The 269,975-nt window shown below is 41.7% G+C and overlaps 1 protein-coding gene and 1 long non-coding RNA gene across 5 annotated transcripts; one reads left to right on the forward strand and one right to left on the reverse strand.

Annotated features, from left to right (window-relative positions):
* Positions 1–105,844: 105,844 nt before the first annotated feature.
* On the reverse strand, positions 105,845–231,881 carry LOC104686245. 3 transcript variants are annotated; one of them, XR_002044267.1, is made up of 6 exons: positions 231,602–231,881; positions 226,909–227,003; positions 155,500–155,600; positions 154,108–154,215; positions 107,080–107,159; positions 105,845–105,925 (listed from the first exon to the last, which is right to left on the reverse strand). It is a non-coding gene; the product is annotated as an uncharacterized LOC104686245 (long non-coding RNA). The 3 variants fall into 3 exon arrangements; XR_002044266.1 differs by lacking the exon at positions 107,080–107,159 and having other exon boundaries at positions 231,602–231,879; XR_751318.4 differs by lacking the exons at positions 105,845–105,925; positions 107,080–107,159 and having other exon boundaries at positions 145,918–154,215.
* A 23,472-nt stretch (positions 231,882–255,353) lies between these two features.
* Positions 255,354–267,935, forward strand: ICOSLG (inducible T cell costimulator ligand). Of its 2 annotated transcripts, none has more exons than XM_019283011.3 (7): positions 255,354–255,696; positions 258,887–258,927; positions 260,830–261,195; positions 261,681–261,965; positions 263,379–263,555; positions 264,608–264,643; positions 266,903–267,935. In XM_019283011.3, coding segments are annotated over exons 1-7 (1,191 nt in total). In that variant the 5' UTR covers positions 255,354–255,412; the 3' UTR covers positions 266,905–267,935. The 2 variants fall into 2 exon arrangements, with proteins under 2 accessions (XP_019138556.2, XP_020440833.1); XM_020585244.2 differs by having other exon boundaries at positions 267,288–267,935.
* Positions 267,936–269,975: the final 2,040 nt, after the last annotated feature.

Consider the following 269,975-nt stretch of genomic DNA (forward strand, 5'->3'; position numbering starts at 1 on the left):
TGTATTCTGCCCAAAATAACCACTTTATCTCCAGGGAAGGTTGCAAAAAAGCCTAATGACTTTTCAGCTGCTAGACTGTCATCCCCAGTGTAACTCACTGAAACCTGGCTAATTAGCCTTGTACTTTGGAAAAAGATCTGGTGTAACAGGGTAAAAATAATTTCCACTTCAACGCTGCGCACTGCAGTTAAACAAAAGTCCAAGGAGATCAGACATCAGAAGAACTGCAACCTCCAGAAGTACCAGTGACTTCCAAATATACCCTGGACTTACATGGGATCAACACTGAGCTAGGGAATGATACTGGTGTCTGATCTTTACTGGCTTCACTGGTTACTGCAGATATCTCACTCAGCCTTTCCAGTCCTGCAGGTTTGGAATTGCTACCTGGTATTCAAGCTGTTGCCTGTGCATTTGTGCCACTTCTGAGTATTTCACACCACGACTCCCCTTTGCCTGGAGCAGGATGTGTAATTCCAGTGCTGCACCAGCTGAGCACATCCCAAGGGACTGATGCTGAACTTGTTCATGTGGTGATAAATTAGGAGCAACTCCACTGCTGGTGGTGACACCGAACCACACAAGCCTGGACTCGGGTTCTTCATACCTATTGCAGGGTTTGGTTTCTAAGTGGATGGCTGGGAGGCTAAATGTAAAATGATCCACCCCCACCCTCCTGAAAAAAAAAAAGACATTAAAAAACCAAAACAAAACCCCAACACATGGAAGCACATCAAAAATGTGTAGGGGTGGGGGGGTGGGGAATCCTTGCTGAAAACAAAACAATCTTGTGCCAAATGAGTTGTCATGGCTTTACTATAACATTCCCACAAAGAGGAACAGAATTTTCTTTATTGTGAAATCTTCCTTGTGAGTCTTGCTGCTCCTGGGAAAAGTCATATGTCAGAATAGAACAGTGTTTCCAAATATGACTAGTCTGAACAGATAAACAATGAATGTCAACACAGCACTCAAGGAAGTATCTATCTGTGGTTAAATCCCTTTCTGAGAGTTTATATTCCTGTTCTGACAGTATTACACATAATGAGTACCTATAGAGGTGCTGGCCTTTGTACACCAGAGCCTATTAAACTCCAGTTAGAGTTCCTGGAGTCCCAGTTATGGACAGCCAAAACACCAGCTGTGTCTGAGAACATCCTGCAGCATTATCTGCTGAGGTCTGAACTTTATATTCCATTTTCTCCAGACTCTGTGGTGCATAAGAGTTGGACAAAACTAATACTGTTGTTCACTTAGGTTTTTTAACTGACTAAACATCTGATGAATTTTCAGGTTTAGTCTCTTGTACCTCCCAGATTTGGAGGGGGCAACAGTCATACTCCCACTTTGGTTGTTCTGGGGCAGGGAGTAAGTAGCAAAGTTCAGAGAACAACAAGAAAGCAGAAAGAAAGATTCCAGTCCTGTGCCCTCTCTCATTACAAACACTGGAATCAAGTTCATCTTGTCCTTTAATGGGTGAAAACAAAATGCACTGTTAGGAGGAGGGCCTTGAGAAGCAAAACACCAGTGTAACAATCCTGCTCCTAGGGCTGCTGCATCCAGGGGCTCTTTAATCAACGTGCCCAGCAGTTTTAAGGAGCAGGTTTCCTACCTCAAGCCACCCTCTACTTCAATCATGTCTGCTTTGACCACCAAATCCCCATTGTGTTTCTACTCTTTGGGTGGATGAACTTCCATTTCTTTGCAGCAGAGCAGTGTTACTTTATTAAGGGAAGCCATCCCTCTGCTGCCATCAGTCTAAAACTTAGGGGTCAGGACAATCCAAAGGCAATAAATCTGGCTCTCCCACTTCCTTGGGTTATATTCATATTTATATAGGCTGTATCAGTAAAGACAAGAACTCTCTCTTCTGATCAGCATTCAAAGCCTTCCAAAACTCTCATCCTCTCCTCTGTCTTCCAACTTCTCTTAAATAAAGACAACAATGACTTTCAGTTCTCTGCAGGTTTTTCCCTCAGGGCTGAGAAGCTACTCAGGAGGTGCAGCATTTCAGAGACTTCCAGTCAAACCTGATTTTCACATGGAGAGGGGGGAGAAAGGCTGGCCTTTAATTTCGCTATGCCCCAACTCCGCATCTGCAAAACAGGGGTGTTATGGGGCAGATGAAGATCTGACACACTTGCAACATGTATTCTGGACAGCAACTTTCTTTTGTGGTCCCACCACACAGCAGAAGTTTGAATCCAAGAGAACACATTAAATCACACTGTCCTTGTTGTTAGGGGAGAACTGAAGAAAGTTTGGCCACTGGAATGGTTTTGTTTTTTGTAACACTGCTAAACACAAAGAAACCCAGGAGCTTGGCAGCTGATTCCACCATGTAAATCCATGTCTTTCTAAATTACCAGAAAGTTCACTTAAGGTGAAAATCCTCCATGAAAATTTGGCTTCTGAAATACCTCCTTAACCAGCACCTCAAATCCTTTTTTTAGCATTATTCACCATAGGTGAAGAAAAAAAAGGAGTATCACTAGCCTTTGAGAACAGCATAAAAGTTTCAGGGGAATGATAATGAAACCAATGTAGCAATAACTGAGAGCAGCTAAAACATCCATCAGCAGCCAAGTCACACCCGGGGTGGCTGTCACAGCCAGGAGGAACTGGGTGACAGAAAGGAGTAAGAACCTTCTGCAGAGCACTGTAGATTGGCCATTCAGCAACAGGCAGGGCTCACTCTTACATCTTTAGCCAGCTAATCTGTCTGTAAGCAGACAGAGGGAGACATTAGGAAGAGGTTTTGCAATTCCTAATCCTACACCTCATCAGTCAGTTCTGTTTGCAGCAGCTGCCTGGGCTTACAGAGGTTACAAAAGGCAGTGGCAGGTTTGTTTACTTTCACATTCATTCATTTTTGGCTTAGTCGTTGCGGCAGCTACAAAGTTCTGGTATTTTTGGCTGTGCTGCCATGATTGTAATGTCTTTTATGTGCATGTTTTGCATGTAATTGCAGTTATCCAGAGTTACTTCATTGCTCATGGAAGTGTACTAGACACTCTGCTGTGTGAAGTCCATGAAACAGGGAAAGCACGCTCAAGGAAAGGAACAGCAGCTCCTGCTCTCAGCATATACAGTGCCCTGTTCAGGTGTTGATACTCTTCTCAAAACAGGCTCAGCCCACCTGCCTAGACTATACAAGCAACCAGGGTATGCTCACAGGCAAACAGGAAGAAAAATACTTGAAGTGTCTGGTATAGCACATATGTCCAGTGGAAGAGTATATTGAATTTCTAGAGGTGGGAGAAGAGAAGATGCAGATCCAATCGTTCCTTCGATGAGATAAAATGGGTTAAAAGAAAGGGAAAGTTTCCAACACTCTTCATCAACCCTTCCCTCACATCTTCATGATGCCTGCCCCTCTCTAAAATCCTCAGCACCTACCCAGTCAGTGGTCAGCCAGCCTTGGAGCACAGGAAAATTACCTAATGATTCAGTCCAGGTCCCTTCAGAACTCTGCACTCTAAAGAAAACTAAGCTTTAAAGGATATGTTATCACCATAATGAACAAATTGATATTATAAGTGTGCCCTCTGCAACTTACTTCTCTTTCTGGATTTCAGAAAGTGCAAGTATTTCAGAAGATACTGTTTTCTTGTAGCTAAAAGGAACTGGAGATTCACCCTATTAGTGATTCTGCAAGTGTCTTTAGATGGAAGAATTAACACCTACAGCAGGCAACATGATTGACTTGCATCTCAGCACCACTACCTTTCAGGAGCTTGACAGACACTAATTTTGGAAAGGTGTTTTGCATGGAATACTGGCATTCAGAGCACATGGAAAATTAAATACATGCAGGTGTTACTTAGCAACCTACAGAACAAGACTTTCGGAGTAGATAGAAAAATTACCAACTTGAAAGGATAGTTTGCTAACGTGTAGGAGCAGCAACTGCTCTTCAAAGCCTTCAAACTAAAACTCGCTGCTGTACACAGAGACAGCCAGTCAGAGCCACACCACTGCCTCAGAGCGGTCTCCTAAAACAATTCCGCATTTTCTGTGAGCTACAACTAGAAGCTGTAAAGCCACACAGCAGGAGAGAAAAATGCCAGTATTAAACTGGATTCTCAAGGCTTTCCGCAGTTTTGGTTAACTGCTTTTAGAGTAGCTGGCTAGCCTGAGACAGGATAGATTCAGAAATTGCAGTGCTCTCCAGCGCCAAGGACCACTTAAGCTAAACACCTCTTTAGCAGAGCTTTGTTTTGCAAACACCCACAAAACCAAGGTCTCGCTTTTCCCTTTATTGCACAAAGCAACACATCACAGCACAAACAAGCCCACAGGCTCTGCGGATGCTGTAGCACTTCCATGCTACAGGATTTGTGCTACGACCCTCTGTTAAAGTGATATCTGATAAAGGACTCAGCGCTGTTCATCTTGCCTGAAACACCACTTCAGGAGAGCAGGGGGATTTCGGCAGTGAAAATGCACAAGCACACCAACATCATTCAAGTTGGACACCGAAGCCCATTGTGGAGAGGGTACTTCTGGTGGGGAGTCCCAGGTGTGTTTATGCCTTTGCAAAATGCTCGCTCATGCTGAGGGAAAGAAAATGTGCCCGCTGGAAGGTCTCCAAAAGACTACTCTAACCCTCAGCACCTTCCTTCTACCCTGACCTTCCATAGGTAACTCTTCAGGAATTCCTTTGTGCTGAGTGGAGCTGCAAAAACAGCCACAGCCAAACAGTCCCCCAAAAAGCAGCTGTGCACAAGACACAGAATCTGCTCAGTTACTCAGGACACAAGAGAAGTCCAAATTACAGGTTTCCATAGTTTAATTACAAGCTACCTATCCAATGGATGGAGCTCTCCCATTAGGAATGGCTGTTCACACTTTTGGGCAATTAAAGCAATCTATTCATTATTCTGTTCTACAAAAATCATAGTTTTGGGTTTTGGTGTCCCTGCCTCAGGTTTTGTATTGGTTAATGCTATTTCAGAAAGTTAATGGCTGCAGGGTTGTTTGGATTTTTTCTTTCTTAAGAAACTTACAGAATGTATTTTTTGCTGCCATGTACTGATATGGCAGGATATGCTGCAAGTACATCAAGGTTGGGCTAAATGTATCCTCTCAATCCTGATTTGCATAGAAAGAATAAACATAGCCAAGAAAACAAAGTTCAGTCTACAGAAATATTTGTCACAGAATAGAGAAATAGTAGGCAGCAAGGCTTTCCTAGCAGTTATCTGGAGCCAGAAAGTAAAAATATTGTTCTTCCTGCTATTAAGATTTAAATAGATATTCAAGTCAATTCTAAAAGCAAGTCAGAGGATGGGAAGAAATATCAGTGTGGGAAGATATTACATAAACTGAGATGCAATTGAAAATAGAGAATTAGGAAAGTGCTGTGATCTTCAATCTACCAGGTCAAACAGATTCAACTGCCACTACTATCTTAGTTCCCATTATTTGCTTGGGCAGGAAAGAGGGGGCAGTTGGGGAAAATCAGGTTTGAATGCCAAACTCCAAGCTCTGTACATTGAAGGGATAAAAGCAAGATTTTTAGCAGTTGTGTTCTCACCATTTAGTGCCTTAAATATCATCCTGTTCCACCCTTGTCCACTAGCCCAGGTTGCTCAAAGCCCCGTCCAACCTGGCTTTGAACACTTCCAGGGATGGGGCACCTGAAACTTCTCTGGGCAACCTGTGCCATGGCTTCACCACCCTCACAGCAAACAGAGAGTGCTGTGAAGAGAGGAACAGCTCTGGCCAGGCAAGAGCGAGCCTTGGTCTTACTTTCCTGTCTGAAAAACAACATTCACCTTAGTCAGATCTCACACTCCTGCGCATCACAGCAGAGAAATGTCATGAAAATACAGCCATGGGTGTTGCTGGGAGCAAAAGGACAAAGAAAATGTAAACTCTGAGAACCTCACTAAGGTTGAACAGGTGGAAAATGTTATGTCACAGGATCCAGTTTCTTTCACTGAAGCTGAAGGAGGACTTCTGGTTGCAGTTAGCAGCAGTTTAACCAGGAGTAGTAAAGGCACCGTCACAGCAGGGGAGAGGAAGGAAGAGTCATGCTCTTATGCCAGTCTCACTGAAATCCATACAGAAGGAATAAAGAACTAACAAAAAAAAAAAAAAATCACAGTAGGAAGAATAACCCCTTTTAAATGCTTCCATTAGCTATGCTAGACACTGAAAAATAAAGAACCTCAAGAGTAAGGTAACAGAGTAAGATGTGTGGGGTTTTTTTCCTTTTTTTTTTTTTTAATTTTAAAGGTGTCCATATACAAAACCAAGTAGCATGACTGAAGAATAAGAGGAACCAGAAGTACCTGCCCACAAAGGGGATTTCAACATGGTAAGTTTAACTGAAATACAGTGGGGAAATGAAACTGAATAGGAGAGGGGCTTGATGCTGAACATGAGGTTGATCTGCTCTTCAGTTCTTTATGGTGTTTGTCATGTACACAGTTGGGGCAGATGTACCTTATTCTGACACAAGTCCTTAAAGGTCGAGTTGAACAACCATAAACAGAGGAACAAAGCAGTGCTATGAAAGCTGCTGATTCCTTAGTACTGCTGAAGTTAAATGAGCTACCAAAACACAGCAGAGAGCAGCTTATTATCACTTTTAGGAATACTGTGCATATGCTGGTCAGGACTCAGGAGGCTATATGGAATGAAGTATCAGTAACAGCACAGAGAAAGTGCCAGTTAATTTAAGGAAAAGACTCAGATAAATCAAAGTCCCTACCAATTCTGCAATATCAGAGATACAGATACCAACAGACTGGCACTGAGGAAAACAACATAAAGCAACAGATAAAATACTTGTTCAGCCTTAACAAGCAGTTTTCAAAGCTACTTGCAGTTATTTCAATAGGGAGTGATTAATTGTGCCAGCTATTGACTGTTGGCAACTGTCTGTACATTTTTACTTAAGGTACAAATGCATAAGTGAATGTGTATTTTTTTGAGAACAGCCAGGCTAACATAAGTATTGAGGGGCTGTCTACACTAGACATCATAATGAACAGCTTTATAGTCCCTTTACAGGTCCTAAAAACCCGGTGAAAACCTAAGTTTGATGCAGTAAACAAGAAAAGACACACAGTTTTTTGCATGAGAAGTTTTATTTGTTTTAACAAAATACACAGTTTTTGGCAGGAGCACTCAGGAGCCCTTCAGCCTCCTGAGTACTGCCCTTCCAGAGCAAGGGTTCTGGATGCCTGCTGATCTAAAATCACCTATGCATAGTCCAGACAAGCTTAACCAAACCATACATTGCTTCATGCTGAGAAGCCATCACAACTCTCCTGATTTCCACGGGGAATCAGCACAGAGCTCACCAGAGAAGGGTTAACAGCACAGACATGTGATGCACATGCTTCCCCTTTTACTACTCTGACTGCAGACCAGGTCTGGAAGGACAACAGTGCCCTGCTATTCCAGGCCCAATGTTCTCAAACTGAAACTGCCCTTTTTCTCACTGCAGGGCTGGATGTGGTGCACAAGTGAAGCACATTAGGTTTGGTGCCACTAAATGACAAGAGATCCAGCTGGAATCAGCACTCAAGACATTATCTTATTCCTCCCCAATTATTTCTAGGGACTTTCTGTATATAAGTCATGCTATACAGAGCACATGTCTAAAAAAAAAAAAAAAAAAAGGGAAAAAAAAAAGAAAGAAAGAAAAAGTCAGGCCTATAAATAGCTCCCCACTATTCCCTTCTCCAAAAAGAATTCCAGAACTGTACAGCACACACATATATAGCTTTCCATCAGAGGATTTAAAAAAAAAGTGAAGCACCATTACCAAGGGAAACTAATGGTTATTCAGGCAGCAGGCATTAGCTTCTGCCTGACATTTACTCATGCTCAGGTGTCTCCACACTTCAATCCCTTGAAGTTATATCAACTAATTTCAGATCTACCCTGTCTCCGAGCTCTAGTTGACACCAGCTGGATCCCTTGTGTGAGAACAGGGGGGGAGGCAGCAACTGGACATCAATTGCATTGTCTTCCTCAGAGACATAAGGGAGGTAACTTGACCCAAAAAAAAAAAAAAAAAAAAAGTGTAGATAACCCTCCACTTTGTATTTCCAGGCAGCTGGAAACCCAGCAGACAATGTAGCTGTTGCTTAACAAACACAGAAATCTACATTGTATGCCAGGTTCATGCCCCAAACCTGGACAGTCTTCACATAGAACTGATAAAAACCAGCTATGCACATCCCAGTTCACAGTACATTTCCTCCCTTAGCACACTGTAGGTATGCAATCAGCAAAGGTGTTTCAATACCTTCTCTCTGGCAGGAGAGGTTAAAGATCTTTCACTGAAAAAAGTGAAATCCAACTATTTTCTCAGCTCAAATTTGCATATATTCCCATCAGCTTTGACTACTGTAAACCCCAGGACCAGGCTACAGAAAAGGCTGTTGCTTTCCAGTTCAAAACATCCAGGTATTTAATCTGATTCCCACTGTGAAGCAGATCCAACAGATATCCATCCTTTGTTTAGGGCCACACCTCAGGCGTTAACTTGTTTGCACTGTGAACTTGTTCTGCACCCAGAAGAGAAGACACAAATCCAACAAAAAGTCTAGACAGAAGGTAGGAGATGTCATCAGAGACCCAGTAGCCAGATGTAGCTGCTGATTGTAAAGACAGAATCTACACTGACTACTGAGCGACTGATGGGCAACTACAGGTTCTGGGTTGATTGATCCACAGCATTAATCCAACACGACCTGCAGAAACAATCAGGAAAAAAAAAAATTAACATCAGTACATGAAAGAGTTCTGTAGATTAGCCTTCGTAAATGAACTTTCCACTGCTGGTATCACACATATTTCTTGTGGACAGCAAACAGAAAAGGAAAAGTGTCTGGCCCAAACAGTCACCTCCAGTACGCAGTCATCGGCTTTTATAGTTAAAAAGTACTCTGTTCCTACATCTTTATTATGAAATAACCTGTTTCATCCCTATGTATTACTTAAGACCTGCCCCAAAATGCAAATAATAAGAACTGCTCACAAATGTGAAGTAGAATAATAGCAGAACCGAAGTCACATTAAGTTTCTTCTTAATCCTCCAACAATATTGTACAAAATGCCATTAAAAAATCCATGAATTATGCAAAACCAGGCTGTTCTTAGTCAGAAAGAGCATTCAGTAAATAAAAGTAAATTTATGGGTGTGGCAGGTTGAGTTCGAAACCGGGCGGAAACACCAATTAAATGTAGTGGTTTTGGTTCAAAATATTCATTACTTACTTATTTTCCTTCTGTGAGATAAGAATTAGGAGAAAAAGCAAAGCAGGCACAAACCTTAAACAGTTGCAGTACAATGAAAGAGTTTTATTACTAATAGAATTAAAAGTAAAGAGAAAATAACAAAACAAAAATAAAGCAAATCCCCCCCCCCCAGCACTTCTCTCCTTTTACCCAGCTCACACAGGGGATAACAGAACATGGGATGTTAGTCAGTGTTCCAGCTCTTGAAAAGTCTCTCTCTTATGCTTAAGGAAAAGGTTTTCCTTCAGTTGCACGTGGTTCCCAAACTGCCACTAACAGCAGATCCACCCGGAAACAATCAATCTGCTGTGTGTAGAACATCTCTCCCATGAAAAATCTCACAGTTCCTTCACACTGCCAAACATGGGCCATCACATGGGGTTATTCATCTTTTTAAGGATAAGTTATTTTGGCCTGCTTCACCACAAGTCTCTAACAGCCTCTTACTACTTCTATATAGCTTGGCATAGGCATTCTTCACAATCTTCACAGGCACACGAAGATACTCCATCCCCCCACGTTCTTCAAATGGATTAAAGAGACAAACAGTTTGTGGTATTACAGTTTCTTACCACGGCATGCAAGAAGGTTTCTTTTAAGCTGCGCGCCAGAATCGCGGCACCGCCCTCTTTTCTCCCGTCGCCATGCTCAGCTCCGTCCCACGTGGCTCACTTCTCTTTCTCCCTGACTCTGAAGCTGCCATGTTGAAGGGTGTTCTTGTTCGGGCTTTACGGTGGGGAAAGCCTCGCTCCCTTTGTGCTGCTGGCTGTGTGGTGTCCTCTTCAGTTCAGCACGAAGTGTGCTGGCTGCAGACAGGAGGCTCCGCTGGCTCCCGTTGACTCCGCCGGCTCCGCATGGAGAGGAGAGGGACCCGCCTGTCCCCAGAAGCCGCGCTGGATGGTTTAGCTGTGAGCAGTCCATGGCTGGGTTTAGCTGCCTGCGGCTCTGGGACAGTTCCCCCCAGCGACCCAGGGTCCGTGCCGCAGCGTTGGGAAAGGGGGAAAGGGGCAGTGGCCCCGGCCCGGCCCGGCGGGGCCGGGAGGCTCGGAGCCCCAACACCTTCCAGCAGGCCACCTCCGACAAAAAGGGGCAGTCCTGCCTTTCTGTGCAGTTTAAATATGTAAATTGTGAGAAGCGTAATTGGTCTTAAAGACTGTCCATCAACTCAGGGTCAACCCAATACATTCCAGTGGGAAAACATATCCCACACTGCAGTAAGGAAAAAAGTACAACTGTGTAATTTAGCAGAGGAGGGAAGATGCTTAGAGTTAGTTTCTATTAGAAATCAGTCCAGCACATCAAGTCTTTGCATAAAAAAACTCCCATTCATGGTGGTTTGAAATTCTTCTACCTCTGTTATTAAATGAAGAAATCCTGGCTCCTCTCTGCCAGCTCAGGAACTGTCCCAGCACAGTGCAGCACATCTCAGAAAAATCCCAGTGGATACATGCCTAGCTTGCCCTTCCAGTGGTGCCTGAAATGTACTCCAGGTAACTCCTTGAAATTTTGTACACATTAAGATTTTTCATTGCAAGAAATATCATTATTGATAAAAAGAAACAAAAAATGCCCATCAAGTTAGAACAGCTCATTAAATATTTCAAGCATTTGTTTAAATAAAACATTTATCTGGGAACTGGGAAGACTTTCAACTTCAGTGACAGAGTATTTTAACACTGTCATCAGCCTGCCAAGTCGTTTTCTTTTTTCTTCTTTTTAAACACAGATCCATAATCAAGTGTAAGAATTTTTATGTATTTTTAATAATTTATTTTTTTGGGAGCACTTTTACCACTAATGTTGATTAGACTATAGCAATATTAGCAGTTATTCAAGAGTGGTCTATTGGAAAGGGAGTAAGAGAACAGCTTGCTGTCAGATACTTCTGGAAAAGAGTGGTAGTCACTATGCCCCCATTGTAATAGAATCATGCATGCCCTGCTGAACTTTTTTTCACAACAGAGTTACACAAATAGCATTTATTAATGATGAACAAACATTATTTAGCCCCTATACAGTACCTATGCCACCCTCTGGAGTTTGCACAACAGAGGGGTTTCCCAGGAATAGGTACCAGAGGCACAAGAGTAATGGGCACAGAAGCTGGGCATTGAACATGGGCACTTCTCTGCTGAAGCACTCACCTCAGTGATTTGCACAATTCATTCACTGCAACCTGTCCACTTCTCCCTCCTTCTGCAGGCAGTAATTTCACCCTTCCCTGGCTTCAATCTTCCTCAAGCCAAGCCAGCATAACCCACTGCAGTATTGCCACCATTCTGCAGCTTAGAGCTAAAGCCATTCCCAACCTCAGAGCACAACACTCCCAGCTTCCCTCTCAGCCAGGACCTAGCAGTATTCAGGAGGGCAAGGATCATCCCACAAAGGGAGACAGAGCTTTTCCACCACAGGCACTTTGGGCTTGGGGCCACTCAGAGAAAATATCTCCCCCTCCAATCCTCAATCAAGCAAATTCTGGAACAAGCCAGAGAAAGCACGGTCACTGTGTCTTCAAGGAGAGGCCAAGGCTCAGACAGCAGCTCTACTAGACCTTTGATGATACAAATGTGATTTTTAAATTAGAAATTTTTATTTTAATGAAAGAACTTTTGATTTGTTACATTATCAACTATTCCATCATTTGCAAGTTTTAGCCAGAGCTCTTGCAACTGTAAGAGGAAAAGTGAGGTAAGCGGATGAGCAGAGCCTTGAACCCAGGTATCACCCTCTGTCTTAAGGCAGGTGATGCTGAGGGGCAGCTCTTGAGCAGTGTTTTATAAAAACTCCCAGACTTGTGAAGTTCCCCCAGACCTCTAAGGGTGTGCATTGCACCCAACTTTATCCCAGCCCTAACCAGGGCAGCAGGAAAAGGTCCAGCTCCTCAGATGACAAAGGGCTGGGTCACTTCAAATTCACAGCTCCTGCAGGAAGGGAAAGGGAGGAGGTTTGTGAACACCTCAGAGATGCAGGAGCTCTTCGCACATATGTAACCTGAAGCCTCATGCTGTACCATAATCCTGAGCAGTGCCTGGGTTTGATATTTGTGCAGACAGGAGTCTCACTGCCTCATGAAAGCAAGAAATACCAAGTTACTGAAAAAAGCCACCATCTGTCTTCTATAAAACCAACAGACAGAGCTTTTGACACTGGTGAACTGTTCTAATATACTGTTTTATTGCCAAAAAAAGGCAAGATGCAACTGAGCCCATCACCATATCATGCTCAAATTAGAAAAAACCTACTGGATGTGTGTTGTGCATTAAATAAAAAGGCAGGTGACTAGAAAACTTGTGAATCACCTCCTAACAGACTCACACCTGTACTTGCTGAATCAAGGTATGTTTAATACAATTGAATGATCTTCAAGTACATCAATCAGGACAAGAAACATAACTGATACACAGGCCACCATTCTTTTTCTGGTTTGGATTAAACAAATAACTTTTAAAGCCAAAGCTACAGAATTGACAGGAAAGGCAACAAACAGGTTCTTATCAAACAGCTCTGCTGTGAGAGTCACATCATGGGCTAGTACATTCTAAGGACAGGGATGGCACTGACAAGCATTCAAATCTGTAGTAAAGGGGGGGAAAAGCTATTCAGTACAAATATTTTGCTGTGTGGGGAAAGGAAGAAGGCAAATACCAATTACTTGTGTTTGGACAATAGTTCTTTCCATGAAGTTACTGAATTTGGTAAAATGTTCTTGTCCTGGACATCACAGCCACAGGTGTCAAGTGAACTGACCATAAAGAAATAGGTGACATTTTACTAGTTTGTTTACTAGTTTACTAGAATCCATACTGTGATATTTACAAGTGGAGAAGCTGGATGCTTTTAATAAAAATTTAAAAAAATTTAAAAAATCATTACCTGGATGTTGGCTTCAGTAAATTCCCAAACAAAAGCAAGCCAGCATCCCTGCAAGTCCAGAGCTGACAGTTTCACTGAGATTTAATAAAGCCATCACTAGGGACAGCCAGAACACGTAATTTAGTGCACTGGCACTGCAGCTGAAGAAATAGTTCCCCATTCTTAATGGACAACACAATGGAATTTCAGCATTTACCAAGCATGCCAAGAACTTCTAATTACCTAATATGAACTTAGGCAAAGAGCCATTCTGTCTTAAGTTCTGAATTCAGTAAAACAGATCAGTGCATTGTTTCAAGCAAGTAGGCACCGAGTTTATAAAGGAAAAGCATAATCGTGGAGTTCAGCTCTGCATTGCAATACACACCACTTAACAAAATGGGCAAGTTAATCAAGGCAGTGACTTTTCTTTTTTAAAACTCCACAGTAATGACACAGAAGGTGAAACCAACATTAAATACAGGTGTCCAATTAAAACTCATTCTCACACACATGAATTCCTCTGCAGTTATGTAACTATGCCAGCACCAGGATATCTCTGCAGCAAAGCATGTTTTCAGTGATCCCAGCTCCTGCATACCTCAGATCCTGTGACTGTAGTGGTCAAACCCATTCAGACCAGCTGATGGTCACTTGACTCTCCGCACTATTTATACATTGCTCTATTAAGTGAAGCTTCTGATTGGGCTGAATAGATTTATGAAAATCCTGCCCAAGACATTTCTTAAATTGCTTTTCCAGAGAGCACTAGTACAAGCAAGCCTAGGGAGGTATAGAGTTGGCACAGCCTTCTAAAACAACTTCCTAAAGGCAAAACCACTCACATTCTCAAAGGCCAACTAACTAACTTGTTTTTAAAATTTGATTGCTGATAAATGCAAACACAGTTACCTTTAACCAGGACTTATTTTTGCATTGACCTCACAGACATGGTCTTTGAAGGATTTGATACAAACAGATAAGAAACTGGCTTAGCTGCAGAAATCCATAAAGGATGCTGTAAATACTAATTTGAGCACACAAAAAAATGACCAAGCCAAACTGTAGACTAATTCAACATACGTTTTACAGCCATAATAAAATAGGTTTCATAAGGAGTTAAGCAAACTGTTCAAAATGAAATTGATGGAATAATGAAGCCTGCAGCTTTGAAGAGTGGCACAAAACTTCCATGGAAGGGTATAAGCATGAGTTAAGGTCCCTAAGCTAGAGGCTTCTGTATGCTAGGAAGTAATGAACTAAGTTTCTCTAATGCCTGCATTAGGACCACACTGTTCTGCAAGTGAGTAACATTCACTTGTCAGCTATTGTTAGTACATGCTCATACCCCAGTGTATTGTAACCATCCACTGGATGGTAATAGAATGTGAGAAACTGAATTAACTTATTCATCAAATCACAATTTTATGAGCAGTAAGGTAGAATTTTATATAAAGGCAGCAAACAGTGCCAGTGACGTTTCTGTTTAGGCACACAGTGTTAAACAAACACCTTGCCAGAGGATTCCAGCTCAGTTTTTTACAAGACATAGGGAAGGTAGCACTGTGCACACAAAATGTATTAGAGAAACACCCACAACCAGACCTGCTTGTGTGGACACAAACCAAATGTTTCTAAGCATGAGGAAGGGTTAGAGTGCAGGAGACTGCCAAAGCACAGAAGAGATGGAAAAAAAAAAAGTGAAAAAAACACTTTCCCCCCACAACCTGTGTGTTCTGGGTTCCCCTCAGCAGTCACAGCCCCTGTGCCTCTGCAATGGCTTTGCCAGACTCACTGTACACCAGCACTTTCAGGCACATCAGGGTATAGAACATGTGCAGAACAGACCCACCCAGCCATTCAAGAAGCAAATAGCTGGTGCTCACAGCACATCAATATTGCTGTAGTAGAGATGCTAAGGATTCAACAGCTGTCAAAGAATTATTTTATCAGTTTCTTAGCTAGCTTAATTCTCTTTTTCTAAACAGCATGCATGCACCTTGCAACAGCACACCCCCAGCATGCCAAATATCAACAATTTGACTATCAATGCAGCTGAAACATGAGCAGAAACTAAATAGGTAATCACAAAATATTGCATTTTAGTGCAGATATGATTCAGCTGAAGACTAAATACTAATAAATTCTGATGCTGGGTGAACTTACTCAAACAAGCCTCTCTCAATACCCCTACAGCACATAATCTTTGATGGCTGAGCTCTGAAAGCCCTGCTATGTCCTTACCATGCAATTCAATTCAAGCTACCATGCAGTTACAGCCTCTATAGTACCCAGTCTGTGTGGAAAACAGGGGCCCTCATCTTTAGTAACACTGTTATTTATTAATGCTGGATACTTACATGCAGAAAATATGACAGAAAGAAAATAAAGAAAAGATAAAAATAAAAAAAAGAAGAAAATATCAGGGAAAGAAAAAGCATAAAATGGCAAGCACCTAGTAAACAAGTGAAAGCATACCAGGGATGAGACCAGTTTGATCCAGAAGTTGGGTAACAAGCCAAGTGCCAACAATTTCTAAGACTAACTGGCAGCATTAACAGTGTGATCCTTCTGTATCTTTCTCAAGGACCTACTTTAAAGATAATTACTCTCCTAAGTGCAGTTAGTACATACTTCACAGGAGAATAGCATCTGTGTAACTTGAACTTCACAAAATAAGGTACTTAATTAGCCAATTACAGAGCTGATGTTACAAAGCTACCTGGTCCTGTATCACACAAATATGCAACAAGAGGGTGGCAAATATAAATTCATTTACTGTCCTGTTGCCCACCATCTCCTACTTGCCTTCCTGTGAAGTGAACTCAACTGGGGGAAGTAAACACATCCTCCCCCCCTCTTCCAGCCAAGTGCAATATGAAGCTTAAAACATCTATGCTGAGAACTTAAAATATAAGTTCTAATAATATAACATCCCTTACAGTGCTATAGGGAAAGTAACTCTGGCCCCCAAGCAGGTCCAGGTAAGCTGGGGAAAGAAAGTAAAATAGCTACCTAGATAGGTGTTTTAAACCAATTAGTTGTAAACCTGAAGGATTGGGAATCTGGGCTACAGGCATGGTTTGGGCGTTGTTGTGTCTTAATGAATGAGAGGTACTCACTTTATCCCTCCAGTACATGCAGTTTAGATGTCAGCCACCTTCCTCCCCCTGGTAAATCCTAGAACCATCCCAACAAACAGAACAAGTCCACGCATGCTGTCACACCTGTTATACAGCAGTAATCTTTACCCTGGAAACCCAAGGGTGCAAGTTACAAGTGTGTGAAAGAAAATGCAGAATCTACAACTTCAACAAAAGCACAACACAGTCTTAAGGTGGACTTCAAAAAAATCATCAGGGAGCATTAAAGCCCTCAGAAGCCTGCAAATCTGAACATAATGCCCAGATTACAATGCAGATGCAGTCAAGGTCTTCAGAAAATCTAAAATTAAACCAGAACTGGTGTTCTAGGCAAGTGTTCTGCAAATTAGAAGACGCAGCAACTTTCAATGACCAAAAATAAGGTTCGCAATTCTTCAAGTGTTAAGAAATCTTTGCAAGAGACATCTGAAAGCCAAGGGCACATTTTATCTTGCCTGAAGATTATCACATGACAACAGCATGCTACTGTGCCACAGAGACCTAACTGTGTGTGTTTATCCCACAGCTCACATGACTTTGCTTCATTTAGACCATAAATGGTGAAGAGAGATACGTTTAGCAGAAGAGCAACAGGTAAAATGTGCTAAGAAGTTTCCTAAAATAGGCATCTATTCTACAGAACCCAGGGTAATATTTACTGGTGTTAAATCTGCATGAAGTAATAGACACCAGCCAGTCACACACACAGGTTACAAACACCAATTCATGCAGCTCTAGATAGGCAATATTCTATATTTAACTTAGGAGAAAGCAGGAATAGTGATGTGTAAGGGACAGTGGCACCAATGCTTTTAAAGTTAGTAAGATTCTTATTCCAAACTGGTCTTCCCAGGAACACTGTGGAAGAAGTCACACAATTCCAGCTTTACAAGTTAACCAGCAGAGGAGTTTTAAAGTACACAGAACTGAAGGACCTTAGGGAAACAAGAAGACTGTTTTACTGAGACAACCGTTTGAGTGAGGATCCCCTGCTCCTTCCACATAAATATACAGGCATACATGCACTTCACTGGAGTGATCAGGTAAACAGGGACAAACAAGTGCCTTGGCAGGGGAGATAGATGGCTGTCAGTACTGCTTTACCTTCTTTAAGCATTTCAGCAGAAAGACTTGTTTGGATCTAGGACTGTACTGCATGGGCCACTAGCTGAGCTGTGTAATAAGGCCATTAACATTTGAGTGACACGTGTAAGTCAAAGCCAGGCTGCCCTCTCATGCTTGACCTCTTAATTATCATACAGATAATTAAGAGGGAACCAAAACACAGGGCTGCATCCATCAGCACAAAAGCAGTTTGTACACAGCAAGTGCTAATCAGTAAACTTCTAGAAAATGTCACAATAACTATGCTAAAAAGGCACAAAAGTCTGGGGTAAGTCTTAAATGGGATTCGGAAGAAAAACCACAAACCCATGACCTTAATAGGTGAAAAAAATGCATGTGAACACATTACAATATGAAAATTTAACTTTGACTTTATCCCTCTTTTCAAAAGGGGAAATACAGAACCTGGAAGAGAAGACTGAACTTATAGAAATATTTTGTGCGAGTGTATAACTCCCACGAAACAGAATAGAGGAGGCACCAGCTGGAGAAGCATCTTCTCTCATGATAGATATGATCTCCAGGCTGTTTTACCCACTCAGAATCTTGCCAAGACTATCTTTCAGTTTTTCCATAACATGAACTGTTTTTAGACCATCTCCATGAAAAAAGGCAAAAATTAGTCCAGGACCGTTGTGTAAGATGTGACTGGAAAGAACAGAAAAGTAACTCACTCAAGTATCCAATTAAATGGGATACCTCAAGAATCTCAGGAATACTCAAAAATTCAAAAGTATATCCAGGACAAACAGGAAGAAATATTGTCCTTCATTTAAGGTGACCTTAAAATGAAGAAGGCAAATTTATTCAGGGCAGGCAGTGACTATAGTGACGGGAATTCACAATACTAAGAAAAATAATAAGGACAAGCATACCAGTGAGTTTGAGCAAAGCCTCTTGAAGGGAAATCCTGGATAGTATGGAATATCAGTAATATTTAATCTCATATGGATTGCTAATAGGTTCAGGCTATCACAAAACAGCAGACCACAGCAATTATAAGGGGATCTCAGTTTTGAGCTGTGTATTAAACAGGATCTGCTACCAAAGCTGTGAGATTAACACCCCACTACTACAGTGTGTCGTGGTGGACAGTGATTAAACTCATTCTGCAATTTGAGAAGGTCTCTTGGAGAGTTATGAACACTGTGTTACAACAGCAGATTTAACTGGAGCTTCTCATGACATTCCTGATGTGGCCTGAGTAAGTGCTGCTTCAGGAGCGTGTGACTACAGGTTCCAAGTGAAGAGCTCCACTGAAAAGCCATTATTCCTGGTTCCCAACACATACTTAAAACACCAACTCAAAGCAGACTGTGATTACAGGCTGTATTATAGAAACCCAGGCTATACCTGCCCTATTCCATCCAGTTTGATTTACTGCAATGCCCACTCGTTAGTCATTGTTAAATTTTGCTACTTAATAGGACATCTATTCTAAATGCAAGTATTATCTATTCCTACTCTTAGAAAGACCATTGCAGAGCAGGAGAAAGTCTTGGTTATTCCTCTGAGAAGTTTTAAGAGTTCTGTAGGATTGTTTGCTTTTTTTATTCCAAGTAATTTTAAGGTATTCCAGTACTGAATTAGCCACAGTACACTAGAATAAACATGAGAGCATTTTTGAATCAGGCCTACTCCAATTCAACAACTTCCTGCCCAAAAGGGCTTTTTCATAATCAGAGATGCAGCATGAAGAAATGACAGCAGAGTATACTCTAAAGGTAGGATTAAACACCAAACACCCAGACAGGACAGTGAGGATGATCAAGCAACCCAAAAACTTATGGTACATCAGAACACTACAAGCATTTCAAAAGGGCAAAACTCAAAGCCAGCTTAAGTATGAATCAGCAAGCAGAGGACACAGATCAACCATTTAATGTGCCTGCATCAGTATTGTGAATGAAGATTGCAGTTCAGAACAGAGATTTGTTTCACAAGTGAGGTGGTCTCCATCTCTCTACAGCTGCAAGACACACTGACGTGTGTCAGTACTTGTTCTGTTGGTCTAAAAAGAAAAATATCAGTAGCAATCTCTGCAATAAGCACAGAAGACAAGTGTCAGAGTTCTATATTCATGCACAGTAGTTTATCTAAATGCAAGGTTACCTGGACAAGGGAAGTAACTCACTGCAAAATAACTGTACGACAGTCAGGAATGTGTCAGATCCATTGCTGCAATTAAATTTAATCTTTGAAGCAGAGCCTTTAGAACTAGATTCCTATTACAGGTAAGATGACATTGAGAAAACTTAAATTTAAGAGAACTTAAATGTGTCCATATTAAATTCAGATTTCACACTGCATACTTTTATGCTTAATATCAGATGAAGGAAATACTGCCTTTTTAGCGTAACAGCTGTTAAAAAGTCAGTATTATCAAAACATAGTTCAAAAACACCAGGTAGACTTACACTGATAAATCATTTGTTAAAGTCTACTTGAGCCTGATAGCTTGTAATACACAGCACTAACACAGGAACTACTATCAAAAAGCCAATCTCATTCATCCTCACTCTTTTCTTAAGATGAGTGGGGAAGCCCAAACAAAAACATGTGCATGAACACTTCTGACAGGCAGCAAGGATGACAGGCACTCTTGGCTCTCCATTGTGTATCTGCTAATAGCATGATCAACTTCAGGATAACTCTTACTTCTTTTTATCTCTCTGCCCATAAGAGATTCATAACTACTGCTGTGAACACGTGAAGTAATGCAAGAAACAATTCCTTTTCCCTGTCAAATGTTGTAAGGAAGGCTCAATAATAAACTACTTACTAATAAAGCAGAGTCACTCATGTACAAGCTTTAGAGTTATGGATAACACAGCTTTTCCACTCTAATTGTTTTCCACCTATACAGCACAGTAAGCTCTGTAAATAATGCACAGATTTACAGGTAAGAGACCTGAGAATTCTATGTTCCAACACAGGTTCAAAGCATTTTCCCATCATTTGGTAGCAGCACTTTCTTCTAAATGAAGTGTATGTTCCCATTTGGAGACTTGCTTCTCCATCCCACTGCAGCAGCCTTCTAAAGGCTCCCAGGGGAAACATCTCCCTTTTGTTGACAGAATGCCTCACACAGCATCACTGGATAGCTGGGAAATCCAATGCACTGCAAGAACACAAACATCAGCACAAGATGACAATTAGATGGCAGAGCTGCATGTATCAGGAAAGTAAAGGAAATACATTAGAACAGTAATTTTGGAGATAATGCCATTCAGAGCCTAGATCCTGATGCATATAATCACAAGAATTATATGTACCAAAAAAAAAGTCCATGGTATAAGGCAGGAAGACTCTGATAAAGTTGTTTTAAAAGTATGTCATTCTAAATACACAGAGATTCATAGTACAAGACAGACATTTTCAGTGAAAGTAATCCCTCTGACATCTCAAAAAAGAGGCTCTTAATAATTGATGCCTTCAAGAGAACTTAGCTGAAGCTATATATTAACCCCCAGGAGATGCAGTACAAGTGGTTTTTACCACATTCTGCCTTAAGAACTAGGAAATAACACTACAGGTTCTAATGGGTTTAACTGCTTTCAATACTAAAATGTGGTAAGGAACTAAATATGACCCAAAGTTTGTCAGAAGCTGCTTCTAACTACGTGTGCAGCTGACATACCACCAGTGATCAGTCATACACAGACATGCTATTGGAAATTCTCCTGAAGAATAACCAGGCACTTAACCTAAATGGCAAGAGTGCAAATTGTGAGGGAAGATGTAGATTGAAGCAAACCAGCCTTCTCATCCAGCACTGCCCAAGTTCTGACAGTGGCAGGACAGAGGAGTTCAAAGGTCACTTTCACAGTTGATGTGGGTTTCCTTTAAGATGCCTGGAAAATGAGTGTGCTAACCACATCCACATTCTGAAATACTTTTTTGAGAACTCCTAACGAAGCTTCAGCCAAAGGAACAGGAACTGACTCATTTGTACAGTACCCATGCACTGCACAGTCACACTCAGATGTGTGCCTGAGGTGCACGTGGGCAGGGATAAAGCAGGCAGAGTTCACATTGTATTTGAGGGACGCCAGTCTGGGATTCTGCCTTGACACACCATGCTCAGCACGAAGGTGTGTTCACACACATCTTTATCACGGCAGCCTGCCACCCACTGTCAGCCCCAGCTCTACTATTTCTGCTTCTGAACACAAATTTATGTACAGAACTGAAGACTGCAAGCTGAGCTCCAGCCCGTGAGCTGTCCGCAGTATTTTACTATTTGCAACTCAAACCAGCCATGAACAAAGAGATAAAGATAAATAAGCTGTCGTGGTATTACAGCCTGTGTGTAGATGAGAGAAAAAAGCCCGAAATCTAGTGTACCTTTTAAAATGGACTTGGCTGTATGTACTGTGTGTGAATCAACTCAAAGCCCCAGCTATGTTTTACTGCAAGATAAAACAGTTCTGAAAGCCAAACTTGAAGGATCCAACAAATCATTCCAATATTTCCAATTAATTTGGAAGTCTTCAGTGCATGGGAAAATAGAATGCAGTGAGGGAAGCTCTGTACAGGACATAGACACTACTAAGTATCACCTTGCAGCTGTTAGCTATGTACAGACTTGCAGAAAACAGGCATCCCATTTAAAACTCTGCTTTCTACAAAATAGGTGTGCCACTAGGCCATTGTTTAAACCCACTGAAACTGCACTGAATCATTTCCCTGAATAGCATCACAATGAAGTGGGTGTGTTGTTTTTAAATCAAGGTGTCTGCTAAGCAAGTTCTTTTTAACAATTTTTGATTATCAGCACATCCCAGAACTATAAGATCCATCTCTGAAATTCCATAGAAATTGCACTTACAAGCCTAAGATGCCAAAGAAGCAAGTCTGGACCAAATAAATCAGGGAAAGTAAAGGCTGAATTCCAGGAAGAAAACACCTTTGGTCTGACTACAGAACTATGCTGCTCAGGATATCCATCAGAACCTTCATTGCTCCTACCTAACTGGGCTCCTGAATGCAACCCTTCAAAAACAGGTTTACCTGACATCCCAGGAATAGTTTTCCCCATGGGTTTGGCTCTCCAGGCTATCACAAAGAAGCAATTTTATCTACAACATACAAGCGTTTTGTTTGGAGTTTCCCCCCCCTCCCCTAAATGAATATTTGACTAAGCTTCCTTGCCCATATCTAGGCACCTTTTAATTGATGTGTGCTTCTGTGGTATTGAATTGCATACTGCTCCTCCACCACAGCATTGCTTTTAACCTCAGCCAAGAAATAAGAAAGTTCCAGTAGGCAAATTTATCAGGCAGCAAAAGCATTTTGGAAGTGCTCAAACCAAACAAGTCAATCTCCGAAGTTACAAATTACTGTGGGGCATTCTGGCTACAATATGCAGCTCTTTGAGCAGAACATCCTGGGGAAAATACAGCACTCAGCTTGCTAATACAGCTTTTTCCCCCCTCCCTACCAGATCAGGTAACCAAGCAGATGAATCCTGTGCCTAACAGGAGAGCAAGGAATGCCATGGTACTTCATACCTAAGAGGCAATTAGAGATTTCTAATTCAAATATATTGCCACCTTCTGTACTCATTTTCTAGAGCATGATCCACATATGCTTTCAGGGGAAATTTCGTTATATAATAGTGCTACTAAAACACATCATTGCCAAGAAAGAGACACCTAGATAGGATAACAGTCATAAGAGCTTTCTTTTGTGGTATAAGAAACAAGTGGTACATGTCAGTTTTTTCTTACATAAATGTTTCTCCTACCTTGCTGCTATTACTGACATACCTAGTGGAAGACATCACCTTTCACATTCAGGCAGGAGCCATTCCTCCCCATCACTCAGCCTACTGAAAACAGCTGAACAAAACCAGCAAGGCAGTTGCAACCTGGAGCATCACCCTGACATCAGCACACTTCCCCCAAGTTTGTATATGGATTTCAGAGTCTTGGAGGTTCATTCTTCCCACAGCCAGAAGCCAGCTGGGAAGAAAGCACCTTGATTTTCTGAATATGACAGGAGATTTTTGCCTTCTCCAGCTGCTATACTAAAGAAGGCTTTAGTGAGACCTGCCTGATATTGCTCAACAATTTCTGAGCAGTTCCAGACAGGCAGGTGATCTCCCAGGAAAAGTGGTGCCACTAGTGAGAGAGAAGCTCACACTACACCTGTCTGACAAAGGGCAGCATTTTTATGTTCTGGATGTGAAGATTGGCTATCATCAGTCATTTCAACTTCTCAGCCATCTGAGCATCATGGAGCAGAGCCAGACCCCTGTAGCTGACAACAGTGGCAGGGACTGGACCACTACAGCACTCAAGAGAGCAACTCCTTTACGAGACACATAAATCACAGACAGCTTCCACCAGTAGGTTGTCTGGGCTAGGCAGGAGAATGGAAACAAAGCAGCCACTCAACTTCGAGTTCCTCTCCCCAGCCACAAGGCACATCCTCCTGTCTGCACCAACAGATGCTCCTGAGAGTTAAAGACGCTGCACTGCAGCTTGGTTCAGCTGGCACCTACTAAAGGAAGGTCAAAAATCTTCTAAGGATGCTCAGAATCCCTTAAGCAAGGATCAGTTCCCTGGTAAAGCAGCTTATTACCTTCACAGCCCATGCTGTGGTTGTTCCTCCCTGAGAAGACCAGAGTTTCTAACACCTCGCTCTCCTTGCGCCCTGCTCAGGCTTTCCCTATCACAACTGCAAACAGTATTATGCAATGTACATGTACGTGAGTGCTACATTTCCTATAGCTTCCGGGAGAAAGAATAAACATTGGATTTCATTCTCATTCCACAGCTGCTTGTGGGGAGGGAGGCCTCCCATCCACTCCTTCCTCCCCTGAGGAATTTCGGAGGAGGCACGGAGTTCTCCCAGCCAGGGCTCAGCTCAGCCCCCAACACAGCATGCCCAGTTCAGCTGCTGCCCACCAAACCCAGGCACTTCATCCCTGTCACACTGCACAGGGCAAAATACCTGCCTGCTTAGGGAGCTGGCACCCTGGAGGCTGGTTTTGCTGTTAGAGGTAAATTGGAAGCACTAATTACTGATGATAATCTCATTTTTTCACTCTCTAGGGACTCTGTCAAGAGCAAGCTCCCAAAAAGAAGACTATTTGTAAGCACAGTGCAAACTGATTACTACTAGCACACATAAAACATATCCAGCAGAACACTTCTACCTTCATTTACTTATTGAGAAATCAGTGATTTATCAGGCACCTAAATATGCTCAAGCTTTACAAGAGCCATGTTAAACTGATTTAAAAGGACTTCTGCACTGATAAGTGATTAGTGACACCACAAACATAGTCATTAATGATGAATATTTAGATCTTCATTAATTCATCCAGAAGCTTAACCAAAGCCAATAGGTCTGAGGAGTTAAATATTTGCTGATGCTACATGAAGATCTCCTCCATTCAAAGGCCGTCATCTTACTAATTAGTGAATTGGGATACAACTTGCAACATTTGCCTGAAAGTTTAGTCTTCCCACATGTTAAATTAAGGAAATAGTTCAAAACCCATCAAATTTTCAATTCTTTTCCTTTCTGCAGATGCCTCCTGAAAATCAGGATGGACAAGTATCTTGTCTCCTCATACTCCCAAATTTTTCACCCTTTTTTTGCCAACTTGCTAGCATACAAACTTCTCCATTGTATCTGCAGGTAGATACTGGCAAATACCTCCAGTTTTTATACAAAACCAAGAATGGTATCACCTGATCACATTCACATGACCATCTCCCATTCAAAGCATCCAAATCCCATTCAGTAAAGTGCACCTCCAAATGCTGAACCTTATCACAATATCAATTTTAACTAAGCCTGAAATTTAAAGTAGGATTGGGTATAAGCATTATAAAAGTCTGCTCTTTTAAATACTGTTATTCAGGGTTTTAATATCTGTTAAATGAGCCTCTCAAATGAACAACTACTCCAAGTATTTGCAATAAAGGTAGAGCATAGAAATCATTTCACGTGTATTGCCCAACCCCACACTTGTTAGACAAGGGCAGCAAAAGATTAGTAAAACAAAAATATTTAATTATTCACAAGCCATCCAGACCTGTGATGTTTTCCTTAAGGTGTGAACAGCTGGCTACAAAATTTAGACCAGATGTTGCTCTTAAAATGTGCACTGATTTATCAACATGCAGTTTCACCATGACCAAGACAGCTACACAACCGTACAGCACTATGCATCTATTTATAGGAGATATTTCTGATGGTGAAGAAAAGTGAAACATCTGGTTCAAGATGATTATGAAACAGACAAATCTCATCACATAATAACTACAGAGCATAACTTTTCAAGAGCACAAACTGATGTGCAAAAAGGAACCCAAAATTCTGCAGAAAGGTACTCACACATGTATTAGGCAGCATTACTGTAAAGATGGAGTGCAGAATGACCATTACAAGGCCAACATAATTTTTTTCAGGATGTTGACTTTGATATCTCATTATGTAGAGAATAAGCCCAGTCTGCAGATTTCACTGGGAGGGTTGCATCACTGCCTAGTACTAAAAGCAAGCATGTATTGTTGTAACACGAGTAAGCGTTCACATATTCAAAATGAAGGGGGTTTTGTTCTCCCTCATCTACAAAAACCTTTGGAGACAGCCAGAAATTTTCAAAATGGATGCAACCACTAGTAAGGGCTTGGCCTAGAAAACTTACTTCTTGCTGGTTGATATGATCTAATGTTCACTTGTGCTCTCACAGAGAAATAAAGTACATTTTAGGAGTAGGGAAGAATCTGAACAAGGCTATACAAAAAGTCAGCGAGTTTTTCCATCTGAGAAACATGTTGCTTGCTCAGTGTTTCTAGGCAATAATTCTGTCAGATCATTAGTTTCCCTGGTTCAATACCTCATCTTATAATACATAGTATGAGCTGTGCCAATATAGTATATTTTTTGAAAGAACAGCTATAGCTTCTTCCCTGAAGTCAGATGCTTACACCAGCGTATCTTGCTGTTGTATATTATAGTCAAAGATGAAATTTTTCACCATTATAAAGAACTCAGGCTCCAAAAAAAAGAATAATTTCTAGGAGATTACAGAGCATGTTCTCCTGTGAGCCACACCCAATCCAACCTTTCCAAATCTCTGTTTAGGCAATGCAATGACCTGACTTTTGAGACACTGTGGGGATATAATAGTACACAAACTTGAAAAGGAGGTTTAAACTGTTCTTCTTGGACAAAGAGTTTCAGTTAAAATTTATCGCCAGGAATAGTCAGATTCAGCAGCATCTGTATTGTTAGGCAAGCCTAGACAAAGCAAGCTTTTCTGCTGGGAATTGCACAATAGGCCCGTGTCAGTTATCTCTGAGAACAGGTCAGAAACACAGCCATCAGGATCTGCTTAAAAACTGTCACCCAAACCATTTGGGCAGGGTGATGGTCCAGAGAATCTCCTATGTGCCAGACAGAAGGTGTGAAAGTGAAAGAACAATTTGTAGGTCATCACTCCATCATCAACTTCAAAGCCATCCAGCAACTCTGTAAGGTTGCTTGAGTCAATTCATTCTTAAACTTTACATCTGAACCATAAAAACAGATTTTTCTGTCCTGGGACTGTTGGACTTTTAAGATACTACTATTTGTACCAGTAAATCACTTATTTAAATCGCTACTGCTCATCAGCCTTTATGAGCAATACAAGATCTTCACAGAAATGATGATGATGTTCTGGCATTCTGAACTGAAGCCAATGATAGATCACAATTATCATATGTAGGAGACAAGAGGATTTAGATATGCACTCCACCTCAGTCTGTCCATGCAGCAGCTTAAGTTTAACTTTGGTTTTTTTGGTGCTGAGGATTTTCAACAAGGCATTTAAAGAAATATTAACAGCCTATCACAAGCCTATAAAATTGCTACATCTCTTACACACTATTTTGAAAGATGTTTCATCTTTCTTACAAATCCCAAGCAAACAAGTAACACCAGCTCCACTTTTCAGCTGTGCCAAGTAATTTTTAAGAACAAATCAAACATGATAACCCTCAAAGAAAACTACTTCAATCATGCATTTCTAACAATTATAGGGGCAGAAGAACTATCTGCAGTACTAAAATTACAGATGGATGAACAAAGTGTTTCTGCATTTGTAGAGAACAGATTCCATGTAAAGAAACCAGTTTTCAGACTTCAATGCAACTAGCACTTAAAGGAGAAAAATTTGCTCAAAGAACTGCAGTGAAGAAAAATAATCTAAAGGGCAACTCCTTCCTTTGCCATGTAATAAATGTAACATATCTTCAGGGATTGGAAGCAAGCATCCCTGCCTATCACAAACTTTCCCTAAGTTAAGGTTAACTAGAAGGGTAACAGCTAACCCAGACCCCAATTCCTGGGCAGGGGAAAGAGTAATGTTTAAGAGGTGGGGAACCATGGTACTACCAAAAGCAATCCCTCACCACCACACTTGGGAGTGTGCTTGTGTGCTGATCAGACACTGAAATGACCTATGGAATCCAACCAGTTCAAGATGCTACAGGGTGAGGAGGGTACACACCACGCATTTGAAGTTTCCATAGTTCACTGTAGCTATTATAAGGATTTCTCACTCAAAGAACCCATTTAGTTGCAAAAACTTATCCATATCCAGAAGGTCAGTGTGTGTTATGTGTGAGAGAGGAATGTGATGTGCACCAGCACATGGTCTAAGAACACCCAAATCAATGAGTCTGGAACTTGCTGCTATCTGACAATTCTGGGTGTCACCATGCAGTGCTGCTCTATCACACACGTGCCTCGCTATCCACACAATCAAAATATTTTACAGAATCCACACGCTGCTGAAATGTTACCAAACAACTGAATAAATCAGGGACAGAGGTGAATCAGCCACATAACCCTTTCAGCATCTAAGCTGCCAGCTGACACAGAACTACAACAGTGTCCCCCCCCCTTAAAAAAGCTATTTTAATGCATTTCTCATGTTCCTCATGTTTGCCCTTCTCTACGTCAGTCAGGCAACACCACTTGCAATAATTAGTAAAAACTGTTATTGTGACACATAACAAAATTTACTTGTTGCGGTTAAAATTTCAGATTCCCCCAAAGCATTTTGTCATTCCAGGCATTTTCTTTTTTAAAACAAATATTTTCATTACATATGTTCACAAAAATCAGACAGCAAAAACTTACTAACAGAATGAGGGCAAAATGTGGTTTTGCATGAGATCATATACTACAAAACGTAAGGGGTTTTTTTATGAATAAACTGGAACAGTCAACAGTATGACACAAACCAAAATACAAGTAACAGACATGATCTAAACAGAATTTGACTGGAACATGTTTATTTAATTCTCGAAATTTCAGCTTATGCTTAAATCAGTCAGCCCTCACCTCATACAAGCATTTCAAAACAGGTGAGTGAAACCCACTGGGAGGGGACTGATCATTTTAATAATAGACAACAAATTGACTACAGTTAAATTTTTTTCAAGCTCTGACTACTTAAACAGAGTAGTATGTGCTTTTTATTTTTGGGAGAGTGGGGGGAAGGGAGCAGGGGGACCTCTGGGAAGAATGCTAACCTTATGAATTCTTCCTCTGGAATTTTAATTGGTAAATCTATAAGTAAAAACGTACCCAGCTGCAGGGAGCTGCTCCCCAGCCCCACCACAATCATAGAACTTCAGAGCCGTGTGCTCAAGCCTGAAAACAGAACATTACCCTCAGATGGTGCCCAGCCACACCTGAGCTGAGGAGGAGACTCCAACAGCAGAAGTTGGATTACACTCTTCCCGATTTGTGAAGCCAGAGTGCCTCTGGAAGACACGCTTATCTCAACATCTATTCTTTTTATTGCTTCTCTTATTAGACATTTCCTATTCGTTTTTGCAATAAATTTAGCTACACAAGAACCTTGAGCTCTATTTTTATATGCAGCATTGTTCAAAGAGCTTCCGAAAATTGTATTAGGAAAGAGAGAAAGGCCTTTGAACAATTAAGACAAGCTTCATACCAGAAATGTAATCTCAACACTAGCTAGTTTCTTTTTGCCCTTGTTGGAAAAATCTTCACATGGGGATCTGAGACAGATGAAAGCAAGAGATTTAAAAATAAGAAACAGCGTTTTATGCATCAGAACCAAGGGAGAAGACCATACTCTGCTTGACACCTTTTAACCTGTAACCAAAGATCTTTCCAAATGCATGTTCAATAAGTTACAGCTCAAAAAGAAAGTAAAAATAAAGCTCACCAAGTTTAACAGCAGATTTGAAACGCAGGTTACAACTTCCACATAATATATCCATTCTGTACTTATTGACCAATATGCAAGGTCTGCCATGTATTATGGGCACTACTGTTTCCCATCTGACTTGCAGGCAGTTTTCAATGTAGCAATTAAGGTACCGTATTGAAATATAACTGAAAGAAACGTTTTTATATGCACTCACACGGTAACATGGTTCCTAGGATCACACTATATTCAGAAGTCTTGTAAAACCCAACATCCTGAATATTTATGTATATTTATATATCACTATATTTCTGCCTTGAAGAGAACTGTGTCTCTGAAGTACATTACTTTTTTTCTAGACACTGAGAGGATATTAAGTAACATGCACGTGGGAAGTTATATCTAGTTTTAACACGCAGAACGCAAGCGATCTCGCTTAGCTCGCGATTTAAAGTCACTTCAGTTTCCACACACGAAAAACAATGGCACAGCAAACTTCCAGCGCCTGCAGCCCCAGCCTCCCCCTTCGGCGGGACCCCGCACACCGGGGATCCTCCTTTCGCCCACCACCACCCACACCTGAACGCCGCGGTCCAGCTCCCACCCCCGGGGAAGGCGAAAGGAGTTTCCCCGCGACAAGGAAGTCGCGGACACACGTGCTAGGGGTACTTTTATCCAGACGGGGTTCCGAGAAACCTCCGAGGAACTTCCCCCTGGGCGAGAAGAGGAGGGGGGAGCAGGCAGCACCCGCGGCGCTCCCCCCCGCGCCCCACAGGTGCGCCCCTTCCTTCCCTCCCTCCCCAGCGCCGCGCACGGGGCAGAGCGCGGCTCCGCGGGCCGGGCGCTCCCGCGGGCTGCGCTCCGCACTCACCCGAGCCCGGCGGCGCTTCCCGCTGACAGGCGGCTCCCGGGAGCCCCGGGCCGGCGAGGGCGGGCGGGCGAGGCCCCTGCGCGGGGCCCGGCGAACGGCGAGGCCGGGAGAGCGGCGCGGAGCAGCGCCCGCCGCCGCCGCGCTCCGCTCTTATAGCGACCCGCCAATTAAGGGCGGCCAATCGGCGGGCGGCGGCCACGTGACGGGGCAGTTCCAATTACGGCGGAGAATTTTCTGAATTAGCGGGGTTACACAAAGGACACTCATTGAGGGGGAAGGAAAAAAGGGCAGAGAGCGGGAGAGGGAACGCCCAGCCGGAGCCTGCTCGGTGATTTAAAGCAGGAAACTCCCTCGCCTCACACAGACACGGCCGCATTCAGCACCGGCCAGCATCTCCGCGGGAGGAATGTCTGGCGCACATTACGCTAATCCTCGCCCCCGAGCTGGGGTTTACACAGCCACCGCGGCCATCGCCTCGCTCGCTTCCCCCCGCCGAGGGCAGAGGCGCAAACCGGCACTTCCCGCCTCACCGCCGAGAGAAGCCCTGTCTGCTACCTATATATACACACGTATACAGATCTATTTTCACGTATAAGCTGGAAGCGGCTCGCAAAGCAGAGGCTGCTGGTGAGGGATGTGCCGGCGCTGCTCCGAAAAACTTCTGCGCGCGGCGGATAGCACGAGTCAATAAAAAACGGGAATTATTGAAAGGCATTATTGAGCGATTAGCAATTAACAGCCCCCCGTGCCAGAAAAGGCTCCCGCAAGAAAAAAAGCGCCTGCGCTAATGAATGCTTTACGTTTTAATTGTGAGGGGTTGCTGCGAAAAGACACGAATAGTAGTGTATAAAGCAGGCTCACCCAGAAGCAATGCTGAAAACCTCACCTGCCCACAAACCCGTACGGAACACAGGCCAACACCTCCGAGCGCCCGCCTGAGATTCCACCGAGCCACGCTGCATCCCCGTTTTCCTGCCCTGAAGAAACACGTGCGGCCGCGAACATCACACGGGCGCAGCAAACGCCGTCCAAGGCACAGCCGGAACAACGGCCAGGCTGCCTGCCACTGACAAGCCCTGCCAATCCCAATTTATGGGCAGGAAACGTATGCCAGGACAAACCAGCCGAGATGACTCAAGTCGCCTCTCCCCCACCCTCCTGTTCCACAGAACAACAGCCCTCTTTAGCAGCGGGGAGTAGGATCTCTTGGAAGAATGACTCAAAGTTGCTCTCAGGGGTAGGGGAAAAACCCCCACAGAACAGAAAACACCCAATTCCCCCCCACCCCCTCCCCTTCTTCACACTATATTAATTCAACACACAACAACTGTCTTGAGGTAATAAATACAATAAAGAGAATCTAGCTGGACCACAAGATAAGTTTACTGAGGTCAAACCCAAAGGAAAACTAATCTAACCACATTTTCAAATTGTTTGGACTATTCCATAGACCAATAAAACCATAAAATGACAAAAACATCCTATCCTAGAATAGCATGAGGATAACAAAAAATGTTATGTTTAATTAAAGGCAGATGACTTATTAAAATTTTCACACTGTGTACATACAAAACTCAGTATCAGTTTTTCATCTACTGTATTTTTTTTAAGAAAATGATCACGTGTTTTAAGCTTCTGGGGGTATTTTTTATCTTTGATTAAAGTGATTTGATTAGAATAAAGAGATCAGAATACTTTATAAATCTTGTCTATGAGCATTAAGCCAGTAAATGATTTTAAATAACAAATAGATTAGTTTATGGAGAATTACATGTTCCATCTTCTTAGCAGACAGCAAATAAATTTCTCTTAAAATAGCCATGGGCTTCCTCCTAACATAAAAAATGGGAGATGCTCTGTCCACCTTCGTTGGAACTTTAATGATAGCAGAATTGAAGACAAGACCTAAGATAATAGGTGGAGCTGCAGAAATTAGGAACTGGAAAGCAAACCAGCTAACATCTCCCTGAGGACTTTATAAACGTGACTGTATCCCCATCTTGAAAAAAGTTCCAACTTCCCCACAGTTCCCGCAATTGAAAGGTCATTCCAGAAGTTGCTTCTGATGGTTTGGACCTTCTTTTTTTTTTTCAAAATTTCCATCTTAAACTTATTCGGGGGCCAGCTGCTGGCACAACATGAAGTGATCTGCATTGTCCTCTCTTCGCTAGAACAGTGCTTTTCCTTTTCCTGTGCTATACCACAAATGCCCCCATTCTTCCATTCTTTTCCTGTGCTATACCACAAATGCTCCCATTCTGCAGCTCACTGGTAGGCAGCCGTCATATCTGCCTTCGACTCTGATGAGATAGTTCATGCTAACGATTTTATCACGCTCCATCTCCGAGTTCTTCCCGAAGCATTTATTACAAGGTTCTTCATGAAAATAATTTAGATTAAAACAATCGGTTCTTTTTGAATGGAAACCGTGACTCAGATGAGCCAAACACAATATTCCACCAAAGTATTCTATGTATAGCATTTGTGTGAATTCGTGTGGCTGAAGCCAGCCAAATAACATAAGTACTCCATAATGGAAAAGCTGATTAACCATTATAAATACTTCAGAAATACATTTTAAGGTAAATCCTCATAATATCCCTGTGAAATGGTAGTCTTAAGTCTCCTTCAGAAAACGAGAGGCCAGGAATACTTAAAATGTCTTGACCAACATCACAGAAGTTTCCATCAGGAAGTGAGCTGCACCTAAGGAGCTCTTGGCTCCCCATCCCACACCACATCTCCTGGAGCACACTGTGCATCTCATTCCAGCCTAGCGCTGAGCTAGATCATCTACAGTCACCTTCTATGTGGCAAAAACTAGCACTGAAAAATTACAGCAGCTGCTCTCTAATGGGGTAAGAAGGTGCTTTCATCATTGTCCTCATTGTTGAGAAATTCTCTTTTTGGCAAAGTCAGTATAGTTGGTGGTGGTGGCATTTTAGGGTGGGTTTTTTTGAGGGATTAGGGTCAGAGGCTGAGACTTTTGTCCTGCTGCAAAATGGGAATGCAGAAAGGTGCATCACTGAATTGCTGGCAGTGATGGTCTAATTTCAGCTGCCCGGCAATTCAGACATGACTGAAGTTCGTCTGGATTCCCTCTGTTGTGTTCTCTAGAGTAAGTACATGGAACCCCAACTAGAAACACGGAAACCCAACTAGAGCAAGAAGGCAGAGAATGAGGAATGTGAGAGGGAAGGCACTATTTTCTTCACCCTGCTCCGTGCACCCTCACAGATGAAATCTCCCACCTCCTGTGTTTTCCTCTGCTGACCATTTCCTCAGGAGACCTGCTTCTCTTTATCGTTCGAGCAGAGTGTTTCCTACTGTAGTCAGCAATTGTCCTCTCCAAACTATCTTTCCCTTCTGACTTTCTCACCTCTGTGTCTTGGTCCAAATGTGAGGGGTAAATTGCCTGATTGCTTTTGAAATGCTTGTCATTGGTATTGGACACAGGGGCAGGACAACACTGGTATTGGACACTAGTCACTGGTATTGGACACAGGGACCATCCAGCTGACAACACAGGTGAGAGGGACTGATCCTGTCAAGATTTCAGCACTCCACAGCACTGCCAAAGGCCACCACCCACCACACCTTAGGTTCTCCTGTTCCCCAGGGAGCTAGACAGCCCAAGCTAGACAGTTCCCATCTTGCATAAAGCCATGAGGGAGGAGAGGGAGAGGAAAAGGCCACAAAGACACCACATGTGCAAGACCACTCGTCACTCTAGGTCAGGTTTATTCACAACAGTACTTTGTGACCAGGACTGAAGATGTGGAAGTCATCTCAGGACTGGGGAAAAAAGTAGATGCTCCAACTCTCATTTTCCCTGAGGAAGGGAGTGAGCTCCCCAGCAAACTGACACCACCCTCAATGCTAATTGCCCTCCTCTGCCGGAGGGGAAGAGCCCAGCCCACGGGGAAGCTCCCAGCATCATTGGGACGTGTGAACCAGGCAAAGTCACAGACCATGGACACGTGTGAAGGTACATACCATTTCCCTATAGCTCCATGCAGAAGCAGACGATGTTAGGGAGAAGAGGAAGAAATGAATTTTCTCTTTTCTCCCCTACAAATCCCCTTCTCTGTCGATATTATTGAAAAAGTAAAGCTTGTAAGCACATATATAAACATGCATCATTTACCTAGAAAGTGAGGAAGTCCATCTTTTTTTTTTTTTTTTCCCCCCTTTGGGTAAACAAGAGATCTAGGCTCTGAGAACCTTTTTACTTAAAAATGCCACACAAAACACACAAACAAACAAACAAAAAAACCTCAATCCTCTTTGATATTTACCCTTAAGCTATCCCCTATCTGTCTCCTTCTAGTGAAAGTGGAAGGGCTGTATCAGTATGTTTGGCTGAAAATGCACTTTTCCCCACCAGCTTATGCAAGTTATGGTACCTGCTGAGACTGATTCTCAGCATCAGTGTGCAGGAAGCTCCTCCGTGCTCAGTGTTATATACATAACACACAGCAGTTTTCAGAGGCACTGAGCTGCTCCTAATTTCCACTGGGATTGTTGGACTGCATCACCTCTACATACCAGCTCTCTGTAAACATCTCTTTTTCATGTATAAAACATCTCCTTTGAATGCCTGCAGTGTCTGATCACAGAACCTGAGCTGTGCTCAGCATTCGGCTCTCACGGAACACGGCTCATCAGATACAATGATGGGCAGAACTGTAACATTTGTGTTTCCAGTGGTGGGTGAAGACAGGAGGTTTCCACCACCCATCCACAGCGGATTCTGGCACAAACTTGTAGGAAACACGAAACACTGCTACACATTTGTGTAATGAAAGCACTGCAGCTTTTATCTCTTCTCAGGGAAAAGCTTGTTAAGGACACAAAATTAAGACTAATTAAGAAGGAAAAAATAATATTAAAGTAAGGTCTTCCGGTATTCCACTTCAACAAAAAATCCCTATGTATGGTTTTCTCAAATAATTGGTTTTTTTGAAACATAGACTCACAAATACAAGAACCTGCCCAATCTTAGCATTGCTTGCTGCAGCTCTGCTGAACTGCTAAAAGCAAGCACAACTCAAGACCAATGCAGTGGTGGTGTGTGCTAAAGTAACAAGAAAACCAGAGTACTGCTGCTGCCTCCATGGCACTTGTGAAAAGGAAATCTTGTTAGACTCATATCAACGTAAGTAAAATGGCAGCTTGAAGAAGGATTTCATTTGCTCCGTTTCTAAATCAACTTTTTCAGACTACAGCGACATAAATATACAGTGGGTGAGGGTGGGGGAGGTTTGGGTGGGAGAAGGGGAGGATGGAGGAGGACAGGGTTTTATGCCAAGAGCTGAATCATAACCATGTGAGTAATTTTGCCTTTTTTTTTTTTTTTGTAAGGGTATGAATCAAATTAAATGTGTTTTGCTGTGGGTGAAGGAAGAGAGAATATAATTGCATGAATCAGAGCTATCATCAAATATGTGGCACAGACTAAAAATTAATTACAATTACTGCCTTCTTGTAAAAAGTTTCTGCTGTAAGATGCAGCAATTTTGTTAATCAATATAATCCATTTTAAAAATTCGCAGGAATTTAAACCTTTCAATTACTTTCCTCTTCCTTTTAATTTTTTCCTATTATAGCAAGAAAAAGGTGAGCTTCTTTGAACAAAATCTTTCTTTATCATTTAGGTGTTCTTTTGCTCCAGTGGTAAAAGAACTGCTGCTAATAATGAAAATTAGATATTAGACCACATGTAGTTTATTCAGTCAGGACTAGCTCAAGGATGCAAGTCCAGGGAATACATGATTTACCACTTTAGCACAGATGCTTTATTAGGCATTCTAATAAAGACAACTTATTTAATGGATAAGCCAAACAGAAAAACACTCAATATCCCTTTGTCTTTTCCTGTAAGAGTGAGATAAGGTCATGGAAAAATGAGTGTTGAGCACTGGGTTTTTTACACTTTGGAATAGTCATTTAAGTATGAGATACTGGGAAAACCAGAAGGGGTTTAGAACATAAAACTTCTTTTAAAGAGGCCAACATAAATACTTGGGAACAAATGCATGCATTATGAATGACTAGTTAGACAGATAAGCAAGGATATATGTATTTTTGTACTAGTAAGAAACCACTGATTTTGATAACCAAAAGTTAGTGAGTCTTTGCCTCCAAGTTTCTAGTGTGGAGAAAATGGTGTTTAATTCCCTGTCTGAAAAACACAATAAAGCTACAGCAAGGCATCATTTGGAATCAATTCCTCCCCCTAAACAACTCCAGATCTTTCCCATAGTAATTCTCTTGCACGTGCCCAGTAAAACTCTCTGTATAAAGGACTGGTATACAGCATGTTCAGGAATTCAGCTGAACCACGAGCCTTAAGGACGCGATTCCCAGACAGACAGAAAACTTCTGTCGAGACCACTGCAGCTGCTGTGACTTTCCAGTGGTGTATGTGGGGGAGGAAGAAAAGGGAAGACAATTCCCTCAACCATTCTGAAGACCCCCTTCGATCCTCTCAAACATGAAGCTGCTGGCCCAACACCCTCCTTGTTACCTCATGGAGTCTGTTCCTCCTTTTTTATCAGCATCACTCAGTACCCAGGTTCACCCAAGCCTCTGTTAGGTGCCAGGTAGAACAAAAACCCACCCAATTTTGCAGTGCTTGGTGAGAGGCAGATTCAACACATTCCATGTGGATTATCCCCACCTTACAGCACCTCACGGTCTCACCTCACATGCAGGACATGTCAGGGGGAAGAAAATAACTCAGAAGACCTCTTTGCAATTAAACACTCAGGACTGAAGGATTACTAGACAACAGCATCTACTGGAATCACTCTGTAAAACACAGCAACTGAAATTCCCCAAAAAACCTTAAAAATCCCTCAAAACACAGCAATAGAAATTCTCCTGCAAAGAGGTCACTGCCACTGTGGCAACCAGTATTTTGAGACAGCTTACTGGTGTGGTGGCATAATAAGAACACAAAAACATTTTTCTTTATATTCACAACCTCAGGGAAGGTCAATTCCCCCTCACTTTCCTCAAAACAAAAATCACTGATCTTCCCTAATTTTACTTGCAATGAAGAATAAGCTCCAAGTAGAAATAAAATGCAAGTTGCCAGAAGTTAACCAGAGAAGATGCTTAATATCTCTTTCTGAAGGATAAACCAGCATTTTTACCATAGCTGTGGTCATCTTTATTTATTACACAACAGATTACCACAGGCCGTGGGTTGTTGGGCTTTTTAAAATTTCTGGTTAAATTATTTCTCAACTACTGTGTAGAAACCAAACTTCTCAAATGTCCCTCCTCCTTATTTTGGCATACAATGGCAGAGCTTAGTAGGGACTTTTAACTGTCCTATAGATGATATACATCACTTGGTAAAGTTAATTCCCAGCTTTCCATGGCAAATAGCTGCCATTTCTTGCAGCTGTTAGAAAGCTACAGAAAGGAAAAGAACATTTTTCTTTGGCTAAAAAATCACTGTATACCAATATTGATCAGAGCAGTAATGTTCCCAGCCACTAAACAGAAAAGCTCTTATACCTCAGTCCCAGATATTAATCATGTTTTGAATATTATTATTATTATTATATGCAATATAATTTTGTATATTTTAGCTATGAGGTTTTTAAGTAGTTGCTAGAACATATCTTTTCTACCAGCTCTTCTCAACTCCGTTTGTCTCCATGACAAATTTCAAAGAGAGTCTTCTATCTTGGCTACAAAACCATATTAAGGATAGAGAGTAATTTTTATCCAATTACAGAAAATAATATACTTATGCACTTAGAAAAATCATTAGGAATTTATCTAAACACCACAGATTTTTTTGGTAGAAAACCTCCTGTAAACTAAATGGCTTTAAATTAGTACACACATTACTAATACTTATTTACTTTAATGGCTTAAGAAATATTTCTGAAAGTAGCCTTTGAAAACTGAAATTCTGTTTTGCTTTCAAAAAAGTCACACATCCTTCACATTTCCAGAATTACTGAAATAGTTCAAGAAAAGATGATGGGAAATTCCATTTGAAAATGCCAACACTTGCAAATACAATTTGCAGCATGGGATGGGAACATGATCAGAAACGAAGAACAAATACTTGTCCACAATTACACCTTTTGTTTCTCCAATCCTACGAAGAAAAACTATAGGAAGGGGGAGTGTGTGGATGTGAGGAGATGGCAGTTGTAGTCAGGAACATAACATACCACTCATAACAAAATATAGATCTTTTTACCTTCAAAACTCATAGGCACAGTGTGGCCTTGGGTACAAACTATTGCTTGCACTCCAGTACATTTTTTATTCCTGCCCTGTTAAATTTAAAAGGCAGCCCAGGATTATGAGTTTTGGTGAGTTCATAATGGATGCACATGTGAGCTTTTAAATTAGCCTGTGATTCCTGAAACACATTATTTGGAATTTGTTTTGAGGCATGTTCCAGGAGAGAGAAGTCTTAGCACAGACAATTCTGATCTTGCACCTTTTACAGAGCTAACAGGAGGAATTTGATTTGCATAGATTAGTGAAGCCACTGCGGGCTGATTCATGTGCCTACAACGGCTTCTGCACTCCAGAATTGCATCCAGAGGAGGGCCACAATACTAATAAACGCAAAATTAATTTAACACCTCCTAAATTACAAGGCAAGTCTTATCAGTGCTAGACTGTGAGCTTCTTGGGGCAGAGACAGCCTTGTCTGTCTCTCTTGCAGAGCATTAATCATGCTGTGGGTGCTCACGGCTAATAAGACACGTAAATCTATTCTGATGTGGTTTTTTGCCACTTCAGACTCGAGGAGAGTCACACACACACAGACATAATCTTACCTCTCTACCTAATGATACACTAATGTGCCTAATTGAGAAAACAAGTCTTGATAGGAACAGAAAGGCTTTGTTTTTGTTTATGCCACCCAGACAGAGTCTGTGGCTATACAATGCAAATAGTTGGCAAAACCCAAACCGCAAGTATGCAACAGCACTGTGAGTAATAAAGATAATGTTTGTATTTTGTTTATGAAGAGCCCTAACCAAACACTAAAGCAAGCGTACCGAAACCAAACAACACTCAGATCTTTAGAAAGACTTCAGAGGATCCAAATCATATAATTTAATCACTTTGTTCTTTAACAATCTAAACATCACTTAAAATTTACAAGCAGTAATTCTGTGTAAGTTCTCGGAGCACAAAAATGGGATGTAGCCAGTTGCCTTTTTCTCCCTCAACTATTAAAGTTCAAACAAATCAAGCCCTATTACTGAGGGAAAAATAAAAAACACCTTACAAAATTCCCTTGCCCCTAAGGTTGAGAAATGCTGTATTGCTCAGCCAACATGGAATTCCTCCATCTCTGGAGTCATGTGAAAGTATCTCATAGTTACTTCACTGTGCGAATAATCTCCATACAACTTTGACAACACACCTGTACTTCTGTGTGGAGTGCATGGGTAAGAAATGTATTCTATACTTCCTTACAAAAAAAAAAAAGAGATGCTGAGGTAAAAGTTCTTGCTAAAAGATAAAAGACAGATGGAAAGCCAAGGATCCAACTGGTTCCTCCCCACAGGGTTCACTAGAGGCAGCCTGGACAGCTGTGCATGACTGTCCCCGAAAGATGTTGAGCAAAACTGCCAACACATACCTTAAAAAGCAGAGTCTGGTCTGCAATATCACTCTCTCCAACCCCTGTGTGTGACATAAGAAATCAAAAGAGCCAGCACAATCATCCCTGCAAGGATCTGCCCAACAAAATGTGGGGAACCTGGCTTGGAGAACTCACCTAGAAGTAGAACACAGCAACAGTCAGCTCCTCCTGCACAGAGCTGGGACACTTCGCTTCCTAACCCATGGTTCTGAGCTTCCACAGGCAGCCCAGACCCTCTGCAGATGCTGCGAAGCAAGATTCACAACCAGGGTTGCCAGGTGACCCAGACCTGCCCAGCAATCAGGTGCTTAAGCAGGGACAGTGCTGACCTCCTGTTCTCTGCCTGAAGGGCCAGGTCTGGGTGCATCACCCCATTTTATACCGTGGCTGCTATGACATGACTGTGGCCAGAAGTCTGCTTGGGCAGAACCTTTTCTCTAGCAAAAAATGACCACAGCTGACATCTTGAAGACTACTCTACACACACGTGGAGAAGATCAAAAAACACATTCTCTTCAAAACAAAAAGCACTCCAGCAATATTAAATCTTCAGCTCTAAACCAGCTATCTTGTCCTAAGGAAAATCTGCTGGAGGACTGGCTAGGAAGGACTTGGAGAAAGAGCAGAGATTGCCTTATCCTCATATTATCTGCTCTGCAATCACCCCTGTATGAGAGGCTGTGTTGGCTGGGTCTTTGCTTACAGGGTTTCTCAGGGAGAGCCTTGGCAAATACAGCACTGGGAGATAACACCCCTTGTCTGATTATCACCCCCACACGCTCAGGGACAATTGTGAAACACTCCTATAGAAATCCTATCATCCTGTAGCTGGAGAGGAAGGACCAGCATGGGATGTGTGTGTGTGTAGGAGAGAGCATCAACAGCAGAGCAGCAACTAAAGCGGGAAAAAAGTCAAACCAAAAAACCCCCAAACCAACGAAAACAAACCCAGAAGAAGAAAGCTGCAGGAGTAGTTAAAAGATTCACAAGGATGATTTCCCTGCTACCATACCCATAACATTTCCTTTCTTTTATGCACCCAATTGATTTGTAAAGGGAGTCATGTCACAGCCATTACTACAATCAAATGGGAAAAACTAAGTAATTCTGTAAGCCACTGGGAAATCTGCACAGTCTTTGTAGCGTTTGTCTGGCCAATACTCCCAAAAGTGGCACCTTGGTAACTCCTCCTCAAAGCTCTTTGAGCTTCATGTTTGCTCAACAGCCTAAAGATCCCATTCACACATTTCCGCTGGGAAAATGCATGTGAACAGTTACAGAAACCCTCCAACAGAAGGCAAAAAGTGACCAGCACATCTTTCCTTCATGTCACAGACATCATCAGCGCTGTTATTGAATGTCCCTTGCCTCCAACAGCCAAATTGCTCCATTTCCCAAGGAGAATCCTTCACTTAAACCCTTCCCAAAGCCAAAGTGTCCCCGCACGTGGAGTATCAGCAGTCCCAGGGGGTGCTGGCTACATGTGCAGAACCTACACATGAGGAAAGGTGGCACATTTAGGTATTCCTGGAGCTCTGCTCGCACCTTCCTGCCCCACAGCAGTCCTCTCTTGACACAGATGCAGTGAAGTTTGGCAGGATTCATATATCCCATGCCCAGGAATCTTTTGATTTCCTGCAGGCTCCGAGTGTCCTGCAGTTAAGTCCAGGACAGCTAACCACTTAGACGCCTCCACAAATAAATGTTCTGGGAAGCAGGTTAGATTAAAAATACACTGTAACAAACATCTTAAAATATGTCTGCTCAGTCAAGTCTGAAAGGCAAGTGGTGCTGGTACATTAAAGTATTCCTGTTCATAGGATAGCTTAAAAATACCTGATTTATTGCTCTTGGCAACATTATGTCTATAGATAATCAACCACTCTTACCTCTCCTACACTGAATAGACTGCACAATATCATTCTCCGAGAAATACTACTTCACTTTTAGATACCTCGTTCAAAGTATGAATGGTTAGGTTATTTTCTCATCTTAATAAATGACGTAAAACCTCCGGACATATGGTAGCGTTTGTATGCTTTTAGGCAAGCAGTGATAACTTTCAAATGTTACTTCCCCTCCTCCTCCTCCACTACATGAAATAAATATACTGGAACCCATTTAAATCCTAGTGACAAACACATTTAAGAGAGACTAATTTCAGTTAAAGTTTCCAAATGTCAGATGTACACGTTAAATAACTATATTAAAAAAAAAAAAAGAACAGATGAATTCTCATAATTGGTTGAAAAAGTGCCTATATATTTCCAATAAGGATTGCACAACTTTATGAGACAATGCTTGCCTAAATTAGCAAGGAATAAACAAGTGTCAGCCCATACTTACAGGGACATATGACAAGTATCATCCATACTAACTCAACAGCTACCTGATTAGAGGATTGCTGCTGTTTCATTCAGTTTTTAAAGACTCAATCCACAACTACTTCACTTTTTTTAGTTTAAGATCCATAGCAGAGCTCAGTTTTTGAATAATGGTTACGCACTCTCTGTGGACTAAGGGTTGGATTTCTCACAAGTGGGAAGTCACAAAATTCTTAAATGAAGGGATGGCATCACACATATCAAGGTACTTTAATAGGAGAAGTCATCTCCAGGAAGGACATGGACCTGGTTGGAGCAAGTCCAGAGGAGGCCACGAAGATGATTATGAGGATGGAGCACCTCTCCTGTGAGGAGAGGGCAGAGAGAATTGGGATTGTTCAGCCTGGAAGGGAGAAGACTTTGAGGTCACCCAGTTGTGGCATTCCAGTACCTGAAGGGAGCTACAAGAAAGATGGACTATTTACAAGAGGCTGGAGTGACAGGAGAAGGCAGGATGCATTCAAACTGAAAGAGAGTAGGGTCAGATCCGAGATCAGGAAGAAATTCTTGACTGTGAGGGTGGTGAGGCCCTGGCATGGGTTGCCCAGAGAAGTTGTGGATGCCCTGGAGGTATTCAAAGCCAGGCTGGACAGGGCTCTGAGCAACCTGGTCTAGTGGAAGGTGTCTCTGTCCATAGAAGGGGATGTTGGAACTAGATGATCTTTAAGGTCCCTTCCAACCAAACCCTTTCTATGATTCTAAGGCTTTGCCTGCTGTTTTCTTTGGAAAAACAAAGCTGCATTTCCCCAGCAGCTCTTTGCATTTACCAGATCCTCTCCTCTGACTGAGAAACTCGCATGTCCTCCCCAAAGTACGTAGCAGAGTCGCACTGAGTGGTTCAGGCAGCCTCTCTGATTGAATGCTGTATTGTCATCCATTATTACTCAAGGCCACTCACAACATGCATTAACATTTATAAAGTTGGAATCTATTCAGCCTGTCCACCCAATAGCTGGCTAACTGGATGTTATTACTTGAAAAATAAACCTCACAAAAAGGGAAAACAAAATAACCTGGGTACACAGAGTAACCCACTCTGTGCCTGTATTTTCTCTAACACAAGCAGTACTAATACCAAATAAATTGGCAAGTATTTAATCTGTAACAGTTTCTAAGCTCCCTACAGAACAAGAAGAGTGAAGACTACACAATTAAAATTATTTTGCATTTTCATAACTGAAAGGAAAACTTTAAATAGGCGAGTATTTTCTACTAGTCTGGGGTAACTTATTGCTATTCCTTTAAATTAAAAAAGGTGCTGCGTGCTTCAGGGGGAAACAGGCACCAGTAACGACAAGCTGTTCAGCACTTCAGTGCCAAGTGCTCACAAGAATACTGAACACAGAACACATCCAGAGCTGCAGTAAGTCAAACTCAGGAAACCAAAAGGGGAAGAAACGTCTTTCACCACCTTGACCGAAATGAAAGAGAGCAAATCTTACCCCAAAATGTTGCTTACAAGGGCTTTGCTTCCAGAAAACACAATGTAAATTTGCATGAAGCTAACTGGAAACCAATAAAGGCTGCACTCCTGCACGGGAGCTGGGCGATGCTGGGTTAATGCACAGAACCTTTAGGCTCTGCCCAGAATTATTCCTGTTTCTGGAGCTCGGCGGGCTCCGCACGCGGTGTCCCGGGCTGGGTTTTTTAAAGGTGGAGGAGGAAGCGCGGCCGGGACCCGACAATGCCCACCCGCCCCCGCACGGCCCCGGAGCGCGCCGGGGGGAGCGCGGCTGCGGCTGCCCGGGAGCCGCCCCCGCCGGCCGCTGAGGAGCCGCCCCGTCCCATCCCATCCCATCCCATCCCATCCCATCCCATCCCATCCCATCCCATCCCATCCCATCCCATCCCATCCCATCCCATCCCATCCCGTCCCGTCCGTCCCCTCCCCTCCCATCCCATCCCGTCCCGTCCGCGCTTCCCCCGCCGCCGCCGCCGCCGCCTCCGCTCCCTCCCGGCGCTGCCGATGAGAGACGGAGGCGCTCGGTACTCGAGGTCCTTCCCGTAGGCTTGGTACACAGGCAGGACTCGCGTAAAAGCCTCTTCCAGAACAGACCTAAACCAAATAACCCCCAAAAGCACACGACAGGCACCACCGCCCCCAGCCAGTAAACCCCCATCCTGACTTGCTGGGCTGAACTCTCCTTCCAGACGGAGAGGTTTTTTTCGGGGGGATTCCCGCCCTGTTCTCAGGAAACATTTACACCAGTATCTACAAAGCATTCTTCAGAGACTGATGAGAAGTTTTGAAAAGAGCTTTGTCTTCAATTATGAAGAATATTCAGCTTTAGCACGTAATGTATGTCCCATATCAGACAACGCTTTGCACAGAACAAAATGTTCAGTGAAAAAGCTTTAACTCTATGGCTCATTTTTGTTCACAGGAATTTGGTGTGATGATGAACAGGTTGGGCTATGTGAAAGGCTCATTACATCTTCAGAATTCTCACAACAGTGAACCTTGCATCCTAAAGGAGACCTTTTAATTTTAGTGAACCTCAAAAACTATCTTCTTCAATATTCTTTGGAAAAATACACTGCCCTATCCATTTTTCACATGGAGCAGTCAATAAGAGAACCCACGCAGCCATTGCTCAGAACCAATGGTACAATTTGAGCAGGCACAGATTAAAACACAATTAAAACCATAGTTGCCTATTTGCAAGATGATTTATTGCAACACTTCATATCTGGCCACTCCTCAGGAGCAAACTTCCTGTAGGTTTAGAGAGAACAAGACTGTTATACCCTGCTCCAAAAAGCAGCAATTCCCACCCAGTAGGAAGCAGTGGGCAGTCTTTGAAAAAAGCAATGAATTTGTATCATAGATTAAGTAGAGATTAGAGGATTAAAATTTTCTATCATGTAGTGCACACTTGGGCATTTAATAATTACATAAATGAGGAGGAAACAGTTGGAAAAGCAGGTCTTGAGCTTCTATTGTTATGACAGACAAGATGTGTCACCATAATAGGTCTCTATTTTTAAGGAAAAAAAATTCTAATGAAAACAACACTTTGAGCAGTGGCACTGCACAGAAGCTATACTAACTTGTCATAATATGTTGCTTCTGTTGGTATGACTTCCGACTGAGTAACAAAATAAATATGAACTTCAGAATACACAGTTTTACTGAAGTGCTTGGAGTACAACCCTTGGGAAGCACCCCTAACGTGGATTTTCTGATTCCTCTTGTTAAGATGTAAATGATTGCCAACCTCGGTTGCAGGTCACTGCTTTGGGGTTTACCCATATTCTTGTCTTACAAATGGCAAATCATGACACTACTTTTCAAAATGCACACACACAAATAAATTCCTCAGAAAAGGTGATTCACTGTAAAGCCAGCTATGAACTGAATGAATGGGGGAAAAAACCCTAAAAACCCCAAAACTTATTAAGATGCCATTTGCTTCATTTAAATTGCAGCCTTTTTTTCCTTCTTCTTCATTTCAGTCATATTCTGCTTTCTGTGAGCAAGTACTGAGTCCTGATTTTGCTGAAGAACTTTCCACATCATTAGCATCACTAACTCTTTTTCTACTTCCTTGTCTTTTGTCATTTTTATAATATGGGACATTTATGATGCTTGCCATGGCACCTTCTGTGTTCAGGCTCACAAAAATCCTTCTCATCAGCTTCCACAGAGTGCAATCTGCTGTCGCTGCTCCAAGTGGTGCATGTGGTGGCAGGGAGGAGAAAAGATGGCAAAAGCTGCCAGGGACAAACCCCGTGCATGCAGCTCTGTACACCTGGTCCTTCCACCTCTCTGAGCATCCCTTTCATTCTCAGGATGAGTACAGAGGCATTTTCATATCAAGCATAGTTCCTTGCTTGTGCCTTTCCCTCGGTGAACTGGCTGGATGCAGAGTTCGTGGAACTGAGGTTCAGAGCACGTGGTGCAGTGACAGCTCTCAAATGAAATGTGTGTTGTGGCAGGACTTTCGCTTCTGAATAATCATTCCTCACAAAGAGTAAGTGTCAGAGCTCATGACTCTTTTACAAGCTTATTGCTACTATCAATGTAGTAAGGGAATGAGTTTTTTCTGCTCAACCCCTAAGAGGAAAAGCAAAATTGATTTGGGAAGTAGCTCACGTGTATTGATATTAAATATTAACATGAAATACTTGATTTAGAAAGCTTCAGGTATTTGTAACATTTTATTACAGTCCAGAAGATTATGGAAAGTTCACAAACAGCCTTTCCTAGTGATCCAGCCATGTTAAAAATTATTCTGCTTTTGCAGCAAGGCTAAATCTGGTTTGCTAACCTTAATGTCACATTTCAGTAAACAGAGATTTCCGAAGATTCTTTTTTTCATTGTTTCAGCATATTCTCAGTTTTCATCGAGGTGGGTGTTTTTTAGTATGTCTCAGCACAGTTAATCACCATTCACTGTGTATTATATCACACAAGCTGCACCAGTACAGAAAACATGCATAAAACCATAGAATCATAGAACGGCCTGGGATGAAAGGGACCTTAAAGACCATATAATTCCAACACCCTGCCATGAGCAGGGATACGTTCTACTAGACCATGTTGCTCAGAGCCTCACCCAACCATGCCTTGAACACCTCTGGGGATGGGGCAGCCACGACTTCTCTGGGCAGCCTCTGCCAGTGCCTCACCACCCTCACAGTACAGAATGTCTTCCTAATACCTAATCCAAACCTACTCTCTTTCAGTTTGAATCCATTCCCCCTCGTCCTGTCTCTACACGCCCTTGTAAAAAGTCCCTCTCCATCATATCAGGGAAAAGCGAGAAACTAGAGAGCGAGAAACGTTGAACTTGCTGGAGTTGCCTCTAACAGTCTCTTTTTTCATCTTCTGAGTGGAGGGGAAAAAAAAAAAAAAAAAAAAAAAAAGGCAGAGAAATGATGGGAGTTCATCATTTGTGGCTCCCCCGAGCCGGGGGAGCGGCGTGGGCGGTGCAGTACCGCGTCCTGCCACGGGAGGGCGACAGCCCCCCTGCCCCGGCACTGCCCCGCCCGGTTCCAGCCGCGCCCCGGCGGCGGGCACAGAGCCCCGGCAGCCCCGCGAGCCGAGCCAGCGCCACAAACCAGCGGACCACCCCTCCGAGAGCATCCCCCAGGCTCCACAGGCCTCTGCCAGGGAACAGTGAAACCTCACGGGGCTGTTCGAGCGTCAGGATGCAAGCGAAGCCTTAAGAGATTCGTGTGAATAATACCAAAAAGGTCTAAGCTTCTTAGTGCCACGGGAGTGGAAAATCCCATTCCGGATCTTTGTGCTCATAACTAGGAAAGAGAGGAATGAAGGGTTTTGGTTTTAAGCAGCTAAAGCGCTGTCCAACTGTAAGACAAGTGGGATGTAGCACTTAAGTAATGACTGTTTTGGTGTCAAGTGAAGCCCTACAATGTACAGAAATCTTACTAAATGAGTAACAGCAGGGTCTGCCCTCTATCTAGTAATAAAAAGCAAAACAACAACAAAAAATCACTTTCCGAAGTTAATAACAACAATGTGAGAAAATGTATTGTAAACCACTTCATTATAACAAATATTCCATTAAAATAATGTGATTCAACTTTCTTGAGATTCTTAGACCAATTTTATTTACGAAAGTAAGCATCTCTGTATTTAAAGGTGTTAAGAGCTCATATTCTTGCAAGTTTCCTCAGTACAGCTGTGAAACTCTTAATTTTTCTTCCACTGCTCTAAGGAAAATTAAATGCTGCAGATGTTATCCTTTATAGTGCCATATACACAGAATCAGTTCCTCATTTGCAGGGCAAGTTATTTACTTTTTCCTACGATCTCCAAGGCAATCATGATCATTAGGCATTGCCAGGGTTAAATAAACATGACCTGAAGTGATCACAAGTCAGAAGTTATGTGAAAGAGATATTCTCATGTCAATAAGTGGAAATCTAGGAACTGCACTTCAAATATTTCAAACAAATCCCTCTCTTCAGATGAAAACATTAAGAACACAAGTGAAAAGGCAGAAATAGACCTGAAACAGAAGTATTTCCTGTCTCTGAGATATATTTGAACTAGACATGCTACATTATTAAAGATGCTAGTGGTCACAGATAATCAATAGGTTAAAGCCCATAAAATAAAGCAAACAGAACCCAAAAACCAAAATGGCAACAAAAAAAAAAAAAAAAAAAAAAAAGACCAAAAAAAAGAAGAAAATAATTGAGTACTCTCTGAAAGTTTTTACCCATTCCAGTTCCACATGTCCGACCCCCTCTCACTCCACAGCAACACCCCTGTGTGAGGACATGAACTGCCTGGATCCTGCCTGTGCCCTGGCAGCGTTTCTGCAGCGTGCAGCCTGGACAAGCCCACCTGCCAGGAATTCCCCTCAGGACAACTGCAAGGAGCTTAAGAAGATTTGCATCCATTCATAAAAGATTGCTTTGCTTAAGATGAAGCCAATGCAGAACGGCTTGCAGGAACTTGGGGTACTTTCAGGGCTATTGCCTAATTTTCCAGAGCCCCAAGCCCAATTCTCTTTGGGAACGGGGGGCACTGAACACCAAGTGCCTCGTTGTTGCCCTCACTGCAAGGAGCCACTTCAGAGCAATCTCTGCTAACCAGAGCCATTATTGCCTGACACTGTTTCACTTCACTGAGCTTTCCTCACCTCATGAAACCCTCCTCCTCCCATCCCATAAGAAGGGAAAAGCATGCCTTGAAAACCTTCAGTGGGGAACTACTGCCAAGAATTGTTTGAAACTGGAGAGCGCTCTCCGCGCCACGAAGCCAGCTTCGCAGCTCTTATCCCTTGCTGGAAATCCACTGCTGCCCTCAACCTCTCTGATGCTTCCCATGCTTTTGCAATTACCCTCCCAGACTGCCACTCAAGCCTGAGTGTTTCCTCAGGTTTGTACATGATAAAGGTCCACTGAAGGCAACAGAAATGCTCTTCCACCTATCCCACTACTCCATTCCAGGGTCTTCCCCAGATCAAACCTCAGGACATCGGAGCATCTAAGAACCAGTTGTTGTTATAAGACAGTACCAACATCCCCCAGCCAGCTTGTTACAAGTAGAGAGTTCTTAACAATGAGAAAAAGAGAAATATCATGAAATTAAACAAAAAATTGGAAAGTCACGCATCTTTATTCATTTGTGTGTAGCACCAGCCTCCTAGAAGAAAGTACAGCTCAAATAGTTTTTATTTAAATACTCCAAATTAGTGAGCAGGAGCAATGTTACCAGTAAAACATAGAAATTTGTATGACAGGTTTTCAAAATAAAGTTTTCAACACTAGACCATGAGGAGTTTTTCAGAGCTGCAGGTGGGAGCTGGGAACACTTGTCTGCCCCTTTCATCTTTAAAAACCCTGAACACATCTTTAAACAGGAGTCTTTCAGAACATCAGAGAGTATCTGAGCTCTTCTAGTAAGGAAAAACAACAGTAAGGAAGAACATCTTACGTAGATATGTTTAAAGAGAAGAGAGTGTAGCACAATACAAGGCATGAAACCAGCTAAACCCCACTTTTATCTGTCACACACACCAGGCATTTTTATTTTGTACTCTTTCATTTATAGTACTTATTACTGGTTTTCAGTCTGTTTTCTTGCTAAGACATTATATAACAGGAATTAAGGAGTCAGAGCCCTTTGAAGCACCCTCAGCACATAAGAAGACTCATTCACCAGGTTGCTAGACACAATGAAATAAAAGATGCATGAAATCAAGAGCACTTGCACAATCCTCCTCCCCAGTCATCTGTTTCATCTCTGCCACCTATCTTCTAGGTTTGGTCAGCAGAGTTTAAACAGCTTCAGCCTTGTGCATCTTTGGGGGTTTTTTTAAGACATATTTTACTACCAACACTGACAAAAGCAGCCACCCAAGGCTGAACGGAGTTTTTATCCTGAACTGTTGTACTGGTCCTTTAACTTTTTATGACTCATAGTTCAAGTATTTGGGAATTCCCCTCTAAATATGAGTTTGACACACTTGCATTATGGAAAGTTATTTTATTCAAAAAGTAACAAAATGCAATATTCATGCAATACCCAGGTCTATATTTAACACCACACAATTGTTTTTTTCTTTTCTTTTTGCAATAAAGCTTCTAATTGAAGACAGATTAAAAAAAAAAATGAAGAACAAGACTGAATAGCAGAAATAGCAGCATTGAAGGAGACAATCACAGTGTTACACACCCAAGCAAGTCAGGAATTTTTTTTTTAACTATTCAAACAATGTTAGAGCTGTTTACCTTCTGCCCAGACCCCCCAGCTGCATGTAAGAGCACACAGCTTCTCTCTTACCTGTGTGCTGAAGTCCCTTCTTGGTGGGCTGGCTACTCATCAGGGATCACCTGACTAAACCCTGGAAAGAAATTAAAATATAATCAGCTGACCAACTCTTGCTCATTGGCTTCCAGCTTAAATACTCCTCTCCACAGCACTTTGTCATGTGAGGCAGGACAGAACCAGCTGTCATTGCTTCAGAAAAAAGGGAAATGGGCCCCTCCGTTTCCACCTCCTTCCTTCCTCCTCGCTCACTCTTTCCTATCTGTCCCTGCCTCCGACCTCCTCCCTTTCTCATTCTTCCACTTTGCTCATTCACTGCCCGCCTGGCTGGGGTCTCCCAGGGGAAGCCGCATTCCACAACGCACAAGCATTTCCCCTGCATCCCGAGGTTTCTCAACAAGCTGCCTACACATTTGTACTGAAAAGAAAAAGAAGAAATAAAAAAAAAAAAAAAAAAAAGGAGGGGGTAAAAAAAAAAAAAAGAGGAAGAAAAAAATAAATCAGAGAAAAACAGAGAAAAAGGCACCACATTCCACAACCCTCAGTCAGCCCTGGCAGACTACGAGGCATTTTCAGTCACACAGCACAAAATGCATTAGTCAGAGCTGAAAGACCACACACTTTGTACCACTACCATGCTAACACAGAATGGTCTGAGCAGAGCTACAGGAAAAAGGAAAGGAGGAGTTCCTATCGGTGCTTCCATTTTACGTGGGGTGGTCACCTAAACATATGAAAAATTTGCAGGAAAAGGCCCAAAGTTGACATTCCCAGCAGAAACAATGTGGACGTGGGCAGCGGGGAAAGCTCTCGGCTCACGGAGCGCGACCTTTGCCGAAAGGACTCCCCCTCCCGCAGAATGTGTTATTCCAAAGACTGCAAGACATTATCTAAATCAGAACTTCTATCTCCCCAATGGTTTGTTCATAGGAAATACAAGCCTAGAAAAAGTGAAAGTAATACTGCATGATTCAGATTCCCCGAAACCACATATACTTTCAATTCAGACTTCTCTCTTCTCCACTGCTCCTTACAGCTCTGCAGCTTTATCCATCTATGGAGTTCTGTTTCCTCTACTTACGCAGTTTCAGCCTTCTGTGTTCGTGGAGAATCTGATCAGCAAGAAACGAGAAGGGAGCTCGGCGTACAAAAACCCTCCGTCCTCATCCCAATGACCTAATCATTCATCTATCTGCTCACTGCTTCCGTCCCCCACACGCACTTATCTGTTGCTTGAAGGCATTTTAGGAGTGAGGACACGGCTTGGGAGAAAACACCACTTCTAAAATCACATCAGAGAGGGAGAGCACTGAGAGGAGCACACATTTGTGTCCACTGGGAACAGCAGCACGGAGCCCCCAGCCCCAAATTCCCTGCTCCGCACGGGACTCTCCCTAACACACCCTGCCAAGGCTCAGGGGCTTAACTCAGAGTCAGGGAAGTGTAGGCAGGCGGGGGAAAGATGGGGAGAACCCTCAACCGCCTGCACTGGAATTTCTCTTCAGGAAAGTCCATGCTTTAATGAAGGGCTGATACTAGACACCACAAAGAAACTTTTATTTCTGTACGCACATGACTCAGATGCGTTTTCTGTGTGGGTTATGTGGTTATGTTATGTTTCATCTTAAAAAACTGTTTCAAAGAAACCTTTAAACATTAGTTTTAAGAAAAACTCCATGTGTTTATGTACAGTGAGTGGTTTTTAACTGCCCTTTATTGCACAGTGCTGTATACAGCAGAGATACTAATGCCTGTTTTCATTATAGACATAATCTGAATCTAATACTAAACACAATAATCTGTAAAAATATTTATTTTAAATTACGTCCCGAAATAGTTCCCAGAAAAGTAAACAAACTGAACCCTTCAGCAAAACAGATCCCCTTGGTTACAATATTGTTATCCGTCCTCTTTTCTCATTTTCTCGATTTTGAAAATACATTTACTCACTGCGGTATTGACTTAGATGCATTAGTTTATAAAATAAATGGTAGCTGCTGCTGTGCAGTATTTCAGCAGAGGAAGGCTGTCCAGAACTGCCTCAGAGACCGAACACTGTCGCCATTATAACAAAAGCATTAAAATGAATAATTCATGAGCAGAGGAAGTACCCTACCATTAAAAGGCACCGACTATTCCATGAATTGTCCAAAAGCTACCCCTTTTACTGCCCAGTTCCTCTTACTATTTAATTATGCTTCATTTTTCTAAAATGGCATCAAGTAGTAATCAGCAGAAACACACGGACCACTTGTAGGAGACTTTCCTGAGGAGTAAGAAATGAAAGCTAAAAAGTGAGCCAGAGAGAGGGAGGAAGAAAAAAAAAGTGTTTATGTCTGATGATGGATATATTAAGGACTTCAGACTTCAAGGGGCTTTTCCAAATTGTGCTTTCAAATCTTGAAAAAGAAGGACATTGACAAATATTCTTTGCAAAAATAAAGGCAATCAGTTCTTTGCCTTTATCTGGTACCTTCCTTTTCAGGATCCCAAGGCATCATGAAAATGCTCAGGAATTAAAAACCCTCATTCTCAGGACTTTCAGAACTTTTCTCCTCTTTATAGGTGCACAACATAAGGCGTCAAGAAGACTAATTATTTTCTCCAGGTCACACAGGAAGGCTTGGAGACTGAGGCAAGAATAGAGCTTCATACCCTGGTTACCAGTCCTGTGCCCAACAAAAAGAGCAACTTCCTTGCTTTATGCTAACAAGCATCACAAGGTTCAAAAGTCCTGCAGGTTTTAACCTCATAAAATGAACTGTGGTGCACAGGCATTTTCTGCAGGGATAGAGGAAACATTCTGAACCGTTAACCCCACATTACAGCAGAATAATTTGCAAATTTAAGTTTTGAATAACATATTTAAAGGAATTTGGCCTAGAGTAGCAAAGTGCATCTGCTCATGTTTCTTTTATCTGCTGCAGGAAACACACATACAGTGCCTGGTAAGAGATTTTTGTTATAACATACCCTTCAAGACATTCAAAATTGGTACACTAACATCAGTAAACTTCTCTGATTTAATTTGAACCAACGTCCAGTTCTTAAAATTGAAGAAATTCCATCTCTCAGACATTTTACCAACGGCACAGCACTCCATAATGTCGAGCAAAAGCCATCCTAAATATCTTTACTTACATGTGTCACTGTTTAGGTGTCCTACTGTCTTACACTTACTACTGTCTTACACACTCAAACACGATTCTTACTCCAAGGCTCTCATTGCAACAAGTTCACCAATTATGTAGTAGCAAGCCCATTAATACTGAGATACAAAAACCTGCCCCCAAGGCATTGTGGATGGAATGAAAACATGAGGTGTAACTTTGCAAGACCAGACGCTGTAACTGGTCAACTTATTGATGCTCCTGGGCTTTTTATTTTTAAACCAGTTGGCTTCCTTGCAGAGCCTTTGTAAGCACTTTTTTGATTGTGACTTCCCAATTTCTAATTTTTTTCACTTTAAAAAAAAATTTCAATAGCATCTGTTTGAGAGAGATGCTCTTTTGATCTGGTATTAGATGGATGACTTTCATTCTGCCAAAAAAATTTGCCCTTCAGTCAACTCAGAGCTGCTCCCACAGCAAGTTCTTACAGGAATAAGGAAATGCTCTCTAACAGCTAGAACAATCTGTACAGTTAAACATATTTTTAGTGTTCAGTCCCCAAGGAACTGTGAGTAGAACTGAACTACAAAACAAATATAAAAAACCCCACAATTTGTTGCTAGAAGTAATTAATACAGCCCAGGTCACAGCAAGCAGGTTTATTGTAATTAATAGACTATTTCAGTACAAATGACTGTTAATGGTTTGATAACTTGTGGCAGGAAGAAAGAGGAGGAAAAAACACAAAATACTTATGATAACTCTTCCAAAGATGGAAGAAGTTATCTTTTTTAAAATTGCACCAAAAATAAAACCCCAAAAACCCCCAGTTAAAGAAAGAAATTCTGTGAACACTTCAAGTTTATCTCCTTCAAAATATTTATCTTGAGTCAACATTACAGGACAAATTCTCTGTTGACATAAACCAGTATGAGTGTGTCCACCAAACCAGCAACCTCCACCAGGGCATCCAGACTACTGAGTCACTACCTAAACACAAGTGCTCCAGAGAACAAATAGCATCAAATAATTTACTTCAGAGAAAACAATGTCAGCAGAGAAAGATCACCACTACTTCTACTTGGAGGTAGGTTAAAAAAATAAAAGAAAAGGAAAGGAAACAAAAAGTTGTCATGTCTGTAATCAGAGCAAAATTTCCAAGTGAAAGGAACTTAATCAGCATTTTGCTACTTGGACAAGCTGGATGGGAAGAGAGAGGAGACTTCTGTAGAGTAGTAACAATCAGATTGCTATATTGTTCAGTATGCGCGACTGTCTCAAAACTACATTATGGCTGCAAGCAAGAATGAACGGAATTACATATATATGAATACACGTCAGGGTAATGATAAGGTGACAATCAAGTGCAAAAGAAAAAAAAAAGTAAGAAATCAGAGGTAGAAGTAGTGTTCAGCTATCCAAGAATAACCCATCTGATCTCAGTATGCCAAAAGTGTGGTCAGATAATGTACACAAATTTATATCTAGGAGCTTAGATATGTTTAGAGCATTTTGCTATTTGTTTTACCTTCAGTGAGTAGATTTATGTTCCACAGAGCAGTGGTGTTCTGCCACATTGGTGTTCACTTGTATCAGCAAACACCAGAGTTGTGTAGACTGTGCAAAGAACTACTCACAGACCTTTCAGCGCTACAGAGGAACTGAACTATTACCTAAGCCTTCTAAAATAAAAAATAGTTTTTAGATATTAATATAAATTAATTTTATAAATAAAAAACTACTTTTAGAAGATATTTTGAGGGCTAAATAAACAGATCCAGGATGCAAGAGTAGTGAGGGAAAACAGAAGGGCAATTTCCACCTTCTTTATAGTAAAGAAATACCTCAGAGGAGATGTCTCAGCACAACTACAAGATCACAGAATAGTTAAGGTTGAAGAAAACCTCTGGAGGTCATCTGGTCTAACCTCCATGCTCAAACAGGACCACCTTCAGAGAGCTTTTGAACACCTCCAAGGACGGAGACTCCACAACCTCTCTGGGCAACCTGTGCCAGTGCTCCGTCACCCCCACAATAAAAAAGTGATTCCTAACGTTCAGATGGAGCATCCTCTGCTTCAGTTTGGGGCTGCTGTCTCTGTTCCTGTCACTGGGCACCACTGAGAAGAGCCTGGCTCTGTCCTCTTTGCAACACCCCTTCCCTTCAGGCATTTGAACACATTTATGATCCCCTCTCTGAGCCTTCTCTTCTCCAGGCAGAACAACCCCAGCTCTCTCAGCCTTTACTCACAGGAGAGATGCTCCAGTCCCTTCATCATCTTTGTGTCCCTTCACTTGACTGTCTCTAGTAGCTCCATCTCTCTTTTACTGGGGAGTCCAAAACAGGACCCAACATTCCAGATGTGGCCTCACCAGGGGCTGAGTAGAGAGCCTAAGGATCACCTTAGGATCACCTAAGGATCCTGTCCCTTCACCTGCTGCACAGCACTCCTCCTAACACAGCCCATGATGCAATCAGTCCTTTTCAAGGCGAGGGCACATTGTTGGCTTATGTTCAACTTGATGTCTACCAGGACCCCTGGGCCTTTTCTGGAGCTGCTCCCCATCTGGTCAGCCCCCAGGATATACTGGATGGTGCATGGGGCTGTTCCTCCCCAGGGGCAGGACTTTGTGCTTGCCCATGTAGGTCCTCCAGGTGTGCAGGTCTTTCAAGAAGTTAGGAAAAGTTGCTTACTTGGACTAAGGTGCACACATACTTTCACTGATACCACTATTTCTTACTTTCAGCCACAGGCTGGACTTTATGAAAGAGGTTTTGCTTCCCTTCCCTCCTTGACAAGGAATCCCTCAGCCTCACTATTCTCCTCCTCTCTCTCAAATACCAGTTATTCCTGGAGTAGAAAAGGTAAGGTTTTAGTAACAGTTCATTTCTGTTACCTTGACACTTTCTGCCTCATCCACAGTTTTCCAGCACTTTGAGAGAGTGGGCTTAGAACAGAGAACTTAGAGAGGAAATACATGTAAAATATTTCCATAATTAAAAGTAGTCAAGTCGCTCAGGTATTTTTTCGTAGGATGTTCTCATGGTGTTTTCCAACAGAACTGAAGCAGCAAAAGCTCTCTGAGTTTGATGAACTAGTAGAGTCCCACTGCAGTCTCTGAAATGTCAAACTGTCATAGGAAGGAGAGTAGAAAATGTTTTCTTTGGGTCTCCTTATCAGACAATCTACTGCCAAAGGGGCTAGCTAGCTACCAAACAAGCAGCTTCTCTGACACAAATTCAGTAACCACAAATTCTCTTCAGATTTTACAGGTGCAGCTCAGTTCCTCCAGTCCAGTTTTCTGGTGCCCTGACCCCCTGCAGCCAGTTCTCCAAACTCCTGAGGGCTCAGGATCTGCCCCAGACCTGCACACCCCATGCAAGTGGGACACACTGCAGCACCTCAAAGAACACTGGACAATGATGTGTAGGCACTAAAACCCACCCTAAGCACCCCAAATTATAATGTGACTCTTTCATGCTCGTATTTGAATCATTTGGACAAGATGTGCATCCAAGACCCTAAATCTCTTTATTCACATGAATGTATATGTTGTCTGTCCCACAGCAAGAGCAATTATGCTCAGCCATAAACTAGAAACCACTTGTAATTCAAGAAGACACAGAGGCAAATCTAGGCCATTTTACCACAGCATAAAAAGGGAAACAAACTGGTTTGTTTCCAAAGTAGAAGACCAAGTGACTTTTCTTATAGCACAAAGTTCACTGAGAGCCCCTCAGACACTCAGCACAAAAAAAATCAGCCAAAACAGAACAGGGTCCTGCCTCTACTGTGCCTCATACTCCCAATTAAATTTTATACATTCTGTCCCACAAAAATAATTACATTGCCAGGGCTTGGATTTTCCTCACATCTTTTCCAGTGACCTCCATATTTTCAAATCCGGTTTTATTCTCTGAAATATTTCCAGACCAATGATCTTTCTAATTAAGGAAAAAAAAAAAAGAAGAAGAAAGGTATCTTCAAATACTTCATCTTTGCTATTAATACACTTCTGAAAACAACTAATAGCTTCTCCAGACCAACATTTCTAAGAAAAATACAAATTCAGTCACTTGCCTCAGAAGGTGCAGGGGTATAGTAGCTCTGAACTGGCTCCTCAGAGACCAGAACAGTTTAAATATATTGACATTTGTTCAGCTTCCTTAGAGGGGCCAATAAAGCTAATCAAGGAGCACAGCACCAATAATTACTCTCGTTTCTACTGCGGTATTTTCAGGCACGCTGCAGTTTCAGTCTTTTGGTGTTGTCATCTTCTGTTTTGGGACTGTGGTGTGAATGGACACCCTTAAAGCCTCCTTTTGGGGCTCAGGGGCTACGATGTGACATGCTGTGAATAATCCTATTGTGCTGGATGTAGGCACACAAATAGGAGGACCGTGACAGCTCTCTCATACCTGGACCGTTCCTGTACAAGTGGATGTTTGTTCCATGTCTACAAAACCAGGAAGAATATTTATTGCATGTGTCTGTAGGAACACCTGCTCAGTATTTTTCAGCGTACTTGTATCTTGTTATATCATCTCAAGCAATGATTACACTCAAAATGAAGAGTCCAGCAGTGATTCCCAGTAGAAAGGAAGGAAGAAGATTTCAGGGCCTCCCATCCATTGTTCTTTTGCAGATCTATCTCACTGGGATTATTCAGAACATCAAAAACTTATCAGCATAAACAAGACTGATGACCAGTGATCAGCACCCTGGTCTCTGGTTTTGTTCTACCAAGCCATCTTATAAACACTCAATGCTATAATTAATAAGCAGTAACATTCATCAACAAGAGCAGCACTTGCTTTCACTGAGGATGTATCAAAAAATTAAAGTATGCTACATAATATCAAAAAAGGTTCATTTTGGTTGGGTTTTTTTTTATTTTAAATAGAGAAGAAATGAGAGCTGAAGTTCTCTGGTCATAGAGAAATGGTTATTATTTCTTCACAGTTTAAAAAGCTTCAACAGCTTATTTCAAAAACTTATCCTCTATAAATGTGAGGTATTAACTAAAATTCAAATAGCTTGTTCACAGTTTTTATGGCTAGAAGCCTAGTTTTTTTTCTATAGCATGTCATTACTTAAATCAAGTCTTATTTAAGAACCATGGGAAAACAAAAGAAAGGAGGGGACCTTGGCAAGCTGAATGAAAGTCAGTTCTCAAGGAAGGGTGTAGAGCAAGAACAGGAGAGAGAGAAAGAAGAGGCGTTTTCAAGTCCTAAGGAATGTAAAATTTGCTTATGCAAGTCCTTAAATATAATGTCCATTGCACCCAAACAGTAGGACTAAATGCCATGATTTTGAAAGAGATTATCTCAATTACTTTCGAAATGTGTTTTTCAGGTTGTGAGCCAGATGGAGGCTCATGTGGGCTTGCCAAGTGACCAGCTTTTTAGAACTGTTCTTAACTACTTATCTTAGGAAAACTTTACTGCTGAATTAGTATTCCCAGTTACTTAATGCTATTATGGAATCATTAAGGAGGTAAAAGACACACAGGCCTGCAAAGCATTAGTGCTTCTACAAATGTAAGATGCACAAAAAGGTATCTTAGTGCGAAGCTGAGCACTCAAAAGGCAGATGGGGCCAGACAGAAGGACCCTTGGTGCAACAGTAAATCCATCTTCCTTTATGTGTGCACACACCACGATAACAGTCCTCAGTTATTATTCAAAAGCTGGGGGATTTTTCTTTTTTTTTCTTGAACAGGTCCATCCCATTCAGTGCACAAGATCATTGGCTGTTCACTCAATGAGCAAAGGGATATTCCAGTTTACTCTGCCATTCACCAGATGGCCACAGACTTTCCTGCCATGTCCTATTTAACTCCAGCTTTGAGACTGCAAATTTCTTCATGGGCTTATCACCATTGTATGGATACTGGGAAAATTACTTCCATAATATTTATAAGCACCACCTCCCTACGAAAAAAGAGAGAAGAACTATTTTAATTTCACCTGGGGAACTGAGGTGTAAGGACAGTAAGCCTTGGATGATTCTGGTCATCCAATTTAAGCCATAGCAAAGAAAATGAGAAATGATGCCAGGTGACCACAACAGGCTGAGAGCTACAATGGTTCAGCTGCTTCCAAACCACCCCAGCCATGCCCACAGCAAGACCCTCCCACAGATCTTGGCTGGGGGCAACCACCTCTGAGTGAGGTGTCTCCAACCAGCAGTCAGAGACCTTCAAAATGTAGATGCCACTGAACTCACTGAAGGAGAAGAGGCTGCTCAGGAATGCCAACAATATAGCAGTCAGATGCTCTGAAAATGGGATAAAGGAGTAGGGAAAACAGCTTTCCAGCAGTGCTGAGGGACTCAGCTGCCTCACAGACCTCTGGGAGAAAGGTAGGAGGAGAATCCCTGGGCAGCCCTCAGCTGTCCTTTCCTCGAGTTGTTCTTTCTTGGCAAACTTCTCTCCTTCACAAGACATCTTTCAGAAGCTCTAGCTGTCAAATTTGATGCATCCTCATGCAAATTCACCTGAGCTAGTGAGTGCAAGAAGGAAGTACTGTGGAATAAATACCATGTGAACATGTAATTAGACCCTCTAACATGGCTATATAATCAGAGCTACAGTGAGCTATGAGAGCATAGACAAAATTAATTCCAACTCTGGATAATCTTTAGCACCTCTCTTATTATTTTACTACCTTTCACTATGCAATGTGATTTTATTCAGTGTATTTTTTAAAACCCTAGGGAAAAAATACAGAACACATACTCACAGGGAAATGGCCCAGTGTGGAACAGCTGAATCCACACTACATTTGTCTCTGTCATTTGTACTAATGGGGGAAATAATTACAGCAGTGAGATGCTCTTATCCATGTAAGCCATCGTTTTGACAGTGGGTCAGCTACGCAAGACATCTAGGAAAAGACAGGAGGCTCTGCTCAGGAATCTTTGGCTCTCCACTGCAGGGAGCAGTGCACCTGAGTTGCACACAACTTTTGAACCATTTCCTCAGCCTTGACATTTTCTGCTTATATACTCTTCATTTTTTTCCTTACAGGACTTGTTCTTCATTCACTCCTAAGTTCCAAGCACTGGTCCTCATCATTATCCTGCTCTCCCACTGCCCCCAGCTCCTCATTTTGTTCCAGTCTCTAGTCTAGTTCTCCTTTCTCTCTCAAATTCCCTATTTTCCTGACATAATGGCTATTCCTCATCTCCCCAGTTGACCTAATTTCTCTTGCTTGTCTCCTGTCTCAGGTATTTATTCTGGACTTCTCAGGCCCCTTGTCTCAGTGTTTCTATACAGAAGAAGTCCAGCCCTGGTATAATCAGTCCGCATCACGACCACTCCTTCCCCACTTGGCACTCCACAGTCTATCTTATGTGTCCACTGCAGAAAAGTCAGGATTTTCCTGGAAAAGCTACAAGATTAACTTGAAGAGGGTCTTTGATCTCAGTTGTAATAGCCAGGGTCTGTACTGCTAGGTACAGCAGGTTATTTCCGTGTTTAATTATACTTGTCAAGAGCAAAGTAAAAGGATGTTGCCTCACCTCCAAGTCTCAAATCCCTACCTCTCAGTACAGGCAAAACAGCACTAAAACTACAGAAAACAGTCACAAACAGCTGAACATATTTCAACTGACAATTTAATTCCTCCTCCTCAACTTCAACAAATTGTGCCCAAGGCAGAGATGTGAAGAACAATTGATGTGGTGTGGTGGAGTCATGCTCTGAAGGAGAGGAGGCTCTTGTGCACAGAGAAATTGTCCATTTATTCTCTTTCCATCCTTTACCCCAGCACAATCAATTCTTTTCTGTGTCCCTGGACAAGGAATTAAGCCGACACATTAGCCAGGGTCGGGTGCAGACCTTCAGCACAGTTACACAGCTCAGGAGCTGCATCTGGTTCCATCAACCACACATCCCAGTGAACTGCAGTGGTGGCCTCAAAGAGCAGCTGAACAAGGCAGCATTCCAAGGCATGGATGTCAGACTGAAGGATAAGCACAGCACAGTAGCCACAGGAAACAAAAAAGTCCACTTCTTACATTTTCCCTTTTCCTGGTTCTAGAGCACAGATCTGCCCTGTCCCTCCCACCAGTCTGCTCCTGAAATCACTGATGAGTGACGTCTCCCTGTCCTTATATTATTTCATTATAATTTCTCTCCCCTGTCCAGTTGAGGAGAGGAATGAGAGAGGGGCTTTGGTGGCCACCTGGAACCCAGCCCAGGTCAACCCACCCCAGTCCCCAGCCCCACCTTTCCCAGAAGAGCACTTGTGAGCAGGGTGAGGTGGGCACAGCCCAGCCCACACCATCAGACACAACTCTGAGCTGCACAGTGGTCCTCTACTTCCTGATTTTCAGGATCAAACTCACAGAGGTGATTACAATTAAATCCTGCAGGACATCTACAAGTGAAACTGGATGTTTCCCAGATGAATTTTATAGTCCAGATTTACAGCACCACTTAATGATAAAAGCCTGCTTTATAATTTTTATTATAGTTTGTAGTCACTTTACATTACATATATCTTTTGCAAAACGCAGTTCGTTAACCATTTTCAATGTTCTGAAAGCCTGTCTTTAAAGTTTACATGAACCAAATTATTTGTGTATAATTACACTTTTATTATTTTTAAAAGAACTCTTAATCTCCTTGACAAAAAAAAAATAATCTTTTTTGTTTTAAAAAACAAAGAGACGGAGCCAAAATATGCAAAGTAGTGTGCTGGCATTCCACTTTTAAAAAATAAAAGCTAAGGATACTTTTCTAACAAAGCTTTCACAAATTATTCCTACTTCAATTAAATCCCTCTTTGCTGGAAACTAGCAAAATGCCATTAAGATCAGAAGACAGTTATTATCTTTCAGTCTTTTTCCTTTTGTATAATACATTATTACCTAAGTTTCAGCGATTCTTGCTGCGTTATCCACCTCTCCTTTAAAGAAAATACTCTGTAACCATAGCAATACTTTCCCACCCTGGTATTATTTCCCGCTGGTTTGTTCTAGGCTTTTGCACATAGCAACCACAGCAATCTTCGGTCCAAGCTGTCAACTTCTTCTTGGTAACTCTTAGCAAAATTGGTGGATCTGTAAACTACCAAATATGCAGCTTTATGTTTTCAAAACAAGAAATAACGTTCTGAATAAATTGAGTATTTAAAATCACAACTCTACTTCGTATGATATTTCTAGTGCCACAAATGTGAGGTTTTGATATTCTAGATGCTGTCTTCTAGTTTTTATCATTTTCTGCAGAGCAGTGCATCAATCCCTCCTTAGGCAAAAAGCAATAGCCAGTGTTGTGGTATCTCACAGTTAGTCACTGGTCTCACAACAGAACTTTAGGTTCAAACCTGCTCCATTTTTCACTGAAGTCATTCAGGGGAACACCAGATGTACCATCTACACCCCACCAGCTGGGCTTCAGGCTCACAAAGGCAGCACAGTTCTGCAAGGCCTGAGACATAAATGCTTTGAATCTGGCACCTAAGCACTCAGAATGTCACAGTACAGAGGGCAGATCTCAGCCACGTGCATAAATGTTTAACACTACAGAAGCAAACCATGCTAGTGGGACTTACAGATGTAGGTGGTGGCAGAAGAAGGTGCATCAGAAGCACAGCAAGCCCAAGTCAAACAACCCCAAATTCCTTATATTATTTCACTACTCATCATGTAATGCCATTAAGGTTCTCAAGTCTGAGCAGACTACCAATGCTCTTCTTGATCTCCACTCTACTGTGGATTTTAACTGAAGAGAAGTAATTTTTTCCTCTACAGAAGTAACGGCACATGAGAGAAAAAAATTGCTAAAAAAAAAACCCCTCTTAAAGCTAACTAATCTTGATTTTGTTCAACACCTTTTTAATAGTATTTTAAGTTGCTGCCTAATAAAGACAACAAAAGCACTAGTAAATTTTGAGGTTTTGCTAATAGTAGAGTTAGTTTTCATAAGCTGCATAGTAAGGTATGTAAGTCAGTGAATTGTGGTGAAGGTATGTAAGTAAGTAAAATAAGTTAGTGAACTGTGGTGAAGCAACACAAAGTATGTTTGGGAACAACAGTGATTTAAAACATTGGTGTTTTACTGTGCATCCTCTCATCCCACTGGAGTTAACAGGGCTTTTGCCAATAACTTCTGTGTCAAAATCCTACCCCCACACATTATTTGTTCCTGTGAATCACCCAGGGATATTCCCCTCAGATGTTCTCTGGAGGGGGAGTTCCAGAAGTGGAACTAGATATGCAAGACAACTTCACTTACAAATCACCTACTGAGAGAGGTGATTTTCTTCCATTGAAGAAAAAAACCCCATTTATCTCAGTCACAATGATAGAAACAACCAGAGGAAGCTGAATAGGTATCAAATATACATGTACATACATATATATATATATGCACATACCCCCACACATTTATTTATATATGTGTACAGCCCATATTTTATATATATATATATGTACACTCACTCCTCCCATATTTTTATGTATATATACACACATACATAAAACAGAAGGGAAATAAATCAAACAAAAAATCAAATGACCTAATATATTTGTAATATACAAGAAAAGTTACTCACTAAGCCAGTATCAGCTACCTAGATTGGTTTGGGGCTTTATTAGAGTCTAAAATGTTACAAAAGAAAACAATGGTGAAAAATAAATTTAACAGAACAATTATTCCAGGAGGGAGAGAAAAGACTACATATTACCCTACTGTTTTAAATGTTGTTGGGTTAAAGCATAGTCTTATTTATATTCTAATTTATGGATGCATCAGATGCATCAGACCCAGGCACACAAAATTCCTCTACTACCATGACCCAAACTGGGGCTACACACCAGAGAAATATACACTACCCAGATGGGCCAATACAGGAGTATAGGAACACATTCCTGATGAAAAAAATTAAATCTTTACACCATTGCTGCCTATGGTTTTTTGTTTGTTCTGTTTTTTTTTTTTTTTTTTTGTCTTTTTGTAAAATGGAGTTAGATCTTTATGCATGCAGAAGAACAAGGGCCCAGATTTGGAAATAGAAAGGAAACAAAGGTATATCAAAACTTTTCCAATAAGATCTAAAGAAAAGGACAAAAGAAAGTTTATATTTTGTTATTCTGGTACTGTGCCTAGCAGATACACATTTATGAGTAATTTCCATAAAATTTACTAAGATTTTTTTTTTAAAGAAAAAGATGGAAATTTGAAATTAAAGGTTCCTATGATTTAGCTATTTTCACTGAAAGATTAGCATAAATACAGAAAATAAACTAATTTTGTCACCAGAGCACTTCAAAATTAAGACTTAAAGCTAGCAAATTGCCCTATCACTGTACAGTAAAACACTACTTTGTAATTTATCAGCTGTTATGCTCAATTTGTAGAAGGATTTCCAGACAGAATCTTTCAACTGATGATCACAAATAAGAAAAGGAGACAACATTTTCTTTTTCCATAAATGAAGGTGGTAATAGTTTTATTAAATTCTAATTCAAATAACGTTATTTTAACATGTTGATCAAACGCATCATGAAATCCAAACATTACTTGCTTCATTTAGTTTTATGAGGGTACAATGGGAAATGCCATTCTCTCCAATCACAAGTTTTCTGAATGTACCCACTTCACTGGTCTCTTAACAACAAATGCAATTACATTTTACTGTAAAATAATCAAATATTCTCTTCCTTGCACATAAAAGCTATTTTGTTTTGGATGTACACACTTTGGTTAAATTTTCTCTTATCTTAAAGATGCAATTTTCTAGAAAGCACCATCCTCATTTAGAAAACTATGGCATTTTCTGACTCTTGATTTGATTTACAGAGAGACCTAAAGGAAATGGAATCACCGAGATTAATTTTAAATTTAAAATTATAACTCAATCCACAAAGCTAAAGAAAATGTACTTAAAAAAAAAATCTATTATTATTTCCTATAAACTAATGAAGGATTTACAACATTTTAAATAACATTTTGCCAAGTTGCTCTTTCCCCCAGCCACAGGAAAAAAACTTTGAAAACTTTTTCAGGAATTAAATACAAAATGAAGTCAATATTTTTTCAGTGAAATTTCAGGTTAAAACAACATGTCTTTTAATTTAATTTCTGTTTATAATGGTTCAGGTTGACATGACTTCAACAAGTCTTCAAAAATTTGCTTAATATTTTAGGTACATCTTGTGCCTCTTACATAGACAGGTCCTTGATTGCACTCCTTATTCCTTGCAAGAAGTTTACTTTTCTTGTTCTTATTTCATGTGTTTTGGAGACTTTTAATATTTTTCCCTTCTTTTAAGAGGATAACCAAAGGTCTGTCTTCTGGAAGCTGTGAAAGTCTTACCCTTAATGTTTTTGTGGTTCTGTTTGGTTTAGTGTTTGGGGTTTTTTTAACTAGCAAATAGTGTCTTTCTTTTAATTGTAAAGGCCTCATTAGAGTGACCTTCCAGACACAATTTACATACTTCCCCATAATTAAAAATGAGCATTGTTTTAATGCTGGTCTACTTAAAGATGTTTGGTTTTTTCCCTTCCAGTTTTCTGAAGTCTCTGAACTCTCTTTCAGAAAACCTTCTGTAACTGGATCTCGTATAGGGACATCAAATGACCCGATATCCACTGGAAAAGTAAAGAAGTGTTAAAGGAATCAAAGCAAGAGCGAGGTCTGTGACAGACAGCAGGTATTTTGGGAAGTTAAAGAATATCCTTTGCTTATAAATCCATCACTTCAAAGAAAAAAATTTTCATTTTTATCCCATTCTTACTGGAAAAGTGTGAGCCAAACCTACAGATAAACTGGTTTTAAACTGCAACCCTGAATCTGAGCAGAAGGAAGAACACAGCCCTGTTTGGGACATACACATTAACCATTGTGGATGCAGAGCTCCTATTAGAATATATTATCACACAGTATCCAAGTTTATCAATGCTGGCCTCAATTCAAATATGCTGTTAGATGCCTTACTAAGTGCTTCACTAAACTGAGCCTTTAATGCTATTTAAAACTAACTTAATATAGAAAAGGGCTATAGATTAACTGACACATCTATTGCCTTTTTTGTTCCAATCACTTCTGTTTAAGTGCACTGCACTCTGGGGAACATAAAAACTTGGCAGGGGGGAGGAGGGGAACCTCAGCAAGTTATGTTTGACCTGGAATTGAAAATTCAAACACCAGACCATTCCAGACCTCAGGCTGTCTGATTCTTCCAGTCTCACGTAATCTATTCAATAGTTAAGCCTCACTCCCTATTACTCCTTAATAGTGGTTGTGCCTTTTATAGAATTCCTCAGAGCAAATCATCTAAAACTGGCTTTGAATGACCATGTGGCTCCTGGAGTTGATTTGGGAATCCAGAAAACAAGACACGTACCAGCATTTGAGCAGCTGGCCACAAAATGACAGCCTCAGGCAGGAACTCTGTGGTACAGGCAGCAATGCCAGAAACCAGCTCCCTCTCACACCACCTGATGCCTCAGCCAGGAGACCCTTCTCTGTCCTTGTCCAGTGCTTGTCAGTCACACTTTCCCACTCTTGTGACAAGGAGAGATTTAGAGATGAGATGTTCTCAGAGCACGGCACATGCACCATTAGTGGGATGTTGGCTACTTCAAAACAATAAATGAAGGCTGCCTGCAGAGCCCAGCACCTCCTCTGGACAAGGGTTCAACAAAGCAGGGAACCTCCTCCCTGTAGGGATTTTCAGCAAGTCCCAGAGGCTGCCGCTGCTGCCATGAGTAAGAGGGGAGTTGCACACAGAAGCAGGTGGCAGGAACCCCTGGGAAGAGAAGATTGCCAAGGGCAAACGTCTGTTACAGCTTTGTGCAAAAAAAACCATCTCAGGAATATCTGTGAACATCTCATTAACTGCCTATCCCTGATTGATCCCATAAACACCATCGTTTCACCACAGGTGTGTTCCTCCCAGAAACAAAAACAACCCCAAACCCAAAAAAACCTCCAACACTTACCGTATACTTAGATTTTGCTACATGACACAGCCATGTAAACAGAATTAAAGTAACACATGCAACCTTGATTTCAGCATTTCCCAGGCTGGGCTTCGTCACCTTAGCATGCCTTTAAAAGTGCATTGTGTACATGCAAAGTTTTGTCAAATTTAGGGGACAGAAAAAAGCAAGCAAACCAGAAAAATTCATTTTTTTCTTCTGTGTCAACCTATTGACAATTGGACACCTGAGAGACAGGGTGAGAGCACTGACACTCCGTGCTGTTGCTTGAGTCAACCAAGAAGTCAAAACCAGGCTCTATCACACTTTGCAGCAGCCCAGGCTAGGAGAGAAAGCAGAACCCAGAAATCTTGTGTTTCAGGCAGTGTTCTGGGAAGCAGCAGCACCCAAGCTCCCCATGGTTGTCCCTCACCCATTGTCATCTTGCCCTCATTACCAGTCTGACTTAAAAGTTCCCCTTTCCTGTGTTCACAGCAAGTCTAGCCCTGTTTCTTGCCTGTTGTGTGCTGCTTCTATCGACACATGAATCAGAACTGCTTCCCACCTCCATTCACCATCTTCCTCTGCTGCCTGGAGCTTTGGAGATTTGGTTTGCCTTATCCATCTGTCCCATCCTCCAACCGAATCAAATTAATGGGACATGAGGCTGCATTTGAGGTAAGATGTGCTAATACACAGAAGTATCCAAAATACACTGGTACACCCAGTACTTCTTCATGTTTTTCTACCTTTAAAGAGGATTAGCTGCCTTTATTTTTACCCTGTTTTCTGCCCCTCTGTCAATCAGAAGACATTGTCACAATCCATATTCCCCCAATATACAGCCTGGGGTTTGTTTTGAGGCAGAACAAAAGAAATAACTTCTTCCAAGTGGTGCACAGTGCAGTTCTGGAGTCAAGGCAATTAGGCCTAAAACTGACAAAAGAAAATGACTTCACATCCCAAATGAAGAGAGCAAATGGAACAAAATATAATGGAAGAATGACACAGCTGAAAACAAAACAAAGACGTGCCATATTTCATAACAATGCAGATGTTAAGATATTGAAAATATTTTTAGCATGTACCAGGGAACACAAAAAAGAAAAAAACCTATTGGGAATTTGAGTCCAGATCTACATTGTTCCCCTGTTTTCATGACGTTTACAATAGTATGATTCCCTCCCACCCGCCATGAATTTAAACAGCTCCAAAACAAGCTCTTCGTTCTGCCAAAAAAACATCAACATGTTCATTAATTTTAAACGTATTCTAGTGAATTTTACCTGAAGCAACCCATTAAACTCTGTGCAGCTGTTTCTCTGCTTTCAGAAGCCTAAATTGTCTGTACATGGACCTCACCTTAGTCACAACCACGCTGGACCTTTCACACCCCAACTCCATTTTTAGTTTTGAGTTCTAGTATTCTGTACACTTAAGTTCCAGAACCTCAAAGGAATGTAACTCAAACGGCGTATCTTTCATTTCAAAGTCAATTTAACACCGCAGGAGTTGATCATGTACGCTCACTCCATTGTGTGTTATCATCCTTTTCCACTGCCCTCTCCTCTAGAAATTCAATTTTTCTTCAGCTGGGTAACCTACACATCCTTCAGCTGCTGAGAAAGGTAACTTCTCCTTTTCTTTTGCCCATGACCTGCTCTTCTGCAGACACCCAGATAAACCCTACAGTAAGAGGAAGAACCAGTGCAGAATGACAGAACTGCTGTGGTCCCCAGCCACAGCAGGTTACCCTGTGCCCTGCTTAGTGTCACTCTGGGCTGTCTCACCTGAACATCCCTGCATGACGGAGCTCTGCTGGAAATTTGTCCCTTCCCAGCTCCCAGTGACAAGACCAGTTTCTTGCTTTGCAACTCTGCTGCCTTTCTCCAAAGGGAAACAAATCACAAATGCAGCCTGTGTGGGGGTTCTGAATTCCCCCACCCATCCAAAAAATGGTTTTCTGGGGTAGGCAACTCAATGTCACAGGGGGACAGACAAGGGAGTCAGAGTTTTCTCACTATAACTCGAACCAGCGTTCATGGCCACCTCATAAACTGGACCAGCTGGGGAGCAAAAACTCCAGCCTCTCAAAGCTTCACACCCAAAGAGATGCCAAACCCCACCTCCTTTCTCAGCCTCAGGTACATCTCATGAGATGTACAACATCCTTCATTTGCACATGAGGGCTCTGCACACAGCAGCACAAACTCCCATGAGCAGAACACAGCCTATGCAAATCCCAGATGCTTTCTCAAAGCTTTTGACTTTCTGAACATTACACAACACAGTCTGAATCCTCATCTTCCCTCTGGGATGGGAAGTCAACGGCCAGGAATGGGTAATTATTGCCTGGATAATTCACTCCACTCGTAAGAGGCCTCAGTTATCCCCCAGGAACAACTCATGCATAGATGAGGAAGGGACCCACACAAACTGAATTATGCTGGTGGTGACAACCCATGTGCAGCCACAGTGTTTCCAGAGGAGAAATACAGAGAGTGACAACAGAGGGGCTGCAGGGAGAACAGCAGCAGTTAACAGGGTGATACCTCCAAGACCAGGGTCTGCACTGAAGAAGCCTTTGGATAACACCACATAAGGATTTCAACAGCTGAGCAGCTGTCTCATTTGTACTGGAGAGGAATAGAGGATATGTTTTTATATTAAAAAAGTCTTCAGGCTGAAGCTCTACAGTGCTTCTTCTGGTAGCACACCTTGTTACAGGGCACCATCACATACCAGGAATTCTTAGTGGCCGCCAAAGCTGATCATTACTGAAACACATAAATGGACAAAAAAGGGCTTGTGCGAAGGCAGCCAAACAGCTCTGTGATGATCTTCACTGGTCAGTTGCCCAAAACAGATCAATAGTTCAACTTTATTCATGGAAAAGCCAACATTTCACTTCACATTGTCAGGAAAGAAATGCTGCTTGCTTCTCCCCTCCCAAATTTCTCCAGCAGCTCTGCTATGACTTCGAGGACATTGCACAGTTAAGAGTCCCCAGGACCTATTTATTTACCTGCCATTGCCACCATCCATGACACTGAGTCAGAGGGTCACACTAGCCTACTTATACAAGAGGAGCAGCTTTGGAAAGCCTGGTTTAGTCTGCCTGTCTTCAGCTACAAACTATCAGACACAGGTTTCAGAAAGATCTGCCAAGAAATTAAAATCCAACGCGTCAGAAGGGCAGAAACAGATTGCAGAAGGGCAAGCTGGGAACAGGGGAGTTCCCAAGAGGTCTTAGAGTTTATTGAAGAAAAAAAAAAGTCAAAAATTTCTAGTTTTTCCCTACGTAAGAGGAAAGTACAGTTTGACTTAATTGCAAAGCATAATGATAAGCCAGCATATATGTACATGACTCATTTTCAAATAATTACAAAATGCAGGGAGATAGAGAAAACACAGTTTAGGACTGTTTTCTTACTCTTAAGACTCACACAGTAGAATCAGGTCTAAAGGAGTGTTACAAGACTCTGACACCCTATACAAACAGATTTATCTCCAGTCAGGCCTGGTATTTCCCCAAAATCCCATCTGCAGACACAAACTACACACAGTGAAGGCAAACTGCAATGCAAATACGAGTCCATACTCCTCTGAGAACACACAAAGTTGGTGCATGGCTGAAACCTGGGACCACAACCCCAACTGACACCGCTCTTGTGCAGGTGTAGGATCACTGAATAAATCACTTAACATGTGCCTGGCAGGCAGTGCTATGGAAAAGAAGGATTAGGGCAGTCCCCAGACACCCAACAGATATAAACTCACCAATCTTGCTCTTTCTCTGCATGGCAAGATCGATACTAGAATACACAGACACTGGAACTGCATGCAGAAGGTGCTAAATGAAAGTGGAGAAGAAATAGAAGCCTCAGGTGATTTAAGGGATAAAACTGAAGTGTCTTCAAGTGAGACTTAAGGATTTAAGTCTGTATAAATTATCAGTAAGGATAATTTTTTTGAACAGAGTACCAGGCTAAGTGATGGATTCTCTGTCATCCCCTTAAGTTTTTGCAAGATACTGAACACAGCAGAATCATTGCAGAGTGTATTTCTGTGTCCTTTGGCGTGCAGGATATTTTAAAGGACAGCATGAGAATCTTTCTGGCCTTGAAAACAAAATTCTGAGGGCTGTGCGAAAGCTGAAGACTGAAATCTAAAGAAAATATTTAATGCTTTAAACAAATAATGTGTTTCTTATTTAAATAAAGCCACCTTCAGACACTAAGCATTATGAGTGGGGAAAGTACAAGCATTTACAAATGTCAAGTTAGTTTGACAGAAATTTTAAGAAATAATTTGATTTCTATGAAATATTTTCTGCTCATTCTCTAATTGGGGAAAATTCATGTGAATGTCAGTCTCGCCTCCTACCAATTATGACCAAAATATTGCCTTTTACTTCCCATCAGTGACACACCAAGTACTGGCATTTTTATTTCAAAATTTGTATGTGAGGACAAAGTTAACATATCAGTAAAAGGTTGTGGTTAGTTAGGTAAACTCCCCGTGGTAAATTTAGTTATTTCCTGATGTCACAACTTAGTAAGACAGGAAAGTCTTCTGCCAGTCGCTACCTTCTCAACACATGGCAACTCATTTCAAACCAAGAGGAGACACAAAAACCTCCCCTTTTGCAATAAAGTAATTAATCACTGTCTGCTAACTTTCTTTCCTGCTTTTGTGTCACTTTTTAAAGGAATTCCCCACATTCTTTTTCCAAACATAGATTTTAGGTATAGCATTAAGCAAGTTGTTATTAACATCAAATAAACAATTTAATTCTATGCCTCACAAGGCCATGGTTCTTTGCACATCTTCACATCCTTTTGTCACCCTCAATCCCCTCCCAGTAGGTATAGAAAATGAAAACATAAAAAAATAAAATTAAAATACATGTAGAAATGTGGCAGCAAAAAAAATAAGTAAAGGAATAGCAGGGTCAAAAAGTGAAAATATTAAACCCACTCACATTAAAAACAGAAATGGAATTAAGTTAATTAATCATTCAGGTTTCATCAATGGGTTTCTATATGGATTACATGAGGTACAAGTAACAAATATTACAAATGTGAGTTTGGGATTTAGCTTTAAAATACGCAAGTTATGCATTTGAGGCAAACTTTCCGAATGAGATTACACAGTGAGTATGATGGGAAAGAGAAAATAACGAATTAAGAGAAAGCAAAAGAATATACTGCAAAGGTTTCATCTGTTGTTTAGTGTCTTTCTGATTCTACAAAAAGCTACCTGAGAGCAGAGATGCCATTCACTTCCAGAGGTCCCAAAATCCATGCATTGTGAAGCATCATGGATATCCTCAGCAGCAAACATTAACTTTTCATTTAATACAGTCTGGAACCACTCAAAGGGACTAGGAGTAAAGCCTCTGAGGTCTCAAAGGCAGCTTTGTCTCCACAGAAGATTAATTTTTTTCCAGAATAAGAACAGAGATGGGGACATTGTACAAGAACTAAAATTCTTGAGTAGCAATTAATTCATTAGTGACAACTTGGTAACAGCACCACATAATATTTTAACCATGTACCAGCTTCAAAAATCTCTTCAACTCAGGCAAGATAAAAAGCAGAATTTTCTACATGGCAGAACAGGGCAGGTTTTACAGAACTATGATGAAAATTAATGACTGTATTATGAAGCAAATGATACCAGCCAGCCTCCAATTATTTGCAGTTCAACTATATGAGTGGCACCCTGAGAAAATTCCAGCTAAGCTGTTTGGACTCTGCACTTTCCGACAGCCACTAAAAGTGGAAATGCAACTCAAGCACTGCAACACTCGTAGGGTACCTTTTCTATCAAGTGTACACAGTTTAAGCCAACAAGAATCTGTGACCTAACAAAAAGGTGTCACTCTCAACCATTCATCTTATTTTTCCTTTCCAGATACACCGAGCCACCAAGGGCAGGGAGATCCAGCTCTTCACCAGTGGCCATCAAATGCAGCCCTGCTGCAGCTGGAGGAGTCAGTGGCTTCCTCTGGAGGGCAATTCAGCAAAAAAGCCCAACTTGCAAACTCAGAATTGCCCTGGAAACCCCAATCATTTTCCATTAGCCAGGGAGGAAACACAGTCAGTGTTCCCTCTAGACTAAAGACAACCTTTGTGAATGCCCCACCGAAGTCATCAAAGATAATGCCCTTCAACTAACAGTCCAGCAGAAAATAATGCTGCCTAAAAGAGAGGCAGAGGGAGGGAAAGTCTCGCCTGACAAAGCAGAAGCATAAAACAGATTTATCAGAGTGGGAGGAAAAGGGTGATAATGAAGAACATTTCAGTAAGACCAGCTTGAGAGAGATTAACATTCAGTGTAAAAAAAAAACCTAAAAAAAAAAAAAAAATCACAGTAAAGTGACTGCCTTGGGAGAGAAAAATGTGCTAGATCTTCAAGGCGCCATGCAGGCCACGTGTCTTTATCAGCAGAGCTGGTGGAAAACCCAAGTGACTAAATAGTAACTGCAATCAGCTTGTAAAGTAAGAGAAGCTTCTTCGTATGGGTCTTAGACTGAAACAGCATGGAGATGGCAAAGGTAAAAGAACATTTGAGACAACTGGAGCAGGCAACAAAACCATCTATGAACTTTAACACGAAGACTGAAGTATTTCTTTCCCCACATAACAAAGAAAAGACACAGCTGCCACTCAAGGAAAGTCCTGTGCTATTTCAGAAACACTGGGTCTGAGAGATGAAACTTTTTATCAGTTCTGATATGCTTCTGCATAAAATACCAAATTTGAGGGTTGAAGATCCACAACATTTTCAGAATAAAACATTCCCCAGTTCAAATGCGGACAATTAGATGAATATATTTCGACAGCATGACCACTGAAGAATAATAGGAAAATGACCTTCAGCAAGCAGGCAGCAGTCAAAATCCAGATGTAAAACTGGAACCATGTAACAAGACATTTGACAAAATGATTTTTAAATGGACTTTTTAATCATACCTCTTTAGTTATTCAGCCATTTTGTCTTTTGCCTGGCCTTGTTGTTTGTTTTTTTATTCCCTAAACCTTTTGATAAATTTTTGTCACAACCTCTGACTGCATTAAATGTAAAGAACCTGGTGGACATGAAATCTAGGCTCACATTCCCTTTTTCCACTGAACAATTTCAACTCTTATTGGTAACTACAAAATTCTTGCCTAAGTGCCACTGCTCACCAAGTTACTTAATGTCTGTTTTAGAACAGCTACCTGTATTTCTAAAACTTCATCTTTTACACTATACTGCTCCCCAAAAGCCTCACAGCTAAGTTTGATTCAATTCTAATTACCTAAGAATTTTCCATCTACCCAGCTTTCTATCACCCCATAGGTTTGATCAGCTCCTCACTATGTTCCAAGACATCAACTAATGAGAAATAAAACACAAGGAAGTTTTTTTGGGACAAAACCTTCTTCTAACTTTAATCACTACAACAAAATAAAACTTGACGTAATTGTTGAACCAGCTATAAATCAGTAATTTATTTAAGTAATGCACCTGGCTTCAAATTCTTATGCGCTTTCTAAGTTTTGCTGAATGAACCGAGCTACAGCAGACTTCTTGCAAGGACTGCTACCTTCTGAAGGTTTCAAAAGCCATGACAAGCACTACTTCCACTCTCCTCCATTCCCCAGCCTCAGAAACACAGAGCAATTCTATTTTAGGTTGAGATTTTCTAGGTCTGTCTATGGAGGAAATGGGGCAGGGAGGGATTTGGGGTTTTTTCCACAGACTTTGTGAAATAAATGATTCACAAGATATTTTTGCAAGAAATTAACAGAATCACAGAATTGTTTAGGCTGGAGAAGCCTTTAAGGTCATCAAGCACAACCATTAACCCAGCACTGCCAATCCACCACTCAGATCTAAGACCCCCATGTCTACATGTCTTTTAAACATCCCCAGGGACAGTGACTCCACCACTTCCCAGGGCAGCCCATTCCAATGTCTGACCACCCTTTCCATGACATTTTTTCCTAACATCCAACCTAAACCTCCCCTGGCACAACTTGAGGCCATTTCCTCTTGTTCTGTCACTTGCTACCTGGGAGAAGAGTCCAACCCCCACCTGCCTACAACCTGCTTTCAGGGAGTTGTAGAGAGTAGGTCCCCCTGACCCTCCTTTTCCTTTGGGAGTTAAAAAGTTAAGAAACAAGGAGCTGATGAAGAAGAATGAGGAAACATTTCCCCAGAGCAGCTGCTGTGTCTGGATGCTGCAGCTCCCTGAAATTCCACAAACCATCCAAGAGAACCCCTCCCTACTCAAAAGCATCCTCACCACAGTCAACAAATTCTTACACCTTTACAGATTCCAAATTTAACAGGCAAATGCCCACATGGGAAAGCATTTGAGAAAACAGAGTGTAAGAAGTTGTCAGTACTTGGCTGGTCTTTGTAAAGGATCGTATCAATGTTTATCTAGTGAGGCAAAATATGTTAAATTGAATAACCCTCTCAAGGCATTTGCCACCAGCAAGCTGACACAGCACACCACTACTTAGGGTAGCCCAGCTTGCTCTGACTGAGCAAGCAAAACAAAAACTTCTTTAAACTTCCTAAAATAACCCAGTCTGGGTCAATGGAGATAGCACTGTTACGTCTATGTGTTGGATATGCTGTTAAATATTCATTCCAATTAGAAATTATTTGTGCATGGGGTAAAGCAACCAGGGAGATTATGTTTACATGTGTCAGGAAGCACCAAATTTTAAAAACTCCACCCATAAATTTTGTGTCATTGGGTGATGGTTTGATGATTAAAGGTAAAACTGCTGTGAAGCGAAAAAAAAAAACAAACATAAAACCAGAAAAGAAGGCATATCTAAAAGTTGAAAAAGCAAATTGGCAACTGTTTCAGTCTCTGAAATTAGAGGACCTGGAATTTCTGTGCATTCTCAGGAGCCAGCAGGATGCAAGGCTGCAGGAGGTGATGTCAGAAGTGGGTCTGTGCCTCGCCACTGGGCTCAAGAGAGACCTGATAAGCAGTTTCCTGGTTTGCTTTGGGCCCTGGCTTCCATTTTATCAAAGGTTTCGTAAGAGTTTACAACTTTCTTTGTGAGCAACACAGACTTCATACAACCAAAATCTGAATCAAAGGCAGCATGTGACTTTCATTTTTACTTTGGAATTATTATTATTTTCAATATAGAGTGCACAACCACCTCAATTATCAGGAACACTAAGAACCATCCAGATAAAAACTAACAAGTACAATCAACTGTTTGTAGGGCATTAGAGAATAATTACAGTGCCTGACGCCCTTCCCCCCCAAAAAAAAGAGAAATACAGCAAGTGTAATGGACAACAAAAAGGAAAATTTTAAAAAAAAGGTACGCATGGAGGAGCTTTATAATACTGAAATATACAACCTGTTTTCTCTGAGGATCTTGTATTAGAAAAATAGAACTGAAACAGTTTCCAAATAACTGATTCCATAAAAAAAACCCCACACACCAGTGTCCACTTTCTAAGATAACACTGGAGTTAATAATTGCTTGGGAAATATGCTATGGCTGGTGCATCCCCTTAACTACTTAAGACCATACACTATGGCTTAAAGTATGATTTTAAATAGGTATGGAAGTCTAACCCTCTGACTATGTTACTAGTGAAGTTCAGTTCCATAGTGCCTGGTAACAAATTATTTTTAGAGAAAAAAATCAAACCTTACTGTCATCTGTGCTGACCCAAACCTCCTTTAACATCTGACTGCTAGTGGTTCACCTTCATTACCTGACTATATTAATTACCAGATAAAGAGAAAATCAAGATTTTTTTTTATCCATTTTTTCCTTCATTATAATATTCCATTATAGAAAATTAAAATCAAGAAATTACTCTAAGAAGTCTGTTTTGCTATTGTTGAACAAATAGGAAAACTGAAGGCCATTCAAGGGAATCATCAAAATAACTGAGCTAATGACAGGACTGATTCTTCTCCCATTCTTGACAGAGATGAGTGTCTTAGGTGGGGTAAATAATTAACCCCTTCTTTGAAACAGGCTCTGTTGCCTTACTTTTTTAATTTACAAAAACTCTATATAATGTCTTTTTGCATGATTCTTCTTTTTATTTCAGTAAGATCTTTGATTTTACTGTTTTTTTCCCTAAACAGAAGAACATTTTAGTCTCATTTTTTTAATCCAGCTCTTAGCTTAATAGGCAAGTACGGAAAACTTTATGGGACAATCTGAGCTTTAGTAGGAAACAGACACTTCTCCATGAAACCCTTAAAAATGGGTTTAGCTGGTATTGTCTTTTCATGTATTTTTATCTTAGTACCACTGGGGGAAAAAAGTGACCTACTAAAACCTCTAGAAAAAACAGATCTGACAGTAACATATAGAATGGGTATATTCAAAGGCCAGCTTTGACTTAGGAAGGCCAGTCTGCTTTGTTTCCCTCGTCAGTCTTAGCCAGTGTGGACAGAGAAAACCTCCTCTACAGGGTAATTCAGAGTAGAAACCAGCTTGGGGTGCTCCTTATCACCCACTGGGAAAGCTGGTTTATTGTACCAATCCCAGGAACCCCAAGGAGACAAATATTCCCGAGTCAAACTTTGTGTCCCCTGCAACATCCATTCCTGTGACTCCTTGTAGGGTGCAGCACAGTGTTTGTGCTGATTCTGTACCTCGTGGTTAGCTGTGTTCACACCAAGATTTACCAGTGGGAGACTCTTCTTTAATTTCATTTGTTACTGGGTTGGAAGGCTCCACAATCTTGGTTTCATACCTTCTAAATACTTTTAATACTTAAGTGCCATTCTCATGTCTAATGGTCAAGTTCTTGCTTATTTTTAACAACCTGTTTTCTCCAAGTTCTTATTCAGTTCAAGTCTAACATAGCTTTAGTCATTGTGCTTTAGTCATTGTGCATTTGGATAAGTAATGAACCTAGGGGTAACCTCACCATATTTATAGGAAAGGAGATTTCATCTTCCACATTCAAAACTTGTATTTTTCATTTTATTATATGGATAAGCATTCTATCCTGAAGCAAAATTTCCCAGTTGGTTTTTGCACGTAGGTTTTTAATTCAGTCCATCTGAGGATAAACTGCAAGGGATAACAAATGTCCAACTTATTTTGAACAAGGGCAGAATTAAAGCTGAATATTGATACTTCAGAACAAAGAATCTTAACTCCCTTGTGTAGGCATTAAACTCCACATATCATAGAATCATAAAGGTTGGAAAAGACCTCCAAGGTCATGGAGTCCAACCTTTGACCAATCACCACCATATCAACTAAACCATAGCACTAAAATGTGCTATAATAAAGACTGGTACAGTCTTCAAAGAAAACAGAACTGTTTTTTCTTTGGGAAGTTATTGGGCCCAAGAAAAAATAAAATCTGTCCTTCTCAACATGTTTTCCTCCCCAATATTTCTGTTATGCATCTGGAGTGGCATATGGTCAGCATTTTCTGTAGGGGACTGCAATTTGTCTTCGTTTTACATATTAATAACCACATTCAGTCAGGCCAAAGATACAGCTATCCCCATATTGTGTCTTTAGCAAAGGCTGAGAGCTGAGGGCTGGGAAGAGCACCAGGACAAGAAAAGCTTACAGGGATGGACTTTGGGATCCCTCTGCAGCCTTCAGGGACTGGGCTCTGTGTCCTTCTAAGCAAGAGTTGATGCTTTTGCACTGACAGTCCACACCCAGATAATCCTGCAGTATGTGCAGTGGCTCACAGTTAAACTATGCACTATGAAAAAAATACCACCTCTTACTTCTTCTGAATCTGTCACTTGATAATTTTATTTGATCCCCTCTGGGTCTTGTACTACAAGAGACACTTAATGAACATTCCTTGTTCATTTTTTTCCATTACACTCCTATATAGATTTTTATCATTTTCATCTTTAGCTGTTTCTTTGCCAGGCTAAAGATTCTCAATCTATTTAATTGCTCTTTATCATCACTGCCACCCATTTCTAGTTCTGTTCTCTCTCCTTTTTTCCCCCCTCATCCTTCCTTTAAACCCAGGGATCAGAACAGCACCCAGAGGTCAAGACAGAAGCACAGGCAGTTTATAAACTGGCACAGCAGACTTCTGCTCTGTGAGCAGAAATTTCTCTGAGAGAAAATTTTCCCTAATTTTTTTTTTTTTGACCAGTCCCAAATACTTGATCAATTCCTGGATTTGGCATGATAAATTCTCTACAACATTGCTTCTTTCTGTGCTAATAATGTCAATAATGGCAGGATTGTTCTCCTCCACATGCATTACTTCATAGCACCAGCAGTGAGCTTCATCCCCAGTTACTAAGCATCACAAGATCCCTCTTGGGTTCTTCATAACTGGCTTTCCTTTATGCTACTCTCATTAACTTAGAATCATTCTGCATTCTCCCTTCCAGATTACCAATGCATTATGGTGTTTAACTCAGCACAGATCCATGAGTAACTTTACTGGTGACCTCCATCCCCTCTGTTAAACAGGTCATTTATTCATCTTTTGGCCAACTATCAGTCTAGGACAAAAAAATTCCTCTTATGTCAGAGCAGTTTCATTTTGCTCAGCACCTTTGGTGAGTCGTTTTCACAAGACTCCCTGAAACCCCAGTGTACTGCATCAGCTAAATCACACTTACTCACAACCTCAACAGTGCCTTCAAAGAACTCCACCAGACCTGTGAGACTGTTCTGACTCTTTCCTGGTACATCAAATTATCCATGAATGCTTTAGTTTTCTTCTCCCCTGTATTTACCAGAAAACTGGCTGGTATGAACGCCAGTCATACTTGTCCTGTTATTTCACAGGCTTTCTGGAAGCCTTTTAAAAAGCTGGCATCACCTTTGGCACCCCCAGCTTCAATGCTACTGTGAACACGGTTGTCTCATACGCCTTTAGCTACAGGTGCAATGTTCTTTGAGCTCTTTTAGAACTTAATTATCTATTGAACCACTGTCCTTCCCATTTCTGATGATTTTGAAAGAACTTATGATGAGCTTCTTTGCCTTTTACAAATCACATATCAGGCTTTAACTCGTTTTACTGTACATTTCATGTTTATTTTGCACAAATTTCACCTTTTTAAAATTTTTGGACATGTTTGCAGAGTATCTTTCTGTTCCTTACAGCTTGCTCAACCATGCTAAATATTCCTTAGAACTTTTTTAGGGAGCCAGAGAAGCAGTTTTTAGGGAATATGCATTTTTTTCTGAGCCTCTCCACAATGGCTGCAAGCATCTTATTCTCTTGACAGTTCCTCTTACCAGGCTGTCCATAGGAACTCTAATCAGTGTCCTGCTTGCTGTCTTCTCTATGGCAGACCTGGACTGTCAATAACTCACTGTAGAACTAAGCCATCAATCCCTCCATTTTATCTTCCAGTCTTCTAACATTTGCATAGAAACACTTCTATTTTGGTCTGCCTGCCTGTCCTTCTGTGCTCTTGTCTAAATAGGACCTAATTTTTCCAGCAGTTCTTCACTGTTTTCTACTTCTGTCCCATGTACTTCAGCCACTGACAGTGTCACCTTGACCTGTGTGCCTTTCCTGCTTGTCCTCATACAGAACATTGGGGTTACACTGCAGACTGATGCTGCGTAGCTATTTATGCTAAACCTTTTATCTAGCAACTCATGTATTGTTTCCAGCACTGTTCTGGTAGCCTTTGTATCACCAGCACTTCTCCACCATGAAAAGAAAGCCTAGACTCCTTTTGCTGTAAGCCACCTTGGCACATAGCTGGAAAGGTACCCTGTGCTCCCTTTCAGCACTGGTTGCACTCCACAGCAGGAGGTGTCCCTCCATTACCTGGAACCAACACCCTGCAATGACATTTTTAGAGCAAAGGGATACTTGGACATCACCTGAACTCAAGGTCTCATCTACAGGATGTAATTTCAGGGTCATTTCTCCTCTGCAGGATTTATGTCCTGCTGCATTACAACTTCTCATGGGACCCCAGTGGCAGCCTCCCTGGAGACAAAGGTGGGAATACCTGCCTGGAGATTGGCTTTTTGCATTTGCTAATTAGGAGATGTTTCCTTACACTTTACATGTTGTGACTTTCACAAGAGTTCAGTTGCATTAATCTGCAATGAGCATCTTGCTTGCAGTGTCATAACTATCCCTTCGGTTTAACAGCTGCATTAATACCACTGAGGGCAAGTAAATGCTGGTTTTTTTCTAACTGGAGATCTGATATCAGCCTCTAACCTGAGGAGCCAAAGGGCCTAAGCTAAATGGCCTCAGACACACTCCTTGTGTTTTAGGTTTACTCTCATTGTATTCGATTGAAATTTTCACTTTGTGTCTCTCCCTCCAGAGACTTTGATTCAGACTATCCTCATCCCCCAGAAGACATTGGTTTTCTACTGGTTTTCTAAAAATCTAAAACCATTCCAGTGGTTTTCTAAAAATCCATCTTTAATACTGGACTAGTTGGTGCTTGGGAAAGTTTAAAGTACTCATTTATTTTGTGAAATGTTAATAACTTCCCTGCCTTCCATTCAGGATCTTTAATCCATTCCCCAGGTTCCCACAAACCATTTTCAAGACAATTCTATGCAAGTAACGAGGAGTGAGAAAGTTTAATTTTTCTTGTGTAACATGCTGGTATCATCAACAGACATTTCCCATAACTGCTGGGCAATCATGCTTTATAATCTAAGAGATCACAGCCACTCCATGATAGCATGAAAGGAGTGATTGTGCAAGCTCTTAAGCACTGCTTTCCCAAGACAACAGAACACATAACCAGCCACAACTTTTAGTTCAAAACAGAAGCACAGAACTGTTTTCTAAGATGCAGCCTCTTCTCCACTGTTGAGGGGAGCTGCACTTACAAACACACCCTTCACCAAATCAAAGAGCATTCTACATAACCAAGACTTGCTGATTCAAAAGGGGACCTCACACATTTAGATTCCAAATTTAGGTTTCTTACTATGAGTTCTACTTTCAATTACATCAAGTCTGCTGCATTTTATTGCCTCTGATGTACACAGCTTTTGACACAAAAGAAGTCTTGAGAGCTTACACGCACGCACTGTCACTGCTGTATTTATAGGCAAGATGCTCAAACATTTGCATTTTATTGTAAGGGATAAATTGTGCCATACAGTAGAGAGAAATTCAATACTAACTGATTCACAAAACAGGCCTGATTTTTCAGTTGATAGAAAGTGGTTCTACTTCCCTTTCCACCACCAAATCTAATTTAAAGTAACCCAGTGTAGTGCAAATACATCAGATACTCAGTAATCTCCTGTAATGGCAGGGAAACTCATCACAAATTGCTGAATGTTATGAATCATCTTGTGAACACATAACTGCCATACACTGAAAAAGGAGCTTTAACAAGTGGTTTCATTCATTTATGTCAATACTTCATAATTAGCACAGAGAAGTGTCTGTAAATTGAACTCTTGAGCATCACACTGCTTAGTTACCATTTTTTTTTTAATTTCGTATTTTCAGCACTTGATGTAACGGAAGACCCCATTAAAATTTGTGCCAATGACAAATTACATTTTCATTTTCTCTTTTAAATGTGTTAGCACAAGCTAATGAACTCAACTCAACAATGTTCAACAAAGCCATAAGCATATGCTGACCTGTACTACATAAACAGTTCAACTGACTTTATCAGGGACACTAATGTAAGTTTTTGATGGATATTTAACCCTGTTGCTCAGTAACAGCTAATAATAAAAGAACTACTGGTCTACATGGAAATTAGTGCCGACGCTCACTCAGAAGTAACAGGTGACACGAAAAACATGACAGCCAGATGCTTAGAAGAGCTCTCTGCTGCACAACGGCCTGAAGATCTAGATTTAACCACCTTTTCTTTTGTAATTGAAGAACTTTTAAAGCTTTGCAGGGTATTCTATCCAAGGCACACAGTATTTGGAAAGCTTTATGATGGTACCAAAACCCCAAATCAGAGATCAGGGTCTTACTATTCCCCAGCAGAGACACAGGTTTACTACAGAGACCTTACAATTTCAGGGCTTGAGAGCCCACAAATCCATACCCAAACTATGGTTTCCTTGTTGGTACTTTAAGCACTGGGTGGAAGTAATTAATCATTTTTACTTGGATTCCATAATCTCAGGATGCCAAGCCACTATAATTTAACAGTTTAGTGGTGTCAGCCGGTTGGTTGAACCTACAGGGTGCACAGTCTTAGCCCATTTTAACAGCAAAATAAATCATTCTCTCTGCAACTTCCTTTGCAACTGGTCACAACTCAAAGCATGCCCAAGGCCAGTTCCTGTGGAGTGGCTGACATAAGGTGACTTAGTCATCTGTGGGGATTTGCAGTATAACCACATTCTCTCAGGAGCAACTGAAAGGTTTAGACAAACTGCTCTCTTAGACCAGAAAAGGAAGTGCAAGAGTATAAATATATCCATGATTGCAGTGATAATTCCACTTTGGCGCTTCTTACCAGGATAACTTCCCACTCATCAGTTCTAAAAAATCCTCAAGCCCCAGCTCTGAGTTTGTCTCATCCTCCATGGCTTCCCAGGATCCCTGGCATACAGACCCATGGACTAATTTCCACAGGCTGTGCACACCAAGGTAAACACACAAGAAAAGCTTTGCCTTACTCTAATGTTGCTAATTAATGACCAAATAATTATTGAAATAATCCAGTATTTCCCTGTGCTTTGAAATAGGAGACCTGATCTTGAGCTCTTATTACATACTGCTTGTTTTTACCTTTATTTCTTAATTGAAAACAGCATTGTGTTGGATTTTTTAAATTTTACAAGATTTAACCCTTAACAAGGTATACATATCTCCACTGCAGTTATTTGAAGTGACATGTAATTCTTAATTACATCTTCGTAATTCTGCTATTTTCCTCACACTTTCAATCCTTCAGCGCTCATTAAAAAACATTATTGATAAGACATCCAAAACATCCAGACATGCAAACTCATCTCTTGCATCTAAAATTTCTCCTTTTCAAGGATATTCAGGCCTGTAACTGCTGCTAGGTTTATCAATATAAACTCTATTTATTTAAAGGGATTAAAAAAAAAAAAAGTCTTCAGGCAACTTACTGCTCCAATTCTTAATAGCTACAACAAACCATAAAAAGTAGGAAAATCCCACCTCTCCTTGCATACTGCCTTCAAAGTACTTTTGCTCCTTTTAGTAGTCAAATATAGATTTTTCCATGACATTTTGATTAGGCTCTTACTGTGAACACATTAAGTGATAATTGATCCAAAAATACTTATTGAGCCAGGAATATCAGAATACAGTAAATACTGGGAGCACCATAGGCAGCAGCATGAATCACTTCACATACCTGTGGTTTTCCAGGTTCCTGTGCTTAGTCATGAGTACACTCTTCATATTCTTGTACACAGAACACAATTTCTGCCAATTTTTGTTCTTGGCTTCTACACTGCCACCTGTAGTCATACGAGAGAAATTAGCCATATTTTATGCTGCAAATCCTATTAGCACAGTGTTTCAGCTCACTTGTTTTTCTATACAAACATTCTAAAGCATCCCCTTTCATAAAAGCTGCATTTAGATATTCAAACCAAGTTATTTACATTTTTCTCTTTAATACATTTGAGGGAAAAAAAAAAACAACAAACCCAAACCACCAAACAATCCCAACTCAATTTAAACCAAGAGAACATTTAAAACTCTAAGACTCTTTGCAGATTTTTATTTTATCCTTCTTGCTTAGTGGACACATCATAACCTCGACAAAGCAAGGTGACTTCTGAAGCGGCAACGCAAAACCATCTGCCCCTAATTACTTGGTAAATACAAAAACCCCCAATTTGATTTGTTCTTCCATCTGAAAAATGAATATAATTGTACAGAAACATAATTTCCATGCTCAGCTTAGTTACCTGATGTAGGCTATAAAGAAGTGTATACAATTAAAAATTGCCAGTATTTGGTAGATCATCTCATAGAACTAGCAGCGATCTTGAACTTTTTTATACAATGAAAACCACTCGATTTATTCCAGGCTTACTGCACTTTGAGCAATATGCCACAGATCCTGCCAAATTAACCGTTTACAATAAAATAAGACCTAAACACACAGTACCCAGAGCCCTCACGTTAATCCTTCCCTGAAAATGTGAAAAAACCCACAGAAAATTCATGCCTTCCTGGAAAAACCAAAGCTTCTCGGTGTTCAGAACACGGGTTTCACCGAATAGCGAAGTTTCGGAGTACAAGCTCTGGGGGGAAACCTGGCTTTCGCACGCACATGCCTTCTCCTTTCTTCCAGTTAACAATTGCTCATACCATCCCTGGAAGCGGGCGCCCGAATGCTCCCACTACGCGTCTCCCTGGAAAAAGGCTCCGGAGTCAGGAGCGGGCAGAAACAAACTCGGGTCCCCGCGCCCCGGGAGGCTTCGGGCACCCGCACCTCTGCGCTGCCCTACGGCAGCGGCACCGCAGCCGCCACCAGAAACCTCACACTGGAACAGAAACCGAAATCAAACGCGATTTCCAAGAACAAGTTGGTCTTAGAAAAAAAAAACCAAAAAACCCGAAGATGATATAATAAAGAAATAAAATTTCCGAGCGCCGGCGAGGCTGCCCACGTCCCGAAGCACACGTCCAGGCAACCCTCTCGCCTTCCCACAGGCGCCGGCCACTCCCGGACAGGAGAGGCTCCCCCGGCCGCGGGAGCCCCCCGGGACGCGGCCACCATCCCAGCCCGGCTGCGGCCGCTCAGGTGCGCCGGGCACCGCCCCGCTGCCCGCGGCCCCCGCCGCCGCCTCCCCCGGCAGCCGCGGCACCCCGAGCCATCCCTCAGCCCCGCGGAGCCCCTCGCACTCACGGCCCCCAAGCCGCCCCCCACCCCAGCCGCACACCGGCGGCGGTGGCTCCGCCGGGACGGAGCCTGGGCAGGGGATCACCGCTACAGCCGCGGCGGGGAGCGGGCGCTGCCCACCCACCTGCGCTGGCCGGGCCGGTGCCGCAGGATGAGGCGGCGGCTCCTCCTCGCCAGCGCGGCTCGCTCGCTCCGTGCCGCTGCCTCCGCGCAGCCGAGGGGAGCCGCGCGTCCCGGGTGCCGCCGCGCCGCCCGCCCGGGATTCCTGCGGGAGGGCGGGCGGGAGCGAGGGAGGCGGCTCATCGCTGGGCACAGCCTCCCGCTCCCTCCGCCGGCTTATCCTGCCTCTATCCCTTCCAGGCACGTTCTGCCGCACGGCACCCGGACGGACCCGCAGCGCGCGCCTCCGGCCCCTTCCCTTTTTATCGCGGGGCCGGGGCTCCCGCCGCCGCCGCCGCCGTGCGGGGGGCTCGGCATCCGCGCCGCCGCCTGCCCACGGCCGGCCCGCCCCCGCCGCCGCCGCCGCGCTCGCACCGCCCGCCACCCACCTGTCCGCGCCCCGGCCCCGCCGGAGCCGCCCCCGCCGGACCGCCCCCGCTCCGGCCCCGCTCACCGCAGCGGCCTCCGCCAGTGCGGGGCTCTGCGGCTCCCGCCGGAGCCGCCCGCGGGCTCGGGCTGGGGCTCTGCGGGGGAAGGGAGGAGGCGGCGGTGACGCTCCCGCGGTGGCCGCGCTGCTACAGCGGGGCCGCGTCCCACCTGTGCCCGCAGCCCCGAGCGCCGGGATGTTCGCCGCCCCCGCGGCGGGGAGGCGTTTGCCAGGCGCTGGAGGAGCTCCGAGTGCCTCCCCGCTCTGCCGCCCAAACAAACGAGGAGTCTTGGCCGCTGCAAATAATTTACGTGTTCAGGAACGTGCTGGAAGCCCAGTTGTTGATGGGTCTCTGACAGCTGGCGGTGAGAGATGACCTAGCTGGAGGCGGTCGGCTCTTAAAAATTTGGGTTGCGATGCTTAAAAAATTCGAAAAAAGCAGCAGGTAAATACAGAAAAGTGTTAGGAAAATGCCTGTGTTGTAACTAAAACTGCAGCTGAACTTGAGGTTGTGCACATGCTGTCTGAGCTCTCGCACTGATGGAAGAACAGCCCATCCTTATGAACACTTCTCTCCTCTGTCTTTTGCCTTAGGTATTTGCATTTTGGAAACATATGAGATATTTAAATTCTTGAGTTTGTATCTTTTTGGTCAAGTGGGTGATGTTGACACTAAAAGTGTGCCCTACCAAGTTAAAAAGAGGGTTGGGAGGAGTTGAGTGCGTTGATGCAGCGTCACACCGACTGATACCATTTTCAAATTTGTATAATAAAAATATATGACATTCATTCTTTTCACAGCAATAGATTCCACTTCGTTTAAGACAATCTTTATCTTTCCCAAATGTTTTATTCTAATCCTAATATTTTGGGACCCAACCTTTTCAAGGTAAGCCAGAAATCCATACAGTCATGTTACAGACTATGATATCATGCTGTAGTCTAGTCATATTAAGATGTAAGGTGCAAAAATAAAATCACTTGTCTTTGTCTAGTCTTTGGCAGAATTAGGGCTATTTTCAGTTCCTCTTCTTACATCTCATAAGTAAGACGCCAGACTACCTGAATATTTAATGAGTACTAAACCAGAAATCTGTAAAAGTAGCAAATATAAGAGACATATTTTGATGGCAACATAGACAGGTACTTATCTGAGAGAAGTTTGGACAATTTAATTTCACTGGATTAATAAACAGCAATTATACCTAAACATATCTGCAGCCATTCCTAATGTAAAAATATCAAAATCAAGCAAAAGTTACACCAAAAAAAGTATCAATGAACCTGTAAGAGATGAGGATAAAAATTGATACAGGCATGTAGAAAATGCTTTTTTAATCTTCTCCAACCAAGAAAACATTCCTGGTCTTTCTCTTCAAAACTTAACAACCTAGTGGCACATTGGTGCAATAATTCAGAAGACAATGTGAACACTGAAAATTGTTGTGCCGTAGCTCTGCTTAAAAAAGCATTTGTTAAACATGCAGAGCAAGCTTTTACAGCTGCTAAGTAATGAATAATATTTTATCTCCAGATTGTATGTTTATCCTCTTTCTATTTGAGCTTGTGGTACATGAGACAAAAATATTAGGTTTTTCAGTTTTACCTCCTTGCTTAAATTTTGATTAAATATAACTATCAATATGCCAAGAGTTACCAACTGGTGCATATCATACTGAAATTCCACAGTTACCTACAGTAAGGTCTGCCCATGACTTCAAGGACTGTGTCTCTTCAAACAGTACCTCAGCAATAGAAACCACATTGACATTCCTCTAGTGTAGAAGAGTTCATTTTCCACTAAGCCCTTCATAAACATAATGTTTTGTCTACAGGTGTCTTTCCTATAACTGTTACAAATGTATTAAATGCTGGCAGAAAGTTCTTGTCTTTTTCACTGAAGCATGGCCGGTGCACACTGTTCCCTCTGCAAAAAAAGTCATTGCTCCTTTCAGGTCTTACACAACGCTGCTGTTGAATCTAGCCCATCACAGGAGAAATGCTCTCTCGATTCTGATTTTCAAACCCAGAAAATAAGCCTTTGGTCACTTAATAATGACTATTAATCAGACACTATCGTACTTGCCTTGAGTGTGTGAGATGCAGAAAATTAGATCAGTCATGCACAGACCCTTTTTTTTCGCCTCCTCTCCTCTATAACACCCACCTCCCAAACAGCTCTGCCTTTTTTTTTCTTCAGCAATTCAGGCTTGGAAGAATAAATTCCATTGTAACAATGATTCAGAGACAAACTGAAAGCCAAGTGAAATATTGTTCTCCCAAATCTGACAGGAAAACTTATATGATGGAAACACACAGAAGATAAAACTCACTTCTCTTATAATATGCTCCAGAAAGCATTACTTATCACTGTCCCCTCATTCCCAAACTAATGGGTTGCTGTAGTACTGAAAATTTCCAGTTTTTCAGATGATGAGCTGTGACTCAGTACTCCTACTGATACATCTCAATGCACCATCCATTTATTTTACATGCTGGTAAATCATCTCTCCCTTTGCTTCCACCAGAACTTGTTAAGCACCATCCTGTGTCTGCACATCTAATCTGCCACACCATGTGCTTCCCTGTCCATCTGGGACCAGATCAGGCAAAAGCTCTTCCACTCCAGTGTTTTTCTGGTCTAGCTCCTTGTTTCAGTTGCTACCCAGGTGTGCTTACAGCTCTGAGAACATGCAGGTCATCATCTTAAATGGTGCTTTCTCCACTCTCCAGCCTGGACTACACCCTTGTTTATTGTCTAGGGAAATCTGAATGGTGGGTGCAGAGATCTTTCACCTGTGTCAAGGTAGTTTGTAGAAACTACTTCTGAGAAAATTATGGTTTTTTTCTCTATATGCAAAATCCCTTCTAGGAGTCAGTAAGGTGACAAAGCAAATTTTAATCCATTTATAATCAAAAGAATGGCTTCAGTCTATGGAAACCAGAATTTGGCATAATAAAGCCAACAGCTGGTTGAGGAAGAATAACAGTGTGGGCTCTTTGATGTTCACAGATGAATGCAAACAATCAAAGATAGAGTTAGGATAGCACATGACATTTCTGAGTAGCAGTAAGGAGTTAAAACCGTTTCATAAGCACATTTATCAAGAAAGAATTTTCTTATAGGGAAACCATTTATTGCCCATAATAGCGGCAAAAAAAAAAAATGCCCTATAAAACATTAACATGCAAGAATATTGTGCTAATGAGAAATCTGTGTTAAACAGCCCTTATGAACTGTGCAAAATGGAGTGCAAGCAGCTGGAAAGTTATCCTAATTTCAGGGAGTCCTCTTGCCTCAATTTGCTATGTACACTGAACATCAACATGGTGCAATGACGGTATTTTCATATCTTCAACCTCTGTCAAATCTCTGCAACATTCCCCAATGGACATCAGAGACAAAAGAAAAATGGGCAGAGCTATGGAGTAAAAATGCAGTTCTAGTTAAAACTATTAATTTAGTTTTAACATCTGCTTAGAGACATTCATTAGCCAGTGAGCACTAAAATTTACACCAGAGAACCTCAGAGCTGGAGAGGAGATTAAAATATTTGACATGGGATTCAGAAGAGCAAAGGAAATGAGCTGGCAGTGGGAAGGAACTGCTCATGGTGGTAGTGGGAGAAGTGTGGCCAGACCTCTGCAAGGGTAAGGAAATGTTACAATCCTGCATATAATCCAGCATCTAAGCAAATGGAAGTACTAAGGCTGTCTCCAGCCAAGCTGCAAAAGCCAGGAGGCAGCTGATCAGCTCCCCTAGAACAAGTTCTCCCTCGAAGAGGGAGACTTCAGATAAAGTCGTTGGGAATGCATAACAGTTGCCTATAACAACAACCAATTTCCTCACGTTACATCTCTCCTCCCAGGTTAAATTATCATCCTTCTATTAATAGGACCATCAAGAGCCTTTTTCTCCTTCTTTGGAAAAGAATAGCTGAGAATTATGTTCAGTCATAAAATGTTAAAAAAAAATGGACAACATTTTAAGGAAACAGGCAGTTTCAATCTGATGGTGTTACAAGCATTCCAAACTCGTTTTTTTCAGAGTTACAAAATCTCCAATCATCAGGACAAGAAAACGAGATTTTTCTTCACATCACTTTCGTCAATACCAACTATTTCTGGTCTCTACTCAATGAACATGATCATGCCAGCAACCATCTAGCAGGAGCAAAGTAAGGCTTGAGTGTCAATTCCATGGAAACACAACCATTTAGTAAAACTCTCCTACTTCATCTACTGTGCTTTAAAGTATTTCCCTTGCCATCTGTGTAGCAGGTTCATGATCAGTGCTGCTTGTAAACTAAACACATGTCCTAGAATCAGTTTTCTTTCTTAGAATGGTCTTCACCATAGGTTTGCTCAACCCCTTCCCATGTTCTTTTCCAAGTGGATTTCAGTAGATCTCAAGTCACTTTTTTTTCCCCCAGAAAAATACATGGGTTTGCTGAAACCCTGTTCAAGGAGAAGCCAAAAAGCAATACGGTTTACCTTTAGATTCCAATACAGGTTTAAAAAAACAGTATTTTTCATCTAGAATAAAAGAGCTCAGTTCCAACAGACTGGGAAATCATTACAATTTTTTATCTACTTTTAAGCAGATCGTAGCGAATATGGGTCTACAAATTAGATGTCCATGACCACGTAACTCCCTGGGAAATATATCCTTTTTTGTCCACATCAACCGTTGAAGTCATTTATTAATCTGTTTTCTAATGCAACCATTTCCCTGGACCAAACCCATTTAGAAACACCACTGGTTATTAAAAGCATTTGCAATAAAACTGACATGCATTTCTAAAAACTGCTGTGTAAATCAATATAATTCTTAATTGGTTAACCAAATAGCTGCCACGCTAATGAGTCACTGCAGTTCTCTGCAAACATCTCCTCTGCCTGGTTACACTTCTTCAACTACTCCTCAACTCCACAGGAGGAAAAGTTCCAGGGCCCCTCTTTCTGCTCCCTGCAGTCATTTTGGCTTGTAACACTGCAACATGTGGACTATTGGTCTTCTAGTAGTTTGGATCTCTTTAGAATATATTCTTAAAATTTATTTCTAAGGGCTCTGTCTCTAACTGCCCATGCAATATATGCATTTATAAAGTGAGGGGTTTGTAACAGCAGTGAATAGGAAAATCAGATGACTGACTGCCTAGGCAAGAATTATAGAACATCTTGGAGAGAAAGCTAGAGAAATCACAAATTTTATATATGCAAGTGCCAAGCCTAATTATGGGTCAATTTGATGTGAATAAACTCCCAGATCCTTCCATGATAATGCTCTGAACTCACAGGTTGTGAAATTGAGTTAACTCCAGGGCAGTGTTATCACTTGTTGTGTGAGTACTAAACATTTATTGAAGAGACACCTTCCAAGATATGAGTATCTGATGCTCCTAAATGATAAGAATAAATATAAAACATTGAGCCAGACAATCTAATAGAACTCTTACAGCTGGGGTGGCATTTCAAATGATAAAATACAGCCTCCTCAGCAGCAATTGTTTCAGTTAGTGGCAAGAGTTTTGTCAAATATATGGTATTTTGCCAAAAAGAAAGGGGACTGATACAGCTTTCTATAGTTTCCTACTAGATAATTCACCACTGTTTGAGGCAACACAGTATGTATCTGAATTGTCTTTTCCCCTCTGTCAGTGCAACCTCATTTACTGGGTTTTAAGTTTTAATGTAGTCCGTTCAAGAAGGAAGCATCAGCCACGAAGTTCGGATTGTGACTTGGGTCACAGTTTCCCCAGAATGAAGTCCTTTTGGTTTAGGATCCTCTCTAGACTTCCTTTATCCTATCATAGTCAGGACAGGGCACAGAGGGAGGTGATATCTTCTATTTTCTTCTGATCAGGTCAAGCCAGGGCTGCATTCCATTTCTCTGCTTACTTTGAGAGCGGCATCCATGAAGAAAACTGACAGAGCTATGGAAAATTGTGCAGCAATGCTACCTAAACAGAAGCTGGACTTCAGATTTAAGAGGAGTGGCCCTTTCCCAATCATGGATTTTTTTCTTTACTTTTCCATGCTGAAGGGGTGTATCTCAAATCTGTTAATACAGAGGTAATTCCTCATGTGGAATGAGTAATTTCATCACTAGGTCTAATACAGGGTTGGAGTTACTTTCCTATCTACATTTAATCATGGGCTCACATGCCCCAATTACTTCAGAGGTGCACAAAAATATCAGGATGAATAAAATTCTCTACATGTGGTTCAGCATCTTTTTTCAACACTTCCACATGCTGAGTTTTCATTTGTTGATAGCAATGACTGATTTTTAAGCAGGCTACAGTATGAGATGGAACATTTTATTGCCAATTGTAAGATGAATTAATGACTCTTGAAAGCAGGTTGACCAAGTTAGAAGGCACTGACTAATAACCTCTTCATCAAATAAGAAAATTAATCCGCACAGAAAAAAAAAACCAAAGAAACAAACAAACAAACAAAAAAAAACACCACAGCAAAAAAACCCCAAACAAAAAAACTCAAAAAAAGCCCCTACAAAAAAACCCCAAACAAAACACAACTAAAAAAAAAACCCTGGAAAGGAAAAAAACCACAAAAACAAAGAGGAGGAGCAAGAATTTGAAATTGCTCTTGCAAATTGCAAGTCTTAAAAATAAAATCTTCAGGCTCTGTCCCTCTCCAGATACTAATTTTCATAAAGATTAAATCAATACCATCAAGGATAAAAAATGAAAGCCAGACAAAGAATGCTATCACCATTTCTGTTGCTCAGAGTTGCTGTGGAACATGTATTTATTGTTCCAAGCAGAGTAGGAGAAGTGAGATTGTGGATGCCATAGGAATGTCTGGAGGTCTGTTCTGTTCCCTTGACACAAAAGGAAGCCATTCCCCAAGGACCCTGAGCTATTACTGCAATGAGCTTTATTAATAGCACCTAATAATGCACAAGGATGACCTGGTAAGGTACATGTCCATAGGAACTCAGGGTCATCAGAGTAAAGGATCACAACTGCCCTTTGTGTTTTTATACTCCATGAGGTATCTTAGGATCTGATTTCACGAGTCTGTTGCCATGCAGGCCCTTTAGAAGATGTTGGAGATTGGGCATTTATTCATAAGGATTTCCTAAGAGAATCTTTTCTGTGGTCAAAACTCTCTGTTCTCCTGGAGTCACAGAGTGGTTGGGGTTGGAAGGCACATCTGGAGCCACATTGCTGCCGGAGGCTCCAGCCTATGGATTATTTTTAAAAACTTCTTAGACATGAGGGAAAATGTTTATATTTACACTTAAGAGATAAGAAGATTATGAAAAGCACTAACAACTTCAGCACAGGGAATTTTCAGGGAAATTAATGACTAGCCGAGGTTAATGGCCCTCAGCTTCATGTTGGCCCATCAACTCTCCCAGTCAGTCATTAATTCCCAGGAAATGCCTTGTGCCTTGATTGTTATTGCTTTAATACATTAAATTCAAGTTAAAGGCTTGACTTAATGTTTAGCCACTATAAAGTAAAATGCAAGGAAATGTTCCCACTGGACATACTCATTGTCAAATATATTTTTGTTTACCTTTTTAGGCATTTAAATAGAGGAATTGAATACTCATTTACCAATTTTCTATGATTTTACTACTCATACTAGTACTCAATAAATCCTCTGATCTTCTTTGCCATTTATTTAATATTTCATTGAAGATAGCTTATCTGAGTTCAAATTTTATTGAATGTGCCAAATATAAATTATTACATTTAATGATAAGATGAAAAAATTAAAATTTGATCAGAAGTCATTTTTGTTGTAGTTGATTAGTGCCATACTAGTGAAAAAAACTTGCAAAAAAAAAAAAAAAAGGCACTATGACTATTTAAAGTCGCCAGCAGAAAGTGAAAAATCAATTACTATTTTGGCCCCAAATCAATTGAAAGGTGGAAATCTGCTGGTGCCAGTTGTCCTTGTGAAACTTCTGCCATCATGACCTCTACCACGGGGAAAAATGCTGTGGACAGGATGATGCCAGTTGACCTTGTGAAATTTCTGCCACCATGACCTTCCCCACAGGGAAAAATGCTGTGGACAGGATTTTTTTCTGCCATGTTTTGATAAACCTGAGATGGATTTAAATTTCTTTAAAAAGCCAAACCAAAAAATCCCACCACCTGGATTTAGTGTGAATTCTGGTCTGAAAGCATGGCTCCCAGCAATGGTGAAAATGTCCTGGTTTTTTTCTTGAGTCATTTTATATGTTACTCATCACACATGCTTGGCCACATACTTAAACACGGCCAGTTCATTTCCCTTCAACACATGAAGAAAAAACTACTTTCTTCAACATCACACTCAAACTGTCAGTGTTTCTATTTCATTCACTGGCTGAATAATGTACTCTTGCCACTGTGGAAAATAGTTGCACATGGGCTGAAAAGCCTGATCTTGAAACTTACTTTAATGTTTCACAGCCAAACCTTGTTTCTGGTGCAGCTCCATTAAAGCCAACAGAGTTATGATGGGGATAAACCTGGCATTGTAATGTGCCTGTGTACTTAGGTGAGGTTTGATTTGATGTGCACATAAAAGCACATCAGAATCACTGCTAGATTCCTGCATTAAGTTTTCAGGAGTCTGGGAAATGTCTTGCAGTCACTGTCATGCGTTGCTGAAGACAGTATACACTTAAAAGTCCTGGGGATGTGAGACGATGCTAAGTCAGGCCAAAATATGAGACAAAAGCTGCCTATAAAGGGATTCAGGCAACTCAGTCTATATTTTGACTGCTACTTGCTGGATGAGTGATATTGTATAAGTCACCTTTTCTCTGCATCTGTTTTGCCAGACTTAAAAATGAGAAAAATGCTCATAAAGAGAGAAAGAAAAAAAAAGGTTATTGTCACTTTTAATTTGATACTCTATACTAGCAGGCCTGCCAATGCAGTGCTTGTAGTGTAATTCTGAGCTACAATCAATTCCCCCTTCCCTGGGATCAGGGGCTGGGGTTATGCAGGAGTTGGAGGCACAGTGTGGAGACACCCACAGTGTTCATCCATGGTCAGCTCTGAGCTGGAGTGAGGAGGCCAGCTAGAACCCCAGGGGTTCACGCTGGGCATCTCTTCACCCCACAATCTGGATTATTGACCTGGCAAAATAAAGAGCTGGCTGCAATGATAATGTGGTTAAATCTCCCAAAAGGTCCAGTCCAGCCCTGGTAAAATGCACACAAAATGCAGGCAGCCTATTCTCATCCCACCTCTGCAGAAGGGGAACTGCAATAGAAAAGCTACTGAGAAAGAAGAGTGTCAGACATCCTGAATGAAGAGGGTTTGCAGCCCCCTGAGACCCCTGTACAGCTCTGCCTGCAGGCTCAAGGAGATTTCAGTGCATCCATCCACCCTCTGGCTCCTGTGTGGATGACACCTGAGTAACTGGGAAGAGCATTTAGACTGGATGTGAGTCAGGGAGTAACTTCAGAGTCAATGCACAAATGTGAGGTACCCTACAAAAATCTGCTTTCGAGGTTCAACTATCTCCCCATACTGGACAGAACTGCTCCAAATTTTCCATTCTTGAAACCAGAATTTCTTGCCTTCTCCTGATGAAACCTTTGAGGTGTATTGGGTAATCTGTCTGGGCATTTGCACTGCTGGTGTCAGCTTTACAAAACTGCCAGCTCTGCTTTGAATGTGCCACGTTCCCCTTTCTCAGCTGGCTGTTCTCCCCACCTTCAGTATCATCCTTGTCACCGGTGTTTTGCTCCACCAGGGGACATGGTCATGGAAATGCCAGCATGGGACAGGGGAGGGGCAGTGGCTTAGGGCAAAAAAAGAGACAAAAATTCCTGGCTGTGTCTGTCACACCCCCACTCCCCTCGGCAGACGAAGCAGATCCTGTACCAGACCAGCTGCCTCACAGGGCTCTGAAGCAGGACAGGGCTCTGGTGTGGAACATGTGCAACAAGATGTGGAAGCAAAGAAAGTTTGGGAACAGAGAGTCCAGGAGAGGAGTGGTGAGAAAGCTCCCAGAGAGAGTGGGGCAGAAGTTGACAACAGGAGGACGTGGGTCTCACTTGAAGAACTGCAGTGAATGCAAGCAGTCATCACAGCTCTCAGCACCTGAAATTACTGAAATTGGCTTGCAGTGGGAAAAAGTGGGGCTGTACTGGGAACTAAACCATCATTTCCAGCCTGTTTGGGGATGGAAGCAACCTTCCAGACATTGTGTGAACAGGAGACCAGCACAGAGAATTACGCCCAGCTCTTCAGAGAGCCTGAAGCCAGGGCTCTCTGTGTGGTTGTAAACTGATTCCATCCCTCTCAGTGGGGTGTTCAGGCTAAGGGCTAATGATGGTAATTGAAATGTCGACCTTAACGATTTAATTGCACAGCAAACAAATATCATTCAGCTCTACAGTACTTTTACATTTATAAAAAGGAATTGTTTTAGCTACCGTGGTAGATAGATGCAGTGTCAACCACCTGCTAGAACTGCTACAGATCTTCACATCAAAACTGTCTGAATCAAGGTATTGCTTAGTTTGTATTAAAAAAATCCTCAATTTTCCTGTAGATACCACTAATATAAACATTTTGTAGCTGCTCAAATTGCTTGCTCTCCCCTAAGCCAGCTGCAGAAGTATCTACATTTAATATGTTTTCAACAATTGGTCATTATTTATTAAAGTATTATATAAGAACTTTTAATAATTTATCCTATAATAATTTACTTTATAATAGTTTCTACAATATATTGAAATTTTCCTCAGTACAAATAATGGTGTCAAAACAGAAACTGAAACACAGAGGGATTCTGAGGTAAGTTGCACTGAATCTAATAAAAGCTAATAACAATAATAAACAAACAGCACAGCTACTCTCTGAAGGCACTGGTTTGCATAAAGAACAATGAAAAAAAACCATATATGAGTGCCTCTCATAATTTTTTGACTTCTCTTAATATCAGCCATGGCCAGTGTGTTGCCAGGTTTTTCAAACAATACTGCTGCACCTAATTAAAGCATAGTCCTGACTGATCCAAAATTATTTCTCAGATTATTCCTGAGAAAACTGTTCCTGAGATTATTTCTCAGGAGCCAGAGGGCACCATGTATACCCAATCTCTGCCCATGGCAGGGAGGCTGGAACTGGACAATCTTTAAGGTCCCTTCCAACCCTCATCATTCTATGATATTTTCCTGCTTTGGGGGAGCAAACCTGTGCCAGATGGGTGAAACAATTCCAGGGCTGGTGCTGCACCACCAGTTTTGAAGCCAGGCCACTGTGATGCTTCAAAGGGTCTCATCTTCAGCATCTCACCTGGGACTACAACCCTGTATCCCTCTTATCCCAACAGCCGTGATGGGAGCTGACGGGCCACAGGTGGGACTGGCTTCTCTTCTTTCTTCCTTCTAGCTCAGGAAAGGTATCACTGACACACGAGTCCTTTTTGCAAACATTTTATTAATAAAATTTAAAAACAACTACCACAACCCACTCATCCCTTGCCCCTTCAGCAACACACCATCAGACACCTTTCACACACTCCCTCTCTTTTCATCCAGTCTAAGTTTTTCCAAAAGATCAAAAGCTGGTAGCACTGCTGGCCAAGTCATATTTTCCTCTTGTCAGCTAGTACTATTTTCTTAGCAGACACATAGGATTATAGCTGCCTTTTTTTTCTCTTTTTTCGAATGAAACTTTGCTAAACACAGCCTGAAATTGCAAATAACTTGCCGGGAAGCTACAGTAAGCAGTTCAAAAGACCATTCTGGCAGTAAAATTATTTTTAGCCAATTACCTTCTCTGTCTCTCTTATCATTGCCACTGCTCTTTAAGCAAGCTGCCTGTTAACATTTGAGAAGTAACTCACAGGGGCCTTGATGTGGTTTAATGTGCTCCTTGCCTTCTAAGGACTCTGCATGTGGGTTTGTTTCATATATCTCTCCTTAGGCTGGGTCATGGAACACCATGGTACTGCACAGCTCACCCAATGTAGTTTTGAACTATGTTTTTTAGCCTGTGTCCTGCAGCCCATTACTGTCTGCACACCTTTCTTTAATATTAGTTATCAAACAACATCTAGGCAAGGGCTTTCTGGGGATACCAATACAGCACAGTTGAACTCTGCCTCGACAAATCATCCTGAACAGAGAGTTTCTCTGCTAGGATCCATTAAATGAAGGAAAAATAATTATAACATGCTCTTTCTAGGTGTCCAATAGTCTCTTTGTTTATTTGGCCTCCTGAGCTGCTCCTCTGTACCATAGCTCTGCCTGAAGCTTCCTCATGCTGTGCTGCACTCTGGCAAAATCCAGGTCTGATAGGGAAGCTCAGCCCACAGAGGCTGTGCATGAGGAGTCCACCTCCCTGGTGAAATTCAGTTCCATCCACAACCTCTTTTCATATGTTCATATTTACACAAAGGCAGCCTTCATGCTCCTGACTCCATTTAATCTTCCACATTTCCCCTCCAAACAGCTCAGCTCCTTTTTATTCAAATCCTCCCCAGATTCACTTCCATTGTGCATTGTAGATGCAGTCCCTTGGCGTAATGAACTCTCTCACAGCTGTAGCAACTATTGTTGAATTGTCAGTTCTATTTAAAATGTCAGGATTAACTGTTACCCAGCTGGTCATCTGAGCAGGAAGAGCATGGGCTCATTTGCTGTTGCCTGGTACATGGGAGACGTGGGAGATTTACGCAGGGCAGCACCACTGCTTGGTAGGTTAAGAATGAAAAACTCTGGTCTCTTTCTTCCCTGATTAAATGCCACCTCTGCCCTACAAATACCTGAAAGAGAAAATACAAAACTGAGTCTAATTATAATTTTCCATTAATAAGTCAAGGCCATGTTTTATACAGAAAAAAAAAAAGTTAGTGCTTCAGTGCTAGAAATAATTTGTTAATCAAAAAAAAGTGGCTGAGGCTTTTGAGCCTCAGGATCTGTGCCTTTTCAAAACAAATATTGCAGTTTCACAATACTTGCAACACAGCCTGATCAAGGCTAGCACACAGCTTCAGCTGTGGATCCCTGGTGCTGGAACTGCTCTCCATGGAATTTTTGATCCACTTCTACCCAAAGTCCATAAAATGCATAGAGAATCAGAATTTTTAAAGCAAACATTTCAGAAACACAGATTGCTGGTTTGGATCCATACTTGGCCTAGAAAGAACATACTTGGTTGAAATGGATTGACTAATTTGACATTAAGATATTACAGACTCTGTAAAATAAGTTCTACAAATCCTATAGTTTCATCCATTGTCAGTTTTACTTTAGCATTTCCTCTCCTAGGCAAGAGATCATGGCTTTCAGACATTTGTCTCAATTAGTTTGCTTGCCAGTTTAAACACTTGTCCCAATTTAAGATAATTACATATCATTTAAAAATAAATGAATATAAAAAAATCTCATCAGAATTTTTTGCAATCAATTTAAATAATCAGCCAAAGTTATTATGACATGTTAGACTGATAGTATCTGCAGATGAGATCAATTTATCATGTGTTGATCATGGTTCAAAACATAGGTAAAATCCCAAGAAACTGCAATCCAACACTGAGAGCATAAAATTGTATTTTTACAAATTGAACTGGAGGGGAGTGCTGGGATTTGACTGCCTGAATTTATTCCTGGGAAGAATATCAGCCAGAAATCATAGTTGGGAACTCGGATGTTGCTTGCTTTCACTTATTTTAAGTAACACAAGAATATAGAACAGAGATTAGCCTGATATGAATGTGGGGGAGTCTTAAAGTCAAGAAGCCTCCTGTACTTCCAGTGAAAACATTATATATGATCCTCTGGGAAGAGCAGCACTAGGTTACATTCAGCAAACTCTGCAGTGAGGAATGCTGGGCTCAGACACATTTGCAAATTACTATAGACAATTTTGGTATTTTGTAGGGCCAGGGCAGCTTTTGCTGATGCTTTGTATCTGTGCAGGAATATAAATATTAGACTAAAAATAAAACCAAAGACTGAAATGGAAGTTTTTACTGAACATTTTTATTACTTAAATGGAAATAGAATTTTTTTATGCATCCCTAAATACATTTCTGTTCTAATTGGCCTGAGAAGTGACACAGATTGCTAAAATATCTGTTTTCATATATATATGTGTGTATATATATATATGTGTGTGTTTATATATGTGTATATATATATATATATATATAGGAATTCCATTTAGTCTTCCCTATTTGTAAGACTTCACAGGCTAAATAGGAATTGTAATTTTTAAGTGCTCCTTTTAATGTCCTTCCAGTGTCATGTTCTGCTGGCTAGGAAGGAAGACCCTTCATGATGATATTGGGGTGCAGCAAATTCCATCATTTTTATGCAATATTGGAAGGGCACAGAGTGTCTTGTGTTTTAGGGTACCAAAGTGTCCTCTAAAAGATCTTTTCCAGATGTTTGTTTCTTTTAAAACTTTGTTTTCAAAATGTAGCTTTCCAAGTTTGCTCTTGGATGTCTTTTGTTTTGTTTTGAGTAAAAGTTGTCAGATACATACTCTCAATATCAGGTGTGGGAAAGTTCTGGTAAATCTTGCCAGTAAGGTATATTTAAATTATAACTAATTCTAATTTCCTACCTCTCTGGAACACCAGGAAAACAGTGAAATTGCCACTGAATTTTCTTCTATTGCTTCCTTTCCTGGTTCATCCTGTGACCTTCCAGACCAAGAGCATGTCCCCTGATATCCGAAAGTATAAAATTCCCACAGTTTTGTACCTGGGTATTAATTTTGGTTCCCAACTTCTCTTCTGGATAAGGAGGATTAAACTCTGTTTCCTTTGCATCCAGTTGCAAAACACCTGCCAACGTCAACAGGGCCAGAATTTCACCTAGAAATTTCCCTCCACGCCACCTGTGAGGTTCCTGATGGTGATGGCATGTCCCCAGCTGGAGCTCTGACTGCTGCACTTCCAGAGCTCCCAGTGGGATCACACCCAGAGGACGAAGCTCAGAGCATGCCCTGAAGTGATTTTAGTTTTCTAACCAGTAAATGGCAGCTTCTCTCTTCTTTCCTTTTCTTTAACAAGGAAGACTTGAGCATGGCTTTTTATCTATTATTATTATTATTATTATTATTATTATTATTATTATTATTTTAAAATATACTTTTTGAAGTGCAAAAATAAAGTACAAACACTTGCATGTCTGCTATGTCACATGTTTATGTCTTTTACTGCTCTTTAAGGAAAATATGGAGATGGACTTTTGTGATTTAGTTTTTTACTATAAGAAAGTGAAATTAAAATAAAACTGTATTTAGTACTGCAATGCTGTTTTTTATATACATATAGGTATATTTATATCTATGCATATACATATATATGCATAGATATATTCATGTACATATATATATAGAAAGACATACACATGTGATTTGAGTTTGCCTGGCCAAACATTAAATTGCAGACTGTCCCTCTCGAGATAAAGCTATTTTTTTGGACCTTTGTTCACTGAGGAGAATACAGCCTGCACATGGCTGTTGAACTGAGGAATGTAGCAGCAGTGTCAGGTCCGTGTCATGCCTCCATCATGGGACTTAGAGCATGGTTCAACCCACAAGAATAACTCACTATATGCTCTACACAGAAAAAAAATAAATCTAAATGTGGCTGTACTGAATCAGTGGATTTAAAAATCTTTGTGTGTCAAAAATTCACTTCTTTTGATGTCAGTCCAGCCAAGTTTAGTCTCATGGTCATATGCATCTCAGAGTCAACTTCCTCTTTCATAGAGTCATGAAACCCTGCTGAAAAGCAGACATTCTGTGGTTAAGAACGTGTTCAGAATTTAGGCTGAACATTATCAGAGCCATGATTCAAATAAAGGATTTTTGAATTCCAAGAAAGCATCAGTTCCCATGTACCTCCATTCATACTTTGCCTAGGGACAGCAAAGTCCTTGTCAGGAGCATCACTGCAGTCCAGAGAAGGCTGGGCACCTGCCCGGGGCAGCACCTGGGCGTAGAGATGGACTTGTCATGTCCTGAATTGTGATCCCCTTTTAGCTCTTCCTCTGTCCACCAAGACAGAGTGAAATGTATTTACAAATACCAGAATTAGCTGTACCATGTGATTAGTTAAGCCCTTTTTTAAAAACATGTGGGCTGCCCCCCTCTCCACCACAAGCCTTATAAATAACTTGCTTCCTGGCTGTTGTGTTGACAAACTGAGCTCCTTCAACCACCTCTGCCACCCCCACCTTCTCCCTTCACCAACACATGCTACTTCTCAAGACTTCAGAGTTTATTTATCAAGCATTTTTGGGAGGTGGTAGGAGAGCAGGATGGAAAAAGGAATCAGATTGTTCACAAAAATCAAAACCATCAATTAAAACCAAATCCTTTCATGTCACATGTTGGTACACACAGGAACTAAGCCCCAACCTGTTTTGAAAGTAACACAATGATTAGCATGGAGTTGCTCAGGAGATCTTGAATTTCAGAAGCCCACAGGACTTTTTAGGTGACACTGAAGTGGACTGAAATCCACCCAGGTGCTGCACAGAGCCGGACACTTCCAGCCCGTGCCCTGGTCAGCTGGCTCAGCAGCACTCACTCGAACATCCGTTCCCAGGCTTTATGCTCTTACTTAAAGGCCAGCTGATGGCTGGCCTTGTGAAAATCCCTCTTCAGTGCCAGTGATTCCATCTGCAGGATATTGGAAAGTAAACTGTCCCCCAATTTAAATGCAAAAGCCCTACTTTATACTGCATGCAAAACATAAAATACCTTCCAGTAAGTGCTTCACATCCAGTGCTTTATGCACAGGGCTGAAGGGTTTTCTGTCAGAGTCATTAGGATCCAGGAATAAGTAGCAAGAAGTTTCAAGTGACCCACCACAGGTGTGTTAAATGCCTTTTAGAGGTTATCACTGTCTCGTGTTCAGGAGTCTCCCAAATGCTGACTTGTTTTTTACCTATACAAAGCATCTGATGTCACTGGTGTGTGTGGGTGGAAAAAGCTGTACAAAGGTTAAACAAGTTCTTTCATCCTTGCTCATGAAAGTAGGCTCATATTGCATTTCCAGTAACTAAGTGCATTATTATAACAGATTGGGGATTTACTTTCTGCGTGCGTCTGTACCTCTGGTGACTAACTGGCCATGTGCTCTCCCCATTCCTCATGATGTTGCTTAAATTATTGCTTAATCTGAATGCTCTTTTGGCCTGAGTTTAGAAAGGTAGTGCAGCCAACATTTCCCACTATCAGTGAGCAGCCTTTCTAGCACCGCACCACAGAACCTGCTTGCAGGCTACAGAGATGAACATTTTAGAAATTACAGTGTAAAGATTGTATCCCATAAAACAGATTGTTTCTTCAGCCAAGTACTCAAACAGAAAGAGGTCACTGAGTTCAACATAGGAGCACTCATTTGCATGTGAGCATGGGAAAAATCCCACTGGTGGTAGCTTAATATTAAGCAAAGGATTATGAGTTTTGCTAGATGGAGGCCTAAAAGAATCTAGAATCAGTGGAGTTACCTCAGCGGATATTATGCACTAGAACTATCCAAAAGCCTCTGATAAAGTGAGGTTTTTCCCAGAAAGACTGTTCAACACATGGGAGCCCAGGATGCTGGAGAAACCCTCCTCATGGCTGGAATATGAAGGCCATGCACAGGTTGCACTCAGAGGTGCAGTTGGAGGCTGAGGAGCTTTACGTGAGTCATTTTTTGCCGGTGTAGCTCCCGTGCTGCAGGAGGGTAGGTGTATCAGCACAGAGATCATCACAGCTACCTCAGGGAGAGCTCTCAGCCTCCCACACTGCTGCCAGCTCCACCTGGGCCAGCCAGTTCAGAGGCAGCTCAGATGTGTCTGCACCAGCCCCAGTGCCAGCTCTGTGCTGACAACTGGAGCACAGCACAGAGGCGTGAGATGCAGAGTAAGAACAAAGAACCCAGATGGCCCAGCAGAAGCTGAGCTGGGGTGTCTTCTAGCAGAGCTACTGGTGGGAATGAACCCGAGAAAGGGATGTGTGCTTATGTGAGAGCATCTGCAGAGCACACACACACAGAGAATCAAAGTCGTTTCAGCTGGAAAAGGTATTGGAGATCATCGGGTTCAACTGGTAACCCAGCACTGCCAGATCCACCACTAAACCACGTCCCTCAATGCCACATCTACACTTTAATATATAAGAATTAATATATAGAAGACAAATTGCTGGTCTTTTAAATACCTCCAGGGTTGCTAATTCCACCACTTCCCTGGGCAGCCTGTTTCAGTCCTTGACAGCTGTTTCTGTGAAGACATTTTCCTAATATTCAATCTAAACCTCCCCTTGATGGGGACTTCCTTCTCTTGTCCTATGATTTTTTACTTGGGAGAAGAGACTGATCCCCACCTGGTCAAAACCTCCTGTCAGGGAGTTTTAGAGAGTGATAAGGTCGCCCCCAAGCCTCATTTTCTCCAGGCTAAACACCCCCAGCTCCCTCAGCCGCTGATCATGAGATTTGTGCTCCATCCCCTTCCCCAGCTCTGTTGCCCTTCTCTTTACAAACTCCAGAGCCTCAGCATCTTTCTTGTCGTGAGGGGCCCAGAACTGAACACATTATTGGCTAAAATTGAAGAAATTTTACACATGGTGACAACCCTAACAAGGCCAGGTGAATGGCAGCCAAGTACATGCTGTTAAGTGAGAAGAAATAACAATTAGTAAGAAGAATTTGGAAAGTCACAGAGACTTTATTGACTTTAAACTGCTACACTCTGGAAAAGGGTTGGTTCACTCCTGACAACAGCTCTGCAGGAAAGCTTCTGTAGAGTGTGGAATCTGTGGGAAAAAAATGACAAATTGTATATTATGAGGCGTAAGACACAGGATGGAAAACATTATAAACAGTATAATGTGATAGGTACATGAATAATGCACTGCCAACAGGGACACTGTGTTCAGTTTTGGTCAGTGCTTTTAGAGGAGATAATACAGCAACAGAGGGGATTCAGATAAAAAATAATTAAAATAAATAGAGGAATGAAGAATTTTCTATGTGAAAAGATAAAAAGGATTAGGTCCATTTAATTTAAAGACAAAATAAGAGGGAATGTATTAGAGGTTTCAATATGATGACTTTGATACAAATGAAATATCCTGTGCTCCTATTCAGTGTTTCTCTCATTCAAAAAAATTGGAAACATTACATGATAAAAATCCATAAGGAGTGATAAAAGACTGCATTTTTTCTCACAACACCAATACAAAATTACTCTCTGTAATTCTTTCTTCTAGCAGAATTAAAATGGACTGAATGCATATAAAGAAAACTAGAATATGCAAATTCAAAAAGTTCAAGAAATATTTTTCACGAAGTTGTAAACACCATCTCTAGATTAAACAGATCCTGCTCTGATATTGTATGCCAATTCCAGCATACATTCAGGACAGGGAAGAGAAAGCATGGGAGGGAGGGTGCCATGAAAATGGTTTTTCTATAACTGGTGGCATTATGACTTTGGATATCTTATGCCCTGTTCATGAAGGTAAGATTCATCCTGTTCCAATAGCAAAGCCTCTCCCCTATCCTTGCACTGCCGTAAGCCAATGAACTTTAACCTCTGTATGTTAAACCCACTGCCAATGCAGACCCAAATCATGCCTGCCCTGTGCCTCAGGCCGGGCTAACACACAGGAGAAAATCCACTTCTGGTGTGAAAATGGAAAAAAATATTAGCCTGACAAATTATTTTAAAAAAATACTGAGAGCTATTTGTAACTGTTTGGGAAAAAATGAACAAGTCCCAGCGGAGACAGACTGGCAGGCAGAGAGTAGAGGAAACATTGCAGAGGTAATTAATTTATTACATAAATCCATAGCTTAACAACTGATTAACACTCGATATAAATGCCATGAGCAAAAAGAACACGAGAGCTTTCAGGAGCATCAACCACCATCCTTTTGGGAGGGCAGGACCGGTGTAGTACCGAACCTTCAGGAACGAGTGGCTCATCACACGCTGCATGTAGTGGCCAGATTTTTCCAAAACCAGAAGCTCTTCCTTTCCCATACCTTAAAAAGACAACAAAACAAACCAAACCCACATGCAGTACAATGAAAGAGAGAGAGAGAAAAAAATTTAAACCCCCTGGTCTTTGTAACCCAGTTCCTCCTACATGCATTTCCCACAAACTGTCAACATCCCACAGGAATCTACCCACGTTGCACATCACAGCACAATGCTCCCGACAAAGGCATCTCAACCCATGATGTTTCAGGCAGCCTTTCAAACCGCCTTCAGTGTAAGTAGGTTCAGCAGCTCTGTAATTAGGTGTTAAGTTTGATCAATCCGGGAATTTTTGCAGGGACAGGCTTCTTTGGCTGTTCAGCATGATTTATGCCTGTGTGGTCTGGCTGGAAGGAATAAAGGGGGGTTTGTCCCATGAAGAAAATGAGACTTTCCATACTTCTCGTGAAGCAATTAAACATGTGTTCAGGTTCATCTCTATTTAAAACAGCCTTTAAACAAGCATGGGGACCTCAGTTGTCCTGTTAGTTCCATAGAACTAAAACAGGCAGGTGACTACTCCCCCTAAAGGCTTTAATTTATAAACATCAATAATAATAATGTTAATAATCATTGTCATAACAACATCTGCTCAGTTTGGCTTTACATGACAACACCAGGCTTCAGGAGGGAACTATGATAAATTAAAAACACAGGTTCTTACCATAAACAAAGCTGGGGAGACAGCATTGGGAATAACACTGATCCCTGCCAGTACAGTTTTCTTTGGTACATGCCAGAGTGTTGCAGGGTTAAAATGGCCATTTAAAATGCCTCTTTGGTGTGTGATTAACTCTCAGCAAGCAAATATTCCTATTGACACTGCAAACTGAAGGCTGTGTCATATGTTTCGTTTTAGTCTCCAAAATCAGGGGTTAGGACAAAAGAAGGTAGAAAAATATCATTTTAGGAGATCAGGAGGTAAAAGACAAAATGTAAGATAAAATTATAGGGCCATGTCAGCATCCAGTTCTCCAGAGGGCTGCACAGCATGTTTTGAGGTGTTTCACTAATCATTGCATTGTACCTGTTGAGAGAGGTGCTGCTAATGACTCTTCTCCTACTCCAAACTCTCTGCCCAGAATGGGAATAACAACAAATTTGGCAATCAATTCTTGAAGTTTCAGCACCTATCATGTCTAGCACAACTCACTAATCTAAACATGCATCTGCCTCTGTTTTCACCACACATACCTTGATTGCCACAAAGCCTGATTTACACTGTTATCTCTCAGGTGTATTCGATGCCTTCCCTGCGGCCCCTTTCAACTTCCAGATGAACTTTGGATGCACCATCAGCCAGACAACATATTTTGGCTCTATGGTTTCCAATGCTCTGTTACAACTGATACTCTGATAGTCTCTTTATTTTATTTAATTTGCCTTCCTATAAATTTCAGTTAGCAATTATGAGAAGAGTGAAGAGCCATGGGCATGCAGAACTCAGTGGTGTTCAGGGACAGCTGCCACACTGCAGGTGACTGACCACACTGCGATAAAGAACAGTAGCTCTGCTTACTGTAGAAGAGTTTTCCAGATGAATTTTTGTTTTTATAAATCTAATCTTCATTCACACTATCTTCTCTTCCTAAGAAAAATTACAGCATTTTATTACTGGTTATTTTTCTGAAGTAACTTTGCTTTTGCGGTTGCATGTGGTACAAACTAAATCTTTGCATTTGCTATATATGTGTGGGTATATATATAAATACAGATATGCAAAATAAAATATGTGGAGGTATCTTGATTATGCTCATTTGGGGGAAAGATTCAAAATTACAAAAGAGCAAGTTCAGTGGTTAAAAGACATATTTTAACTGGGACATGGTGCAATTCTTTCCTCTGATCTCTACTGTGACCTTATGCAAACCACATTATTTCAGGAAATGTTCTGATCTTTCTAGTCAGTGATTGTGAAGCAGCATTTTAAAGGAGGGTTTTCAGGAATATTGAAGTTTCTTATTCCATGGAAATGCAAGGGAGGAGAAAAAGCACTCTTCTCTTACCTAATCATTCAACAACTTGTATTAATGATACATTCATACACCTAAAAACTTTTTTGGATTTATTTGCATGTTAATATTAATGTAAAACACATTGAAAGACAAATCATAAAAATTAGAATTTTAATGTCTGAATCATCATTTAAAGGAAAGGGTGACAACATATGGATGGTATATTAGATGGTCCTAAGCCTCTAAACCTTGAGACCGGCCTGAATGAAGCATCACACCTCTAAGTTCATGGTAAGTGATTTAAATATGAAACATCTGGAGTTTTAGACAATTATGTCTAAAAAAGTAAAGCTTGCAGCTCCCCCAAATATACTTTTTTAAAAAAAATAATAGTTTTTAATTCTTGGAGTACTTCTGCAGTATCTTGAAATAAGAGAGGTTGCAATGGATCTTTGCCCAGCAGACACACTTGGGAGGAGGATTTGGGGCCAAACTTTTCTGTGTTGGCTCCTTGTAACTTCACAGCACACTCAGTGCTGTGGGTTCCCATCCACTGGGTCCTCTGACTTTTTCAGCTCAGTTTCCACACCCTTGTGAGCTGCTGTCAGGACAGTGCTTGAGGATGTGGCACAGGGGAGGAGAGGATAAGGTGGATGAGATCCAGTGTGGTTCACCCCACGTTACACTGGAGAGATGCAGCAACACCTGATGGACAGACATGCTCAGCCCACACCTTTCCCATTGTGTGGCCACAGCTCACAGAAACCAGGAGGGGAAGGGACAGGCTGGGCAAAAAGCAAATGTGGGGGTGCTGACCTGTTTTTATTTGTTTGCTTTTTGTAAAACTCATGGTGATAAAAAGCCAACATAAATTAGTTACTCATCATGTCTGCAATTATTAAGGAGAGCTGTTCCTAGTTTCAGTCCAAATTATGGTGCTAGTAATTTCAGATGGTTTTTTAAATCGGTGTGAGGGATTGCAGAAAATCTGTCCCTGAAAACAAGCAGTGACCATGAAGGTGTAAAATGAGATAATTTCCGCCAGAAACAAAAGAAAAAAATGTTAGTATTCAATTACCTCAATGATAATTAAAACTTGTATCTGATGGCTGTAACTTAAGCATCGACTTAGGAACAGAAACCATTTTGTTCCTTGTTGGTCCTAATTTACATTCCTACAACAGTGTTGGAATAAAAAGACAGGCCAGTGACCAAATAGAGGTGTTTGTATAGCCTTGAAGCAAAACACTTAGGATTTAAATTCCCTTTACTGCAACATGAGCTTGGTTAGGGCAGATTGGCTCTTTGCTTTCATTCACAACAGGCACAGAAGCAGCCAAGTTCAAGTTCAAGAGTCTCTCAAAAGGCTCTTCAAGCCCACGTGCCTTTCTCTGGCTTTGTGGTATGAGAGCAGTGGGCTCCTCAAGCTCTCCAGAGCTGCTGCAGCACACCTGCCATTGAAAACCTCCAGCGGTGGAGATGAACAGCAAAACTGCTTCCATTTTTCAGATGGAAAAAAGTCCATTGTCAACAAACTCCTCCACAGAAAGCAAAGGAGAGATCATCACCAGCACGTTGTAGGGTGGTGAAGCCCCCACCCACAACAGGTACAGCATCTCTGAACACCGACAAGGAAACCTGAGCCTTTCTTTGTTTGCTTTCTCCTGAGGAGGTGTGTTTGGAGGCTGAAGCCCTCTTAGCACATCGAGGTGGGACCAGCCCATCCTGACTGTGGGGACCCAGCAGGTAGACCCCAGCTCCCAAAGGAAACAGTCAGGGCTGCACAACAGAGAAGAATAAATAACACAAAAGGAGGGGAAAGAGCAGTTATGAGAAACAACCTCTGAATGATCACATCTTGATGTATTTATTTACACTACTTTTCATAAATTCCACCGGCCACATCCTTAATCCCAAAGATTCTGAACTATGCAGCAGAACCATTATTTTCCCTGCACAGGGATACTTTCACTTTCAAGTCGCTCCTTGGAAGCGCTTTTACAATTAAGTCTTTATTAAAACCTTTCAGAATAAATAGCAGGTAAACTTAGAACAGGTTCCCTCCAGGTTTTGCCAGTAGACATGCCAGTGCTGCATGTCCTGAGGGACAAGTGATTTGTTGCCAATAACCTAACAGAGTGCTCCTCACAAAAATATTCTCCCTTATTCCTTAATAAGGTCCACATCCCACGTGTCTGCTCATGCACACTCCTAAAGTGGACAGGTGAGAGACTGGGCAATCTCTGTTTCTTCAGGATTTTTTTAATCTCCTTTTAAACAAAAATGCTTTTAAAATTAATTCATCCTAAAAAGAAGGCAATAGCTCCTCCTTTAATGCCTTTAACTCTGTGGGAAAACAAATGGTTCCACAGAACATTAGCAGCAATCACAGGGCAAACCATCTATAGTTAATCAAAGTAAACATTACAGAGGACACAAGTTTGCTTTCGCTTACAGTAAAGGAGTGTATATAGATATCTACTTGGATAAATAGGCTTCTCAGAAGGTTTGGTGGGGTTTTTTTTCCTGGAGAAAGCCCATAAAACTTGGAAATTCCAAATAGATATATTTTTATGTCCTATTGTGTAGTCACTCATAAACTTAATGTACATTTACTGTAAAAGTACCATTGCCACTGATTACTACCGACTTATTTCAAGCCAAATAATTTTGTGTAACAATCTCATAAGGAATACATTTGCAGTATTTTAAATAGCTAAAATTAACTGATCATAGATGGAATTAAATGGAACCATTATGTGAAAGCCCTGCTACCATGCAAGGTGTACTTTTCACACAATATGCTTATCCCAGCCACACTGGCCCCCTTTCTGAAAATTCTTTTCCTGCATTGTTCTAGCCCAGCAGTCATTCTGCATATTGACGTTCCTGTGCAAATAAACACGTGTAGAAATGAGGCTCCTTGGCATTTCCTGAACTTCAGAGTGTTTTCAAGTGCACTTCCTAAGGCCTTTTACACTTGAGAAAGACTCGTGTAGTTTAAAAGAAGAAAGATGAATTCTCATGGCACTAACACATGCTTTGTGAAGAATATAGATTTTGCAATGTGTGCCATACTATCCACTCGGAATGTGCTGCTGTTGTAGAGAGAGTCACATGCTTGTTTCTCTTGAATAGAATTATGCTGTGAATAAGTCACTGTGAATCAAAGTGTCTCCTAAACCAATAAAGTACTGTACAACAAGCTCAGTAATAACAGAACAGGGTTCAAAGGGTTGCAGGCATTAAATAACATGGTAAGATGGTGATGGTCAAACATACAAGGTGTGTGTTTAACTCTGGAGTCTTTAAGCAACTTTCAGCCTGGTTTAATGACTCATCAAAGATATTTTAATGCTGCTTTGCAAGAGGTCTTTATCTTGCTGAATGTTATCTTTCCAATAAATTTCCATTGCCCCTCAGGCCAAATCATTTCAGTAGAAGTGCATTGATCAAGGAGTGTAATGATTCTCTTCTCCCACACCTGTCGTTTCTACCATTTCATTTTTCGTAGGTTTTTCCTTGATTTTCTCAATCATTAGCTGGTTTTATGTCTGGGAGAGTGTACAACAGAACAGAGGGGGTGCATACTTAGGGCTGCTCAGCACAGCTCTATCATCCTGTTTTTACACCAACATAAAATTGGTTTAACACAGTGATAAACCAGGCCTCTAACAGCCAGTCCTCCGTATCTCAAGAAGACAGAGTTAATCTCTGGATTTTGGGTACCCTTAGTTACTGCACAGTTGCTCTCATAGCTGCTTTTTGTTTCATAATTAAGCTCGCTGCTCTGTTTTGCCAGTCCCTCACATCTTGTGTAAGCCTGTGTGATATCCAGAGCACAGAAGCTTGAATGTGCTTAGTTTTGAGAATATTCATCAGACTGGGGGATTTGGGTTTGCAGATTCCCTGTCAAAGGTATCTCACAGCTGTGGCTTGATAAACTCAAATGCTCGCATTTGCTCATCATCCAGAAGGAAACAAAACTGAATTGATACGTGTAGCTCAAGAAGCAAGTTTTTATAAGGCAGATGCAGAAAGACAGTTCTGGCTCCTGGGATGGCTGTGTGAACAGAAAGGATACCTCCAATCATGCCAGGGTTTGACGACTGCCACTGCAGTGAGTCGGACTCTCTTTCAGCACTGTTTCGACATCCAGGCAGCCATCACTGTTAGAGCTGCACTTTTGTGATAGCTGTCACATGAATTTTGTTTTCAGCTGGCTTCATGTGTTTTTAAATCAATCCACAGCTCGTGCCATAAGGAGACATTTGTTTCTTAAGAGGAGAAAGATGTGCTGAGTGATGTGGGAAGAGGGACACCGTGAACATGTTCAGAGGGGCTCTCAAGGATGCCAGCCCCACAGCTAGAGCTCATGGTTTCCTCTGAATATCTCAGAGGCCCTTCCAAAGTATCTCCAGCCACCTGTGTCCTCTCTATATGCTGTGGTCCCATGTCTCTGCCCTGCCTGCTCCCTCGCACCAGGGTGGGTGGGATCTTGCCTGCCTGCACAGTACTGAAATGCATTTCTGCCAGTGCAGGTAAAAACAAGGACTGCGAGGAAGCATCAGGCTTTTGGCAAAGGCAGGTCCTGCAGCCCCTGGGGCTGGTGCAAGGACAGGAGAGGAGCATGTGATGGGGGCAGTCAGGACATCAAGCTGCCAGTGAGCTTCATCTTCTGGTTATGGTTTCACATCTTGCTGAGTCCTGCCAAGGAAAAGAGAGGAGACCCTGCCCCTCACCTTCTCTCCTCCCCCAGCCACACGGTCCTGCCGCATTCCCTTGGGATGGTTCTGGTGATCAGATAGCCCTGGGGCAAATCAATTCAGAGAATTGACCTGGTGGAAATCCAACACTGCACATAAATATGCAAGTAAAAGAACAATTTACTGCCAGATATGTCAACCTGTCAAGTGAGTGGGCTCGCCCTAAGGCCACACTATTTCCAGGAGGGAGAAGGGTGCCTGCAGCTGGGGAGAAAGGGCAGGGGAGATGGAGCAGGCCCTTTCTTTTCAGTGGAAGGTGAGCACTGACTTACCAGGGCTGCTGTTAGTATGAACTCACCCCCTCTGGTTCTGTGCTACCTGTGCTTAGGATGGAAGGGGGCTTAAGAGGGGACAAAATTCATAGAGGAAAATTTTAGTTTCTGGAGGTTCATTCAGCAGGGTTGAATAATTAATTAGTGGAGAGAAACACACTTCTCTGGGCAAGTGGTTATGTTATCTCAGTTGTGAGATTACTTTACCTCAATTATATCAGAATACTTTATCTCAGCTGTGATCATGGAAGGAGCCCAGAGACATCTACAGCTACCTGAGAGGAGGTTGTAGTGAGCTGTGGTCTGTTTCCTCTGCCATGTCCCAAGTGAAAGGACAAGAGGGGATGGCCTGAAGTTGCATCAGGGGAGGTTCAGATTAGATACTAGAAAAGAAATTCACTGACACAGTTGTCAAGTATTGGAATAAATTGCCCAAGAAGCTGGTGGAGTCTCTGGAAGTGTTCAAGAACCATCTGGATGTGGCACCTGGGGACATGGTTTGGGGGTGATTATGGGGGTGCTGGGTTGACAGTAGGACTGGATGATCTTGCAGGTCTCTTCCAACTTTGATGATTCTGTGATTACACCCTCTAGGGACAAGGCTGCTTTGTGAAAATCTGTAACAGCAATGATTTTCATCTTGTCCATCAAGACCCTGGAGTTCTCTGTTAGAGGGCTGAAGGCTGGTAGGGTGACCCACTGCCCAAGATCTGGGCTGGCTGACTCACCTCCTGACAGCCCCCACAGAAGTCAACTGTAAGCCCAGGAGTCTGTGGACCACAGGTAGAAGCCCCTGACCCCACAGAACTAGGAACTCAATTCCCTCTGCACAGCCAAAGCAGCAGAAATTAGGAGGGAGCAATAACACCACTCTGCTATTGCTACCACTGAAGTAAAGATACATAGTTAACAAAATTGTTGGATTTTTAAATTTTTCAATATGTTTATTTAAAAATATAGAATATCTATGTGTATTTAAAAATAAAGAATATCTGTATTTAAATTAAATTATCCACGTTTTATACTACATGCTCATGATGCTCACCTTGCATTTTCCCCATGGAAACGTGTATGACTTATCATGACAAACCACTAGCCCTAGTGAAGAGCAGACCCAAATCTTTGGCAGGAAATTATGCTATGTATTATAAAGCTATTTTATACTAAGCGTGCATGTTTTCAGTCTAATGCAAGGTAGAGGAAAAGCCCCAACTGTTTTTCCTAAATGGATAGAATCTGGCTAATTTAAGACAACCAAAAATAAAATTTCTGAACATTTCATACTAAAATTAAAATTCAAACAAAGCTAAAGAAACAAACCTTCTCAAATGTTCTCCAAAGAAATTGTTATATTTTGCTATCGTGGAATTTCACCAGGACTCACTGAGTTCTTTTCAATTCTCATTTTATTCCTAACCAGCTCTTTGTCCTCTAGTTTGGACTGATCTTAATTTATAGGATTTGCTGCCACCTTTTTCAGTTACTCAATTCAGAAATATTCCTCTTTAAGCAATCTTAGCTGTTCTAAGTGTATTTTGGAATCATTGGACTGCCTATTAGTGAAACTAATAATTTCAGGTTGTGCATGTGCTGTATGTTAAGAGGTCCAGTTTCCATACTTAATAAACATACATAATAAAGTTGCTGAAAATTTTGTGTCTCTGTGTGCATAGAAGGAAACGACCTCCAAAACTGGTAACATTTGGAGAGCAAAAAAAAATGTGGCATCTTTGTCTCTGCTTTATGAAATTCTTAGGTTTCAGCAGTCATGCACATGGTGCATATGGTCTGTCAGTATAATTTACCTGAGTTCATTCACCATTTTAGTCAGTGAAAAACTCACCACCTGTGCTACGTGCTAAAATATTGATAAATAATAGATATGGAAGTTAGTTACTCTTAATGTATAAGATGTTGCTACGTTAATAATTTCCCACGAGGCAGACGGAGTTTGTATAATTAAGATCATTTATCTGTAAAAAAGTGAGTGTTTGAAGTTGCCAATGATATGTATCACAGCATTATCAGAAATTATTAAAAAATCCATGCTGAAAAAAAAGGAAGGGTACATTTCTCCACAAAGGCAAGATAATGGAGCGTTGGACATTTTGAAAATTCTAAAATGCTAGACACAGAAATAAAACGTTTTGTTTATTCAAGATTCGTTTTTCAACTCAAATAAAATGCTCTGTTTATTTAATATTTGTTATTCAATGTAAGTGTGAAGACTGACAAGAATGTTATGTAAGTAACTCAGTGAAACTTGCAGGACACAGCATCATCTTATTTACTTGCTTTTAAATGTCTGCTCAATGCCATGAGCACACAGGACCTGTGCTTTGTTTAAAGTTCTGATGGATAATTCAGGGCAAGTAATTCCATCTCCCTGTGGTTCATTTGTTCACACTCATGTCTGTGCTGGAGGATACTGGGATGTATTATTGGAAGTATTAAGGGTTTGATTATCCCTTTCTGAGCATCACTGCTCTTACCTCAGGACAGCAGAGAAGAGAAGTGATGAATACACAGTTTTTCAGTTTTTCAAAAAAAAAAGTTGTTAGTTAAAAGTTGTTGTTCACTGACACACTAGGGGTGAAATTCTAGTTCCATTAAAGATGTGGATTTGCCATCATCCTCAATAGGGTTGGGTTTCATTTGTCTTTGATGGGATTTTGCACACTGTCTCATTTCAAACTACACTTACTATATCTTTCACTAATATCTCAATTCATAAGAGAAAACATCTAAACTTGTAAGGGAAAACCTCTCCTCTGGAGGAATGCTATGCATGAAGAAGGTGACAGGGAGCAGCCATTTTATCCAGAAAGCTCCAAGTATGACAGTCTGACTTTTAATTTATCACAGAAGAGCTAAAATAGCTACCTAAACTGTGGGCAGTGTTTTGACTCTAAAATATGCACCTTTGTTCCGTGCCTTGGCTGCCATCGAGGTATCAGATGTTTGAGGTGCTGTGCAAGAACAGGCAGTTTATTGCTGTTCCCTGCTTCTGTTTTTCCCAAGCTGCAGCAATCAAATGAACAAGGAAAGTCATTCCTACAAGGTGGAGTAGATATCTGTTAACATGCCTGCTGATTTTATGGTGGAGTAGAAGGAACATAGCTTTAACTGCTCGCTGTAGAACACTCTTAAACTTGCATTTATTTACATAGCATCTAAGGCATTTAGCTGACTGAAGAGAATTGATTAGCAAGGAGGCTGTTAAACAGCAGTCCTATAGCAGGCACTGCACTGAGGATTAGAGGTTTATTTCACTAATTGGTGCCCTCCTGTAGTCTTTATGGGTCAATTCTAAAAAAATAAAGGAGAGCTCCGAACTGTGTTTGGAATAAAAGCAGAGTGATGCTTTTCACTGCACAGAAATCCCATAGATGAGCTCTTTTAGAAATGGGTTTAGGATTTTCCAGCCAAATTTTTCCTCTCTGGTGAACTCTTGCTGTATCCCTACTATGCTGTTTAACCCTAGAGAGCACAGCATGGTGAAAACCAGACCTGCAGCAGACGCATTAAGGATGATGCTGTCTTAGCTGCCCACCACAGCTGCTTGGGATGTAGGAGCCACACACCTCTGTTTTGAAGAATTTTTTATCAGGGGAAGCAGAAATAAAGCCCTCACCTCCGGGGTTTTAAAAGGTAATCAGAATAAAGGAGATGTGCACGCTGCACCCTTAAGAGCAGCGTTGGTACTCACACGAAGGGTTGCCTGGCTCCAGCTGGCTCCCGGAGGTTTCCAGGGCATGGACAGCACCACTAGAGGGCTCACAAAGTATTTAAAGGGTTATTACGTGTGGTACATGAAAAATAGTCTCATTTTACTTTCTGTTCCCCCATTTGTACAAGCAACGAATTTCAGAGCCGAACCTGGTGAAGAGTACCTTTGTTTTGAAGTCAGCCCAATGTCACAGGTTTACCTCCGTATGGGGACACTTCCACCTCCTGACCTCTCCTGTGTAAACAGGCTTTCCATGGAAAACAGTTTTGGCCTGATAATGTTGCAGTCACCAGCCAGAGGCAGCCACTCTGCAAAGCAGCACCTGCTCCTCCCAGTGCTTCCAGAGGAATGGAGGAGTTCAGGGCACCAGGTATAGCAATATTGGTGTATTTTATAGACCAGTGCTTCAGGGGAGAAAAAAAACCAGCCAAAAACCCACAAAAAACCCCCAACCACAACACCACCACCACCATAAACTCATTTCTCTTCCTCTTATTCTAAATTCTGGGATTACAAACTGTCAGGCATATGAAGATTTTGTTATATTGTTCATGGGGTCAGGGACGTTGGCCATCCCTACAATTGGATATGAAAGCTATTTGTGGCAACTAATAAATAATGTTAACTACCTCTAAAACACATTTCCTCTTAAGGATCAAGATCTATCTTTGTTGATGGGGGAGAGTACCAAACTAGTATAACGAGTTTTCTTTTTTGTCCTAGCCCTGAAGACCTTGTTACAACATTTGGTGCTGAGAGTAGAAATGTTCTAATATATAGCCCCAAACTAAAAAATGTGAAAGCAATAATCACAGGAGTATTTCAACGCTAACTGAAATTAATTTCCTTTTTTTTTTTTACTCTTTCTTTTCCCTTTCCTCTCTGAAACAGACTGCCAAGGGAGTTATTATGATTACTCTGCACGTTTTGCAGATGGTTGGCGGCTGCACAGGGTTCTCAAGAGAGGTCAATATCCTATAGCATCCAGCTTGGATGCTGCCCTACAGACCAGCTGAGCTGTGGAAGTCCTTAGTCAGCAAAGCTTCTGCTGACATGACTAATTAAAGACTCTGGTACGTGTCATCTCCTCAAAGCTCAGACTGAAGCCCTTTCATGAGCTGGGACCTGATTTTACTCTCCTATTAAACCCAGTGGATGTACCCTACTTGTCAGGAATGGAAGCTGAATTGGACTTTTTCCATTTTAAAATATTTATACGTACACATGTATATACACATAGAAGCTGTAATCCTGATGTGTTCAGAAGCTGTGTTCATGGATCTTTTCAGGAGCTTCAGCTAAACCGCAAAAGGGTTTTTCTTAGGGATACTAGAGACAAGGTCATTGGTTATATCATGTCACCACTGTGAGGACAGGAAGTTTTCCTGCTTTTTGGCTTTGCTATGTGGCATTCAGTCGAACAGTTCAGAGCGACCATGGTGACAGGCTGATGTGAGACAGCAGGCTGTGTGTTTGTTTAATCTGTACCTTTTTGATACATAACTGATAGATCCACATTTTTGGTACCATTCCACAGTGAAGTGGAAGAGAAAAAGGGGCAATACTGACATAATGCTGCAACACCCAGCTGTAGGTTCCCCTGCTTTCTGTATAAATGCCAGTAATGTAGACACTCTGGTTTTAACCCCTTTCCATGATTACACTGATTAAAGATCAAACTACAAGTAGCAACTGCCCCAAAGGCTCTGTTTAGTTTGGATACTCACATCTGCTTCTCCTTTTAAGTAATGAGAATGATACAACAAATCCAGACTTTCAGACCCAAAGAAGGGTAAAAGATCAGCTGCCCCAGGTTGTCTTGGAGTTAACCAGCCCCCATGACTGACAGGAAGGCTGTGGACCTGGGTCAGCAACAAGCATTGCTGTTTGTACTGAGAGTTTGCTCCTGCATACGGCATCAACTCCAGCTGCCCAGCCCTTAGGAAAGGTCTCAAGGGTTTTAGCCTCAGGGAGAGACGAAGAATTCACCATTTGAGGTCTTCAGAAGACCACAGTCACTCTGTTCTCCCCCACATGCATTCTGAAAGAAAACTCCTGGAAATCTGTCTTCATTCAGAAGTAACATCCTTGAGGACAGGAACATGTTTTCCTGACACATCCGTTTCACAGGGACAAATGCGGGGAGGTGATAATGCTGAATAAACAGTCTGAGATTCTCAAAGCCACCTTGAGTAAAAACTGGATTTTCACATCCTTTAGGTAGTTAGGGCCTCTGCCCTCATGATCTGAACTGCACCCTGCAAGTGTGGCATTATACAAGTTCGAGTTTCAGATTTATTGTTTCAAATTATTTTGGAACCAGTGAGTGACACAGACACATCTGCTCATCTATGTCAACAAGTCACTGTTCTTATAATTTGGGGTTGCATGAATCTTGGATTTCTAAAATGCAAATTATATATTTATGCTAGAAATTGATGTGTTTACTATCATTTATTTCAAGGTGGGCTTTTTCACTTTGAACAATTTTCACAAAGTTGCATGCCACTATTTATGTGTGATGAGGTTGTATAGACCAATAAAAGCAAAGAAATTACAAGGTAAGATTGATGATAAATTGATGATACATTCCTAACTCATGCTGTTGTGCCTAGTCATTGCAGGATTGCCAACCAGCTCATGATAATTATATATTGCAAGCAGAGCTAGGGTTGGGGGGGGAAATCATTGTTTTGGGTTCATGTTACTTTCTCTGAACTTTATTGGCATGTTTGATTAATATCTCTTTTTTATATTTTGAGTTCATAGGGCCTGCAAACTCAAATGCAAACCTCCTGATGGATCAGGAAGAGCAAGGCTGGTTTTGACTCTTGTCAAAAGCACAACAACAATCTTAATTACAGAATCAGAGAATCTTAGAATGGTTTGGGTTGGAAGAGACCTTAAAGATCATCTCATTCCAACCCCTGCCATGTGCAAAGGCACCTTCCACTAGACCAGGTTGCTCAGAGCCTTGAACACTTCCAGGGATGGGGAGTCCACAACCTCTTGGGGCAACCTGCTCCAGTGTCTCACCACCCTCACAGCAAAGAATTTCTGCCTAATATCTCATCTAAATCTACCCTGTTTCAGTTTAGAGCCATTATCCCTTGTCCTATCACTACCTGCCCTTGTAGAAAGTCTTGTTTCATTTTTTACCACAAAAACGTGCAGTTCTTGCTTCTTTCTCTTTGCAAACCATTCTGGACCAAGCTCTTTATTTCCAGAAGAGACACCAGCCAGTCTTGTTTCTGTTTGTGAGAGAAGGAGGGGCTTTGAAGAGCACAGGGAAGGAGCTGTTACACACAGTGATCGCAGGTTTCTCTTGGTCTCTGTCTTTACTGCTTCCTAGAGTTCAAAAGCAAACATGTCTTTCCATTCTCTTACTGGATATGAGTGTAGTTTCAGTCCCAGAATGGTGGTGGTGTCTAGAGAGGAGTTTAGTCACTTTTGCGCTCTCATTTTACACTCTTCTGTCCTTAACCCAATTTAAATGGTCAAAGCACTCTGGGCCAGCAATTTTTGTTCACTCAATATGCACACGGTCCCCAGCACTACAGGGTCCCACTCCAATGAAAACATTAAGTGCATCTCTGACAGAGATGCATTAATGCTAAATAATTGATTACAAATCCCTAAATCATACAATGCAATGTAATTTCTTCTCACAGATTTTCTTACACTGTTATTTATATCAGCATACGGTATCGATAAAAGAAATTTGTAATGAAGTCCCAGAGATGCTTTGATTTTATGTGGTTACAGAGACTATCATTGCAAGTGGAAACAAATACCTCTAATGGATTTTCTAGTACCTTGTTTTCATCATCCATAAGAGGCTTTCATCTGTGCTGGTCGGAACTGTAGGATGTCCGTGTGTTCTGCACCCAGACTTTAACAGATCTATATTTTATGGCCCTACAGTAAAAGTAATTGCAGGTTTTATAATGTCTGTGTACTGTTCCGACTGAAAGCAATCCATTTAGAGACTTCTGGAAAGCTGAGTTGTTTCAGTTACAAGTGCATGAGCTGACACGGGCTCCAGTCGTGCAGCCGGCCAGTTTCCACAAAAACGCCTCTTTTCCAGCCTCTTTTTAATGAGGGCACATTCCAGAGATCTAACTTTCTTTTCCTTTCCCTATACCAAAATAGAAGAAGGTTTTTGAACATGAGGGGTTGGAGCTGAAAGGATCCTGCCCCTGAGTTTCATCAGTTCAGAGGAAGTGCAGGAACGTGGAGGCCTGCACAGAAGATGCTGGCAGCTGGAAAGGGCAGCAAGGGCAGGATGCCAGCGTGGCTGCTCGCCCTCTTCCCAAATCAGACCCTTCGGCTGCAGCTCCCACTTGACAGAAATCAAGAATTGATTTTGAATCACTGTCTGACCTCAAATTAGCTTTCAAAAGCCGTGCAACCGTTCTTGGCAATCTCACCGTAGCAAAGCAGGAACTAAGGCAATCAGAGAAAAACAAAATCACTTCCTTATTTTTTTTTCTCTTTTTTTCCTTTTTTTTTTTTTTTTTTTTTTTGTTGTGTTAAATGACAGGGTAATTATACCATACCTAACATTGGAGGGTTCTGCCAAACATTCATACCTACACAGCCCTCCACAGGGCTGCCTCCTGCCCCCATGGTAACAGCCAGCCCTGCAGCAAGAATCTGGCCCAAGCAGCCGGAGAAGGTAACAGGGGAATGTGGCTTTTTAAAGGCACAAATACCCTCTAAATGCCAGTTCTGCCATTTGCTCCTCTCAAGACCAAGAATAACTCAGTCCTAATGTTAACAGTGCCTTTTTCACTGTATGTGATGAATGGATTAATCCTGCTATTATCAGAATAATTAATCTTGCTTGACACTCCAGGCAAAAAATCCAATATGCTGGATTCCACAGATAGGGCAGTGCTTCATAATATTTTTGTTATTTTTTCAATGTATAATTAATAAGGAGAGTAGAGAATCCAGAAGAATCAGCCAGCATTAAAATAAGCAGAAAACAGAAAGTCAAGGTATCTGGAGTTGAGTCTCAGCTATTTCAATGACAGCATCAATTGAAAGGAAATTCCCCAACTGAGAGACAGACAAGATCCAGTTGCAGCTGGCTACAGCATAGGTGCCACTTCCTAAACTACCTGAAACTACTTTTTGTCATGACATGAATTATTTCGCTCAGTGATTCATCTAATTTTAAACTGTTATTGTTTTCACAACATGCTCCTTGACTGGACTGCTCCAGATCTATCAGCTGGAGAGGAAAGGGTAGCCAGCCTATACCCTTGGCGTTGTCAGTCTCCCAAAAGCAGCCATTCAGCACAAAAACTTGTGCATGGCTAAGTAGGGAAAAACACATTCTTTAGTTTTATGGGCAAGAAATTAGAGAATCCTCATATTAATCATGTAATTTTTTATTTTTAGAATGTCTCCCCAAAGACTTTCCTTGACTCAAACAATACACATCCTTCTCCAGCTCTAGAAAACCATGTGAATCAAACAGTAATTTCCAAACATTGTATTTTTTGGCTTAAAAATTACCTCCCCTCCCAACACACCCACATTATCTTCTTGTGTGCTTTCTTCTCCCCCAGGTTAAATACTCATTCTGAGGCGGCAGAGATGACCATACAATATTTGCTGCATGCTTGGTTCACCTCCCTACCTGGGAAAATAAGCAGTAGCAACATGCTTGGAGCTCCTACATGGACCAGTGGGGGCTGATGGTTTGAGGCAACCTTCACTTGGCCTGGACACCACTGACCTGCTGTAGCTCAGAACCTGCCCTGAGAGACAGAAAAACTGTTATTTCTATTTTTGGGCGGGGGGGGAAGTGTGACTTCAGAAGGATTTGCTAAATGACATCTTCACTTTGCAACATCCCCAGCTGAACGTGACATAGAGCAGTTCTGTGTCACTCCAGGCTGCTCGTGAGGAACTGGTGTGCTGGGACACAGACCTGACTGTGGGACTTTGGGGAATTAGGGAATGAGAAGAATTTGCCTGAGTTTTTAATCAGAGAACAAAACAATCCATGGGACAGATATTCAGTTGTGATCACTTGCCATGACTTCAGCTGAACAGCTTTATGCAGCAGCAGCAGCAAAGTCTGGTGCCTTGAGCACCTGAAGGAAGGTGGAAGTAGGAAACCACAGTACGGGAAAAACAGTGTTTACTCTGAAGTTCTGTGTGTTCTTGGATCAATGTGGAAGGGGGTTATATTATTCAGAGATGTGAAAATGCATTCTTGACTCAAAAATCAGATCTCCCCTCAGCCACCATGATGGTACTTAAGTCTTGGTGGAAGTCTCATGGAAATATACAAAGCAGAATCACTGCTGCCCATTCAAAGCTTCCTTAAAATCAAATGCATTTTTCAGCCACAAGACCTATCAGACTCGTGGCAGGGGTTAGATACTTGCCATGATTAGAGGTGGTCTACTGGAGGGTGTCCCTGTTCCCCTTAGGGAAGCTGGACTAGATGATCTCCAAGGTCTTTTCCAACCTAAACCATTCTATGGTTCTCTGTACTGGGATTTTGTGGCAAGGTTTTTGGAAGCAGGGGGCCTACAGGGGTGTCTTCTGTGAGAAGGTGCTGGAAGCTTCCCCTATATCTGACCCCACACTGGAACAGGGGAAAGGTGTGGAATGCTCCCCCTGGGGAGGAAGGAGCAGCAGAGATGAGTGATGAACTGACCACAGCCCATATTTCCTGTCCCTTTGTGCTGCTGAGGGGTAGGAGGTGGAGAAATAGGGGTGAAGTCAAGCCCAGGAGGAGGGGAAGGGAGGGGGGAAAGTTTTTCAAGGTATGTTTTTTTATTTCTCATTATGCTACTCTACTTTCATTGGTAATAAATTAATCTGATTTTCTCACATCAAGTCTGCTCTGCCCATGATAGTAATGGGTGAGTGCTCTCTCCCTGTCCTTATCTCAACCCATGAACCTTGTGTTGTACTTTCTTTCCCCTGCCAAGCTGAGGATGGGAGTGATAGGGTGGCTTTGGTGGGCACCTGGTATCCAGCCAGAGTCAACCCACCACAATTCATCAGTCTTTTCCTGGAAGAAAACTTCACTGGCATTGAGAGATGAACCAGATTCCCAGAGAATGTTAGTCATCCATGGAGACAAACCAAAGGTCCTGGAGATCTTGATCTAATTGAGCTCAAGCTTTGCAGCAGAGAGATTGGAAATTTCTGGAACCTTTATTTTAATGGGATCTCTTTGGACGATCCAGTGCTTTCCAGTGGGACCAAAGCTGGGTTCTAGAAATCCTCTCTGGAGAAGTGGACATGTTGCCTGAGCCAGCTGGTCTGAGGCCCAGCACACTCTCAATCCTGCCATGAAGCAGCTTCCAAAAGTGTGGTGCCAGAGAAGGACGGGACTGGGAGCACAACCACCAGCCACAGAAACAGACTCGTTCTTCAGCAGCAAGGACCATGAGATGCAAGCCCAGGTTTGCTAGTATTTTAATCATTCTGCAAACATTTTTTCTTTCAATTGCTTCACCACCTCAAAATCTTGGCTTCTGTTTGACTCACAAATATGGTGTAACTTTTATGTTTGTTTTTTTTAGGGAGCCTTTTACATGCTAGAAATCCTATGTTTTCAGCTGAGGCAGTTGCAGACTAACCCGGCCACTGATGGCTGCAACATTATCTTGTTTTTATGGACTCATTTTAGTGTCTCTAACTGGTATTTCTCATTGCAGTGTTCAATTTATAACAGGACTACCCTACAGCATATTTATATACAGGGCTAACCACAATAGGGCCCTGTTTCATAATTGTGTTGAGGTAATACCCAAGGCTCTCAGCAAGAAAAAATAATAAATGATGTGACACAACTGTGCTGAGTCACACCTTTTTAAAGCCCAGCTCTTCTTGAGGGACACAAGAGCATAGATGAAAACAGCCACAGGCAGCAAAGAGCCCCTTCTGAACAGCTCCTGGTAACTCATTCAAGTCAGTGGTCATAAACAACAATAGCACAGCTGTTAGATAAATGGGATGCTTACAACTGCACACAGAAAACCTAAAAATTTCAGCAACAAACCCATTAGCTTTTACTACATGAGTGGTACAGGACCTGCTGTTTCAGTAATGCTCTGCTGGGTCACATAAAACCTGTAGAGAAAACACAGAGAAGTCTGGCACCCATCCATTCCTCCATCTGTCTGAGGGCAGCTGGGAAACTGCCCCAACCCATCCTCAGGCTCGGGGATTCTCTAATGTGGCAGCCACTGCCAGGGTATCAGAACTGTGAGCAACATGTTCACAAGCCTCAGTTTGCAGAGAATGCCCTTTATCATTTCTTGTTAACATTTAAAATAAAAGCTCCGTTTTTTTCAGCTGTTTCAATCAGCCCCACTCCTGGGATGTGTATTTTCAAAACAGTGAAATCACAGACATTCAGCACCTCTTCTGGATCACCTCACCAGCCTATGACCATATCCAGCACAATGCTCCACACCAGAAATTTAAAAACTATTTTCTACCACATCCTATTAACATCTGTAATCCACAGCTCCATGCAAAACAGTGGAGAGTATATTCTGAAGAATATGTGATGTATGTTAAAGGCACAAGAGTAGGGACACATCAGAACACAAAGCAAAGACATCATGAGCCAGGGTCTGTTGGGTTTTTCCTAGGGGTTTTTTTGGGTAAGGTGTTTTCCTTTTTTTTCTCCTGCACTACATAGTCCTCCTAATTTGTTATGACTCTGAAAAAACAATAACCTAGGATGAAGGAATTAGATTAAGTCCTTCCACTTAGTTAATTTCCATGATCTAATATTTCCCTCGTGTTCCAACATAACACTGTGCTCTGCTGACGACATCGGGGCTGAGGAAGTCTCTTAGAAGTCGGATTCAATTCAAGGGCAAGGCAGACCAGAGACCACTTAGTTCCCCCGACAAAGTATTCTTGGTTTAGTGTGCTTGTAGGTGAGCCAGAAGGTGTAATGAAAATACTTAGGAAACCAAGTCCCCTTGGATACAGAAGATCAATAATGTTCTCAACAAAGTTGAAAAAAAATTCAGAACACAGTGTCTCACCAACTTGTACTGTAATGTTTTACTGTAGTTTCTGTGGATCTCATTTTTTGGCAATATCTTGGAACAGCAATCAATACTTGCCCAGGGTATGCCTCCCCTCCCACTTATTCTGTTTTCCAGCCAGTGGCAACAACAATTATTTAAGGACAACTAAGCATTGATATGTTGCTAATGATGAGTATTTACTGTATGTGTAACAAAGATCAAGACCCTTCCATGATGGATACTACAGAAGAAAAGATCCCCAGATACCCTTTGCTGGAGCATCTGAGGAAATTCTGCATAAAATAAACAGCAATGGAAAATCACCAGTGGGCTTCCTACCCTTTCATCCAGCAAATAAAAATGTTACCACAAAGACAGTAGACACTAAAAAGGAATGGACTATCTATCAAGAGGGCTGAGCTTGTATGTAGGAAGGAAGAGAAGGAATTATTTTAACAATATGGGAATTAGGGTTTAGTGGTAGCAAAGTAAAAAAAAGTTGGGTTTGTGGGACTGATTCCTGGTATGTGCTACTTTTGTTCTTCTGTTGGTCTGTATTTTATGTTTGCCAGAAATGTCAAAGAGTGAGATGGCAGATTTTGGTTTAGTCCATAAATTATGAAGGAAGTAAAGCAAAGTGATCTATCAATCCAGTAGCTGGTGTTTAATCTCCTTTCTTCCTTAGACCTGTTGCTCCTGCTCTTCCAAGAGGATGCAAACTGTCTCATTTCCAGGACATATAACAAACCCTCAGCTTCACAAACAAAAAGTCTTATTGAGCCTTTGGAAAATGCCCTGAACAATGCTGTCCATCTCATCCTGTGGCAAAACATTTCAGCAGAGACAGCACTGATGGAAATGAGTGGCAGAGGAATATTGCAAAATACATGTGACTGTAGAGCCCAATATGCTTGTCTGAGGGAGCTGAACACAGGGACACACTGGGAAAAGCACTACAAGCTGCTGGATGTGATGGCATTACTGAATACTGAGCAGCAGCAAGAACAGGACATACATAGCAAGAGGAAAACAAGAGCATCACCTGAAATAATTGAACCAAATTATACATTCAGTGCTTTTAGGCGACTGCTAGACGTGAGTAAGGAGCAATATTAGCCTTGTGCCCAGAACCAGCTCAAGTTTTTGGTTTCCAGATCCTTCTTCACAGAGCTGTCTCCTCTAAGCAAACTCTGGACATTGCCTACACTTGATTTCTTGGCCCCAGGTTTCCCATCTCAGTAGTTCAACTGCACCAGCAGGAGCAGCACTGGCCGAGTGAGCACGGAAAAGGCCCCTGGGATGGTGATACCCTCACCAAACCACCACTTCCACCCACTGGGAACAGGACAAGGAGCCTCCATTGCCACATCCACACGGACAACCCTCAGCAGTCACACCCTGTGGGATTTCCTCTGGTTTATCATCGGATCTCCAGCCCACAGCCAAATGGAACCGTCGGGGTTACAGGTGAGAGAAGGAAAAGTGCTCTTTCTCTCCCTTTGCATCCCTCCTTCTTCCCACTTCCCAGCCTCCTCCCTCACCTGAATCAATCCAAAGCTGCAGGAGTAGAATCACAAGTTAAAGAGCAAAAAATAGGGAATATGGAAAAAGCTTGTCATAGAAAGGGGTTACTCATACCATCATGAGGAAGCAGGGTGATTATACACACATTACACAGAGCGATAGAAACAATAGGATTACTCACACAATTTCAAACTCTAATGAAGTGCATCAGTTACACTCCCACAGCAACCTGGAGAAGGAAGGAGAGTAAAATCTGCTGGTGTAGCCTAATAAGGACTTTGTGAGAGAATCACAGTTAACATGTCCTACTTATGGTTTGCCACAAGCCTCCTGGGGACTGCAGTCCGGGGTTTCTGTGTGTGCTCAGCAACCCAATGGAGAGAGAGGAAGCACAGATGTGTGTATTTTTTGTATTTTTTCCAGCCACCTCCTCTTCCAGTGTCATCCTTAACATAATCAGTTCAGGAGGTACAGAGTAGGTAGAGCGAAGGTAGGTACAAAATCAAAGGAGGAAGTTCACCAGCAGCTATTTTGAAACTTTGAAGAATACACTTTGTATTTCATTTTAAATCACTGGTGACATGCCAATAAGACAGAGGAACAGGGCAGATCTCCTTGAGTGCAATTCTACAACCAGACCTCTTGAAAAGAGCAAGAGCAGGGATTGACTTTATGCCTGTGACTGTGAAGACAGTATCTGTAAATTGAACCAATGAAAGGAAACACACCCTCTTCAATTTGTAGATTTCCCACCTGAGATCACCTCATGGGAAAGTCCAAGCTTTCAGAATCTGTAACCCTTGATTTTGTGTGAGATCGAAATAATTCAAAATTAATTATTCGCTTCATACTTACAAAAATGCTTCACTGCTGCTTCATATAATTTTGACCTTTCTATTATAATGTTGCCAAAAAAAGATGAATCTAAATGCAAGCATAAAAATAAAAGTTGAAGTGGGCATCATGCGTCCTAAATGTATTGAAATAAAGCAAAATTTTTCGTAAAGATGTTGCTGAAATCATTGTGTTCTGTGTTGAATCAGCACTTTCTAAGCCTCCATCCAGCTCAAGAATTTATATGCTTTTTACATTTATTCCTTTACAGCAGAAAAGCTTTCCCAATGTTTTTTGATGGCACCATGATAACTTCTTCATTGCATTTGTGCTTAAAATTCCCTTTGCTTACATTGAAAAAATAATCACGTAGCTTAATTCTTTTTTTTTTTCACTCCTTGCCACGAGAGCACCATCAGCTTCATAAGAAGCTTGGAGCTATTCAGTTTGAATAATCTCAAGCAAAACTGTGCAGAAGACTCCTCAGTTTGCATTACCCCTTCCCTGAGTGTCTGAGCTTTCCAAAGGCATAACTGGAACCCTGAGATCAACCCAAACTTTTTGCAGCAACCCGTTGGTGTTTCTGTTTATTATCATGCCTGATGTTACAATACACCCTTTCTTAAGAAAGGCGGTGTTTAATTGACCAAACAAGAAAAACAAATGCTTCCCCAAGGCATAAATTCCATGAACTGTTTGGATGTTTTCTATGAAGCTAACAAATACTTCTGTCAGTATTTGCAAGACTTAGACACTGGTTTTTGAATGGACTGAAGGAAAGAAGAGACAGCCTTAATGAGAGTTTATAGTTTCAACAAGTTTAAAGACATTCCAGCGTAAATACTACTTGTTTTATAACATTGCTCATAAATAAATGAAGTTTTTAAGATAGACTTTATACTCTGATTAAAATTAATTTAAGTTAGTTAGATGAATACAGCTTGAAGAACAGAAAATATATGGTTATGCTCCAGACCTATCAAGCCTGTTCTTGAAATCCTTCTTTTTAATATATTTGTATTTAATGTGTCCCTGCAATCAGACTACATGTGGAAACACTAAGTGCAGCTTTATGGACTTTTGGGGGCTTAGTGCAGCTGCAGGGATATAATCCACAGATGACCCAAACACAGGAAAAGAAATTAATTCAGTTTTTGATACCAACATCATTTACTGACTTCATGCTGGTGTAGTGTAGGTGAACACAAGACTACAGAGAGGAGGACTAATTCTTGTTCTTCCCAAACAAATGAAAAACATTAAACCAGCATTTTCACTGCCAGAAAAAAAAAGAAAAAAGAAAAAAGAAACAACAAGAAAAAAACTCTTCAACTTTCCATGGTTTTAGCATTGAAAAAAAAACACTGGCAAGCTGTAACTTGGCTCCAAAGCCATTAAATTCTTGAGGAGGTCTTAGCACTGTCCTTAGGATCAATGAATCAAAGGCATACCACTGTCTCACAGGCGAGTTCCCTGGTTTTTCCCCCTTGCCCTTCCCCCTAAGAGGGAACATTCCAGGAAGGATGTTGCCTTTTACATAAAAACATGATACAGTGAGCCTGGAAGGAAGAGATACCTGACTGGGACAGGTTTGGGTTACTCAAGAGCTGATGTTTTTCTCATCATATCTGAAACGATCTGTAAGTGCTCTGATGTGCATGATTGACTGAAAACTGGATGCCTAATACACACAGTCAAAATGTGAAGCACATAGATGCAATTTCAGCTTGATCAAACCCAGGGAATAAAGTTCCTAATGCAGGAGTTAATTCAGATACTCTTCAGACCATATTTAGAAAATAAATATGGAACAGCAATCCATGTTGCCCAATCTGTACAGTGCCAGACAGAGTTAATCCTAATGAATTATTTTGAATCCTGATTTCCCTAGCATGATTTAATTACTTCAGTTTATCAATTGCTTTTAAGTTCCAAGGTTTTAAAATGCCAAATTCTACCAAGGGATAGTTGTGGCATGATGTTTAGTGGCATAAAGTCTTGGATACTTCAGAAATCTACAACCAGCTGTAATCATAGTTTCTAATAACATAGGATGGCTGCAACCCAGGCCTGTTGTCAACAGGTGACCATTTCCACTTCAACCAAAGCACAAGACTTTGAACCCTTCCCTACTCCAAATATGTCCTATTTGCCTGAATTGTTGGTTGAGAAAAGAAAATTACTTCTTGGTCTGTAGATGGGTATCTACTAGAAAATCTGATATGCCAGCTGATCTTCATTTTGGAGAGGCTACTGAGCATATTTCCTTAGAAGATGATCAGTTTAAGCAACATTCCTTTAAATTGCCTGGGTGTAAACCCACAGACCTGAAAACTACATTATCTTCCTTGACTGCACTGTGAACTTCTCAACTGTGCCTAAGTAACTTATGTTTCTCAATACTTCTCATTTTTGACAGAGTCCTAGAAAATATGGTCTTCTCACCTGAGTTTTGGTTTTGAACAAAATCAAAATTTGAGGTCAAATTTTGCCCTCAACCTTCTTCGTATGCAGTTGAGTTCATGCTTTGACATAGATTCACCTTGGAGAAGAAAATGGCCTTCAGAATTCTGAACAGAATTTGAGGGGTGAAAAACTACTCATGTTAAAGACAAGAAAACACTCCTACACAACTCTTTACTAAGGAATCAGCTCATAATAAACATCCAGAATTTAGAAAATATAGAAAAAAGCAACCTTGAATAATTAGGGTTGCCAATTATTGATTACTAACTAGAAATTAGCAATGCTATTAAAATGCCACTTGGTTTTCCATGGAAGATTGGCACACTCAAAAAAAGAAATTCCTTTTATTTTGTATTAAGGATTATGACAGAATTGTGTTATTTACTACCCCAACTATCCAGAAGTACAAATTGGATTTTAAGTATTAACAGGACCCCCAGAGTATTACAAATTTTAGTTCAAAGGACTGTATACCATAAAATTCAAAGCCAAAATTGCTTTACTTGTAATTTTCCTGTTTTAAAAGTATCAAGCAATCCGAATGAAGAAACCCAGTCCTGTGCAATCTGTATGACCAGCTGGCACAGGTATGCAAACAAATGAAGAACAGAAAGCAAAAGCTAATAATTTGAACCGAATGTAATTAATTACTGAATAATTAACCCTGGTACTAATAGAAACAATACCAAGAGACTCTTCTGTTCTCTTTGTAACAGATTGTAAATTCTAGGGTTTTATAGGAGATGAGTTTGTGTCATATAGTTTGGAGTATTCTCAAGGTCAGCATGTTTGGCTTCAGAGTTTTGCGATATGAAAACAAAAAAACTTTGCAAAATTTTCAATCTAATTCAATTTTGAGTTCAGATCACATTTCCAGAAGCTCTATGTGTTCAGATCTACCAAGTTTTTGGCTGTAATCTATATGCAATTAGAAAAGAAGCAAGTGAAAAAACACTCTGTAACCTAGCTGCATGAGGTTTCCCAAAAGAGTTTCCAGGCTTTTAAGGGAAAATCCACTTCATCGATATAGCAAATCTTTTCAAAATCTTTTTTTTTCAAAGGATGAGGAAAAAAAAGAGAGTGTTGCTGTGTCACGGACAGGATGTTGAACAAAGATGTTTTAGTGGTGATAATGGTGTGTATCTCCCACTGTATCTATTTAGTAGTTATGCTTAGGTAGCAATAAAAATGAAGGATGGATCATTATTGATTATGGGATGAAGGCCAGACTGGTGTCTGAGCAGTTGGAGTAATCTGAACTCTGTAGACTGCTGGATGCTCCTCTGTGGCACAGAGTACAAGCTACAAGTTTAATGGAGGGAGTTACTATAAATAACATTTCTTCTCCTTCATCTCAGGCTGAATAAGTGCAGCCACCACAGCAAAGCAGTACTTTATCCCACCTGAAAATGCTGATTGTGACAAGATAAATACTGCAAGTTACTTGGGGTATCTTTTTAAGGATATGTAGTTCCAGCTTATTTGGCATTGACAAAATTAGACACATGCACACAAAAATGCTATAATCACTTTCATATCTGATTTTAATAGAAAAAAAGGAGTCATTGAATCTGCATTACATTCTTTCCCAAATGCTCTCTATATCTCTTTCCCAAATGCTCTCTATATCTCTTTCCCTTGCATCAGGAAGATTTTACTTCTGTTGTTATCAAAGATACTCAATTGAGTATTAAGAGAAGACACACAAACTTGAGAAGTACCTGGCTTAGTTTCACTTTATCATCTATTACACAAATCAGTTTGAAGTCATGTCTTCTTTACTTAATTAAAATGTGTATGTATCACTGTCAAAGGACTTTTTTGGTCTATGAGCAAATTCTGACTGGGGCATCTGTGTGCTTCTCAAGTTCCTCAAACACCAGGAGAGATAAAGGAAGGAAAAACAGGTATTTCTCCAGAGAAATCTGTATCTCTTAAATAATGTCAATTCGTTTTCACACAATTTAAGCTGCATATTAGTCAGAGTGTAGCCTGCAGAAAATTATTATGAATTTAAGAAAAAATGTTGTGATGTAATTTCTACACCCTGAAGCGTCTGGGAAAATATCTCTTCATGTCTTCCTTTTCACTTGAGCATTGAGAATATAGAGGAGTTTTAGAAGTCTCAGCAAAGGACCTGTTTATCAATAATACAGACTTCTTAGGCTTATGGAGAAAGTTACAGGCATTTAGTTAACTACAGCATTATGATTAAGCATCCAGAATATGAAAGCTGAAGTGCAGTGTTCATATAATTAGGCTACTGGCTTAAGACTTGATATTAATCCAAGATGTTTCACCTGCCAAGGGCCAAAAGCATATCTAAAGACACATTTCAATCTCATCCCACAGAAAGACACAAATAAATAATGTGTCTTGCAAAGTCATATAAAGTGAAGCTGAATACCATAACTGGCTGCATGTTCCTTCCTTCACTCATACTTTAATTATGTAATCAATAATAAAATACTTAGATCAATAATTTTGAAGCTGTGAGCACAAAGCCAACACCAAAGGAGGAGGTTCTGCAGGTTTTGCAGTGCCAGAGATGCATTTTCATAATAGTTGTGTCCTGCATTTAGTGCATGAATTTATAGATCAGCACATCTTAAGAGAAAATCCACAGGATTTTCCCATGCACCAATATCCCTTTTCTACTCCTTTGGATTCAACTGCTTTTCTGTCTTGACTTGAATCCTTTTACAGGGCATGAACCTGCTCAAGGGAAAAAAAAAATTCAAACTTCACAAAGATACTTCAATCTAGAAATAATTCAGAGAGAGCTGGGCTCTCAAAGCTCTCCCAGCTCAGTGCTCTTCCCTTTCCCTACCCTAAAATAATTTCCACACACGCAGCTTTGAAATGACTTGTAAATGAAAGCAGTTGCAAAGGAGAGGGGCAGAGTCTGTACGAACTGAGCTGGGTGAGGACAGGTTGAAGCAAAGGGCTGAGAGGTCAGTCCCTGCCCTAGCAGCATCCCCTGGCTGGCTGCAGCCCCCGTGGTCCAGGTGAGGGGAGAGGCTGCAGCCCCCACACAGCTTTTCACCGGCCCTGATCCGAGGGAGCAGCTCCTTTGTCAACCACTACATGAGTCAGGCTGCTGCTGAAGGAAATAATTTTGTTTACAGCAACGGGAAGGGAATTGCTAGGGCAATTAAAATAATTTCTTGTTTCATAATACAAGCCATACCAAGAAAGCCTGTTAGCTGCATTTCAGTGTCAGGTACTTAAAAAAAAAACAAACAATCAATCAGGAGAAGTAGGTTCTAATTTCACAGAGGATTGTTAGTAAAAAGCAATCTTTATTTTAATGCCCTCAAATCTTCCATGTTGCTGTGCCTGGCGGGCACCCAGTCCACATTCTTGTTCCCTGGAGGCAGTGGGTGGACCAGGGTACCTACAGGGGTTACTGTTCTTTGCTGCCTACCTTGAGGCTTTACCTGTTGCTGAAGGCTGTGAATCAGGGGTGTGCAGGTATTTGTGAGTGAAAAGAGGAGAGTGAAACATGAACCTGTCACCCACTTCTCCTTATCAAGGCAGTTGTTGGCAGGGAACTCTCAGACTTCTTGTGGGCATGATGCTGCAGGTGCCTAGGACCAGCCTGGTTCCAGTAAAGTGCATCCATTTCAAGATTTCTCAATGGATTTCATCACCAAACACAAGATTTGCAATAATGGTGTCTCATGTAAGGCCTGACTGGCTCAAGAAGGGGAGATTTGTTTTGTTTTGTTTCAATTTTTTGAATTTTCCAGCTGTGTGTCTGCATGGCAGAGCTGAAGCCCAAATACATTCCACCTGCTGATAGCACCTGCCAAGTCCAGAAAGAATACCAAAATACTGATATGGTCCATCACAGTTAATATTTCTCAAGACCCAAATATTTACAGGGAATTTTCCAAGCAATTGGTTGGGAAAGAATAATAATCCTCCTTTCTCACGTACACACACAAATGTACAGCTCCATGCAGCAATTCTGAAGAGCCACATTAAATAATGTATGTGCAGCTCGTGGACATTTTGCAGCAGGGAGAAAAAGTGAAATCCACAGTGTTACATATTTCATTATTTGTTCAGCCCTACTGCTTGTTAACTGTTTAGAGAAGTAAAGCAATCTCCCCCAAAACTCTTTGGTATGTGCAGGGTTGAATTTCTGGAAATATACAGTGTCCTTTGGAGTGGAGTGGCATAGCAGGAGGATACTTTCATCCTGGAAGATTCCTAAACTGAACAGATCTGATTCAGCTGCCATTCTGAATAAACAGATAGGTAGGTTTTGTTGTGGTTGTTTTAGGGAAATGATAACAATTGATAGAAATGCTGATAATTAACATTTATCAGTTGCAAACGATTGTGATGGATTCTCTACCACTGAAAATACTTAAATCACAGCTACTTTTTTTTTTTCCCCTAAAGATTCATTGCAATTCAAACAAGAATCTGTTCAAAGCCTTCAGATATTTGTTACTACAGGAATCCTAAACAGACTACCACAATGGTCTTTTGCTATGGTTGTCTGTATCATCAAGACTTCGTAGGGAAAGACAACCCTGCCATGGGCAAAACATCAGAAGCAAAGGCTGGTCTGTGTCTAAAAGGGTTTTCAGTGTAAGACTGAGATAAGGGGCAACAGAAGGATACAGGAAAACAGGACAAACTGAGCTACACAACTATACCAGGACAAAATTCTGAACCTTTAGATGGCTTTTAAGACACTGCCAACCTCTGAAAGTTTGGGGAAATTCAAATACTTTGTGAATAAAGGATATCAATATTAACTTCCCAATGTTTTCTTTCTGGGGAAAAAAAAAAGTTACTATTATGTAGTAACTTTCCAAATCAGTTCAGACTGGCTCTACCAACCAAACATTTCGGACAGCAGGAGCTGCAGAACTTCTGTTTTCTTTAGAACCAATACAGACTGACACCAGAATTTGTTACATCTCACAGTCTAGGTAGGGCCAGGTCTGGGCAACACTTGGAATAAATATCCATGGTCTCTTTGGTCTTCTTAAGAAATCCATACCCTTCTTTGTTTCTTTACAAGAAGACTTTAGCTGTGGAGGAAGACTGCTAACAACACTCCATACATGCATTTCTTGTGTCCTATCAGGTTAATTATAAAAAAATCCCACAATATCCCCATGAATCCACAGAATATGGTTTATAGCTGTTCTAAAGAAGGTGAAATTAAATTAGATGTTAGCTTATGTTCTCAGATGTAAATTATGTAGCAGGATTTCAATTTAACTACCAAAATATTAGATATAACTGAAGCTAAAGAAAATAAAATAGTTTAAATTAAACATATCCCCCGGTATTATTTTTTATTTATAAATCATTATGCAACTATGGACCCCTGAAACTAGTTTTAATTGATAAATATTGCATAAGATCTGTCTTAAATCTGTTTTTTAGCGATGATTTGCATTTTGAAATGGACTCTAACTCTACAGTGCGGGCTTACTTATAATAAATATTTAAGCAGACATATATCTTCAAGAATTAAATATCATTAATGGTAATTGAAAGGACACAGCTTGTGGAATATATTTGGAAATCTTTTCCATATGGTAAAAACATCAGGCAGAGAAAAGCGGGTGACGATACCCAGCCTAGAACGCTGCAGCCTGAATTCCCAGTATTTAACCAAGAAGGCTGGTCACATTATGGTATTTAATTAGGTTTTTTGCAGGTCAGTATTGCACCTGTTACCCTGAAACTGGGGCAAATCCAAAGAGTTTCCCCAGACCTCACATCCAGGTCCCCACCTGTTAAAAAACAACTGGAGGTGTTTGTTCCTGCACCTCTGGGTCTTGCAGGTGCAGCTCTAACCCAGGAAAGCCTGGATTTGCCTATTTGACAATGTGGATGTGTTTAGGGAGAAGTTAACTTGTTAAAAGACACCCACAGCTCTTATTCCAGGCTTGGAAAGCATTTGGGGATCATTTAATTCATCCCTTTATTTCCCATTGCAGATCTGACTGTTTCTAAGTGCTGTTGGAGCCCTATGGCCTTTTGTAGCTCTCTGAGTACAAATGCTCTTCCTAATAAAAGAGGCAATTAACAAATTGCAAAGGAAATATTCCATCATGGGAATATAATTCTACATGTATATTACAGAAAAAAAAGGAACAGAAATCTGATCTTGACTGTGGTCACCTAAGTTAATAATACTATTTCCATACATAGCACTAATTACTTGCTTCATATAGTTGCTGGATTGATGCCTACAACCAAAGGAAAGATTTAAATTGAAAGGAGTGGTGGGGAGAAAAAATAGTAGAGGGAAAAGAAACACTGTATTCTTTCCTCAAGTGTTTATTGCTTTCCTTCATTTCTTCTTCCCTTTTTCTTTCACTCATTCTGTATTTAGGCTTTCCTCCTTACAGTCACCTATCTAATCCACTATTTTTGTAATTCCTATCCTTAAAGTATGGAATTTTCTTTCTATTTACACCCGACAACTGGAGTAAGAGGGAGAAAAAAAAGGTTTCTTCACCTCAAAGGGCAGCATTGCTGTGAGGAAATGACTGTGCAAAAATGAAATCTTCTCATGGAAAAAAATTAATGCTTTTTGAATGAGGGGACATTCAAGTTACTTTTTGGAGAGCAATATACTGCTTCACTGGGTGTTTGCAGGACAGAGCTGATGTGGCTGAAGGAGCAAGAGAAGACCTTTGCTTCATCTTGTGGCTCACTAACAGGGCCACCTGTCCGGCCTCATGGGGTGACATTGGCTGCTGACCCAGTGAAGGGCACTGAAAGTGCCACCACCACATGTGGAAGATGGAGTAGCAGGACCAGAGAAGATCACAAAATCACAGGTACACAGAATATGCTGAGTAGGAAGGGACCCACAAGGATCATTGAGTCCAACTCCTGGCCCAGCACCATCCCCAAGAGTCACACCATGTGCCTGAGAGCGTTGTCCAAATTCTTCTTGAGCTTTGCCAGGCTTGGTGCTGAGGTCATTGCCCTGGGGAGCCTGTTCCAGTGCCCAACCACACTCTGGGGGAAGAACCTTTTTCCTCATATCCAACCTAAACCTCCCCTGACACAACCTCAGGCCATTCCCTCGGGTCCTGTCACTGTCACCACAGAGAGGAGATCAGTGGCTGCCCCTTCTCTGCCCCTGTTGTGACTGCAGTGAGGGGCAGAGGAAGGTCTCCTCAGTCTGCTCCAGGCTGAACAGACCAAGTGCCCTCAGCTGCTCCTCACACGGCTTCTCCTCAAGACCCTTCACCATCTTCGTTGCCCTCCTTTGGACACTCCAACAGCTTCATGTCTTTTTTACATTGTGGCACCCAAAACTGCCCCCAGCACTCGAGGTGAGGCTGCCCCAGTGCAGTGCAGAGCAGAGCAGGACAATCCCCTCCCTTGCCCACCTGGCGATGCTGTGCCTGATGCCCCTCAGGTGAGGGATGTCCCTCCTGGCTGCCAGGGCACTGCTGGCTCACATTCAACTTGCCATCAACCAGGGCCCTTTTCTGTGGCACTGCCCTCTGGCCTCTCGTTCCCCATTTGTATGGTGCTGGACTGGACACAGCTCCTGGTGGTGCGGGCCAAGAAGGGACCCAGGGGATGGGGGGACTGAGCAACTTCCAAACCACATCACATGGCATGAGCTGGCTTGATGTCACTAGAGATGTGATCCCTTTCCTGTAAGGGGAGAGGGATGCAGACGATGGACCTCGACACCAATGTTCAATCCCTGGTCTGATTTAATCTGTGTTTACTGCCTGTGATGACAGACAGGAGGCAAAATCTCAACTTCCCTCAGAGACTATGATAAAACTGAAAGGTCTGGCAGGCAGTCACATTGCATTTTAACTGGTAAACCAAAGCTCTTTACATAGAAACTTAAAAGCACAAACATGAAATCCACAGCACTGTTTTTACAGTCACCTTTCAGAGGGAGCAACAATCTAAAGTTAAACCTTTTTGTAAGAAGGACTTTTATGACTCCTGGACTTCAGTCTGTTTAGTTTATTCCCAGTAAGGTAAAAAAGGATCTGAACATGGTCTGTAAATGCCTCTGATAGAAAAGGGCTTTTTAAACTAATGGGATAGGGCAGACCAAGATCCAACATCTGGCAACTATGCTAACTGTATTCAGGAGCAAAGGCATGCATTCCTAACAGCCAAGATCTCCAACCAAATCACTTGCTCAAGGGTACACTGGATTCCTTCTCAGGTGAAGCCTTGAAATTGAACCTGTGTACCACACCAAGGGTCAGAGGCTCAACAGAGAAACCAGTATGATAAAAATCTATGGCTTTTGTCAGGCAAGATGATGCTAAATAGTCCTTTCTGGCATTAAAATTATATGCATTCAATTCCAGTGGCATAATGGGAGGAGAATTTAATTTAGAAATTCTTTAATGAAGAATCTTTCACTCTCTCTCTCAAAACATGACTGTTCAGGAAGAAAGGTGATATGGCCACAGTGGATTTACTGTTCACTGGGTGCAAATTCCTATTCTTCTGTTCTCCAGAACACTTAGTAGCTGTTGAGGCCCACACTTTTACCAGAATATTCAATGCAGAGTAAAAAAAATTTGAAATAATAATTACAAATATGTGTGAAAATTTTTGATGTTGAGTAAAAATAGCTCAGGTCAATATTAAAGTGTTCACTTTCCCTGTCCTCTCACAAAAATACTCACTGACTTTTGAGGTCATGTGCAAACATCTGTGGCCTGAACCTCAGGCTCTAATAGAGAAATTCCACAATTCCTGTGGAAAAGTAATTTCTGAGATATTTCAAACTCCTGGGAGAACTCTGAAAAGTCCTGGAACTAAAACTGTTTTCATAGCCTGCCATTAGAAATCATCACATTTTCTTAATGACAGTGATGCAGTGCCAAATATGGATCAATTTTTCTCCAGGTTGCTACGACTTCTAGCAACTCCATAAGCAACTGTGCACTATCTTGTTCAATATCTTAGGTTTGCGTGCTGGAATCTTTGCGTAATAGGCTCCCCTGCTCTGGGAGAGTCCAACACTATCAGTATCTCACATACCAGTTATGTGGGTGTTGTGGTAAATGGTTTACACTAGAATTAATCATCTATAAAGATATCTAGGTTGTATTACATAGATAACAGCAGCCTTACAGCACTGATATCCCTACATCATTACAACGGATTAATTCAGAAAACAGATGAAATTTCTTAGTCAGGATTACAAGAAGCTTCTGTAAGTGTGACCAGCACAGAGATATGTGGATTGACAGCCTGAAAAGCACGGCACATAAACAAAATCTGCCTTTTCCTGCTCCTCTTCATCATCCTTTTGCTGCTTTAGGATCTGACTTCTTTGGGAACGGATAAAATTTCAGTGACACCCCTGTGGATAGGAGGACGCTGAACAAGTGTGTGCAGTGTGGTCACTTTACAAGCTGCAATCCTCCATATGGCAAGGAATTCCACCACAGCCATTTTCAATTTCACAAGCTGCTCTTCCTGCAGATGTACCTGGGGCTGGGGAGGACAGAAATCCACGTGCACAATTCTTGTTCACATTGGCTTTCTCCTGAAGAGAACTCATTCAGCAAGCAGCCCATACACCTGGTTATGGTGTTTCAGGCAGCCCAAGCCCACAGTTTATTCCACTTTGGACTGCAAATTGTGAAAACCACAGTCAGCATTCCGAGCAGCAGCTCAGCACTAAGCCTCACATTCACCATCCTACAGAACGGAGTGCTAATTATTCATAGGGAATAATAGCTTTCACATGAAGTAATACATTGACTGTCCTCCAACATCTAGCTTGGAATTTAAGAGATTATGAGCAGTGCCAACAAAACTACTCCAGGGCAAAACAACCCTGAATCGTCAAGTTTAGACAAGAGCTTTACTATAAACAAACAAAAGCGTGATATTGTTGAAATTGGTCTTTGAAATTGTCAGTGGGCGATCCACTTTTTTTTATTTTTTCATCCTTCAAACAGGAGGGGAACTTTTACCTTCATATGGCAAAGTTAACTCCCAAACATTACCCAGGGAGCATTTCATAAAACATGTTGTGATATACACTCTCTTTTGCAGAGATATCGAAACAATCACTGCAAGCTCTTTTCTGTAACTACCATTTAAGGCTTAAGGATGTCCTCAAGGCCAAAGAGGTTTGGCTACAGGGAACTCAGAATTTCATTCCATCTTTCACTGGATTACCTTTGAACAAACCATTCTTTTGGTCACCAAAGCCAAGCTTTCACTTTTTGAGGACAAATAATTTTGACACAGATGGCATTCTTCTCCCATGCTCTCTACAACAGGAAGGAACACTTAAGGAACTTTAAGGAACACTTTGTTTATACCAAAAAGCTCATGAAAATTCTCTTTGCACAAGTCTTCCATGTAGGAAACACCTGATGCTGATAGCAGAGATTCTGAAGCACCTGGTGCTACAGCTGCCAAAACAAAATGCAGAGTATAAATATATCTGTATCTATCTATATCTATATCTATATCTATTTTTTTTTTAAGATACAGAGGTTGCTGAATTTCCTGGTTGTGTATAGCAGAAAATCAGACTGACAAAGGAAGGAACACAACAACTTTTGTACCTTCATGTGATCTTCTGTTTTGGACTCAAGAAACTGTGAGAAGTTCAGAGATGCTCACACAATCACAATGAGTTGCAATCATCACCCAGTTCCTTTGAAAATACAAACTTTGCTTTGGCACTGCTGTGTCTCACGGAGTCAGGATGTTTCAGCTATGAGCATCTGCAAATAACAAGCATGTGAAATGATGCTGCAGTCTAGAAAACATCACCTCCTTGTCACAGAAGGATGCTCCAAGGTGCCACCATCTCCAGTTTCAGCTGGTTTTCTCATGAAGTTGCAGTCATTTTTAAGTTCTAAGATGCTGAACTTCGCAGTTATGACTCATAGTCTACGACATTTGATTGCTTCAAAATGTGTTTTAGCTATTTTACCTTGAGATTACTCAGAAATTTCTTCAGTAGAAACAGTAGCTTCACTTTTTCACCTCATCTCTTACAAGAAGTAAGGCAATTTTTTCAAGCTTCACTGGTTTCAAGTTAAGATCAAGATAAGAAAATCACAAAATAAGTGGCTCAATGCTGCAAAGATTCATGTATTTCATTGCACACATGGAGGCTGTTCCACTGACATCCACAAAACTGCATCACTGCACATGTAATGCTTTTGTAGGACAGAGAGGCACAAGGAATTTGATTTCCAAAGGAGTTCAATGCATGTAGCTCTCACTGACCCAAATATCTCTGGCCATGGGGCTACTTGTGTAGGTACCAGTCTAAAAATCTGAAAGTCTTGACCCAAAGAGTTAATTTGAAGTTAAAGCTGTGATTTTTCATGAAAACTACACCTTAATGCATCGACCTGGAAAGGCAACATTCTACATAACCATCAGTAGAAGGATGCTTGGATTCAGACTCTCAGATGATACAAAATGTGAGTACATTATTGGACACACTGAAACTACACCCTTTCAGAAAAAGGCGTGGGGAGTCCTGTTTCTAAAAAATCAGTAGTAATAGTAATAACAATAATAATAATAGTCAAAAGATCTCTCTCAGCAATAGGACAAAGCTTTCCAAATAAAGAGCAGTTTACCTACAGAAACCTTCAGGTCAGCTGGTGCCTGTTGCTGTAAGGGGTGTTACCAGGGAAGAGACAAGGCCTGATTCAAGCCTCAGAATACAGAAGAATGTCAGGGGATGACCAAAACCTGTCAGACTTCCTTGGCATTCAGAGTATGTGGATCAGTCTGATGTCAGATACCGTACCAGGAACAACATGTCATTACTGCAGCTCAGAAAAATAGAGAAGAAAAAATGGAGGTCTACAACCTGATGGGTGGAAAGGAGCAATTCCACATGACATTTTTCTTTTTGAAAGAATATTAGCAAGCAATTTGTTTCCCTGTTTTTTTCTAACCATGAGTTTTTCTAAAGGAAAAATCTGTCTCTCCATGCCTGCCAAAAAGCATGTCAGACCTCTCAGGGAAGCAGGACCTACGTGTTGTATGTATCCTGAGTTAGTCTGGCATTCCTAGATACCCTGAAGTGAGAATCAGTTTATCAACTTCATTGCATGTTTTAAAAAGTACCATGAAACCATCTTATATCATCTTGACTTACTTGTAAAGTAGCTTATGGGAAACTCTTTTAGACTGAACACATAATTTCCAGATACCCATGTCCAAAATTTCTCTACTCCTCAGTGACTGCAAGTGCATATTGTTGCTTTATGGATGTCCAAATCTTTTCAATTTTCCACAACTATTCATGTGTATACATCACTCAGGAACATATATGAACCTTCTTTACTTATCCACTTTTTTCTGAACCCTAGAAATACTTTGTGGACCATGAAGCATTAATAGAAAAAATGCTGAAAACTGTGGCACTAAAGGAAAGAGTCACAGCTTAAGAAAACTTCCATTAAAAAAGGGATAAAGACATTTTTTCAGGAATTAAAGTGGAAATTTTCCAGATTCAAGTTTTGTGTCTTAAGAAAATTTCTTCTTTATTCTTTATGTTAATTGGCACCTACATTCCTACTGACAGTAGCAAAGTCAAAGAGATTATGATTTTTTCTCCTTTTTTATTACAGGGTTAAGAATAACCAATGTCCTGAGCATTTCAACAGCTGAAAACTGGACTTACCACACCATTATCTCATCTACTCTCATCACCACAATCCAATTAATTAAGAAAACCCTCCCTTGGGAGAGCAACACAGATAAATACAAAGTGACTTTTCACAGACAAGGAAAGCCTCAGCCTCTCTGGACACCTCATTGGCTTTGGAAGGCAGAACCCAATTACTGGTGGATAACTTTTGGGTTTTCCCATGATGGTGGAAATGGGTGGACAAACAAACAATAAGTTACATATTAGTCCTCTGGTCTTACTTGGTAGGTCTCATCAGGAAAATATCTAAAACCTGTATTTTTAAAGATCCACTGTCTTGATGTCTTAAAAGGCCTCCTTTGCTGGTTATTTAACCTATAAACTGGCCAGATCACTGTAGAAAGCTGAATTAATTCCGCTTTTGTAAGGGCTTTATCTTTGCCAGTTGGATTTTCCCAGTTTTCTAATACTAAACTGAAAGGCAAGCTCTGTGGTATTTCATTCCCCATATGAGAAATATTACAGCCCATGGTTTTATGCTTATAAACAGAAAATTCACAAAAATAAAGCAAAGCCATCTAAAAACACTCCATTAAGCAAAGAGAGAAAACTAGAGAAAGTAGGCTTTGAATTCACAACCCTGGGGATCCAAACTGTGGCTGGAAATACGCTCCAAGCCTCCAAGCCATGGCACCACATGACTGTGGGCCAAAGGGTGTTGGCTACAGTCCTCCTAACCTCTTCACAAGGCAGGAGCAAACCAACAGAGGATATCCCTGGAACTCTCTGACAAGTTCCCTGACAAGCTTCTCACAAGCTTCTAACAAACAAAGAGGTTCCAACTGGAGCTGGACCCTCCTGGACTCTCTCGAGCCCCAAACAAACTGTAAGAGATCTCTTAACACCCAACCCAGGTGCCAACAGAGTACCACCTTTATTCATTTACTCACGTGCCTCTGTGCTGGATCTGGAGAGTTGTCCGGGCTCTTGGGGCTCCTCTGCCTCCTGGACTGCCACAGCTGCCCCCCCTGGGTGCCAGCAGAGGCAGGGGAGCTGAGCTGAATCTTTCTGGGTCCCAGAGGATTTTCAGAAGCCCCATTGTCCCTTCTGGTGGTGCCAAAGAACTGATGCCTTAAGAGGCCTCCTAGAAACAGAGACTAGACTGGAGTAAGGGAATAAGGTAGGTATTTTTTTGAAAGGCCTTCAAAGGTCCATCTTGGGGTCCATCTTGGCAGTGGCCTCTGGCTCCCCAGGGTGTGCCTTTGAAGGCCTTTCAAATAAATACCTACCTTTATTCCTTTACTCCTGTCTAGTCTCTGTTTCTAGGAGACCTCTCAAGGCATCAGTCTCCTCATGGAGCATTTGGAAGGGGAAAGCAGCGTGTAACAGACTGTTACCATGTTGGATATACACTTAAAGAAACACTGTGTTGTCTTTTTCTTTTTTTTTTTCTTTTCCTTTTCCTTTTTCTTTTTTTATTTTTCTTTTTCTTTTTCCTTTTTTTTCTTTTTATTTCCTTCCTTCCTTCCTTCCTTCCTTCCTTCCTTCCTTCCTTCCTTCCTTCCTTCCTTCCTTCCCTCACTACCTTTTTGTCCTAATCCATTTGCAAGATCACAACTGGCGGCTCTGGAAAATGACTCCAAGGTCGTTAACAAATTATTAGGACATCCTAAATGGAATACTCTAAGTAGCCAGCTCTCCCCCTTCCGTTCTTCATGAGGCATTTGTACACACACAATATCAGAAGGACATTCAAAGCACAGTAACCAAAATTACCTCCAACAGCTACAACAGATGTATTTTCCTATTTAAAAAAAAATCAAAATAGAATCTTTCATAATTATTTCCCCTTGAGAAAGTAACAAAAATGACACATTATTATAGGATATATACTTTCTTGATCATAACTATAATACAGATTTTCAGAATTCATTCTTTAAAAAAAAAGATTTATTGTTACATCATTCTACTTTTTGGCGTATTTTTAATCTTGGCTGTTTATCAGTGTTTTGCAGACCAAATGAAATTTTACAACTAGCATTGAAATTTTTAAAAATACCATTTTTCAGAATGTTGTTTAGTAGGTAATTGTGGAATAAAAAGTTTGCAATTACTGATTTTTCTGTGGAATTGCAATGCAATTCCAAGTTTGGACAAGCATACCTGCTTCATCTGGGAAGGAGAGACTGATGCTATCAGGGATCCCTGGTAAACTGAGTTGGCTTTGAACTGATGACATAGTAATGAAGGTTTTAAATTCCTAAGCCATCCAACTGTCTATTAACAGCTCTTTAAACTTAACTGCATACACACTGATACCGATCTGCTTATTACTGCAGAAATTCTAAACATAAACATTATTATGAAATCTTGTTTTAGCCACCAAGAACAGAGAGAGAATGAAACACTAGACAGCTTTTCTTTGTCTTTTATTCCATGTGGGAGATTGGAGTTAGACATAGCAGCCCTGTAACCTGCTCTGGGAGAAAAATAAGCCCTTATAGGACAAAATGACCAGCATTATTCAAACAATTTGGCCTGAAAGGGCTTAGAAAAAGGTAGGTGCAACAGAGGGAGGGAGAGATATCGCAGCTGAGGAATATGAAGTACTGGAAAGTGTGGCAAGGACACAGATGTGTGCTTTTGTCAAGAAATGGTTTATTTTTTAGAAGGTTAATTAATGGGATAATGCTTTTATAATGCACATTGGCTCCATCAGCCAGAAAAGGGTTGCCCAAATGGACAACCCCTTCATACTGTGGGAAAGAAGGCAAACTCCTCTGACTATAAACAATTTTGCTCCATTAGGAGTTTGTTTCAGGCTCTTCTTCCTACTTCGTCTGAAGCAAAGGACAATTACACCGTCTGGATGGAACACATGCCCACTTCCCCTGGTTTGTTCAGACTGCTAAATGTGGCTGCCTTGCCTCTTTCAGGTTTTGTCTCTGGACTTATTGTGCTCTGCAGCCTGATTTCCACTTGAATCCACTCAGGACTAGGATGCTGAAACTTGATTGTTTCCACTCTTGGAGGCTGCCGGCTTTAGTGCCACACATTGCCTTAATGAGCTTCACCCCGAGCACGCGACCCAGCTGGCACTGAAAAACAGGAAGTTTTTTGGCACACATTTTCCCTTTGTGGGGTGAGAGAGGAAGCAGACGCGAGCCCTGGCTAACAGTGACACAATTAAAATGGAAACAGAGAGCTGCCTTGCCCTCAGTGCAGCATGAGATGAGCCCTAGGTCACCCCTTTAGGCTGCGTCCCTGGGTTGGATTGGAGATGTGTGAGGAACATCCACATTAAAACTTGCATGCAAGTGGTCTCCAGGGGCCTGAGCCAGCAAAGTCAAGGGGAAGTCTGTCTCCCCATTCCCACAAAATCTGGATCAAGTCTATCTCCTCCCTTCTAGTGAGCAAGAAACCTTTCAATTAATTGGTTGGAAAAGTTTGTTAGGTGAAGATCGCTGCCATATTTGATGCACCAAGAGTCTTCTAACAGAGCATCAAAGAATTAGTGGCACCTCACTACACTGAGGCATCTGTACTGTGTAATTTACAAGGGCAGATATTCTGTACTTGACAAAACAAGGTGTCTGTTGGTGGTAACTTCCCTAAGTGGTCCCATTTCAGCTGTTGACAAACATAGGATTTCATTCTCCCAGCTGTCTTGGTACTTCCCAAGTCCTTCTCATAGTTGTGCCCAAGAGCCCTTATTGTTAATTTACCTTCATCTTTACTTCATTTCGTCATCTGGGTATTTTGTAATAGCAACAAGCATAGAGGAGGGGGTGAAAGGGTGGGGAAAGCACTCACCTTCTTTTCTTTCATTGGTAAATAACATTCAAAGCAACTTGGAAGCCATGTAGTTGTAAGGAAAAAATATGATCCTGTTCCACACCTTGGGACATTTTTTCTTGATGTAAATTTAGCAAAGGTGCATGAGAGAACATTTTAGCATGAAAGCATTAATCCACATTTCATTATGTTTGTCAGAGCAGGATTCATGAGGATAAAATCTGTGCTGAGCAGGAGCATTTTCCTGTAACTCAAGTACGACTTTTCTGAAAGATGGCAAGGTGAAATTTGTATCATCATCATTAAAAGCCAAATCCTACAGTCCTTACCAGTGGCCAAACAAAATCTCTGAGCAAGTGCTACAGGGACCCTTAGAAAAGACAGCAAAATGTGAACTGATATTGGTGTTCAGCACAGTCAGGATGTCTTCTCTTTCTTTTTCAAAAGGGATACACTTTTTGTCACAACGTCATGGACAGTGCCTACCTAAAGTGGTGTCATTCCTGTAGCCAATTATTCCCACTTAGTGAGCAGAATCTGCATAATGAGATGTGATGGCTTTTCCTGCGATGCAGAGGAAGAAGTAATTAAAAAAATCCCACTGGGTAATGCTCATCAGCTTCTACACATTTTTCAGATGAATTGCTGAATTTTGTGGAAAACTTCACCCCCCTCATCCCAGTGGTCAGCCTTCATCTGCTCTACAAGCAAGGGCTGAACACTCATCAAGAACTGTTTAGTGCTTTCTCAGTGTAAATAAAAGAAAAAAGCATTTTTTACAGTAAAGGCTTTTGTCATCTGTAGAACTCCAAGTAATTTACAAAGAAGTCAATATCTCCATCTTGCAGATGGGAAAGAAGATCAAGGATGAGCTGCTCGACCCGTGGTCATGCAGAAACAAAGCATGGAGAGCCCTAAAATCTTGACCCCTGAAATAGGGACTGCATTCACAAACCCAGATGCAGAAGGGACATTTTAGGGAATAAAACCCAGCTGTGCTCTCAATATTGTAGCAAAAATCTCCTTAAAAAGAAAATTACTGATCGATACAAAGTCAGGCAGCTGGATGAATGGTGGAAAGATGACATTTGATCACCTTAAATGGAAAATACAAGCATTGTAGACAGTCTGCTCATAAGTCATTCACAGGTATGAGTCTATACAAGCCAGTTTTGCAAGAGTTTGTAGATCTTTTTTGTGATTGTGTTTCAGCTTCAAATCATATTGGCATCTACCCACAAACTTGTCATCTTTGGAAACCCCAGCTTATGCTAAGTGTAGGCCCGTTGAGGGCTCTGAAAACACTTGGAATACAAAGAAAGAGCAGAAAAGAACTGGTAATGGAGGGGAAGCAGAAGGAAAAGTAGAAAGAGTAAAGAAAGAAGAATAAATTTGAGAGGACGGAAGCAGGAGAATGAAGAAGATTAGGAAAAGAGGAGAGTCACAAGAAGAAATATAGGAGGAGAGATAGGGAAATTTGGTTTTAATTATGTTTATTGTAGTTCTTCATGCACAAAATTACAAAGTGAAAACAACATAAACAGCTCTGCTGCAGGCATGCTAGGAAACAATCCATAAAGCAAGGAAACGTTACACAGGAGCTTGGAGTGACGTACTACATTATTCACTGCGTAGTAATTGCCCAAAAGAAATTAATGAGACTTTTTTCAATTAGTTTGGTGGATAGCTGGAAAGACTTATAGGATTGTTTGCTGTATATTCTTTACCTAAATAACAGATAAAAGATAACCAAGACCTTTAGAAGCTGGTTGTGAAATAAAAAGTTAGATATTCTCTGTGCAGGAAAGGCACCCCTGCCCCAGAGTAGGACCCCTCATACCAGATGGAGGACGTGTTAATACAGTAAGAGACAATCCCTGCTCAGAGAACTTGAAGGAAACATTGGAATGGAGAGACAAGATGTGCTGAAACACACGAGAATAAAAGACTTTACAGGTCCAAAGCCTGAACCCCAACAAATTCCCAAATCCACCTCTAAAGCTGGCCCAGCTTTCAGCTACTCAAATAGTTCAAGAGAGAAGCTTAACAGAAACAATCAAGCAATTTAGGTGTGACAAGTTTTGGCAGGGTAAAGTCATTCTCCCCAAAGAACTGCATTCTCCTCCACACTGATTAAGGCCAACAGGGACCCAAATACCACATTTCCAGCTCTTCCCATTTGTATTCCACATGTAGGGCTTTCCCCCTTATTCCTAAACCCATGCTCATTTTACTTTCTCTCTTCAAAGAAAGAAACTTCAGAAAACCCTTTGACCTGAAGGGCTGAATGGAGAGTACCTCCTATCCATAGCAGATTTTTTCATTTCCCCCTAGAGTCTGGATGATGATCACAAAGATTTTTCTTTTCATTTCCTTATTACCCATTTCTACCTTTGAACTTTTCTAATTTAGAAATCCATGATTCTTCATCTTCTTCATCTCACAGTTCTAGCTGCTGGATCTTCCCTGGTAGCAGCTAACAAGGCTGGGATCATTAAGCAAACAATCAAGGAGAAAATCTAGATACATGTTAATAGGAGGATATTCTTTCTCGTTATAGCACAGAAAATGTCTCTTAAAGTTTCCTGTCAAAATGTCCTTGAAATCTGCTGAGTGTTATTCTTGCCAAACACATTGTCACAAGAATTCTGCCTGTTTCTAACATAAGCCTCTGAGCTGGTTGGTACAATTTCTGGCAAAAAAAGTTAAAATCAGGAAACTGTGTACCCAAAAACAATGCAATATTGTAACGAAGTGTCTACACTCCCAAAAGATTCATGTGGACAGGTCTATCTGTGTGTGACCATGTCCTGCATGGTGTGACTTGGCACCTGAGCTCTGAGCATGTGGCACAGCTGCAGTGCCAGGAGTGCAGCCCATTGTCACACCAGTAGTGGTTAATTGGCACAGCACGCTGGCAAAACTCAGAGCAGCCCTGGACTGCAGGGATGGGCACATTGCACAGCTTTTATCCTGCCAGCTGCCTCCACTCACTCATCACACACTCCTGCCCCACTGGCCAGGCAAACACGACTGGTGCTGCTCTCTGGAGCAGTCCATCTTCTCTTATGTCCTTAACCTGCTCCACTCATGCTGCATTTCTCTCTTAAAGCCTCCTAACAGAGCAGAATTGTGTCCATGGAAACCTTCCTTGCTTTGCACTAGCTATGCAGTCTGTTGCTACACTTTTGCATCGAATTTGTTACTGCTGCTTATTCACTTGGACCGAAACAGCAAACTTGTCTGGAGATGTCCTGAATTATTCATAGGCAGCATGTACAAAGATAAGTCAGGGCATGAGATGCACCTCAGTGCTGAAGTCAAAGTGGTGTGAGAGAGTGATGCTTGTGTGGCTTTGTGGGGGAGCTGCTCTCAGCCACTGGGAATGCTGAGGGGTTGGCTAATGACCATTAAGACCTGACAGCCAATTTGCCTTTGACAGTGGAAGACAGGGGAAGTTTTTTCACACAGCAGCTGCCTTTGCCTCACTTTGATTGTGAACACAACAATAAGGCATGGAGTCACTCCCAGGTTTGTGTTTAGACTTTCACAGCAGCAGTTTTGTGGACACATAGGGGCGAGTATATCTGATAGAGCTTAGGCAGCTAATTGCTTCGTTCTGCCTCTCCAGGATGTATTAAGATGACTATATATCAACTGTGGCTCTGGAGCTGCAGCTGGAAAACTATCCATGGAAGTTGGATAAATAGGCTGATTTCAGATCTGTTATCAGCTTTGAGCTCATTTTTCACACAGTGCAGGTGTATTCACTATAAAGTATTTATGCTTTACAAACAATTTCTACTTTCCTCTGAAGTCTGGTACTGAAAGAGCCAGAAGCCAGTGTTTGTGAACTCTGAGTCAGCCTGGTTTGAAAATGCTATGTTCAGTTCTGATTTCACACCACTCCAGTATGCTTTGCATGACTTCCATCTCTAGTCTGAGTCTGCAGGATCAGAAACAGGCCTATCTATAAAGTCATCACCTAAACAGGCAGTCATGCTTTTCTAAAAAGAAGGTGTATATCTATTACTCTGAGAAAATGGGGGACAAAGTGATTCCATACTGAAAACACTTCTGTAAGCCCTGCATTAAATACTCATTTAAGCACTCATGTTCATCCTTGTCCAAAATGAGAAAATTTTTGAAAACACAAAATCGTTGAGAGAAGAGAAACTTGGTTCTGACCCATTTACAGCCATTAGCAGACTTTGGAAATGTCCCAATTAGAAGATGCAAGTCACAAAAGCAAGGTGCCACATCCCACAGCACAAGCTAATGGATTTAAAAAGAAGAGAGCTACCTTGCTAAACCACCATTGGTGGACCACTTTGACCATGGGAAGAGACTTCTGTTTGTAAATGGCATGTTCCTACTTAAATTAACTCAAACTTCTCTTTCTGCTATCTTTATTTTAAAATCAGATTTATACCAGTTAGTAATTTTTCCCTAAAGCACTTTACAGATCTATGCCATCACAGTTGGTGTCTGACTTTCAGCTGTCAGTAATGTAGTACTGCAAGATGTTTTTAACTTAAATTATATATATATATATTTTATATTTAAATTACTTCAGAATTGTGTACAGAGCCTTGTTTTTAAACACTTGTTCTCTTTCTGGAGATCGTGTACACGTGCAGAGTTTGTTAGGAATCCAAGAATTTTCTGATTCTAATACTCCTACAGAACATGACTAAATATTCAGCAATGCTTCAAATTAAGTTAATGCCCCACCCGAGCAGATCAGCTCTTCAAACAGCCTACATTCCTTCATCTGGGAGTGGAAGGAAATCATGAAAAAAAAGTAAATAAAGGAGTGAGATGGAAAGCATTTTTGCTGTGCAATTATCCTGATTTTTAACTTGCACTCCCTGAGAAAAAAAGAGGGAAGGGCAACCCTTGACATGTCCCTAGGTCATGGCAGGGAAAAATTGCTTGTGGGTCAGTACTACCATCCATAGTCACCTTGACCAGTACCTTACTCTGTCAGGGCACTGAATTTAAAAAGAGATCTCAATGCCTTATGTTTTAAAATCATAACAGATACAAGTGAGATGCCCCTCAGAGCAGGACTTGTGCCCAGCTCTTGCTGTGGGCTGGAGCAGAGAGGAGGAAGAGTATTCAGGACACCTTCCCTCCCATTTTGCAGTATAACATTCTTCTTACTCAGCCAGTTTTCCCCTAGTCTACTTCATAAGGTAGCACTAAGCTTGAGTTCCTGGCTCATAATGTGATTTTCACACATAACCAACCTGTCTGGGTGGAAGGGCTGGGGAGGAGCATATTTCCACACATGTACTTATTTGAGAGTACACTCATCCACCTCAACTGATCATTTCAGAGTTATTAGGCAAATATCACGATGACACCAGACCTTCCTTCCAAGCCATCTGGAGAGAATAACTCAGAAATTTTGCAAGACTTTTTCTTTCTTCCCACTGCCATGATTTCATTACCATAAACCAGCCTGCTAGCAGACAAATCAGGGAATTATGCACCATGCTGAGCAAAGCCTTGGTGCAGGGTCCATATTTTGCCATTTAGCTCACGACAAAACTCACGTTTATCAGTCATACTTGGGAGCATTGCTGCTCTTCAGCAGAGATTTTTGCCTTCTGAGGAGGTGGTTTGTGTTCCATGCACCCTCTGAATCACATTCTGCCTTTTAGATTTTAGTACGCAGCGATGACACAGCAAATTACACCCTTGTAATATGAAAACATAATATTTTTCTAGCAACAGTTCATAATGCTGTGACCAGCTGGTCCAAAATGGTTAGCAATGACACATCCTCAAATTCTCAAAGGCGTGCTGGTAATGCAGCTCCTCAGAGTCTCTAATTTCTTGGTTTTAGGACGAAATGAATGGAGCATCTTACATGAAGGCATTCCACTCTGGATCATACAGCAGTGGGAGTTTCAGAAGAGTTGAAGCCTTCTTGAATTTAAGCAGCTCACCTTATTTCTGGTGTCCTGTTCTCATGATGAAACTACATCTCTGATGACATCTCTGTGTGCATGCTGATCGTATGGGGAGATAGGGTCACCCCTGAATTCTCTGCATCCCTGAAAATGAGAGAAATGTGAGTAAGGGAAAGTCCATTGCACAGCATATGCTGCTAGTTACTTACTTTGACTTGACATTGATGGATGCATTCAAGTATTTACAAGCTGCTTGATGAGATGACTCAGAGAAAGTTTGAAAGAAACAGCACGGCTGACACCCCTGCTTAAAGGGGGAGGAAGTGGGAGGGAAAGATTGCCTTGAGATCAGAGTTTGCGGTTTTTTAAAATGCTGCTGCTTCACAAGCCCACTCTTTGTGCTGGAGTAATTATGTGGGTGTACTAGGAAAAAAAAGCTAAGCAGCTTGAGAAAGGTCTGGCTGTGGGGAAACCCAAATTTAAAAATCCTGAAGAAGCAGAGCAGCTCAGTAGTCCTGGAGGAGGACATGCAAGCCACCTTTGCAAGAGCCTAGAGCAGTTACTGGGCCAGTCATGGAAGTTTGGGGTGCAGATCAGCCATCCATGGGCAACAAGCCTACCTTTCCATCACCCTGCTGTAGAACTCCTCCCTGCTGGGGTTGTCCCCAGTCTGTGGCATTGCACGAGACATAGATCAGCACATTTCTCCCAGAATTTGAAGACTGCTTTAGTCGAAGGTTTCTCTGACCACACGAGAACATAAACAAGAGTAGGGACTGGAGGGTCAAAGAGCCATTCAGAGCTCTTCCTTCCACCCCTACAATGTGTGGCTGGGCCCTGGAGATGTGTCCTGATACTCACCAGCACCAAGCCCTCTTGCTTGGGGTAAGGCCAGAGCCATGGCAAGGCACAGAACAGAGACTTTGGGATCATGTCTGTCATCACTGATTTTTTAATGAGCAGAGAGCAAAAAGGAATGTGCATCCTGTTCTATGAATTGCCATTTTTTGAGCTGTTGGGAGGGAAATACCTGCACCAAGCTGGGAAGCCACTCCCAAAAGCCAACACATTTAACTCTTTCCATTTTTCTAACAGCTTGTGCAGGTCACAGAGCAACAGTGTAGAAAAAACCCCATGGAATCTTTCTCCACAGTTCCATATGGGAATGATGCACCTCCACCTGTCTCCATGGCCAAGGGAGGGTAAGTGCCCTTGTGAAGCCAGTGGTGCAAGGGAAAAGTGTGGTTAAACTTGGACTTCATCCCCACCCTCAAGACAGTCTTCATGAAGAAATCCTCATCTTATAACCAGCATGGTAAGAAGGACAAATTCCCTGAGTAACCAGTTGGCACAGTTCCCCAGCATGAAGAAAGAGGAGGGAAAAGACCATTCCACCTGCAGAGTCCTAACAGGGATTTTGTAACTTACCTTTGTACAAAGGAACCAGGATGTCAAGGATGTGAGCTATTTCTTGTATGCATTGCTGCTTCAACTCATCAAACTCCCTTCAGAGTCCATTTCAGGCAGCTCTAAAAACAACACAGGGATGTCTTGAGCATCCTTTGTCTGCAGCTCACACCCAAGTGAGCTCCATGCCAGCTGTGGGGGCCTGGGTAGAGGTGCTGCTCTGGAAGTGGGAGTTTGGTGTGGATCAGCCACCTCAGGATCCACCCAGGTGCTGTAGCAGAGGCATACCCTAACTTGCAAAAGGAATGTGATGTACAAGAATTGTTCTCCACCCAAGGAAATATCACATGCTACTATTTATATTCTTTTATATCCTCTAGGGGCTTGGATAATTCTGGATGCTCCCTGTTCCTTAAAATAAAATGTAAAAAAAAAAAAAAATTTAAAAGGGAGGAGAGATTAAGAAACTAATGAAAAATCCTAAAATGGCTGTCTTGTTCTGAAGAAATAAGAGTATTTCCCTCAAAAGTTTTTTTGCAAAAATCTCTAATTGCACTAGAAGATATTCTACTTCCTTGGAATTTTGTTTTTCTGTCAGACTTTGCTGAAAGGGATATTTTTCTTGTCAAATCTTGTATAATTACAAAAGTAAAGGCACATTTTCCACTATGGTGGTGAAATTTCATTTGGAATGAAAGACATTAAAGAAATGTAGGTGTATTAATGTTGTCGAAAATAGCATTATGTAACAGACATTTGATGGACTTGCAGGTCTTTATTGGAGGTCAGATGCAGTTATTACTCATTCCCCAGTGCTCACAGAACATGATGCCCCTTCTAACACCAATGGAGGACTGGAGAGGGAACTGTTTTGGAACACCGGTACCTCAACTTAATTCCTCTTTTCTTTTGGGAGTATAAAGGAGCAGCACTCTGACTGGCAGAGTGCAGTGAGGAAATTTGCTTAATTGATAAAACAATAATGCTTAATACAAATCATAACACACGAGTAAAAGAACAGGAGAAAGGAGCCTCTAGCTGCACAAAAGAAAAGCTCTATGAGATTTTAAAATGTTCCCTTCCATGCATATATGCAGTGTTTTGTACAGTAACCATAAAAATGACATGTTTTATACCTTTCAAGCACAAGCAACCTGTTTTGACTTTGTAGCACTTGGTGAGTCATTAGAGAAACTGATATTACTAAAAGCTTTGCTATTTCTCTTGTTCTAACTGAGATCCCTGAAAATAAAGGCTTGGGTAAGATACATGCTGCAAAAACAAAATAGTGTGCATGTTCATTGTCTCCCCATCTTTGCAATGTGCAGGCTTGGGTATCCAGCTTGCCCTTTCTTTACCATCCAGGACAAGTCCTGGCTCCAGAGCTGCTCATCTGAAGTGGAGCCCCACTGGGCACAGGGTAGGTTTCCTCCTTTCCTGCAAGTGCATGTGGAGGGGAAGCGAGGGTGTCTTTTTGCTCATAGACTCAGACCCTGGGTGATCTGGGGTAGCTGGTGTCTGTGGTGACACCTGGCTGAGCTCACTCCACCTGCCCATCCACCATGTCCCAGCCATGGCACTCCTGGAAACACTAAGCCTCTGGAGCTGCAAATCCAGGCACTGCGCCTGTCACAGGTCCCTTGGCTCATCCCCTGCCTGGGACCTGCCTGCTGAGCCCTTGTGCCCTGCAGAGCCCCTGGTTTGTGCCATTCTGAGCCCTGGACACCACCCCAGCTGGTGTAGAGCTTCCCTGTGCAGCTGAGCTCTGCATTGCAAACAGCACAAATTAGGGCAAGAAGACAGAGTCACCAGAAAGTTTTTGCCTGTGATCACACCATTGCTCTCCTTAACTATCAGCCACCAGAAGTGAAAGCACTTTACAGGAGGAAAAGCAACAACTAACCTATAAATAAAGCATTGCACTCCTTCTCAATGTATTTTTCCCCTGAGCAATCAATTAATGTTTCTGCAACAAAGAGATTATCAGCTCCTGTGAGTGGGAAAAGCAGGGGTCTGATGTGAGTGTGAGGGGGCTCGGCTGCAGCAGACACACTGCAGAAAGAAGCACCGCTCCTGCAAGGCGCAGTATATTGCATCCAAAAAATGGGAGACGTCCCTGCACTGAGGAATCATCTTATCTCTGAATCCAAACATCTGTGGATTTTATTTACTGATTTTTGAAGGCTGAACAGACAGCTATGTGTGCAGAGAGGCAGCAGGGTATTCATTTGCTTCATTGTTCATGCCTTCAGTCTTCCTCTGGCTGGTTGTGAACAGTATTTTGCTGCTGAGTACCAGTGGACTCTTTCATGGTGTCTGAAAGCTTGTCAATAAAAATAACTGCAACAAGAAAAGAACAGCTTTCCTATCGTGCAGCCCTTTCAAGTTATCTCTTGATAGCAAGTGGTCAGATGTCACCACTATAAAACCACAGTTTTCTGGGATAATGTATAACCCGAACAATAAATCCAGTATTGTATTCCTAGTCTTTCACATCAGATATGCAGGACTCAGTGTCACTGCTTTTCCCTTCAGTTTAACCAGGGTTGGTCTGTCTGCTTAAGCTGAATGTTCTTCTGACTCCTACTCCTTTCTAAAACTAACCCACTTCATCTGCTGCCTGAATAAAAAGCTTCGCGTTAGTCACGACATCTTCCTGCACTGTTTTATTCACAAAGTTTGACAGAAAAATACATGTTATGAAACCAACTTTTAATGCTTGATGGAAATAGGTCCGAACCTCCCTGGGCAGCTGTCCTGTGAAAACTGAAGGCAGCATTAAGAGCTCCAATCCATTTTCACCCTGCTTGATGTGTTGGCAGGCTTGGGTCACCCACTGATCAGACCAAAGACCATCATGCTGGGTGGACCAAAGGCCCATCAAAACCAATACTTGATCTCTGACAGTAGTCAGTAGTAGGTGTGTCAGGGCAGAGGAGGACAAATAAATTGTAGTGGGAATCATGTTCCCACCTTGTCTCAACCTGCTGCCTCAGACGTCGTGCTCACAGTTTTAGTAGCTCTGGAAGCATTTTTCTTTTTGTGTTTTGGTCATCATATGAAGCAATTCAGACTTTCCACTCCATAGCATCCTATGAGTAAAACACGTCCAATGATCATGCAATGCATTAATCACTTTCTTAATGTGCTTCTGATCTTCAGTCTGGTAGCACCAGAAGAGGTTGCCCAGAAAGGCTGTAGGATCTGCATCCTACATTCAAACCCAAGGAAGACAAATCCTGAGCTAAGCTGGCCCTGCTTAGAGAGAGGTTTGGACCAGATTATGTCCAGGGATTCCTTTCAACCTAAATCATCCTGTCCTTATAACTTGTCAGGGTGTTCACCCCCCTTTTCAGCAAGTAATAGTGAAACACTTCTTTCTTTTCACTTTCTTCTTACCCATCAACCACATCATTCACAGTCCCATGAAGGACCACAAGCCAACAGCCCCTCTCTGCCCTTGCCAGGTCTCTTTTCCAGATTCCAGGGTGATTATTCTGTTTTGCCTCTCCCCCTTAGAAAAGGGTGAGGTGCTCTGTACCTCCATTCATCCTTGCTGCCCTTCTCTCAACCTTTATTAATTCTGTTTCATCCCTTCTTAGGGAGAAAGGAAGAATCAGAACTTGCTGCAGAGTTTAAGAGGTGAGCAAATCAGGCACTTTCTACTATGGGAAAGTGGTGTATCCAGACTATTAGATAAACGTCTCCTAATAATCCCAGTCTGGCCAACTTTGCAGAGCCATGAAACAGATTTTCTCCATGGTACTCCCAGACTCCTATTTCTCTCTCTTACTGTAATTCTTTATTGTAATCCCATTCTACAACATCTTCGTTCCTCTTCTCTTCATTCTCACACTTCCCCAGCAGTCAGGGCAACACTGGTGTTTGTGGAGCTCTGTGGAAGTCAGGCAGTCTCAGCAGCAGCTTCCATCACACCAGGAACCTCTGGCTTGAAGGGAAAGGCTGTGACTCCTTGGCAGCCTCAGTCAGTGTGTGTTCTGGCACCACAGCCGCTTCTGCTGTCCTCCCCCACAGCCCTGCACCTCTCCTGCAGCACCTCAGGGCACCTTGGGTGTCCTGCCACACTTCAAAGCCTTCCTCATGCGTACAAACAAAAGGTCACAAGTAGATTTCTTCCATATTAACACCTCAAAATGACTCTACAAAGGAGCAGAGAACATCCAGGCTAGTGCAGGGGATGGAGCGGGGTTGTGGGAGAGGGGAAGATGGTAGCACTGCACTGCAGAGGCAGCTGTTCCATCAGCTGAGGCTGCCATGGGACTGCAGCTGTGCTCACTCTTCCCAGAGAGGAGCCCCTGGAAGCTCAGAGCCTGAGGAAGGAAGTTGCTAATGAGCATCTTTCCTTCTTCCCTTTCTCACATGCAAAAGTACAATTCTTTTAATGGCAAAAGATAATAACTGCAATATGTTATGATTACAGCACACTTTTTTTTTCCCCCAGCAAATCTTTGCTGGTTTCACATGAAGTCTGTCCTAACAAGGCTGTATGAGGTATCTATCTTACAGAGATATAAGGTGAAGCTCAGGGATGTAAAACTATGTGATTGAATTCATGCAGTCTATTAGGAGCAGTCAAGAAACAGGACTTAAAGGTCTGTCTCAGACTTCATTAATGTCTTTAACCACTAGAAAAATGCTTGTACAGAAGGGGGAATTTCTCCATGTAATACTGCTGGGGAAGCGATTGAGGGAAAGCCTGATGCATGTCTGAAGGAGACACCTAATTTCTTTTCATGCTTTTCAGGTATCTTTTCAACAGCCTTATCTTTTAGTATCCATAGCCTTACTTTAAGTTTCTCATTCCTAAGTAGGATGACTCAGATTAGATGCCCTCACACAGACTGGAAATACAATTTTCTGTCTGGGTCAGGCTATTCCTCTTTTACATACTTCTCTTCTGAAATCCTTCCAGATTTCTCTTCAGATTTCTCTTCAGAAATCTGAAAAGGATAAGCCTTGCTCTTCTAATAGTGATGGGACATCCTCCTCCCAGCCAAGGGCCTCTGCTCTCCAGCTATGGCCCCTGCTAGCAACCTTCATGGGCTTGAGCGAGAAAAGCCTTTCAAAATTTTAATACATCTATCTCTGTTCAGGAAAGCACTGCAGTCAGGAGCTCACTTGCAGACCCCCTGTATTGTCAATGAACTCTTGTAGAAAATGAGTGTCATACCCACAAGGACAACAAAGCAGAGTAAGTGTAACGTAACTGGTGGGACTTTTTGCCTAAGGTTTTAAATTGTCCATATTTTTATATCATATGACTTCAAAAATGATATTTGTTCATGTAATTAGAGACTGTACCATCCCAGAACAGCCAAATTGAGACTCTGTGGGCACCATGAACATTGTAGTTTCCTGGTATCTGCTTAAAATATATTCCTAATGCATTCTTTCATAGATTTATTTCCCCTGTCTTATTCAATATTCCAACATATTTTAAAAGTAAAAAAAAGAAGAAATGAAGAGAGAAAAAGATAAAGCTAAATTTCTAACTACTATGGCATTGACAATCCTACATATCTCTAAGGAGATGGTTTTTTCTGCACAATCTGGGAGTTATAACCACACCAAGACAACATCAGCAACAACCATTTCTAGCTTTGCAGAACATGATCACAGTCTGAACTGCCATCAGGAACTTAGACTGTCCCACCAAATGCTTTCAACCAGTAGATCTCCAAGTGAACTAAGAAGAAAGGCAAGTATTACTGTCCCCATTTCACACTCACACAAAGGTACTGGTTCCCAAAGAACTGAAGGGAGATACCTTGAGGAGAAAGGTCAGGAGCAGTAAAGTCATGGAACAGAATAAGGCTCACTTAAATCCCAAACCAGATGTTGATGGTTCCCATTACTCCTCCAAAACGACCAGACAAAGACAAATCAGATTTCAGTTTCATTTTTATTTCAGGCTGTCCTCATGTGACTGCATATTACACCTCCTGTAAGAAAAAGCAAGAGCTTCCCTCAGGCTGTCCCAGGAAGGCCTTGTCCTGAAGCTGTTGCAGGGAAGACAGCTGTAGAAATTGTTTTTCTATGACAAGCACACGATGTGCAGAGCATCACGCTTGGCTCCAGAAGCCGGCGATAAGGCAGGATGCGGGAACTGCCTCCTACTCTGGCCATGAACCCAGAACCACATCCTCTCTCTCGGGAACAACCAACTGTTTTTTCCTCTGCTGCCTACTACAGACCATGAGGATGGTGGACATCCCACTCAAGCCTGAAGAGGATTGTTTACCCTGTCATGAAAACCATGCCTGGGCAAAGTGGAACTTTACAGCAGCCCACAAGTAGTCAAATCCCAGACTCTGTAACCAGAGCACAGAGATGCACTCCTGCTCTTCCCATCCTTCTGCAGTGTTCTGCTTCTGATAGCTCAGCCATCTGCTCTCCAAAACAAAGAAATAATACTGCAAGCACTTCCCTGACACTCTTGTTTTTAACTAGACAATGGTCTTTTCATATCCCCCATATTAAATCTGATGAGATGGCTTTGCTTAAACCTGTACACTCATATACATATTTTCATGCTGAGACCATATTTAATAAGCTCAGTCCTGCCTAGCTGAACAATTTCTATCCAGCAGGCATTGCTCAGGTAGGATTACAAACCTTGAAAGGAGTTACCTGGATTCCCTTCATTATTACGGCAGCATCCCTGGTAAATAGGGAATCACAGCTGGAGTTCTAACAGCACTGTGATCATTCTCATCTTCCCATACCAGCAATCCCACTAAAGCCCAGGACAAATCTGCCCCAAGATAAGGAACTGTTGAGCATTCAGTACTACCAGCATTCAGTGAGCAGCTTGTGGAAGCTCTGGGGGGGCTCAATTTCTACGGTGAGTGCTGTTCTCCCTGAAACAGGACAAAACTCCATGAAGAACAAGCCTTTTTACAGCTGTGGTGGAGTCATGCTCTCATCTATTCTAGCAAAAGGATGAAACCCAGAATAGTCAGAGTTGACAGTATAAATTAACCCCTCTTAATATTTGCCTTGCAGTTTAATCTCAAATGTTACTAACCTACGTTTGTTTGAAAACAATCAACTGGTCTCTGTTTCAATAATGGTTGTGTATGTTCTAGAACCAATTTTCCCTATTTGTACTCTCTTCCATGCCTTCATGAGTTTAATCACCTTATCTAAAAATGTGCAAGAACTATAATATGAGAAAAAGCAAACCTTTCAGCCATGAGGCTGAGTGGAGGCATGTATATCAGTGAACACATTTCCTGAATAATAGCACACTATGCAGTTTGTAAAATGCAATTCTGCTGTAGCAGCCCTTATCAGGAAACATATTTACATTGATTTCTTGTAGCAATAGATCAAAGAACTTATTTTGCTGACCTATATCTGTATTTAATTGTAGAGAAGTTTCTCACATAAATAAGAAATTTGTTTTCTTTTTTCTGAATAATTTCCTACTAATGGGCAGCAGTTTTCCTGACATAGATGCTTTGCAAAGATTAATTTTTGAAGGCTAAAACTGGTGTCTGAATTTAATATAACTCCTGGTTGGAAAATTGTAGATGTATGAAGCACTGGCTGTCTGTAGAGGAAAAGAGAAGCAGTACAAACAGTGAGGCCACCACCTTGAGAAGACACAAGCAGGTGGCCTTGTCACAGAAATATATAGATTTTTGTTCTCCTGACTACTTTCTCCTTTGTCTCTACCTACCCACAAAACTGTCTAGAAAAGTATAACTAATATTCATCCAGAAGAGGAGGACTAAGGAGCAAACCAGGCTCACAAATCCTGGCTCCTGTTCCTTTAGTAACCAGGGGTGTGCAGAATTTACTTCCCAACCATCCAACCAGACTTCCATTGAGACAGGGCCTCCAGTACAGCTGAGCAGCTTATGGGACTCCTTTGTGGGGGATTTTAAATATTTTGTTTCCATTCTGCTTTAAAAAGTCATTACTAGCTGTGTAAGGGCTCCACACATGGGTCACTGTCGCCTCTCGGCTGCTGCCCTCCATGCAGCCCTGCTCAATTAGAGGCCCTGATTTGTTTGGTTGCTTCAGCACAGACAGGAATACCTGTGAGGGCATTTGCAGCCATTAGCAGCATGTTCCAGATAGCATCAGCTGTGGTTTTCCATGATTAGTTATGCCAAGAGCAGCTGGGATGAGGAGTCACAGAGATGAAGCTTTTAGAGGTCTGAGTGAGAGTCCACAGAGCAGCCCAAAGAACCAGTCCTTTGGCCTCCTGTTCCTTAGAGTTGCTTTGGAAATTTCTATAAAATATCTTTTCTTCCAAAATGTTGACTTGTTAAAAAAACCAGTGATTCTTATGGAAATATAGATGTTAAATGAAACTTTTTGTACAAATAACAGCTTGTGTTGCTCTAGGAGCCAATATGTGTCAAGGCTACTGGAGCTGATGTAGGGATTTCAATTTCAGGATTAAGTCTTCTCTTCACCAGTGTCATTTGATAGAAAGGAAGAGGCATCTTCTTCAAGCCCATCCACCAGAGAAGTTTCCACTTTTTATAAATTAAAAATACTCAGGGGCATGCATCTGAGTCTCCCTCATGGTAGAGCAGTGCTCAAACCCACACAGACAACATCTCTCGGAGAAGCACAAGCAACTTACATGGCCAGAGATATTTAAGGAGACCCATCACAGAGCAGCTGATGGAGTGGTGTCAGGGGAATCCCTCCTGGCATGAGAAACCCAGACCAAGCCAATGAAGGATTTAAATCTGTTTCTCCAATAACCCCAATGTGAAAAGCAAGCACCAGGCTACCACCTAGTCCAGAATAAACTTGCTCTTTTCCCTATTTGGAGAATACTTTTAGAGATCTGCTTCATCCCAGAGCAGCATGGAAACATTTCCCAGCCAACTCTGCTGCCTAAATTTGTTCTTGAAAATGGCAAATAGTTACACTTAGGTTTCCTTTGACAAATTTGAAACCAGCTTGGCAAAACGATAAATCTTCCATTATCTTGCAAAAGTTACAGCTAATTCATTAAAGCTAACCCAAGAATGCAAGTAATTCATTCATGCTAGCTCATCTTTTAGGCAAGGAGTTTTCTGTGTCTGGCACTGTTTTCATTTAGGTGGAAAAATAAGTCACTTAACCTGGTTAAATTAATAACATGGAGGAATAAAGCAATCCATAAAAGTCCACATTGAGAAGGAGTTTTATGGATTTGAAAGACTCTTACATGCCATCAAAACCAAAAGATCACCTACAATCTTCACAAACCCTTAAACTCAACTAGTCTGTGGTTATTATGGGGAAAGACATGATACGTTTGTTATTGAATTGTTTGTGGAGACTGATCTGTGTCAGCAGACACTGCCATATGTGGCTGGCTGCCCTGTCATTTCCTACAGAGATGCTCACAAGGCTCTGAATAACACTCAGGGAATTGTGCAGGAGAGCATCACACATGTCCCATTAATTCCAAGAGGAGACGTGTCACTGCACCGCACCTTTTTAGAAATTTTCCATCATTACTTACATTGTCTAAGCATTTTGCAGTTTCAATGAGTGATGACACAGAAGTAGAATAAAAACAGATTATGGTTAATATCTGAGCTTGCAGAATGTTTGAAGAAGTCATTTTTACTTGAAAGAAGGAAAGAAACTGCCAAAGGCAGCCGTGATTTGGATGAAGAGTAGGTTATATCTGTAACTATCTGTATCGAGTGAAGTTCCCTTCTAGCATTGCTCTGGAAGGAAGGTTGGTTCAAGGGGTTGATTTATTGACTGATTGTTTTCTGTAGCCCAGAATATTTCAATATTTGCATGATGGACCAAGAAACATATACCTTAGAGGGACAGGAGTAATTTCCTAGTTCAGGGGTTCTGTAGACACAGAGAAGCACTGAAGAAGAGTTGACATGGAAATCAAATTGTTGGACTCGATTTCCCTGAGAATAAGGAAAGGCAAATATGCTGGAAAATATGGGCCAGTGGATTTAAGTAAGTGGAAAACTATGAAAATGTTTTAGACTTGGTTTAAAAACAGAAAGCAGCCACTTTAGCTCATTATCATACACAAGCCAGGCTGTCTGGCCATGCTCCCTTCATGCAACACCTCACACTAGTCTTTACTATTGTTATCACTAACTTAAGTAAAGATATGTTTTGGGAAAAAAAAATCCCAACTACCAGACCATCAAAAAAAGTATTAGTTACAGCTTTTGACCAAAAAAAAAATGACATTTAAAATGATCTGTTAATCCATATGTGCTTTGAAAGATGTTAATGTGAATTAACTGATGCATTTTGAAAGCACCACCATTTATTTTCTTGGTCCACATATGCCCTGTAGGAATTGAATGAAAAAGAAAGGTAGAATCCCAAGATATTGAAATATAATCCAGTGGATGCTGATGGATCTAGTGGTCCCTTAGAGGCCACTGTTGACCACACTGGCTGTGTATGGCTTAAGCTTCCTTTTACATTGAGACTGTGGGGAAAAACAGGGTCTGTGATGTGCTGAGCTATATCAGGTCAGGAAAACTGCAGCCTTTTCTGGAGAGCAGCACCCAGCATTTGTAGTAACCAGGCTGTTCATTTAACGTGTACTGGCTTACTAAGTAAAGTAAATTAAAGGCTGAGGTGGCAACAACGATAAGCAGCAAATTTGTTTGTTCAGTAGGGAGCTGGAACGTATCGGCTCATGCTTTGATCACATTAAATTGAGGGGTTTCAAAGTACACACAGGAAATGCTCCAACAGATTAACTTTGTCCCTGGAGGTTCGTCCCAGTCACTTTTCAGCCTTCTGCACTCTGTTATCTGTTTCGGCAATTCTGTAACTTTAACCTCAGAGAATCCACAGAGAAAAGTGACAGTGTTAAAGGTCAAGGGTTGACTTCTAGGGTGATGGGCATAAAGTTTTGGTCTTAAGAGGCAGGCTATTGGGCAGTCTTTGGTTCTTTACAAAAAGCGAAAGAAAAGGAGAGGAAATGAAAAATTAAATGATTTTTAAAATCATTAGCTTTAAATGCAGTTAAGGTGGTAAATCATTACTACAAATCAGTATCCCCACATGCTGTGGAGATCAGCACATTGAAGTCTGGCTGCTGAACTCAAACTCAATTGACTTCATTTCAAAGAAGGAACAAGGTTTCCCTGAAATTCTCCCCATGGACAGGTGTTTATAAATAAGCACTTTTCCTACAGGTGGGTTTGCCTCTGTCTGAAATAGTGCCTGTTCACACTGCAGCCAACCTCTCTGTGAGCAGGTTATCTTCCCAAAGCTTGTAGGAACTTGATTTCTTTGAGAGATCAATGGGTTGAAATTTGTCAATAGGTTCAAAACATTTCGGGGGTGTGGAAGTGACGAAGATACAAGCGCATGCAGCAGGATTGCATAAGCCTCATTTCTGCAGGAATCAGGAAAAAAAGTTGCAGCAATATAAAAATAAATAACTGAGCAGGCATAATTCCTAAAAAAATGCCAGTAGGTAGCCAAAACCTCATTTCTGCTGAGGGCAGAAGGAAAGGGGAGATCTGTCATTTTCCTCAGTGTTTAAGTATTTCAGCCTGTGACATCTGCTTTTTGAGAAGTGAGGACATTTCAGAGATAAAAAACACTTCTCTCTGAAATAAGGAACATGTAGTCTTCTTATCCTACCAGGGAACAATAAAATCTCCTGAAACTGGTAGATGAGATAGCATTTTTTCTGTTGCTAATAATGCTGTTCGGCAACACGGATCTGTTCATGGAACTCGGTGCTACTCATGCTGTGTCTCATCCATCCTGTGCACTGTTTAAAGCTGGCAAGCTATTTCACTGTCAGGGATTATCAATGCAAACACAACTATACAGACCAGAGAGGTACCTACATCAGCAGGATGAAATAGTCTCCATGGCTGTAACACTTCTGAGTATCCAAGCCTGGCCCTACAGGGACCTAACTGGCAGAATCCCACTCTAGTCACTAAATCTGAATCAACTACCAGCTCAGTTAGTACACAGCTTCTCATGTGGAATTCAGAAGATAATGTCTATAAAATCCCTTGTGTGATTGCAAATCCCTTTGTCCTTGCAAAAATAATTGGCTGAGATAGGTTTTTAATATATTCGAAAAAATATGTAGTATATTTGAAAAACAATATAATATTCTAAGAATATTAAAGGCAGAGGTTTTTCAGTATTGAAGAACATAATAATTTCTTATTGTATTGATGACCTATGGCACCACAGATTCTGAGAGTTATTTTCTCATCAATACAGGACCAGCTAGAAAATCCTGCTGTTTGGCAGAGCACAACCCCTAACCCAGGGAAGTGACCTATTGACTTAAAAACAACAGCAAATCTAACTGGTCTGCTAGCCCAGTTAATTTGTTCTACTTCCCTGTTGTAGGAGTTAAACGTTAGGAACTTCAAGCATAATCCCAGAATCCCAAAAATACCTCCTTCTCTCGATTTTCAGTTGAGCTTTGTGTTTAAACAGCATTGTCTTCCTATGTATCTTCTAGACTTTAAATCCTGTCACTTGTAAGGTATTTCCCTTTAAAGATGAACACGTGAACAAGAAATTTTCCTTCTCTGTGACAACTTGGGACGCTGACCATGGGTGCTGCTGATTGCTGTGCCCAGGGTGATGTGCTGTGGCATGAAGAGCTTGGTTAAAATTCAAAAGGCTTGCTGCACATTTCCACTCCTATTTAGCATCTTTATTTGCACTCCTCTCTGCACAGCCTCCTGGACAATCCCTTCATGCTTACGGTTTTCCTGACCCCTTCATTATCCTACATTAACTTCTTGTTAAAGACTTCCCTGCTGGGAAACCTAGAAACTTTCTTCCTTCCCCCAGTGAGATCTTAACTTAGAAAGAACAGTTATAGCAATAATTCAATTTAGGAAAGAAAAAAAATAAGACAGCTGCTCAGCTATGCTATTCAGCATTGATTTTTTTTTTCTTTTCAACCTTCTTAAGTTTTTCACATTTTTTTAGGAATGGAATCTGTGTGGAGCAGAAATTTTGTTCTCATTTTTGTTGAAAACACATAAAACTAGTTATTCATGCAAAAGCAGTTCTAAATTTAAACAAAAAGTAAACCATAACCTGAAATCCATCTTTTTTTTAGAGCTAGCAGTCACTCCAGACAATTCAGTGCAATTTTGACTGTAAGTGCACGAGCTTAGCTTTTTGCTTGAGACAGATCAAAAATACCCCGCAAATAAACTTTCCCTACAGTATTTCCAGCACAGCCTTAAAAAGAGCCAGAGACCAAAAACAATCTTCGAAGTCTGTTGCACCGAGGCAGGAGGTCAAAGTGCTTGTACAAATTGGTAAAGAAGTCATGTTTTATCAGCGACACTGCAATTACGGACGTTTGATTTCTGTTTGTAGGACAAGGTCCTCTCATTGATGGAGAACCCACCGGGCATGGAAAGAAAGGGATCTTTGTGTGAGGAGCAGCAGCACATGACAGGCATCCTTGTGACCGGCCGGCTGACGCAGCCCAGGCTGCCCAGGCTCGGGCTTTCCCGGCTCTCGCTGTGTTCCACCCCCATGACTGGAGTCTGCTCAGCTCTCCTCAAAAAAAAAAAAAAAAAAACCAGCCAAAAAACCACACCAAAAACCAAAACCCAAACCGAAAACCAAACTCACAGCAACAGCTTTTGAAAGAGGTGGCTGTGCTCATGGTCAAAATAAATAAAGGAAGAACAAACTAGAGCCCCCCGGGCAGTGCTTGGCCTGGCTGTCCCCTGAACAAGCTTGTTTCTAGATTGCAGCAGGTATCTTTCCCAGAGCTGAAGGGCTCTCCAAGGGAGTGATTTCCTTTTCTTTTTTTCCCCCCCTCAGGCATTTCAATGGGAAAGTTAAAAATAAATGAAACGAATCAATGCCTTTTGGCTGCTGCTGTTTCAGATGATGCCTCCTCTAGCAAAACACGAGCTTGATATGGTGCCTGAGAGCTCTTCACGAGACAAAATGGGCTTCTCCACACAAGATTTTACAACTGCAGCCTTCTATCCTTATGACTTTGAGTAATGTTTTGCTTCTGAATGTTTATGCTTCCCAGCTATGAGTGAATATAGGAAATAACTCTTCTATGCAGTGGGAAGCAACCTAACAAGCCTGAACTACATGAGGGCACTGGAGGAGTTTACAAATGTGTGGAGAGCATGTGATGAGCAACCCAGGGGATGGTACCATTCAAGGGAGTCCTCTGATGGAGCTGGGGACAGCACTGTGCCTGGAGAGGAGCAGACAACCAACCTGAGCAAAAAAAGGGGCATCTTAACCTCCAGCTGAATGTAGGTACCCAAATCTCTGGTCTTGGCTATGGTCTTGTTAGGTTTGAGGAAAGATCTACAGGCAGAAGAAGGCAAGCTTGTCTGACCTGAGTTTTACAGGGCCAGTCTTACCTTAAGTAGGCACCACAGGAAGTGGATGAGTGGAGGAAAAAATAACATGTTGAACCAATACAGAGCTGGGGTAGAAAAAGTGTCCTTGGGGTTAAAATTTTGTGAAATTCTTGTTTTTGTCTGGGGAGAGAGGCACTTATTGGTTGGGGACAAAACAACATTGGTGGAGACTGAAGGGGCTGAAGATGACTTTCTGGGAGCAGGGTCCAACCCCAACAGTATCCCCAAAGAAATTCAATTCATCTCCTGCAGGGAGTGAAAATTTAGCTCTACCTCCAAGGCAGAAGTTAAAAGAGGGGCTGGAGAGGTCAATTGCTCTGTTATATATAGGGACTGAAGGAAAATTACCCTGTGCACAAACTTAACAGCCACTGTAGAATGTCAGGGTGAATGCCACCTTTAACAGTGATCCTAAAAAAAGCAAATGATTATGTGAAGAAAGCAAATGGCAGCATAATGTTTTGAAAGTCCTGTCAAACTAAATAGTTTCCTGTGGTTTTGCAAGAATGGAGGGGCATGAGTACCATTAATAAAAAGCCCCCTACCATCAGAGATCACATAAGGATGAATTCAGTACTGCCCTTAGGCATTTTACAGTAAGCCAGAACATGTTTTTGATGGTAATGATGCCTTAGGTTTTAACTTTTATATTTTTCAAATCCTGTACTGTCTAGTGTGTAACTCTGAAGTTTCATGTGGCCTGTTAGCTGCTGCTCTCTCATGCTGGTTAGACATAACAAACCTCTCTAAGTTTGCTCTCCAAGGACACCTAGATTGTCCTAGGCCCAAAATGTGTAAACTAAAATCCTAAGAAGGGGAGGTAAACTTGGAGAAATTACATCATTAACTGAAGTTATAATTGGAGAACTAACCCTGATATCCAAATGGACAAAACTTATAAAAGGGTGAAGAACCCGTGACCCAGGGTCCATCTTGGGTGTAGCCTTTTGACTGCCCATGGTGTACCTTTGAAGGCCCTTCAAATAAATACCTACTTTTGTTCTCTTATTCTTGTCTAGTCTCTGTGTTTTAGGTGGCCACGTCAGGCATCAGTTTTTTGGCACCCCCAGAAGGGACAGTGAGGCTTCCAGAAATCTTCTGGACTGAGAAAGATCCAGCTCAGCTCCAGCCCCACTGCCAGCACCTGAGACATCAGTAAAATGGGGTAAGAGGATTTACATACTGAACATTTTAGTAAAAAGAGAATCAGAAGAGGAGTACAGCCATAGTCTGCTGTTCAAGGCAGGGTACAAAGTTCAGCATTCCACAAAATCTATCTCACTGGCCAAAATCTAGTCTGAAAGCACTCAAGAGCAGTCTGTGAGTAGACTCTGCAGGGATAGCACTCCACAAAGGATGCAGCCCTTAACAGCCTGCCTGTAAAACAGAAGAAGATGACAAGAGCAGGGCAGGGAACAGAGTTCAGCATGCAAGAGATCAAGCACGTGGTAGCACAGTAGAGGGACTGGATAGGTAACACCTCTGCCCCATGGCCTCCGAGCCTAGTGCGCCAGTGACACGGTGACGCAGTGCCAGCACAGCACACCTACACACCCACATGAAAGCAGTCTGGCCTTCTTAGCATGAGGGGATCACAGAACTGACTCAGAAGAGGGGCCACTTGGCTACTGCTCTGTCCAGGAAGACCAGGACCAGAGGGGTCCATTGGAGGAGGCACTTGAGCCTGGCAATGGGAGGCACCAGGACTAACACCAAAGGGCCTGTCATCACCATGAACTCCATCCAGACTTGGTGTCCCTCAAACGGTTTTAACTTCCCTTTGAGTTCATGCCTGTTGGCCAGAAAGGAAAGGAAGTTGTGCCCAGTGGTACCCTGACCATGCCAGTCAAACATGGGTGCTGGGCTGGGCTTCTCTTCCCACAGTGCTCAAACCTGCCCAGCACAGGGGGACTGACACCCATCTCCTCACCAGGACACGCTCCTTGACCATCCTCAGGTGGCCACTGTCTCCTTCTGCTTCACCACTGCCTGCCCAGTTTCCCAATCCCTGGGCTTGGCCAGGCAGTGCCCAGGGCATGGGGCCAGCCTGTCTTCTCTGATCAATACCCAGCTGTGGGATGTTCCTCCACCTCCCTCCAAAACCCCACAGTGGTCTAGCAGACAGGGAAAGCAGCATGTGGCTGGCTAGCCCCAGGCTCCCCGGCCCTTCAAGAGGAAGGCAGCAGGCTCTCTTACACCATCCTTCAATAATTTACTAGACAGGCAGTAACAGCTTCCCTCTCTGTTGCAACAAGCAAGTCAAAAACAGGAGAGCAGAAGCATCCATCTCTGACATTCCTGCAGGTTTTCTGTAATGGATCACTTTTGATTAATTAGTGAAACAAGTTTGAAACAGCCTGCAGGATACTTGGTGTGTGCCTGTGTCTCAAACTGGAACAGGAAACCGAATTTATCTCTATAAAACATGAACATAAAAACTCTGCCCTTATTGTTTCCACTTCTACAGGGGTCCTCCATTCTCTGCTACCCATGTAGAAAAGAAAAAAATCTAAAACATCTTTGCTTTTGTACTAGAACTAAAAATGAAAAAAAAAATTGTTTTGCTCACCTTTCCCTCTCTGATCTGTGAGCACAGAGCCATTGCTTGACAAAATGTAGCACAAACACACAGCATGGCATTTCTTCTGCACATTTGCTGTCTAGAGTTTCCTCAGTTAAAAACTGAGCCAGGGACTGGCTTCCCACAGCTGGTTACCAGTTCAACACTTGAAGCACAGCTCCTCTTTGACAAAGTCCCATGATGCTGAATGTGGTACCAATCTCAAGCCTGCCTGAGCAACACCAGCTCTGGAGTCTCTTGAACAGCAGCACACACTGTGAAGAGAATGTCTTAAGATGCTCACTCGGAGAATTTTTGTTAATTTTATTATATGTTGCCCAAACCACCAGAAAAAAAAAATGGTTAAAGACAGCAACTTTCTCCTTTTTTTTTTTCTTTTCCGAGGAATTAGTCTCAGGCCTTGCACGCTTTCCCACGCTCGCAGATTGCGGGTTATAAACGCGTGGGAGTAATGCAGTTTCGATCAGTCAGGTAGGCTGGGTTTCTGTTAGCTGGCTGCATACCTTTGAGCCCTATCAGCACACAGTGATCAGTGGAATTCCTGGCATTTTTGTCATAGCATCAGAGGCAGTACTTTACAGAGTAAATACCAATGACCTGCTGTTCTGTCAGGGCTCTGTACTTACCTTTTATTTTCAAGTCAAAGGTTAGGCCTATTTATGTAAATCCTCAGCCATGGGCCAAGTAATCTGACCTCCTGGTTTTCATTCTCCTAATTGTTTCAGGTGTTTTTCTTGAAAAGTTTGGTCAGTTAAGGCTAGGGATCTTTTTTTAAGGTGCCTTTGAAGGGCTCTAGGGGCTTTCATAGCCCACCCAGTTTGCAAAGTGGAAACATCAGTGACCTGATGCCCTGGGCACTTATTTAAAATTCATTACCAGGAAATAAGGTTTTGATATATAGCCCCTCTATGCTGAAGAATATCTTAAGGAACATATGCATGCCATTTTTTACTTTGGATTATGTGATCTCTGAAGCCACATAGAGAGGCAATAATAAATTACTCTCCTGTTTGCCCTTCGTTTCTAATAAGAGCGTTATTCAGCTGTAGATAGTTTTGACTTCCCACATGCTGGCCACTGCTTCCAATTCCTTTGTTACTTCACGCTTGGCCGTGCCATTTTATTCATAAAAGGGTGTCCGAAGCTGTATAACAAGAAAAAGAAATTTACTGGGTTTTTTCAAGCCTTTTCTCTGAGACTCAGCCCTGCTTATATTCTAAGATTAAAAAGCAAGATGAATATCTTCTGAATAAGAGAGAAATACAGCCAGTTTACTCACACATAAAGGAGCACAGATACTCTAGATTTTGTCCCATCGCCCCTGGGCATAGAAGCTTTGTATTTCCATATGGCCAGAACCAGCCATAGATAGCTCCACAGTGGGAGTAATTCTCTCCTGTCCTCAGGAGTGACTTATCAGATCACTGCTTTCACTTCTGACCATGGATAAACCACATAAAATGCATGTTATCACATTTCAGTATTTATTTCTTCCCTAGTCTTCCTCCAGTTAAGTGTCACTTTGAGGTATGCACTGGAAAAGGATAATTAATATAAGAATAATATGTTCTTTAACTGGTGCTGATACCAGAGCTCATGCAACCATCTGAAAGCAGCAGCTCTAAACTGGAATTTGGCTTCTGCAATTTAGGTCTGTGGGGACCAAAAGTACAATCAGAGAGCTGAAGTTTCAACTTCTGGGGCACTCATTATGCAGCTAATTCTCCAGGTGTATTCCTTTTAATTATTGGAATAGTCACTTGTCTGCTACTGATGAAAAGAGGGATTGTAAGAAACCAGGTTAAGTGAAAAGCACCATTTACATTCTTCACTGCTATGTGCTACTGACTTGAATTACAATGTTCATTTTTTCAACCCTCAGGTAACAACAGCCTCATTCTGGGGGGAAAAAAATTCCTGCATCCCATACCCAGCAACAGAAGAACACTGAGGAAACATTGAAGAAGGAAGGCCAAGGCCCTCCACCTGAAGCCATTAGTAGTTAATGCATATAAGCTGGGATAGAGTTAACAGAAATTGCTATGGCAAACAGATGAGCGATGGAGGCATAAAATAATGACAACAGCTGGCAAATGGAAATAGAAGTCAAACTGTCAGAAAAGGTGAAATTACAGTCAGGCTCTCAGGCCTTCATAAAATGTGGAACCCATACTTAGGAGAGAAATTGTACATTGGGACTTTTCCCCACCTCTCCTGATTTCACAGGCCACTTCCCACGCTCAGCCACAATTGCTCAATATCTCTGCAGTGACTGCAAATGTTACTTACATGCCAAATTTTGAAAATACTCTGACTTTCTTTGCATTGAAGGAGATGTCATTGTTTGGTAAGGCAAGTTCCTGGCGGACACCATTTGAGACCATAAACTGAAGCCCTGTTTTCTACCAGTAATACCAATGTGCATGTTTCTGTTGATACTTCTGGGCTCCTTAAAGGAGAAGATGGGACCAAATCATTGCCATCCTGAGGTCTATTTATTTTCATACATAGCTATCTTCCTAAGATTAAATGGATGTGACTGCATAGCCTGCCTGTGCCCAGAGGATGAGCAATGATGTTAAGATTCACCAGCATTGGATGAGGCCAGGACACTGACACCAACCCATTTTCCTTCCCAAGATGCGACCAAAATAAGTCAGCATCACCTCAGTTACACGGCAGGGAGTCTTTGTACCTCTCTATATGCCCCTGTTGCCATGACCTGAGAGGGAGCCATCAGGGTAGTGGGATTTAAGCCTTCCAAGTTGGGAACCCACAGCATTTCACAGACCCAAATGGACACATGCTGATGAGTGCAGGAGTCCAGTTAAAGAGTCCACAGTCAGGTAAACGTGGACGTAAAATATCCAAGGGGACTGAAGGTCTGTACATGGATGCAGTGGAGCAGGAGGAAGGGTAAATTGCTGTAAGTTGAGGTTCCCCAGGAGCTCAACCAATCCAAGTCCTGTCATTTCCTTCTCACCCCAGCCACAAATTCCAGCAAGATGTTGTGTGCCAACACCAGACCTTGCTATGACGCTGCTATGAGCTGGTTCAGGGAGTCAAATCAGGTAAAAAGTAACTCTGCAGGAAAAAGCTGAGGCCTTTAAGAAGTTTAGTTCCCTGAACTGGCTCATGACATGACCATGCAAATATCAGTGCTGGCAAGAAGTGAGGGAGCAAGGTGCAGGACCAAAGCTCTGACTTGGACCTGAACCAATTTGGACACGAGCCCTTAAACAAAGGGCTAAACCAGTCTGTGTAACGTCACAAGCATGAAATAATTCCCCAAACTACTGCTCACATTCCTATTTACACAGCAATCCCCTGCTTCATAGGAGTGCACGAGGACACATCTTTCTGAGGCAACAAACATTTTTCTTCCATGCAGAATAAACCCATTCCACACACCACTCAAACGCAACCTGCTTGACCCTTGATTTTTCTACTGGGCCCCTATCCAGATATAAAAACTGAACTCTGAGGGCTGTTAAGCAGGGCTAGAACAGCTGACCAGATCTCTGCCAGCCTTTACAAGCTTGTTGAAAGACAAAAAGAGCATTCCAGTTCAGCTCAGTTGGGCTGGCTAAACCACAGCGTTCCCAACCAAGTCCAGCAGGTTTTCACTCAGCACTATTGTTCTTAGGCATATGGTAGACGCAACTTACTTGCTTCCTATTTTCTTGTTTTGTTTTGTTTTAAAGCGTTGCTTCTTGTCCCTCTCTAATTCCTGGCAGTGTTTCATGGGATTCTGTGCTTTAAACACACAGCTCTCAGAAGCAACAATTCTTCTACAGATATTTCTCCTCTGTAGTCATCCCTTTTCTCTTTAGAGACAGCACGATCCTATATCACTTTTGACTAAAAGATATATGATCCCTGACAGCATCTTGGCCTTACTCCATAAAAGCACACTATTTTATTTACTGTCCATGTAAGCCTGCCTGGGAGATATAGATAGAGATATAAGGCATTTTCTATTGATATTTCATTTAGCATTAAAATTTTTTAATGTACTTCTGTCAAATGTCCACCTTCATACTACAAGTTAACTGATGCTTTCCTACTTACTCTTTCCCATGGCTTCTGATTTCATGGTTTGCAAAGCCAGCTGTGCACGTAGTGCATGCACCACCTACCTCCCCACTGACTGGGTTATCCTGTTTAAAACACCATTGTGATCCTTGGTGCTTTACATGGTGTTGTGGCAGCAGCAGTTTTGTCTTCTTGGTCAAACACACAGAAAGACATACCCCACATCCTGCAGCAGCCATTTTGCACGCTACCCAAACAACATTTTCCCAAGCAACATTTTGTACATTTCCCAAACATGGACCAGATCCCCCAGCTACAGAATACAGCCTTGGGATCCTCACTGGTGCAACCAAAAGAGCTCTGCCTCAGAGCTCAGTAGGGCATGGATGAGACACAGGCCTGGTCCCCAGCATGGCATCTGGCTGGGCACTGCGGGGCTGGCACCCAGAGCCATCCCAGCTGGTGTTTGCTGCTCCACAGCTCCTTGCCTGTCCACTCCCTTCACCAGGCAGGCAGGGTACACCCTGGCATGGTGCAAACTGGTGTGTCCACATGAGCAGACGTGGCCAGAGGCTGTGTCTGTGTGGTGCGTGGCAGTGCATCCTGCAATCTACAAGCAGCCCTTGTGTCCAGGACAAAAATCTCCACTCAGAGAAGGTGTGAGGACAGCACGAGTGGAAATACCTGTGCAAGCTTGCATAGCTGCCTTAATCCTGTGACACAGCCTCTCTCAGTTCTTGGTCTAAACATCCCCTATACATCCACATGCTTTTCCTCTCTTTCACTCTCTGCCAAGGGCCTCGACAACCAGTCCGGGCTCTAACCGCAAGTTCACACACAGGAGAACTGGAATGGTTTCCAGCTCTGTCTTCACACTGCTTGGCTGGCGTGTGAAATGAGGCTTCATTCTCCGGGGAGATATTTGGGTCACAGTCAGGGATGGAGTGACCTACTTCAGTATCCTTGGGAATTACTTTTACTCTCCATTTCTGACTCAAGAGCCATGCCCAGACAGATGTATTACTGCAATATTGCAACTGTCCCAGTAAAACCTGCCAGCCTTGACGGATCTTGGCATCCCTCCTAATATCCCTGGAACCATTCACCCCTCCTGGCTGGTCTGCTGGCATGGGAATAGACGGAGCACCTCAGCAAACCTCACCAGGCCATCCTTGCCCTTTGGTAAATGCGCAGGATCAGCCCATTACAGAGGGATGTTTCAGCATATGCAATGCAATTATGTCAATATCAAGACACGGCGGATTTCTCTCCAACGCAATTTCATCAAATCAAGAAAAATGTCCTAATTCCTGCAGCAGTAAGTTGTCTCCCCTCCCCCTCAGATACAGCATTAACCTTCTCTACTCAGCAACCCACTCACAGGATTGCTGATAGCTACTAATTAAAAAGGTTTTTAACTGACTGCGAAACTGGACTGAGTGAAATGATGAGTATCACTGCTATAGATATGAATTTTGATTTGGATCTCTGAAATAGGCAATTACAGTCTATATATATATATATATATATATACATACATACATATATACACAGACATCCTTACTTGTATGTTTTTGTATATTACACAGAGCATGGCCCTTCTGTGGGTGGGTATGAAGGAAAAGACTAAGCTTGCAAATTCAAATTTCAGATGCCAAGTGGAAGATGAAGAATTTTTAATCCCTTAAAAATGCTCTTTCCACAGAAATCCATTTTCCAGGATTTGCCCAAGTCTGCCAAAGGGTGATTTCTTCCATCCTGTCCTCTACTGACAAGATCACAGCTCTGGACCCTGTCAGCTGAGACATCATAGTTGAAAGTAGTTGAAGTTTTGAAGCTCAGAGCCAGAGGTAATAAGTCTCTGAAAAGAGGAGCTAGTGTTAACTCTCATTGGATGACTCAGGACATTTCAGCTTTCTCCTGAAGAGCTTTGGATTTAATCTGTTCTTGTTTTCACACCCAGAAATGGAGCAGATTCAGCAGCTGAAGTCTGGTCTGGATGGCTGCAAAAAATGATTGAAATGCAACTTGAGTGAACCCTAGAGGCTCATTATATGGAAGGTACCCTCTTCAGTAGCAACTGGAAATATCATGCATCTGTTACAAAAAATACACAGTCCTTCTTCTTTGAAGCCAATTTCCAAAACATTTTTTCACATAAGAAAGGAAAAATTTTCTGAAAATAAAAGAAACTGTAATTCGCTGGGACCTGACAGAACTGACTGCAGCGTTGCACAGACATAGTCTGTCCTGTTTATAAAGACACAAAATCTCTCCAAAAAGCCTTCCTCCATTCATTGCTACACAAGCATGGTTTACACCCTCACTCTAAGGACTGAGCTTCATTTTCATACGATGTTTTTCTGCCTCCTCACAATGGAAGTTCTTCCCCATTTACCTATCCCTTAAGCAAACAAACATATCAAAGAGGTATGGGGTTTTTTACATTTGTTTTCTAACTGGCTATGAATTAATTGATTTAAACTGATAGGACAGGGGCAGATTTTTGGTTTTCTAAAATCTTATCGCTCAAATCTTAGTTTATGCAAAATGAGCAAGAGAAGTCAACTGTGTCTCAGTCATCAGGGTTTTCAGGGAGGAGGGAGAAATGGAGATTACTTACTAAAATCTAGTTTTGGTTTGTCTCAAAGGCAAATTAGCTTTCTTTCCTTCTAGCAAAGCAAGGTGTAGAACCATTCCATCACTGGTCTCTTCTTAAAAGGATTTCAACAAGAGATATGAACTGCGCCTTCATTTTTAATCTATAGAAGAGTTGTGGAAGTGTTTCTTTAAAGGAAAGAGGCGTTAAGAAATGTTATTGAAATGTGGGAAAATAAATAACTTTTATCCCTCATGATCAATATCAGTAAAGGTGAGGAGACTGTCAGAGGCCTAAATCTGAGGCAGAGCTGAAACTCCCCCTGTTGGCATCTGGTGGGCCATGCCTGGAAAACCATCTTTTCCTCCGTCTTCACAAACCCTTGGGGATTTATTTCAAATGAACAGGTACAAGTCCTCAGTTATTTGCTCCCTAATGCCAGCCAGGAGAGAAATTAGCCAGATCCTCTGAAATCTGTGCCACTGAGCCTCCCTGCGCCTCGCGCTTGGTGAGCTGTGAGATCTGAAAGTGGAATAAACTCACGTAGCCGTGCAGGCTGGAGAGGAGAAGCTGCAAAGTAAGAAGGAAAATTAACCACAGGGTGCAGCTCAGTGAAAATCAAAACATTAAAGGAAAAAGAGCCTCCAGCCATCCTGAGAGTTTGGGGAGGAGGGAGCAGTACGTGCTCAGTGGAGATGACAGGTATCAGGCAGTGCTTTTGCTAACAGCCTGTGAATTTATCCTTGGGTTCACAAGGTGGTGATGGCACTATCAGTTGGCTCATCCATCATCAGAAAAAACCCCCACCACAAATAAACAAATTGATCTCTGGAGCTGACCCCTATCCAATGGCAGAAAAAAAAATTTGGAGGAGGAAGAATTACATGTGTTATTCTGGCTAGGGGTAGCAAATGATACAAGTCATCGAATCCAGCTAATAAGCCCACTCACTTTGTGTCAGGGAAGCTACATATCCTGGAGGGATTCTTCAGGGACTGAGTTTCAGTCATCCTGCCAACTGCATTTGCTGTCATTTGGAGCAAATTCCTACAGCCCTTTCTCTTTTTTTTTTGCCTGTCATAATTAACTTCCCAGGCCATCTTTGTGCACAAGGATCGGGGTTAGCACAGGCAGTACTGTTCGCCTGCAGACTGAACATATGTTGTGGGTCTTCTTGTTCCCTCCTTGTACCTAATGGTTCTTCTAATTCTCAAAATTCAGAGTAATGCATCTGACAATGCCAAAGACAAGAACTAACGAGACTTTTACCACTGCAGAGCCAATACAACTGTGAGGAAACAAATCAGCACCGATTCTTCTGTGTGGACCACAACCACCCGTATCTGCTGACCTGCTGAGTGTAGAAACATTACTTTTGACACTGATGTCAAAACCATACAGATACTGATACTGTTTGATGGTTGAGTGTTTCTAGCCTTGTTTGCCACAAATGTTTGCTGTTCCAAATATGTCGTGGAAATTACTGTAGGGAAGCTCTCTTTATATAAAATAATATCCCCATGACACAGCTGAGGGAAGAATTTACATGGAAAGGGCTGGACAGCACAGACTTATGACATGTGAGATCTGTAAGGAGACATTTCTCCCTTTCATAAAAGGCAGCAGATACTGAGGATTGCCTTAAAGCCTGCCCAGTTCATTCTTTCCAAGGGAGGGAGCATTTTGCAGTTAGGGTCAAACTCTGTTCCTCAATAAACATTGAGTGTGTCCTTTCCTCTGCAGAGTCCTACTGACCCCAGTGCAGGCGCTCAAGGAGTGGAGTGCTACCCACAATTACAACAGATGGCAGGATCTCATTCTGCTGTATTGACCCTGCAATTCTGCAGTTCCTGCTGTATCTGTGCTACACTGGCAGGAGGTCTGCTCTGATCTTTCTCTTTTTGTGAAACCATTATCCCAAGAAAAGCTAGCTAGACATTAAATATTAAAAGAAATTAAACTCATACATGCAGTTGTCCTGACAATTCATTTTATTGACAGCAGAATTTTGTTCCTGCTTTTCAGATAAAAATGTGAAGAGACTACAAGAGTGTTTTAGCACTGCACAAAAAAGCAAATATCATTTCTGCCTGTTCACCCATGACGGGAAGAGTTAACCATAGGCACGCTGCTCCACAATGTACCGCATCATGACCAGGAAGCTAATTTCAAGTATCCTTTACACCATCACTGAACTCACCAGCGTAGAGTTTATCACCTCTATGCAATGGCCCTGTGGCCTCCCCTCTGCACAATTCATGATTGTGACTCAAGTGGAGCACACACATGCTACAGGCACCTGGCAGAGGTCCAAGGAGCTCACTCATCACTCCCCTGCTACGTCATTTCTGAACTGGACAAAACCCCATATGGACCTTGCCCATAATGGAAATCATATTTAAAACAGTTTTTTAATGATAAATCATTAGTGGGGGTGCTTGGAGGTCTTCCTAAGCCCTCAGCAAGCACAGAGGTGACAAAGGCACAGGGAAAGAGCAGTGGATGTCAGCAGGGAATCAGTGTCAGACCAGTGCGTGCCTGGGACAGGAGATCCCTGCAGAGCAGCCCTTGGCAACTGGATGTCCTGAGTGTCCTGCTGGAGGCCACCTTACAGAGATGCACTATTCAACACCTGTAGATGCATTTGTTAAGTCACCCAGTTTCAGCTCAGAGGCATCAGCAGTGGTTGTCCTGAGATGCTGATGTGCCAGAAGGACACATCCACAGCCCTGTGCATCCCCAGAGCCACACAGAAAAAGACACACCAAGGAGACCAAGGCTGTGGACAGCACTTTTAGCAGGCCCTGAGGAAGCTGCTGGTCAGGAGTTTCCTTCCTGGGCATCAGCTGAAGCTCAGCACATTGGCCCAGAGCTCGCTCAGACGTGAGGTGCTCATGCAGCCCCATGACGCTGCTTCCCTGAGAGCAGCAGCTCCACAGTTTGTTTTGCTGTGATGGTGAAGCTCTGCTCTGAGTACCAGAACTTCATCCCAGGAGGGGAACAGCCACAAACAGTTTGAACGTGGTTTCGCGCCCTTTCATGAGCTGCACCCAGCGACAAATTTCCTTTGAGCATCCTTTGCATCCCTACCAGGCTACTGCTGGTCTGGCCTTAAGACCACCTGAGCATCCACTCTCTTTTCTCAAATGTGTTTTCAATGAAATACCTACTTTTGCTTTAGGATTGCTTTGAATGCTAATGTGGTCGTCTTTATTTCTTCAGAACAAACTGTAATTTCACAGGTTTTGTTCTTTTCTGAACGTGCTATCTGCAAATGGATTAGCTTTACTTTCAGCCTCAAGTGCTTCTGTTCAGGCATTTCAAAGTGAAAGAACTTTGGAAAAACAATTTTCTAGAGTGCTTCAAGAAAACAAAAAATCACATGAAGTGACTTTGAATTATTGCACTGTATTAAATTACTTAAATGCTTAAAGCTGGAAGTTTTTAAGGTTCTTCTAATGGTTTAGAGAGAGAAATACATAAAATAATACTCCTTAATGCTTTCACTTGTTCTTTAGTCTCAAATCAAGTTCTCTAAATGCTTACAATGCTATGCTTTATTCATAAAAAGGTGAAATTCATTCATTCTGCATAAATCCTTACTCATCAATCAAGGCAACAAGTAGGAAATAGAGGGAAGATAAACTGCACTGTTCAAAATAAGCAGACTAGCAGAGTGATTCAGAGCACTTAAAACTAGGCTCCTGTTCTGAATCATCCTCTAGAGAAGTCTCTCCTTCTCCATTAAGTACACAGCGAGTTTTGGAGGCAAGTCTCCTTTGGCTGAAGTAAGCCACTATGAATTAGCCCCTTCATTCAGACCATCAGTTTCTTCACAGATCCATAATGTTCTGCTTCTGGATCCTCTCTCTACATAGCTTCACTGTGGGGTTAAGTCATCCCCATTTAGAGAGGAATGAATTCCCAAATGTTGCAATCACCCTTGAAAGATGTAAAACACAACCGGCAGGAAAAAACAATTGCAAACAAAGGAAAAAGTGAGAAGAACTGAATAAACAATAAAAATATCAGTGCCAAAGGACATTAGTCTTTGTTGTCTGGGGCAGCACAATACACAAGGTCTTTCCCTTGTCTCTATTTCAGTAAGAAATTAAGGAAACCTGCCTGTAAATATTTATTCATATTTAAAATACATTAGTTTGGCCATATTTGCAGCCAGTATGTATCCACTTTACTTGATCGTTTCAGCACCCACATTCCACCAAGCTGTATATTTAACAGTAAAATTCACAATTTGCACCGCTTGGTGTGTTACAGAAGCCATTCAATCAGAGAACAGAAATGATTTGACCACAAATTTGCAACTGTAAATATTTATATCTAAGCATTTGTAAATGATGTGCAGTACAAGAATAATTGCCAAATCAATTCAAAAGGCAAAACTGAATAAATTAATGCATCTATGAATTATTCATGAATTTTACCTTCTCATATAGCAAGTTCATTATTTCTCTATGTAACCAGTAAGCGGCTAATATGTCTGAGTGCCTTGAAAATACCGATTAGTCTTCTGGATATACTATTCAGAGCTTTTAATCAACAGAAGATTTCAATAAATATTAAACTTTCATTTAGGGAAAATATGAGAAAACTTGTTTCTAGGGATAATGCATGCTTATTCCAGAGTATAAGGAAAAAGTATTTGCAATTTATCCAAAATATCAAGAGAATTTTCCATAGCTATTTTAGCTCAGATGAGTGTAATAATAAAGTGCTCAAGAATTAATTGGCCAGGAATCTTGCAGATTTGATTGATCTTGGGAAGATCAACCCAAAAGACAGAGCTTAACTGTTCCAAAGAGCTACACACTGTGGAGAGACGCCGTAATTTTCTCTAAAGGTTGGAGAAATCTCACACTTCTCTTGCAAGGAAGAAAAGCCCAAGACACACCTCTTTAGCTTGGAAAGTCTGTGCATGGCTTGGAGGCAGGAAATGAGAGCAGCTCCTGGAGAGTTTTCTGTTCAATTGTGAGATGGGGCTCAAGGACACACGAGGGATGTTGGCCTCAGCTTGGCTCCCTTGTCCCCAGAACTGGGCATGGGTTTCACCCCACAGCCCCCCACAGCACAGCCTTGGTGACAGCACAACATCTGTGCCTGTGGACTCAGCACATCTCAAGAGCTGCCACAGCTGCCTCTGACCTTTCTTGGGGACTGTGCATTACATTCTGCTTCTGGCTTCAGGAAACAGCTTAGAACAGCAGTGCTGGAGGTCTGTGTAATTTGTGCACTACTGGTAAGAGAAACAAGAGCAATAGTCTCTCTGGGAGGCATCTTCCTGGTTACTAAGGTACAAACACCAGGAGCAAGATTGAGAGTGAAGGGGGTTTGTCAGCCAAGTCAGTCAGAAATACTTTTAAAGCTTTGCAGAGGCTGAGGATGTTGATACAGATTTTATATTAGACTGGTCTATCCCATTTATTTCCACTTGTTTTCTTGTGTTTTGTTTAGCTCTGTATGTGTTTGCATGAGAGAGAGAGAAGGGAAAGAAAAGGAAAACATTGCCAGGCACATTTGCCTACAGCTGCAGAGAAGGTCCAGTCTCTGATTTTATCTTCAGAGGGAGGTGACACTCTACAGTTAACCCAAGCAGCAGCTTCAAAAAGCAGATTGTTGATGACAGATTCTGGTTTATGAGACCGGATAGTCCAACCTGACAGGTTATTCTACAGTATGAGGAGGTGTGTACATCTGCTCTGCTTAGAAGTTTCAAGGACAGAGATATTTCCAGATAAGACCAACTTATCTCTGCAAGAAAAGGAGTGAGCAGAGGCTGCAGCACATAGGGTGTGTGCAGACCGACAAGATATAGTATCTTCTAGGTTCTGAGAGCCCCATTCAGCTATCCTACTTCTCCGTGCTTTGCTTCATTTTGATGATGAGCTCAGAGAGGCAAAGGAAACGTTTTTCAGCGCGCACTTACCTACAAGTAGTTTGAAGTCATACAGCATTGTGAAAGCAACAGAAATGAAGAAATGATAGAAATTAAAGGCCATAAGGCCACTTCAAAGCTGTCATCTAGCCCAGCCTTCCTTTGACAAGTCAGTACTAAGTATTAGTAGGTTATACGTAAAAGAAGTTTGTGAAACTCTGAAAGGAAGAGGGTAGTGTTGAGAGGGACCCCAGACTGCTCAGTTAGAACTCATTCCACTCTTCCATCATACTGTCTGTTCTGCCTCCACTGAAAACCACCTTAAGTTTCCGTTTGTTGTCAATCTTTAAACCAAGCTCTGAGAAGATAAAATGGATAACTAAACTATTGTCAAATTTGTGCAATTCATGACACACTGGTAAGAAGATTTTTCTGTTTAAGTGTGTATTGGCTAAAGAGTTATGTACAGATAAGGAAAGGACACTGAAACTAAGGAAGATATCTGTATTTCTGTATTGCCTGTGCTTTAAGAAAAAAGAAAATCAGAGTCTGTGTGCAAGATCATTTTTAGCTTGGTCAACACTGCTTTTAATAAAATGCAGAATTCAGATTAATTCAATATAGGAAACGTGCTCATCATCAATCCATATCAGTCAAGTCATATGAATAGATGAAGCCACAGAATGTTACCTTAGCCTGGGTGTATTTCCTTGGGCTCCTCCAGACTGTGGGAGTCCCAGGAAGACTCCCTGGAATGTCCTCTGCAGCACCTTGTCTCTCCACGGAACAATGCACTCCCACAAAGCAAGTCCAAGGAGACGAGGCGCACTGCACTGCACGTGGGCTTTAAGAGCTGTTACACTGGGCCTGTATCAATTAATTCAAAACAAATTTGGAGATGTCTTTAAGGTGACTGCCATAAGACAACCTTCCCAGCCCAATGCTTCACTTTACTAGGAGCTAGCTATAATGAACGAGTCGGCTTTGCAAAAATAAATGGAGCATCTACACAGAGGATAAATGGCCATCAGACCTAAACAAGGCATTTATCACAGAAGTACTGGTAAAGAACTTTTAAGGCTACCAAACTATTTAAAACTCAACTTCAGCCTAGGGTGACGTTTACATTTTTTGCAATCCCATGCTGCTGACAAAACAGTGTTGTTCCACTCTCATTTCTAAATCTTCCTCTCCCATAGCGCTGCTTAGCAGACACTACACACCTGGCATTTGTACTCCCCTTCCTAAATGTCACAGTTGGTTCATTGAACATCCTTTTGTTTATTCACCTATTCATCTCTCTGACAAGTTCTCTATTTATCTGTCTGTCTGACCAAGTTCATTTTGAACTCTGATCATGTCCTCCAGAACATTTTGCATCTCCACCAACTGACGTGTCAAATTTTAAAAGTATCTCTTCCATCAGTCAAATTGTTTGTAAAAAAGAGACGTATTTTTGCATCTTATTGTACATCAGAAGTAGCATAAGAGATATTAGAAACCTTCCAGCTTGATAGCACTGACTTTGAGAATAATTTCTAGTCATTTGTGAAACTGGCTGACAGTGATTATCATTTGACATCCCCTTGAGCAAATTAAAAAAACATGGTCATATGGAGTGCAGACCAGTTGTAGTTTTCATGGAGTCTGGAGACCATTCAGGGCAGGAATGTGAGGAATCCCCTGACTGAACTTGATTTGTGAATGTGTTTGAGTTTCCAAATCCCCATTTAAAAAATGGACCACATTCTGTCATCACTGGCTCAGAGAAGAGCTCTCTCATGGCAAGTGTGAGGAATGCCCAGAGCCAAATATTTTGCACATTCAATTGAGGAGGAAAAAGAGAAAACCTTCAGCTGTTTATTTGAAACCTTAAAAACCGTGCACAGTCACAGAAACTTCAGGTTACCTGTCAATCACTGTTAATGTATGTTAATAACAAACCAGATATGAGGCATCAGTGCAGACCCTTCACAGGCTTATTCCAGTCAGGAACATTTTATCCAGGTGACTTTGTCAGGGGGATTAATCACAGCGCAGGCTTCTCCCTCCTCATCTTCAATGTATACAGCCAAGTGGGAGTCCAGAACCCCAGAGAAGTATTTGAAAAGTGTGAATGTTTGTTAAACCTTTTTTAAGCTTCACTTTTGTTCAAGGGCAAATTACGGCACAGCAAAATCTCTGGAGTACTTCCTCACTTTGTTCAGCCCAAGCTTGGCAATACAAGGTTTCTGGAAACCTGCAGTTCCTGATGAATACCAGGAAGATTTTCAAGTTTCCTATCAGGCATGTATTAATTTGATTCAGTCCAAGCTTGGGGAAAAGTCTCTAGACAGAAGAGGAGGAGCTGTAGCAGTCACGCACCGATTTTCCCACTGGCATGTCCCACACCCTGGGCTAACCCAGGCTCTTGCTGGTCCCATTGGCATAATGCTCCATGTCATCCCTTGTGTGGGGTGGAAAACCAAAGTTTTCCCACTCCACAGCTGTCAAAATTGAGAATATTTCTCACTTGCTTTCCAAGGTATTTCTTCTGCACACCTTCCTGTACCCCCGCATTCCTCTCTCCTTCCCTCTGAAACATGCACATGGGGACACCTTTCCTTTATAATCTCTCTTCTCCCTATAGTCACATTTTTTTACTTCATGTTTGCAGGTTTTTAACCCAAAAATTTCCAGAAAAGATAGAATGATAGACAAACCCTAACTATCTTTCCAAGAGCAAATTGCTGTAAGAGAGGTATTTATTGAAGCAAGTGTTCCTCTGATTTATCACCCCACTCCCTCATTCCTACTGCTCACTCCTACTACTGAGGTTGTACGGAGCCAGTAATCCCTACAAAGAAAGAGCTTGACCTTTATAATTCCCGATAAAGGATGTAGAAAGCTTTGGTGCAATTTCATCAGATTTTCTTCAAATAGATTATCCTATCCCTACAGACACAACACAGCAACCCAAACCACAATGAAAGGTTTTGCTGCTGGAGGTAGATTGCTACTTAATAATGGGTGCATGCACATAAATAACTGAGCCAGAGCTGAGATTGTTTGATTAACCATTAATTTTCAGAGTCGCTGGAAAGCAGTTTTAAAATCACTAAGAATCACAACACTGATTTGAAAAGGAGTCAGAACGAAAGTCTTGCTGTCACCATGGATACAACAGATGGGGACTCAGCATTTAAGCAAAAAACCTGGAACTTCATACTTATACTGTTGGGCAAAGTAGATCACTTAATATTAATATTTACAATATGTCCTACTTATAAATAAAATTGTAATCAACATGCAAGGCAAATCTTGATGTGTTTTTTGTTGGAGTACAAGCACTCATCATTAGTTACTTAATTTTTTTGCTTGTGTAGTGCCTGTGACAGCACAATGCAACACAACAGTGAGGCAAGCTGATAGTGGTGTTTCAAATGCAAGATAACCATGCAATATTTTAAACATTTTGAGAATAATTATAACTTTCCTGTATTCCCATCAGCCAAATCAACACTCTGATTTAACACAAACGTTATTAATTGACTTCATTATGACCCAGATTATAAAAATGTTCAGACCCTTCACTCACAGAGATTTTGGTGAGCTTTAGGTATTTGAATGCCTTTATTAATGTGGAGCCCTGACTTTGGTTTACTGTCAGTGATGGATCAAAACCCATGGAATGCTGATGGGTATTTGGTCTTGTTCCAGCCCCAGCACTCCTCATGACTCTATTATCATTTTTCCTTCACTGACACCTCCGGAGCCTTGTGGAAGATCTCAGCTGCAACAGCCAGTGCAGCTACAGATGCACAGTGCTAACTGCAGAGAACAGGCACAGCTGAAGGGGGCAGGAATGATTTTCCCCAGTGCCTTCATGCTAACTTTCTTCAAAATAGCATAAAATGCCCCACTGCATCAGACGGAACTAAATATTCCTCCAGCCCAGAGTTCTGTCTTGGACAGTGACCACACACCCAGAGAAAGGTGTAAGGACAAGGTAAAATGGCATGGATTTAATTCAACACACTTGCCCAGTTTTCAGTGATTTCTAAAACTAGAAGCAGCTTTTGCTGATACTTCTTGACAAGATCTTCTTCTGTGATGTCTCTAAGTGCCTCCTGAGCACTGAATTAACATTGTGCCCTGTGACAGGGAATGTCACACTTCATCACGACATGGAATTCAAATCCTTATGAAAATATTGGGCTTAAATGATGCTTCTACTTCCCTCAGGTTGATGGCCCTCTCAACTCCAACATTATTTTTCATAACCAGATGTAAATAGGAACTTTTAGTAATTACACATCACAAACATACAGACTTCATAGAGTCACAGGATGGCTTGGCTTGGTTGGGTTTTCAAGATCATCCAGTCCAACCCCCTTCCAATACTCTTTCAAATGCTTTTCAGTTTAGACACCTGAAATCAAGGGCTAAGTCCATCTGCCCAGATGTGTCCAGACAATTGCAAGCAATTCTAGCCCAGAACCCATGATATTGTTCAGCACAATATCGCAGATAAAAAGTCCTTTTTTGCCTCATTTTCTCCCCATAAAATTTCACCTGGGACCCAAAAATAACCTTCCAGATAACAGAAATTGGTACATTGCCACAAAATGTTTCCACTTCAGCAAGCTAGCATTTCTGGCAAAAAACAACCCCAAACCTATTTAGTGAGGAATTTCAAAGAAGCTGTAATGAATTACTTAACTAGGCTCCCCAGGCCTTGCTCATGGTTCAGCATGTATGCTGATCTCTGCCTGATGGCATTTGCCTTAGTTTTTGTACCCCTGAAAAATAAACAGAAGGTTTGCCAGTGGCTTTGGTGAGAACAGACTGAAGCTATAAAGAAATGAAGACAATTTCCTTCTGGAAACTGGTAGCTTTCTGTTAATAGAGGAATCCAGAGGAAGAGAAAGCAGCATGACCTGTGGAAAGATTTCATTATCTCAAAACATCCAGCCTTTTGAAAAGGAGGATGTGTAATTAAAATGCAGAGATTGAAAAAAAAATATCTCTGAGCGTGCATAGTAGCGGCCCTGGAAGCAGCTTCTGAGGGCCAGGAGAGGAAGGCAGGGAATGGCAATGGGCACTGAGCCACAAAAGTCCTCTCAGAGGTGGAAAGTGAGGGTTGAACTGTGCACTCTGTGTCCAGAAGGATCAGTGTCCAGCAGCAGCATTTTCTAGGGAGAGTCTGATGAGGAAATGAGAAAAGAAAGATATTTTCCAAAGTCTTCTGCGTGGAGGAGGACTCCTCTTTCATTTTTTCAATGAAAAAAGGAAGCAAGAAAACCTGCAGCTGCTGAATGTTGGATGTATCAAATCCAGGACTGATGGTACAGCTTTTTGCAACTCCTTTCTAGCCTCATTTTACACTAAAAATACATTATGCCATTTCCTAAAAGGTTTCACGAATGCTTCTAGTGCACCAGGAAGCGAATAATTCTCTTTATCCTGACCAAAAAAAAGTCTCAGTTCCTCATTAACCTTTTTACAGGATGTGATCTCCTGTAGTTCTGCAGAAGAGATGTTGCCTAGCTGGGGTGTTCTTGTTTCCTGTTATTTCATAGCTCTACGGGGAAATAACCGGTGGTTTCGAAGAAAAAGAAAGGAAGTAAAAATGGCAAGGGAACAACAGAAGCATCTCTATTATTTTTCTACACCAGGTTATCTCTAGATTGCTGTGCCATCGCCTCAGGTTTAAAGAAACCCAAGGGGAAATCAAGCAATTCACACACAGTCCCAAATGCTGCATGAGATTGTGCCTGAATCAGAGGGTATTTAAAGCCCATTATAGACAGAGTAGGATCACACATGCACAGGCATCCATATAATTTTTGCAGCAACATGAGAGGGACCATAAGTGTGCTCAGAGCAGGAGAAGAGCAAGGTGACCTCACTCCAGCATCACAGAGCTCCAGGCAGGGCCAGGTGGCCTCACCCCAGGGCTGAGCTGCACAGAGGGAGCTCCCTTCTCCTCACAGATCCTTTACCATCTCAACACTTCAGGACCCATGAGAAGAGCTCAGGCCTGTCAAGTCCTCCTGTTCAGCCCATGGAGTGCACATAAACCAGGTAGATGCTGTGATTCAGCTGCTTCTTGTATTTTCCTCAGTCTTCTTTCCTCTTCCACAAATGTGCCTTCACCACCTACTGAGATCCCCTTAATCAGCTACAGTGGGGTCTCAGCTCACTTTCAGCACCTCCCTTGCCATGCCAAGGATATTTTACTGTCAGTCTACCACACCTCTGAGCCCCAGGAGTCATAACCATGCCTGGCAGAGGTGGCCTTCCCATTCCACTACCAACCTCATCCTCAGCTATTCACTCACCCCCCACAGCTCACAGTCACTTGGCTTCCTCTCTCCAGCATCCAAAGCAGTTTCCTAAGCCAGTCTGGGAATTATTTGTAGGAAGAAGTCACACGAGGAAGACTGACACACAAGCAGAGGCTGGACTGTGTGTTGTCTCCCAAGCCAATTGCTGGCTGTAAACTGTAAGCTGTATGAAGGGAGGGAGGTGACAGAGGCCAGGCAGCCTGACCCTCATCTGAGCTGCACAAGCAGACAATTAGCCAGAGTGTGTCACACATCTCTAATCTGCACACAAAGGTATTTTACCAAATAACTTCCTGCGTGAAGCAAATGGACCGAATAATTAAAGCACCACGAGCAATCTTACCATTAATGCCATTTTTTCACTTTTTTTTCACACACTCATCAAATATTTGTAAAAGGCGTTAAATAAACCAACAAACTTCCAAAACATAAGCGGACATGCTGTTTCAAAAAGTGCTTTTCCACCTTCTTGCAGTCTTTAGAAGCCAGTGTGCATGGAGGATGCTCATGGGCACCCAGCAGAGCTGCCCCTTGCCCTGCAGCTCCCACCCAGGACAGGCTGAGGGGACATGCAGCAACCTGAGCAAGGAGCTGGCCAATAAATAACAACAGAATCCAAGCCAAACATTTCTAACTGGATTTTTTATGGCTGTAGCTCATTCTTCCTCCCTAGCTCCACTATTCCAGTCTTTTGTGGCGGACTTTTTCTGATACTATAAATGCATTTTTACCATCCACAGTCAGAGTAGCAGGGGATAAATGTTTGATTTCCCCTCTAGCCAATGAGCATCTGCTGCCTAGGAAGTGATCAATGAAATGATAAAGCTTAATCAGAGTCTTATTGTATATTATGAGAAGAGTCACATATCAAAGCTGGGTTCTGAGGTTTCCAATTTGAGTTATTTACTTGATTGTATATCTTTCTGGATCTTGAAAGTACTCCCAAAAAGCCTAAATCTTACCCAGCTCTTCACTTTCTTGACACCCTATGGCATTGTGTGGTTTTTGTATAAATAAAAACATAAAACCTTGGTAAAAGACCAGAGATGCTGTCCTGTAAAAACACACAGAGCATGTGGAGCCGAATTCCAGAAACAATGACAATATTTTTCAAAAGGGAACTCCTGAGGGTTTTGGTGACTAAACACACACATATAAAACCGAATATTTTTTAGTATATTTTGAACACTTAAAATATATTAAAATTAAGGGGAAAAAAAAGGACAGAAGCAACTAAACACCTCATCCTTTGCATATACTTTTAATGAAACCAGTATCTCATCCTGGTTGCTTTCTTATATTGTTTTTGAAAAATGGAAATAATTCCTGCTAACGGGCACAACTGAAAATTAACTGTTCAAGCTCAATGTTTTCTAAGTGTGCCAAGAACAGACCATAAAACGGGGAAAAAATGAAAGAGCACTAATTACTTTATTTGTCTCCTAAAACTAAACTAACAAGTAAAAGCCTTTAAAGAACACCGGTCAAAAATACTGATATCAAAGGAAAAGACTGCTGATAATCCTGGATTCTTTTGCAATGATTTATTCCATATTTTATTGCACAATTTTTAAAAGAGAATTGCGGCAATCGGAGCCCTTGCATTGCTACAAGAGATTAAAAGATTTTCTTATCAGACAACTCAGAATAGCGGTGATTCACACCTTCATTATTTCTTGAAACACTCCAGCTTCCTCCAGAAGGTACAGCGAAGGTTTTGCATGACTACATCCCTCAAACTAAACAGTGCTCGTGTCATTTTCCCACGGTGCTCGGAACAAGCTAGGGGTGAAAGAGTAACCCTTTTAAGCCAGTTAAACAACCGTCATTATTTTAAAATAAATGAAGAGGAGCCGAGTTATTTACGACTCTGTGCTCATGTTTTATGCATGCCTTAGCTCGGAGACATTCAATAGCCCCCCCACAACACTTTGTTGGCTCTAATCTTCAACAAGTGTTTGCCAGGAAGGTCACATTGGCCTATTCACACCGAGAAAGGTGAGATTTGGAGACACGGTAAAGTAACAGGACAAATGGGAAGACACTGGAAAATTATTTTTGCTGCCAGGGTTTCCACACAAGCATAAAACCTGGGTCAGGGAGAGTCCCTTCAGTTAAAAGTGAGTGCCAGTACTTCTCACTGCCAGGTTAAATCAAGGATACGCCCAGCCTTGCTGTGCAGGGAGGAGAGCCAGAAGGAGAATGAGCTACTTGCAAGGAATTTCTTGAAATCTGCAAAGAGGAGCCATCCTACTCACAGAGAGCTTTGTGGGATTCCCCAGCCAACCATGAGCACAGATCAGACCGGCCTTCAGGGTCTGCAAAAAAGATGGGAACTCAGACCCGGAGGGTAAGCACCTGAAACTGTGAGGGGGTGGTCCAGGGGAGACCCTTCTGTTTTGCCAACACTTTTCTGGAGAACAAGACACCTCAGCAGCTGTGCTTGGGAACCAGCTGTACCCAAAGGTATTGCTCTTCACAATTGCTCCACAGCATCCTCATGTGAAATTTTATTTTGGTTCTGTCACAGGTAGATACCTTCTCCAGATGTGGCTTTTACCAGGAATATCAGTGCTGCCTTGGTAAAACCAGGGCAGGGCACCTATTCAGCTTGCAGAGGATGATGAGGGGCTGTGTTACAAGTCCTGACTTGAGGACTGTGTGTTTTAACCCCACTTTTCCCCCATTTTTAACCTCAAATATGCTCCCAAAGAAGTCGAGGAAGGAGCACCTCTTTCCTTTTGTGATCTCTCCCACTAAGCAATACCAAGAAGAATTTAAGGTGGGTAGTGGCAGTCCCACTGGACATGCCAAGCCTGATGCCCAGACTCAGGGATGACATGCTTTCTTCCGTGCAAAGTCCTGCAGCAGGAAGGGTGAAAGGGCTCCCTATGCCCTTCAACACACACACACGGTTCATTGAGGAAGTTGCAGCCCTGTTTTGAATACAAAATATACCCAACTACACATAAATTGGTGTCCACTGGTATTTCTATTCTAATCTCATTGATTTGTGTGGCTTATGGAGGCTTGGAGTGAAGCAAAACAAAAACACACCTCTGTATCACCTTCAACATTGAGAACCCCCAAAAAAGGCCCTTCAGTGACTTTCTAAACTCCATTTAAAGTTTCTTTTTAACTGAGAGTTTCATGGATGAGGTATTTAATAGAATGTGACCCCCCTAGCTCATTTAGCTTTGTAGACAGTGCATTGTGCTCGAGTCTCTCATCCATTTATGCACTTGTATTACCTCATAAAGGTATTTTTTAGAAATAAAACATGAATAGGGAGAAATTTTTTTTTAACCTTAGCGATTAGCTGGAGATTAGAATTCAATTGAACAGTTTAGTTAAATATGGGTTTGTGTGTGTTGATATGGCTCCCCATTGTCACTGCAGGTATGAGAGGTTTGGCAGTTTCCCAGCTTGGCTCTCCAGTGGGGGTTCATAGCAATGCAAAAAGCAGTGTCCCACCTTGCAGTAAAATAAAATGAAATACTTCTCAGAAAATGCTCATTGAAATCTTGCCAGTTTTAAGAGAGAGAAATTTGCATGAAACTTATTATTTGTTCCAAAGCTTTACTTTTTTTTTTTTTTTTTTAATGACAGAAATGTCTGGTTTTACTTGATTATACATATATATATATTGTTGGGGTTTGTTCCCCCTTCAAGCTAGCTCTGAGGAAACAATATTAGAAGAAGAAATAATTAGGGAAGCCAACAGTCAGCTGCTTTCTCTGAAGAATATTGGGCATATGACAAACCCACTACAACATTTGGCACACTATTTATGGGCAGGAAATTTTAATAAAGAAATGACACTCTGCAAATCATGCTGAAGTTGTATGAAAGTTTTTTTCCTGCTAAAACTGAAGGACCATAATGACAGACAGACAAAAATGAACTTCTGTGCTTTCTCCTTGTCATGATGGTAACTCACAGTTTTGTTAGTGTGAGATATCTCTTCTTCTGAGCAGTGACAACATTTATAAATGGTACTCTAAATGAGACAGATCTTTGAAATAATCTGTTCCAGGTTAGCCTATCATTACCAATAAAATACCTCTGATTTGCACAAAACAAGAGGGTTTTTTTTCCCCTGCTGGTGTAACTCTTTTGCTCTTTTAACTCTCAAAACCACAAAAATTTCTCTCAGAAATATTCCCAGCTGCTCGGGTCATGCTCAGCTGTGCTGATACCAGTTTACAGTGAATACATTTAGCACATTAAGTCTTGATTACATAGCAAAATTGGAGAGTCAAACAAACATCTCCTCATGCATCAGGGAACTGCATAGCTACGGTAAGTCCTGAGGCATGACAGAACTTGGTGCCACTTGGTGAATACACAAAGTAGAGGCAAAAAGCCCTAAAACTTTCTCTCTGGCCCCCATGGAGCGACCAGCACATGGTGAAGGTGGGCAGCAGGGTGGTGCAGTCACTGCAGCCGAGGGATGGCACTCAATGGTGACACAAATGGTGATATTTGTCCCTGTCCTCTGTCACCTCCCTGTGCCACAGCTCTGCTCTGCCCCTGCAAGTCTGACTCTGAGCTCATGAAAGCAGGAGCAGAAAAGACGTCTCCATTTCATTAATCCCAGACCAAGCTCTCAAGGCACGTGATGAAGGAAACGCAGATGCGCCCACAGAGCTCTGCAGCGCAGCGAAGCCACGTTTCCCAAAGATAGGGATCACAGCTGGGGTAGTGTTACAAACTCTGCACCAAGAGATCCTTCCTGCCAACATCTAAGCAGTGGCAAGGAAGCACAATGATGCAGGTTCAGCTCTGTGTGCTGCCAGAAACCTGACTTCACACTCTTGTCTCCTCTATGACCTGACTAACCTAGCAAGTGACAGCCTTGTTATAAATATCCAAGAATCATGAGGTGGTCACTTTCCCACTGTCACAGCTAATTAACTTCTAGGAATAACTATGGGAACTATTTCATTTCACCATCCCAAACATGGGCCTGGAGTGAATGTGTGTATCTGACTAAACTGGCTGAGAAAAAACATCTCTCTGTTAAACATCAGTGCAGGTATAAAATACTGTGGGTATGTGCCACGTATTCAAGGCTCTGCAATTTTGCACCAAGATTTACAACACAATTTTCAATCACTTACACCACCATTTTCAATCACTTGCACATGGTGGTACTTGTAGACAGAGGAGATATCAAAGAGTTCATCTGTGTAAAACCCCCAAAAAGTGACTGCATACCTAAAAAAAAAAAAGTACATAAACTGTCATTTCAGTTTAGAAAAATCTAGGCATAACCTCATAATTAGGAACAGCTAAATTGTCTACTCTTTAGTCAACAGCACAAGGAGAAATTTATTTTGTTTAATAAACTGCTCTTAATGATTACTGTTTGTTTGCTTCCTAAATCTCAGAGTAATCATGTACTGCAAGTGCAAAATGCTGGTGAGGAGGTTGTCTCCCGAGCTTAAATGACAAAAAAAATCTCTTCAGTTTTCCATTTCGAGGGAAACTTTTCTCCATAGCCCCTCACCATTGACCTGTGAGCCTCCTGCCAGTTCCTGGTCAAAAAGAGGGACTTTGACTTATGGTGTGGAGGGCTGCCAAGAACATGAAACCAGCACCTATAATCTTGAGGACACCAGAAAGCTGTAAACTGGCTAGATATAGAGCAGCAATTGTTTTATAATAATTGTTCACCGTACCTGCATCCTGTTCCTGTTCCAGGAGTTTACAATGGATCAATGTACCCATAAGTGTTTATACCCAGATGAACCTGTGACAACACTGTTCAAAAGACCTTTCTTTCCCTCAGCTGGACTGGCCCAAAAAAGGGAATTTGTTCCCCCTTCAAAGAGGGATTACAAAAAAAACCAACCATCTCTTTCCTATTGTGCTCACGTACTGGAGCACAGAAAGGACAGCACAGGTACGAGTGGCAGGAGGGAGACCACATCATTCATTATTTCCCTTTTGCAGAAGCTTTTGGAGCTGCAGGGTGGCTTTCCAGACAGATTTCCAGGAACTGCCAGCTGGAATGCCAATGCAGAGAAGCCATGCTCTGCACAGAGACATATGTGCTCTCACATACATACACAAAGCCTCTGAACTCACTGCAGGAAAGGTTTTACCCAAACAGCAGGATAAGTAAGGTGTGGAAATTACCTTAATGCAAAATCCATGTGAAGATCAGCCCCTTCGATTTTACCACGGTAGCAAGGTGATCCCACTCACAGCTGGGACAAATGCTATTGCTTCCACTTCACTATCTGGTGGCAAAAGCTATTTTAAATTCATAGACTGAAAAAAATGACAGAGCTGAGAGGTTGAAGTTAGAGTGAGCCAAGAGTAGGAAGTGCTGCACATTGTATCCTAGAAACAGCTTTCGGTTCCTCGGTCCTTTTCAGTTACTCATTGTAGAAGGGAGGTTGGAAGAAGCGGTGCAGATAAAGTAGATATCAGCTGAATTTTTGCCAAGTGGTCATTAATCCCTAAAATTTCAATCTTATTTTCATTAAAATTTAACAGCAGAGACATGCCCTGGACTACAGAAACACGGCTGGGTTTGAGCTTCAGGAATGTGTTTATGTGTACATGGGTGGGAAAAAGCAATGGCAGGATGGAACAGCCTGAGACATTCCCTCACTTACAGTGAAAGGATGAAATTATATCATGTGCTTTTCATCTGTAGTTTACACCAAGAAAACCATGTGTGAAAGATTGAACACGTTATAATCTCAGGAAACATCTCGTTACCCAGATGAAGATGAGGATGGTTTTCTCCAAAGGAAAAAAAAAAGGGTTTTTTCCCTCATTATGAAAGAGAATCTCTCATGATTTAATGGTCCTATGAGAAAGAGTGCTTTGCCTTCGAGAGTCAAACAAAGCTGAGTGAGAATCCAGAAGATTTAAAAGTAACCTTGGAATGATATGCAGATGCTGGTTAAGATGTAGACATGCCTGAAAAAATATCCAGCCCCTCCTTATAAATCTTCTACCTTCCAAAACATATATCAACCTTAAAACGGAGCAAAAGTTCTGCATATCCTTAGTGAAATCTAAAGTGACAAGGAATTCACCTGTTTTCTCTCCCTTTTGGAACCAAGTCAAGATTGCTTTGGTGAGAGGAGTTACAATGTTTTGCAAGTTCATATCATATCCAGTGGGGAGCAATTAAAAAGAGATCATTCTTTTGGGGTTTAGTTTCATCCAAGGATGAACCTTCAAATAGAGATTCCAGTATGTAGGAGGGGAGGAAAATCTAATTGGGGAAAGAGAGAAGAATGCAGCTTGCAAATTCAGAATTATTCCATCAAAGATAACTAGATCATCTTTTTCATAGCAGGAATTAGAAGTGACAGATGGTCTTGCTGCTGAACCAAAGGTGTAGAAGTCCTGAGATTCAATCTGTATTTCTGGCTCTGAAACAGATTTCCTGTGTAAGATAGGGTAAAAAAGCAGCATTTCAGTAATGGCCAGTTTCTGCAGACTTCATCTGAAACAGCTAAACCCTGATTTTTTAGAAGAGTGGTCTGCAAGCCCCAGCTTACTTTCAGTGGGAGGGACAATGCAAAGGCGCTGTGGAAAAGACAGTTTCTTTCTCACAGATTGGATTAAAAAAAGCTGAAAATTTAAAAATGCAAAAGCAGTGCCAAATCTCGAAAACTCTGACCAACAGTGTTTCTGAGTGGTGGGTTTACATCTGTGAAACAGAGACATTTATCCCCTTTCAATATTCCTGTGCATCCACAGGAAAATATGACCTCAGACAAGAGAAACAGGGCAGAGGTAACACCAATGACAATACCTACAGGTAAGACACCTTTTACATTTTCAATTACATAAGCCTGCCTTCAATTAAACCTCATCAGCTTTGTTCACATGAACTGAAATTGCCTATTATGGTGCTGAATTGCATTAAGCGTTGAATTTGAATTTTATTTCTGTATGCAGATATATTTTTAGTTGGCTTATGCATTTCACTCGTTTCTGAAAATGGTAAATTGACTTCACTTTTTTCTCTAGCATTAAAATAAATGCCACCATAAAACTAAAACTCTCCAGCAACTCCATGCTTTTGACCAGAAATTAGTTTAGCAAAAATGTGGGTGAAAACAGTGCTGATATTTGCAGCCCCTGAGAAAATCTGCTCAGGTTGTGCTGTACAAGACTCTGAGATCCCAAAATACTCACACAGAGTCATAGCTGACAGGGCTGAGCAGGACATCCCTGCCCTGACATCTTCCAACAAACTGAGGGTGCAGCAGCACAGAGCAGAGGAGGTGGAAGTGATTTCTGGTGCACTCTGGTTGCTCCCATCCTGGTGCTTCAGCAAGGGGGAGGAGGAGAACTCCAGCTGACATGGAAAAGGAGCTCGGGAGAGGATGAGGAAGTGAGGGGTTGAGGGGGAGCAGTTCAAACTGCAGAGCAGAGGAATGGAAACATTCAGTGAGGACAAAAGGTCTGTACAGAGAAGGCAGCAACTGGTACAAGAAAAGGTGCAAAATGAGTCAGCTGAGGAAAGATGGCACTATGAAGAAAGTAAAAAACTCAACTGAAACTTGAAACTTCTTCATCATCCCCATGAATCACAAAAAACCCCCATGGGCTTCTCCATCGAGTTCCCAAATAACCTCCTGGCTGATCAGCCTCTTACCCTAATTGGTAAAGATCTCTACTCGGCATCTAACTTCTAAAACTGTTAAGGGAGCACAAAGGCGTAAATTTAGCTCCAGATGATGGATTGTGTTTTATCATTTTGCTGCATTTTAAAACTGAGCATTTTTTGGGAAAAGATATGGTTGTGAAATCAAGTTCCGTAAGAATTTAGTCTATGCTAGGATTAAAAGTTCTTGTGCAGATTTAACCTGACATCTCAAATGTGTATTTTGACACTGTCTTCATTCTTTAGGTATCTGAAAGCTACATGATCTCACATTACCATTTATACTGATTTTTTTTTTTCCCAAGTTCATATGTTTTTTCTGTATTTTCTTGTGTGAAGACTTTGCACAAATGGCATGTAAAATTCCTAGGACATATTTGGTGAAAATGACCTTCTACTGCTGGACCCCTTCTCTTCCACCTTCAAAAAACTTCCATGCACCTTCATATGTTTGCTGAATTCCAAAGTAAAAATAAAAACCCAGAACAAAATTTCCCTTTTTTTAAATTTTTGCAGCAATTAAAAAAATATATATGTTTTCTTTCTATCTGTGCAATTATTTGGAAACAATGCTCTTTGTAAGACAAGTCAAAAGTTACAAGATAAATGAATGGAAAATGAAAGTACAGTCTCCTGCCGCCTCATGATATTTTGCCATATTGTCAGAGAGAAGCTGAGCATTTGCTGCCCTCAAGTGGTGTCCTATTTTTTCTTTCTACAGACATTCACAACGATGCTTCATCATTTTTATAGCTTAAGTTCAGAGCTAGGGTTTTTTTGAAAGAAAATAGAAAGATTGGAGCAAACAGAATTCAGCTTTGATTCATAAAACGTGGTTTAAAATATATATATTTTTTTCTCTTTAAATATTAGAGAGATCTTTGATAAGCCTGATTTTGGATATGCTTCATCTCTGCTCTACTGCATTGTAGAAAAGGATGCTGACATACACAACCACACAAAGTGTGGACTCCAAAAGACCTAAATATTGTTTATTATTCTTTTGTGGCTTTGAATTTTGGGCTATAAAAAACAAACCAAGAAATATGGTCTGAGAAAAATGTTATTGCTTAAAAGGGCAACTGTAATGGGGAAAAATTGAGTTTGTCATATCTTTATTGAAGATCATGTTGAATTACTGACAATGGGCTAAAAGTGAGTCAGGGAAATGGGTTCCTATCGCTTCAGAAGTGGATTATAACTGACTCAGGAGCTAATTCAGCTGCAGCTCAAAGACAGCTGGGTCAGATTCTAACTCAGCCAAAATGAGCAATAGGAATTGTGTCTTCACACTGCATTACAAGAGAAAATACACTCTTTCCAAATATACTCCAAACAGAAACCTTCTGTAACAACACACATGCCTTGTTGCAATCTTCACCTACACTTCCAAACCAGCACCAATTCCTATTGACTGCAGAGCATTTGAGAGCTCCCTGGGCTGGAGCTTGTTTTATTCATGCTCTGAATCCAGGAGTATCAAGGAAGGGCAGAACTGCCCTATTCATCAGGCTATTAAAGTGTGTCTTCAGAGCACTCAGGGGCCGTGTGTGCCAGGTCCCATGGTGGTATTTCAGACAGGCACAATGCAAACAGATGGTGCCTCAAGGATAATACACACTCTTGGTTACAAGAAAATGCAACAATCCAACATAATGCAAAACTGGGGAATAGGACTGGGACAAAAGGAGTGAGGAGAGCAAGTTCCACATGGTTCTCCATGTCTTTATGCAATAAAAAACATCTGCATATTAACATGAAATAACAGCTCTGGACGCATTTATGTTTTCGTCCCTCTCCAATTTTTTCCTAATGTCCCTGTCCCTCTGACATATGTTGCAATCCTATTGTGAAACCAGTAATTTTCTAAAATGTCTGAAAAATAGCAGGTGGGCATGACACGAAAAGGCTAAACACCATCATTTGGGACTGGTTCCAAAGGAGATGTATATTGCACATACTAAAAAAAGAAAAAGGGAAAGGGAAAATGGTCAGTAAAAAAAAAAAGCAGACTTTTCTATTTACTTCTAAGATCATACATACCCTGAACTGGGAAAGCTGCATCCTCTTGGACTGCTGCCTGGACAACCCTTGTGATGCTCCTCAGTTATGCTGGGAGCCTGGCTGGTGCCAAGGCAATGGCAGGGAGGTGTCTCTGCTGTTCTGGGGAACCAGCAGGAGCTGCAGAGACTGACACAGGCAGCACAACACACCCAAGCAAAATGGTTCATTAATGTGCAACTGCTGCTGGTGCTGCAAGCTGAGAACCTCAGCTTCCCCCTCACCTTACCCCTCAAAGCTCACATTTAACCCTGCTGTTTAGGCTTGTCTGCTTTTTATAGAGCTCCCCTTCCTTTCAGTTTGTGAAACCATGCCATCTTTTGTACCTATTCCCTAATCCATGCAAGAGCACACGTCCAGTCTCAGAACATGCTTGTCTTCACGGCTGACAAAGTCAAACGTCGCAGCAATCACACGTTGGGTTTGCTTGGCAATTTTAGCAACTGCTTCTCTTACATTTCTCCAAAGGTGCAGTAATGAAGCCCAGGGTTTGGTTTACACCAGGAAGAGAAGATACAGAGATCTCCTATTTCCCTGCATCCTGCCTGGATGCCATTTCCCAAAGACTTAGTTTTTCTGAGGAAAAGTGTAGCCCAACAGAGCTGCCAAAGAAAAGCCCACCATGTTATGTGATGGGAAAACTTTGGGGAATTTCATGAAGCAACCAAGTGGGAAAGCTGAAGGGTTTAACAGAATGTCTATAATACCAGTCATTTTGTGAAAACATCCAAACACTTATTCTAAACAAAAGCAAACACCTAGTCTAGACTTACAAATACTCCATCTTTAAATTCCAATACTTTATGTTCCTATGACAGATTTTAGGATTATATAACTTGCCAAGTAACATAGTCCATATCTTCGTCACACCACACCTGGTTTTCTGTACTAGCAGATGTCATGCAAGTATCAAAACATATGTACCAGGAGAAGAACTTAAAATGCCATCAGTGGGAAGATCAGCATAGCTGAGTTCATGAGCTGGAAACAAGGCAATCTATCTCTAGATCTGCTTTCTTGCAAAAAAAGCCCTCAGGATTCATAAGGTGTAAGGACAGTGCTCATGGAGATGGCTGTATCACTCTGTGTCTGAAACCAAAAAATCTGCATTCAAAGACAGGAGTAATCAAAAAGGGGTTTGTTTTGCTTTCGTTACTTGAAAGGTACTTGTAAGTGAAATACAGCATGTCTAATTGTAGATGAAAGAGAAAACAGGGATTTCCTTCTGGTGTTATCAATGTTAAACACAGGACAAGAAACAGAATACATCGGGACATCTTGATCTTCTGCAGAGGAACATTTCTCCTCCTAAATCCTCCAGTTCCTAACTCAGGCATTGTCAATGCTGTTACCCTGAAATTCTTCACACTGCAATGCATGGCACTCACTGCTTTGTAGTCCTGTTCCTGTTTTTGCCATCCCCTCCACTGTTAATTCATTCCTGTGTTGTTTCAGCCATTCTCTTTTAGTGGGGAAGGAGCTACAGAAAACAGTAAGGAAGGACTCCACTCATCAGGACCCTTTAATTTCTCCTGTTATGTTGTAAAACTGCAAAGCCCTAAATGGAACAGTTTAATGGAAGAGGCCAAGAAACCAGCCTGTGTGCGCGCTTAAATGGAGAGGAGCAGAACCTGCAGCATCTCTGCAAATAATGCCCCTGGCAAGAAGTGAGTGTAGTTTCAGAGACTCTGGCTCTTTTGCTATTCCCTAATAAATATATGAGAAGCACAGCACCAATGGTCAGCCAGGCAGAACACACACCAGAACAAAATTTATGATTAAACAGGCAAACCAAGCAGCATTTACATTTCTGAGTCTACAAATCTGCTCATGCACTGGAGCAAGAGTAACAACAATGAAGCCCATAAACAAACCTACTCACAGGGAGCAGGACAGAGAGAAGAAAGGTGGAGCTTTTGCTGTCTTGTTGGGAAGAAAGGACATAGAAGACACACGCTTTTGACAGGAGTAAACACAAAGCCAACTATGAACTGCCGTGACTCCTGTGACAGAATAGAGGCTTGGACTAGAAGTTAAGCAGCAAAATATGAGCTGCATGCTCATGTTACTGACCCAAGAACTCACACATCAACACATAACTTGGAGTTGTTAAAAGTTCATTCATTAAAGGCACATTTGTGGCTCATTTACTCCAGCCAACAGGAGAGGTTCTGGTTTGTAAAGCAGACAGGCGAGATCCAACCTTGCGAAAGGCATGCAGACAGCAAGAGGAGATAAACTTATGGGAAAAAAATCATGCTCTGCACAGACCCTTGCACAGAACAAGGTAAAGGACCAGCAGCTGGCTCAGAGTGGAGGTGTTGCAGTACAAAGCACCATCCACACAAGGCAATACAAAAAGCAAGGTGAAAAACACCCTGCCCAGGAGCAGCAGGGGCAAGGAGCCTAAATGACCTCCTCTGGTCAGAAGGGGCAGAGTAAATAGGCAATCAAAAGTCTCCATGATGGAAAGGATAGGAAGATTTAAAAGTCCATAACTGGGGCAGAATAAAAGTCCACATTTCTCAAGTCAACTCTTTGCCCAGATATTAGGCAAACAGCAGGAAAGAAAAGTCCAGAGCACCACAAAAAGCAGAAAGGTGGTTTAAGGTGTACACTTCTACTTTCTTCCTTGTCTTCTACTAAATATAATATTAAGTCTTATTGTTTAATTATGGAACACAACAGTGGTTCTGGATAAGACACTCAATCAGGACTATGGTTTAATTTATTATCGTTTCTGTTGTCTTGCAAAATGATGTTGGCAAATTATTTTCTTCTCTGCACCACTATTTCACCTCCTAAATTTGGCTATTCTTGAATACTTAGATAAGAGAAATTTCCTGTCAAGGAAAAACTCCTGTGAGTTTTTACAGTGCCTGTATAATGGGACTTTGCACCACTATTTCACCTCCTAAATTTGGCTATTCTTGAATACTTAGATAAGAGAAATTTCCTGTCAAGGAAAAACTCCTGTGAGTTTTTACAGTGCCTGTATAATGGGACTTTGACCCTAACTTACCCCTCAAGGTGCTACTGAATTTGAAAATGGTCACTTACACATTTTGCAATGCCTGAATGAACCCACTGCTGCAGATGGAGCCTCATATTAATGTAGAAAAAGTAGGTTATTTTACCAAAGAAAGATTATTTGTAAACGAGGCAGAACCAGTCAGCTGATGTGACAGAACACCCCAATATGGGGACAATAATGACTACACCGTGCAGGATTGGTTTCATGGTGTGTGAACACAAATTCAGCACCTGAATCTGCAGTACTGCCTGGAGCTTTGCTGTTGTTTCATGTTGTGGTCGTTTCTCATGACTTTCTGCATGAGTGAGACCCCAAAGTGCCTTTTGAAACAGGGACCTAATCACTATAAAGAAAAAAGCTTTAACTTATATATATATATGTATGTGCATATGTGTGTGTGTGTGTATGTGTGTGCACGTGCATTCCCATCAGTACTAATTACGATTTTTTCCACATAATTTAGGAGATAAGGTGCCAAGTATGAAGGAGAGGAGGAGGCAGCTGGGTAGAAAGCAGAGGGATCTTTGTGTCCGATCAGAAAGCAGAGCTGGTGGCACTTCTTCTACAGCTTCACTCAGTTGCCTTGGTGGAGACCTCCTACATAAAGGAGTCCAGTAGCACTTCAAAATACCACCATGGGAGACAGGAAGACGGTGAGGAAACAAATATGTAGAAAAGGTAACTGGAAACCAGATGAAAAAGCAATATAAAAACACAGTATGTCTGTGGTCTCCACTGTTTTTATTCCTCTTACAATCTGTGACATTAGGAAAACTGATTTATAGCTCGATCTGTTCATTATTAACAACAATAGACCAAATTCCTGGTCTTCAGAAGAAGCTACCACCTCTATAAATGAAGCTACTGTGAAGTATCTCCTTTTTTCCTCACTTTGGAGTTCATTTGTCTCTGATAAATAGCTGTTGATGCAAGATAACAAATGCTCTATTCTTTCACACCTTTCCTACATCACAGGGTAGGTGAAGGAAGAGGGGCAGGTGATAGGGATTAGGGAGTGCAGCAGGTCAGTGAGATCACTTCAGGTGACAGAAAGGGTATTTCCAGCTATGGACCAATAACAAGAGATGAAAAGGGGATTTCTGACATTGTGGATACCATTTCAAATCACTTGCATTTATTAAAAAAAAAAATCAACCACACAAAATTCAAGAGACCTTGAGGTGTGCCAAGGACTTATTCACTGTGTGACTGCAACCAAGTTCATTCCCTTCCAGACACTTCTGTTTGCTTTGTCTTACCCATTTCATTTCTTTGGGGCAGGGAATATTTCCTTGTCTGTGTTTTCACAGAAATCAGAGCAAGAGCACTCCGGTCTTGAGTGATATCCCTTGCTGATATTTTAATAACAATATCTAAAGACCCATTTGGAGCAGATGGGCTCAAAGTCTTCCAATAAGCAAAGAAGTTAAATGCTGGTTTTGGTTAAGAGCACTTTGAATAAATGCAGGGCTCTGAACCCACAGACAGCTCGACAGAACCAATTTAACCACTGGTAGCCCCTCAGGTGAGAAATGTAATCTGCTCCCATAAAACAGTTGCAGCATTTCCTTCCACACAAAACTCTGCTGCCTACAGCAATTCCTCACCAGTCTGCACAAAACTCAGCTGACCTACAGATGCTGCTGAGCCTGGGGCCAGGGAGGCAGGAAAATGGTACTGAAGCAGTTGCATGGAAGAAAAACTGAGAGAAAAAAAACCCAGAAATGAACCATTCAAGCAAATAATTTTAAAAAATCATGAAAACACAAGTATGTTGGGAAATGCAACACACGGAGGGACCTCTCAGAAAATAAGCAGAGCAAGTTCTTTTTTTTTCAATTAAGCAAAAGAATAGCAACTACTTCAAAGGAGATACTTAAACAGAAGTTCAATGCACCCCACGTTTAATTATTTTATGTAGTTTCCAAGCTCACCTACTTTATTACCAATGCAAAAATGGTGGGATTTTCAACATTTAGTAGTTATGAGTATTACGTATTTTACCATTAGAGTCCATTCACAGGATTTTCTTTATTTGTGCCTCACAACTGATTCTTTAAAGTGTGTAATGTATACTCATTAAAAATGCTGGTTGACCAATGACCCCATATTCAGTAAAGGGGAGGGGGAAATGAAGATATTACAGACCAATTATCTATTTAGAATTAGCTTTCCCAATCTAGGTTTATCTCCACATTTTCAACTGATTTCCTTATACAGATCCCACTGCTTGCTCATCCCTAGACCCAAAGCAAATTCTGTGCCCATTTCACTTAATTCCTTCACATGTTTATTCATTCCAACACTAATTTTTTTGCACTTCTGACACTTTGCAAGATGTTTTCATTTTTTCAGGTGATGTGAATTGTGCCATTCATTCTGCTGACCTTTACAAAAGTGAGAAGAACCTTCATTTTTACGTCTCCCATTAACATTCAAAATGTCTGCGCCAGGTTTCCTCTAGCCAGGTAAATGCTGCTGAGAAGATTAAATGGTCTACTTAATTTGCTGATTCCAGCAGAGTCATTCAGACTCACTTAAGGTACCCACATTTAAACCAAATGATTCATACAGTGACAGTGAAAACCAGAGGAATTCCTAATTATTAGCTAAAGTGTTAGTGGTAATGTAAAAAGATTGTAGATGGCGACAAGGAATTTTAGTTTGTTGGGTCAGCCTTTTTTGGGGGGGTTAAAGCATCGTAGCAAACCACAGCTAATAACTTTGCTTTATTAGCTGCTTCTGGTTTTCAGCTGCTGTAAGTTTTAGTTGTCAGCATCCTTCCTTGCCCCACAGATTGAGGCTGAGTAGGTTGGATACTCCTGACAGGAATTTATTTTTGGCTGCACTTTTGAAATAGCTGCTATATTCTTTCATTTTTGTTTGCTCTATTCTGAAGTCCTTTCCTGGTTCTTGAGTGTTTTTGAAATGCCCAGTTTTCTTAAAAGAGGTTACTTAAGTCTCCCTCACATCTAATGGGATGTGAAACCTGGAAAAAGAGAAATTGTTTCTATGCATTTTGCTGTATCTCTGAGAATATAAAATACTCTTCCATTTCTATAGCACTTTTTACAGGCATCACAAAAAAGAGCACTCTTTACTGCAATATTAAATAAAATTACTGTTAAACAGAGAACTGACTTCACCCTCTCCTGAATTTATAAGGAGTAACTACAGCTAACTGCTCTTTCTCGATGTCACACCAATCAGTCTCTGGAGGATCAGAAAACCCTTTGGAGAATTATTTTTCTTTCCTGGAATGCTTCAAGCAAAGCTTCTGGGAGAAGGAGACAGACCGTAGTCTTAGGTGGCTTTCGAGTCTCACATCCACATCTCACCCAAACATCTGAGCTGGAAATTTGGCTGAAGTGGCTCACAAAAGCCACGTCAATAATCAAATAGAAATCCCTGGGCCAGTGCAAGGGGCCAGCTGGGGCTGTGTTTTGTGCCTTATGCATTAGATGCTCTAATGGTTCAGATACTCGTGAGGAGACTGTGTTTATGTCCTCACAGTCTTTTGAAGACACACAACAATTTTCTAGTCCTGGCCTGAGTCAGCTCCCAGGCAGAGGAGCACATTTATAGGCTGGTGTTGTATTCAAGCAAATAGTGGCAAGTGCAGGGACCCAGTAGCAGCCCTACATCCATGAAATCAAACCTACAGGCAGAAAAAGTCTCATTAATATGAAATCCTACCAGGAGGATTATGAAGACATCTGCAGTAAGACAGCTGTCACAATATTTACTTTACATATGACAGAAAAAAAACCCCCAAAACGTTTTAGACACTCTTAAATTGTAACATCTTAATTTGATAATAGCAATTTATATTAAACATGCTGATAGAAGTTTGAGAACAGAGTAATTTAGAAAGAATCAGGTTGCATCCAACATTACGATTTCAATAGAAATAAAATGTTATTTAACAAATCTAGAGTAAATCAAGTCAATTTATCACTGATGCCACATACTGTGAGTTTTCAGCAGAAAAAAAAACCCCATAATTTCTTGGGGAAAAACGGGATTTTAGTAGATGCCTGAAGGGAACTCTCACTTCTCCAGCACAGCCAGTTCTGGTTTAGTTTGTGCTAAACTCGTGCATATATTTACAAAATAACACCACTGTCGAATACAGATACATTGAGGAGAAGGTTGGGGTGGGGGAAGTCCTGGAAATAAAGCACTCTAATTGAAATTGCTTTTGGCAGGAGATAGGTGGGAAGCTTAATAGTATAATATCTACCACACAAGTCCCATTTATTAAATTCCCTAAGTCTGGCAGGCAGGTCTCAGTCAGTTCAAAACATCAGCTGAGACACAGTCGGTTTGCTTCCTCTCAGCCTTGATGCAAAAACATCAAGACAAATAATTTTCTTGCAGAAGAATTATTGTATTGGTGTATCTATTACACTCTGCTGGAAGAGAACATTACCACAGAATCAGCCTCTTCTGTTTGGACTCATCAGAAAACCAGGCAGAAATCATAATAAGCACGAGCCAAATAAGCCATGTAAAATTACAGTTGCAGAGGAGTTTATCATATATCGCTCCACTTTGCCTGAGGCTCAGGAAGTTTCAGGTTTTCTGCTCTGAAGTAACTTCTCAGCCAGGATATATAAGGGTCTATAAAAAATAGCACTTTTGAATATATATCTGTTACACACATTTTGAAAACCATGACAGAGGAACAAAGACAAAAAGAGGTGTTTGTTCCGAGTCAGCAGCAAGTATCTCCCATTTACTCATGATTTTTAACTTGTGTTTGGGGAAATGTCCTTCTGAGACAAACCAGCCCTTCCATCCACCCCCTGCTTTTCTACTTTCTAGAAGAAACTTCCACTGTCTTTTGCCATTACCAGTGTTATTTCCAGGTATCTGAAAGTTCAAATGGTCTCATGCCATGAGAGGTATTTTCTTCTTTCATCCCATCCTGAATAAGCATATCCTCTGTCTGGTCTATAATGTTCATTTTGGCTGAAGTTCTTCCTTCCTATCTCCCCCTTAAGCACAGACACGCTTTTTCTATGTTTCAGGTCTTAAAATCTGTCACTTAACAAAGAGCTGAGAACAGGAGAAAAGGAAAGAATAAAAGCTGGTTTGTTCCACTGTGGAAATCCTTCATATTCTGTTCTAAGAGGGTCTCCTACCTCAGTTATTTACCAATTCCAGATGTTTCCGCAAGAGGATTAATCCTGCCCCCCCACCCCCAATGAACTTAATTGTTCCATAGCATCCTGCAGGATATGGAGAGGGGAAAAAGAGGGTATTTTCTTCTTGACCCTGAGCTGCAAAACAATTTGTACCCTGAATTTGGGAACAGACGGTTTCTCCAATGCTCCCACAGTGTAAACATGAGCTATTCTCTGCCTTCAGACTGTCTCATTTCATTAAAGACATCAAACCGATTTTATTCAATGATATAACAGGAGCGAACTCCTAAACTGCCCACTCATGTTGGTTTCTATCCTAAATTTTCTCAACAGGCATTTGGGAGGTTTTTCATTTTCAGACATCTGTAATTTACTCTGTAAAGTGATAAAGTCACAAGTAAGACAAACAAAGCAGTGTATGAACAGCTTAAACCTGGCTGGTAGAGCTAGCTGGCAATACATAATGCATTTTTTCAGCAAGTAGACTGCAGAAATCTTGCTTCATTTACTTCAAGAATGCACTGTGAACTTATTGAATGTAGCATATCTCTGGAGCCTGAATACACTTCAGATATAGCTTAATTACCCGTGCTGTTCACAGGCACAGCTCAGTTCAATAGAACCTCATGAAAAAAACCCAGTGGTGAAATTTAAAACACTAAAGGAAGATGGAGTGTGCTCTGGTGATGGTATTTTTTTCTTGTAACACCCAAAGAGCATCATGTGCTGTGATGCTATAGAACATTCAGCACCAGGTTATGACTGAGGTAGTTGGGATACACTCAGTGTTTTTAAAAACCTAACATTACTCCTCTACCTACAATCTATAAAAACTCTTAGCTCATACCTACATTTTTGTGCTCCTTTAGCACACAGCTACCCTGTACCCCCTCATCAGGAATCACACAACCCATGGGGATCACCTGGACTCCACAGGAATTCCCCTGCCACCACAAATTCAAGCTACCCATTTGCAGAGCACCTCGAAAGATCAGCCACACTTTGGAGACTAAAAGGTGAGGCTGTCATACACAATAGGGATGTAAGATCAGACTTTAACCTCTTCAGTACAGATTTTTCCTTTCAAAAGTTTCTACTTCCTAAATAAATAACCTGTAAGAAGCATATATGGGGTTATAGAACATGGCTTCTGGGAAAGCAGCTGCCCCACCAGCCCACTTTTGAGTTTCAATTCTCTCTCTCTCTCTCTCTCTCTCTCTCATCTGGTCTCCATTATTTCCAGGAATTTTTTTCAATGAATGCCGAACAGTAGGAGTTATTTACCATAATTTCTCATTAATTAAGTGCAGAACTATAATCAGTTAGAACCACTAAAGCACAGCATACTTGAGTTATTTTATGTTCTCTTCCCCAAAAAGGCCAATAAAAATAAAGAAATCAAGAGGCAGGACTGAAGAGTAATTAGTGATTTTGAGTTCCCAAAAGGAAAAAGCTTAAAGTCTGTTGTCAATATCTTTTCTCTGTAAATCAGGTTCTTAGAAAATCCCTCCAATTAGAAACATACATCCAGGTATAAACCCTCCTCTCTTCCAGATTTATAAATAAATATGCATAGCTAGATTTATATCTCTTTACCTTGCACTAGTAGAAACAGCTTTTAGAAACAATTAAATGATTAACTAATTAACATAACAGCTCACCATTAACAGAATTTTTAGTCTTACATTGAGAAGTAGCAGAGTGGAAAATTATCATTCTGTTGCCAGCAGAGCACCAGGAAGCTCTTCAGAAGCAGTGTGAAATGAAAAAATTCACTTTCTTACCCGAGGGGTGCTTTTTTTCCCTCTCATTATCACCCAAGTCAGTACTGCAGAAGAGATAAATGTCTAAGAAAGAGAATTACTTTATGGATTAACTACAAGCAACTTTCTCGACATATTGCCATTCTAAGCTGGATACTGGTTCTGATTTCACTGGGCAGGAGAAGGAGAAATGTCATTAAAACCAGAGAAATTGTCTCAGCACAAAGCAGAGAGAAGAGCATCCCTTCCTTGGCACCTACATCTGCCTCCCTGTGCTGGGTGATGGAGACCAGCTTCCCCCAAACTGGAGCAAGACATTTTGGTGGGGACTGTGGGCTATTTTTATTTGCCTTTTAATTTGGAGTCGTTATGTTTCACATTTTAAAGAAAACCCAAGAGTTTGTCTTTTTCTTGTTGAAATGCGAGTTAAAATACACAATTGCATGACACCAAGTTGCTGACATCATACACATCACATGATGTCACGCACGCTGTCAACACGGTGCCACATTTGTGCAAAAGTAAAAAACAGCCTTTTACAGAAACATCTCACATTTTCCCTGCCACATGGCTCTTCTCCTTTTCTTTTATACATATAACATGCATAATTTACTTTCCTGTGCAAATAAATCCCAGCCTTTATTCAACCCCTCTGGTTGCACCTATTTATAAAGGATTAATTCAAAGGCATACAAACTTTTTTTCACAATTTCCTGTTCAAGACCTCCCTGTAACACCTTCTAAATGACAGCAAATAACTTCCCAAATACCTGCTTTTAACCTTACACAAATTAAGCAGAAACAACACCACCCCACCACAAATTAAACGGAAACAACACCACCTCCACACCCCACATATGTTTATTTTTTCCTCATGTAAGGCAAACCCATTCAGGCTGTGAGCTGTCAAACACGCTGCGTTCCTTGGTTAAGAAAGGAAAAAAATAAAGATGCGTTGCGTTTTGCCAGGATGGCAAAGTACTGTGCTTCTCACTGATTATAACACTGCAGTCCTAAATCCACTGTTACCACTCTTTTTAATATTTTATTCAGTATTTTATGATCAGCCAGTGATCAAAGGTGGAAATCCCTTACTCTTTTGCATAATCATATTCAGCTACATTTTTTCCATGGGGCTGGGCCATTTTTGCAGGGAGTCCAGCAGAAGTTCCACTGGAAGATTCCCTATACTGGCATTTAAAGAGAGTTTTGTTTTCATTACGGCATTTAAATCACCCTTCTATTTCCTACTCTGATTGTTGGATCACACTCCAAAGGACATAACATGTGGCAGTAATATTTTGCAGCAAAATAGAAGAAAGAAGATATTTGAGTCAATTCAAACAAATACATCCTCTAGCAAAAACCCAACAACTTTCTTCTTAGTTACACTTTTCCCCAATTGCCTGTAATTCCTTAGGGTTGGAAGACCTGTCCAAGCAAAAGCCATGGATTGCCATCACTGCTGGCTGGGTCGTCTTTGCTCTGCAGTCCTTAAAGGACATGGTGGATGGGGACCAATCTAGAAGTGATAAGCATTAAGGTTTAAAATCAAAAGATGTGGTGAGGTGATTTACTTAATTCAGTTGTGACTCTTTGGATTTTTGCACCCATAACAACACTCAGCCAATTAAAATGGGTCTCATACATTTATCTCTAGATAAAACGTTGTTAGCTCCGTTTTGCTCCACTGCAAAAAGCCCACTGCTAAGAAACCCTGAAATGCATTTCTCTGAGCTATCCTCTACATTAAATCAGGCACAGGCTTCTTGCTGAAAAAGAAGAACATGGGAGTATCATACTGTAAAAAATACTGATGTTATTTAAAAAAGTAGTACTACAAAGGATAGCACCTTCGCAGCAGGATGCTCCTCGTATAAATGAAATAACCCAATGTCATTACTAACACATTCCTTCTTTCAGAAATCTCTCAAGCTCTATATATTGCATAACATTGTTTCTTAAATTTGAACAAGCTAAAACTCACCTGCCAACACCTCTGAATTCACAAGGATCATGAAGAGCCATTATCTATGATGTAGGAGATCTCTAGAGATGATGTATAGAGTTTTGAGATCCACTTCTGCTTTTGCTTGGTTTGACACACTACTCCTCCAGTGCTCCCCCGTTTTCTAAATTGATTAAATCAGCCTGACTGATGGCAAAAGGGTCGGGACAGCAACACAGACATTAGACAGACAGAATAAAATCCACCAAAGGAGTATTTTGTGACACACCAAATACTGCTGACACTGAACACATACTGCATTGTGGTGTCAGTTAAAATTTCTTAAGTTGTACTTCTAAAATTACACTTAGAATAGCCCTATTTCCAGCTGAAGAAAGAAGCTGGGTGCTACAAAAAACCATTATAAGAATGATAAGAAGTGCAAGAAAAATTTATTGCTTAGAAAAGCAAGGCACCTCCTCAGACCTGAACTTACTGAATAGAAGCACTGGAAGGGCAGATTGTGAGGAAGGACAGCACTGCAGGGCCAGAATTTGTAGCATTCCTTTACTGCAATTGATTCCATGACAGTCCCTGCTTTACTATGCTGCAAACATGGGTTTTCTCAATCTACTGAAGATCAGGACTGTACCCACACTGCAACCAGCACATCCCAGTGGAGCTGGGAGCCTCTGTTTCCCAGTCTTTTCAGCCAGGAATACAAGTGTTCATCCTCCAGTTCTAGTCAGCATTTACCTAAACTGCAGGAGATACAGGGAAAACCATCCAAAATCCTGTGTAACTCTATTCTCTCTCCAGGAGCTTGTAAGTAGCAACCTTCCTTCCACCACCCCAGGCACGCTGACACTGTTTTAAATGGCATTGCTCTCACTGTTTTTCTAACCTGCCGTATGGATTTTACAGCCACCACCACTTCAGCTCTGTGTTTGGATTAACCCACAGGTTATTTCTCTGTGGTTTGTGTTCTACTCAGTCTCCTACCCCAGCTCCAGGAGGCAATTTTCTGGAAGAACAGAAACCACTGACAGCAGATCCTGCCAGAGACCAGATATCCAGGAGAAACCTCTGCATTTCGGGGGAAAACTCCTGGGGGAGAAGGCAGGAGCAGGACTGGAGCAATGCCCTGGAATACTGATGAAGATATGGTTTGAAGGAACAGGTTTCCAACAAAAACATGGCAAAACAGGACTGGAAAGAACCCACATCCAGTCAAACTCAGCTGCAGGCACCACAGAACAACGCACTGATGAGCAGCCCCACATCCCCCGCTTGCTGCGACACCTCGGATGGGAAATAAAGGGAGAAAATTCACAATCCATTTAGGAACCTCTCCCTGCACTGAGGAGGGATCCCCCACACTCAGAACACAGCTGGCAGATGTTTCCCAAACCTTTTAAGACTCCCATGGCAGGAGAAGATGAGAGGGCCCTAAATCAGCTGGGATAGCAGCATTCCCACACAAGCTCCCTCTCTCTCAAGCCAGTAGGATTTTGACATGGGTGTCATAACCTCCATTTGCCTCAAACATCCCACCAAAAATTCTGGGCTCCAAACACGACCAATGGGATGAGCATTTCAAAGAGCACATTGTGATACCTCCAGGGACATTCCAGTTCCCAATGATGGGATTTCTCTTTTCTTTCTCATCCAGACAAGAAGTCTCTCATTAGTGCCCAGAGATTTCAGGACTCAACTCCCATTCTCCAGCAGGCAACTGAACTTTTTCATGGCTTTTTTGTGAAGTTTCTCAAAATCTAGCATTTATTTCATGGGAAATTCCGTATTTTTCAACGAGGTTTTACTCTAAAAGGAACTTTCCCATGGAATAAAACCACTGAAATTTGTTTCTTTGAAAGAGAGTAGCTAGGAATTTTCAACTATTTTTTATAAATTCTTAACTTTAGTTCATATATACTGTTCTTATAATATTTAACAAATGGAAATATAGGAAATCGGTTATTCAGGAATTAAATATAACTACTCCCATTAATTCATAAAACATCTAAGTTTTATTCAGTTTTGAAAATCATTAATGACAGTAGCAATTCAATACACACTGAAGGCTTTGCTCTTCTTTCTGCTTAAAGTTTCTTTCTCTGTGCTGAAAGTTTCATCACATTTTTACTAACAGAACACATATAAAAAAATGAAATCAAATTTCAAGAAAAATATGCAGTTTCTTTTTGCACCATCTTATTCTTCTGAAACGTTTTCCAAAATTGAATTTTTTTTTTTAATTATTTGTGAAATTGCTTGAAAAAGATACCACATGGGCATATTTCCACATAAAAAATTCATCAGATTTTTCTGACAAACTCTTTTCTGGCTAATTGCACTGGGATTTTCATGAGGAGGGCCCCTAAAAACCTCACTGAATAGAATACAGAATCTGGTTTCCTCTGTACACTTCCTTTTGGGATCTTGAGTGCACATACTTGCCCAGTATGGACTTTTCCTTTCAAAATTAACCTGTTCTCCATTTCTCAGATAAACAGACCATTAAGAGACGTCTATTAGATTGCAGCAAGTGGTTGCTGTTGTTGAAAATACACATGCAGGAAAGTTGGTGCCCCACCATGTCCCTTTACGACAGTTTCAATTCCGGCTCTCATTTGTTACATCCAGGCTTTTGCTCCTGTGAATGCTGATCAAGCTTCTGCTGAGCCTGGGGAAGGGGCAGGAAGGTTTTCTACTGAAGTGTTTATTTGATTAGTTTTCTCCCTTTTTTCAACATCAGAACCAAGGTGAACAGAAGTTTGTGTTAATTCTCAATAAATTAGATTAAATAAAAATTTCCCCAAGTAGGGACAGTTTTGCCTGCAATAACTGCCTCAGTCACTTGTGCTTCTCTGCCTGCACTGGAATTTATGACAAAATAAAATCAGCCTTATAAGCACAATGACAAAGCAAGCAATAATTTCACCAAGGAAAGACTCATCACTCCAATAGCACTAATGTACAAGTGTTAAAAGGAAGATCCCAGAGCTTTCACAGAAATATATTTCACATCCATCTACTGTAAACAACATCAGACTCTTTACACTATGACAAATCAAAGTGCACAGGATGGTTATTCTTAGAACAAGCAGGTACAGAACATTCCTATCACAGATGATTACATAAAATAATAGACCTAAACCTGACATATAATCACATGAAATTATTTTTAAGATTTAAAAGTATTTTCTTGCAGACAGAGTTCATTTTCCTACTTTTCTGCTTCCTTACTTGGCATTAACTCATATTATTGAACCAACACACCTTGTCTGACTGGAGGCACATAACACCACTAAAGTCCAAACTTCCTAAATCCTCTATGTCATTTAAGGGTTCCCGATGGTCTGAAGTGCATATTTGGAATGTCAGAAAATCAGACTGTCCGACACTGTCAGATTTTCTTTTGTCTCAGATTATTTGCCACAGAAGGCTCTCGGGCTCAGGTGCATTAGAAGTCTCCAGGACTGACCACCTGGCGTGGATTACCTGCTTCCAGGAATGAGGAAGTCATAGGGGAGTGAAGAGTGTAAAATCTCAACCTATAGGGCAGCAAAACCCCATGCATTTTATCGGGGTTACAAAGTAATAATCCAAAAAGGATCCTAATGGATGAAGTCGAGCCCATCCCACCTCCCTCCTGGTGGAACAGGTTGCCCAGAGAAGCTCTGGATGCCCCATCCCTGGAAGTGTTCAGGGCCAGGCTGGGTGGGGCTCTGAGCTACCTGGGATAGTGGGTGGCACCCCTGCTGCTAACAGGCAGTTTGGAATAAGATGGTTTTTAATGTCCCTTCCACCACAAACCATTCCATGACACTTTACAAAGGCAGAACCTGTGTGAAGGAACACTTTAGTTGAAATTTAAAATCACACAGATTCCAGGTCTGGATCAAAACAGGATTTCTCCACTGCCTGAGGAGTGGCTGTGCTTCCATTAACCAGCAGTACAAAACCAAACCTCCCCCTGAACATCCTCCCAATGTGAGCTCATCTGAAAACGCTTCAAATCTTAGTAGTCTGTATCTAGGGAGAAAAGAGGAAGTAGCAAATAAAATAAAGCAATTATTAGTAAACCAGAGAAAACTCCTCTACTTTCATACAAACTCCTTTATAAATTTCTTGACAGAACTTTTTGTTAGTTAACTGAGGAGCTTCCTACCTCTTTTTTTTTTGGTGTTTTCATGTTTGTTTCTTGTGGTTTGGACTGTACAAAATAAAACTCTGCTCCCCCAGCCAGTAAGGAATTAACAGCCACTGTAAACTGAATCATGACGTTCGTATTAGCTCATTCTCGTTATCAACTTGATATTCCCCCTACCTCCTCCCATTCTCCAGGTTTCTGAAGGAGGCCACTGTGTGGCAGCCCAGTACCAAAAACAGATGGCTGACAGGGTCAGCAGTGCCCAGTGAAGATTTATCGAGGCATTAAATACATAGGGAGCAAATATTCAACTCTTTTTGCTGCAGTCACAGATGGCAAGAGTGAAAGGGACTGGATTCCTTGGTCTGTTGCTGAAGGAGCATACTCCATGCAGATGTAGTCAAATACTGTATTAAGGATCTTCTCTCAGTCACCTTTGCAGGGAAATGCTTTGCAGAATAACAGATCTAACAAAATTTCTTTGCGAAGTTTCAACTTAAAATTACCTTTTTCAGCATCATTCCACATAATTCATTGTATGACTTTTATTTTAGAAAGGTGAGTAATATACCAGCTCTTACATAGTCATAAAATAACTTTTAGCATCTTCCACTACTCCCTATGAGAAGCACTGCAGCTGATATAATGGTGAGTTAAAAAAATATACAAGTCCACAAAACTCAAAACCCACCATTGTGAAGGAGACTCATGCAGGGAAAACAGAATATGAGTCAGACAGAATATTAGAATAATAGTTCAATTAAAAGACCCCAAAGTGTACCTGTGTCTTCTCATTTCTGAAGCGTGAATGACAATTTCCCTTTAGAAAATTCTAAAATAAGTATCCAGAGAGCTCCAAATCTGGGTGCCCTCCTTCTACATCCTGGACAAACAAGCAAGTCCATGAAGATGTCTTTTTTTTTCTCATTACAAATATGTCCTGATGCGTGACTTCAGCCTCTTGAGCTGTGGCCTCATCCCACCTAGCAAGCGGAGTAGATCGACAGGTCTGATCACTGTTTGGATGGAGAGAGCCAAGGAAAACCTCGCCTTGTCCCACAGCTCTGGGGCTGATTCAGCGAATGGAACTTTCTCTTCTGAGTCAGCACTGAGTCACTGGTGGGGCTCAGTGCTATGGGACAAGGGATTTCCACTGAAATACAAACCAAGTTCCAGCTGAGCACTAAACACAGCTCTCTTCAGCCAGGACAATGAATGCAACAGCTTTATGTGTGTAAAAATTAATGAAGTCAAAGACTCTTTTATTTCCTGCATCTAGAAACTAGATGACTTCATCTAATTATGAAACAGTAAAACCTTCACATCAGGCAGTGACACTGCTCTGTCTTCCCAGGGACTCAGTCTCCTTGTCTCTTCCACACACAGAGAATTAGAGCTCTAGTCTTACTCCTCCTACCCACATTTGCCTTACCAAACAGAGCCATATACAGGCTTTATATTCCACAACCACAGCTCCTCTTCGCTCCCTGCAAAATGGAGCTGGGAGCACTGGATATGCAGCCCCATGTAAACCCAGTTTTCCTCTAGAAAAGCCTACAGCCACAGTAACAGGGCAAGATGAGGGCAAGGGTAGGAAATGCTGCAGGATCTCCAGAGCTCACTCAGGAGTTAAATCTTTTCCTTCCTTACCACAGGTTTTTGTTCCTACAAAGAGTCTTCTGAGTAAGCACAGGGCAGAAAAGTGTCCATTTGCAAACTCTTGCAAGAGTTTGTCTCTGTTCAACAGCCCATGTGAAAAAAATATTTTTTTTCGTTGGTGTTTAGATTCCCAGACACTGGATAGTACATGGGACCCACAGGCCTTTGTCCATAATACCTACCAGGACAGGAGAAATTGCCTCAGCTCTTCTCTGGTGTCTGGGGCCAGACACTCTGCTTCTGCCCTTATTTCACTTAAGCCCTTCCATGTGCCATCCTCTGGAATATCCATTGGGAGTTCCTGAGGGGCTGAACCTTGGCCACGCTACCCCCTCAGCCCCAAACCCTTCTTTTCACCATCACTCTGTCCCTCCTGTGGTACCCATGCTGGCACCACAGCAGCTTGGCCACTGGCCTTCAAAACACTGTCAATTCTCTGGGGAAAGCAGAGCCCTCAGGCTGCTGAAAGTGCAGCCAGTGGTCAGGGCTCTGTCACCTGGTACCAAAAACTCATGTTAAATCCAGAGCAGACACCCAATTCCTTAAGTCTTCCAGCTATTGGCACCATGGGATCAAGCCCACAGTCAGAACGTTGTTTTAAAAGAATAAACTCCCCAGGGAAATGCACAGGACCCACAGCTATCCCATTGAATATGCAGAGTTGAAGAGAGTACACATGTTCTCACCATGTCTGGCTTTGGCTTCTTTTGCTTTCTCTGGTGTCTCATTTCCACAAGCCTTTCCCTGCAAGGTAGAAAATTATCCCAATAGTCTGCTCATTCCAGTGCTGGCGTTAGGTGGACAGATAACAATACAAAAATCCTTAAGGAGAATTTTAGGTCATCCATAGGCCCCATTTTAGAGGTCTGGTACAGCTGCCTAATTGTGTGTTAGATTGTCATACATTTACATACATTTACAAAGTACATGTGGCTTTCTACCAATGCAGCTAGAAAAGCATGCTCACTAATCTCCAATTTTAACTCAGCAAAACCTTTTCTTTTTTTCCATAGGAAAATGCCAGTTCCCGAAAAATATGCATATATATTCTGCAGGAACAGATTGATTGAATCAAATTTTCTAACAGTGAGCAAACACACTTCCTAGGGAAACCTGGCTGGTTTCCTGCTAGCTCCTGGACTCCCTGGGAGCCTCCCTGGTGAGCAGCATGTCTGGGCTCACAGGCTCCCTGCTGCAATCATCATGGGGACCTCTGTCCTTTCCTGTTTAAAAACAAAAATCTTTCTTTTATTAATTAAATGAAATTTCATACTCCTGTTCTGTGGGAAGTGAAAAATTCCAAGATACATAATTTTAATACAGAAAGGATGTGAGGGTGGTGATAAACTTGCCCATTTCTCCCTCTACAGGAATTTGGGGTTCTGATGAGCCCTTCTTACACATCATTGCTTATTCCATTGCCCACCTCTGGCTGGATAAAGACAACTGGTGGAAATCCAAACCTGACAAATTAAGATTTGAAAAAAAATTAAACTAACCAACTGCTATGAGTTTAACAACAGGAGCCTACATTCCCCAGAGACCGACCATGGCGAGCAGCTGGCAATAAAACCTGATTGCATGTGGAAGTGGTTAGGAAAAAAAAACCAAAACAATAATACAACTTTGGCACGCAAACTCAAACTTCTAATCTCACCCAGGCCTTGGGAAAAAAAAAATAATCAAGTAGCAGAAAGAACTACTCAATTTTAAAGCAGCACTTTCTGACCGTGAATCTCAGAAAGTTTAATGTAGTTAAAAGTTTTACAAATAGAAAAACACACATAAAAAGTAAAAAATAAGGAAGATGAGCAGGCCAGTGTTAGGTGAGCAGAGCATGTTTCACAGCCACAGCCCAGCACCCAACCTTCAAGAATTTATCAAGGTGAGTTAAAGACTCAGTTTCTCAGTGCATAAACCTTGTGGTCTTCAAAATTCCTGCCAGTGAGCCCTGGACTGCTCTGCTCCCGCTGCCAACAGGTGAAGGTGGCAGGATTTCCAAACAGCAAGTTTTTCAGCTGGGCTGATACCAACATGATCATCTTCTCCCTCCTAAAATCCACTTACATGAAGTCTTCCTCTTTAGGGACATCCTCTGTGGCTGGTATTTGCATCCCTCTGGGTGAGGGTGCAACCAAGAAATATATTATTGATCTTATGGTAGCCTGTGTTCCAACAACACATTTCCTCCATGAGGAAATGACAGAGCCTTGTCTTTGCCCATCCCAGAGAACAGTCAAAAAGCCCAGAGACATCTGCCCAGGATCCTGAGGGAGCATTTTAGCTGCAAGCATTGTAACATCTAGGCCAGCATGAGATAATGTTTTGGCTATCTGCTTGAGGTAATTTGCACGACGAGCATATGATCCTTTTGTGGCTGGTGTTAACATTTCAGATTAGGGCTGTAAAGGGTGTTGAGAGAAATGAAGTAGACATCTGGTCATACTGTTGGAATTTATGTGGGAAGAAAGAGAAGTATCTGCAAACCACCAAGAAACAAGATTTAGACTTAGAAAAGGGGAAAAAATTGTAGTTTGGCTGACCAGGATGGCAGGTAAGAGGAGGCTGCTCCTCTTGCTGCATTTTCCTCCACGCACTACACCACTGCTAGGCAGTGTAAGTGCAAGGAGCATTTCCATGTTGAAAGATACAGAGGGATTCTCTAAACCACTCATGCAAAGAACAGTGTGATTACATTTTCTGTGGCAGAAAACAGACTTCCAGAACAGATTAAAACAGCTCTTAAAAAACCACAAAGCTCTGCCTTGACACAGCCTTGCTACAAGTATGACACATCCACCCCTCCTTGCAGCAAAGGCATTGGGGTAGGTGTTCAAGAAAAACTTGGTATCAAAGACGAGCAAATTAATTTCTATCCTGATTTTCTTCTGCATTTTGAGGCATCACTTTTTGGTGTTTTTGCTTCCATTTCTTTGATGCAATAGCTGGGAAACCTGTGGGAGGAGAACCCAGGTTATCTTGGAACCAAGTCAGCATCCAAGCCATCAGATCATGGCATCTTTCTGCACATAAAGGGCAGTTACAGGCACCAGAAATATCCCATATTTTTAAAAAATCAGAGAAGAAACTTAACATTTATTACTTCTTTTGATAGAATTTTTTTATTTGTTAGTAACAGATTTTTGAAGGGAGGAAAATTTAGCTGATTACAATGAAAGCATTCTCTTTTTTTTTAAATAATTCTCAGTTTATTTAAAAGCTCGGAGTTCACACTGCTCAGAAAACTGGCAGCTCCAGCAACTAAAGCATTCTCCAAATCTAGATATTTATTATAAATGTTATTTGCTGTTTTAAAAGGAAAATATCTTCCAGTAGAGGACATGATGCCTCTTAACAGGAAGGAGGAGTTTCCCCATAGTCTTAAAAAAAAAATCTTACTTTTTAAGTTGGTAGTGCTACACATATTTGAGGCAGAGCAAATATACTCAGTTTATAAAGACCTGTGTTTTGAATGATGCATTATTTTCATCTGTGAGAAAACATCTCCAAACTTTGGGAGTCACAGATCCAAATCCTTATTTTTAAAGTTAATACCTGATATAGCCACCTTTCTCACAAAATGGACTTGCAGATTAGATAGGCACTACTGATAATTCTCAGTTAGAGAAAGGAACTGAACCTAAAATTTCTAGAACTTAGAGAGCTCTTAGAGTGTTTTCAGAATTGAATGATCAGCTCAAACAGAAGCAGTCAGGACCCATGCACTCATAAAGCCCAGTCAAACTGAAGACCAAAATGAAAAAAAATAGGCTTGTCTTGCACTTTCAAGTGAAATTCCAATGTCCCCAATGCTGAAAGTGAGTGCTTGCAAAACTGAACATAGGAATCCTTTGCACCTTCATATTTTATGTTCCTGAGTGTGGAGCAGATGGGTTTTGCAGATTTAAATCTTTGGGGTTTGACTGCTTGAGGTGCACTTAAATACTTCTCATTGCTACTATTATAATGAACATATTTCACCAGTTAATAAGGTAGCAAACTTTGAAATGCAGGCATATGGGCAGCGTGGGAATTCAAGCGAACTCGTGTTTCTGTGGGATGGAACAGCCTTGTGCCATCAAAGGTGAAAATTGTTAATGGCTGGAAGTCCAACATCTGCTACACCACCTTTACATGGTTTCATGTGAAAACAAAATCCATATGAAATGCTGGTAGGAAGCAGGGCCTCGTGAGCTCTCTTCAAGCTCACAGGATGCCCTGACCATCCTTGCCTGGCACATGCCCAGCCTCCAATTTCACCTGTCACATGAAGCAGGGCTGCATAGCACTTCAGTAAAATACCAACCTTATACTTTTTCTGCTTTTAAACTACATCATTATTTAATATTTTAGGGAGATAATATTTTTTAAATTAATATTGATTTCTATTTTACACTTTTTCCTGTAACACTAGAAAGCTTCAAAAATGAGACTGTTGCGGAGACTGGTTTTGCCTTACTACCGCTTGCTTTATCACCATTCTGCTTCATAAAAGACACTTCTTAAGAAAAAATTAGGCTGGTTTTAATTTTATCAGTGTTCACCCTGAAAACAATACTCAAAAACTTCAACAACAAGCAGAAACTGAAGATCCCTCCCACCCTGAAAAATTGGTATTTGATTTGCAACAATTTTTCTTCCAAGACTCCTAAACTTTTTAATACAAAAAACAAACATTACAAACCCATTCTCCTTGTTAGAAAGGATCCTGCCCCACATCCCTTCATATTTTAGGAATAGAAATTGTTGAAACTTGCACATTCTGGTGCCCTAATGAGGCTTAAGGCAGAGGTCATTCCTCCAGCTAAGGTTGATTAGGGTGTGTAGGTACTTGCACAGATGAGTTGTTTGAAAAACTTCTGTGATTTTTTAATAGCTATAATTAGAAACACTGGCACAGTTGAGTGAATCAGTGCAGCCACACCAGTGCTGGACAGTGGTACAAATGTGCCTCCCTCCCTTAAGGAAGAAGAAACCATGCATATGTTACTCTGCTGGTTAAAAAAAGAGAATTACCATATCCCTAACTAATTAAAAAAAATGCAAAGGCCAAGCCCTGGGAGAGAGTTGTGGTAACTGAGTTAACTGGCATTTCCATGGATAAATTTCATCTAGAGAGTGTATTTAAATGAATGTGGGTGTTGGTCACCTGACTCAGTACAGACTCCTCATGAGCTATTTTACAAATTACTGAGAGAAACAGGACACAACTTCTTCGTCCTGAGGAGGAAAGATAAAGCACGTCACATGTGATTTACATGTAAATCACACCCAGCAATGCCTGCTCCCTCCACTGACTCTAACTGGAGCCCAAGAGAGATCAGGTCTGGTAAAGATACCTTCTTCAAATGTCTGTAGACATGAAGAGCATGCAAGACGATTCCTGCTCTAGCTAAGGCTCCAGGAGACCAAAACAATAACAAGTGCTGGTTTAGAACAGAAATATCCCACTTTAGGGCAAGAGCTGCACCAATAATCAATGGAAGCAGAGGTACCACTCACTACATGCATGGGCTTCACAGCTCCAGCTGCACCACAAGCAATCCCAAAGGCTTTTGGCTAGACTGCCTGCATGGCTAAAGGTTGGATGACTCCTAGTGGATAAACCACATCCTGTCACTGGTCAGGAGGAAACCTGAGGACTTCCAAGTCCCTTGAGGACAAATTACTCAGAGAAAGATCTATAAGGGTTTTAGTAGTAGCAGTAGTAGTATTAGTAGTAGTATTCAAAATACAAGTGCCTTAAATAGCATGACCAGGAAGGGTGGATTCAGGGAGTTGACATCTGACAGATGTTGGTAGTTAGGAAAAACTCTGGAACCCAGCCCAAAGACTCACTGACTGAAATAGACTTGACACCCAGATCTAACCAGGGAAACAAATGCCCAGATCCCTCCATCCTCTGGTGCCTGGGTGCCAGATGTGTCAGCGTCTAGTCCACACAGAGACGCCACAAAGTACTTCCTCGCTGTTACAAACAAAACCCAGTCCTGGCATGTGCCATTTAATAAATGTGCCTTTCAGTGCTTAATGTTGTGGTTCCCAAACCAGCCCAAGCAGCAGGAAAGGAGGATTAGTGTCTTTCCAGAGAGGATGCAGCAGTGAGTCATGATCTCAGCACTGCTGTGAGTCACTTTGGCAGTGCTGCTGAATGGCTCAGCTATGAACATAAAGTGACAAAACATTCCCTTTGCGCTAGAGATCACGGGCAAATCCCCAGATCCCGACGGGGAGATGTCTGTGATCCAGCCCTGTATCCAGATAAGAACTTCCCCTCTGCTTCTGCTCATTTTCATGATTACAGGAAGCAGAGAGGAGCTGATACATGAGGCAACTGGATTGTAGCTGTGTTTGCAACTCTGCCCCATCACCCACTGGAGAAACGAGCTGCACCAGAGTCCTGACTTTTCACTTACTGTGTAGGTGCTGCTTCTCAAGAGCCTGTGGCAGTCCTTGACAGTCATCCCTGCACCTCACTGGGAGGAGCACAGTGTCTGTGGCGTGGAGCAGGACAACTTCCCCAAGGCACAGGGTCACAGGGAACGGGCAGGGGATTTTCCTTGCATTCCAGTGGGCAGAAAAAAACATCCTCATTGGGACAAATGTCTAATAAATATCTCTTTTCCTAATCTAGGCCCAAACATTATGCCTGGATTTGAGTCAACATCTTTCCAATAGACAAGTGACTTCCCTGATCAGAGGTTGGACCTTCACTGGAAAGCCTTCACGTTTTCTGGTAGCAATGTCACATAACTTAAGCCCTCAGCTTAAGCTCAGCTCAGCTCATAAAATGATCCCAGAAAAAGGTGATTCTAAAGACATTGCCTGCTGAGCCAACGAGATTATTCACCCCCAGCCCTTCTTCTCATGTGCATCAGAGTGAAGTGAAACTAGGTAGATAAACCTAGAGGTTTCCAGGTAATGAATCCTGTAGGCAAATCTAAGCCCTTGCAACAAGACACCTCTGTTGTTTCTGAGAGGATTTTGCATATAGAAAAAGCAGCAGCTAGCAGCTTAAAGAAATCACAGTAGTTCGTGGCAGGATATAATAGAATACCTGGCATTTAGATGGAGACCAAAAAAACCTTTCATTATATAAAAACTCCAGACCACAAATGCTACTTCACACTTTCAGATTACATATTTTAGTGAGTAAATAAAACTGAGCAGGCAACAAACCATTCTCATTAGTGAGAGACTTACCTGGATGCATTACCCAGTTACTTCTGGATGACTGCAATTTGAGAGTTGCTTCACTGCATCTCAAGTTCGAATTCTCTTGGAAAAGGAAGGAAAAGCTTGCAGGAAAGAAAAAAAACATATCTAGAAAACAAAGGTTTGAATTCAGATTGTGCATGAGTTGCATTTTCCAGCTGTTTCTGTCAGTACTTTGCTGCCAGAAAGCTATAACTCTTTGTCTCCATTTCTGAAAGTCTTATATAATGGAGAGTTTATGGAAAAGACAAAGGAAAGAGCTGCTAAAACCTTTTCTTTACTATTTAATTTTCAGCAAGGTACATAATAGTTCAAAGAAAGTGGTATCCAAGCAACAGGTTTGAAAGGGGCAAAGACTGTTCAGTCAATTAGCATAGCCTGAACATGCTGTTAACTGACATAATTGCCTTTGATGAAAAACACACTTTTTATAGTTATATATAATCACAGAATATCCAAAAGATATATTAATAATGAAGAAAACCATCTCTTGGAGTATTCTTGTCACACGCAGCTCACAGTCATATACATTTTCTCCTCTAGCCAGAACATCATATCTCACAGGAACTAAAAGCTGACACCTTAAAACAATATATTATTTGGATTTTCAGTTAACTATAGCCAGAAAAGTGAGATTTCTTCAAGCATACTTATATATATCTGCATTCAAAACATACTTAATGTCAAATCTCCCTCTCTGAAGGGACTAAAAATAATCTTCCACTGTTTTATTCCCTTAGCTCCATTGAACTATCATGGCTGAAAGATAATGGGTAGGATTCTACACAGGCATTCTTAAAGAAATAATAAATAACATAGCACCATAGAGAATCTTTTTGATCAGAAGAATATATGTCAACCATGGCCTAAGTGTTCCCCTGTGATAGCTGAGTCAAGGTTACAGGTGATGATTCACAAGCCAGAAAGAGCATAGCTTGACTTTCAGAGTTTCCATGGTTGGCAGATAGATACTCTCTATTCCTGCAATGAACACAGCTGATGCAAAGACAGCAAATGGATAATCTTAGAATGCTGTGTCTGCAGAACTGGGCAGCAGTCCTGGAAATATTCATATTTAACAAGTACAGTGCTGTTCAGACATGTAATATGGTGTGTATGTGCTTGGAGCGTTAGGCTTTGGTTCAAGAGCCAGAACTGCACCTTATGATGTGACAACGCTCCCTCAAAACTGCCACAGACCGGGCTGTTTCCCGCACAGATTTAAAAATGAAAAGAATTCTCCCAAAGCAATGTATCTGGCAGTGTAGAAACGAGAAGACAGGTTACCAGGCAGCAAAAGAGCATCAGCAAGGAGATACAGCCATCAACCTTCCCTCCCTGATCCAGAGCTGCTCTGGCAGAACCTAAGCCATCCCTGTGGCAAACCAACTACTTGGGCACAGTTGATGAAAGCACAGAAAGGAAGGAAGGCATATGGCATCTGTCTGGTTCTTAGCAGAACTTTTTGTCTCAAATCTCTTCCTGTTTGCACTCCCCTGTGCCAGAGAGATCCTGGGTACAAGGATGGGGAGACTCTTCTCTGTTGTTCCCAGCTTGCAGACCAGCCCCTCCCTCTCAATCTTCCACCACTTGGTGCCAAGGGATCCTATACAACTCCACGCTGGTTTCACCAATCCCTTATGAAGGGAGCAGTTGAAAAATCACCTTTTGTCTCAAATAGGAGACAAAATTTTGTCTTTTCTGTCATGCATCAATGTGCAAAGTATAAGGCATGAATGGCACTTGGAGATGAATACAGAGAAATTAACTGATTGTGGGCCAGCCTCACGGCTACCAGGTTTGGCTCCAAGGTGATGTCTGTTCTCCACTCAGCTGTTTCAAGTCAACCTAAGCCTTGGGATAATTCATAGTAATCAATTTGTGTGGCAAGCAACTTTTTTTTGGAAGAAGCTTTCCAGAAAAGGCTCTTTAATGTGGTATAAGGTCTTTCCAATAACTGTCAAATCTGATACCACTTGATATAAAGAAGAAAACACCTTAAAATGTTCCCCATGTAAAAACTCTGTGACAGTTTTGATCATTGTTGAGTAAAGAAGTTTTCAAAATGCAAATTCACAAATGGAAGATCCAGCAAATCTGGCATCAGCTCGACTGCAAAAAAACAAAGCAAACTTCTTTTCTGGCAGGGAAGGTAGACAAGGAAATGTTGCATTACTTGTGGAATGTACATTAACACCAACCTCCCAAGGCATACCAAATACCCCTTAGACACATGTATCTGTAAGAAGAGGGATGATGGTTCTTGATAGGGATGAACACAATGTTCAAAACAAAGCTGGGGGCAATAGTGACTGTGCAGAAGGTGACTGCAAAGTGCACATCAGCAACAGAGTCTGAGGAGAGGGACCCGTTGGTCAGAACTCACATAAATAAAACTATAAAGGAATCATAAGCTAATTTCACATGTGGTACCAAAAGTGGCAAGAACGAGGAAAGTGTTATCAGCTAACAGATTCATTTTTGCAGCTATCAGCTAAGACACACTCTCTAAAAATGCCACAGAAAACCTATCATTATTGTAGACTTCTGTGCTCATACCCCTTGAAGCATAAGGGACTGAACACTCTGATGAGAGTTCAGGTCTCAACAATTACCTTGAGGGTACAACCCAAGTTGTTAAACCCTTCTTCTAAAAGCCAGTCTGAAAAATGTTAATATAACTCTTTAGTCTCTCCTGTACACTCAATGGCTGATACACTGCATATCTTAAATATAGTCTTGCCACCAAGATGTGCATTGGTAACTGATTTCAGACCAATTTTCCTTTTGTTTATTACGAAGTGGTTTTAAATTAGAACTCCTGCTTTGAGACTGTGTACGTTGTTGAATCTAAAATTTCATGATTTAAAGTACAATTCTGAAAGCAGATACAAAGTAGTACACAAATGGAAGCCTCAAAACTAAATGTAAATCAAGCCAATACCAGTAAGTAGTTGGCAGGTGCTGCTTGAGCTTGCCACCTACACACAAAATTTGACAGAGAATGAAAGACAAGTACTGTACTTGTGTTCCACCTCAAGCCCTCTGAATTAACTGTTGGGACTAACATTTGGAAACATATTTCTGCAAAAATACAGTACAATGAAGTATTTGAACTTCACTCAGCTGAAGTGGCACACCAAACTCTCTGTACTAAGACATGGAGGTTGTAGCAAAGGATTTCTTGTGCAGCTGGGATGTAGATGATACCAATTCCATTCTCTTCTGCATTTTAGATATCCTACTTGAATGCACAAGCACCTCTATCCTTGAAACAGAGAGATCCCATCCTTAAAACTTGTGGCTTGGAGTGTTGTGAAATAAAGATATACAATGTAACATACAGCTGTGAAAACTGCGGCGCCTGACTCAGAACAGGATTTTATGTGGATTCACAAGCTGACCTTCCATAGTCATCCTCCCAACAGATTCTCTGTTCAAACCTTCAGATTTCTTCTTCTCCTTTCTCGCTTTAGATGCCTGCAGCTGGTAAAGCTTCCTGGAGGTGCAAGATCCCACATCTTTCTGTTTAGGCCTAATTCTCTTAGGACTCCTGGCCTGTGAGAACAATCCAGCCCCACAGGATATCCCTGGGCCTTTGCACCAGGCCAAACCTCTGTACAAAGATGATGAGTTTAAGTCCATTCTTGCAGCTCTGCTGGAACAGCAGCAAGGCTGAGTTAGGGAAGGAGTGCCATGGGAAATGGGACCTCTAGGATTTACTAGTCCCTTCTGGGGCTCTTTGGGCAGAGATTCAGAGGAGCAAGTGAACCAGGGCATGGGGCTCCAATGCACCACTGGCTCAGAGACTTCGCTGGTTCAGACACCATTCACACCATCTTCTTCCAGAGAGAATTAACATTTTGCTTACAAAATGGTTATTTCAAAAGCCTCTTTTACTTCATAGCTCTACATAATCCTACACTCTTAATTGTACTTCATTTCTTTAATGCAGTGTTAAGTCTTCAGGCACATTTAAATGCTAGAAAGAACATTAACTGCTTTGTAGGTATTTTTAGGAGACATTTTGATGACTTTGTATCACAGAGTTCAGTTAGAGTTTTCTTTCTAAAAACAACTAAGTCATGAACATGATTAAAATATGAGTATTAAATCCTTTAAAGCATTTAAATAAGCTTGTGGTTAGAAATAGAAGAGTTCTTCAGTTTTTTGGAGACACAGGGCATCCAAAACTGTGCTATGGTTTCAAAGCTAAAGATAACTTTGACTGAGAAAAGGTCACTGGACCTTCATAACCCATCTACAGGTTCAAGGCTAGAATCCACAAAAATATTCTTTGACAACCTCAACACAATTCAGACCTAAAATTATCTCATACATACGAATTCTTAAAATTGATCAGTCATCACTAATTTCCCTCAAATATGGCAAACTCATTCATGTTTATGAAAGAAATAAATTGTATTTGAGCAGGGAGGAGAGGCAGTAATGCATTAAACAAAAGACATAATTGAAAATCTGACAAGTTCGACACAAAGCCTGTTTAACACATTTGCTCACATTTGGTAAAGCACAGCCTCTTTCCCTGTAGAGCCACAGAGCTATGGATTTACACAAAACTTAACGAGGCTGAGCCCACAAATCATCACTCAAGCATTATCCCCATAATGCAAACATTCCTGCTCCTTTTAAAGGTTTTCATAACGTGAACAAGAATTACCTTCAGAAAGCAGACTCTGGCAGGACGAATGGATACTGAACAGAAGTTTAGCTACAGAAATGTTGTTATGGTTCACAACACAACCGAGCTGCAGTGAACATCACCAGGCCCTTCCACTCCTCTGGAGAATGCAGAGGAATGCAGCTCTCCAGCAGCAGCCACGGGACCCAGGAAGCACCAGCAGATGGTGCTGTGAAAGAAGGCAGGTTTCTAAGAAAAATCAGCTTTTATGAATCAAAATTTGACAAGCACTGACGAGAAAATATCTTCAGCAAAGATACCACAGTAATATAATAAATTATTCCTTCCTTCAGAGAAAAATACAGCAAAAAAGGGCAATTTCCCCCTTAACGCATCTGCTTTCAGGTGATTCTGCTTTCATTATAATAGCACTGCTTTGTTTCCAGAGCACAAGTGCCAGTCATCATGCAGCAATATCCTCCTTACCCATCAGTGTATCTTCAAGGCATCATTCCTTCTTGATACTTCACAGATTTGCCTTGGAGGCAAGAACAGTTCAAGTCATTCATTTATGAAACCAAAGACATTCTCAGTGTTGTCAGAAATTGTGAAAAATTTGGGTACATGATTCCAGTGCTTTCTTTTTTCCTTTTGCTTGGCAGCATAAAGTAGCGCTGATTAAATAGATCTCACACTTGAATTTTTATTTCATATATTCTCTATTTAACAGCTTCCAGAGTAGGACTGGCTTTCAGCACATACAGGTGCAGTCACACAGCTGCAGAGGGATGGAGCACCACCTAAAATGGACTGCAACACTGGAGAGCCAGAGTGGGATCACTAAAGGAAGAAACTGGTGATAAACCAAATCAAGATATTTAATTTCAGTTTTAGAAAGTGATCACGGATCCAAACCTGACAGAAGTCAAGAAGTGTTTGGACAACACTCTCAGGCATGTGGTGGGATTCTTGGGGCGTCCTTGATGACCCTGATGGGTCCCTTCCAACTCAGCATGTTCTGCGATTCTATGAAAAATGACCATGAGAAATGTGACCTGAAGTGCCCAAACAGGCACATTTCCTCACTGGGAGCAGGGAAGGGATCCCCACCACGTGAGCTGTGCACGTATGCACAACAGGAACATGCCAGAGCCAACCAATGTGCTCTGGTCAGCCTGGGCAAGACCTACTGATGTAATGCAGGAAAAAAACGAACCAACCAAAATAAACTCCAAATCCCATGTATAGTTAAAGTGTAGGTATTTGATATACATTTCTACATTTATTTATTTGTAGAAGTTCATTTTATGTTTGCTAAACCAGGACCCAAATCTTTCAAACAACATAAAGTAAGGTATGAGGTATGTGCTTCTCTCTTTGGCTTAGGAATCATGTTATCTTTATTTAAATATTTAATCATTAGGTGCCTCTCTGGGGACTCAGAAGACCTGAGTTTCCTGGCCCAACTCAGGATTTTGGTCTGTGATAAGACATCCCAGCTGCCAGTGGGGAGACAAATCAGCAGCAGAGGGGAGGGAAGGGCAGCACTGAGTCCTGGAAGGAGCAGAAGCAGCTTTGCTGGGCTGGAGCAGCAGGGACAAACAGGGGTGAGCTGAAAGAGGAGTGGGGCAGGTCTGAGGTGCTGACACCCAAGGCAGAGCTGCTGGGAAGAGGTGTGGAGGAAGGGGAGAAGGGTGGGAAAGAGAAGGGGAATGCAGTATCCTGGATGGATGCAGTCTGGGAACAGCTGTAAACAGGTAACTTACTATACCACACCACTAATCCTAATTAACAACCTTGGATATCAACGACCTAATTTGTGTAGAGTCTGAGCTTGAGACTTTTGGCTGGTTTGGGTAAGCTCAGCCCACCACTGCCTGCACACAGGAGTGGGATTTCAGCCTCAAGGACTGCCAACCCATGGAGTTCATCAGAACCAGGTCTTTTTAAGGTGGTCTGTGTACATATGGGCGGGAGTGGGCAACATTTTTCCTCTCTAATTGAAGAGTCCATCCTTTTCCCATCCATTTTGCAACACAGGTTACACCAGCTTCGAGGACATACTTTACAAAGCTGTTCACCTGCAGGGACGGATTTCCCCCTGCACATTTCCATGTCAGTTGCTAGCCAGCTATTTTACATCAAGGTTTGTCTTTGGCAACCAGTTTCACAATGAGAATATTCACACCTGGCTTCTCCCACCACAGCATTTAGCTCCAGGCAGAGAAAGAACAGTGGCAAAGTGGGCACTCTTCACTGGGGATGCACCACTCGCCTCCCACACTGGGTCACACTAAACACTTATAAATTCTCTTTTTATTTACTTGTTTAATACAGGAGAAGCAGAGAACACACCTCACTCACTGCACCAGAACACACATTAATTTGCTGTATCGTAGAACAATTCATGTGTTGATTTAGTACTCATTAGTTCCTATGATCTCTCCCTCATCATTAAACTTCTCTCTGATGCCCTGCTTGATTTTAATGGGACCTTAAACTAGTGAAGAACTGGGCACTCTGAGCCACACCTGTTTCCCCTAAGATTTTTTATGCTATTGCCTGTAAAATATTTCTATATGTTTCAAAGTGAAAGGTCAAAAATTATCATGAGGTTGCTTCCTCCAACTGAAGCACTGTTTTCCCACCAAGTCATTGATTTGCATGTAATCGGAAAGTTCCCCTTGCTTAATATCTTTGTCAACCCTAAATCTTTCATTACCTTGATGGAGAAAACACATGATCTATCATTTGTCACTCTTCCTGGATTAATATTTATATCATCTCCACTGGAGTTAATTGTCTACACTTTTTTCTCTTGGAGTAGTGGTAGAGATAACAGGTCATGTTGTAATGTTGCATATATTAGATCTTAACTTTAACTGATGCAAGGAATTGACATTTGCTGTCTGCCTCAGTTTCTTGGATAAGGGCATGCATTTGGATCATAGATCAGCCTTAGGGTCCCAACATGTACCTTTAACCCTCATGAACAATCTTTCAGCTCTTCATCTACAGCAGAAAAGTATTCTTTCATTCCAGTGGAACATTCTACCTTTAGCCTTATTTTATTTTCAGTCCTTCCTGACATCATTGTTATCAACTTCTACTGGTACAACAGATCCCTCCAGCACAAAACCCAGCACTTTCCCCAGGACATGACACAGAATATGATGGGTTTAATTTCACTTTTTACCACACCAAAAAAAAAAAACAACCCTGAAGTGTGAGCAGCAGGCAGTGGATATAGAGTTTGCTCAATAGACAAGAGGAGCATTTTGCAGCTGCAGAGCACATTTCAGCTGAGGGCCTCAAAAAATAAAATAAATTTCACAAGAGCCTTGCTGAGATAGGGTTTTGTGAGGTTCATTTAATTAAGGTTTAGTTGATGAATGAGGGTAATATTTGGGTTTTTGCAGAGGAAATCACGACAGTGACAAACAACTATATTTCTCATTCATTAAGTGAAAGTTGTGATGTTTCTGGAGCAGAATTTTATAATAAGCTGTGAAGACAGCCCTGGATAATCTTTTTCATACCAGAAAATTTTAAAAAACCTGCAACTCTACTATGTAAAACCATAATTGATTTCATATCGACCAGTGGTATTACTGAGGAGCAAAACACGCCACAAAAGCAGAAGAGCAATTGTGTGGAAAATAAGTGACAGGATTATTGAACCATGTTTATCTGATATTGCATGGGAAGATAACTTGCCATTCAGGCAGAAATTATATGCAAAAATACATCCTCAAACTAGGAAAACAGTTAATTAATATACTCAGGTTCACAGATGTTTTAATCAAGTGCAGTCTAGATGACTGAAACTGTAAGTGTTTGCTATCCTGAGTAAAAGACATCAAAATAAATCTTCACCATTAAATCCTGACATGAATATGGACCTTCTAATAAGGCAAAAATTTACAATAATATTAGCTCAGGCATTTCTTGACAATTCAATTAGCTTAAAGAAATGTATGGTTTTACACAGATCACCAAGAATCTATCACTTCTAGGAGCTAAAAATCCTTTTGCATTTACCACTAAAAAATTAAATAGTATATACCTCAGGCAGTACAGAAATTCCAAGAATATTAGCCATATTCTTACGGTTGCATTATCTTATGAAATAATAATATCACATCTTTTTGGGGAATGGAAGGAGGAGAGCCTTTGGGAGAGTGAAAACAGAAGGATAGGCTGGGTCCTACTGCATGGTGCAGGAAGAGTGAGTCTGCCTTGGGTCTGTCTTGGTGGCTGGAATAGTCCTGGGAGATTCATGCCACCACCCCTTAGAATGGAAGCACAGGTCGAGTAAAATACCCTGCAAATGGATTGAAACTGTTGCACTCAGGTGGTGGAAACACAAAGTTTCCTGTTTGCTGCAGAGAAAAACACCTCCAAAATTCAGCAGACTGCAGCAGGGATTAAAAACCGGGGTAATGAAAGTAGGGAAAGTTAAATCATAGAATTATAGAATGCCCTGGGACATTGGAAGGGAAAATAAAGATCATTTAGTTCTAATCCCCTGCCATGGGCAGGAACACCTTCCACTATCCCAGGTTGCTCAAAGCCCCATCCAGCTTCACCTTGGACACTTCAGGGATGGGGCAGCCGCAGCTCTGGGCAACCCGTGCCAGGGCCTCCCCACCCTCACAGGGAAGAATTTCTTCCAAATATCTAATTTAAACCCACTCTCTTTCAGTGGGAGGCCACTCCCCCTTTCCTTGTCGCAGAGCTGTGTCAGTGCTGTCCAGTCAGTCAAGGGCTCCCACTAGTGTTCTTTATTTCAGTTCCATCCCTTGAATGAGGAACTAAAAATACAGGATTATTAAAGAGAGGAAAAAGTACAGTAAGAGAAAGAAGCTCTCATAAGGGTTAGGCTCACAGATTCTTTCACACTCAATTCATCTGTTTTAAACCTGATCCATGCTGTCAATTCTCCAAAGCTTATAAGCTCTGGAAACTGTATCATCTGGAAATCTTGTTGAAAATATTCAGATGCCATTGTCAGCACCTAATGAAGAATTGCAAGACTTTGTGAAAAACAAAGTTTTAGCTGGAGCTCTGGAGAAGGATGGAGATCAGGGTGATCTGTCACTGCTGCCTGTGGCTCCTTTTAGGGGCATCCATGGGCATTTTACAACTGGTCCTCCAAATATGTGGTGTTGGGACACAGAAGGTATCTAAGACCAAGGGGAAATCAATCTGGTTAAAACATTTAGTGTGAAGGGTTTTTTGGTTGTTTGGTTCAGTTTTTTTTCTTTAAATCAAAGCTGCAAGCTGAGCATCCTGCTCTTAAAAAAAAAAATCATGCAGGACTGGCCATTGGATTGGACAATAGCAGGTAACACTGGAAAATGAAGGTCTTGGGAGCAGAGTTACAGCTGGCACATCTGGGAGTAAATATTTCCATAATTGACAACTTAGGCTGGTTTGTATGAGATAGCAATTTGCACATCTTAACAATAACAAGTACTTTTCACCAGATTATTTTTGTGTAGAACTGAGAATTTCTGATGTTGGAACCTTTGTAATACTCCAGCCAAGTTCACATCTTTTGAAATATATCTTCTAACACACTGAAGTGCATCCCTGACTTGGATTTTCTTTTCTAGCAAACGTGATGAATTTGCATTAATAAGAGCTACTTACTGGAGAACTATGAGCTTTTCGGTCTATGTGGACAAGAATTGAATATCTAAACAGGAAGGGGCCACAGGAAGAAATTTTTACTTTTGAATTCGATAAATACATAGGACACAAATAACATCTTTGTATTTTCATTGAAATTTGCATCTAGTCTGGCAATTTCCAGGTCCATATCCTGCATCCCTTATTAAATAGATACTTTATATTTGTTTTCTGTGTATCAGGATTTGGCTGGTATGACTTGGGGAAGCAAACAGACTTTCTGCTGGTACTCAGGAGTCTACTGAGAATATTGTAAAATGTCAACTATTTTACATGTTAAAAGTCTGGAAAAATAGCCATGAGGTAATTCCACTAGAGCATATGATAGAGATATTTCTGACCCTTCATATCTCTTGACACAAGAGCTCAACAAAATCCACAGCTCAGAAAAAGAAAGCCACACAAATCCAAATGAGAGACAAACCTTTTGTGTGGAAACATGCTGCAATGACCCACTCAATACATGGTCAATTTCTGATTTTTTTTTATTAAGCCTCTAATTCAGGTTTGTGCAAATACATATTTTTAAGTACCTGCTATTCACCAAATATATTAGGACAAATTACCTGTGGGACAGCAGTTTGGTAAGAAGTAAGGAAGAAGCTGTGGCTTTAAAACCCCAATTCCCTTTCTCAGTAAAAAATTGAATTCCTCAAATAAGTGTCACAAATTCCACAAATAAGTGATAATCTTACTTTTCTGGAAGCTCTCTTAGAAAATAAAATAAAACATATAAGTAGATTTGTGAACATATGTTGCATTGCTGCCACTAATGAAAATACAAACTTCCTTGTGCCTCCAGGACTACCATGCACCAAGTTTTGCATAAAGAAATAGTAGTTTCTTTCTTAATCTTCCCGAGCTTTTGGTCATTTAAATGTATCCACTTTATCAAAGGTGGGATATGTACGAGCTTCTTTAAAAAAACAAGAAAAACTGAGATAAAAAATTCATACCCTTGGGTTTGATTTTAAAAGGAGGAATAAAAACTTAAGCTGAGCCTTCATGAAAATGGACCTGTACAACTCTGAAACCTGAAACTTTGCTGTTTCATATGAACAGGTGCTACTGCCTTAAGTGATTGGATGCCCTTGACACTTCCATGAATGTTAAAGCCACGAGTAACCAGCTGCGTTGTGTCTGTGCTTGAACACTCACAGGCTACTGAAATCAGAAATAACCTGCACAGCTGATGTGCTGCTACGTTCAGGTATAAATCTTCATTGTTTTTTGATTGATTAACTGAAAGGCTTGATGTTATTACTGAACCTGATCAATGCTACACTGTCTTCCTTTGTCCATATTGCTACAATAACACATGCCTTTGTTTTCGAAACAGATGCCGCACTCTTTCTTCTTAACAGGAAATCATCATCAATTAGCCTCGAACATTCAAATCACTGTTTTGCAGCCTTTAAGGGGATTTTTCAAGTTAAAGAAGGCAAAGGGATTTTCTTGTGACCCAGAATACAGCTTCTCTATTAGGTGTACACAGGGTTTCTATTTACAGCACCAAAACAATGCAGATTATCACTGCTGATCATTTCAAAACAGCAGCTGTGGGCTTTGATGACTAGACACTAATTATTTTTTAAGAGACAAAAACATTGCCATAGCAGATTTCATCCTATTTCAACAGGCTGGATTTCCAAATCACCTTGCCCTTCACAAGCCCCTTAAGAGTACAAAGCCACATGTATCCAGCAGTTAAAAAAACAATTCCACAGTGGAGCAACGGGAGAAGGAAAATCCTCTGCCTGCTCCTGACCATCCATCCTGTCCCCAGGAGAGGGAAGCCGAGCTCCGCCAGTTGCAGAATAAAGTTGCAGTGGATTAAAGTGAAGCGTGGGAAGGATCTTTTATCCCTTAACATCAACTATTCTTATGCTTGTTCCCAGGAATGAAGTTAATACTCTCCAACTGTCTCCTCCCAGGGCCCCCCACTGTGGACAAGAATCTTTCTATCCTCACTGAGAATGCTCTAAGTTTTGGGTCAAAGAGGATTTTTTTCTTTTTTTTTCCTAGGCAATTTTGCTCTTGAGCAATAGGAGGGTGAAGCTGACACAAACCACATTGCCTTTCTGGCTCCACTCTCACCCACGTAAATGTGCTGCTCAGAGCTTTAACAAGGAGTCCCGAGCTCAAGCATCAGTTTCAATTAACAAGAAATGCAACTGTTCTGTTATCCAGGGCCAGCAGCCTGTCTGGAGGGTTCCTCTCCATAATGAGGAGGATCGTGCTACTTTCACAGAAGGCCATTTTCACTGCTGGAAAATGAGGAGGGTGATTCAATTGCCAGAACACTTTCATATCATTGGAGACACCTTGGTCCCCAGGTGCATCCAAGCTTCCTCTAGGTCCACATTGCCCCCCAGACGCCCAGGGTCATCTGTCCTGGCACCACTGCCCACCTTTGGGCACCAAATCCTCCACTTGGATGTGCTGCCTGCCCACCCTGCAGGGCAGGGCTTGGTCTGTGGGCAGGTGTGAGGTGTGAGCAGCACGCAGCACAGGCTGAAGTGTGGCACTCAGAAAATGAAACCTTCTCGTGAAGCACCGTGATGTAAAACCGTTAACTCTGGAGTTGTTACCTACAGTTTCAGCTGCTCCAAGGATACAAAGCCCACAGAACTGTTTTATGAGCTTCCCAGGCCGCGAGGAGCTGAGGTGACAGAGGAACATGTGTGTTTGGTGGATCATTTATTTAAGGGAGGGCAGGCTGCCTGCAGGCAGGGAGTGATCTCCCCCAGAAGAGGAGCTGCCAAGCAATGATGCAACAGCCACAGCAACACCACTCCAGACCTGTCCTCCCGGGAAATCAAAAGCAAAAGCTCCCGACAAATGAGTACATTTTATTATCCTCAGCGGACAACTTCAAGCACTCAGACAATTGTGCAAAGCAATCCTTTAATTCAGAGCAGAATCATCCTGAGAGCTATCTGCCTTCATCTGCCTGACAGCCCAAACCAGTGTCCTTTCCCTTTTGATAATGCTGTGCAAGGTGAGCACACCTGACAAGCCTTAAGGTCAGCAAACAAACACGGTATGAAACCAGGGATTAACCAAGCAAATTCCGCCCCACTGGTTTTAATGAGGAAACAGCACATGCATTACAAGTAGGTCTTGCTCGTGCTACCGCATGGTAAGCACACAGAGCTGCCCCCCTTCTGATGCCTTACAGTTAGCCTGAAAAAAACTTGACAAGAAATCAAAAAGATTCTTTTAGCACAGAGCTACTTAGCAAAAGATGTCCAGGTTCTCCTGCAATATAGTATTTCTAATAGGGTGTATTAGCCCTGAACTTTTAAATCATCTTTCCAGCCTTCCTCTAAATGACCACAACCAAGCAAATACAAAAAAAAATTTTTTTTAATTGAAAGACATGGGGAATAATTTTTTTTTTATCTTAGTTCTCTGCTGTGCCTTTCTGTGCATTTGTATAATGCACAGACTTTTGTTTCTTACGGGAAAAGCAAGTACACAAGCAATATATAGCATTGTTGGCCCAGAATTTTTGGAATTTCCTACTAGAAAAAAAAAGCCTCCTTATTGAGTATGCATCCTTAGGGAGCAGAAAACTGACTCTGTGCATGTCAATTTTTGCATAGAAATAAATAAAATTTGGCACTGTGATTTATATCTCCAGAATAGAAGCAGTTGCTTGAATAAAAAAGTTTCTAAGAGTATACATGATTTAATGATATACAAGACTCACTGCCACTGCCTCCATTCCAGGAGCTCATATTTCCCATCAGGAACTGCTGAATATTTTCTTCCACATTCATGCAAACCAATACAACATAAATTATTCTGTTACACTATTTTTTAATTATGCCTGTTGGAAAAATCCTTATCTATATGGAAGCTGTGTTAACATTGTGCAATTCAGTGTCTGACTGCATCCATGCTCATTTCCCTGCCAGTGCCAATAGCAGCTCTGTAGTATAAACCCCGTGCATTTCTGTGGCACAGCAATTCACAATCTGGGGCTCTAGGTAATGGAATTTTTTTATGCTAGACCTTCTACCAGTCCTCTTTTCTTTTTTTTAAATTACAATAGGGTCAATTAAGATTGAGATAAAAGGAATAAGTGCTTTACAAGTGTTTTGCAAGTGGTTTTGTGCTCAAGAAATGACTGGACATGGCCCTCGGGCACAGACAACCTGGTTTGGGATTGGCAACAGTGGGAACAACTCCAGAGCCACAGCACACAATCCTCTCTCTCTCCCTTACTTTATTTTCAGGGTCTCTCTGGAGCAACTAATGTACAGACTTGATTAACCCCAAGCAAATTATAGCTGGTGCATTCTTTTTGGGTTTTTTGGTGTTTCTGTAGACACCACCAGAGTCCAAGAGAGGGTGTGTTGTCTGACACAGTGCCACACCTCAAGGACCCTGTGTCACTTACAAGTACAGAACACATCCCAAAATCCATTTCAGCCTGTTCCTGGATCTCATCCAAACCCAGGGTCTGAAAGAAACCTGGTGGAAGTGACTGCTCCATGTGGTCTGTGGCCTTGTGCTCACCCTGAGCATCCCCCAGCATGCTCTCCCCAATACACATAATTAAGCCAAACCTACAAAAATCTTTATACATGTTAGAAGTGGCATATTTGCTCTCAAACAACTTGCACTGCCACATCTTTCTATACTCAAAAGAGAGAATTTGGGAGCCTCTTCTAACAAGCTTGAGTCAGTGAGGCCTTGTGTGCCCCGTGCCCTTTCTGCCTCTCCCACCTCCTCCCCGTGGCCTGGAGTGTCCACCAGCTCCTGACAATGTTGGGGGGTCATTTCTGTGGTTGTATGTGGATAATCTTGATTTAATGGGCAACAACAACCAGTTTCTTTCCTCTTTAAAGTCCTTGAAAGTTCTCAGAAAACCCACTGTTTCTCCTTACTACTCATGCTCATACTTTAGAGTCTAGGTCCTTCCCGACTGAAGCACATTTTGTTCTTCAGAGTGACAATGTTTTCTTTTTGTTAAAGGCTACCCCAGTTTATTTTCCTGCTCTTTAAGCTCTTTCAGCTCCCGGTCTAGATGGGGGCAGCAGCCTCTGCGGTGTCTCTTAAGCCAAAACATCAACCACTCATCAGATTAAAAATGAAGGGAGGGTCTCAGCTTGAACGTACCCAGAGTTTGAAGCAGAGGACCTACAAGGATGAGAGAGAAAGTAAATGGCTGATGTTGGAAGCCTGGAATACATCTTGCACAAATTAATCTCATATTACACTCGGATTCATATCTGAACTTCCTTGGCTGTGGGAAGTTTTAGACAAAGCTCTTAGCCTAAGTCTGTTATAGATTAATACTAAGCAACTTTAAAACAGCACAAAAGCAACCACGGAGTCTGTGCATGCCACAGGCATCTGACTGTTTCTAGTTTTGATGCACTAATATGAACCAATAAAGTGAAAACATTCAGATTTTAGTACGCCTTTATCACTTTCCAGCACCTATTTCTTCAAGAATTTCAATGCTTTTGTGAGAAATAGATGTTCCTAATTACAGTTCTTCACACCAGGAACAGCTTTATATCTGATATTAAAAGAACTGTAAACCACCCACACAAGCTAAAGCATTATAAATTTATTACCACTATTAGAGTATTATTTGTTGGAGAAGCCTATCCCCGTGGAATTGGGATGCTGATTCTTAGAAAGCATGAGAGCCATCTGCTCGTGTTGGCCTCAGCAAAAGTCTTTTCACCAGAGAAGGGAACTGCCCTATCCAGCCCACAATACAAAGATTATGTCTAGTGGCATCACTGCCCCTGACAGTACTAAAACCTGGCTGACGCTGTGGCCTGAGAGTTGCACACAACTGTGCATTTTTCTCTTTTGAAAGACAAAGGCCTTGACCCTACGGAGATATCACACAGAGAACATCCAGAACTGGATAATCACGGAAACAACACATCCTCTGCTCAGAGGTGACCAGCCAGGGGGTTTATGTGAGTTCAAGAATTCTCATTTCTGGGCCTACTTTTTCTGGTGAAACAGCCAGCTATTCCTATCATTTTCAGGTTACTATTGAAGAATAAATCTTACCCTGTTACCTGTAGGTACTTTAGCATCATATTAGGATCTGATCCTCTGATTGCCCAGTGGACTTGGCTTGGGACTTTTAAAATTTTTCTCACCTTGTCTGAAACTTCATACTATTGTCCTGAGGCTGAAAGAACAAAAGATATCTCTTGAGACAGCAGAGATATTAATTATATTCTAGACAAGTCTGCCTCACTTTTCCTGCATTCCCAGAATCTCTGGGGGGTTTTTTTTGAGACCAATTCTCTTCCCTGTACCACATCTCAGAATGAATGAAATTGTCACATAAACTGCAAAGAGGTTTCTCACAACTGCCCTAAACTTGGTATACAATGAAAATCCTATTAATACATTTTGAACTCTTCCCTTGATAAACAAAATATGTTTATTTTAATTCTTCAAGGCTGACAGAAGACAATAAGGTCACATTTTTCTTTAGCTAAATCACACACAGATAGTGCTTATTTGGGCACAATCATGACTAAGTTTCAGTATCTACTTCTACCACAGTCACTATGAAAACATTCTTTTTAAATGTTTTTAAAAGGAAAGTAAACATTCTTAATACAATAGAGTTTTGATAACACTTTCTGCTGCCATACTTAAAATATGGACCTAACAAATTCTTCCCTGGCTTGGACTAATAATCCCCCCAGTGCTACAAGAACAGCTCAATTAACAGTTGCAAATATATAGTAGATAAGTAAACTGGCTAAAACAGGCTGTCTCTCAGGTCAGGGACTATCCAAAATTTATGAGATTTCTGTGTCATTTCACTCTTAAATCCTGGTTTAGATTTCACTTATGTAAATAAGATCTTGTTGACTCTTAATGATCTTGATTCAGATCTAGACTGCAGCTTTCCTTATTCATATTTCTTCCATGGTGATGTAAAAAACCACACTTTTTTTTTTCCCTCCACAACCACATTTTTGTCTTTATTTGACATGAAATTGAGATTGGTTTTATGTTATTTCATTAGCTACCCAGAGAGTGTTTATGCTGACCTTTGTGGTGATTTTGTAGACCACTGAGGTCTTCAATCTGTAAATCCCTTATTGAGGCAGTCTCACTGAACCCTGTGTGTACTCAGTTACAAAGCCTACTTGCCTGGAGGGTGGAAACCTCCATCAGTATCCATCAGGTCTTTTACATAAACACTAGCATACAAAAATATTCTTTCTCTTTAACCTCTTCAAAGACTTACCAAAACAATGATTATTTATAGGTAAGAATAGCAAAATGTGTCTCATTTTGAGAAAACCATGCAGGATTGTGAATCCAAGAAAGGAACAGGACTTTTTAGTCCACTAGTTTAAAAATCATCCTGTAAACATATTTGAAAGTGTTTTATCTTGGTTCTAATGGTGTAATTGCAAGGTTTTCCACATCTGAATAGAAACAGGATAGTTATCAGAAAATATAATCTCCTGAGAGCTGACAGGAAAACAATATAAAGTCAATGTAACCAGGACAATTCCATCTGTATGTTACTGTTTTGTTCTGGGCAACCTCAATTCACATCCAGTCTGGCAACAGATGAGAAGCAGACACAGAACCAAAGCAATCACATTAAATTATAGCTACACTATTATTTTACTGCGTAATTATTAGAGATAATTGCTTTCAGCACTTGAGGAAAGGCTGTTCAAAACACTCTCAAAGCAAGCACCACAGCCAGCTGGGAGGAGACCAAGCTCTGCTGTTGCTTCTTGATGTTGGCTCCACACAAATTCACCTCGTGGCCTTGTCCCTGGCTCAAAGTCCATCACCTTTTGGCAAAGTCTGTTGCTGAGGTGTGAGTGCAGGCAGTGACCAGCCTCACAGCCCTCTCACTTCCCAGCTACACCCCATCAGCAGAGTAAAAACCCTGCCTATCTCTGAAGGCAGCCTCAAAGGCAGCCCAGCCATGCAGCCAACCCTGTGTTCAACAGCTGGACCTCAGCACAAACCCAGTGAAACACCACCAATCGTTATAGCAACCTCAGGATATGCTTTTTAGACACTTTCTCAGGCCACCACTGATCAGCAGAAGGTTAACATTTTCTACAAAATATGACTCAGACAGAAAATGCTCGGGGCTGTGGTTCTAGAGCAGGGGATGTTCTCCCCTGCAAGACTCGCTTTGCTTTTAATGGCTTTCCAAATATTTTGATCCTTCCATTGGGAACAAGAGGAATGCCAAATGGATGCCTTCTGCTTGGGCAAGACCATACTGAGCTGGCTCCACACAAAGCCATAGCCATGAACCAAAAGATAAGATTCTCAGAAACAATTAAAACACACTGTTGGGGAGTAATACGGGAACAAATATATTTAGGAGCCATGAGGACATAAACAGTCCAGACAACTTACTGGAGTCTGATATTGGCTAGGAAAAAAATTTATTGGCATGGAATCTCATTTAGAAATGAGGAGACTTGTTTACTCCCAAGGAGGTAGTAAAGTTAAAAACATTTGTAATACATGTCAGATGTATGTCTGGTGTTGTGGTCTAAATAGCAGAACTTTCAGGGACAGAATTATCCCAAGTATTCTTAAATTATTTCCATTGCTAGCAACATTGCCATTAGGAAGGGATGCCCTTCATCACTCTCACCACAGATGATGTAGGCACTCGCACACTTTCACAGATTCCTGCAACTACTGGCTGTGTTCATTTAGGAGTGCACCATACTCCGTACAACATCTTCCCTTGTGTCACTGAGTAGCTGATACACCACTTTCTGTCTGTTTTCACAGCTTGTTCTGCTTTTGTGGCTGTGTGGGTGGACAGGCCTGGGCAGCCCATGCGAGGAGCGCAGGCACAGGAAGCGGCTCTGCGTGCATGCTCCACTGAGACCCTTCCAGCTGTGATTCCAGGAAAACCTTGCATGGCCCTGCATGGGAAAACAGGTGTTGGGTGGGGAAATTAGCACGAATAGGGAAACTGATCACTCTTACCTTATGTGTGCTCACATTTTTTATTCCAGCAAATTGGAATCTGGGTGAAAATCTCTGTATGGAATGCAGAGAACAAAGTAAAAGATAAATGTACGCTGAATTTTGAGTTGCCTCAGTGATGTGTGTTGTGTTGCCAGTGCATTCATGTGCTTTTCATTCCTGCTGCTTTCTTTTCTAACCTCCTGTGCTCATGGGTGGAAGTTCTCATGAAGAAAATGGTCAAGGGAAAGATACAGCTTCTCAACAATGTCACATTATATTTCTTGTGGATCCATGCACATGTGAATACATACATGCATTTCCCTTGCCATAGTCCTGATATTCTGAAAGCAGAGTAAAGTATGGATTGCATACATCTGCTGTGTAGATATATGAGCAGCATGCAAGAGAACAGGGATTCCTTCCCTCCCCTAAAATTAAATTAATGCTCAATCTGGTCCATTTAAAAGAAAAAAAAAAAAACCAAAACCACAAACCTCACAAAACTTAAAAAACCCCTCTCTAGAGCACTCTTATGAGCTGTAAGGGCAATGCTCCTTTCTATCAAGGCTCACAAATTATACACTGAGTGGGAGTGAAAACCACTAGGGCAAGAAAAATAATCTCAAACTTTCTTTTGATTCATAGATAAGTTGCCTTGCAAATTCGTCCCTGAAATTCCTAAATCATCTGGTGTTTTCTCTCCCACAGCCAAAATACACCAAATCCTAACAACAGACATTAAACAAACACAACTCTTCAGGCAGATGTGTGACAGCACAAACTCTGAGGTGTCCTACTTTGGGAAATAAAATAGAACTGATTGGAACAAGGGAAACGACCACTGCTGAGATGCATCAATCCCTAAAACAGTCACTCAGAGAAGGTCCAAACATTGCTTAGCAGCTTTTTTGCTCCTAAGAAATCTCCCGAGAACCTGAGAGGGAGGACAGAAGAGGGACACAGCTGCTCATACATCAGCAGTCCTTCACTCGTGGTCTTGCTGTGTGCCAAACACACACAAACGTGCTCATGAGGGGAAGAGGAATGCACATTTCTGCACCCCATCTAAGGTACAGCAGGAGCAGACAGTCTGTTAATCCTATTTGTTGCAGGATGGCAGACTTAGACAGATCCTGCTAACATAAACACACTCAAAGAGGAGAATGAAAGGGATTACAATTCCTTATTCACACTACAGAGAAACTACTCTTAACAAGTGCTCTAGAAAACTAAGCCTGTAATCTCTTAAAACATTTGGAATAGGGTCTTAAAACATCTCTCAACAATCTCAGACCTAAAAGGCTGAATGACTGCACTGCACTTTCAACAATGAAATAAATATTTGTCTTTACAAGGGTAACATTTCCTTGTTTCCACTTAGAGCACGAATTACCACACTTTAAAAAAAAAATCTTCCTGTACAACCAAGAATATTTCAAATGTATGTACTTAAGACTCTATTAAAAATTATCTACTGATCTCGAGAGTAAATTATTTGCATTTTTTTAATAACAAAACTGGGGATCACCACAGGAACAAGGATTTTTTTTTTTTCCTGAGGCACAGTAATATTATAAAGATGATGGAGGAAAGATGAACTCTTGTCTGTCCTTCTCACAGAATCAGTTTCAACAACATTTAAGTCAGAGCTTAATTTGGCCTTATTTATGCAAGTCATCTGCTCTTAAAAATGGGTTTACCAGGGTTCTGTATGTCTGCCTGCCTTTCTGTTCTTCTTTTTCAATTTTCCACTGAACATTTTGGGAAGAGCCAGTCTGTTAACAGTGCGATGAAGACAGCACTTTCAGTACCCTGCTAAGAATAGACAGAAGTGTTTATAGACTTACAATTCGTATGATATGTTGCTCCTCTGATGGAGCAGAGGCAAAGGATCTGATTCTGCACCTTTAAAGCCCATCAGTCCTTTTGTACTGACTCATTCATTGCTGCCTTTGAATTTGTGTTCTATTCCACCTTTAGCTGCACTGCTGTACTGGTGAAGAACAGTAGGTCATATCAACAATTTCTCAAGCTGCAAAAAAGCAAGAAATGCAATGAAAGGTCAATGTTCACAACAAACAGAAATGTATTTCTGTGCAATGCTGTGGCACAAAGCCCATTAAATGGCTGGCTGAGGGAGAGGAGAGAGGAGGTAGCCACTCTAGCAAGGCTCTTCACTCCAGCACAGAAACAAGAAGGAGAACCAAAGACTGGAAGCAAATGCAGGCCACTGCCATGGGAGAGTGAGGAAGAAGTTGTTAAGAGTAAGAACAATAAGGTCTGGAAATGAACCACTGACTGACATAACAGATCCATGTGGGTCTGTTTGTCTTGGGGTTGTAGGTCAAACCTGGAGGTCTTTCTGGAGGTGATGCTCTAGCCAAGCATTTGCTGAAGAGCTCAGGGCCCTTTGACTCTGATGGCTTAGAGGAGCCAAAATAACAGATTCAATGGTCCTTTGGCCTCTGCAAAGTCACCAGAACAAACACAGATCCGAAACAAGACAGGAGGTGAGTGAGGGACCCGGGGCAGCAAATATGCCGGAGTCTCCAGATGCTCTTTCCTCTGCTACTGCCTTAGGGTTCAGAAGGATGAGGTCTGATGGAAGCCTGGGTGGAGGCAGCAGAGAAGTCTGCCAGCCTTGGGGGCCAGCCAGCTTTCTTATCATACCAGTGCAGCATGTTCAGAAAGCAAATTCGGGGGTTTTTATTTGTTCTTTACAGCAAAGGGAGTGTTGTGGCTGAAACCAACTGCCCCAGCAGCTGTGGGTACGTCAGTTCCCAGAAATGCTGATGCCTGGTGAATCTGAAGGGCTGGAGCCAGATGGCAGAGCAGGGGTGTCCAGCATCCTCTTGAGCAAGGTCCCCTCAGCTGTCACAAATTCAGGAGTCAGTGTTTGCTTCACAGTGCTGGCTGTACAGCATGACCACCCAAGGGTCAGTGTGACAGCTCCTTGCCTCTTGCTGCTGAGAGCTTGTAGCCCATGTTCTTGAACTGCCCAAAACAGTGGGATCCCAGTCTTCTCTGGGATCAGGCTCTGGGTTGGGCAGAGTCCCCAGACTCAGAGCTGCACATTACTGGAGGTGGCCACAATGTGCTGATGAGGGCTCTGAGAGATTTTGGGGAGTGCAGCCCCCTGCAGAAGTCCTTGTTCCCTTGCCTGTCCCTGCTCAGTGTGTGGCCCTGGGTACCAGAGCAACTGCCCCGATCTGGTCTGGGCAAATGAGAAAGTTGCTCTGGGGAAAGCTGGTGTACAGACCTTTGGGGCACCAGCTGCATGGCAAGAATTACCTGTGAGTGTGCAGATGTGTGCCAAAGTTCATCTCCTTTTCACTGCTTTCTGGAGTATTTCGGGGAAGTAACATCAGAATGGGCAGAGTTTGCTGAGCAGCTGACACCCTGCCAGATCACATCCTTCTTTACCCCAGGAAAAATTATTTCTGCATCATTAAAGGCAAAACTCATCTCAAATATCATCAAGTTCCGGCAGATCATGACTTCTTCTCTTACAAAAGAGCAGAGTCTTCAAAATTTCTCCTTCAGAAATGAAAGTCAGAGTGAATTATCTCTGGAATGTGTCTAGACAAAGATCACATTATTGCCTTCACCTGTCACAGGAGCACCTACAGCTCTGAGGTAGATCCTTCCTTCCTCTCTCTCTCTCTCTCAAAGGGGGCAAAATAAAGTGATAATCAATAATCAGACAAACAAAGCTGAGAAATAAAAACCGTTTCTCTCTCTGAGCTGTAACTGGTACAAGCAGTGTTCACTGCTCCACCGAAGCTCGCTTGCATTACATCACACCAACATCAGTAATGGAAAAAGAACAAAGAGGCCATATTGCAATATCAGCTGCAGATAAGCGCCAGGAAAAAAAGAAGTAAAGAGGCTGGGAAAGTCAGAACTAAAACATTACAAAATATTACATCTATGCAATCAGTGGTGCAAGAATTTCAGCACCAGGGGCTGGAGGAAGATGCTGGACAGCTGATCACCAGCTGATGAGCCATGCAATATTGCTCATTTTTTACTTTCTGGGGCGTGCCCTGTCCTGCTGTGAACAGAGGAAAGAGGTGGCACATCCATGGCTGTGTTTCATGGCATGGCACACACACAACCAGGCAGCATTCACAGCCCCACCTGTACTCATTGTACTGACAGCTACTGACCTGCAACCCATTATGGAATCAATGTTAACGTCCTTACCACTACACCTCCTGAAAGGCAGGGCTGTTAGGGGAATTCAGCCCAACCACTCATCTGTCCTGCAACCACATTTTCAAAAGCCCAAATGCCACACTACCCTACAGCTACTGCAAGTGGTACCAGAGGGAATTTTTTTAGTTATTTAAGGGCCAAACCAGCTTTTTACAATAAGATGAAACTACAGTTCTCATCAAATCCTAGTAGTAGTACTATTTTTTATCAAATAATTCAATAAACAGCATTAAGTCATACAGATTTCAGTTCCCATTTCTCACTATTTGGCACCCGTATCATATCCTGTTGCATTACATGGTTTCCTATTTGACTGTGCTATGAGGAGAAATAAACACTTTTCTAAATTTTTTATTTCTAAAACCAATATTAAAACATAATTTTTGGTATGTGATGGCCACTGTTTTGCTCTGATACTAATGTATCCAGGAATACAGCTGTGTTTTTCTTCAAAAGGGAATATTTTCATATCAGAGATTGGTTTCCAAAATTTGCTAGATTCTTTCCTTCATGGCAATGGCTTATAGCAGGACAGATATATATTTGCTTTCTAACATAGTATTAAGATTATTTTTTACTATACCTGTTCTTAAAATAGCTTTCTATAAGGCCCATTTAGACTTGAAACAAAATATCATTTTCCAAACCCATGCTTAATATGTTTTATAATTTCAAATCAGAGCTCATTTACTTTAACAATGCAATGTTGACATAATGATGATGATAAGCAAGTTACAATTATATCTATAAAATGACAGAGAATATTTTTCTTTTAATCTGCATCTTAAAACTCTTGATGTTCAGTGAGATATGAAACAAAAATCTTTGATTTGCACAGCAAATACCTATGCTGCATTTTATGTTCTTAGAGTAAATATTAGTCTTGAGACTTTACATAATTGTGTTTGCATTTGAAAAATGTTTCACCTGTTCAGATATTGCCACAATGGCTCTTATGCATTTTCTCTGAACATTTCATTAGCTCTCCTCACAGAAGATCACCATGATCAGAAACAAAAAGAGAACTTAATTGTATGGCATTTTATGGACTTAATCTTACCACAGTTTGGGAAGGCTGAGGTTTGAAATTAGTTTTGGTAGATTCTAAATACCTTTATGCTTTAGTTCTAACCAGAGAGCAGCCAGTGCAGGCACCATGAACTCCCTCTCCATGCTCTCTGTAGAGAGTTTGCCAGTCACTGGGATCCAGGCTTACCTGTCATGGGTTTTTTTTTAATTTCTCAGAGGATTTCCAATGCCCTGTGTGTTATGTGGGATCAGAAATGCCATGCTGAAGAAGTTGTCCTAAAAGCTAACAACTTCCTTTTGGAGAAGAAAAACTTCTGCTGGATGGTTTCAGACAATTTGCTCCTTGTCTTCTTCAGCTGAAAGCACCTGCCTCTGGCTTGAGGCTGAGTTTATTCAGCTGTGCTCCCCTCTCTTGTCATTCTTACAGTTAATGTAGTGAACCTGGGCAAAAGAAAGTAATCCTTCTCCAGAAGGCATTTCACACTCTAAATGAACCTGTGAACCCTGAAACCTGTGAACTCTCTGCCCGAAGAGATTCTTTGATGCATTGTCTAGTCTCCTTAGCAAAAGATCAGAGCAAAGGATATCTGGTAAAAATGGAAGTGAGCGAAGGAGCAGAGGGCAATTCAGACAGCAAGAGCACTCTTCTCTTTGGAATCATTCCACACAGGATAATATGGCCTGAATACAAGAGGCTCAAGAGACATTTTCAGCAATGACATACGGTGGTCAATCCTTTTTTTTTTTTTTTAACATGCCCACACACAGTGAGCAGGGAAAAGTATTGCCAAGTTAGTTATTCCCTTGCTATTCCTAAAACAACAGGAAATCTCAACATGCACAACTAATAAAGAACTGCGAATACCAGTGCTCCTTTCTAAAAATGTAACTAAGTACAATACAGTACTTTCCTTCTCTGGGTATAAATAAATGGATTGCCATTGCTACCACACACACAGAGCACGTCTCAAAACACGTGTTTTTACAGGGCTAAGGTTTCTTCTTTTGCATGGAACAGTCTAGGAATTTGGGTGTTAAAAGTGATATTTTTGGACAATGCCCTGAGTGCCTGGTGTGACAACAAAATGTGAGCTAGAGAGCAAACAGTCAGACAATTATTTCCTCCTAGTTCATCCACTTCTGTCAAATTATTTTCTCAGAATCACAAAGTACTGCAACTGCATCTTTTCCCTCATCTCCAGACTGTTCTTAGCACTCAGCTTTGCTGTTTTATTCCACTGTCTCCATTAGTTAAGGAAACAATTTGTGTTTGTACACTGTTCTCCCCTCACCCTCTATTAAGATGCAATGTCCTCCTTCCATTTGCTGCTTCTGTTAGCTTCTGTGGAGGCAGAGAAAAAGGGTTGAAAAAGTGTTGCACATAAAAGAGAGGACAAAGTAGCTGTCAACAATATTTTTTTTTAAAATCACTCTAGGAACTCAGCTGTCTCTGTCTGAATCTTTCTATAAGCGTATGGTGGGAGGGATGAGGAGCCACATGTGATGAAAACTTTTCACATAGGCTTTTCCAACATCCCTGTCTGTTATTGCCCACCTTATCTTTGATGGGATACTTGTAGGGCAAAGATCATGTCACTGAGGCCTCTGTTTTGACTCTGAGTCAAATACCCTGACTTATTGGTAGCAAATGCCATATTAACAAATCTGCATCCAAAAGAATAAAAACATATTTTTATTGTATGCTATTCAGTGTAAATACAAGGAACCATATCAGCTGCTTCTCCTTTTTTGCTTGTGCAGGAAGAAAAAGGGAAACACTCCCCAAAAAACATCCTATATGTAATGGCAATGATCTGTCGCTGAGAACCTGCTTTTATTAACCACAGGGTTGTTTAGTGTGTGCCATAGGAATGGAGTCACTGGCAGAAGAATACCCTTATATTTCAAGTCTTCTGAGGAATTGTGCAGGTAGGGGCAACTTAGGACCTGCCTAAGGCTGGGCCTTCATGAACATCATACAGAAGTTGTGAGGCACCAAGTCAGAATAACAATTTAAGGGGGAAATTAAAGAAAAGGAAAAAAAACTAAAAGAAAACACTGTTTCAAACTGACAGAGTCAAGATACAATCTGAGTCCCTGTTAGGCAGGGTGGTGGTAGCAGCCTGGTAGAATGGTGGCTGCAGTCCTCTGAAGCAGTGATCTGTAGAAAAAGGGTCTGCTCCTCCTCAGAAGGTCCAGTGATGGCTGTGTAGCTCCTGTCCTCTGGAAATCCAGTGGAAAGGGTTGTCTCTGGTGTTCAGAGTCCCAGATTATATCCACGATGGGATGCTTGGTTCCTCCCTCTGGGTGGAGCATCTCACAATGGGATAATGAGTCATGAGGCCAAGTGTTGATGAGGCTCATTAACAGAAGATAGGCCGGAGGGAGTTATCTCTGAGTCAGGCGGCAGGACAATGATGGGCCATTAACAGAAAGATAGTCTGGGGGGAGGAGGCAAGGAAACACTGCCCCACCTGATTTCAACAGCTCATGAGCATGGTAATGGAATACATTGCAACCCAGGACAAGACGGGAAATAGAAGACAAAGTTGCTTTACAGATTAAAAATTCATCAGGCAATGCACATTCAAAACCCTGATGCAGGCAGCAAAGAGGTCTGCAATCTGACCTTTCCAAATCCTAAAGAGATTCTTGGCTATGGAGACATATTCGCCTTTCTTGCTTATTGGGAAATTCTTTTCCACCAAAATTGGGACATATGTGTAGTAATGGACTGCTCTTATCATGTACGAAAAAAGCAGGATAGAAACCATTGCAAAGAACAGCAGAAAACTTCACTCAAACTATGCATCATAGTAAGAACAATTTTATATCCAGAACTGTAAAAATCCACATATAAAGTCACAAGCATTTAAAGTCAGGAAGTTTTTAGCCACAAAGAACTGATTCCATGTTCATCCCCATTCACCAAATGCCTGTTATTAAAACAACACCTAAAATATCAAAAGACTAGTTCCCAAACTAAGATATCCCATCAGAAATTCAGTGAAAGATATGAATTTGCCGTTGCAAATATGTTCTGATTCAGGCATAATTCCATAGGAATGTTTATCTTTCTTTAAATTTAGCACAGATTTAAGCCTACCTTTCCAAACTGATCACTGATGTGCAGGTATCAGTGAAACACAGAAAGGCTGAAGTAGTGTCAGCTTTAAGACCCAAACCTGAAATCCCCCTTCTTGCTGCTGGCTGGCAGCGGAAATGGCGCTGAGACCTGCGGGTCTTGCACAACCCGAGTTTCATGTTCATTGTGCACAAATTGCTTTCCCGGGGTGACTAAAATCAAGAAAAAAATAAAACATGAGCGCGGCAGACTTTAACCATTGGTGCTGTGGCAGCTTTGTGCTGTGTGTCACAAACGCTCCCCTTGGCAAAGGGGTCCCAGCTCACAAAACGGACCCCTTGGCAAAGGGGTCCCAGCTGGGTTGAAGCTCCTGACAACAAGCAAGGCAAACACAGCCACTGATGAGGAGCCAAAACCGAAACTGCTGAGACCGAGAACCGCAGCTTGCAAACAGCCGGGTGGTGCTAAAACACCCCCTCACCAACACACCTACGACAGCTCCAGGTGCGCTTGTGCTCTCTGTCAAATCCCATTTAGTTATTTACAAAATATAAATATAGAATAAATATGCTATTTATGCAAACATACACCTAATGTACTTTGAAACACAACTTTCCCAGTTCCCAGGCAGGATTCTTCGAGATCCCGGAGCGCACGGGCTGCAGTCCTTGCCCTCCCCCGGGGCTGCGGGACCGATTCCAGCGCCTCGCAGGGCCAAGAGGACTCCGCTGTCTCCGTGCCAGGGCAAAAGCAGCCCAGGCCTGGCTCCCCAGTGCTTCCCAGCAGCGGTGAGGGGTGTCCCACTTGACGGGGACCGGAGTCCTCCCCGCGGGGGAGATGGATTTCCGGGGAGGATGGGTTTGCGGGAGCCGGGATCCCCCATCCAGCGGCACCAGCGAGGCTCTGGGAAGCGGTCAGTGGGGATGGGCGAGTGCCTGAGCCCCGGCACCGCCAGGATGGGCTGTGCCGGGCTCCTCTTTGCGCAGCGCACCAGGCGTTCGGAAAGCGGAAATCCCCGGCCAAGGAGGCGTGGGAGGGAAAAGGGAACGGCCCGAGGCGGGCAGCTGGTGCTCGGCACGGCTCGGCTCAGCTCAGCACGGCTGGTTCGGCACGGCTCGGGCACGATGAAGCCGCGAGGGTGAGTGGTGGCCGCGGGAGAAGGGTCGCTGGTCCCGCTCCGTGGGCGCGGGGGGACACGGCGGCCGCTTCCCGGGAAGGGATGCGCATCCCCCTTGGGGAAAGGCGAGCTTTGCTGCTGCCGCGGGCAGGGAAAGCGCCGGCAGGGGCTGGGCTGCTTAACTGGAGGCAGGGGCGGCCCCCGGACCGGCTGCGGAGCAGGTCCCGGCCGCCGGCAGCGCTCCCGGAGCCGCGGGAGCGGGCGGGGACCCGGGGCGGGGGGAGCCGGGTGTTGCCAGAGCCCCCCAAGAGCCCGGGGAGGGGTCCCCTGTCCGTCCGCGGCCATCGAAGGCTCCAGGCAATTAACGAGCCTTTTATGGATATATTCAGCTGAAGGGTTGCGATGGGACGTGACTCACCTGGGCTGCACTGCCCAGGGTAGCGCTGCTTTACAGCAGGTGTTAGGAAAGCTCCGCAGGAGACCTGTTTAGGGCACCTGCTGTAAGGGAAGAGCCGTGTCGCCACAAGGTTAGGGGACAAAGTGGAGCAAAGACCCCGAAGGTGCTATTGGAGGCATCAGGATATCTCCTTGCCTGGCTAGAATGTGTCACATCAGCAACATCCCATGGCTCTGAGATGAGTAGCGATGAAAGAGTTGAGGTGCTGGTAGGAAGAATCATCTCACCCAGCAAGAATGTATATGTAAGGGGAAGTGCAACTTTCTCCTGTTTCACATGGCATTTTAAAAAACTTGCAGAAGAGGAAGGTGTGGGAAAGAATTGAAAAAGTAAAAAGATTAAAATGTTTTTTAAAAATTAAGAAAGCAAGAACCTAAGAAGGTAGTGCAGCTATGCCAGCACTTAATTAAGCTCACTACTAGTGTGATGGACACAGGAGCTGAGTGAAAGTAGTGGGCAAAAAGGAGGTTTCTCTGCCAGCAGAACATTTCTCCCCTTTTCCAATAGAAGCTTGGAATTAAAGCTATTCCAGGGGAACATTGTGGGTTGACATTGCCCCCACAAAACCACAGCTGCAACCTCCTCCAAGTAGGAGGATGAGGTGTCTCTGGACCTGTCCAACCTCGACTGTGGCATCACTTATTAAAATAAGAAATCAAAATCCACTTTGTATAAATACATATGAGAATCAGTTCTGGTTGAAAATCTAAATGTTTGTTGGTATTAGGAAGTGCCTACCATGGGAAATTCCCTAGGGAGTCCCATAAAGATCAGTCAGATACTGTTTTTGTTCAATTCAAAAGAGTTGCTATATCCATGGCTTCCAATTTGGGTGGGGAATAATAAAGCAAACACAGACATGGGATTAAGAAAGATTGAGGACTACATGAGTTGAGCTTGCCAAAACAGATGTCTACAAGGCTGGCACAAAAGTGATGACTCCTGCACAGTATAAAAAAATACAGCAGGAATAAAATACAAATCCATGTGTAAAAGCCACTGTCAGAGACAGAACAGAATGTTTAGGTGTGCTTCCTTGGGAGATTTCCTTTGAGACTGGCTGCAGATTTTCTGAAGTAATAGAGCAGAGATTTTCCACTCTGGGCATCCACTTAAACTTTTCAAGCTTCATCTATCATATCATTTCAAAGGACACATAAAAAGAAAATAAAGTGTCTTCTTTATACAAAAAGTAATACAATTCAGACTGGTTCACCCCTAAAGTCTCTTTAGCTCAGTCTCTGGAAATGAGGCTTCAAGCAGAGGTAGACTTTGTGTAAGGAATGTCTTCTGCTTTCTGCATGGGAAGCTGAATATGTTTGGGAAGATGATAATTTTCTTGGGGGTCAGGTGGGAATTAGAGACACTCCGCAGCAGCAGAGGAGCCCCAGGTTGTGCCCAGGCAGGAGGTAGGAGTAAAGCTGGGCAGAATCAAAGCTGTGTCTGGGAAGTGATGTATGAATTCCTATGCTTGGCCGGACAAAGGAGCTGAAGCCGTGGAGAAAGGGCAGGAAGCCTGGAAGAGAGGGGGTTTTGTAAAGCACAGCAAGGTGAGAAATGGCTGCTGGGAAGTGAACTTAGGTTAGGGCGTGGAGGGAAGAGGGCCAGGCAGGGCAGGGTTGGTTTGGAGGGACGGCAGCTCCCAATGTGGGTGGGAGACCCTGGAGCTCCATCCTGGTGGACACGGCCTGCTGGGAGCAGCTGTCCGCTTTGCCCCAGCCCTGGGCTCAGTGCTGGGCCTGGCTGAGGGCTGAGAACACCAGGGGAAGGGAGCCAGCTGTACCCAGGCAGTGTGGCTTCACAATCCTGCCTGCTTGCCAAAGGCAAGCTGGGTATGCTGGTAACAGGCCAGTGCTTTTGTCACTCCGCCCACCAGCTCAGCTTTGCAACCTATTGCACCTGGGGCAATATCAAGGTGAGCAACTGCAGCCACACAGTTCACATTCCAAAACCTTTCCATCATTCTTTCTTTTCCCTTCCTACAGCAGTCTGGAGGAAGGAGAGCACAATGTGTAACTAGATGTGGTGGCTAAAGGCTATTTTAAAGTAACTCATACGGAAGTGCTGTCCATTTATGTCCCTTAAACCCCCATGGGATGAAAGTTAAATCACTTGGCCTTTATAGATGGGTTAAACTGGGTTTTCCTATGGCATCCTTTCCTTTGGGGTAACTCCTGCACAGATTTGCCCCTCCTGAGTAATCAAACACACCAAATTCTTTCCAGCAAAAACCTTTGCACAGTCTCCACTATCAGCAGGTTTCCTGTTTACACATTTTTACTGAGTGCATAAGCTGGTGGGCAGCATGGTTAGCTGCTATTTGTCCTTTAACCAGATAAAACCATAACTCCTTGAGTTTCAGCAAAAGATTGGAGAACCTGGGTTTTGACCTGTGCAGCCACTGTCCTTCCCAGTGACCCAGATAGGCTCCAGAGCCTGTTTGTCCAGCAAGCCCATTGATTCTTTCACAAGAGAAGACAGGCACAACACCAGCTTCATGCCCTCTGCCCTGATTCCAATATTAGTGCATTTTGCTGCTATTTGTGGCCTTGGCCACCAAACCACTGCTGACTTGTATAAACAGAAGTTTTGCAGCTGTCAAAAATGCAAATACTTAATGGGGCATTACACAGGAGCAGTACCTAATTTACCTACTTCTGCCACTATATTAAAACATTCAATATTGGGTTTATTGCTTATTTAAACAACAGAGATGCAAAGTCACTTGTAACACTTGTTTGCTTTTCGTCTTAGGTATGGATTTCTGTTACTGCTCCTTCATATCCTGAAAGCTGGTAAGTTCAGAAAAACTCAGTTAAAAATTAAACTGCTCTCCCTTTAATATGTTCGGCCAAACGCACAAAGTAGTTGTAAAATGAACAATACAAACCTCTGTGTGTTTTCTACAAGATACTGAAGAATTCCTCAGTGTGAAATGTTTCTCTGACATGCATCAGGGAAGGAAGAAACAATCAATTTCTATCAGTTTCATTGCAGAGAACAGCAAGGGACCGTATGGATGCTCAGATTGCTTTGCTTGCTTCAGCAAGTTCTTATCTCTGTCAACAAAAGGCCTTAGAAGTGGAGTAATAAGAGCTGCTGATAAGCAGATCTAACATGCATGTATACTCAAGGCTAGAATTATGCATCATGGTATCAAGTAGCCAGTATTAGTAATTTTACTACTACTATTAATAATTTTACTACCGTTCTAAAATATCCCTTGCAAAACAAAGGTAGATTTAAATCACATCACCTGATGATATATGAATGTTTTTAGAGTTCTCTCCTCTGTTATTGCTTAATCACTGAGAAGGACCTCAATAAAGTCACCAAGGAAACTCCCTGGCCCCAATATCATGACAAACTGTACCAGACTGAGTCTCAATAGATGCTGGCTGGCCTGTTTCTGCCCAGTAATGGAGGTGCACCCATTGTGCCAGGGCATTACTTTTACTGCTGTTCCAAGTGGTTTCCCAAAGTCTGAGCCAAGAAATTGTGTTGCAGTTCAAGCCTGTTACTTCCAGTCCCACCGCACAGGGTTTACATGCCTGGTAAACATCCTGCCTTTCTCCCTGCAAGTGCTGTGTCTCCCTCAGTGGTGTTTTTAGACCAGGGTGCCCAACTCAGCTGTGTAGATGAGCTATTTCTGAGTCCAGTGCACCCTCACACCCTCACAAAGACAGGTCCCCCTTTAACATTGTCACCTCCCTCCACACGCTGTTTCCACATTTCCAAACCTTCACTCCTTCGTCTTCCTAAATCATCCACCCACGTAATCCCTTCCCCCAGCTGTAATCTCTCCCATCCTGCCCCATGCCTGGCCCCCTCCTGCCCCCCAGCCTGACACTTACAACACATACACTGCTTTGGTGCCACCAACCAGTTGCACCAGTGAGGTTTTGGCTGCTGGGCTGGAGGTGATGGATCCTCAGCAGGGAGGCTGTGGCCAGAGCTGCCCAGCCCTGTGGGACTCACTGACCTGTGCTGTCTGCATCACTTGTCAGCCACCTCATGCCTTTGCCTTGCTCACCTGGAGCTGAGGATGCCTTTCTCATGTCTAGAAGGCAGGAAATGTGTTCTGAAAGCCACATACGATCCTGACTTTAGGTCAAGTGACCCTCAAGATGTAAATGTCTAATGAATGTGTCACTGGAGGTATCTGGGCAGGCTGATTTGTCAGCTGAGTGTGTTTGTTGAGAGGGTGCCACCAACAGTAGCAGTAAAATGTGGTTGCTTTGTCATGCCAGCTTTGAGAAACACTGCTTCTACTCCCCTTCTTAATTATGCGGGTCTCAAAATAATGGCAGCACTCTTTCTTATCAATGTTTCCACTTGTGATTTAAGTGGAGTTATTTGGCATTTTTCTTAATTAAAAAAAAAAAAAGGAAGTGATTATTAAAGCATGTGTCTGCAGTCAGTGGGCAAAGTGAAATGTGGGTATCCATGGGGCTGGGAATGATTAAGATTGGTTGGCCTTCAGGGAAAAGGTTCCTTTGGACAATGCACAGACAAATGGACATGAAGAGAATTAGCCACTGGCAATTTGGGGGGTAGGAATGACTATGAAGTGAGCACACTCACCCACCTGCTATAAAACTAGTACTAGAGTCTATATGTGGTAGAATGTACTTGAAAATAGTTACTTTTTTCCCCACATAACCTCCCTTTTTTCTCTCTCTCTTTTAATCTTGTAGTTATTGCACTAGAGAAGAAGAACATCATCAGTAAACTTGGAGACAATGCCACACTAAGTTGCATTTATAACGAAAGAGACTTGCAATTAAAAAATCTACGAGTATATTGGCAGTTAGCTGATGATGATCAAGGAAAGTGTTCAGTTGTACATGCACTGATCTCTGGCCAAGACAATAACAGTAATCAGTGCATTCACTTTAAAGATAGGACTCAATTATTCTGGGATAGGTTGGAAAATGGTGATTTTTCTCTGCTATTACTAAATGTCAGCCAGAGAGATGAACATACATACAAATGTGTGGTACAGGAGAAAACTGAATATACCCAAGTGATTCACCAGGCAGAAGTGGTTCTCAGTTTAGCAGGTAAGAACTTGTGTCATTTTGCCCAAATTCTCATTTCCGCTTTTCAAATTCACGCTATTTCAATGTCATATTTAAGCACACCTTTAACTTTGAAACAGACTTCTGCTCTTTCCTGAGATGAAGTCTGCTTAATTTAAATGTTACAGACAGAAAATGTAAACATTGGAGAATACATGTAACAAGTGTTTACTCAGTGTCTGTTTCTTTTCTTCTTGTTTTTCATGGATATGAGGGCTCTTGCATGTGACTGGGTGACAGCAGCTTAAGTTGGTCCTTTCTTCCTTTGGGTTTGGCTTTAAGCTTCTGCCCTCCCAGTGATCCTCTCAGCTCTCTGGCATACAGACCAAATCTGCAGGTGTTTCCCTTTCAAGTCATAAGGGTGTTGAGAAATCCAGCAATTCTCCTTCAGAAGCCATGTCAAAATTTTGTCTTGTCAGTATGTTTCAAAATGTCAACAGCTATTTCTTTTTTTTCCTACTCTGCAGCGAGTTACAGCCAACCAATACTCAGTGGACCAATAAGAAACAGTAGCAGCACTGGAGAGGAGGTGACCTTCAGCTGCAAGTCTGGCAACGGATACCCAAAGCCCAAAGTTTACTGGATCAATAAAGTGAACAACAGTCGCCTGAATCCATCAGAACTACAGATCACGCCCCACAGCGATGGCACTTTCAGCGTTTTTAGCACACTGAGGGTGAAAGCCGCTTCCAACATGCAAATAGAGTGCTCCATAGAAAATGAGATGCTGCAGGAAAATCTATCAGCCAACTGTAAGTCCCTTCATGCGGCCTCACGTTTTCTAGATGGCAGGAACATCAACTAGTGTGTCTCTATCTGTAGATGTGCACTAGCGAGGACTATGCATTAATTCAGTAGTTCCAAAAAGTGCTGAGAAGATCCCAGGCTTTGTTTCAAGCTCTAGTTATGCTTAGCCATGGACTTGATGTTTAATTCTTCCACATTGAAGTGAATACCCCACCAAGTGTATTGTGACAACAGCACTGAGAAGCTCTTGTGTCTGAGGCAGTCTCAGGGCTTTACCCTTTAGTTCCTCAGGAACGATGGTTTGGGGAATCAGGTTGTTTTTTAGGGGCTACCATAGAGCAGATCCATGATTTCTGACCCCCTACCCAATGGCCTTGCAACACTCAGATTTGCTTTTTACTCTGCCTAGTTTCCAAGTTAAATTTTCAGTCTCCAAAACTCAATTTAATACAGTGCACGACTTAAACTAGGTCTGCAGCAAATGAGCAATACGAGCTCAATAGAACAATGTACCTAATAGCACTAGTATAATATGCTGGTTATTGCTGATGTGATGATTAATAGTAAAAGCAAGTATTTAGTCACTCAACTGTTCACAAAACCAGAAAGTTACTTTTAAAAAAAAAGCTATTAAGACCTTATAGTTACAGTACCACTGCTGCAGTTCATTATTTCCAGAAAGCTGTGTAGGGAATCTGGCTGGAGTGGGAAGGCTGATCTGGAGGTGGCTGTTTGATCTCGTTGCTGTTCCTGGTCCTGCCTCCAGCCACACCTTTCTCTCACAGGTCTCTGCACCCTGGTGCAAATTAAAGGAAAATTAAAGGAAATTAAATTAAAATTCCTTCCCAAATTAAAGGAAAATTAAGTAACCTCATCATTAGTTTCCTAATGGCATTCTGTCATATTGTCTTCTGAGGGAAAAGACCTTCTTATTACTATTTTTTGGGGTTTTTTTCAAAGTCTCACCATCACACTTGAAAGAGTAAGAGATGTGATCTGAAACCTTCAGTTTGCAGCAATGAATGAAGAAGATTCTTCACTAACTTCAGGGAAACAGGTTTTCACCCATCTTTCTGAATACCATCAGATTTACATTACAGATTCTGTATAGATTTATTTTCAACTGAGTCTAGATACAAGCCCAAACATACAGTCTCTCAAAGCTGTAAGGAAAGAAGAAAAAGGAAGAAAGAAGGATGGATGCAATAAGATGACAGGGAAGAGTAAACTGGTATTTAGACATAATTAGTTGGAGATGTGTCTTGCCCAGAAGGAATCACCAGAATCACAGTGATATGAATAGCACAAATCTTTAGTCCTTCCGAATTTCTTTATGCATGCAAAATGTGGTGAAATATTTGCCTGGTATAAAATGTGAAGATTTACACCTTATTATATTCTTTTCTATTTTATTCTAGACACGCAGCAGAAGAGAAGCAATGGTTCTGGCACAGACAGTGACGAAAACCTAGAAAAAAAAGGACGAGGTGCTCAAGCAGCTGGCATCATTGCCATTGTCATTCTGATAGGTCTTCTAACTGTTTTAATCTGCTGGCTGTGGAGAAGGAGGTCCTCTAATCTAGTGTCCTACACAGGTAATGAGACACTTCATTTGCATGACCAAATTTTAAGAATTCTTTTTCACTTGCCAAAATACTTAATGTTATCCAACAGGAAGAGAGAAAGTATGACTAAGCTGCCTGCACATGGCAGCAGGAAATCACGCCATGATTAAAAACTTGGGGTACACTGGGGAGGAAATGTAATGCCCCAGGGTATGTTATTCTTTATGGTTTTTTCCTCCTGTGTCTGAGCCTCACAGGAAGTAATTTCTGGATGTGAGAGTAACTCAGAATTTGTGCCTGCTCAGGCCATGGTGTGTCAGCTGTGATCCCTGCAGGCTCTTTCTGGACAGATGGCATGAAACAGGACTGGGGTCAGTAGCTCACTCAGCTGAGCACAGTTTGAAGCAGAAACCAGAGCATAATTCAGTCCTGAGAGCTCTAGAGTCACTGGCTGGATGATGAAGGGTCAGGATCCCACTGGGATCAAGCAGAAATGTAGCTTGTCTCACTGTCACGTGTGTACTCTTGTGTAGCTGGATTTGCCCATGTGTGACTCTAAAAAGCTCTAAAAGACATCTCGTGAACCAGACTGAGTCTGCCAATGTACCTGAGTACTTGCTCTAAGCCCCTTTGTAGCTGTCCAGGAGTTAACGTCTAAGGGAGCCAGGACAACCACACTTTTCATGGACAAAGACAATCCATGTTTTCAGTCCATGCCCTCTTCCTCAATGCCAGCAAGCCTGGGTACCTCAGAAAAGATCAGGGGAAAGCAGGGTAGTGATCTTGTCCAGGATCTGCAGCAGCTGTTGTAGAAGTCATTTTGTTCCTTCAGAAACAACCCAAGAGTGAGGCAGGACTTTGTCCCAAGATAAGGAGTAAGGCAATCACTTCAATCCCAAAATCTATCCTTCCTGAAATGGTAGCCTGGATTGTAAGCAAATAGAATATTGGACTGCATTTTACAGAACATTTAGCACACTGAACCTTCAGATTTAGTGGATGTTCCTTAATATTAATCTCATTTGTCTGAAGACTGTGGTTATCTATCCTGCATGCTGAAACCCATGCATTTGTTTCAACAGATGTCCAACCAAATGAAGACCAAGGAGGACTCAGCTGTAAGTATTAATAATATATTATTTTATTTGTCTCAAGAGCAACTTAACTTCATAGCTTCAGGACTCAAGTTCAGCACAAGCCTCTAGATTAGACTGGCTGGATGATACAAACTGAAGCATTTTTTGGGCAGTACATCCTAGAAGATCTCGCTTCATGTGTGTGAACCTGAGCCTATACACACCCAATTTAAAAAAAACCCCCTCTCCTTTCCTAGAAAAAAAAGTGCTGTTCAGACCTTCACCATGTTCATATTTTTATAAGCAAGACTGCAATATTGCAGGCCAGCTGGTTTACTAATTCATTTATTATTTATAGTAGGGGAAAAATAAAAATTGGGTAAAAAAAAGGGAGATTTGGAAAAACAAGCTAGCACAGAGGACTTGCAAGAGTACAGAGAGGGTGAAATACCTGCCTATTTTATATCTCATTTGGTAATTTCTACTGGAGAAAACAAGTCAGCAGAAAAGGCAGAAAATACTGTGGTTTCACCAAAACTGTAATAGTTAAAGCATAGTTTGCTGTAGCAGATGCTGTGAATGTACCCAATTCATAGCATCAAGCAGAAGCAAAATGACCCTCAAATTAAAAAATCTTTTCTGGAACTTCTTTGGCAGTCATGGAAACTGGGTTAATTGTCAGTTATTTTCCAGACTGCAGCCAACATTTGTGTTTGCTAAACATCAACAGGCATTGCACTCCCTCCTGCAGAGCATAATCTGTGGAGGAGGATGGATTTTCTCCTTAAAACAGAGACATTTTCTCCTTTTGTTCCTGTGAACTGCATTAACGTAACAAAAGCAGTTAATTTAAGGTCAACTTTTTCTTCTCCAGACTTACTTATACCCTTCTTGATTAGATCCCTGGACTGAGCCCATAAGTAAAAAACCTCTGTGACATAAATAAGAGTAAATATTTATCTTGTATTGAAGGCTGCTGTAGCGTGATTTGTTCACAAAGAACAAAGCAAAGACTTCCACATGCTGTCTTTTCCTTGACATGTCTCCACACCCCTTGTGGAAGAGGATGTGGGACAGCAGCTTTGGTGGCTCACTGATGACAAAAGCTGTCCCACCTCTGAGGGCCATCTTTTGGGCATCCCAATTTAAGGGCAACTTGGACCAATACCAGAGAAATGAGAATGATCCAGGGAATGTGATCTCTGGTGAGAGATTGGTTATGTCTGTTTAGGCTGAGAAGGCCAGGCTGATTGAGGACACAATAACAACTCTGTTCAGAGTGCTTTTATAGAGGATGGGACAAGTCATTTATTGTGCTAACCCAGCTGACACTGCACTTATGGCACAACAGACTTAACAAAGGAGATTTAAGCTAGATGTTAGAAGAATATGTCTGAGGGTAATGGTAGCTGAGCACTGAGGCAGAGAGTTTGTCCAGCTATCAAGTCTCCATCAGTTCAGTTTTTTTGCTTTGTTTTTCCCTAAAAGAAAATCTGGCAGAAATTACTTATAAAGCTGGTACTACTTTGGTGCAAAAGATGGGCTCTAGGAGAAATTCTAGCCTTATTCAATCACCATTTGGTATTTTCAAACCAGTTATAGGTGGTAGATGGGGGTAAGGCACTGGGGAGGTGCACCCAGGGGGGTGGTGTGCCACAGCATCTTGCTTTTCAATACTGCTGTAAATGTACTTCTGTTTCTGGCACCTTATGGAGAAGGTCAGATTGTTTCATGGGCAGTGAGAATCCTGAATACTGCAAACCAGAATGAGATTACTGAAACTAACTTTGCTGTTAAAAAGGAAAAAAAACGAGTTTGGAAACTGTGAGGAAGGCAGATTGTAAAGAAGAGTAACTCCATCCGGGGGGGGTTAGTCTCTGCAGACACCCATTCCAGTTAGTGGGGCAGGATGCTCTGGTGAGGAGAGAAGCCTGGGGAAGCTGTTTTCCCTTGGCCACAGATGGGCTTTGTGCACCTCATTCTCTGAAATAGTTTAAAATGAACCCAAGGTGACACTGACATCCCTTCCCAAGGGAGGGGGATGTTAACAAGAGACCACTTTTTCCATTTGCACAGAGAGGCACTTCCAGACTGTGGCATGAGGACAGAAAGCCCTCAGTGTCTTGGGTATCCAGGCAGGACTTTGCCCCAGTCAGTTCTCTCTCAGCAGCATGAATATGTCTATTCCATAGCTTTGCAGCTTGTTCCACTGGTTATGTAGGAAAAACAATGCTAGGAATGATTATTTCTGGGGAAGCTTTTTGTCTGTTTTTTTATAAAAAGAAGTTATTTTGTTTTTAGAGCACCTGCCTAAATGGAAGGTCTGCCAACAGTTTGGGCAGCTGGAGATATGTCAAGAGAAGCATCACTCCCTCAGTGGCAGCATTGTTTGTAATACAAGTGACAGATTTCTGCCAAGAGAGATGGCAAAAAAAAAAAAAAAATAAAGCTTCTAGAACACAAGAGACAAGAAAATCTGCTGGATTTTCATTCCAGCCACTGACTGTGTCCACAGAACAGTGGACAGTTGTGTCACCACTCCAGCTCAGCACTTTGAACAGTCGTCTGTGATTGTCAGTGATCTGGGCACCTCTAACTGGGGAAAGCAGAAAGCCTGACACTCAGCTGCTCTGTGCCAGACCACTGGAAACTGGTGACTGTCCAGTCTCTCATCATCATCCTCTAGGACTTTGTCAGGAGCAGAAGCAGCCGCGTTTCAGGAGTGTGGGAAGTTCTCGCTGTCACCTTACCCTGAGGATGACTGCTGCATGTGGAGAAAGGCAGCTAAAAACAAAGAAAGAAAACTGAAGGACTCTGCAAAGTGAGATTTGTGACCTTTTCCATGTTTCTTTCTCTTTAGAGAAAAATCCTTCCATTGTCTGTTTTCACCATGTTCATGTTACTGTGTACAGAATCAGGCAGAACACTTTGACCCAGTCCTCCAAAAATGGGAGTTGCTCTAAAGGGGTTAAGTACTGAATGTGTTAACATAAGGGAAGGTGCCTTCTTTAAATGCACTTGATAGCAACATTTTGGTTTTTACCAAATATTCCACCAAAAAGGGGACTTCCACTTTCGACAGGAGCCAGCTGTGAGAAAAAACAGGCTGTGGAAATCTGACCAATTAAAAATAGTGATCTCTGCTGTGTTAATGTCAGGTTACCTGGACTTACCCTTTTCAGGATGGAACAAAAACTGTGGTTGATTCTGCTTGATTCAACTGAATCTTTATTTGAGCACTTTCCCGTGGCTTCTGGGGAAGATTTTAAACTGAAGGTTTTAAACTGAACTTGTGCTTGTGTCTCATCCTTATACCCACCCAACAAAACAAAAAGTGCAAATTCTGTCAATGTGTTGTCCATGAATATCCAGAAAGCCAAGAACTGCAGTTTCCTTGTGCCAGTGCATGTGCCTTGCTGTTTCAGCCCTAAGTCAGCCAAACTGACTGGTTGAAAACAGCAAAACAGTAAACTTTGCTGATTATATGAAATTTTGAAGGAGGAGGAATTTTTACTAGCTGTCTTGCCCAGATGTGACTCTGAACCGTGCCATAAATCAAGTCCCTCTTGAGGAGAGAGAATTTTCTAAAAGTCCTTGCAAGGAGTTTCAAAGATAAACTGAGACTCTTCCTTGATTTTCAATGCTTCCAGATAGTTGTTTATTAAGTCTTATCAGAGGAACAGAGCCACTAGCACAACCCAGGTACAGCACAGAGCTCAGAAAGCAGGAGTGAAGTCTCTCTATCAAGATTTACACAGCCTTTTAAAGATATTTTAACCAATAGTTACTAAAAACATACATTATTTTCACTTTACTACCAATTATTCAGTAACACGACTAGGAACTGTGGAATTTTCTATCCAGTCATTCCAAACTACTTTTACTGCAGAACATGGAGTAGTAGAAGAAGAAGGAGGTTTGGAGAACTACAACAATCCTCCACTTTTATATTTTTTACTGTTATCTATTTACTACAAAGAGAAGCCCAAAACCTCTAAATTTTTCACCCTGTGACAATCTTACATAGCAGTCTATCACCTAATTCACACCACTCTATTTTCTAGTTCTTGTCTGATCATTGGTAATTTTTTCCAAGGTTGGAGGTAAAAACAGTGTTGTTCAGGGGGGTAAGAACCCTTAAAAACAGGCAGAGAAATCCTCTCGGCACTCTGGGTTCCTACACAGATGGAACTGTTTCCCCATCTTGTCATGGGGGGATGGAGATTATTATTTTAAACTGAGCTCTGGAAAATCTTGACCTCTCCTGCACCAGTGGTAGACTAAAATTAATGATTTTTGTGAACAAGTCATAGCCTTGTTTGTTCTTGCTCTGTGCTTGAGGCACTCCAGTATCAATTCTGAGCTCAGACACTGATTTTTCGTATCAAGATCAGCTTTCAAGTCCCAGCCAAATGAAAATTTTGTTATCCTCGCATCATGTGGAACCCAGAACCATTTGGTAATAGTGTAGCAGTTCTCTCTTGTCAAAGCAATACGCCCCCACGGAGGCTCCCAGCTGAGCAGCTGTGCTTCTCTCATGTCCATGAATCCAGATATTAGATATTTTCTGAATCCAGATCTAGTCTTCAGTGAACCCGAAAGGGAACTTGCTTGAGGAAAGCTTACAGACACCTCAAAAATGTGAACAACATCTGTGTAGATGTGCAGGGTAACAATTTCCTAGTGGTTCAGTAAAAAGTCCTGCAGCCATTTCCTCCTTATCTGTCACATGAAGTTGTTTTGTGCAGCCTCTGGTGCTGCTGTACCAGACAGAAGCCTTTTCTATAAGGCGTTTCCACTTTTATATTCTGCAACTGTAATGGTTCAGAGATGTAAGAACTGACCAGGCAGTCACTCTGCAATATGTTATTAAAACTAATCTGGACTGGTTGGAGTTTCTTAACTTCTGGGCTACTTTATGGATACACCTAAATATAAAAGCCTTTTCTTGCAAACTCTGTGCTTTCATTTAGTTTAGGGTTCCAGCTATTCTTGGAGGTAAGTAAATCCTAGATGACGGTTGTTACCATCCAAAGGACTTGGGAATTCTGTAATAAGAGTTTTTGTCATCATGTGCCATGTTTATATCTTAAATAAAATCTATTCATTCTTCTGGATGTGTGAGTAAAGGTATTAACACACAGAGACAGATCAATCCAAGCCATTGCCCCCACCCAAAGTGGGTTTTACTTTCAGCCACATCCTTCAGTGTTCCTTTTCAAAGCCCTCAGATAAGGGGAGACAAACACAACACAGAGCTGACTGCCTTTGCTTTATTTTGGTTCACCCAACAAAATCCCTTGAACGACACAACAAACTCCACAAAAGCCACACAGTAGCCTGAAGGCAGCACTAAGCCTGGGCTAATTCATCC

This window comes from Corvus cornix, chromosome 1, assembly GCF_000738735.6.
Source record: "Corvus cornix cornix isolate S_Up_H32 chromosome 1, ASM73873v5, whole genome shotgun sequence".
Lineage (NCBI taxonomy): Eukaryota > Metazoa > Chordata > Aves > Passeriformes > Corvidae > Corvus > Corvus cornix.

Excerpts from the sequence above, each read along its gene's own strand:
- ICOSLG (XM_019283011.3), top strand. The coding sequence starts at position 255,413 with ATGGGTTTGCGGGAGCCGGGATCCCCCATCCAGCGGCACCAGCGAGGC. Across the intron at positions 255,697-258,886 it reads GGCACGATGAAGCCGCGAGG|GTATGGATTTCTGTTACTGC; the intron begins GTGAGTGGTGGC and ends TTTTCGTCTTAG. Across the intron at positions 263,556-264,607 it reads TAATCTAGTGTCCTACACAG|ATGTCCAACCAAATGAAGAC; the intron begins GTAATGAGACAC and ends TTGTTTCAACAG.